The 212,748-nt window shown below is 41.4% G+C and overlaps 1 protein-coding gene across 1 annotated transcript; it reads right to left on the bottom strand.

Moving 5' to 3' along the window:
- Positions 1–14,230: 14,230 nt before the first annotated feature.
- LRP5 (LDL receptor related protein 5) lies at positions 14,231–179,214 on the bottom strand. The gene is given in 28 exon segments (XM_054067099.1): positions 14,231–20,717; positions 21,293–21,366; positions 21,368–21,391; positions 22,241–22,380; positions 27,633–27,869; positions 30,539–30,649; positions 39,198–39,434; positions 41,339–41,464; positions 43,597–43,806; positions 48,861–49,051; positions 59,176–59,387; positions 61,754–61,956; positions 63,826–64,149; positions 66,690–66,874; positions 67,220–67,446; positions 69,449–69,738; positions 71,120–71,336; positions 106,204–106,375; positions 106,734–106,870; positions 106,872–106,907; positions 106,909–106,947; positions 106,949–106,966; positions 106,968–107,134; positions 128,127–128,258; positions 130,261–130,457; positions 133,286–133,483; positions 150,283–150,679; positions 179,056–179,214. Coding segments are annotated over 28 exon segments (4,845 nt in total). The 5' UTR covers positions 179,138–179,214; the 3' UTR covers positions 14,231–20,455.
- Between the last annotated feature and the right edge of the window lie 33,534 nt (positions 179,215–212,748).

Genomic DNA, 212,748 nt, shown 5'->3' with positions numbered 1-212,748 from the left:
CCCCACAGGACATCTGTCCTGGCTAACTAACCTCATCCCTCTTGGCAAGATGGTTCTTACATTTTCACAGAGGATGTTGGAGGTGGGCAAGATGTGCCAGTGGTATAAGCACTGAGCACATGCCTAATAAGCTTAGCTGGGCTCACTAGCACAAGCTCTTTGCTGCTCCTGCTGGAGGAGGCATAGATCTGAGGTAGGAAGAGGCAGTTTTGTGAACCAAGTAGGGGAGCAGCAGTGAGGCGACTCCTGAGACAGTGAGGCCTAATTATAAAGAGATTGCCTCATCTAGTGAGAGGTGTCCTCGCCCATGGCAGGGTGGTTGGAACCAGATGATCTTTAAGGTCCCTTCCAACCCAAACCATTCTATGATTCTGTAATTCCAAGGTGTGCAGAGGGAAGCTAAAAAGGAAATAACCTACAGGAATTATAGATTCCTTGGGTATGGAATGTGACTCAACAATGTTATTACTTGCATGAGGTTAGTAGGAATGTGTGCCCTCTCTCTGGGACGTTTTGCAAATGGAAAAGCTGGAAATAGCTTAAGGAGTGGTGAAGTTGGCAGCTTAGATTTATTGAGAGGATAAGTGGATTTGAGGCAGATTCTGGATAAGGCTCCAAGTGCTGTGAAGTCATCAAAAGGAATTTATTGCACATGGCAGGGGAGGGAAATTTGAACTCTCATAGATGAGCTTCACATATGGAAGCAGAAGGTGCTGGCCTTCTCTCCCAAAAAAAGCATTGCAGTAATTTAGAGGGTTGCTTTGGAAGGAGAGACTAAAGAAATTCACAAGTGTAACAGAAAAAGTGTATCCCTGTTTTAGCATTGGAGTCTTCCAGTGAGTCCTGTAGGAGAGGGAAGTCTGCCTTGGGAGGAAACAAATAAAAAGTTTAACAGTGGAGAGTACAGGTAAAACTACTGAGCTCTATGAAAGGACTGCCACCTCCACAGAAGCAAGAAACCCCTGTACCAGGAGCTAATGGGCTGTTCAAACTTGTGTTTCCCATACTTCTCCAGCTGTGCTCAGGTAGACAGCAATTATGTTGCCATTGATAAAGGCCTGCAAGTATCAGTATGTCTTATCTACCTGTAGAAAAACCTCAGAGGACCAGAGACCACGATGTCCTTTATCTGCTAAGTTTAATGGCTGCACAATGTGCTAGAAACAGTGAATTTGTGGTAAAGAGCTGTGAGAAATCTTCTGTTAGCTTTGACTCTGTCCTGTTGCCATATGTATAGTATACGGTCATTTTGAGTCATTTGAGCTCTCAGAGGTATCTTTGTATTTCCATGCTGTGTTGTGTGCACATATGTATATGTGTGTGGTCTTTCTTGCATGTATTGCACAACTAGGAAACATGGTTATTTAGCTGAATACCTTATATGATTTCTTCCCATCCATTTTCTAAAACAGCAGAGGAATCAGTGATGTACTGGGCATTACATGGTCAAAAGCTGATTGTGCAGCACAAGGCAATTTAACATAGTTTTTTGGAGACTCTTTGTACCTTATTACGTGGTTAAAATGTTTGCAGAAATGCAGGGCCAATGATCCTGAATATTGCTCCCTGGTGCTACCACCAACCCCATGTATATGTCAGGGTGGTTTCCCTTAAGCAATGACCTGTGGGGTTTTTGTCAAGATAAAACAGTTGAATGTTTACAGTTTATCTCCCATCCAAACATAACACTGTTTATTAGAAATCATGAGGAACTGGGGAAGACCTCGCTACATCAATTATTAACATTAGAACCAAATGATGCTCTAAATAATAATAAGGTTTGTACTGTAAGCAGAAGAAATAATGAAGAATAGTTTCCAACAAATATTTGATGCTAAAACCCAAGTCTAGTGATAAAGGTGAGCAGAACTTAATTCAATATCCTTTGAACTGGACAAACACACTTGCAGCACCCAGCGCAGACACAGAGAAGTTGCCTTTACACTACAGCAGCACTCATTGTTCTCTAGTCCTGCTGGCCTGAAAGAAGGTGGCCAGCACATTACCACTCCAGAAGAGTTTGTAATCTGGTGGTTGTAAATACACTTGAGAGGTGCAGATAGAAATTCCCTTGGGCAAAGAAGGAAATGGGAGCTTGGCATCCTGCAGTCTTATTAAGAGAGCTAAGCCCTAAACTGTTGTATACAGAGAGCACCTACGTTCGTTTCTTTTCCCTCTAGGGAATAACCAAGGACTGTGAGTTGTAAGGAGTCCAGTGTCCTGGAAGCATGCATAGGACTCAGGATGTGATCAAACTGAACTCCTGAAGACCTGGGCTAAGCAATACAACGTTTCTGCAACATGATTTGGATGTGAGCTGCTTGGCCCTCTTGTAGCCCTCCCAAGGGCTACTTGATACCTTAAAGCTTGCAAGGCAGCCAAGTAGAAGGATTGCAGGACTGCAATTTTAGACTGGAGTGTCTTAATCCCATTTCAAGATCCTAGTTTCACAGAGGAGAAAAAAAAAGGGAAGAAAGCTACTTAACAAATAATTCAATACAGATTCAGGGAAAGAGAATGTTCATCTTTCTCTTTTGCTTCTTAGATATCTGGTGGGTACTGGTTTTGTTAAGTAGTTACCTACAAAAAGTGTAACACTGAGTTCAGCAGCAGTGCTAATTACCAATGTAACCACATGACCTCTCTGGACTAATGACAGTCCTAAGCCCATGTTATCTTTTAATAGCTAAGCTGATTAAACTAGCACAGCAGAGAAACAAGTTAGAGAAATTACTTTCATGGTACTTCTAGGAAAATTAAGGTGCTTTCTTAGTATGCAAAGTGTCATGTCCCAACCAGCCAAGATATAGCTGCATAATGAGTTCACATTTCTGTGAAACTATAGCACAGGACTGAAAGAGATGATGAAAACAGGCTGGATCACCCAGGCAAATTTGTGAACACAGGGGATAGTCATCTAATCAGGAGCATGTCAAGCACCAGTTGCAATTTATTTTTGCTTCAAACCTTCCTCTCCTTTCTCTTTCTTCCCTTTCACTTCCACCACAGAAAAGGGGGTTTCATCCCAAGAGCAATCAAAATGGAAACTTGTACAGAGTACCTCAGCCTTGAAATACAGAGACAAACTCTGGTTTTACCTTCTGTTCCACTGGGTAGGAAGGAACAGAGGAAAGAGATGACGTTTCCGTATTTGAAGACCAGAAAGACTGCTATGATCAGCTCAGCCGTATTTGGTAGCAAAGATGATTAAATGAGCACAAGAAAAACAAGGTGGAGAAATTACCCTGATGTTGCTTTTGGGACTTGACTTGCAGCATATGTGAAACACCCCTCTTGCCCCCCATCCCCGCAGGCTTTAGGTAGCTGATTGTGCTTGAGGATTTCATCTGACAGCTTCTTTCCCAAGCTTAATTGGTTGTTGGTGTGAAAGAAATAGGAAGACATCAACGGATAAGAGTTCTGAAATTGAGCTTGGAACATCCTGCACTAAAGAGCTCTAAGAAGTGCCTGATAACTGTTCTGTTACACCCCCAAACAAATACCTGCCCCCATGTGTCTTCTGCAGCCTTTAAAGTATTTCAGAAGTTTCTTGTTAATACCTAGACTGCTTTCAAAAATCGAGGAATAAAAATCTGTGGATGCTAAGAAATGTTGTATTTTCTAAATAAATTGTACAAAGTAATGAGACCATTGTTTTCTACCTGAAAGATATTTTGTGTTGCAGTAAGTAAAATACCTCTCATCCTTTGGTGATATGGTGTCAGGAGCAATTAGTATGTGCTAGAGGCTGCTTTTATGTCAGTCAGAATTGGTCCTCAAATTTATTTTTTCTGAATGAATGAATTAGAGACTCTTAATACTTACTGAATTACTCTATCCTGACCTGGCCAGAGAAAACTCCCCGCTTTTTATATTTCATCTCTTTCTTTTCCCACCTTTCCTGACCTGCTGCCCTCATAGCATGATACATGTGTGCAACTATGAGGAGTGCCAGTCAAAGGGATTAGGTTCCTAAAAAGTATACATGATTGCGATTAACTGTTCACATAGTTCCAACGTCTGAGATAGGGAATGCCTTGCAGAGACCTCATGACCGGCTTGGGTGATGCTATTTAATCATTTAAGTTAGGAAAGAGGTACAGACACACCAAGGACCACAACCTCAGAAGTATTTGTAAGTATCTGTCTTTCAGGGACTCATAAAGGCATCAACAGGAGTTAGCACTTAGCCTTGAGAATCTAGGCCTAAAAAACGCGCCTAAGTCTTTTGAGAAAGACCTGAAGTTAAGCTCATATCTGTCCAAGCTTTGTACACAGGTAAGAAGATAATTTCTGATTTTCTTGGATTTGTGTATTTTGAAGGTTTTTTAAATGTCACAATTTTTTTTCTTAGCCTCTCCTCTTATGTTAATGCATATATATATATTCAAGTAAAAATACATTTAAAAAAATTATATTATCTTTATCGATAGCTGTGTATGATGCATTAGAGGAGCCATGTGTACTTGGAAGATTTCTGTCAAGCTCAATTTTATTCCTTGCTGCGTTATTTGGCTCTGCTTGTGCATTGATGTAAAAATCCACACACCGCCAGGCAGAAATAGGTGACCTACTTCTTAGCCCTGGACATCTGCTAACCATAGCCCTGTCCTTTAACCCCTTCTTCTCTTTCTGCAGAGCATCTGTCATCTCCCAGCCCTTCCGGCTGTGGCTGTCCTGCAGATTGCTTTAGAACTGAGGACACCTTTCTGCAGTGGCAGGTGGATATTCCACAAGGCAGTGCTAAAGCAGAGGTACGCACATAACATCAGAGGGTTGCAGTTCTGCCTCTGTGCCACAAGGTCACCCAAGTAGCATGCCCAAAGCCATGCGGGCCCAGCTACCAGCTGGAAAGTCCTGGGGCACCTTGCCCTCCCCACATATGCTAGCGACCCAGCCAAGCCTCCTGCTGCAGGCCCTGCAGTGCTGCTGGATGAGTTTCACAGGGAATCTGCATCCAGCCTGTCAGCAGCTGTTGGTCCTCCCTAGCCCAGCTCAGCAGGAAGGAGTGGTGGGGCTGGGCTGATGAGTTGGGAGCCCCAGACCACATCTGGCTTCCCACCACACTGGGGAGCACTGCAGGGAGCCCCTTGCTTCTACCGTCATCACCCCACACCAAGGCCACTGCCTATTAGGAGAAATGGCAGGGGAACAGAAGATGGCTGCAGAGTTGCTAGAGGCCTGCAGACGAGGGACGGGCTGTCCTTGCCTGGTTCAGATAAGCCCCTAGACTCTGAGGCAGTCTCTGCCTTCAGCAGAGGTTCCTGGGCCCAGCACTGAGAGTGTCTTGTTTCTCCACGAACTTAGGCATCCTTTCTTATGCTGAAGAGGGATGCTGTGTTTGCTCAGTAGCAGTCTAGTCAGCAGCACCATGGGGTAAAAATCAGATATTCATAGTGCTTCTCATGAATAGAATAAAGTAGTTCAATTGGACAGGACCTACAAGGATCATCTAGTCCAACCACCTGACCACTTTAGGGCTGACCAAAAGTTAAAGCGTGTAATGAAGTCTCTCCATTCAGTATCTTCCCTTTTACAGAAGCGCTGCTTCCTCCTAGAGGCCTCTTCTGCCATCACTGCTCTTAAGCTGCAGCCTTTGAGTGTTGCCTTGCCACTTCAACATGAGTTTGTCCTGTCCCTGCTAGGCCCTTCCCTGCCCTGCATTAGAAATCCTCAGCAGGGGCCAACATTCATGGGTGTTTGCTTGTGTTATGGCTTTTTCAGGCAGTGCCAGTTATGTGCCATTATGCCCTGTAGTTCTAGGGCCGACTTCAACCTACACAGTCAAAGAGGGAGGAGGAAAAGGGGTTCTTCTGATATCTGCATGGCAAATTGGAGACCAAGAAATCTCCCAGGGTAAATTCAAATGCAGTGTTTGGTTTGGTCACGCCCAAAGTCACAGAATAGATAGCCCTGTGCCCCCCAAGTCACAACTTCTCAAAGCTGCAAAATCAGATCCCGATCTGTTCAGATCTGAGTCTGACATCCTGAACACAGCCAAGGTCACTAAACAAACTACAACACAACTTGGTTTTCATCTGATATACCACAGTGCCAAGAAAAAAAGAAGGTACAGTAAGATAATCCAGGGAAAGAAGTAGGGGAAAAAGAGAAATTATCACTGCTCCAGTGGGACACAGCGGTTCGGCAGAGCTTCTTCAGGAACATGTGGTCCAGTAGTTCTTCAGGACAGTCAAGCAGCAGCACTACTTCAGGCCAGCTTCATGGGGTGGTGGACACACACAGAGTGCCTTCTCGGCTGGGATATTTGAGACAAATGGAAGTGAAGAAGTCAGTCTCTACCTGCGCCTTGGCTCTGGATGGTAGAGTGCTAGTCTGTAAGGTTTTCCAGTCTCTAGTCTTGCCATTCCACAGCATTTGCAGATTTGCAGGTCAAGGATATGGTATTTCAGAGTGATTCTTGCACTGTGGAGAGCCGACTCTAATCTGCCTACCCAGGTGCTTTGGCTGGTTTTGCAATGCAAATATGCTTCTAGTTTGGTTAATTTATGCACTGGCTTTATTGACTACATGCCTCACTTCTGACAAACAGCAGGTGGCATGTTTGGATCAAGAATGTAAGCGCTCCATCTCAGACTGGGGGCGGGGGGGGGGGGGGGGGGGGGGGGGGGGGGAGTGTGGGCAGGGAAAGATTCACAGGAACTGGGAAAGAAATAATGCAGCAGAAATTGCCCTTTCACTAATCTTTCATCATAACTTCAAGCTCCCAGTGGAAAGGTCAATCCTGGTTGGACAGTCCTGCCTTCTCTCGCTATTGATGGTCCAACAGAAAGTGGAGGGTAGTATTTCCTCTTGCAGCAACCCAGGTGAAGGTGCTCAGGCACCTTGGCTTGTGGGATGGAGTGAGAATAGATACATTTTGCTATTGGAATTTGCCCATTCTGATGCACTGCTATTGCTTTATAGACCTTTGGGGAAGTTTAATGCTGGAATGTACAGAAGGAAATAACAATGGGCCAGGAGTAGACATGGAACTCTAATTACTTATGTGTTCTCATTCAAGTAATAAGCTGGCCATTGCATCCCCATATGCCTTGTTTACTGGGTGTGAGTTCACAGACATTTCAGGCATCTGGTTTCCCATGCAGTAAGGAGTAAGTCTCCAGTTATTTCATTAATTAGAAAAAGAAAGGACACTGTAAGCAAATCCTGGCCCTCTGGAGAGGAGAAGCAAAGCAGCTCCAGAAATTAGCTCTCATTCTTGAAATAAAGTCTGGGCTTATGCAACTGTATGATAAACAGCACAGTCTACAGCAGACTTTGCTTGTACACACTATTTGAAAGCACCCAGACACAAGTCTGGCTCTCTCCAGCTCTGCTAGCTCCTGCAGAAGCCTTGGAACCCACATAACCATACTCTTGTCCCTCAGGCCTGATCTGCCCCATGCTTGAAGTCTTCACAAAGGACAGGAGGCTCAGTGCAGCCATATAAACCTGTAGCATGGAGGAAAAAAGGTCAGTACAGAAGTGATGCACAGGGCAATAAAATGTGCTTCTTCTCCTGTGAATCTAGCTTGGCTAGGGATGTAGGCAGGAGTTGATTTCAATTGGTTGGAGTCAAGGAGAGTTAGTTGATTCCCAAGCGCTCACATCTAAGCATATGAAATAGTCCTTCTAACAAGGCTGACACAGCCTTTAAGCAAAAGGAGAAACGATTTTGTTTCTGCATTGGCACCCTGGAGATTGGGTTCTGTTTCTGGTCTTCCACTTCTATCCAACACCTTGGGCAAATCATTGAGCAAGGCAGCCCTACACCTGCTGAACATTTCGTTCATGAGAGGTAGGTTGTAGACTTCTGGCATAGATAGGTTTTGAACTTTTGATCCTTGTAACTTGACTTTTGCTAAAAAGTCTGTTCTTTCCTACTCACTTATTTCATCCCTTTCCTCAGCCTTTCAAGTGACTTTCTGTCTCCAAGCATGAGTTTCATAAACTGTGATGCTAGAGATTTTTGAAATCCACATCCAGATTCACATCTCTGTAACTCCAAGTGTCACTAATACCAGAGAATTTACAAATACATCATTTGTTGTTAGAACTATTAACTTGAGAGAAGAAATGAGCTGGTTTTACTACAGAATAATGGTAGTTTGTGATCGTTCTTTCAAAGGTGAAGAATTCACTCTATTAAGCAGGTCACTGTCTAAATATATGCAACTTGCTGACATTATTATCTAACATGTTAAATACTTCTAAGGAGATTTAAGTAGTTTGGCTGTGTGATCCTAGTCTTTGAAGTGGGAAAAGTTTCGTCTGGTTTAGCAGAACAATTCTGCCATAATAGCAGGCTTTGATCTTAGATGGATGTTATTTGATGGATTATCTGCTCTCTCCAGACTGTTGGTTTACTCGACTAGTCTTTGACGAACCTGTCTTATGGACACCCAAGGTCTTTCCTTATTCTTTTTGATTTATGTGTTCTCCTTAGGCTTTGTGCAGTCAGTTCTCCCTTTCTCCACAGTTAGTTACAAATTAACAGAACTAATTATGCTTATAAATCCTTATCTATTTTCTGTTAAATTGGAGACGCACCAAGACCTTTGGAAAGCAGGTGATGTTTAATACTGAGAACTCAGTGTCACTCTGTCAAATCTTACCATATACACTGAGTGAGTTTCAATGTCACTTCACTTTGGGTCCAGCTCTGTTCAATGTCTTTATCAATGACCTGGATGAAGGCATTGAGTGCACCCTCAGCAAGTTTACAGATGACACTAAGCTGGGTGGAAGCATGGCTCTGATCGAGGGTAGGGAGGCTCTGCAAAGGGATCTGAACAGGCTGGACTGCTAGGCTGAGACCAATGCCATGAGGTTTAACAAAGCCAAATGCCAGGTCCTGCACTTGGGGCATAACAACCCTATGCAGTGCTACAGACTAGGAGAAGTCTGGCTAGAAAGCTGCCTAGAGGAGAAGGACCTGGGGGTGTTTGGTTGACAGATGACTGAACATGAGCCAGCAATGTGCCCAGGTGGCCAAGAAGGCCAATGGCATCTTGGGTTGTATCAGAAATGGCATGACCAGCAGTTCCAGGGAGGTACATTCTCCCTCTGTACTCGGCACTGGTGAGACCGCACCTTGAGTACTGTGTTCAGTTCTGGGCCCCTCACCACAATAAGGATGTTGAGGCTCTGCAGCATGTCCAGAGAAGAGGTAAGGTGGCTGGAGAACAAGTCTTAAAAGGAGCAGCTGAGAGAGCTGGAGTTGTTTAGCCTGGAGAAGAGAAGGCTGAGGGGAGTCCTTATTGCTCTCTACAACTACCTGAAAGGAGGTTGTGGAGAGGAGGGAGCTGGCCTTTTCTCCCAAGTGACAGGGAACAGGACAAGGGGGAATGGCCTCAAGCTCCACCAGGGGAGGTTCAGGCTGGACATCAGGAAAAAATTTTTCATGGAAAGGTTCATTGGGCACTGGAACCGGCTGCCCAGGGAGGTGGTTGAATCACCTTCCCTGGAGGTGTTTAAGGGATGGGTGGACAAGGTGCTGAGGGGCATGGTTTAGGGAGTGTTAGGAATGGTTGGACTTGATGACCTAGTGGGTCCTTTCCAACCTAGTGATTCTATGATTCTGTGATTCACTTATGTATGGAAATATCACAGATGGCTTTGTAACAAAAACAGAAAAGGGACTAATAAGTCAAGAGGCCAGTTGTTAACGTACAATTTAAGCTGACTGTAACTAAACTGCTTCACTTAAATGACACAAATGGCTGGTAATAGTGAAGATTTCCGTCTTTCCAGACACTCAAGATTGATTTTTGGACCATGGATATTTTCATGTCTCTGCTCACACATGTGGGGAGTATGAATTGTCAGATCTCTTATGTCACAGACTACGGAGTATCACCTCTGCAGAGAAAATACAGCAGAATAATCCTATCTGGTTGTAAATCATAAGAAACAGAATTCAACAGGTTTCTAAACCTAATAGTAGTTGACATAAGAATGCTGGAGAGAACATGCCACTCTGATTAAAAATAAAAAAGTCATTAATCCATCTTCAAAAGAAGTAATAAAAAATGTTTGAAACAACTTTGAATGACACGGAAGGAAGTTAAAATTCTTTTTAAAATGACTATCATTTATTTTCCTTTAGTCAGTGGAAAAATAGCCTCTTGGCAAAATTTGAAGAAAGATGATGTCCCTTTGACACCTACTCTCTCCTTTGTTCTGTGAGCAAGCTGTAAAGTCATCCTACACCTCTTCAAGGCTTCCTTCCTTGATTACAATCTTTAGTGAAGTCATGGCAATTAAACCTGATATTCTGTTTAAGATTGAGAAGCTTCTATCCCTGCATATCTTGCTATCTTTACAATACCTGAACTCTGAGAAGCACTTCTGGAGCAAGATTGAAGACAGTGGTCCCAGGAATTCTAAGCATTTCCTTGTTGGCTGCATCTCTAGAAATCCAGCAGGATCTGGAAATAAGCTGGACTCTTCAAGCACTCAATTTACAAAACCTAGCCTTAGTTGAGGGTAGAAAAAAAATACCAACTTATAAAAAGAGGCAAAATACTTTTTACAGCAAAGACAATCCCACAAGACCCAAGTTAAGACAGTGGGCTCCTAAATGCAAGTATTCCTCAACCTGTTTTGTCACCAATTCCTGATTTTTCAGGTCTGATCCTCCAAGTAAGTCTCCTAGTAAAGAGAAGTGGGTTCTTATTCAGTCTAGCTTTCATTTTACATGTACTGCCTGATCCTTTATGGACACAGCAGTATATCTACATTTTGGATTCCCAAACTTCAAATTTTCCCTAACCTTGTTTAATTCTACCTAGGGGATGAATGCTGTATGTGAACAAACACAGGAAACATTGTTCTCTAGGAACCATGTAGAACTGTGTGACACCTACAGGCGTCACCTCCAACGTTATATGTCAATATTTTCTGGATATACCTGCGAGAACTGCAGAAAAAAAGGGGGAGGGGTGAGGGCTAGAGCCCAGGAGATGCTTACCTCTCTGCCAGGATTGCATATCAGGACTTATAAAGAAAGACTGAACTGAAGCGTTTGTTTTTTTTTGCGGGGAGAGGGCTGAGGGGGAGGACTGTCATGATTAGTTCTCAAGATTTAGGTTAGTGTAGAGCTAGAGAACCTAAAGCTTTGAGAGACCAGTCCATACCCTTCCTAGCTCCAGGCTCCTACTGAAGCAAATAATAGTTTTTTATCATTTTCATCCCTAAACCTGCTTGTTTTCCTGTAATCATAGACAAAAGGCAGACACCTGCTCTGCAAGAGAAACTGAGGGCACAGTCTCACCTACATGAGCATTTCTGCCAACTTGCACTCCAGGGAAATCTAGCAACTGAACTCTTGCCACTCTTGTTCCCAATACATGGCCTCTTTGTACTATAACCTGCAATAGAAAATTGAAGCTAAGGATACCAAACCTTCCTAATGCTATGTATTATGTGGGGACTGACTGTAACCTTTAGGAGAATTTCCGAACTCTGTTTTGAATGCTTCTCAGTTTCAGTGACTGCTTAAGTACATACAATGCCTACAGTAAAATGAACATAAGCACTAAATCTATTTCCCTACAACCCAGGAGGAATTTAGATCTCTAGAAGAGAGGTTGTCTAAGAATTAAGCCCTAATCCAACCTGTAATGATAGCCTAATGAGTTAAATTAAAATACAGGAGAAAGCATTGGCCCTGTTCTGTTCAGTCCTCTTATACACTGCTAGGCCATGCAACGTTCAGTAACAAACATCAGTCTCTAAATTGTTAAAGCTGTTGATTCCCCTAAGGATATTGTAACACAAGGTATTAGCCTCCATTATGGCAAGCCCAGATCCTGTCTTTGCAGGCTGTCCAGAATATACGTAACCTGTTGGTATCTTCCTATCCCAAGAGCCAACTCTAGCCTCAAGCCTACTACTCATACTAATGACAAACAGGAGATCTATCACTTATTGCAAGAGGAAAGGCAAGACCTTATCCTGCCCCTGCCATCTGCCTTGCAGTTCTTGTGTTCCATGAGGAATTCATCAAAAGCCCAAACTCCACAGACCCAAGTAAATTGTTTATCCTAATCTTCGCTGTAGCTAGGATCTTAGCCAGCTGATCTAGCAATACCTCTAGCAGTTACTATCCTCCTGTTTTTTCTGAAATATATTCAGAGTCCAGCAATTAGCAATTAGCAATTGGCTCATCGAGCTTTTCAATCTTAATTATGCTCAGGAGCCCTTTTGTACTGTTTAAAACCACAACAGCATTGGCTGCTGTTCACATCAACTCTCTTCCTGTCTGTGCTTTCTGAGCAACTCCAGTGACCACCTGGGATCTTAGGAGAAAGGTTGTAATATGTAGAGCTCTGTGCTGTTAGCATGGATGTGAGCAGCCTGCTGTAGTCAGTTGGTCTTGTAGAGGCCATAGAACATGCATCCTTGGTTGCCTTCCCTCCACCTTGCTCTCCACAGCAGTGTGCACTGCTTAAAAGGCTGCACCGCCATTCCCTAGCCTCTCGCTTACAGGAAAATCCATGTAAAACCTGTCAGAGCATAGGCTGGTGAAACATCAATACCTGTCCTAAAAAAACCATTACTTTTGTATGAAGAACTTCCTTCTCCACATTACTTTACATGGGCTTTTGGCAGCATGCAGTTACAGTAACCTCATACTTAATTACCATATAGCTGAGCAGGCTTTTCTGGAGGAAAAAATAAAATACTGTTTCCTCCACCTTCAAGAGAAGCCCTGAAACATCTGGGATTATGTCAGAGGGACACCAATTGGTAGGTATGCCATATAGAAATCTGTATTCCTTGTGCGGGATCCAGGTATCGAGCACCTCCTTGCAACCAGCCACTGTGTCAGTCAGGGCCCATGCCAAGACATGCAGACCTTGTGGATCTTCTCAGGTGATAAGACCCAAGTACAGCCAAGCGTGGGGCTGCTCTGCTTCATGCCATATGAAATCCTAAAAAGCTTTCTGTTCTGGGTAATTTAGTCCAACTTTTCTAGCACAATAGAATAATGGTTGGCACATTCCAGGCTGTGCACAGCTCCAGAAATCCAGATCCTCCACTCCTTTCCCCGCCCCCCCAAATCTGTCTTAATCACAATGATGGAATAAATCACTAGGGTTAGGCAGTCATTACATGGCTGGTCTAGAGTCCATTTATTTGCATTATTAACAAGGGTAATGCAGCTAAGCAGGAAGATTTTTCAACACTTCTGATTCATTACAATACAAAACCTGAAGAAACAGAAATGTATCCTGCATTTCTTCTACCCTGGTGTCATCATGTCCCACTCTCAACCCGCAAGAACAGACAAACATGTTTTGCTAAGACTGGGGAAATGAGATGGATAAAAGAAAACTCTTTGAGCCCAGGGCTGAGCCAGGGAGTTACACGGGGGCGCAGGGGACTTGAGACAACAGCAGCTTCGTTAGGGCTTCAGAAGACATCGCAGGCAACTCAAAGCCCAATAATCAGTAACAACATTCGCCTGCAAACGACTCAGAAAAGAACCAACTTCACCAGCTTGAGCCACAGGAAACGCGTTTTCACTTGTTGGGACCAGCAGAGACGAAGTTCCACTTACTGTGGGACTGAGCCACGGAAAGAGAAGGAAAAGAGGTAAAAGAAAGGAGAGAGTAAGAAAAGGATAGGAAAAGTAAGATTTTTTTTTTTCCCTCCCTTGGAGCCTGCAGAGTCTCAATCCGCTGTGAGTTGTTCTGGAATGTTCTCTGTGGTACATGCTGGCAGGGGTCCCCAGGGCTTGCTCCATCTCTCACCCATAATGATTGCAGAAATCAATACCAAACTAGACTCAGTGGAATTAGTTTTCAAGAATGTTCACCATAAACAAACAACTTCAGAGATGTACTTCGACATCCTATAGTGTCGATTTAAGAGTTATCATACAATTAAAAAAAAAACGAAATGCAAATCTGATCAGGTCTAGTCAAAACACAGAGGTTATTCCTATGTAGTGCAAAATTTTTTAATGAGGTCACAATGCTGACAAACTTGTGTATAGCTCTAAAGCTATCTAACAACTGTAATTCTCAAGGCAATTAGTTTTCCAATCAATGTCTTCACTTCCTTACTCTTGCTGTTAATGTAAAATTTGAAAATAAAAACACAGAGACAGTAAGACTATCCTTATTTTAGATAGTATCTAATACAATTGTGATATAGGCTGGTTGTCTCTACTGTAGGTGATGAAAGAGCTTTGCTCATATAAAAGGGCTGCTAATCAAATATTTTATAATATTTATTATAAAACAAAATCCACATAATCTATAGTACAAATGCAGAGTCTGTTATCTGTACAGATATTTATACAAAATACTAGTTACTTCAAACAAAACTTTGGTTTTGTTAACATGAAGAAACATTGCAGCTTCATGGTCAGAAAACGTTAACGTATAATGGTATGAAGTGATGAAAGCCTCAAAGTAGTTTTTCTTAATACAGTATTACCAAGTTCATTTGTATGCTAGAAGGCCATGCTTGGTAAAGACTCTCTGGATGCAATGAAGTTTTTATGGCTCTAATGAAAAGTACTGCAGTGACAATCTGAAAACAGTGTCAATCTCCAAATACATAAGCATCAGTTTTTAAAAAAAATTTAAGCATTTCTGACAGATATTGAGATTTCTGTTGAAATGGATTTGAATATATAAATCAAAGCTCACTTGAAATAATGCATTTGAGAGAAATTTCAATATATTACAAATAAAAGACATGCATGCTCTAAAAAATTCAGAAGTTGGCAGCTTTCAGTTAGTTCCACAACTAGCGGATATATGTATTTCAACTGAAGAAAACCCTAATAATGACCCAAAGCTTTGTTAAAAGGAGTACAATCTACACACAACTCTGTGGGCAGTTGTGATTTAATGTTTTACTTTTTTTCTCCCATTTAATGCGCTGAGGTGTTTAAAATATGCAAGGCACTTAAGTATGGGGTTTGGTCATCTTTTGTAGTAACAAATGCTACAAAATGATACACGTACAAAGTTGTAATTATTAGGTTGTTTACAGAATACACATTAATATAAGTATAAAAAAGAACGTGGGGGTTTGATCATAAAAATTATTAGTGCTCTTTGTATATTCATGTACATTTACAATAGCAGCAATTGTGATATGATTAGGTAAGTAAAAAAGCAGTCTAGGTTAGAGTTTCATCTATGATACCTTCCAAATTTCATGCATAACAGCACAGCAGTACTCCCACTGAGGCTGATGAATTCCATTTACAGCTATTGTGTTTGTAGTTGCAACCAAAATACTTTTGTATTTATTTACACACTGCAGGATCTCTCTTTGTCAAACACAGCTACCCTGGGAACGCTATCACATTATTTAGAGAAAGGTGTGTCAGTGGGAGTACTTGCTTTTTGAAGATGTTAATGCTGGTGAATTAGTCTGTCATTTAATGTAGCTGTCAAACTTGCATCCCTTCTCTGATAAGTCCTTCTAAGCACATACTCCGCATGTATTTTGTCAATATAAAATGACCCATTTAGGAATTGCCATTGTGATCTTCCATCCACCTGGATTCTGTGTTGGCTGGAGAGAACCCTGCAACAAGGGCTGTGGCTCATGCTGGGAACAGCCAGGATGTTGCAGCTCACTGTCACAGGTGGCTGGGAGCACTGTCAGTATGTCAGGACATGACATTTTGAAGGATTTTGTTGTGGAATGCGGAAGCCATTTGTATCAGCCATTTGTATCCATCATTCCTACCAGCAGGCTTAACATTGATTTAAAACTGATTTTTCTTTTTTTCCACTCCAGGGAGGGAAAGTCTAACAAGAAAAGGCCCTCAGCATAGTTGGCCAACCTCAAAATAAACAAATTAATGAAAAATACCCTTTACAAAACTTAGACTAAGTTTTCTCAGGAAGGAGAGCTAGAAGACATGACAGGATTGAAAATATCTAGGTATATTAATATTTCTTTTAATCTGTAGTAAATACCTTAAGCTGTTTAGCTAAACTTACAGTTGCTGAAGAAAAAGGTTTTTACATTTAATGATGAACAGAAAGCGTTGCAATACCTAAGGGAACAGCAGCAGAACCAGCAGACACCTCTCAGAATTCAGGATTCAACCTTTCCCGAGTCTTCTACAGATAAGCCAAATTTATGGTGAGAGCATCACTCATAATTCTTAACGGAGTCTTAATAAAAACATAGAAACAACTGAATAACAGATCTGTAAATGACTATCATCTTTGACTGTGGCTTGTCTAAGGCTTTGTCCAAAGACAAAATGTCCTTCAGCACCATAACAGCAAATATGTCACTTCTAATTCAGGGCTGCATGTCAGGCACTCTTGAGAATTATTAATTATTTGGAACGTGCTTGCATTCTGTTTTCATGTTCTGACATTAATGTATATCGCTTGCAGTAGAATTATAAGCACAGCTATTCATTTGGACTGACTCAAAATATACTCCAACAAAATGACTGACATAGAAAAGATCTGCTTCAGAAAACACTTGAAGCAAACAGGATACACAACTTGTGTGAAGTCTCACTGACCACACTTGTAAAGTGTGCTCCAGAGGCTCTGATGAAATGATGTAAGGCAGCACAGGAGCTCTCCCTAGCAAAGGAATCTAACCCTACAAGCAATGAAGAAACATCCTTGTGACTGGCGAACCGGTCCACTGTGAAGAGCCTTTACAGAGTGCTCCTGCTTCCAAATCCTTTTTTTACTATTGTGCACAGAGCTTCAGAATTTCAAAAGCCCTAGAATTCAAGTGGCACCAGTGGCATGAAAATGGGGAGAACATGATGAATCCTATATCAGATGGAAAACAGATCTAGGATAAATGGACATAGATGTTTCCAGAAGGCCCAACCTAGGTGTCATAGAACAAATGTTGAGGGAAGAGATCCTTTTACAATTATTTCGAAAGAATCAGAACTTTCAGGAAAGTCCTTGCACCCTTTGCAAACCAGATATATCAAGGTTTATTACTGAAAATCAAACACATTATTCCAAAAGAAGAAACTTGTTTCTACTCATTTCTGCCTTCATCTTTAGAACATGCAGATAACGGCACAGCCTTGTTTTAGACATTTTGTACTATGACACTATCCTAAAGAAAGCATTTTTTGTTATACATTTAGCTTAATCTTAGTACTTACTCTTTAGTGATCTCTCAAGACAGAAGAAAACTGAACCAGTTGGGATGGTGCTAACAAAAATTCCTCAAAACCATGCAGCAATAAGGAAAAATTAATTACCTCCATTTCAAGTTTCAGGGGGCAGTAGCTGTGGACCAGTCTAGCTGAAGTATAGTCAAGCTATAATTTATACAAAATTTTTGTTTGAAATGGACGAATACTTCACTGTTGAAGATCATGACAAATCCTACAAAAGAGAAGATGACTTGAGTAGCTGCTTCCATGACTGCACTGGAAGGCAGGTAAGCTGCTCTCTGCTAGGACATCTGCCCTTTAAATTTAAAACAGAATCAATCATAATTTGTCCATTATTAGCTGCTTTCCAGTCCTGGTTTTGTAATACACCCTGAAATGTTTCAAGTGCTAAAATGCAGTCACAACAGGCTTGGAAAATAGTGGCTGAAAGTACTCACAAGCTCTCACAGGGAGTCCAATCACATGTATCTCCTTGCAGGTTCACAGGGGAGAAGTCTTTTACTTCAGTCATCTTTCTCATAGAAAACTTTTGCACTATTAAAACTCTGCTTAAACCTCACCAAAATACAACTTTTCCCCACTTATTTCCTCTTCAGCCCTGAACTGCCACAACTTGTCATATGCATTCACTAACTCCCTGCAACTCTTTCTCTCAACTTGATCTAGAAGAGAATAGCACCTGTTTTCCATGTTATAATGTGAAAGTTTCACAGGATTGGAAGCCACTAAGAGGACAGTGAGGATGTTTCCAGAGAGAAGTAGCTCCCGTCACTCACATTTTTCTGATCTTTCTAACACCAGGACTGCAGTAATCTTCTTAAAGTATACAGTCTACAGCAATAAAAAAAAAATTAGTATCTAAATGTTAAGATGCTAAATTTGTGTACAAATTCTTTTTAGAAAAGGCTTTTAAAGTAAATATTATGGAGTAGTGTGGGGCTTAGATTCGAGTGCCTCAGAGGAGGCAATTTCTTAGGCAATGTCAGCAGCAAAGGCTATGAATGTCCAACTGAAATCAAATGTATGTTTAAGTCACCTCGCTCAGCAAATGCTTCCTTCCTTCTGAATACCTAAGCTCCAAAAGAATTTAACTCTTAAGACTGTTTAGCTCTCAGCAAGAATGCTGATTTTCTTGGACTCGTTGCCAAACTTTATAATAGGATACAAGTCTTGAGATAAAGTGGTTAGGACCGTTACAGTTGTGGCTCTCTGAAAAGATCAGTGGTTTAAGAAAAAAAAAATGTACTTTTGCATCCAGTGTTATTACAGGAACACAGAAAAATTTATGTAGTATGTCTCTAAGCTAGAACTGTAACATGAAACAACTGAAGTAATGAATTCATAGTGAATAGTTATCATGCACAAAATTACATATGATATGAAACTGGAATACTGACTGCTGTAATGCAGAACAAGTACTCCTTCATAGGATCGATGTGGTACATAAAATATGGATCTGTATTCCCAATTTAGTCCACTAAAACATTATCACATAAGAATTGCTTTGTTTCACCAAATCATTAACACAAAAGTATTACCTTGCCCTCTTGGCATAGTACAGAATTACTAATGTTGATAGGGGATGGGGAAAGAAAACAGTCTTAAACTCCAATGCTGTATTCTCCAATTCTGTACTTTTCTCCATGAAAAATGGTGGGCAACTTCTTTGTGCTCAATCTCTCAACAGAAAATTTAGACTTGAAGATAGTAAAAGCTTCTCTATGAGTTTTAGTAACTCACCCGTGAGAGCACAAATCCTATCCTTGTACAAAGATAAGAAGAACAGATCTGGACTAATAAATCTGAAAACATATACTAGATTAGAACACCGTGGTGTCAGCCCCTCCACCACCACAATGGTATGGTTCCTCTGATGCGCACTCAAATAACTTGCTAAAAAGACCCAAACCCAAGTAAAATTTTAAGTCTAACAAGAAAAATGTTTTCATTGTTGCCAACAATATTAAGGCTGTCAAAGGCCCACCATATCTGTTATTCAGCAGCTGCAAAAAAAGATGTGAGTCTGCATATTCAGAACTTCCCTTAGATGTCTCCCTCACATATGGTAATATGGTAATATGAGCACTTTGTTGATCACTATGTCCTTAGATTACAGCAGGTTTTAAGGTAGTTTATCTTTTTTTATTTCAACACAATTAGAAGTACCTGCCTCCTGTCCTTTCTCCTCCATGCTTTTTCGTTTGTTTCTCAACCTGAACTAGTTTTGTGGCAAAGATTTATAAGATCTGTTTGTATGGCAGATGTTTTTGTTTTGAGCTACACAGATACCATTTCCTAAAACTCAGGCACCTTTCCACATTTAAATGAATGCAAGTGACCATATCATTCTACTTTGGAAAATGAACATTAGAGATGAAGCAATTCTCTGGTTGAGCTTACACAGGTGAACATCTCCGGAGACTTGTTACAGTGAATTACTGGACATCTGGGTAAAAGAAAACTAGCACTGTATTTTGAGAAGCAGCTGACTATTACGCCTCTTGCTTATGAGTCACCAAAGCCTCACCAGGATGGGTGAAGGAGCTTGGTTTCATCACGCTTAAAATGGTGAGTCTGACCAGATCGAGAGTTTGTCAAGCATTTTTCTTAGCTAAATAGCACTTTAAACTTGCCCTTTGCTCTCACCCACTGGTCCACACAACTGCTTCTGCTAACCAGAAGACTGTTATCTTTTTTAGCTTGAAGCAGTTCCCAAATTGGCCATGTGCAGAGTGGCATTGACATGAAGTGGGGCATATGGACATGCATTCCACATTCTGCTGGAAAGCATTCAGCTACCTTGCAAACAGGAGTATCTAAGGGTTGTGATCTTTGCATGTTTTCTCCTAGGGGTGGTGAAGGGATAAGATACTGACAATTCTATTTAAATGTGTCTTTCTTCTCTGGTAATAAACTTACATCTTTCTTTAGATTCTTCCTCCCATGAGCTGCTCTCGCTTTCTTATCTCGCATTAATAAAAAAGAATACACACACCTTGCATGTAAAAAGGTGACATAAAAAAGGCTAAACATTCCCTCCCCAAATCCTTTGGAGATCAAGTCATTTTTATGACCTGAAAAGGCAAATATGGCACAAAAGAATGAAAATTAAGTTAAAAAAATTAATTTTATAAATAGTCTTCCTCTGTACAATTTTCACAGCCCCACCCTGTCCCACCCATTATTATTCACATTTCTTTTTTTCTTAATTCCCACCCCGATTTATTTTTAAATCATAAAATAATATATTTTAAATCTGTTCATATTTTAAAATATTTACAGGAAAAGTTCCTTCTGTTGAGGTCATGAGGAGTCTGTACAAGGAGAGGGTGGAGGGGGATAGAGGTGAAAATAGCTTCGTTCCGTGGCAGGAGATGGAGGGCAACTTTCTTCCGCCGACATGTACTGACTGCGAGGTGTGGGTGGAGGGGGATAAGGGTCTGAGTCTGAATTTAAATCTATATAGTATTTGTTTGCCTTCCATCGACTAGTAGTATAGTCACTGTCACAAACATCTGTGCTGCATGGGGTTGTGGGTGGAGCTATCCCACGGATAAGGTATGGCCTGCAAAAAAAAAAAAAAAAATAAAAGCACATGCATTAGTTGCAATCTTGGGAAAAGAAAGAGAATGAAAAAGAACAGCTCTGTGTCCTCACTCAAGATGCTGCTCGTTAATACTACGTGAGCCTTAATTCAGGTTTTCATAGGAACCCAATCAAGTACCTGAACTGTGTTAAATTTCAATGGCACAAACTACCATCAGCCATCAGGCATTCTTCCAGCCCCTGACCAGCCAGAGGAGACCACCATGACTGTTCTTCAGCCCAGTCACTAATAAATAGGTTTGACTCATCAAAAAGTTCTAAATAGGATGCTAAGCAACTGTTACATAGCAATATAAACTATAATATATGCATCATTACTCAGCAACACTGTATTAAATGCACTAAACTCTATGTGTCAAAATAAGAAACACTGTTTAACATCAAAACTGGCATAACCTTCCATTTGAATGGTCATTTATTAAGAGAGGGAAATGTTTTCGGAACAAAGTTCTGAACAAGAACATTTTGCTTAAGGTGCTATACTAAAGGACAGATCAACACAAGATTTATCAAACCTTTTTATTTGAGCTGTACCTGTAAGATCTTGTGGTTGAAGGAATGGTTTGAGGAATAAACATCTCTGCATTATACAGGGAGCGATCGGTAGCTTGGGGAAGGCGGTGGGTTCAAAATCTAGGAAAAATATTAAAAAAGCAGTGGTAAAAGTTTGGATTAATTATACAACTGTACTTATTCTGAAGATACTGTTTTTGCCTTGACTCTGTTGATCATACAGTTTCCTGTCCTTGCTGCTTGAGTGGGTTAATGTGTTTTTAAAGATCACAGAAGTTCAAGAACTTACTCTGAGCTTATGTACACTGCAGGCCTTCAAAGTCCTCATGGAATATTTTCCTTGCCCCATCCATTATTAGACTGAAAGGCTGGGGTAAAGCTGGAAATTAGACCTAGTTTTGCTAAATCTCAGTGCACTTCCTTAGCCATAAGGCCTGATACCATTAGTAGATTCTAATGGGAAATAAAACCTGTTCCACTCCCAGCCCCTAAACATACCTCCAGTCAATAGTAGGGTCTGGAGGCCAAGTTCCTTTACTATATCTAATACAATTCCATCCATCCTCTCTTGAATACTTCCTTTCTACTGCTGTTATGTAAACATATTTTGGCAAGGTTCACAATGCAAAGAGCTTAAAAACTAAAAAATAGTTATAGCCCATGTGTACACATACATGGCTGCTGGTAATGCTCAGACTAGGAAAACAGCTTATTAGGCTTCCTAACCCTTTAGGATTCTTCCCCTAACAGGAAGCAGAGCCCCTGACATGGCCAGCAGGACATTGGTTTAAAACAAAGAAGAGCGCTTCATCCCTTCCAAAGTGGAAAATTACAGACTGGCCTGTATATCATAAACAATAACACCCAAGAACAACTGTTACTAACATTCTATTTAGTAGCATAGATTTTTGTCTTCCTTTTCTTCAGACTTGGAGATATTTAACTCACAGGCATATTTTCAAGACATACCTGTGGGTAGAAAGTGGCTTTAGTGCTGGATGAGCTACTTGAGGAGGCCCCCGTAACATGGTTTCTGTCATATAAGGGGGCACCACTGCTTCCTCCCACGAGACTCATAGAGCTAATCATGGACTTTCCACAAGAGATGCCTGCAATAAGACAGAGGACAACAGGGTTAGGTAACCAAAATTTTATCTACCAATGCAAACCAGTAAACAAATCCACAGCTAAGCAAACCTGTGACAACCTGTTTGTCACTTTGGCAATGGTGTTTTATGCAAAAACTTCATGATTACAAGGAAAAACATATTTTGTGAGGAAAACATCACTCCTCCGGACCACCTGTTGTCTCACTGCAGCACTGAACTCCTCACAATCTGCTCTCACACTTGGCTGAGAAATGAATCTCCAGAACAAATTGTTAACTAAAAAATTTCTAATTAAACAAAGTCAGGCATTTGCAAAAAAAAAGCAGATATATACATGTACACATTGTCCAAGAAAACCAAACTAGAGACCTCCCAATGTTTTATTTCCAGCCAAACAGATTAAATTGCAAGTACATGAAAAGGAGCAAAAAATAACTACTTTTATTGAAAAAAATTACAGTTTAAACTGAAAATCAGCAGATGCAAAAGGAAGGAAACCTGACTGACAGGAAAAGGGAAGACATTCTCCAATCTGTTTTACTCCAATATACACTTAAATCAGACAACACATTCTCAGCTTCTTCCTGTCAGGCTATTCAATGCTAATGGGAGAACTTTGGGAAGTTTTCAGAAATTTTTCAGATGTAGGAAATATTTATTACAAGCAGAGATCATTCATGACTTCATCTTTTTCGGAATTGCCACGGTATTATGAATCCGTTTCTTTTATTTAGAATTAACATCAATGGTAATCAGCTATTGTAACTTGTCACAGTAATATGGATTAGAAAAAACTAACAAATAAGAATCAGAATGTCAGCTTAGTTTAGCACCTGCGAAGGCACAGATGAAAACCACAGATACCTGCTTAAATTAAAAAAGCTTTAGTATGAAGTCCAATTTAAAACACCACTGCAAATATTTAACCTGCAATGATTTCATCTTCAAATTTATTTTCTACCACAAAAACCTCAATAACCATGAAAACATAATTTAGGTGGGAACAGCTGACCACAGTCATCGAAGTGCGAGAAAGGCTACACCTAAGTTGTATCTGGTTATCTTCAAAGCAATGGCTAGAAGAAAACAACAATTAGTACATCCTAAAGACTTGTTCAATACGAAGAAGTGCCACACCTTTTCATTTGCCTTTAAGTTTATCATCTACCCGATTTTCAGGTGAGATGAAAAGCAGACTCCAAGCACTCTGAAGTATGGATTTCTTGTACTCTGGGTCCTTTCTGGCAGGTTTACAGGCTTAACATTACTTTCCAGCTTCCTGAACAATATGAGGGTTAACATTTTTTCTTCCTCAGGGCTTTGCAGTTAACCAATTTGCTATTTCATCTATGACAAGTTATATTTTACATTTGGTAAAATAATTTGAGGTAAGTGTTTTACTTCGCTGTTCTACATGAGATTTCTGGGTTATTCTCTATTAGCTGCATATCCCTGAGCTTTATGTTATATACTTCAAGTCCTCCTTCCATCGCAGCATCACAGCTTGCCTGCACTTCTCTTGTGATGGATGATTTTCACAGAACTTCACAAGGTGGAAAGGACCCATTGGATCATCGAGTCCAACCATTCCTAACACTCCCTAAACCATGTCCCTCAGTACTTCATCCACCCGTTCCTTAAACACCTCCAGGAAGGCGACTCGACCACTCCCTGGGCAGCCTGTTCCAGTACCCAATGACTCTTACTGTGAAGAATTTTTTTCTGATATCCAACCTGAACCTCCCCTGACGGAGCTTCAGGCCATTCCCTCTTGTCCTGTCCCCTGTCACTTGGAAGAAGAGGCCAGCTCCCTCCTCTCCACAACCTCCTTTCAGGTAGTTGTAGAGAGTAATAAGGTCTCCCCTCAGCCTCCTCTTCTCCAGGCTAAACAACCCCAGCTCTCTCAGCCGCTCCTCGTAAGACTTGTTCTCCAGCCCCCTCACCAGCTTTGTTGCTCTTCTCTGGACACACTCCAGAGCTTCAACATCCTTCTTGTGGTGAGGGGTCCAGAACTGAACACAGTATTCAAGGTGCGGTCTCACCAGTGCTGAGTACAGAGGGAGAATAACCTCCCTGGATCTGCGGGTGACCCCATTTCTGATACAAGCCAAGATGCCGCTGACCTTCTTGGCCACCTGGGCACACTGCTGGCTCATGTTCAGTCGGCTGTCAACCAGCACCCCCAGGTCTTCTCTTCCGTGCAGCTCTCCAGCCATTCTTCCCCCAGTCTGTAGCACTGCATAGGGTTGTTGGCCCCAAGTGCAGGACCCCGGCATTTGGCCTGTTAAACCTCATCCCATTGGTCTCGGCCCAGCGAGTCCAGCCTGTTCAGATCCCTTGCAGGAGCCTCCCTACCCTCCAGCCAGATCACACTTCCTCCCAGCTAGTGTCATCTGCAAACTTGCTGAGGGTGCACTCAATGCCTTCATCCAGGTCATGATAAAGACATTGAACAGAGCTGGACCCAGTACTGAGCCCTGAGGAACTCCACTTGTGACTGGCCTCCAGCTGGAGTTAACTCCATTTAACCACCCACCTCTCTGGGCCCGGCCATCCAACAGTTTTCAAACCCAGGAGAGTGTGCGCCTGTCCAGGCCAGAGGCTGACAGTTTCCTGAAGTAGAATGCTGTGAGAAACTGTGTCAAAGGCTTTACTGAAGTCCAAGAAGACTACACTCCACAGCCTTTCCCCCATCCAGTAGTATGAGTGATTTTGTCATAGAAGGTGATCAGGTTAGTTTGCCAAGATCTGCCTTTTGTAAACCCATGTTGACTGGGCCTGATCACCCGGTCTCTTGCATGTGCTTCATGATAGCACTCAAGATTACCTGTTCCATTGACTTGCCCTGGCACTGAGGTGAGACTGACAGGCCTGTAGTTCCCTGGATCCTCTCTGCAACCCTCTACTTGTAGATGGGCACAACATTGCCCGCCTCCAGTCTAGTGGGAACTTCCCCAGTCAGCCAGGACCTCTGGAAGATGATGGATAGGGGTTTGGAAAGGAACATCCGCCAGCTCCTTCAATACTCTTGGGGGATCCCATCCGGCCCCATAGACTTTCTGGGGTCTAGCTGGGCAAGCAAGTCTCTAACCGCCTCCTCTTGGATCACAGGGAGCCTCAATCTGCCCCCTCTAACTCTTGGATTTGTAAACAGAAGGAACAACTTCTTTGCTATTAAAGACTGAGGCGAAGAAGGCATTAAGTACCTCAGCCTTGTCCTTATCCCCTGTCACTGTTATTCCTTCTGCATCCAATTAGAAGACGGGATATTCTCCCTCGTCCTCCTTTTCCTGTTAAGTGTACTTGTAGAAAGACTTTTGTTGTCTTTCACAGACTTAGCGAGTTTTAATTCTAGTTGGGCCTTGGCCCTCCTGATTTTTTCCCTGCACGATCTCACTTCGTCCCTGTAGTCCACCCAAGATGCCTGTCCTTTCCTCCAGAGCACATAGGGCTTCTTCTTATTATTGACGCATCTTGAGATCTCCCAACTCCACCAAGCTGGCTTTTCCCCGCCGGCTCCTTTTCCGGAACACAGGGATGGCCTGCTCTTGAGCTGCTAGGATTTCATTTTTCAAGAGCGCCCAACCCTCATGGGCTCCCTTGCCCTGAAGGACTGTTTCCCACGGGACTTTGCTAATCAACCTTCTGAACAGGCCAAAGTCTGCCCTCTGGAAGTTTAATGTGACTGTTTTGCTAACCCCCTTCTTAATCCCACCTAGAACTGAAAACCCTATCATCTCATGATCGCTTAATCCCAGGCGTCCTCCAACCGTCAAATCCCCAACAAGACCTTCTCTATTTGCAAACAGCAGGTCTAGGAAGGCACCCTCCCTTGTTGGTTCACTAACCAGTTGTGCAAGGAAGTTGTCTTCCGATGCACTACAGGAACCCTCCTAGGGACTGTTTTCCTTTCTGCTGTATTGTACTCCCAGCAGACATCCGGAAAGTTAAAGTCTCCCACAAGGACAAGAGGCAGAGATTTAGAGATTGTCCCCAGCTGTTTATAGAAGAGCTCATCAGCTGCTTCTTCTTGGCTGGGTGGTCTGTAACAGACTCCTATCACAAAGTCCCCTTTCTTGTGGGCTCCTCTGATTTTAACCCATAGGCACTCGATCCCGTCCTCACCGTAATCCAGTTCAAGAGTATCAAAGCACTCTTTGACATAGAGGGCTACCCCGCCTCCTTTCCTACCCTTCCTGTCCCGCCTGAAGAGTTTATATCCCAACATAGCTGTACTCCAGTTATGTGAGTCATCCCACCATGTTTCTGTGATGGCAATGACATCATAGTCACCTTGCCCTACAACAGCTTCCAGCTCATCCTTCTTATTGCCCATGCTGTGTGCATTGGTGTAAATGCACTTCAGCTGGGCTGATGAACCTTCAGCCCTCGTAAAGGGAAGAGAGTTTATTCTCGATTGACTGGTCCTTGGAATAACTAATTCCACAGACCCAGTTTCATCCTTACTGTCCCCACTTGTACTCGCCCTCACTTGCCCTGTTGTGGTGTACTGGTGGTCCTCTCCAGCACACCATTTCTCAGCCACCGGTTTCCCACTTCCAGGCTCGTTCCCAACTAGCCTGGTCTCCTCCCCTTCCCCCTTCACATCTAGTTTAAAGCTCTATTTCAATCCTTTGCAAGATAGAAAAGCTTTGCTCTCTTACAGTTGAAGGACTGATGCACAGAGAATAAATACTTTACCCAAAAGAAAATGGGAAAGCTGTCTCAGAGATGGGCTATACCAAAGGGAAAGTTTTCATTATGCTTCAGGAAACGAGCAGCCAGGCTACAAAATCACATGCAGACTGTGTTCTTCCACATTTGCTGTTTTAACTGTGGGGAGGGAGGTTTATACCTCTGCTTTTTTTAGTAAACTAAGCTGCTTCACTTCTTTCCTTTCCCTCTTTCCACTGTGAAGTAACTTATCCATCCTTAGCAGACAAGACAAAACTGTGTAAAGACCTTTGATGGACATGAAATAAGAACATCAGAGTACGAGATACAAATAACAACTCAACAGAGCTCTCACTTGGACGCTGAATGGCATATGCATTAATAGCTTCCAATATTGCACGATTCACCAATCTTCATAGTCTTTTGCATACCTTAGGTAAAAAGCACTATGCAAAACCAAGGCTTTATTACACACACCAGCATGAAAATTCAGCATCTAGCACTCTTAATAACCTGTAAAATGCCAAACCCAGACAATATAATGGTATTGATTATTGCAAGGTTCTTACCATCCTTACCAGTAAAAGTGCCATGCTGAGAACTTCCTGGAGCAATAAAATTAAGAGGGACGTGAGGGGTGCCACTGACATACTCATGTGGAAAAGGACTATTGGGCCCAGTATAGCGCTGACACACCACTCGCTGGCAAACAAAGTACATTCCTCCCATGACAAAAAGTGACAGTATTATACCGATGACAGGACCGATGGCACTACTGTGTGGCTGTGACTCATCTGAAGCTGGCTTTGATTTTTCTGGAAAGAGAGGAGAAAGAAAAAAGGAGGTAATTAAACATGGGGCAATCTATATGTTGCTGTTCTGGAGCTCATGCAGCAAATTAGTCAGCTCACAGTCATTCACACAGTGTCTGTGAATCTGCATAAATTCTGGCACCTATAACTCCATATACTCCGATTCAATACACAAGACTTCATGCCTTCTCTTGCCCTCCACATGCATAAAGAAGTATGAGCAAGTTACTCGCCTTTCTGTCTAGCAAGTCATCTTATAACAGGATTACTTAACATCTTGATGTTACAACAGCTAGAAAGTTTCCTTTTTTTCTGCCCACAAAGTCTATGGGTTAAAGATAGAGGACACTTATGATGTCCTAAGTCAGAGAGGAATCTGCTATCTCATTTGGGCTAGCAACAACATTAAAAATTAAAATATTTTACCAGTAGGGAAACTGCCATATGCATCAACCAGTAGATGTCTTCCTAGCTAACATAGGCCTTAAAATAGAATACTTTTCCTTGCTTTCTATAGAAAAACCTTACAAATTGGAAGGAAAACACAATCTAGAATTAATCTCAAATACTTTTCATTTATTTCTTTCTTCCCTATAAAACACACTGTTAAATAATAAAAACTGCTGCAGTATTTGAGATGAGTTACATACTCATAATCAGGAGGAGATATAATAACACATTCAAAATTCTTGCCAAATAAACCTGACGCCTTTATGCTTTTTGCATATGTGACATTCTTCAGTACAAAGTTTTTTTCCATGAGATTCACACAAAATTTAACCTTTTATTTTTTAAACATATATATATTCATAAAGTGAAAAAATAAAAATAAACTTGGCCAAAGCCTATCAACTTTACATGTTCAGATCAAACTACAGATCCCTCCCCTCCTTAATGAAGTTGTAAGAAGTGAAACGACTCAAGTAAGATTCAAGGCATCAGTTCGTAAGTTTTTTCTCCAGTTGTTTTGTTCTCATTCCCTTCAGTGAAAAACAACTGAAATTTGAGAACTAAGATAAAGGAAATAAAAAGACCTAGCAATATGTTCTTAACAGCCCAGCATCAAGAATTCATTTTGGTCTTAAAGTCTTTATCTACTTTTCACATTTAACAGTGCAAGCCACCTAAGGCCCTAATTTTCAAATACTGAGATTAGTACAGATATGACACCAGAAGAAAGTAAAGCCAAAATGAAAACATGTTCCTAAATGAGGTAATTTAAAACAAAAAATTCTCATTTTGGTTAAACCTAGCTTCTTTAAATGCAAGATCCGTGCCTAGAAAGAAGGAATCATTTTTATTCCTTACTTGAGTTCCTTTCCTTCGGTCAAGCAAGAAACCACAGAAGGCTTTGTTCCACAAAGAGACTCCCAAGAAGACAGTCTTATGTCTACATATAGACACATTTAAATCAGTTAAGACCTAGTTGCAGGACTGGACCCAAAGTGCAAAGAGCTGCATTAAGCTAGGTTTGCTGGGTGCACCAAGAAAATAAAATAAAGAAAAGGAAGCAGTGGCTTTCCATTATTCAGGGAACTGGGGAACCTGGGTGAGAGATGAGCGATAACAGAAGATGTGAGAGAAGCATGAGAAGCATGTTCAGTCTGAAATTTCCAACAGGAGAGCTAAAGAGGTTTTGTCACCATTCTTTTATCCTTCCTTCCAGTTGGCTCCATTAACTAGTCTTGCTCATGAAATACACTTTTCCTTGCTGTACCCACCACGAGGATAGCAGAAAGAAACAGTTATCCTGACTAGACCCCTCCTTTCATCTCAGCCGTGGCACAGCTTCTGACAACATTGCTTCAAAACTTGACAAGACTCTAATATATTATAAACCTCACAATTAGTCAAGGTCCTACAGGCAACATGATTAAGTGAACGAATTACTAACAGATAAGTACATCTATTTGTAGATGTATCTTATTTGCCTGAAAATTTTGTGAACTGATCACCCTGATGGTGCAAGCAGAGCAGTACGTGAATTTTACTGTTCCCTTCGGGCTGCAAAATAAGACTCAGCTAAGGACTAATACAGCAACTGCCCTCAGCATGCCTGTAACATGCATATACCTACTGCCAGGAAAATTCAAACTAACATTGCCCCAAAAAAATCAAGGTCCTTATACACTTTTCCTACCTATACTTAGGGACACTTGCTCACTACATGCTAGTTCCTCCATATAATTAGTCTCCAGCTTGACCCTGCAAGTCAAGTGGATAGGGCTGCGCATTTTTAAAAGCCACCCCAAACGCAGCAGCAACTCTGCACGTCCCAGGGTACTGCGCATAATAGAATCAGGTCCCCCGGATATAGATCTGAAGGCCCATCTATACAAGGCAGTGCTGTTTCCCGTACAACGTTTTAGAACTATCTTGAAGTAACACTTGGATTTCAATTCATCTTCGCCACTGCTGTTCCCGTATTACCTGGAATAACAGCATTAGGGACTTGTTACACCATGCTTGCAAGCTCACACACTTTTTTGCCACACAGACCAATGGAAAGCCATGACTATATTTAGCAGCCAAATACAGCTGTGAGAGTATGTGACCAAGATTCACTGGACTTCCTGGAAAGAGTATTACTATGCAAAGACTGGGATTCTGCATAGGGCTGTAGAACATTATGCCAAAACACAGCACTTGAATCTCAAGGAGAAACATCTCACCACACATAAGCTCATCAGAACCATCAATGCAATCTGGAAAGGAGTCACACTGTTGCTTCACGAGGATGCACTGGCCGCTTGCACACCGGAACTGATTGGGTAGACAAAGTGCTGCATGGAAAAAAAAAAAAAAGAAAAGATTAAGTACTACTTGCATGGGAGCATCTGACCATCTTAAGAAAACCAAAAGAAATAAAACATGAAGCTACCAAGCATTTTATATTATTACCACGAAGGCACCAGAATACCTGCTGTGCTCCTGCAGGCAAAATGCAAGTCTGTGTTTCTCTACATCCTATTCAGTGGAGCTAACATAAAATTCCGATCCCAGTAACACCCCATCCTTTGTCAAATCAGACCTGTCGGGGCAAAACTGGGATGAAATCAGCAAGAATCTTCTACAGTAACCAACAAAGTCTAGCTGATCATCTGACACGTTAAAAAAACATAGTAACTCAGCATATCGTAGAATCATAGAATAGTTTGGGTTGGAAGGGACCTTAAAGATCATCTAATTTCAACCCTCCTGCCACGGGCAGGGACATATCCCACTGGATCAGGCTGCCCAAGGCCCCATCCATCCTGGCCTTGAACACCTCCAGGGATGGGGCATCCACAACTTCCCTGGGCAACCTGTTCCAGTGCCTCACCACTCTCATGGTGAAGAAATTCTTGCTTATGTCCAGTCTAAATCAGCCCCTCTCCGATTTATGCCCATTGCCCCTAGTCCTATCACTACAAGCCTTTGTAAACAGTCCCTCCCCACCTTTCTTGTAGGCCTTGTTCAGGTCCTGGAAGGTCGCTATAACGTCTCCACGAAGCCTTCTCTTCTTCAGGCTGAACAACTTCAACTCTCATAAGAGAGGTGCTCCAGCCCTCTGATCATCTTTGTAGCCTTCCTCTGGACCCATTCCAACAGTTCCATATCCTTCTTATGTTGAGGATTCCAGAACTGGAAACAATACTCCAGATGAGGTCTCACAAGAGAGGAATAGAGGGGCAGAATCACCTCCCTCGACCTGCTGGCCATGCTTCTTTTGATGCAGCCCAGGACACAGTCATCCCTGTGGGCTGTGAGTGTACACTGCTGGTTTATGTTGAGCTTCTCATCAACCAGCAGCCCCAAGTTGTTTTTGGCAGGGCTGCACTCAATCACATCATCCCCCACTGCGTACTGAAATAGGGGATTGCCCCGACCCAGGTGTCGGACCTTGCACTTGGCCTTGTTGAAGCTCATGAGATTCTCACAGGCCCACTTCTCCAGTCTGTCCAGGTCCCTCTGGATGACATCCCATCCTTCTGGTGAGGCAACTGCACCACTCAGCTTGGTGTCATCTGCAAACTTGCTGAGGGTACACTCAAACTCGCTGTCTGTACCATCAATGAAGATACTGAACAGCACTGGTCCCAGTATGGACCCCTGAGTCCGTACTGTCACGGATCTCCATCTGGACTTTGAGTCGTTGACCACTACTCTCTGAATATGACCATCCAACCAATTTATTATCCATCGAACAGTCCACCCATCAAATCCATATCTTTCCAGTGTAGAGAGAAGGATGTTGTGGGGTACCATGTCAAAGGCTTTACAGAAGTCCAGATACATCACATCTGTTGGTTCTCCTGTGTCCACTGCTGTGGTTACCTCATCATAGAAAGCCGCTAGGTAGGTTATACAGGATTTGCCACTGGTGAAGCCATGCTGGCTGTCACTAATCACCTGCCCATCCTCCATGTGCTTTAGCATAGCTTTTAGAAGGATCTGTTCCATGATCTTCCCAGGCTGACAGGTCGATAGTTCCCAGGGTCATCTTTTCTACCCTTTTTAAAAATGGGCACAATGTTACCCTTCTTCCAGTCACTTCTCCTGATTGCCATGACTTTTCAAATATCATGGAGTGTGGCTTGGCAACTACATCAGCCAATACCCTCCAGACTCTGCGATGCATCTCGTCAGGTCCCATAGACTTATATATGTTCAGATTCCTCAGGTGTTCACAAACCTGATCCTCCTCTACAGTGGGAGGGGGTTTATTCCCCTGATCCCCATCTTGTTGTTCCATGACCCAGGAGGGGTGAGGAAAGCAGTTGTCAGTGAAGACTGAGGCAAAAAAGTTGTTAATTACCTCAGCCTTCTCCTCGTCTCTTGATATGAGGTCACCATTCCCAAACATCAGTGGCGATACGCTCTCTTTAACCTTCCTCTTCTGAATGATGCACCTGTAGAAGCCCTTCTTGTTAGTCTTCACTTCCTTTGCCAAGTTCAGCTCCAGCTGCCCCTTGGCCTTCCTGGCCTCATCCCTACACAACCTAGCAGCGTCCCTACACACTTCTTGAGTTTGACCAGCAGGTCTCGACTCAGCCATGCTGGTCTTCCCTTCCCTGCCCGATTTACTACATACGGGGACCGAGTGCTCTTGTGCTTCTTGGAAAGCATCCTTAAATATCTACTAGCTCTGTTTTGCTCCCCTGTCCCCGAGGACCATGTCCCAGGGGGCCCTACTGAGTAACTCCTTGAAGAGCTGTAAGTCTGCTTTCCTGAAATTTAGGGTCCTGACTATACTCCTCGCTTGTCCCATATCCCTCAGGACCTTGAACTCCACCAGTGCATGATCACTGCAGCTCAGGCTGCCTTCAATCTTGATATCACTGATGAGTTCACTTGTATTAGTGACCATCAGGTCCAGGATTGCATCCCCTCAGGTGGGGGTCTCTATTAGCTGGATTAAGAAAACATCTTCAATGCACTTCAGGAGTCCCCTGGATTGGCTACAGCTTGCCGTGCTACTTTTCCAGCATATGCCAGGGTGGCTGACGTCCCCGAGTACAGTAAGAGCTTGTGAGCATGAAGCCTTCTGTAGCTGGAGGAAGAAGGCTTCATTGGTTGGCTCTCCTTGATCAGGTGGTCTCTAGCATACACCAACCACAAGTTTCGTCTTGCTTCCTCAGTCTTTTATTCTGACCCACAAGCTTTCAACCTGTTCATGGCTACTCTTCAATGACAGCTCTTCACATTCTATCCCTTTCCCAAGATAGAGGGCAACACCTCCATCCTTCCTTCCCAGTCTGTCCCTTCTGAACAGTAAAACCTTATACAGTCTATATGATCTTACACAGCCTTGTATAAAATAACCTTGCCAACTAACTGCTAAATTTCTTATCTATATTTAGAAGCTTCTGTTTCATCAAGAAGGACTTGTTAATTGACTTTGCAATGTCCATCAAGTCAAAGCATATTAAATGATGAGTAAAGAGACTGTCTTATGAGGGCTAGTAATCAGCAATCCTGGAAGGTTCACAGTACAGGTTATTCTATACAAGAAGAAGAAAGGTTCTTTTCTTCTGGAGGAGAAGATCCACTTTCATGTTCTGGATCACAGCACTGGTGGTATTGAGAAGTAGACTTCCTGAGTAGTGGACTTGCTTAACTTTGTCATTGTCCAGTTTGCAGAGCAGTTCTCATGTAAGAGAACTAAATTATCTATGGAGAAAAATAACTCCAAATTCATCAGCTCCTGATTTGGATTGTTATGCCCCTAGTAAGTTAGATGCACCTCCAGAAGGTCCTACAGTGCACACAAAACACACATGTTGCTAGAATGATCTAAAATTGTCTAGAGCTCTCACACCACTTAGGTTTTTGCACTAAAAGAAGGGCCAGGTTCTATGTGCACCTTCCTATTTGCCAATGACTGTCAGAGCCCTCTACTTATTCTTGCAACTGTCTGCCGATCCTTTGTCTTCCATCAAGACTTCTGTTTAAATACCCTTTCCCTTCATACATGTTGTATCTTCCATTGCTGTCCTGCCTTGTTGGACTCCTTGTTTCTTTTTGATCCAGCAATGGGCAACTTAGAGCACTGAACCTGTGTTGTACAGGGGATGAAGTTTCTTCAGTGGCATGGTAATCCAGTTGCAGTATCAAGACACAGTTAACGTTGGGACTTCCACTGTGTATAAGAGGACCAGCTAGCAGTGCCACAATATATTCAAGAAGATGAAAGCCTTAGTCTTGAAGATGTGAGGCAAGAACTATGAACTACAGATAAGAGGAAAGGCCTCAACTTGCATCAAGTGAGGTTTAGACAGGATATTAGGAAAATTTTCTTTACCGAAGGAGTGGTGAAGCATTGGAACAGGCTGCCAAGAAGTGGCGGAGTCACCATCTCTGGAGGCATGTAGATGTAGCACTTTGGGACATGGTATAGTAGGCATGTTGGTGTTGGGCTGATGGTTGACTAGATGATCTTGGAGGTCTTTTCCAACCTCAATTATTATATAACACATCTAGGAACGTTCCATTGGCCACTTCCAGTAACAGTGTGGAATCCCTGTGCCAATGTTTCAGATTCAGTGCTCCAAAAGAATGCCTTGGGAAACCAGGGAACAGGAGAACCAGATCTGATAGTATCAAAGCACTGAACTCAGACCTACAGAAAGGCAAGGATTATCACTACTCTGACCAGAAGCTTCTGGAGTTCCTCTGATGCACAAGGTATGGTAGAAAAGTTCTGTTAAGCCCAGTTAGCTTCACCACCTTAATAAAACTCATATAAAGACAAAGAACATACTTGCCCCCTTCCCCAAACACAGCTAGTTATAGACTGACACATGCTAAGGGATGAGAAAGGCCTACTGGGTTAACTCAGGAACCACTCAGGCTTTGGCTTGTAAAGATTCCTGAGGTCTACAAAGACCACCTTTGCCACATCTCCCTCAGTCTAACTCCGGGCACTGAGTATGTTCATAGCCTTAGGGAAGTGCCAGACAGCATCATGGTCAAAAATCTAGTCTTGGGCAGCCCAGGTGCTTGCAGAGGACTAGGCATAAAACCACTATGCATTCAAATGCTGAAGAAATGCGCCTTCAACTACTCCAGATTAGATCACAGAATCACAGAATCACAGAATCACAGAATCACAAGGTTGGAAAGGACCCATTGGATCATCGAGTCCAACCATTCCTAACACTCCCTAAACCATGTCCCTCAGCACTTCATCCACCCGTTCCTTAAACACCTCCAGGGAAGGCGACTCGACCACCTCCCTGGGCAGCCTGTTCCAGTACCCAATGACTCTTACTGTGAAGAATTTTTTTCTGATATCCAACCTGAACCTCCCCTGACGGAGCTTCAGGCCATTCCCTCTAGTCCTGTCCCCTGTCACTTGGGAGAAGAGGCCAGCTCCCTCCTCTCCACAACCTCCTTTCAGGTAGTTGTAGAGAGTAATAAGGTCTCCCCTCAGCCTCCTCTTCTCCAGGCTAAACAACCCCAGCTCTCTCAGCCGCTCCTCGTAAGACTTGTTCTCCAGGCCCCTCACCAGCTTTGTTGCTCTTCTCTGGACACACTCCAGAGCCTCAACATCCTTCTTGTGGTGAGGGGTGCAGAACTGAACACAGTATTCAAGGTGCGGTCTCACCAGTGCTGAGTACAGAGGGAGAATAACCTCCCTGGACCTGCTGGTGACCCCATTTCTGATACAAGCCAAGATGCCATTGGCCTTCTTGGCCACCTGGGCACACTGCTGGCTCATGTTCAGTCGGCTGTCAACCAGCACCCCCAGGTCCTTCTCTTCCGTGCAGCTCTCCAGCCATTCTTCCCCCAGTCTGTAGCACTGCATAGGGTTGTTGTTCCCCAAGTGCAGGACCCGGCATTTGGCCTTGTTAAACCTCATCCCATTGGTCTCGGCCCAGCGGTCCAGCCTGTTCAGATCCCTTTGCAGAGCCTCCCTACCCTCCAGCAGATCCACACTTCCTCCCAGCTTAGTGTCATCTGCAAACTTGCTAAGGGTGCACTCGATGCCTTCATCCAGGTCATTGATAAAGACATTGAACAGAGCTGGACCCAGTACTGAGCCCTGAGGAACTCCACTTGTGACTGGCCTCCAGCTGGAGTTAACTCCATTGACCACCACTCTCTGGGCCCGGCCATCCAACCAGTTTTCAACCCAGGAGAGTGTGCGCCTGTCCAGGCCAGAATGCTGTGAGAAACTGTGTCAAAGGCTTTACTGAAGTCCAAGAAGACTACATCCACAGCCTTTCCCCCATCCAGTAGTTGAGTATTTTGTCATAGAAGGTGATCAGGTTAGTTTGGCAAGACCTGCCTTTTGTAAACCCATGTTGACTGGGCCTGATCACCCGGTTCTCTTGCATGTGCTTCATGATAGCACTCAAGATTACCTGTTCCATGACTTTCCCTGGCACTGAGGTGAGACTGACAGGCCTGTAGTTCCCCGGATCCTCTCTGCAACCCTTCTTGTATATGGGCACAACATTTGCCAGCCTCCAGTCTAGTGGAACTTCCCCAGTCAGCCAGGACCTCTGGAAGATGATGGATAGGGGTTTGGAAAGGACATCCGCCAGTTCCTTCAATACTCTTGGGTGGATCCCATCCGGCCCCATAGACTTGTAGGCGTCTAGCTGGGCAAGCAAGTCTCTAACCGCCTCCTCTTGGATCAAGGGAGCCTCAATCTGCCCCTCTAACTCTTGGATTTGTAAACAGAAGGAACAACTTTCTTTGCTATTAAAGACTGAGGCGAAGAAGGCATTAAGTACCTCAGCCTTGTCCTTATCCCCTGTCACTGTTATTCCTTCTGCATCCACTAGAAACTGGATATTCTCCCTTGTCCTCCTTTTCCTGTTAATGTACTTGTAGAAAGACTTTTTGTTGTCTTTCACAGACTTAGCGAGTTTTAATTCTAGTTGGGCCTTGGCCCTCCTGATTTTTTCCCTGCACGATCTCACTTCGTCCCTGTAGTCCACCCAAGATGCCTGTCCTTTCCTCCAGAGCACATAGAGCTGCTTCTTCTTATTGACGCATCTTGAGATCTCCCAACTCCACCAAGCTGGCTTTTCCCCCCGCCGGCTCCTTTTCCGGAACACAGGGATGGCCTGCTCTTGAGCTGCTAGGATTTCATTTTTCAAGAGCGCCCAACCCTCATGGGCTCCCTTGCCCTGAAGGACTGTTTCCCACGGGACTTTGCTAATCAACCTTCTGAACAGGCCAAAGTCTGCCCTCTGGAAGTTTAATGTGACTGTTTTGCTAACCCCCTTCTTAATCCCACCTAGAACTGAAAACCCTATCATCTCATGATCACTTAATCCCAGGCGTCCTCCAACCGTCAAGTCCCCAACAAGACCTTCTCTATTTGCAAACAGCAGGTCTAGGAAGGCACCCTCCCTTGTTGATTCGCTAACCAGTTGTGCAAGGAAGTTGTCTTCGATGCACTCCAGGAACCTCCTAGACTGTTTCCTTTCTGCTGTATTGTACTCCCAGCAGACATCCGGAAAGTTAAAGTCTCCCACAAGGACTAGAGGCAGAGATTTAGAGACTGTCCCCAGCTGTTTATAGAAGAGTTCATCAGCAGCTTCTTCTTGGCTGGGTGGTCTGTAACAGACTCCTATCACAAAGTCCCCTTTCTTGTGGGCTCCTCTGATTTTAACCCATAGATGGTAAGGCTCCTCTGTGCCCTCAAAGGGGCTGTTCTGGGCAAGGCAGGTGCCTACAGTTAATACAGAACCAGGAATACTGGAATTAACTTTACTGAGCAGTGCCCACCATATCAGAAGGAGATGACCAAATGCACATTCCACTTTGACTTTGTGTGCAATGGCATCGTTACACTGCATGTAAAGGACATAGCAGAGCCTCTTGATGAAGCAGTACAAGTACTATACACCACCTCCCACAAGAAAGACAGGAACTTGACATGGCTGATCCTCTTCCTGTTTACAAAGAAAGCACTGGTGTTCTGGTGTCCGGGTTCAGAGTTAGAGAAGACACTGCAAATCCTCAAAATTGCTCATTGAAACATCCACAAAGATCTACCCTGCTTGCCCTATGGCAATGGTTGGCCACTGAGTGGGTAGAGACCTGGGTCCTGAGGCTTCACAAGGCAAGAGCCACACTACTGAACAGGCTCCTAAAATTCTGTACAGCAATAAGAGACATAATGTCAGCTCATAGTCTACTGTCCGTTTCAGCTAACTCTTGATTCTAGACACAGAATATGCAAGTTTTCACATCAACCAAAGGATGATGCAAATGCACCTCTCCATGCTACTCTCTTGGATCCAGATCCTACAGCTGACTGCATACAAAGCAGCTGCAGCAACGAGAGCTACTTGGACATCATTCCACAGACTTCTTATACAAAGCTACATCCAGGATTATAAGCATCAGCTTGCTAAGAATGAACTCTGAGAATGGCCAATTCAGCCACAGGATTATGTCCATCTCTTCCACCCTGTGGCACCTTGCAGTGACCACTGTCCAACGGTGGACACTGTGGAAAGAGTGCAAGCCAAAATGGTAATTACGCAGGAACCCCCCCCACGTGGTAAGTTGTGCCAGTTTATTTTCTGTTTTTATTCTGAATATGGATTAAAGAAACTCTCCCCAACCTCCCTCATATCTATAGTTGGTCAGCAATTTATGTAACTACAGAGAAGTTTAATTTGAGCAATAGAGTAAGAAAGAGAGAAAGAAAACCAGAATCAGTGGATAGCTTAGTTAGGCTTAAGGTTAAGGCTGTTTTTCACCATTTGAATATAAATTTTTTATATATATATATATATATACCTAAATATATATCTCAAGAAGAGATAGAATCCCAAATGGATACTTATGTTAGAACCACGAGTTCAGTAAAATTAATCTTACCATCACAATCCGCTTCATCAGACTTATCTTGGCAGTCAATTTCTCCATTACACCGCAAGTGTGCATCGATACACTGTCCTTTCTCACACTGGAACTGGGATGCAGAGCATATGGGGCAATTATCTTCATCACTTTGGTCATCACACTCCGGAAATCCATCACACCGCCACGCCATTGGGATACAGTCAATCTCTCCAGTTGCACAGGTAAACTGGTCTGGGGAACAAGTTGGAGGTTCTGGAGCAAGAGAAAACAAATCACATGTATATTCAATTTTAGCCTTTACAACAGAGTAAAAATGTGATGGACTTTTTCAAGAAAAACACATTTATGCCATTTATGACTGAAGTTCAGTGACAATATTAAGAGGAAATAATTTTGCACAGGGAGTGAAATTTTGCCAACTTCGTAACTAAAACTGGATGCATACTGACTGAAGAAGTTTGCTGTAGTAGGTGAACACTAAACTAAGGACAAGACTACAAATACTTACTTTGGCTTGAACATCTACCTTTTGGAAGACATTCACGTAAATTCTGTCATTCACATAAATTCAAATGAATACAGAAATTTAAACAAATACTCAATTTCTGATTGCAAACCACATTCTACACAATTCTAATCCCTGTAATTACATTAGCCTGGAATAACTCTTCATTTAAAAAACTTGGCACGTTGGGTTAACTGGCAATGAATAAACCTAAAACACATAACGTCTGTTTCTACAATATGGTTCTCTGTTTTTTCAGTGGCTTATCCACAAACAAATTTCCAAGTCAGTGGAGTTGTGCTGTGCTATTCCTGGTGCAGAGAGCGTGAGAATGTGTATCATAGTCATATTGTCCTGTGCCAGGAGGGGGGGTCAGGTAAGCTGCTGGGGCCAGAGACTCCGCATTTCGTAGTCATGCAACTTGATTATTCAATGATATAAAAGCTTCTCACAGTGTTCTTTGGAGACCTCACCTACGAGTGGATGCACTGCGTAGGACCTCCAATTGCTGCGGCAGGCTTTCCAAATCCTTGCTGCAAAAAAGGTGGCTTCCCAGACTGTGGATCTGGATGATGATGATACAGTAATTTGTGATGTATCTTTCTTAATTACTCTACCTATTCTCCTGTAGTAATGATTAGACGTATTGCCTTGAAAGCTGTTAATTGTTAACTTGTTAATCACCACTAATTATTTTTTAACCTTCTTGTTGTAATAAGTTAAGTAAAACCTGATTTCACAGAGTATTTGAGAGTTTGGGCTTTTATGCTGATAGTATTTTGTGCTTAGCACCTTGTGCTAGAATAGTGGGACATAAGAATCTCTTTTGACCATGTATGCAGCAACTGTACAGCAAAAACATATAAGTAGATTGATTCCCCCCTCACCACAGATGTAACTACCGCTACTGAAAATCACAGTGTGTTGTGGCCATGGGAAAGAAAACAGTTTATAATGGAAATGACTGTCCCATGGGAGGTCAGAGTTCAGCCAGAAAATGAAATCCACAGCAAAGTGAATACATAAAAAGAATTAAAGAGGACAGACGGAACCAAATGTTTTAAGATATGATGCCTCCCAAAACCAAACAATGGTTTGTTTTGTTTATAATCCCCTCTGCAAGTGTAACATTTTTTAAAAAATCCTGCGATTGTGAAAGGGAAGTCCAAAGAAAAAGTCTACCACATGGAAAGAGGAGAGCTAACTTAATTTAAAAAGGACTGCAATAGAGCTTTTGGCCAACATTTCATAACTAGAAAGTACAGTGTTTCATGTTATGAGGCCAAATTAATTTGAGAAACTGAAGTATCACACAATTTCTGCTGCTAGGTCATCACAGGTTGATGCAAAAACATCTTATAAGCATTTGTTTAAAGCACAAATCTGTCACATCATATGATTATAAAAATCTCAGAAGATGCAAGTATTTTAATGTCAAACAAGAATATTCTGCTCACAATGAAAAGTCACATATGTCCAAAAAACTGAAACAGAAAACAGCTGGTAGAAGAATCAAAGGTCAATTTAACACATGATGCAACACACCATGTGTAGCAAACCATTGTGTTTAAATCCATATTTTGGATTGGAATGCAACTTCAACCTCTGTCTTGACGTAAGCTGCTTAGCAGTACTGTTAAACATAACTCACCTCCACATGTTAAGAGATTCTGTAGAAGCACAAGGTGCTCAGGGCATGAACATCTCGGAGTGCCATCCCCTTTGGCAATGCAGATGTGTGAACACCCACCATTGTCACGGGAGCATGGATGCACAGCTGGAGAAACACACAGAAAAGAGTAGCAGCATAAAAGAAATCATTACTCCCAAACCACTTCTGTTTGAGTAACCAAGATTTAACTAGAAATTAACAAGAAGGCAAACACAGGATTTTTTAGTTCATTGCTGAAAAGTTAATTTACTGCTTCATGAGGACTACATTTCTCCTGGTCACAGTGATACAGAGACCTTTAAATGATTGCAGAAAAGAATGTGGGAGCTCAGATAAAGAGAAACAAGAGGTGAACTGGAGAACAGCACATTTACAACATATCTAGACATCCCACCTGCATTTCTAGGGTACCCAGGCATCAAGAATTAACATTTGTCACTGCAGAATGCTAGTCCCTAAAACCTTTAGGAATTCTCCTTTAATCTTGAAGAGTTCTTAATTTCTAGCCCCTCCACTTTCCCGCTACTCACAAAACTGCAAGATAAGCACACATAGAAGCACTGAGCACCTGAGAGCTCCTAACAGAATCACTCTAAATGAACACTAGGTGGATAAGAAACAGGTACAGAGAAGTGAGGTCACTATTTGAGGACCCAGGCACAACACAGTCAGAAGAAACCCAGCTTCCTGCTTGCTTATTTGAGCTGACAATTGAGTATCTGCTGGAGTGATCTACAGGGCTATAGCCTGTGTTATTTGTGAAGCTGCTGAACAATGCACTCTTCACTACTAGTAAGGACCAAGAATTTGCATAGGGAAGAAATGGTATAGATACCACAATTTCTGCACCAAAATTGTTTTGCATCTGTTTAGGCTTTTCAGCCACCTGCTTTCACCTTGAACACTTATATAATTTAATGCAGTGTTGCAGACAATACTGTTTGAAGCACAGGTTCCTACCAAAAAGTGCATGCATGTACACTTGTGTGGGCACGCACACGTGCACAAGTATTTTTACTCCCCTGTTGTAACAGAAGTCACCTACGTGGAATAGTTTTCAGCTGCAAAAGTGTAGCTTCAAAGAAACACTACTCTTAACAAAAAAAAAAAATTTTAAAAAACACATGGGATATAAACTAATCTTTTTTTTTAAACAGTGCAGAGAATTAAATAAATTCTTTTTGCATAATTCAGTGTTACCTTTGAAATATTAAAAAAATAAGAGAAATGGCACTGAAGAAGAAAAACATGAATATTGTGAAAGAAAAAAAGACCTGGATGAGGATTAGCACATAGAATCTAGTACAGTTTAAATTTTTATGCTACCTTATTTGGACCGACTTACCCACATAGGCAAGTTTGCAAATACTTGCAGCTACAATAGAAATTGAAGTACATGACACAGAGTTTCAAAGTAAAAGAATTTCTTCTGAAAATTAAAGCATTATACATAAATGTACCCTCCCTATGTAAGACAACTCATCAGAGGCAACAAAGTTTAAGAGGCCACTTTCATTAGCCCTGTTTTCCCCATCTTGATTGTGCTTTTATATTCTCTTCTATATTCCTGTTAAGCAGAAGGAGCTGGAGGTAGTCACTCTGAGGAGTAACTAAGAGGCCTCAGTACTCACCCTCAGACCACAGGAACTTGGGACCACCAGTCCAGAAAAAGAAGGTCCTGCATATGTGACCCCTTCGAGAATTCAGAAGGGAACACCTAAAATAGTTCCACCTCTGATGGGACTCAAATTCCACATCCGCAGTTACTCAGTGTGGGAGATTCCTGCCCATTCTCCCTACCCCAATGAAGGCTTTTACATCATCAACTTGTGCTGAGTCAAACCACTCATGTCTTATGTAGGGGTCTGAAAACCCTGGAGAATAGGGAAGTACAGTCCTTTTCTTTCTCTTTAGAGGTTTTTCTAGGTCTTATTACTTGGTTTTATTTAAAATATTAACATCCATAATTATAAGTAGCTTTTAAAGTGAATTCAATATCATGTGAGCTTGTACAAAGCAGGAAATTAAGTACCATGAAATCACATATTCTAGTTGTGCAGAAATACTCCTCTGGACAAGAACTAGGCATTTGTTTTGCCTCCTCTTCTAGGATCCTGACTGGCCTAGTTGAAAGCACTCCATGGCTTACTTGAACGCCCACTGGGCAATGTTACTACAATATTCAGCTGGATGAGTATTTTGACAGTGAAAGACATCAGACATTGAAATAAACTCACAGAATTCCTCCATATCAAGCTCTTCTACCGCATGAATGCCTGTTAGGTGAGCAATTCGGCCCTGAATTCTAGTCCTTTTGTACCCGTTCATTTTCTCAACTCTCTCAATCATCTGCTGCTGACGATCAATCCAATACAAGTGATTCCCCAGCACAGTGAGTCCCATGGGCTGAAGGATGTTGGAGTCCTCCAGAGTCACGCGGTTAGCACCTGAGATCAACAAAGACAAAGACTAGTTTTACACCAGTTGGCTTTTGACTTTTGTTTTCTTAAAAAAAAAAACCCAACCAAACCCAATCCAACTGAAGCTTATAGTTAGCTATAAGCTCACTGGATTTATTTGTCTACGCAGACTAAGGCTCTACTTGTTCAGCCTGATCTCAAATAAATGCAGCTAGCTGCCATTCCATGAGGGCAAACAGATATAAGCTAAAAACTCTGGTCAGCCAGCGACAGTCAGCTTCGTTTTGACATGCTCTGTTACATGCGTGGAGCCGCTAAAGGCTGCGTCATCAATACAGAGTCAGCTCTAGCACCAAAATTTTTACAATACATTCACACACTGAGCAGTGTACTTTGTTGCAGTCTACAAGCAAAAGTAAAATACATTCAATGGGCTTCACTGCTAAAATACTCAAATAAAATACTTTCATTGTGCAAAGAGCCAAGTACACAAAATCCTGTCATGCTATATCACAACCACTGAGACATCGTCACAAAAGAAAAGCCCATATCCTAAAAGCAACATTTCTTCTTTCAATCTTCTCTTTTTACTTCAGTAACCAACCAGAAAATCCAAACTTCGAGTAAGTCAGTACCTCTTAAACAGCTTTGAATATATGAGGTGTCAGACGACACATGCAAGCTAGCATTGACAGAATCCTAGCCTGTTTGAATCATGGAATACTTTAGGTTGGAAGGGACCTTAAAGATCATCCAGTTCCAACCCCCCCTGCTATGGGCAGGGACACCATTTACTAGATCAGCTTGCTCAAAGCTTCCTCCAACCTGGTCTGAACTCCTCTACAGATTGGGCAACCTTGACTTCTCTGGGCAACCTATCCAGTGCCTCATCACCCTCACAGCAAAAAATTTCTTCCTAATATCTAACCTAAATCTCCCCTCTTGCAGCTTAAAACCACTAAGCTGCAAAAGGGCCCACCTCGCAAGCCTGTACAGATCCCTCTCTATGGCATCCCTTCCCTCCAGTGTGTTGATCGTGGCATACAGCTTGCTGTCATTAGCAAACTTGCTGAAGGTGCACTTGATGCCACTGTTCACGTCTGTGACAAAGATGCTAAACACAGGTCCCAATATCAGCCCCTGAGGAACACCAGTCATTATCAGTCTCTACTTGAACACTGAGCCACTGACCACAACTCTTTTAAGTACAATCATTCCTTAGTCACTGAGTGGTCCATCCATCAAATACATATCTCTCCAATTTAGAGACAAGAATGTCGCATGGACAGTGTCGAATACTCTGCATAGGTCCAGGTAGATGACAGAAATTACTCTTATCTACCAATGCTGTAGCTCCATTGTAGGTGGCCACCAAATTTGTCAGGCATGATTTGCTGCTAGTGAAGCTATGTTGGTTGTCACAAACCACCTCCTTATTTTCCATGTGCCTCAGAAGAGTTCTCAGGAGGATCTGCTCCATGATCTTGCCACACACAGAGGTGAGACTGACCAATCTGTAGTTACCCAGGTCTTCCTGTTTCCTTTTTAAAAATTGGAGTGATATTTCCTCTTTTCCAGTCAGTGGGAACTTCTCAAAGATGATGTATAGTGGTTTAGCAACTTCATCTGTCAGTTCCCTCAGGACCTGCAGATGCATCTCATCAGGTCCCATGGGCTCATGTACTGTCAGGTTCTTTAGATGGTCTTGTACCCGACCTTCTCCTACAGTGGGCAGTTCTTTGTTGTCCCAGTCCCTGCCTTTGCCTCCTGTGACTAGGGTGGTGTGGCTTGTGCCCTTCCCAGACAAGACTGAGGCAAAAAAGTTCTTGAGTACCTCAGCCTTCTTCATATCCTGTTTGAACAGCCTCTCAAATCCAGGCTTAAAACAGGCATTCAATGGTTTTTGGGTGTGTACATCAAGCAGCAACTTCTTTCTCCCTCATCTGCAAAAAGCTGAACCCTGGTGATTTGCAAAGCTGCTGCAGATAGCACTGGATCAGTCAGTTAATCCATACTATAATTAACGTTGGATTTGATCTTGATTGAATGACAATTCCAATTACTAATAAGTAATTTTAAAAGGAGAGGTAAAAGGCACCTATAGCACTGGATGACACCATTAAATTGTTGTTTAGAAGAATGATCAAAATTAAAAACTCAATCTGAATAAATAAAAGGGTATTTTCAACAGATATGGTTAGACAAAAGAAGAGAAAACACATAACAAGTAAAGATGTGCTGAATTTCCATAGATATTAAATACTTTGATACCAAGAATGAAACAGATGCGTAGTCTTTTCAAGATGGACATCGATAATTAAATGTAAAGAACATTAAGGTGGAAGGACACACAGTTCATCTATTTAAAGTTTAATTGAAAACAAAGCATGTTTTCAACACAGTAATTTTATCTTTTCAGTTACTTCAGCAATAATATAAAACACTACTTGACTGGTGTGGAAGACAAAGTATTTGCAAATGGTTTATGAGTGTCTAAAATCACCAAAAACTCCATCTGAAAAATTTAAGAACCCTGTAAAGAAAACTCTTAGACAGCTTTCTAGTTCTTTCATCTCTCTCTGAAAGTTAAGCATTGATCGCCTGACATTATTCCATGATATAGCAGGATGCTGTTAATCAGGGTGTAGTCCAAGCTTCAGAAATCCCACATCATCTCCCCAAGCCTACAAGGACTTAAGGTTGTCTAGATCAGTTTAACTGCATGAAGCATGCTGTACACAATTTTGGTCCAACTTATTCAGCTGCCTCAGCTTACGCCAAAATACTTGCGTGTAAATATGCCCTTTTTAAGGCAATATTTGATCATTAAATATTTCTTAAAGGAACTAATTCAAGCCAACATGATTTTGGCTGTCAAGTTTCTTCTGGAGTTGTGATGCATGACTGCAAAACATTTTAAATTAAAGATATGCTGTTAACTCATTTTAAAAAATAAACAGCTCAGTGAATAAAATTACAGTGAGCTCAGCTGGATCAAATACAACCATAGTTTTCTGGCTAGGTGATACATATCCTTTAGTTAATAAACATTGTTTTCTTTCAGTCCTGTAGTTTTCTGTTGCTTTTATCTGGTTTGATTCTTCAGCTGTGACCCTATCAAATGAATGTGCATTAAAAGCTTTGATTCAATATTATCCACAGAAAGCTTAGTTTTCCCTTTAAAATGATCCACGGAACTGGATTAAAATATATATCCAGTATGCAAACATATGCTTAAGTGGAGTTTTAATGTCATGAAAAGGAAGAACGCAAACAAAGGAAACTGCAATCATGGGAAACCACTACAAGCATGTGATTGCTGTAGCTGCTGATTTATTCATCTATCATTTACCCAAGTCCTATTGTCAGGTCTTATTCATTGAATCCAAAACAATAATAAACAGACTGCTCTGCATTTTATGTTGTTATATGCAAGGACACGGTCCATCTTCCAGCCTGTAACATAACAAGCAAGAAACACCCACACTTTGCTTGCCACCATCTGCGAGATGTGACTCAACCTTGCATGCATGCTAAATCAAATGGGAAAAAGGATACTTATGTGCATTAAGTAGATCACCTAGGCATACAGCTAAGCCTGCTGTATGCTACAGCTTCATTAAGTAATATGGCTATTACATGTATCAGCAGCAGCACTAGTGACTGATCCCATCCTCCCTTCATTAGCTTCTTCCTGGTATGCTTCCCATTGCCCAAACCACATAGTCATCTCTGGTGCCTCTTTTCCCTTCTTGCTTTTGTGGATAACACTTCAGCCACAATAACTGCATGATCTGCTGCTTTTCTTTCTTGTCCTTTTATTTTTGGATTTCCTCCTACAGCATTTCTCCTGTCATCACTAGACAAAATCCTCTTCAGTATCTCTAAATGCATTTCATGTTATGTGTCCCACTGTCAATGTTTTTTTCTGTTTCATAGGCCAAATACTGTCTCACTCCTATCTCCTATTGTCCTACAAATTTTTGGAGGTTTTCTGACACCTATTCTGGATTGGACATTTTGCGGCTACACAGGCAGTCTGACAATACCCCTCTATTCAGCTCAACAACTGATGAAAGACAGGGGCTGCTTTATCTTCCCAGCTCCAGCTTTATGTTTTTTTCTCCTCTCTGGCAGAAGAAATAGGAGTCTGACCTTGAGTCAGATTTAGGTGCTCAAAAGTGAATTGTCCTTGTAAAAAAATAAACAAACGTCTTTGTTTTAGTTCATTGCCTCACTACAACACACAAGAAAGACTGCATGGCAAGAAGAGCCACCAAAATTTGGAGAATCAGTCTTTTATAGCAGATACCAATCACCAGAACAGCCTACCTTCTACTCCCTCACACTAGTTCACTTCTCTCTGTACTTCTTTTATGAGTTTAATCTCCTGATACATGGAGGATGATGAGTGTGAATTATGAGTCAGAAAGCAGGGCCATTGGATCACTCACCAAATGAGCTATCAGCGCTATCAGGTGCTTTTAAAAGTCAATGATGAAAAGCACTCTCTAAGATCTATAAGGTGCTATTGCTAGGAACATAGAGTGATGCTTTATTATATTAAGATGGGAAAACTGCAATGAGTTGACATAGCTCCTCTGGTTTGCAACACTGGTATTCCATATCAGCTGCCTTATCATCCATCTTCGAAGAAACCCATTCTCCCTTCCTGTTGTTTGTTTTCCAAGCTACTTTGATTTACTAAGCTGTAAAATTCACAGAAATAAAAATGAAAGTTATGCAAACTTTTCAAACCATAAGGGGAAAGAAAAAAGAAAGGGCACAGGGGAGGTGATTTAGGGGTTCCGCGACTGGCAACACCTATTTAAAACTGATTTTGCAAAAGTTGCTTTCAGAACATATCAAAAGTCAAATGGCTCTCTTGAAGGGTGGCAATCATTACAGAAATGTTTATACCCACCACATCAAAGTAGGGAGCCCACCAGCGATTGTTATCTGTGACTGCCTACACAGAACTGGCAACAGTGGACATAGAAGTTACTAGGGTCAGCATCAGAGGGAATGATGTCCTATAACATACACACTCCGCCCCAAATGTTTAACTGCATACCACATACCTGACAAGTCACAGCTTTCAATGCGCTTCAGATCTGCATCCACCCAGAAAAGCTTTCCAAGTTTGTTGTCAATCACCAGTGCTACTGGTCGGATCAACCCAGTTGTAAAAAGCACTTCTCTCTCTGTGCCATCAAGTGCTGCACGCTCAATCTTAGGAGCTCGCTCTTGCATGTTGGTGAAGTACATGTACCTTAGAACAAAGACAGCAGTCACTTAACTGAGAGTTTCAGAAGGGAGTCAACTCACCTTTGTACACAGGTTCTATGTTGTATGTGGGAACTGTTTACACAGGGATGACTTTGGTCACTGTCGCTCCTACCTTCAAACACCCAGATGTGTCAGCTGCAGAACCCCAAACATTTGCTAATGGGCATGTGGAGGTAGCCTGAAATTAATAGCTGTTGTCCTTAACACACCAGGCCATAAAATGCCTTAGCAGTCAGTACTGCTGAGCAGGCAGCACTGTTCCTGCAGTGGAGTTAGGAGTTGTAGTAGAGCAACACAGACTTTCTGCAACCATCCTTGGGTAAAGCTGTCCTCATCTGTGAATCAAAGCCCAGCAGCTCTTTCTGACAAAAAAAACATTAACTGTCACCACTCCTCCCTTCTGGGTTGCCTTCCTTCTCAGCAAGTAAAAGCTCCTACCAAACTTGTGAGGAGTAAAGATGGCACAAGGAAGAACAAATGATGACGGCATGCTCCTGATGAGCATGGGTTTCATGGATCCTTTGTGCTTGCCTAAGCCAGTTCAGCTGCAAATAGAAGTAGCCTCTGTCCTCACCCTGCATAGGGGAAAAAAGGGCTTGTCTACTATAAAGCCCGACTTTTCTTTCTTTGCCTTAAACATTTTGTCTGAAGGCTGGCCATTTGTGCCCTTGTTTTGTGATGCTGTCAACAAATAGCAGAGGGGGTGCAGCAGCAGACACTCCCCAAAGACTGACCTTAGGATACCGTCTGAGGGCCACTTCTGTGGCACTGGTTTCAATGGGAGGGGAAGGTGCAGGAGCAAACATCGCTCCTGCCTTGCCTGGCCGAGCTCATGGTCCTGAGCTGGCTGCTATGGGGGAAAGAGAGGAAGCGGTGGGCGTTGCTCCCCCTGGATCCTCACACCTGCCTGATTGCCCTGTCTGGACCCTCCCGAAGGAGCTTCTGCACAGCATGACCAACCTACACATACTGATGGGGCATGGACTGGCCTTATAAAAGAATTCGCAAGGAGCCACACAGCACACTGTAGCCCATAACTTCGATGGGACCAGACTGGATCATCAAAGCGGCCTGGAAGAAGCTGCTGTAGTGACCACATATTCTGGAGGAACTGCTGTTGTCCATCAATGTGGCGATTTCTTTCGTTTTCCCTTCTTTCTCTCTCTCTCATTTACCTTACTGTTTTCCTGATCTGGTATTGGTGTCTGTGTCAGATTGGATCCGAGTGACCTTGGCTGCGTTCAGGGATCAGATTATGATCTGAACAGATACAAATCTCTCAACTCTGGGAAGTTGCACCCCCATATCTTGGCTGTGCACTTGAGTCATTTGGTCTGTTTATTTCGGTTTAAGCCAGAATAAATTTTGCTTCCGATTTTCATCCTGAGAGTGACCCTGTTGGCCTCCAGATCACTGCACAGATAAAAGAACCCTCGTTCTTTCGACTGTGCAGGACAAAAGAAGCCTGGGTGTGAGCATGTGGCTCATGGATCTGGCGAGTGACACATATCCAAACGATGAACTGAGAACTCCCTCAGGGAGAAGTTCAGCACTTTTGAAGTGGTGGATAACACGGGCAAACTCCCTAATTCAGTAGACTACATTGCTGCATGGCCTATTTTGATGGCACAAGGAGGAGAGGCAGCAGTCAGAACATATAGAATCATAGAATCACCAGGTTGGAAAGGACCCACTGGATCATCAAGTCCAACCATTCCTAACACTCCCTTAAACCATGCCCCTAAGCACTTCATGAACCTGTTCCTTAAACACCTCCAGGGAAGATGACTCGACAACCTCCCTGGGCAGCCTGTTCCAGTGCCCAATGACTCTTACTGTGAAGAATTTTTTTCTGATATCCAGCCTGAACCTCCCCTGACGGAGCTTGAGGCCGTTCCCCCTTGTCCTGTCCCCTGTCACTTGGGAGAAGAGGCCAGCTCCCTCCTCTCCACAACCTCCTTTCAGGTAGTTGTAGAGAGTAATAAGGTCTCCCCTCAGCCTCCTCTTCTCCAGGCTAAACAACCCCAGCTCTCTCAGCCGCTCCTCATAAGACTTGTTCTCCAGGCCCCTCACCAGCTTCGTTGCTCTTCTCTGGACACACTCCAGAGCCTCAACATCCTTCTTGTGGTGAGGGGCCCAGAACTGAACACAGTACTCAAGGTGCGGTCTCACCAGTGCCAAGTACAGAGGGAGAATAACCTCCTTGGACCTGGTGGTGACCCCATTTCTGATACAAGCCAAAATGCCATTGGCCTTCTTGGCCACCTGGGCACACTGCTGGCTCATGTTCAGTCGGCTGTCAACCAGCACCCCCAGGTCCGTCTCCTCCGTGCAGCTCTCCAGCCACTCTTCTCCCAGTCTGTAGCACTGCATAGGGTTGTTGTGCCCCAAGTGCAGGACCCGGCATTTGGCCTTGTTAAACCTCATCCCATTGGTCTCGGCCCAGCAGTCCAGCCTGTTCAGATCCCTTTGCAGAGCCTCCCTACCATCCAGCAGATCCACACTTCCTCCCAGCTTAGTGTCATCCGCAAACTTGCTGAGGGTGCACTCAATGCCTTCATCCAGGTCATTGATAAAGACATTGAACAGAGCTGGACCCAGTACTGAGCCCTGAGGAACCCCACTTGTGACCGGCCTCCAGTTGGAGTTAACTCCATTTATCACCACTCTCTGGGCCCGGCCATCCAACCAGTTTTCGACCCAGGAGAGTGTGCGCCCATCCAGGTCAGAGGCTGACAGTTTCTGCAGCAGAATGCTGTGAGAAACTGTGTCAAAGGCTTTACTGAAGTCCAAGAAGACTACATCCACAGCCTTTCCCCCATCCAGTAGTCATTTTGTCATAGAAGGCGATCAGGTTAGTTTGGCAAGATCTGCCTTTCGTAAATCCATGCTGACTGGGCCTGATCACCCGGTTCTCTTGCATGTTCTCTGTAGCCAGGGGAGAAGTAGAGGGAAGGCTTTCTGGAACTGAAGCTGAAGTAATTCAGTAATCAAATCACTCATTCAGCTCTCCCAGATAGCCACAGTTTCTAGCCTCTCTCCTATCTTCTTCTCTTTTTAATTAAAACCAGATTTATCTTCAAATTGTTTGAAAACCTGACTAGCAAAATTGAGTTTTAGAGATAAATAAACCCAAACTCCCACTTTAATGAAGAAAGAAGATAAGCTTTTATAAACACAAACTATGTTCAAGTGACTTATTCCCAGTAAGACTGGAATCCTTCCTCTAATTTCCCCCCCTGCATACCAGCTTTTGAACTGTGCAGAGTACACTGAGTATGGTATAAAGCACCAATCTTCTAAATGCTCCAGATAATCTCTGGGTACTACCATATCTATACAGTTAAAAAATATTGTCATTCAACACCTGTGAAGCACATGGTAAGGTGTTTAGTTGTAAGCTGGGACTTAAGCATCGAACTTATTAAAGAGAGACCTCTTAAGAATGAAGCTGTTAACCACCTGAAGTGGAGATGGTGTCTGCTGAATCTACCCATAACTGCTTTGCAGCAAATCAACAAATTTTCTTCCTGTGGGAAATCACTCTAGGGCATCCTATCTATTTTAATTAATTTCAGAAATTTTTGAGATACACATCAAGGCAGAACAAACTTAACAATGTATTGAACATAAGAGGTTCATTTGTTTGATTAATTTTATGATATTAAACTAGCAGGAATAGTTGTATCAAGAGTTGAACAGTGTTGTTTAATATCTTCATCCACCACATAGATGATGGATTTGAGTGCATCCTCAGTAGGTTTGTGGATGACATCAAGCTTAGTGGTGAGGTTGACAAACCTGAGGGACAGGATGTCATCCAGAGGGACCCTGACAAGCTGCAGAAGTGGCCTTGTGAAAACTTCATGAGGTTCAACAAGGCCAAGTGTAAGGTCCTGCACCTGCGTTGGGCAACCCTCAGGCTAGGGGATGAAGAGATTGACAGCAGTCATGCTGAGAAGGACTTGCGGGTCCTGGTGGATGAGTGAGACATGAGCTAGCAATGTGCGCTTGCAGCCCAGAAGATCAACTATATCCTGGGCTGCATCAAAAGAAGTGTGGCCAGCAGGCTGAGGAGTGAAGACAGGCTAAGAGAGTTGAGGTTGTTCAGCTTGGCGAACAGAAGCCACCAAGGAGACCTTACTATGGCCTTTCAATACTTAAAGGAGGCTTACAAAAAAGATGGGGAAAAACTTTTTAGCAAGGCCTGTAGCAATAGGACAAGGGGTAAAGGTTTTAAACTAAAAGAGTTTAGATTAGATGTTAGGAAGAATTTTTTTTGCTGATGGGAGTGGAACACTGGAACGGGTTGCCCAGAGAGGTGGTAGATGCCCCATCCTTGGAAACATTCAAGGTCACGTTGGATAGGGCTCTGAGCAGCATAATTTAACTGAAGATGTCTCTGTTCACTGCAGGGGGGACTGCAGGTGCGTTGGACTAGATGACCTTCATGGTCCCTTCAAACCGAAACTATTCTATGATTCTATATGAGAGATTCCTTTTTACTCCTGGAAACATGACCTTTTAGATGACCAAACATTTATGAGCCAGATTGCTACGACGTGCAAAAGCAGATAAGGGAGGCTGGGAGCGTTCCTTACAGCTTGGCGTTGTTCGCCTTGAAGACCTTGGAAGTTGATAATGAAGGAGCCAGCTAGCAGCAGTTTACTGATAAGTGGGCACTGGAATGCAGAAAGCTGGCTGCATTTGGTTCAGGAGTTTGAAAACAGCCAGAGGAGACGAGTCTGCACACAGTTCAAAAAGACATATATTCATCCCAAGGAAGACTTCCTACTTCATCCCTAAGACCCCGGCCAACAACCATCAGGAGGCACTACGCAGGTGCAAGATTGGAGCGAACTTTCCAGATCTAATTATAATACGAAGCGGGGAAAGGTTATGAATATGTAGTAGGCACTTATACCTATGGATGTCTTTACACTATAAGTAGCTGCTTGTTAAGCTATATGGTGTGCAAGCTAGGAGGAGAACCTCCTTGCACCCCAGCGCTGGAAATAAACATACCTGCTTTATTAACTCATTTTGGGTTATAGAGTTTGATTCCGCAAAACAATTTGGCACCCCAGATGGGACACCCTCTCTGCCCGGCTGCAGGATCGGTGGGGAGTGGGACATTCTAAGGCGCGCCCCAGTAAGCTATTTCTCTGGAGAATCTCCCATCTCTACTGGATCGCTGCGGGGCGAGAGATGGACCATCAGCGGGCGGACCAGGTATGTGATTTATGTATGATAATTTGGATGTACCTGCAGGATAAGGGGGGGACGAGTCCGTAAATCGTGGGTAGGACGCCTCACGTGGTGACGAAGGGTTGGGGTCACTCCAAGATCTCATAAAATCGTGAGGGGGATAAAAATCCCCTTTTGCGCAGGGTGAGGAGGTGGCATCACCCGCCCCCGGGTAAAGTAGCGAATTCGCGGTTGTGGGTGCTCCCTGCTGTGATAGCAAAGCACCAGGTGAAATATAATCCCAAGATTCCTATTAGACGGAGACACGGAGTGAGGGATTAGGGTATAATCCCAAGATTCTCGTTAGACGGAGACACGTAGTGAGGGATTATGGTGTTATATGTGGTATTATAGATAAGATAATATTATAGTATATACTATTATTAATTGGGTACTCCTCGCTGAGGAAGCAGGAGTGCTGCATATGAGATAGCTATCACCTTCTACACCTGTTGCAAATCTTCAGTATCAGTACCGTGTATACTATAACATTGTTAAGAGCTCATTTTAAACTTCTCATATGTTGTGGAGTGTTTGTATGTGAGTGTGTGGATGCCTGAGACGCAATTGAGCGTTTCGATCCATGGTTCTGTTCTCCTGCAAAGGAAGCAGCCGCAGATGAACGAAGCGAGTGATCACTGCTATACGTTGAGAGTTTTATGTCATAAGTATACTCTCTGAATTGTTTGACGTATAACAGAGTACCAGTGGAACTGAAAGGGATAGCTTACTGGGGGACATTCTTCCTCCATAGACAGGAGCTAGAGGTGGACTGAGCTCAAAATGTTGAAAGACTTGCAAATTGTTTAGAAGCCCTTTTTGTCTTGATCCCAGGAATGCACCTATGAAGCCTTTTAATTCCAAACGTCCATTGAGCTGGCCAATGGGTATATTTACCTCGGACCTTTGGAATGGAAGGCTGCAAAGGATGAAATTTTAAAATACCTAGTATAGAAGAAGGAAAAAAAAAGGAGAAAAAAAACGGGAGAAGCTTAGAAGTGGCTGAGAGTGTCCCTCCCTTTTCCCCCCCTTCCTGGTATGCGAGTTGAGTTAGGTGCTGTGTGTGTGAGTTAACCCTTCCCCTCACGGAATGTGAGTTGAGTGTTCTGTGTGACAGAAAAGAATAATTTGAAAGTGTAAAAGCAAAAGGTTTGCATAGACAGAGAGGCAAAACTGGCAGCCAAAGGTGAAGTAAAAACAAAAGGGGCTTTGATTCCTGACAGGCGAATCTCCGTAGAAGGTAAGCCAGAATATACCAAGGAAGATCAGATAATCAGAAATTTATTATAGACCTGAAAGGGTCGTATAGTAAAGAGGGGTGAATCCTCACTCCACAAGGGAAACGAATCTTCCGCCCTTATTTAATATGGCTTTTGATGAGGGAAGAACACAGGAAGAGACATAAGGGGAACAGAAGCTTTATATAAACACCTAATTAAAGGGATTGCAGGGATTGCAGCTAGAAATTTATACACCATTGTGAGACAAGTGGCTCAGCAGTGTGACCTTTGCCTCCAGACTAATCCCAAAATTACCCCAAACCAGAAATAGACCAAATTGGAAGAGGCAACGGGCCTGGGCAATAATGGCAGATTTATTTTTTGGAACTCCCAAGACAGGGGGGATGTTGATACTTATAGGTATTAACTGGTACCTTTTCAGATTGGCCAGAGGCATTCCCTACTAGAACAAGGAGATAACCAGGACATTAATACAGGAAATAATACTATTTCCTGTATTAATAGTATAGCTTTTAGGTTCCAGCAACTATGTCTCCTGATAGGGGACCACATTTTATCTCAGAAGTAGTACAGCAGATCAGTCACTATTTGCATATGAAATCATGACCTCCTACATGGTGGCATTCGACAAACAGCTCCAAAAGATTGAAAAACATGAGGCTGAGACGTGAAGTAGGGGTTTGGACGAACCTGTGCATAACATACGATCTAGAGATTATGTATATGTAAAGTCTCTTGCAGAGAGGACTCTGGAACTGCAGTGAGAAAGACCATTCCCGATGTTCCTTGCCTCCTTCACAGCAATCGAAATAAAGGAGCAGAGTGCATGGAACCATTGCACCCGAGTGAAAAAGGCACACAGACCTCCATGAAGGGTCACACAAGTCCAACCAGGAAAATTATTTTTCTCATGATTATAATTATAATCCAGGGAGGTAAAGGCACCACTAGCCAAAAGAATGCTGAGTGGCCTTGGTCTCAAACTTTTATTTGGTATACTGGAGCCCTTGGAAATATTCTGAATTGAAAGGGTTTAAATCTGTCAACTGTGTTTATGCATGAAAATCGAGTATATGTGAGGCAAGAATGGAATGTGGGTAGAGAACAGGGGATTCAACAACTTCAGAGGACTGTAGGAGGAGAAATCAAAGTACGATGCTGCTGTTAATAGCACTATCCATAAAAAGGCATCCCAAATTACTATCTCAACTACACCTACAGATAAGAATACAAAGACCTTTATTTCCAGTGAATTAGACTGTTGGCATAATTTACATTAGTGTAGACCGTTAAGGTGGTTTGTCTCTGGGCCTATGATACCATTGGGCTCTCATTCAAATTCAAAAATATTACAGCTAAGCCTGTTACAACCCGGAATTTATGAGATTGGTCCATATAATCGGGAATACAGGCCAACAGCAAATGTTTTTCAGCCCAGAATGGTCTCTTAAATGTGTTGAACTGCTAATGCAAACTGATATTTCTGAAATTTGACCAGCATGATTTCATTTCCTAAAAACATCCTTCGACGGCTGGACAATCTGGCTGTGAAAGCAAGTGCCCTTCATGGGCAGAACACAAAGGGGCCTAACAGGAGTTTTACAGACAGGATTGGAGGTCCTAAATGGAATTGACTATCAGAAATGCTACCAAACAAAGCGGGAAAAGGTGGAGGAACAAGACCATGAATTAATAGGAAATGTACTTCATAGGCTTCATAGGTGCATTCCTGGGATCAAGACAAAAAGGGCTTCTAAACAATTTGCAAGTCTTTCAACATTTTGAGCTCAGTCCACCTCTAGCTCCTGTCTATGGAGGAAGAATGTCCCCCAGTAAGCTATCCCTTTCAGTTCCACTGGTACTCTGTTATACGTCAAACAATTCAGAGAGTATACTTATGACATAAAACTCTCAACGTATAGCAGTGATCACTCGCTTCGTTCATCTGCGGCTGCTTCCTTTGCAGGAGAACAGAACCATGGATCGAAACGCTCAATTGCGTCTCAGGCATCCACACACTCACATACAAACACTCCACAACATATGAGAAGTTTAAAATGAGCTCTTAACAATGTTATAGTATACACGGTACTGATACTGAAGATTTGCAACAGGTGTAGAAGGTGATAGCTATCTCATATGCAGCACTCCTGCTTCCTCAGCGAGGAGTACCCAATTAATAATAGTATATACTATAATATTATCTTATCTATAATACCACATATAACACCATAATCCCTCACTACGTGTCTCCGTCTAACGAGAATCTTGGGATTATACCCTAATCCCTCACTCCGTGTCTCCGTCTAATAGGAATCTTGGGATTATATTTCACCTGGTGCTTTGCTATCACAGCAGGGAGCACCCACAACCGCGAATTCGCTACTTTACCCGGGGGCGGGTGATGCCACCTCCTCACCCTGCGCAAAAGGGGATTTTTATCCCCCTCACGATTTTATGAGATCTTGGAGTGACCCCAACCCTTCGTCACCACGTGAGGCGTCCTACCCACGATTTACGGACTCGTCCCCCCCTTATCCTGCAGGTACATCCAAATTATCATACATAAATCACATACCTGGTCCGCCCGCTGATGGTCCATCTCTCGCCCCGCAGCGATCCAGTAGAGATGGGAGATTCTCCAGAGAAATAGCTTACTGGGGCGCGCCTTAGAATGTCCCACTCCCCACCGATCCTGCAGCCGGGCAGAGAGGGTGTCCCATCTGGGGTGCCAAATTGTTTTGCGGAATCAAACTCTATAACCCAAAATGAGTTAATAAAGCAGGTATGTTTATTTCCAGCGCTGGGGTGCAAGGAGGTTCTCCTCCTAGCTTGCACACCATATAGCTTAACAAGCAGCTACTTATAGTGTAAAGACATCCATAGGTATAAGTGCCTACTACATATTCATAACCTTTCCCCGCTTCGTATTATAATTAGATCTGGAAAGTTCGCTCCAATCTTGCACCTGCGTAGTGCCTCCTGATGGTTGTTGGCCGGGGTCTTAGGGATGAAGTAGGAAGTCTTCCTTGGGATGAATATATGTCTTTTTGAACTGTGTGCAGACTCGTCTCCTCTGGCTGTTTTCAAACTCCTGAACCAAATGCAGCCAGCTTTCTGCATTCCAGTGCCCACTTATCAGTAAACTGCTGCTAGCTGGCTCCTTCATTATCAACTTCCAAGGTCTTCAAGGCGAACAACGCCAAGCTGTAAGGAACGCTCCCAGCCTCGTCTGCTTTTGCACATCAGCCAGCTGATATAAACACACTGTAAACTTTTCTGTTTTTCCTACTAGGTGGTGGGGCTGCGGGCTCTAGCAGTGAACAGGATAAGGTGGGTTTGCTTTGCTTTCCCTGCCTGGGATAGTTATTCGCTATAACTAATGATATGGCTGTGTGAACATCTAAGTTGGCATATCAGAGGAGGCAGCAAAGGAGAGAAGAGGAATAGAAAGCTGAATAACTTTAAAAGCCAGAATTGGAAAAGCAGTCACCTCCTTCCTGAACAATTAAATATACAAAATTTTTCCTTTAAAAAAATACAGATGCAATATGAGTCACACACACAGCTGACATACATCCCAAGAGCACTGTGTGTAAGGTACAGAAAAGAATCTCACCCTCGCTCTGCGTTCACTACAATGGCTCTGGGCTTGTCGTGATCCCCTCGCAGCACCATTCCAATTGACTCGCCGTTCAGCCTGTGGACATTGACTGAATTTGTGGCCTCACAGGTCCAGTACAAGGTATGGCTGTATATATCAATGCTGAGGTCATGTGGCTGCTTCTCTGGGTTCTGGCTTTGGTTTGGAGTACCCATGACAGTGAAAGGCTGCAAGAAAACATATGGAGTAAACTTCCACTAATTATTCTGATAATGGTTGAAGAACACTGATGGAACAGAAAGCATGGTTTGCCCACCTGACAGTCCAGAAACACAGAAAACCACCCACAAGGAAGCAGCAAATACTCACAATGAGATACGGCTTAACAAAAAAAAGAGAGATTTGATCCAAACTCTAGATTAAAGGAAAAACATCTGGACAAAAGTTGTAACATTATGGTAAACTCCCATGAAAGTAGTTGTGGGGCCCCCTATACGTAGACTTAATAAGTAGGAGATGGAAGAAACCAATACTGAATATTCATGCATGGAACAATCTTGAATGAAACAATGCAAGAAACAAGGCGGCCTTCTAACCAGACCTGCACTGTTATACAGTCAGCTGAACAAATCTTCCTCTCTTGCCAAAGTCTCCTTTCTTTATTACTTGTAGTAAACACTGATATTCTTTATGTCCTGCCTTCTTTTAAATAAAATCTTTTAATTAAACTTGGTTCTGTTTGCTTATGTGTCAAATGGGTACAGGTCTGCCTCAGAGCCATACTGACAACATTACCTCACTTTCATCCTCACATCTTTATGACAGACCTCACAAAGTTTGTCATTATTGCCAACTTCCTGTAATAATTACCCTCAACCCCTCCCAAACTAACATACTGTTTACTACACATTTTAACTGTATGTTGAATACTAACATAGATTTCAATACTTTATTTCTGTGACAAGCAGTAGAGCATATAACAAAAATCCCTAAAGGAAAATAATATCTTCATTGTTTGTTCAACATTACACAGGGTCCACTAGGGTACAGTCAATCCCAGTACTTTTGGGATAGGAATACTACTGGTAGGACTGCCATCACTGAAGTAGCCTTCAAAGGTGACTGCCTCTGGTGACATAATAAAGGTGAGAGGAAAGCAGTGGGTTCTTTAAGTGTCCTAATGGAGTGCTCCCAATTGAAACACAAAAACAGTACCAGAAAAAGTTCATATAGGTCAAGAAAGCTAAAACCACTATTCCATGCTCAGCTTAAGTCAAATTGATCACCCAACACACCATTACTTGTGAAAGTTATATTTCTACAATTTGGTTTTAAGCCTCCAAGTTTTGCATAGCGATACACAGGCTTTTTAATTTTTATATAAAGCTTTACCTCTATTTTGTTTCTACACTCTGCCTGAAATACAAAGAAATAATTATTTTCCTGAAATCCAAAGTAACATTACCCACTTATGAAATTTACAATCACCATCTGCAAACAGCACAGTTTAGCAAAATTAATTAAATATAGTTAGTGAAAATTGGAAAGTCAAAATTTGCAAGAGATCTGGGTCTTCAAAGCTGCGTGATCAAGGTACAGGAAAACACAGAGCAAATGAATCTCCATTGCAATTTACACCTAGCAAGTACCAAAGAGAAGCTAGATTACAACAATTAGCACCTAGCTCCCGAAAAGCAAGATTAAAGCTTTCTCAACCCAGCTAGCTGCTCATGCCAAAACACCTCCTCCCCATCTTAAAAGAAATGGCCAAAAGAAAAAAGCTGTCATCTCTTCCTTGAAAGGAAACTATAAAACCTCTGTGTCTCTGATGCATGAAAAGACCAGTTCATTTCCACTGATATCACGTCATAGTGCTTAGATATAAGTGTCCAAGAACTATGAAGATAAAACTTGCCCATTTTTAATTTCATTTTATATTCTTATTCAAACCACAGTTTTTAAAGAATCTGTTATCTTGACCTAAGAGTTAAGCTATCTTCACACATAACACTGCCTGGAAGAACAGTACACTTCTTTTCACTGCTGTGTGACTATCTAGCGCAAAAGAATAATGCCCCTAACTCAGCAAAACAAGCACGAGGAAAAGCCTATCCCTATTTGGCGCTGCAATCAACTCTACATTCACTCAGAGTTTAACTACAGATTGGATGGATAGCTGCGTTTTCATTTTGAGAGAGCTTTACAATGATGACAAATTTATCACACAACTGGCATGCACAATATTGATTTTAAAATACATTTTAGCTGTCCTGAGTATAAATAGTGAGTCTGCCTTCCTTCAGTGCCCATCCTTAACTAAAGTTTGTAATTCAAGGCTTATAGTCTCAAATACATATGATGTACTGTATTACTATTACACTTCTTTGTGTATAAATTAAAATCACGATCCTAAATGCCTTCAGCAATTTTCACATATATATAGAATATACATGAATAAGTGCTGGGAATGGGAAGAGTAAAGTTTAAACCTATATCAGATTCCTTGGTGCACAGGATGGAACGCAAAAGTCAAGCACGAAGTACAAAGCATACAAAAAGACTGACCAAAACTATATACACCATGTAAACTTGCCTGGGTGCCATCATCTTTGGCTCTCTTTATTATATTCTGACGTCCATCCACCCAGTAGATTAATTTATCTAAGGGATCATAATCAATAGCCTTGACATTCCTTAGACCATGCATAGGCAGGATGATATCTGGGCTTTGCTGATCATCTGGTACCATCCGGCTGATTGCGGATTTCTGGCTGAACAACAGGAAGCTGGCAGGGGCTGAAACAAGCCAAAACAGAGAGCATAAGAAAATGTAACTCACGTGGTCAAGAACAGACACACACAGAAGACAAAGAATATTCAGGACAAAATCCAAGTGAGAGAATTATATTTACAATGAAAACCAAGGTAATTTGTCATTGAAGATTTTTGCTATTAATTTAAAAATTATTCTGTGTGTACTTCCAGAGTGTAAATGTGCACATAGAATCATCTTCTAACGCTCGACAACCCTTTTGGTAAAGTAGTATTTCCTAACATTCAACCTAAACCTCCCCTGGTGCACCTTGAGGCCATTTGCTCTCATTCTACAGCTTGTTACCTGGGAGAAGAGTCCAACTCTCACCTCACTACAACCACCTTTCAGGTAGTATTAGCAATAAGGTCTCCCCTCAGCCGCCTTTTCTCCATACTTAACAACCCCAGTTCCCTGAGCCGCTCCTTGTAAGACTTGTGCTCCAGACCCTTCAACAGCTTTGTCTTTCTTGTAGTGAGGGATTCAATACTGAACACAGTATTCAAAGTTGCAGCCTCAACAGCACCAAGTAAAAGGGCACAATCACTTCCCTACTCCTGCTGACCACACCAATTCTGATACAAGCCAGGATGTTGGCCTTCTTGCCCACCTGGGCACACTGCTGGCTCATGTTCAGCTGGTTACCACCCAGCACCCCCTGGTCCTTTTCTGATGGGCAGCTTTCCAGCCACAATTCCCCAAGCCTGTAGCATTGCACGGAGTTGTTGTGACCCGAGTGCAAGACCCAGCACTTGGCTTGTTAAACCTCATACAATTGGCCTTGGCCAGTCTGGATCCCTCTGTAAAGCTTTCCTGCCCTCAAACAGATCAACACTCCTGCCCAACTTGGTGTCATCTGTAAACTTATTGAGGGTGCACTCGATCCCCTCATTCAGATCGTCGGTAAAGATATTAAATAGAACCAGCCTCAACATTATGCCCTGGGGAACACCACTAGTGACAGACTGCTAAATGGATTACTCCATTCACCACCACTTTTTGGGACTGCTTGCCCAGCCAGTTTTTTTAGCTAGTGAAGATTATACCCATCCAAGCCACGAACAGTCACTTTCTACCAGAAAATGTTGTGGGAGATAGTGTCAAAGGCTTTACTAAAGTCCAGGCAAACAACATCCACTGCTACTGTCTCGTCCGCTGAGCGGGTTACCTTGTCACAGAGGAAGATCAAATTAGTCAACTAGGCCCTGCCTTTCACAACCCCATCCTTTCACTCAGTTAAAATTTCCTTATATGCTAACGTGCCAAGATGCCCAGGGCTTTCATGGTTTATCTTTTTTTTAAGACAACAGTCCATTTTCTATTAATCTGCTATTTTTACTAGAAACTTAAATTCTTATTGGACAACCAGTGAACTGTCAGGCTCATAATATCATATACAGGAGGAAAACAAACATATATATATTTTCAAGTGCATGTGCACCTTGCGCAGACTGTTTACTGGATGTTATTTTTGCTGACTTTAGTAAACATTTAAGAGAAAAAGATATTTTTTGTTCAGATTTTTTTTTCCCACCCACCTACACGCTTAAGTAAGGACTGGGAAAACTCCAGTCACGCAAATCACTTAGAAAGCACTTCTAGTAAAACAAGAAAGATCAGACTTGACAGCACTGCGATTTGTAAGATTTGAAATACAAATCTTCAGCCATAATTCGTGTCACAAAAATGGATATAAAACTCCATACTCTGTCCCCAAATTTAAAGATCACCTCTAAAGTCAGAACATTTGAAATGGACTTGTGATATCCTTTTCCTTTCTATACTGAAAGGAATCACAAATACCTGGGAGCCGCAAGCACTAAAGACCATATTAGCAAACAAAAAAAGCTTACAACTACAGTTCCCGCTGTTGGGATCCAAGGCGTAATGAGCAGCACAGCCACACCTAAATCCATTTGGTATGGCGAGGCACAAGTGACCACAGTGGCCATTATTTTGCACACAATCATTCAAGCCATCCTGACGTGAAGAGTGGAAGACTAATATATCCATCACAAAATCCAGATGGCCCTGAATAAGTGTCCTGTTCTTTCCACTGGTTTTGTCTGCTCTTTCTATGCTGTGAAGATTCCAGTCTGTCCAGTAGATGTAGTCACTGTATTGGGTTAATCCGAACGGATGAGGTAGATCATCTGCTATGATTTCTCGTTCTTGCCCTGCAAAAATAAGGATAATTAGCCAAAGGACAATTCCGAAGTCATGAAAAGAGGAGTGTGACCAGCATAAAGAAAAAGTTTTTTCTTCCCTTTTTAAAATAAAATCTCATTTCCCAAGCCACCATCATGGGATTCACTACTAAGCAGTATCTGCTCAAGCAGTACCTCCTAAACACCTGCATTCAAAAACCTTATCAACACCCTTTTGCCTATGAAGCAATTTGAAACTGTGCCACTGTACCGTTATTTAAATAAATATCACTACGTATGTCTCATGCTTATCATCCCAAATAGATATTGGAAAACATATTCAAGAATACTATTAGTTCCAGGAATTACTTAGGCCAATAAAAACTCCAATTAATATGCACAAAGTAAACAACACACAATAAACTTGAGAGTCACACAGAACAGTTATGAGAAATTATGATATTTCACACAAATATTTTGCAGTGCAATTTAACATATGGCTACCCCAAAGATTAGGAAACCATTTGTTTGGCAGAAATCCTAATAATCCCACATTCAGTGGCTCAGTGAGCAACGTTCGTAACAAATTTAACACCTTCTAGAGCATTAGATGACTTCTGCCAGAGATACACTACTGGAGCAGATAAAGTCCTACAGTAAACCACCTTCCTAAACACTTTCAAACATAAATTTCTATGAATCTTTGCCATTTTACATCAAATGAAGATGTAGCTTTCATCAGCATAATCTCCTCCTGCTTGTGCAATGCTTGAGTCCACAAAACATCTTATTTTCCTTCCCCCACCTTACTTTCCATCGTGCTCTCTTCCATTTGGCCAAGACTGGAGAAGGAACGAAAACATCAAAAAATAGAAAATGAAGACATTTCCCTATAAATCACCAGAACTAAATATAAAAGCAACATTCCCAAATACTTTTAGGCATCTGAAGTGTCCAAGTTAGGGGGACAAATATCCTGCAAGCTCTCAGATACTTTTAAGAGCAATTCTGGTTCACAGTGATGAATTCAGGCTCCTTTGAAGGAAACAGATAAGCTGTGTAATCGAATTTTGATAGCCAGTAGATGAAGGAAAATCTCCCCAAACAGTTTTTTTTCCTACTGAGTAATGTTTTTAATGCCCAAGATTAAGCTAGGACAGTATTAATTCATCCACTTAAGAGTGCTTTATTCACTGCTGTTTGGGTAGATGCTTCTGTCAGCAGAACTCATTCAGATCTCTCCTGGCAAGGAAACTGGCACTGCATAATGTAGGCCAAGTCTAATAACATTTCCCTAACCGATCAGCCCACCTGCTAGAAGTCTACCCGAGTCATTATAATCTGCTAACTAAAAAGACAACTTGCAACACTATTAGATTCAGTGCCCATCCTTCTCCTTTCTCATCACAACTAAATATTAACAGTAGGTTCAGCTTTCCGAAATAGTTTAGTTTACCACTGGTGACTTCAATATCATGTTTCTTCTCAACGCCACAAACAGATTTTATTTCAAGCTTGCCTCTGGCTATTTTGTTAATAGATTTTGTTAGCTTAATAGATTTGCTATACATCTATAACATCTTAAAGAAATCTAATGGTAGCAAATTTCAGAAATTTAAAAAAACACAAAAAGGAAAAGGTTGTAGGGAAATACAATGTCATCAATCAGAGCATTGCTGTAACAATCCAGTATAAGTTTGATTAAACACTACGTTCTGCCACAGAAACTTTGATTACATTGAAATCTCAGAAGCATTTACTCCTATCTCACAAAGGTCTTTCCCTGGAAATGGAACGGGGATAGGATGTCAGGTCACAGATTACATTTCTGGTCCTGTCATTGCACGGCACTTGGAAACTAATACAAATGCTATTTTCCCAAAACCGAATCCCTATCTGCCTCAGCTAAAACCACTTAGAAGACCATTTAACGCTTACAAAACATCTAGAAGATACAAAAGCTCTATGTCATTTACAGAAAACAAAACTCCCTTCTTTTATCCAGCTAGATATCATGTCAACATCAATGTGCAAGTCCAGTAAAGCTTAGCACATGTATAAATTAAATTCCAATGGAATATAGGAAAATGCATAAAGTTGCATATAAAATATGTTACAACACACTGGAGAAGTAGCAGTACAACCTTTCAGACTGCAGGAAATGTAAGCAGTATTTTGGTTTTGAACTTATACAACACGTCTGAAGCTGGAAACAATAGTACTTCAACAGAAAATTAGTGTCCAGACTGAAAACTCAGGGGTGGTTTACAGGGAATCGATAAGTTGTCCTCACGTTGAGAAACTCAGAGGTCAACTCTGCTCTGTTAAAACACAGGCAGTTTAATATCAATACAGAAAAATGACACATCATATCTCACCATTATTATAAATCATCATACAGTATTATTTTAGGAAGCTTTTCTATCTAGTCAAACATTTAACTCTTCATTTCCTCTCACAAGAAAAATACACACACAGATTTAATATCAATTATATTATTCCAATTTCATATTATTCAATTGGTCAGTGCATATTTCTGTATTGGCTGCTGTAATATAACACTAGATTACCTAGCATATTTGATGATTCAATCATGCTTGTGTCTAGGTCAGTCCAATACAGCCTTTGGTCTGCATAATCGATAGTGAGGTCATTGGCACGACCCACTTTATCCACTAAAGTGATGCTGTTTGTTCCATCCATATATGCTCGAACAATCCTAGGTTTACCTCCCCATTCAGTCCAGTACATGTATCTGCAATGAGAGGGGGAACAAAAAGAGTACATCAGCTAGGTCAGATTGTGTTTAGGTGCATGCTTCGATTTCTCTAAATTAATTTTCAGTTTTTGTTGGTTTTATTTTTTTTTTTTAAAGGAATAACCCGGATGATTATGCGCAGTATTACAGCAATCCTTTTTTAGACAAAAGGCAGAAAAATCTGATCGACAATTTTTAATTTTTCATTATAACTCACAGAGTTGCGGAGCATTCATCATCTTTTCGAAGACTCTGCAGCAATGAAGCTATACAAACTGCCAATTAACTTGTCACATACAACTATATACACACAAAGCTTTGAAAAACAACAGTGTCCCTTACCCTTTGGTAGGATCAAGAGCCAGAGACCTTGGGTTGTCCAAGTCCTTCCATACAAGGACCTGCCTATACTGTCCATCCAGGCGGGCTACTTCAATGCGATTTGTTCCAGTATCTGCCCAGTAGAGGTTCTTTCCCATCCAGTCTACAGCCATTCCCTCAGGATAATCTAGCCCAAACTCAACCACATGTTCAACAGAGCTGCCATTCATGAAAGCTCGGCTTATGGTCTGGAAAACAATTGTGTAAAAGTATTACAGTGTTTATGCATACACCACTGAAATACAAAGAATGAGTATTATGAAGTTTAGTGTACAAAGAGAAATCAGTTAAAAAACCCAACAAACAGTGTTACATTTTTTAAAATAAATTTCTGTTGCCAAAAAAGACAGAGCAACTCACAGGATAAAAAGACTTGAATTTTCAGAAAGTTAATGGTTTGTGATGACCAGTATGACATGTTAAAAGGCTATGATTTTCAGAAAGCGCTATGTATCTGCAGCTTATTCCTCACCCTTCTCCCTCTCTTTTCTTTGCACACATTTTTTTTTTAATTACTTATTTGCCGTAATGTTTTAAGTCTCAGAAACACATAACAATCCAGAGGAATCTGAATTGTTGCTTCCGATCAGTCACCCAGAGCAAGTTTGCTGATCTCATCAATATTTTGTAGTTACACACACTCAACAAAACAAGTCAGGGCAAAGATCGGGTACATGTAAATAAGCTACTCCTAAAAAGAAGCAGTGAAACAAGCCCCGGGTAAATCACTGGTAACTTCCAGGACCAGCATATAACTATCCCCCTCATGATCAACACTAAGCAATCATTCTACGTGCCTGATACCATTTCTGCTATTAATTTCTTAAGAGTTTAATAACTGAATGTATCAGGATAAGAAACATTATATATTTTTAAAGGTAAACATCAAAACTAGAAATCATGTAGTATAATTTTACAGGCATAATGCCTTTTATGAAAATGAATCCTCCTATAACCAGGAGCAGGTGGTGTTCAGAGAAGTGGTAGTTACCAAAGGAAAGGGAGATGACTATGGGCACTAAAGTTACACTACCTGCTGGTAAGCTGCAGGAGATGGGGGAACAGGGAGAATGAAAACTCAGACACGCTGAAACATACACTGATATGTGTGATAAAATACAATATGCTGGAGAGCTCAGGAGGCCACAAACAAGTAAAATGTTTTCCAGTTCTGCATAAAGTGAGACTGGGATCTACACACTGATGCAGTTGAAGTAATGTATTTTCCACAGCCGAGATAACCATAGTTCCAGCTCTCCATGTGCTTGCATGAGATTTATTTAATAACTGTGTATGTAGTCCACTAATTTATTAGATTGGCATTGTTCCTGAAGAAAAGGTATTCACATCAAAAGCAGCACTGTTAATGCTGAAGCACAACCCTCATTAGTCTTCACAGAGAGGCTATGGAACTGCACATGCCCTGCAGTTACTAAAAGTGAGCTTTTCCCTGTTGCGGCTTAGTTGGCATGGAAAATTTGATTGCTCTTAGAAAACCTATTGGGCTAAACAGAGTAGTTCAGTTCCAGTGAAGTGAATCTGCCATTTTCTACCATCACTTAATTCACTTAAAAAAGCAAAGTAACACTAATGAACAGCACAACAGTCACTTTAGAGCATGCCTGGATGTGAACCAAACATGCCACAGGAAATGTGAAACTCCTGGGGAGAACACTGAGATAGAACTGGGGGCAGGTGGGAGTTTAACACAGTGTGGAGGGGTCTGGACAAGTTCCCTGGACTTTTTTGGGCTGACCTGGAGCCATAGACTAACAGCAACCAATGCAAAGTTAACTTGCCAAATGTTAATATCGAGTAAGATTGCCTTCCAAGGCAAAACTGTAAGAGGATAGAAAATTTGAGGGATTGACAACTCAGCGTTTAAACTACTCTAATATGTGACATGAAAACATCTTTTCTACAATAGACACATATATGGATGCAGCATCCAAGACTTAGGCATTTGGTATGAGCAGACACCACCCTGGATTTTTATGTGAAGCAGGAAGATGTCTGTCACCCAGCTGTGCATTCAATAACGCAACTGTTTTCAACTCCCAAGAGCCTCCTTGGATGCAATTCAATGACAAAATCAGCAACTGCAGGACGTATCATGTAACAGAGACCTTTGTTAGATCAAAGGAAATGCTCTGTGGCCTTATATTCAGGGAATTCACACGTTGGTAATACCTTCAAACTAACATCAGTCCAATAGATTCTGTTATCAGAGACATCAAAATCCAGAGCAGATGCTTCCTTGACTCCAGTAAGAGGAATAGCAACATCATTATTATTGGTTTCAAGGGAAATCCTATGAATTGCTGCTCTGCTTGTGAAAACTAAGAAGGCTTCAGGAATGATGCAAGTCTTCATGTCACTCAACAGCTCAAGGCCAATGGGACAGGCACATTTGATCTCCTGAGGTGTAAAGAAACATAGATGGCTGCAGCCTCCGTTGTTTTCTGCACATGAATTAGTTCCTTAAAAAACAAAACAAAACAAAACAAAACAGATATTGGTGCACTGTGGAGGTACAGTGTAATTATAAAAAGATATTTAAAAAAGCATGAAAACTTCTTTCTTTTTCTTTCCTTCTACTCAAGACTAGAACCTGGTGTTATCCCTCCCGTGGTACAAGTAACTGCTACAAACATATTCTAGTTTCCTCAAAGATTAAAATCCTTTACTGAAGGCAGGTTAAGCTTGGTTTTTTTTAGCCAAGTACCCAATCTTTCTATCTCTTTGAAACCTCAATGATAGAAAATGGTGAGAAAAGCGCTGGACAACTGGAGTTCCCAGCTGTTTAATTTAAAGCTGATAAAATCAGGACCAAAAGATAAAGGGTTTCTTTCTCCATCTGGTGGGAAAAAAAGGATTTAGGTAACTTAAACACTGTTACCACAAAAAAAACGAAAAATAAAAAATGTATCTCTCCATGATCAGTCAGTCTCAATCAGGTTTCTTTTCATTTTCCCTTTATAGGCCAGACATGTTTCAGACTGATGCCATAACTTACAGCTTGAGGACTCAGTAACTATCACTGAAGTAAAGCTTCTTGAAAGGCTAAAAATCCATGTTCTGGCAGGGTGTAATTTGACAACTCACTTTATGTGTATCTGTAGCAACTATCCTCAGTAATTTTAATAGCTGACCAATGAATCTGTTTACTGCTATGCCTAAGCTCCAGTGTTCCAGGTACTAAACGGATCTGTATGTTCAAAACACAGCTCTCATGAATTACTTCTGAAGCTAGGAGGTCCTGTAACATACTCCTCTGCAAGAACACTAGAAGAGGACATAAAACACCGGCTGCACCTTTCAACAGATGCAGTGGAAGAACACAGAGCTCTAGCTGCTGATCCCATGCTAAGGACAAGAGTAAATTGTTAAAACTTAAGTACCATTTAGATGCTAAAGTTAATATGTAAGTGCCATTTCAGGCAATCTTGTAACAGCCACTAACTCTGCCTATACCACCAAGCATAGTAAAAAGCATTCTGCTAACTGAACATTGCTGGGACTTTGTACTGGAAGAAACGAGCAACAGAAAATGAAGCAATTCTGTGAGCCACAAGTAATGATTCTTATATATCAGAGGCAGGAATAAAATTCTCCTCACAAAAATTCACAGTGCAGTGGAAGCTGTGGAAGACTTATGTCAGATGCCACTAAAAACTGGAAGCCCGTACTTCTTTTGCAATACTGTATTTTCCCAACTTTACAACAATAGGTGCAGATTTCCTATAAAAGGATTCAAACATATGAGACCACAGTTATTCTCATTAGAAGCAATCAACAGTTACTTAATGAAAGCCCACCTAGAAAGTACTATAAATCCACCCTATGACTGCTGATGCTTACCAAACACTTTTGTAACACTTGTTGCTTTAAGGCCCATTAAATCTGGTAGCTGATCAATAATGATGTCTCTGCTAGCCTTTATCTTGTGAACTCTTTCAATGCTTCGTCTCTGCCAGTCAGTCCAGTAGATGTAATCTCCCAGCAGTGTGAACCCAAATATATGTGGAAGCTTATCTTCTAGGAGGGTTTTCCTCATTGTTCCATCAACATTTATGACCTGTGGGATGTATGAGAAAGAAAGGAAACAAATTATTTTCTCTGAGGTGGGTGGAATTAAAATGGCAATATCAATCACGTTTTGACAGCTCTCTTGTTTTACACAAGAACCTCCTGAAATTCACAGCATGCTTCTTTCTAAGAACATACTTCTGGCATTGGAAATACATTGGAATGACAAGATTGAAAGTGGCTTATCTCCCACCTCCTCCATGGAAAGATCTAAGCAACATGAATTTAACTTTTATCAGTTCAGACTTGCAAAGCAAACCACAAAGGGAGTGGGGTTTTGGGATGGGTGTGACTTTTAGAAAATCTTTAATCTCCATTCTATCTTGGTCTCAGCAGTGAAATGTTGCCCCAGAAACAATGGATTGCTGGACTGACCTTCAGTGCTCAGTCACAGTGATCAGAAGCACAAGGCCACATAGAACCTGTGCCTTCTGAAGTTTCATTTTTTTTTACAATAAAAGAATTTTTCTCACTATTGTGATAAGCAAGATCTTTAAGATGTGCAATAAGTATTAACTTATGAAAATTTTAATTCCTAAAACGGCAGAGAAAGAAAAATAGTAGTGTCGATTGGATAAGCCCCGCAGATATATACATGCTGTCAGTTAATTATTTCACGAACAATTACTACAATGATTTTGTGCCCCCCCATTCTGCTTGGCGTAAGGAAAGAGATTTACATAGTCTGACTCTGATCAACAATCACTGGGCATGACAGACAATTAAAATGTACACATACAATTCCCCACGCCACATGCATAAAGTCACTGCCATCTACCACGCAACCTGCAATAAACTCCATCATCTAGTCATCTCTTACCCATGGCAAAGAGTGCACATTTATAAGACCCTGGCAAAATATTTATCTGACAAGTCCCCAGATTTCTCCCCATCCTACTTCTTGCAATGTAGCTGCAACGTAACTACAATATTTTTAAAGTGCTACTCAAAAATTTACACTGTAAGCAGCATCATTCAGTATCACGCTATAACCAAAACCAAAACCCACAACTTAAGACAATTTATTTTCCAATGTCATTCAACTCCATTTGTTGCTAGAAAAGCTTCACAGGTCAACTACTGCTGTACTTTAATTTAGGCTACCATGGCTTGTGATGAGCTTTTAAATAGTTTCCTCTCTACTACTATGTGGAAATAATTTGTTTATTTACACTCAAAATACTAAACCTGTGTCTTGTAGATGATTAAGCTGCCTTCATGGTGTAATGCTTCTATTTTCTTGTGATTTAAGAACAGCTATGGTCATTTCAACACTGTATTCCCCTGACTTTTAAACTGCTGAAGGCTGAAGCAGTATTTATTTTTTTATTTAAAATTGTTTATAACTTAAATGCCACTTAACAAAATGCTATTAAACCAGTGAAAATCACCCATCAGTTTTACCACGATTTAATACAGATATTATAAAACAGTAAGTTGTAAGGCTCTGTCCACACGGAGTAAGCAGAAGTACCCACAATTTCATTTTTTAACATGACCAATGATAATTACCACATCTTATTAAATTATGAAATCTCCATTTTGAAAACTTATAACACTTTACAAATGTGTGAAAACAATGTGCATTTCTTCCATGACACAGTTAATTTGGGCACATTTCCTCTTTAGAGAAACACAATTGCCTTTGTAATAACATATTTAAGAAGGGGGGGTGTGGGTAACTTCTGGTGAGACTATGTGGGAGGAACAACTCTGCAGACACCAAGGTCACTGAAGAAGGAGGAAGAGGTGCTCCAGACACTGGTTCAGAGATTCTGCAGCCATGATGAGTCAGGCTGTCCCCCTGCAGCCCAAAGAGGTTAACAGTGGAGCAGATATCCACCTGCAGCCCATGGAGGACCCCACACGACAGCAGGTGTATGCACCTGAAGGAAGCTATGACCCTGTGGAGAGCTCATGCTGAAGCAGGCTCCTGGGCAAGACCTGTGACCCCATGAAGAGAGGAAGGAGCCCACAGTGGAGCAGGTGTGCTGGCAGAATCTGAGACCCCACAGGAGACTCGCGCTGGAACAGTCTGTTTCTGAAGAACTGCACCCCATGGAAAGGACTCATGCTGGAGCAGTTTGTGAAGAACTGTAGCCTGTGGAAAGGACTGATGTTAGAGAAGTTCGTGGAGGACGTGTCTTCCCACGCTGGAGCAGGGGAAGCCCTCTCTCTGAGGAGGAAGGAGCAGCAAAGACAACATGTGATGAAGTGACCACAACCCCCATTTCCTGTTCTCCTGCACCACTGGTGGGGAGGAGGTAGAGAAAAATATGAGAGAAGTTGAGCCCAGGAAGGGAAGAGTCGGGGGAAGGTGTTTCAAAATGAGGTTTTATTTCTTATTACCCTTCTCTGATTTCATTGGCAACGAATTAAACTAACTGTCCCAAGTCAAGTTGGTTTTGCCCATGACAGTGAGTGGTCTTTCCCTGCCCTTATCTCGACCCATGAGGCTTTTGTTAAGATTTTTCTCTCCCCTGTCCAGCTGAGGAGAGGAGTGATAGAGCAGCTTTGGTGGGCACTCGGCATCCAGCCAAGGTCAACCCACCACACATATATGGGACACGCACTAGATCTCCCAGCCACCACCAGTCAAACAGCAGAGGTAAGCAGCCAACTACTGCACCCTATATTTACCTAAGCTATACACAAAAATCATCACTATAATAATAGTGTATCTTGCAATGCTAAAATGCAAATGTCTTCAACCGCAAAGGAGAACTAAATGAGAAATCTAATACTATCTAGCAGCTTATGTGAATTTGAACACATGCTACAATGCAAACCTCTGGATTGCTTTCAGACAAAAAGCCTCACACTGGAGGCAGTTAAAAATAATACCGGTGTTCCTGAGAACTAAGTTTTGGAGGAATTTTGTGTCAGTCAATAAACCTAGTACTTGATGAAGTAGCAGAGACTGAAGATTAATGTCTTTTTTTTAAGCTAAATCTAGTATTAAATATTAAAAAAATAAATAGCTGTATCTGCAGTTAAAAGTCAAATGGTTCAGCAATTATCTCATTACATCACATCCAGGCAAACTTCAAATGCTTACTTATTTAAAACAATATCAATCCCACAGGCTATGCTGCAGGTTCAAAAGTTCAGCATGCATTCTGAGGTGCTAGAGCCGAACTGGTACCACACTGAGTAAGACATCATTTCCTTTGCAACAATGCATCAGCAGAACGATGATCAAACTACCACATTTCCAACTACTTTTACAAATATGGACAGTATAACCTGAACCTCATGAAGTTCAACAAGGCCAATGTCCAGATCCTCCACTTGGGTCAGGGCAATGCCCGGTATCAATACAGACGGGGGATGAATGGATTGAGCAGCCCTGCAGAGAAGGACTTGGGACTGGTAGATGAAAAACCGGACTGAGCTGGCAACGTGTGTTTGCAGCCCAGAAAGCCAATCATGTCCCGGTCTGCATAAGAAGCAGTACGGCCATGCGACCAGCAGTATAGGAGGTAAGCGATTCTCCCCCTCTATGCTGCTCTTGGGAGACCCCGCCTGGAGTACTGCATCCAGCTCTAGAGTCCTCAGCACAAGACAGACGTGTTGCAGCGGGTCCAGAGCAGGGCCATGAAAACGATCATAGGGCTGGAAGACTTCTGCTATGAAGAAATGCTGAGAGTTGGTGTGGTTTATCATGAAGAAAAGGCTTCATGGCCACCTTACTGCGGCATTCCTACATTATGTGACTGTTCAAGCATAGTGGGAATGGAGATCCAAGACATGAAATCAGACAGCAATAAAATGCCTTATGGCTTAATATTTTGGCTAAGAAGGCAATGGAATAAGTATTTGCTCGCTCTCTCTCTCTCTCTCTCAAACAACCCTCTCCCCAATCCTGTGGGCAGAACACCTATGAATCTAAGGAGGCTTCCCTTGTACACAGAAAGGCAGCTCTGACTCGGAGGGTTTTCTGTGATGTGGGAAATCAAGCCCTTTTAGTGGTAAGTAATTTGTGACAACAGCCAAGAAATGCTAACTGACCATTAGACTCTTAATTGTTACACTGTCTTCTAGTAGCAGCCAGGGCAAAGCTTGCAGAGGGAACTGCCTCATGCAGGTACACATACACAGCTTTTACTTAAAATTTTGCTGCCACACATTTTCCCAGAGATTCACCTCTACTCTGGCACATTAACTGAAACCATGAGGATACAAAATAAAAATATATAAACAGGCTTCTAAATATGGTTAAAAGCACAACTCCTTTTACTATAATGGCACAGCTAATAAAATACCACTCCACCTAATATATGAAATGATATGTAGCCCACTGACTGGTGCCAAAGGGAAACTGTCAAGGTCCATTCCTTATCATTTGGCATAAAGAGACTAGAATAGGCTGCTTTTTTTTTTTTTTTTTTTTTTTTTTGACTTGGATCTTTCATCTTCTTTCTATAGCTGATAAATGGATCTCAACTTAGGACAACACTAAATCTGCTGTGCTTTCCATATGAAACACTTGAACAATTCAACACAGGCACACGTTAAAAGTCCCTGAATTAGCTCAACTCAAATCTGTTGTGGGCAAAATGAAATCAACATCAAACACCTTGATGAACTGAATTATACAAAAAGCATGAGGTGATAAGGCGAGATTTTTTTTTTAGACGCTGCTGCTGCAGTGCATGCAAAATTATTTAACAAATATTTCCAAATATAACATTCAAAAGCTCTTGGCTCTTTGAAGAAGATTAAAGTAAAACAATGCAATTAAATTCTACACATCGGTGTGATTCATGTAGACAAGTTATATTTCAGGTGCATCTGTGATGAAAACAATTATTCAGCATACATATAGGATGTCTTTTGACAGAACAACAAAGATAACTCAGACACCTTGCTCCTATATTTAAATCATTAAGATAAAACAAAATTTATTCAATTGCTGCAGACAAAACTGTAGTCAAATGTAAACCAATTCTTGGGATAGCTAAATCACTATGTGAGCAGTAAGTAGATATAGCAGTTTGGCAACAGTCAAGCAACATAAAGGCCATATTATTGGGCACTGTGGGTTTATGACGAATCTTCTTTTGTGGATTTATTCCTCTTCTCCTGTGGAAGAAGACAGCTATACTTTCTTTTGCTGTGAGGATGACTGAGAACTGGAACAGATTACCCAATGAGGTTGTGGAGCCTCCATCCTAGGAGATACTCAAAAGCCAACTGATCACAGTCCTAACTGTCTCTAAGTGGCTCTGCTTGAGCATGGGGGTTGGACCAGATGACCACTCTTCCCACCTCAACCGTTCTGTGATTCTGCGAATGGCTTCTAGGGAATCTCACCAGCAGACTCTACAAAGACATCTGAAGTGAACAAAGCCTATTTATCTTTGGCTGGATGAAGAATGTGTGAGAAAAATCATGCGGGTGGCAGTCAACAACAAAAGAAAAACAAGGAAAAATGGAGACAAGTGGAAAACTCAAGAGGGTAAAGAAGCCTTGCCCATAAAGGGAAAAGTGAAGTAGCTGTGAGCAGTCTGTACCACAGGCTACATTCATCTGAGTACAAGCCATTTGTTAACATTTCCAACAGCTGAAATACAAACACCTTTCATCAATGCTTTAGGATAAAAGTGAACTCTTTTTTCTAGTCTAAAGGGACTTAATGCTAAGCATGCCTTAGCAGGCATTGGCAAGCAGAAAACAGAATAACATTAAAACAAACAGTATCAGAACCCTTATATCAAAAAAAGGGTGGGTATGGACAGACGACAGACATATCTGGCCATTTTCCACAAAAATAATAAAAAAAAAAAAAGACTGCTTGAGTTTTTAGCAGTCTGTTGTGTCAAATACTTGAGTAGGACTGACGAATTTAGAAAGCAGTTTCTCACGGTTGTCAGTAATTTCTGTCCACCTTAACAATTTTTAGGCTACCTCATAAATAAAATCCATCAAGTTTCTATTGTCACATGGATTAATCCTACATGAAATAGTGTGACTTTTCTTTTGTATCATTTCACTTCAGGTAAGTTCTTATGTTGATGTAGACATTCATTATTACTTTCTGAACTGTCACATTGATTAGGTGTTAATGTTGGTTGCCAATTGCAAACCTATACCTATATTTAGAATAAGCAATAAACCAAGAGAGCATGAGAATGAATCTAGTCATCCTGAGTGAAACACCCCTACTGAACTGTGGGTAACAATTTGCCATTTGCAAATACATATGATGACACATCACACACACCCCTTTTTCTTACATATTCTTTTCCTAAGAGGTATTTCCTCATTTCTCACAGCAGAACATGTAATTTTAGCTTGTTGAGGATACAACATGGCAAGAAACTCCTCAGTGGCTACACATATAGGGCATATTTTTACTCATAATACAAAAGCCACTTTGATATAAAAAAGTAAAGAGAATTCCAAGGAGGATTATTTAATGTCAGTACTCTTTTTTTTTAGACCTTCACTCACAAATACCTTTACAGACTCCTAAAGCACAACAGTAATGGCAAACCATCCCTGCTGGTATGGTCGATCTTGTAACCATGGTGGTAGGGCAGGCAGGCCTGGCCTGTCCTACAGACAGGCGAAGCAAAGTAGCTGGCGTGTAATGTGAAATTAAAGTCATTGGCATAAAAGTCCACACTCACACACTCAAAATTTTTCTGATAGTCTTATACACACACACAAATTTCTCACAACCCAGTAATGTCAGCTTCTTGATGGGATACTCTAAAATTATTTGTTCCAAATGCTGCAACTCCAGAACATTGTCTTCATCAATTTGTTTGGTTTCATACAAATTAAAATCTATGCTTACAAATGAATGTGAGAGAGTTAAGTAGTGACTTGTTAAAAGAAACCCAAAACAACAAAAAAAACAACAAACCAACGAACTACAAAGATGCAAAATGCAAGAGTATATGTTACAGTGATCTCCTGTTTTCTCCACGTAGACAAAACATATTCTTTTCATTGTGCTCATTTTACCATCATGTGAAGTGGCCATTTATTTGTAACATTTATCTGTTCATATTTTTCCATATCAAATCACTACCACACCTGATTCCCTCCTAGGACTTCACAAAATTTCAGGTAGACATTTCAAAACACAAATTACATGTAATAAGCTCTAACACACACTGATTGATGGACAGAATTCTACTTGTTGGAAAGGTTGTGTTAACACGATTGTGATTTTGAACCTGCTTTTTTTATAAACCCCATCTTGGAGCAGCTAATGTTTTCCATATGAGTTACATCAGCCTGTCATTTCCAGATCTTTGTTCTGCCTACAGGATATCAAAGGATTAAGGGTTCAGCTGCCCAATTCTACAAATGAACTCAGTGTACTTTAACAAAAAGGAAAATAACATCACCCTGTTCTTCTGACAGGGTAATGGAGGCATAGGAAAGAAGCTGCCTTGAATTAAATTCTGGAGTCCTCAGCGCAGGAAAAACAGATCTGCTAGAGTGAGTCCTGAGGAGAGCCACGAAGATGATCAGAGGGCTGGAACACAACCTGTATGAGGACAGGCTGAGAGAGTATGACATGTTTAGCCTAGAGAAGAGAAGGCTCCAGGGAGATCTTATAGAAGACTTTCCAGTACCTAACGTAGCCTACAAGAAAGCTGGGGATGGGCTCTTTATCAGGAACAGCAGTGAAAAGGCAAAGGTTTTAAGCTGAAAGAGAAGAGATTTAGGTTAGATATTAGGAAGAAATTTTTTACTGTGGTAAGGCACTGGAACAGGTTGCCCAGAGAAGTAGTGGATGCCCTTTCCCTGGGCGTGTTCAAGGCCAGGCTGGATGAGGCTTTGAGCAACCTGACTTAGTGGTAAGTGTCCCAACCCATGGCACGTGGGTTGGAACTACATGATCGCTAGTTCTAGACCTTCCAACTCAAACCATTCTATGATTCTATGAATCATGAAGCAACACTGAGAATTCAAGAAACTCAAGGGCCAACCTAACACTGGATTCACCACACCAGTGTCCCTCTTCCCGTATTCGGGATATAAGAAGTTCTGCCTAAACCAGTGTCACCGGCGCTCCTCCTCTGCAGCAGAACTGCCGGGTATTTAAAACATCAGGGTGTTATCCTGCCTCAATTTATAGTATCTGAATTCAGATACTATATCCGTATTCAGATAAGCGAGAGCATTTGCCAGGTGGAATAACCTTTCAACTGAGGTTAATGTCCAATATTTTCCACTTACCAGAAGAAAAATAAATAGCCTTCACACAGTTCTTACATAGGGTTAGTTTCAATGAAGAGTATATAAATTCTTCAGTCTATATCATGCAGCTTATTTTCCACCCAAGGCTCTAAGCCTAATCAGCAGAGAGCGAGATGTGTAGAAAGCTCTTAAGACTAGATATAAGAAAGGTTGTTCATCAAGATCTTCCTAGGTCAAACCAATATGAAACTGAGGAGAGCAGAGCTTAAAAATTTAAGATGCTCTTTTAGCTTACAAGATAATTTTTTTTTTTAAGGTCATGATCCCCTGTACCCTGACATAAGTAAATAAAAGAGGTATATTTAGCATCTACTGATAGGAGAAAAGCAGACACACACGTCTTCAGGAAGCTTGCTTCAGTCAACTGGAACTTGCAAGGTTCTTCTCTGCCTTTATTGGGATGATCTAAGGTCATAATTAAAAAGTCCACTCCAAAAGAGTCTTTTCTATCTTCTGCTCTAACTTCTATCCAGTCTAACTTCTATCTGAAGTTTAGCAGTTGACTCAGGTATAGGGAAGGTGGCTTGATGACTCAAATATAAGACAAAGATGGATTCCAGTGTGTAATCTCAAGTCACCAAATCTCTCCAAACATTATTTCTCCATGTGCATAACATGAATGAGATTTCTTCCTCTTTCCTGAACCCTGCCTTGTCTGTTCAAACTGTTTCTCGGTACCAAAGAAAGGAGCCATGCTAATATATGTCTACAACTACCTGAAAGGAGGTTGTAGGGAGGTGGGTGCTGGTCTCTTCTCTCAAGTGACAGGTGATAGGATGGCCTCAAGCTGTGCCAAGGGAGCTTCAGATCAGACATTAGGAAAAATTTCTTCACTGAAAGGGTTATCAGGGACTGGCACAGGCTGCCCAGGGAGGTGGTTGAGTCACCATCCCTGGAGGTATTTGAAAGATGGGTAGACGAAGTGCTCATGGTTTAGTGGTGGACAGGTATGGTTGGACTCTATGATCTCAAAGGTCCTCTCCAACCAAATGATTCTATGATCTGCATCTTTCAGAACACAGCTCAAAATTTAGCAGGCAGTGCTGCTCAAGTCATTTCATCAGATGCCACCTTGCCTCTGGCACCTCATTCCCCTAGTAACACTGACACCTTCTTGCTATGTCACTGCAACTACATGTGCAGCAGAAAAGGTATCAGACTGAAAATGATACACCTTTCTGGCTGATTGTTTTTCAGCTGGATCAGTCACCTGTTGTGGTTTTCCACGTGGCTGCACAGACTGCTACGCCAGGCAGAAGAGAATAGGAACAGACTATGAGAGAGGGAAGGCAAGGACAGCCTCCAGGTGCTGATGGAAAGAACTTGTATAAAATCATCTTCAGCAATGTAATAAACTCATGGGAAAAGTATGTCTTTAGAGTGTGTCTCACTGGGTAAGGAGTTTTCCTTTTGAAATGGTAGGAGTGATTTTGTGCTTAAAATTAATTGGGGGACAAATTCTAAAATAATAAATACATTAAATAATTGAAGACTTACATGCTATAGGATTGATAATTGTACCTTAGAGGGCTGACAGATAATTGGAAACAAATCAAAAAGCTTGTGGTCTCTTATTCCTATGCGAACGCCACAAAACTAAAATCCCAAACTACAGACTCACTTTCAAATTATTATCTTTGAAAGGAGAGGAGCCTGTAGACAGAAGAAAAGAGCACAGTCTTTTCACCCTGAACTTGCAGGAGTCAAGGATTCCACCCGCTAATACTACAAGATTTGTCTTTCTACCCTGTATTCCTTTGACCTTGCAAGCACTGGACTTGGACTTGTGCAAAACCTTATCTTTCTAAACAGAGATTGCAATATGATGCTTCTAAGCCTAGAAAGGTTCAGCAGAAAACCAGAATGCAATTTTAGAGGTGCAAGGAGGGAAATCTATGTGAAATTGAACAACAACTTTTTAAAAATAATTAATTAATGACCGTATTTCCCTTCCTGCAGGCTGGCACAACTGAAAACCTGATACTTCATGAGAATGGACTTAACAAGAAAAGGACGTTAAAACACCAGTAACTATATTTTTATTGTTCTGGATTGGAGGGCTTGTTTTTAGAAGGCTGGTTACTTCTAAAACAGTTGTGTCTGTAGCATACAAGCAACTGCAACAATGACAGCCCAGGCTACAACAACAGTGATAAAGTAGTAGGATAAAAAATAAAGCATTTCATGAGCCACAAAAACAGTCCTCTAACAGTACATTTTTAATAAAGGTAAAGGGCAAAGACAGAAATGCTGATCACTAAACTCTTAGCTTTCAGACACCCTAAATATATGGATCAATTGTTGCCCTGCCATGTCAAGGGAAAACCCCTGAGCTTAAAGTAGTTGAAAGATGATAGAGTAGATGAGATAAATCGTTTATGCATACTATTTTTTCCTCTCCTCTAGGCACTTGTTTTGTTTCACTGTTGGGAGTCAGTTACTAGGAGTAGATGGACTTTGGCCTGACCCCAGATGCCACTTTTTAATTTCTAACTCAATAATGTAATAGGAAGTCCTGAAAGGAACAAGAAGTAAAAGATGACTCAGAAAAAGACTGGAAACGATCGTCTGAACAAAGTGTTTCCTACCTTCTGATCTTAATTAGGAGGAAAAGAATTTCAAATTAGAAATTTCTCCACCCCTGAACTAAAGTATGATTTTAGCAGTACTCATGCTCTTGCATAGGAGATAATCAGCTGCACAAACTTCTCCTTGCTGGTATCTTACTAATGACTCTTCAAACAATGCAACTTTCAAATACAATATGCATGTACAGCACAACAGCATTCAACTTGGATGTAAGTTTTATCTGCTACTGTAACATAACAGCATAACCCTACTACAGCACTAGTTTGTGTCAGTATCTTTAAGAATATATGGCACTAAACTGCTTATTTTTTTTGAAAGCAGCATAAAATAATACATTCTAAATGAAACAAATATATTTGCAGTCATATTATCAATCTACTTTCCAATATTCCTACAGAAAGTTTACAAATTAACCAGAAATATATGCTTAATCTTTATTTAAACCTGCTATAATTTCTGACAACAATAAAAAAAAAGATTAAAGGAATCACTGGTAAGCTGCCTATGAAAATACACAAAAAAAATCTAAAAATCTACATAAAATTCCTGAAATCAGAAATAATTTTGAAATAAAAAGTAAATCATCACCAAAAAAAATTACTTCTGAACAAAGATTTGAGCCACAAATACTTAGATTTCCAAACAAAATATGCTCATTTAATTTAATGCTAAAGGAAATTTATTAAGCGTTTATTACAGATAATTATTTTAACCTTGTTAAAATAGTCAAATTTCTCATATTCAAAATTATAAACTGCAATGAGGCAAAAAAGCACAAGGCCATTTTAAGCTCAGCCTCTTTTGCCCATCTCATCCGTTAACATGGATGCTATTATAGACTGAGCTTTAATTGGAAATGACAGCCTGTACTAACATTTCATGGAAATCCCCAGCTAATTTAACCACCACGGTGGTTCATCGAATTCTAAAACATTAATCTGGGCCTGAGGGATGGATACTGTAACTCAAGTCATTCTACAAGGTGGTCTGGACCACTCTTGATCTTGCTTGCGTAACAGAATTATTCACCTCTCCTGTGTTGTGTTCCAACATATCCATGTCAGTCTTGCCCAAACTAAGGTTTCAAAAAGAAAACAGAAGTCCATTTCAGTCCAGACAATGAAGGCAATACAAAAATTTTCCATTTTTAAAAAAAAACATATGTATTCTTACCAACATATAATTTGTTTGTGTTGCCTATCTGTAGGTCATTACCATCCCACAGATGTCAAGTCCCTCACAGCAGCCAGAAGCTGCATCTTTCTAGCCAGTGTTTGTAAGCATATTTTAAAGTAATAATCCTGTAATAGATGACAGGCCCACTCTTGAAATCTTATTTCCTTTCACAGTCCCCTCATTTTTTTCATACACTTGATGAACCATTTAGCAGTAGTAGAGGAAAAACCTCTGCAGTATTATCATAGATAATCAAGACTTCCTTTTTGTCAGTTTTAAGTGGTTCCATTCAATTAAAAAACTCATCACAACAGAAAAATCTGAGGACTTGTTGATGTAGCTGGGCAAACCTGCATGCCATATGTCAAACTAGCAGGATACTTCATACAAAGGATGTCCTGGATCTATAAGTCATTTTGCCATTGCAATGAAAAAAGTCCTTGACAACAACAGACTGGTACCAAAAAGAAAAACAATCATATTTCTTGCACTCAGTACCCCACAGGTTCAGGAGACTCCTGTGATCTTAGTTAAAGACATAGGCATCAGACCCAGCTTTTGAAAGATCAGGGAACAGACTACTAATTAACAAATATTTCTCAGATAATCACTATCCCCTCTAAGCATTTATTTTAAACTAATTTTAGGAAGGCTCTTGCATACTCTGTTTGTCCTTCCTAGACCTTGTGGTTAATGAAAGCAACTAGCTTAGCAGTCCTGTGATCCAAATTATAGAAAAGCAGCTGAGGGGGTAAAGGAATGGTGTGAATGCACAAGATCATGGTTTCACTGTCCCCCAGTGCCCTGTTAACCGCACTATGAGACTTATTTCCCCCAGTCTCCTTTATGCATACACTTGCAGACAACATAAAAGAAGAGGTCTATTTTTACAAGGGTCTATTTTTATACTTAAAAAAATCCCAAGTGTAACATCTGATTTTAGTGTTGTGCTTGCCATGTTTTCTTCATGAACTGTGTTGAGTACCTGAGCTCCCTTTTTTTAGGATGTTTAGTCAAGACACAGTCTTCCTCCACATACCACAGCTAATATTCCACTAATTCTTTCAGCCAACTTTAAAACAAAACAGCTCATAAAAAGGCTAGACAGTCTGTTTTAGCTACCTTCTGTCTTTTCACTTAAGAAGTCGGCTGCAAAAGCACACCAGCTATTCAAAATGAGACACTGTGCTGCATTCATACTTCAGGCACCTAAACAATTCCCTCCAGCCTCTTATGCAAGGGTCAAATCCAGCTCCAGAGAACCCTGGCCAAGTTCCACCTCTCAGGAAACGTGCCATTTGTGGGCCTCTGGGTATAAGACTACCAGAACCAGCTGAAATACATTAACAGCTTGTGAAGATACCACTTCTACCCTTTACAAGTGATGGCTGCCAACCCCACATGGTAATAATTGCTCATTTAGCAACGTCAGTAATTGCCCTTCCCCTCCCACCCCCCCCATTATAATCGCCACCAAATTTGCAGGTCTGCAATAAGACCTGGTTTCAGTTTTCAGAGACAGAAATATTCAACTTCTTTCCTAAAGTTATATTTAAGCTTTGCTCAAAATGCAGGGCCCCAGTGCTTGTGAAGCATTCTACCACTGTTCCAAAAAAGACTCAGCAGACCTGCTTTAGCTACAGCTGTCCTCATACCTTGCACAGCACTTCTGTACTTTCGAAAAGCAAGGTACTAGGATGCTCACCTGCACATCTGTTTTTTCTGGGTTTATTTAAGTATTATGTATTTATAATTAGCTGAAAGGGATTCGTTTCTGTAAATCATTTCATCAGTAGTGGTTTACAACTCCATTGTTGTATGCTTTTAATAGCAATAAAGTAGCCATGAAGGCACTCTCCAAAGACATAAACCATTCAGAAGGCTCTGTGGGAACAAAAAAAAATAAAAATTTTAAGGCCTCCTTTACCCTAAAAACCTGCAGCCAGATGCATCTTGATATAGCTCTGCTTATCACCACTTACAGGAAGAAAACAAGTATCAGTAAGTAATCTGTGATGTGAGCTTTAACAGTGATACACATCAACATCAGAATTTGTTCTTAAAAAAGGAGAGTGTCATCATACCATGTAGCTTCCAGCAATTAAGCTTACTTGGTACCATATTTTCCACTGGAGGCATTCCTAGTGCCTTCACCCCAGCTGACAGAACAATGTCAATAGGGAGCTACAAGCCGAAGGACACTAAACAGACTTGTACTCTGATGCATCCTGAAAAAACAGCATAAGTAATTTCCACTGTGATATTTAGCTTCAATCACCTGAATTTCGGAAAGAGGAAGCTGACTTATATGTTCAGAGAGAAAGAATAACTACAGCCACACTTGTGTGTGTGACCAGACACTTGGATGCTTTCTGCTGATAAATGCATTTGAAATATGGCTGCCCTACATCATATGAAAACAATCTGTAGATAGGCACAGGTATCAGGGCAACTGAGTACCGGAGATTTAGTCCCAGAAAATAGGAAATACTATGGCTCCCCTATGTTCTGGTGTGCCCTTCCCCGCAAATCAGAGAACTCTCAAAGCAGCTCTGAAGCATCAATAACCTCCGTGTGCTTTGGTGTTATTGTCAATGGCACAGATAGCTTTTTTTTTCCCCTGCAGATCCACGTCCAAATTTAAACCACATCAACACAGTTTTGTTGTTTTCTAGATTCTAGTCTAACACGATAAGTTGTGGTCACTGCTCAGGAAGAATTCAAGATAGGACTTAGTTAGTGTGCAGTCTCTGACAGGGATTAGAAGATAATGTGCTTCTTGTTTTGGGGGAAGAAAAGAAGACAGTTTTTGCCAGTTTATTGCAACACCCAGTCAGAACTGTAGGATCTGACTGTGCTCACCTTGACTTCCAAGAGCCCCAAGATCTTTCTACTCTTCACCAAGTCACTTCTGATATGACCAGGATCCACGTTATCTCCTCAACCAGAGTAAAAGGAGGAGATGGGTGGAGAACTTGTGTCCCGGCAGAGCTCAAGAGAGGGAAGCAAAGCAGAACAGGAGAGACAGATGTGGCTAACAAAAATGAGCCTACCAGTCTAGCTGGGGCAAAGACAAAGACACAGACTGTCATATGCTAATCAGGTGTTGTTCTTTCTAGTTTTGGGACCAGTAGACCTACTGGACTTGCTTTTCATATCCTAAAGAATGGGCTGCATAACAAGACAATGAAGGGCTGCTTCCGTGAAAATAGTTTATTCACCTGTTGGGAAAGGTAAGGCCGTCTTTAACTGACAAGAATGAGGATCAATATAACATGGAGGCTGTACATACTCTGTAATGTTGGACGGTTCTTGTTCCCTCAGACTGAGGACAGACACTCAGAGTAGGCAGGGAGGTAAGCTTCATGTAGGTGGAGCAGGGAAATGATAATGTTCACAATCCCTCTAAGAGTTATTCCATAAATAAGGATGAAACAATTCATACATGTATAACTCCCTCTCATGCTTCATAGGTTGTCTGCATACACAGCCGCTAAGTCCACTAATGTGCCCTCATATCATGCAGCATGTTATAGATATTATCATCACTGCACCTATCTATTAAGTGGCAACTGAGGGAAGTTTCAGGCCTTAGTCTTCACTTACCAAAGACAAAACAAAAATCCTGACTTAACAGTGCACTGGTACATCCATTCAAGAATGATGTTTGTTTATTGAAGAAGGGCAGGTAGAAATAAAGGACAAAAGCAGAAGCATGTAAAACACATCAAAATTCTCCATATTTAAAAGATGCACTAGAAAGCTGAGAAATTGAGCAAGGAAAATAATGACCCCTCCTTTGTTTTGCTAAAGAACTTGACTAGGTCAACACAGGTTTTAAGATCTAACATAAAGAACTGGAACAGCTTCTTCAAGAACACGATTAAACAAATGATCTTGTCAGCACGGAAAAGAAGAGGAAAGGCCAGAACAGAATGCAGTTGGGACATAGCTGACACAAAATATTTAAGAACCCTGCAACAAGAACTAAATCACCAATTGTACCTGCAGTGGCAGCACTGTTCACTTCCTCCAAATCCCAGCCCTCCTGACTCTACAAACTTCTGGAGACTCACAAACCTCCTGATTTATTCCATGTGTGGAATAAATAGAATGCTAGAGTGGAAAGGAAGACTACTTCCTTTTTTCCTGCTATTAGCAACATGCAAGTCTCTTGATTTCATTGCTTCTTCATTGCCTCTCACATTTGGTTTTGTCTACTGCCCTGATTTTGGCTAGGACAGAGTTAATTTTCTTCCCAGTAGCTGCTGCATTTTGGATTTAGTGTCAGAATAATGTTGATAACACATATTGCTGCTAGGAAATATTTATGCTCATTGGGATAGAATTAATTTTCTTCTCAGCAGCTGCTGGTTTTTAGGTTGAGTATGAGAAGAACGTGGAAAATACACTGATGTTTTTTAAACATTGCTAAGAAATCAAGGACTTTTTCAATTTCCCATGTTTTGCTAGTGTAGAGGTGCAGAACCAGGACAACTACCCCAAACCGGCCAATGGAATCTTCCACATCATAACATCATGGTCAGTATAAGAGTCGGAATTTGGCCAGGGGGGCAGGTAGGCGATCCGGGTTCCATGTTTGGTGATCCACATTCTGCTATCGCTGCACTCACTGTGATCGCCGTGCTCACTGCTATCACAGCGCTCATTGTGATCTCTGCACAGCTCAAGATGGGCTAATTGTAGGGCAGTGACTGGCTGCATTTTAATATATTCCTTTATATATATTATTATAATATCTTTTTTTTATGGTTCTGTTAAAACTGTTAAACTCAACCCACAAGATTTCCATTCATTTTCTGATTCTCCTTCCTATCCCACCAGATGGGGTGCTGCACACTGTCTAGCTGCTGGCTAAAGGCTAAATTATGACATCTGTTTAGCTTTGAGGCTTGGTGGGCGGCTGCTTGGGTGTTGGGGTGGGTTCTTTTCATCATTATTTGGTGGGGTTTGTAACTTAATTTAGGAATTTCGGATCGTTAGAGAGACTGACTGGATGGGAATCTTAACTTAAATTCGATATAAATGTTTCTAACATCTGAAGTTTCAGAGAAATTTTAAAAATGTAACATGAATCCCTGAAAGGCTTAAAAGAAAAGGGCAAACACCAAGTTATAAAAGTTATTTTAAATCCCAGTTTTTAAACAGATCTTCTTTAGGGAGAAGAGCCGTTTCGTACATGAGCTGCACTGCCTGGGGCAATAGGACAAACCCATCATCTGGGTTTAATAACACTAACAGTCACACACTGTGTTTTCAGGCTGTGACTGGCATTAGCAAGATCCACAATCTTCCTGAAAAATAATAATAATAAAATCTTCACTTTGTCCATACCAGGAACATTCTCACAAAAAGCATGCCTAAGGTAAGGGCTGAGAACAAGTTTTAGGATCTGGCTATGTGTATGTGTGTGCATATACATAAACACGGATACATACATATTTGTGTGTGTGTGTATGTAAGTGCATATATGTATGTTTCTAATAAGTTTTCAGAAATCTGGTTTCCCATCAGAAGATTCAAAGACACAACTCACCCATGGACAAATCACTTACATATTCTTAACTTCTCAAGCTAAATTTTCCTAGTGATGTATAATTAGATTTTACTTACTTTGTGCCTCATTGACTAATTAGACCAATGCAGGCTACTCTCCCTGTTCCTCCCTTTTTGTAGTAGGGACTTTCATTGCCTGTAGCTACACAAATGTCGTTGCTTTTGCCAAATACTTGGAGATACTGCTAATGGCTTCATCAAAATTTCACATTGCTGCACATCAGTATGGAGGAGGAGGGGGTGTGTATTTTAATCCATATTGTGATCGCTTTGATGTTGTTTGTAAGGAGGAATATGGTTTTATTTCTACATATCAGAGCTGGTTTTGGGAAGCACTAATTCCTAAGGATTAGATTTCCACCATCAAACAAACACAGCGTATACTTAAAAGAAGTTAGCCTCCCTTAGAAGGAAGAGGCTAACTAGAAGTCAATTTTCCACTCAGAAAGTACAGTGCTTAGCCTCTTTCACAGTTCTTTCCAACCACAGATCCAAACACTCTGTACAAGAAAGCTAACAGTTATCCCCACTTTGCATGCAAGGAAACTGAGTCAGAACACCGCCACACACTTCTGTAGGTCATATAGATGGTTAAGGCAGTATTAGTAGAATCACAGGAGTCTCTGCTGCCTCCAGACTGACACTGCCACCCACACATTTTGAAAAAACACACAGGAACTACCAGAAATAAGGATTCATAATTTTCACAGCCCTGACAAGCAGCACATATGAGGGAAGCAAGAACAGTGTGTGCTTCTTTATCAGTCTGGACTAGCAAAAACAGTGTCTCCAAAGCATGGCACAGCCTTCAGGAGTAACTTCCAATCTAAGCATAAATTCACATGCACAAGATTTCCCAGCTGCAGTCATTTCTACACAAGCTGTCACAGGTAATGACAAGTTGTGTGTAAAAAATTTGCTTAAGTTGACATTATTTTTGTGGAAGTTGTAGAAACAAACCCAAGCAATCCTCTTTTTAATGCTCTTGACAAACATTTCACTTACACTTTAACAAAGAAACACATTTCTGTGCTTTCAGTCCAAGTCCTGCTTCTTGTTGCTACATGCAGGTTGTACTGGCTGCTAGTTGCAGCTTCTCTTCCAAGCACTCTTATTAATTTGACTTAACAATATGTCACCCATATTTCCAGTGAGAATGAACCTGCACCAGCAAACCTAGTGCTCAGAAACAGTTACACAATGAGAAGAGGGAATACGTAGATTATCTTGTGCTGCTATATGATGAGACCACACATCAGTGAAAAGCAGAGAACTATTTTGCCCAAAAAGAAACATAACTGCTTTGCCTTCCAAAGAAAAACACATCCCTTTTGCCCCTAAAATCACCAACTCACTAAATGGTTCATAGATTTTAAATGGAACTTCTCAGAACCACTTAAGAAAGGAGGGTCCACTTAAACTCATACACATTTCTCCGCACTGAGAAATTTCTCTAGTTGCACTGAAGACAGCTAATCAGCATGCCACAGACAAAGCAGATGACACCAATATTGCCACAAAGATGCATGGCTCTCACTTCTATATGATGGTAAAAGGATCATTATCAGGCTGGATAGCAAGTTCTGGAGACTATTCCTTCCTAACCGCAAATCCGTTCTGGAGACTATTCCTTCCTAACCGCAAATCCTTATGACTCTGCACATACACAAAAGGCACCACAAGTACCTATGAAGAAAGGATTTCCTGAATCACCTCAGACCATTGATTCAGTGTCCTGTCTCCGATGTGGCCAAGGTGAATAGATCTTCTTGGTTATACACAGGACACAAAAATCTTCACTCCTATAAGCATGCAGATGGAGCCCTGAGAATTAACAATAATACTACCTTGTGAGGTTAGTTGAAGAAAAGTAAAGCAAAGAGAAAACAAAGGAGCACTCAGGAGAATCCAGTAAATGCAATGTTTTTATATATATCTTACATCACTAGCAAAAGTCAGTTACATAGATATTGTTCATAGATAGCACAGAATTTGGACACAAAAACATCCATTGTTTCTGGGTTAGGAAAACTTCACATGACAAGAGCAGAGAGGAACCTGAGGAGGTAAACTAGAAAACTGACTATGCACACTATTTGAGCACAATTTGTAAAAGTCTCCTAATTGCTATCTGAGTAAGGGGAGGGAGGCCCCAAACCAAACCAGATCTTTAACCATAGACACTGATGCACTGAATTTTTTAACGGTTACTGATTGTCTGACAAACTGAAGATCCATTCTGAGATGTTTTCAAAAGACAAGAGGCTTGAGTGGGGACTTTCTTCAAGTAGATCTACGCTAACTCCTTGGGGCTAAAACATCATAAGAGTGGAAGATGACAACAGAGTAGCTGGGTCTACTACCTTGCTGCTTTAACCAGCTTATGATAAGGGGAAACCTCTTGGGCAGGAAACAAAACCCAGTATGCCTTCCTAGAGCTAGACCTCACCTGCCTTCTCTCCAAGGACACAATTTCACAACTAGTGGTTTCTATAAGCATAGGGGCTCTCCTGTGTGTTCCCTGCTAGGTGAGAGGAGTGGAATTTTCAGGCATTCAAAATAAGACTAAAATGGTGATAATAATACATATGACAGAAAGGTGAGTTCTATGTTAAAAGCAAATACCTAGATTCTAATGATGTCCTTCCCAAAAAGTTTACTCTTGCCTAAATTTTGCCAAAAATGTATGACGCTTTAACAAGGAATAAAACTAAACCCATAGCTAGAAGAAAGGTGCACTCCATGCTTACCACTGATTTTACAAATCATAAGGTCTAATTTTTCAAAGGATATACATCTATAATTATTAAATACACATATTATATGAGGTCCAGCACAAAAAAAAATAAGACTGTGCTTCTAACTCTTTTGATTTAACAAATTAAGAAAACTGACTATGATCACCTTAAAAACAGTTCCCTTCTGAGTTGACACATGGCTGCATACAATGCTGCCAAAGTTCAAAGCAATTCTGCAGATCAGTTTCTGAAAGGCTACTGAGGATCTCCGTCATTTTTGGTTTTATATCTTCTACTGAGGAAAAAATGGGTTCCTTTGAGCACTGACTTGATCTTTGGGATCTCCTCACCATAAACCTCCAGTCAATAATCAAAAAGTTTAATCACAGATTTCTTCAGTTTTACGAGAAACTTGATATTAACTCGCTGTTCACTCTTGTACACCAACATTTTCCAGCCAAGGCTAAGAAAACATCTGTATTTGACCATGCGCCCACTGATACTGAGTGAAGCGATTGAGTTCGAGCCTTATCTCACTGTGACAGGTTAGAACATGTTCTATAACTATCTCTGTCTCTCCCTTCCCATTCTTGGTTTCTGAGCTATAGGATTAGTCTCAGGGTTTTTTTTTAATCTGACTTCATATAAACACTATATATAAACAGATCTTACTGTGAAGTTAAAAAAGCACATGATCCAAAATTTCATAAAATCAGGAACTAGTGGGCAACATAAACTATTACACTGGCTTATTTTTAAATCAACTTGAGTATCTTTCTCTAGGAAAGTTTGTTATTCATGTGTCCAGTATGAAAAATCCTATTAAGAGTGACACTGACCATGATTTTTAAGCTAAAAAAATTACAAGCTAGAAAACTAGAAAGAAACGAAGTATTATAGAATCTCCTCTCTCTCCTTAACCTGGGAAGTCTATAGGGATGCTGCTGGGTTGTGTAGGGATGAGGTCAGGAAGACCAAGGCGCAGCTGGAGCTGCAGTGAAGACTAACAAGAAGGGCTTCTACAGGTACATCAATCAAAAGAGGAAGGTTAAAGAGAACATGCCCCCCAATGATGGTTGGGAATGGTGACCTTGTATCAACAGACAAGGAGAAGTCTGAGGTAATTAAAAACTTTTTTGCCTCATTCATCACTGATAACCACTTTCCTCATCCCTCCATCATCCTTGCCTCCCCTTGCCTCCCCCCTGGGTCACGGGACAGCACGATGGTGACTAGGGGTGTAAAGCCCCTCCAACAGTAAAGAAGGATGAGGTTCATGAACACCTGAGGAACATAAACATTTAAGTCTATGGGACCTGATGAGATGCATCCCAGAGTTCTGAGGGAATTGGCTGATGTAGTTGCCAAGACACTCTCCATGACACTTGAAAAGTCATGGCAATCAGGAGAAGTCCCTGAGAAGGTCATGGAACAGATCCTCCTAGAAGCTATGATAAGGCACATGGAGGACAGGGAGGTGATTGATGGCAGCTAGCACGGCCTCACCAAGGACAAGTCCTGTATGACCAACTTAGTGGCTTTCTATTATGGGGTAACTGCAGCAGTGGACACGGGTAAACCAACAGATGTGATCTATCTGGACTTCCGTAAAGCCTTTGACACGGTACCCAACAACATCCTTCTCTCTAAATTGGAGAGATATGGATTTGATGGGTGGACTGTTTGGTGGATAAGAAATTGATTGGATGGTTGTATTCAGAGAGTAGTGGTCAATGGCTCAAAGTCCAGATGGAGATCCGTGACAAGTGGTGTCCCTCAGGGGTCCGTACTGGGACCAGTGCTGTTTAATAGCTTCATTAATGACACAGAGTGAGATGGACATTTCACCCTCAGCAAGTCTGCAGATGACACCAAGCTGAGTGGTGCAGTTGTCTCACCGGAAGAACAGGATGTCATCCAGAAGGACCTGGACAGACTGGAGAAGTGGGCCTGTGAGAATCTCATGAGCTTCAACAAGGCCAAGTGGCCAGGTCCTACACCTAGATCGGGGTAATCCCCGATTTTCAGTACACACAGGGGGATGACATGCTTGGGAGCTGCCTACAGGAAGGACTTGGGGGTGCTGGTCGATGAGAAGCTCAACCATGAGCTGACAATGTGTGCTCGCAGCCAGAAGGCAACCACATCCTGGGCTGCTTTAAAGAACGCGGCCAGCAGATCGAGGGAGTAGATTCTACACCTCTGTTCCTCTCTTGTGAGACCTCATCTGGAATACTGTGTCCAGTCTGGAATCCTCAACAAAAATAAGGATCTGGAGCCATTGGAACAGGTCCAGAGGAGGGTACAAGACGATCAGAGGGCTGGAGCACTCTCCATACGAGGACAGGCTGAGAGAGTTGGGCTTGTTCAGCCTGGAGAACAAAAGGCTCAGAGGAGATCTTATAGCAATCTTCCAGGACCTGAAACGGGGCCTACAAGAAAAGTGGGGAAGGACTTGTTTACAAAGGCTTGTAGTGATAGGACGACGGGGAATGGCTATAAACTGGAGAGGGGCAGATTTAGCTTGTCACGATGAGAGGTGGTGAGGCCAGTTGCAATGGGTTGCCCAGGGAAGTTGTGGATGCCCACAAGGGACTGGTTCAAGGCCAGGACTGGGTGGGGCCTTGGGCAGCCTGATCTAATGGGATGTCCCTGCCCATGGCAGAAGGGCCTGCAATTAGATGATATTTAAGGTCCACTACAAACCCAAATGATTCTATGATTCTTAGCCTGCTTAACAACCTCTTTAAACCTGCTTTTTGTTAGGTTGCTGAAAGCCCCTCTTTTTCTGGTCCTCCTTTCCTCCCCCCCCCCTTTTACTAAAAATATGAAACAGCATCCTTGTATTACTCCCTTTTCCTTATTTCCTGTCAGTTTGCTGTTGCTCTCATTTTTACTTTAGCACTAATGCAAAACAACCCCTGCAAACCATACATAGCTAAGCTTTAAAAAAATTAAGGTGGATATTTGTCAACCTTGTAATTTCACTGTTAATCAAACAAACTAAAAAGCCATAACCCACACAACTAGGAATCCATAGTAACGGAAAGAGCAATGCAAATAATCTACAGATCCATTCTTTAAAAAATATGAAAAGGAAAAAGAAGACCTCATGCAGAAGGCTCTAGTTTTTTGTAGGCGTAAAAACAAATGTGAAACAAAGGGTCTTGAGGAAAAAATTAGAAGCAGCTTTCAAAAATAACATCAAAACAAAACACCCAGTGTTAGGAGGGAAAAAGGGGAAGAGGAGGAGGAGAAAGAGGGAAAGGGGGAAAAAAGAAAAAAGGGGGGGAATAAAAAGAAAGGATATAAGAGAAAAAAGTCAACACAACAGCTTGAGTTCTAGGATATTTAAACACTCCCAGCTCACAAACCCATCAAATATTTTCCTCCTATCTACAATGCTTATTTCTCTACAGCCCTTCCGATAAGCGGAGGTGAAGAAAAATTATTGCACTAAATTTGCGTATCTGTACAAGATGGGAGATTATGAGCGTTTTTAAACAGCCAAATAAGCCAAAAAGTCTGTAGAACTGCAACAGTAAGCTACTGGATTTCTTACTGTAGGCAAGATTACAAGTGTGTTTGGAGAATCAAATCTTTTATCATAAAAATCAACCACAATTCCTATTCTGTTCATCAGTCCCTTAAAAAAAAAAAAAAAAAAAAAAAAAAAACCCCTGACCCTGAGTGCTCTAATTTAGCCTTCTCACTGAAGAAATGAATCCAGATAAAAAGGGAGCCGACAGCTGGCCCAGAGCCAAAAAAAAAGAAATCTTTCAGGCACAAAAAAATGCTGGGGACTACGTTTGTTCTTTGGTCAGAAATTTTCTTTTCATGCAATTGTACAGAAAAGATCGGCATATCTGGTGACATGACTAAGAATATACATTTATGATGGAGGACATTGCCTTTTAAAAGGAGAACTAAATTAGAGATTAATGCATTTTTATGCAAGCTGCAAAGAGAAGAATTGCTGGAGCATTTCAATTCAGCACAAGGAACAATGTTTCTTTGAAAAAGTCACCCTTTAACTGGGAAGGCCGCTTCTTTGCAGGGAGTCTGAACTGAGAAATATGCAGCTCCTTGCTTTCTATGTATAGTCATTCAAGCAGTGAATAGTCTCATTCCAAATGCCACAAGGCATACTCACAATCTTTTATTCCAGAGACCTGATTCGTGTTTCATTTCAAAAAAAGTCCAGCCCAGTTAAAAAAAAAAAAAAAAAAAAAATGGGGAGAGAGAGAGAAACGGCAACTTAACACACTACAGAAACACTTTTTCCCTTCAACTTTTCCTTTATGAAGCTGTGCTGGAAAGTATGGAAAAGGAGGGCGAGTGGTTTAAAACTTCCCAACGGCAAGGAAAAGAAGTGTGAACTTTGGAAGTGCGTTCATTTTTACTCATTAACATTGAATACCAGTTGCCCTGCAATTTAAGCAATTCTGGGAGAAGGTGGAAAGGGAGCAAGGGGTGAGAGCATTTCAATTATTTGGCTTTGAAGGACCCTTCTGAATGAGAGAGAGACAGAAAACACTTGTCAAATGCAAGTTCAAGTGAAAGCCACTTCTGCCAATGAAGTGTGCAGATGGCTGTGTGGGTTCCACTGAACCCTAACTGGGCCTTTACTATGTCTTTATTACTCACAAAAAGGCAAGGGTCACCTTCGGTTTAGAATAAGTTGGCATCCCTTCCCATAGAATGACTCTGGTCAATCAAGCCAAGCAAAGGAAGTCTTCCTTTGAGTGACTGCTATCCCATCAGCACACTGAAGAATTTTTAGAAAGGCTAAATAGACACAAAAACCTTTGGTCTCATCTACACTACCGACATCTATCACAAAAATTTCCCACCGTTGCAGGCAATCTTGGGAGAACTAGGGCAGGCTGGTGGTGGCTGTCATGCATGTCTGCTAGATTTCTTTCTCGTTAGAGCTTGATGATATGAGTCTAAAACTAGTACTGACAGCTTTCAAAATTTCACTGATAAGATATGGCACAAAAAGCAAGTTCTGTGCCTCTATTTTTAGCATGCATTCTACAGAAAAACAGGAATTCCACGAGGCTAGCCCATCACACCAGGTCTCAGGTTTCTAACAGTTTTCAGGTTCAAAGGTCTCATAGCCAAAGGTTGCAGAAATTTCTGCCAGTAGGCATGTGTGGTACCACCACTTGCCTACCCAGCATTGCTCAAGACATTCCAGCTGGTTCCATTATCTTCAGCAGCGCCGTGAAATACCATCACCACTGCAAAACCCTTAAAAAAATCAGAGCTGAAATAGAGGGTGGCTAGAATTTGTGTTTGTGGCACAAGCCCCCGTATTCTTAATTTGAAAAGCTCACACCTAAGGTCACAAATCACCAAGAATGGTGCACGTCCTCCCCAGTGAGTTCAAACAATTACAGATGAGAAGGAAAGTTTCAAACATTGAAAAGTCAAGTATGTCCAACACTTACCTTCCAAAACACCAACAGGAAAAAAAAGAGCATGACTTTTTCTCAATGGAAAGTTAGTTCCCAAACTATGGTGACAAATCAACCTAACTGATACACTGGGCATATTAACACAGCTAACCTCGAAGTACCAGAGAAATAAGTTTCTCTCAATGCTGGTGTGAGATAACATTCATGGTATCACAACTCCTGAGCAACACAGATCACCTTCCCTATAGGTTAGAGGTAAGCTGTATGGCCAAGCTCAGTATTATTCTTGAAAGGGAATAAGATAAAATAGGAAAACAAAAGCAAAAAGTGATATAGTATTTAAAGAAAATTTCTCATAGCTATTGGCAAGCTAACTTTGAAAGGTTACCAAGTTAAAAATTCTCTTAACTATCCTACCTGGTAGCCTGGCAAAAAACTCCAGGATACTCCAACTTCAATAGATGCCACCTTTTTCTCAGCAACTGGAAAAAGACGTACCTATTCCGCACCAGAAAAGACAGCAAGATCTCATAAAGGAGAGCCCATTTCCACACTTCATAGGTACAGAGGCCTTTGTACTACTAAATACAAAATTTCTCTTTTAAATACAGAAAGTTGATCCAAGCAAAGGAAATAAAGCAAATTCTCTCCCTAGTAAGCAGAAAAGGTTGATTTACTATCAGATAGCCTGAAACAATTCTTCAGGGAGAAAGGAGAGCCTAAAGCATGGAAAACAAACAATTCTTCAACTTTATAGTTTAATACATCCTCAAGATTTCCTCTTAATACAGCAAAAACTGTACATATAGATTCCTAAAAACTCCACTAAGACCAAATTTAGAAGCTGTCTGACAACTGCTTGGTTTTTAAGTTTTCCCTTTAAAAAAGTAGTACAAAACAATATAGTCCCTGGAGAATTACAAGATTTAGAGGTCTTTATGACCACACAGCAAGCCTAATAAATCATAAATGACCGTAAATGAAACTAAGTTCATACTTGCACAGATTCCACTGTGGAAAGACTGAAAGGAGTATTCAAACAGGCAGCTGCCATTATATATTTATCACTGTGAAGCTAATGGATACAGTATCAAGCTAAGCATATAAAAAGTTTGGGAGAATCCCTGATTAACAGCATCCATATGGAAGGTCATTCAATCAAATCATTATTTGAGTTTTCTACTAGTGCATTTAGTGTCATGAATAACACATGCCATATCATCTCCTGCATCCTCTATATGGAGCAAGAAACCCATCCTGTGACTGCTTCCACACAATGGGGTTTTGCCTTGCTTATTTACAGATGAACATTTCTGGTCATTTACAACGCTGAAGGCAAGGTCAATTAATATGAACCTTGCACCTGGAAAAGAGTTTCTGGTTTCTGAGGGTTTCTCACCTTCCTGGTGTTTTTTTTATTATTATTTTTATTCCTGGAAACTAGGAAAAGGAGGAAAGAGAGGAGGTTAATCCAGTATCTCAGCACAATCCTTAAGAAAAATTTCTCTTTACTGCGTAAAACATTTGCCTTTATTGTGGAAAATCCACTTGTGCTCAACAGTCCCCCAGACAGCAGAAAAGAACTGGAGCCTTGAATTTGATTTGAAGTTATCTGGGACACCCCATTTTAAAGAACTAAAAATGCATTCATGGCACCACATGCTGCTGAGGAGACAAGGTACAATGTTTTTGGTTCAGGATGTTTGCCTTGAGGACTGAAACCTCCACATCCGTCTACTGGGCTGCTGCATTTCAGCCAAAAGGTAGTAAAGAAATACAAATTGAAGCTAGGATATGCTCCCCCATCCCACACAGAAAGGGAGAAAAATTTCTACTCAAGACTGATGAGGAATGGAAAATTATAAGTATCTCCAAGAACACTACTGAACACAGAATGGAACCGGCCAAAGTTCAGATGTGTCCCTAATACCAAACACTTTCCTCTTCAACACCATCATACCCTTCTCTTGTTCAAGGCTACAAGTTCAGCTGGTAGCTAATTCAGAATGCTGAAGAGGGACGGGAGGGAATTCACCTTAATAAGTTTATCTTCTTCAGTTCAATCAATGAGTCTCTGCTCTGGAACATGACCTTACTACACTGCCTAGAGCAGAAATGTGTGATGTGTTCTGATCAGCTAAAGCATCTCATATTTTGAACCTGGATCTGACTTTCTTCAGCTGCTCCCACACTTGGCAACAGTCCTCTTGAAAGTAAATAAACAACATTTTAAGAGTCCTTCCTCCAAATGACTTCCATCCACTCTACAACAACTACCGTGGGCAGGAACACCTCCCACTAAATAAAGCTGCCCAATGCCCCATCCAACTTGGCCTTGAACACCTCCAGGGATGGGGCATCCACAACTTCCCTGGGCAACCAGCGCCAGTGCCTCACCACTTTCATGGTGAAGAATGACCTCTGCAAAGGCTCATTTAAGCAGCAAATCGTTCCAAATGCCATTTCACACTATTTATGTAGAATGGAATCAACAACAAACTAATTCTAAAGCTTGTTTCCTTAAATTTCAAGGACAGCCCACATAACTGCATCTTGGAAATTTTTTTCAGTGAACTCCAGGATTGTCATTTGCTGCCGACTTATACCTTAAACACCCTACAAACTTGCAAATTACTGCACATAATTATGAAGGACATTTGTCAATAGTGAGTGGAGTGGGGGGAACTGGAGACAAGGGGAAGCTGCCACAAGGGATAGTCTGCGTATTCCAAGAACGTTGCACGAACGAAGTAAAATGCATACACAATAACAGGCACCTGAGAATTCAGTAATTGCTCATTATGCAATGATACCTTGGGCACTTCAAGCAAACGCTGAAGAAATAATACATGGGAAAACCTGGCTAACCACAGAATTGGTTTTAAGGAGAATTAGGAAACTCTACACGTGGATGTCATTGGGTCTTTGCTTCTCTCTCTGCTGGAATCCCGTAATCCTTATTAATCTGTCGTTCATTCCTGGAAAGTACATTTTCCCTGTCAGTAAAATACAGAGTTCACTTAGACTAATCCATGTCTCTTACTCACAGCTGAAGCTGTGCGGACATATAATTTTGACAGACATGACTTAAAATTTGCTACATACTTTTCCTTGCCATATACTTTGCCAAACTAATTATATAAAAAAAAAAAAATCAAAAGCTGGGAACAATGTTACCACAGGGTGCCAAATTTGCAGCATAAGCCCCATAGACTCCTGTCACACAAAATTTTGACAAGCCCTGCCAAATGGTTTCTTCAGGATCCAAACTGCTTGCAAAGTGACTGGGCCCTTTGTATTGCAGCTGAATGCTGCAGATGGAAAGGTTAGGAAAGGTGGTTTTGCCAGGAAAGTGTAACTGCTTTTTTCACCCTGTGAAGTTCTACACACACAAATAAGAACATACTGTCCTGTTATAGGATGCTACTTGGCACCCTTGACAGCTCTGCTGTGTTTCTTTTATAATTGTGGAAGAGTGCACTCAAAAGAAATGTAAAAGCAAACAAAAAAAACCCAAACCAGAGACATTTATGGTATTTTTCAAAGCTGAAGTCCAGCGAAAATAGGACAGACGTCTTCAGCTTAGCAAATTTCCGATCTGTACTAAGTTCAATCACTGTTTAAGAACTTCATGTATGAACAGGCAAAGTAAGATGACTCCTTACAGATCTAAAATACCAGAAACCAGAGCAGAATACCATGCAGATGGGCACAAATATGCAAAAGCTATATTCACTCGTTTTTTTTTCCTACATGGAAAGCGGTTCTCATCTACAAGCAGTTTATCAGAAAGCTACAGAAAAGCCTACAAAGTGCACTTTTTTACATTATTGGGCATCAGTCTTAACAATACTTCTTGCCCCACAGGCTTTTAAGTTCAACCATGCTCTGCAAAGTAGTAGACGTAATGGTTTCAGTTAATTCTGTTCTGCAGTTTCTACACAGTGAGCTGGAATACCTTGAGGCAGATGAAAGCAGATGGATAAAAGAAAACAACGTAGGTGGGAATTTTCTCCTTTACCTTATTCATGTCACAGACCTTTGGTCTCTGGAAAATATCCAACTGCTTCAGGAAAACTGGGAGTGCAGTTTACAAATGAGAAAACTGTCAAGTAGCATCATTGCAAAAGTCCAAGAGATTGGACTGAATTGCTCTGAAACGAAAGCAATGGGAGTAGAGGATGTGCAATAAGTCAACTACTTAAGGCAGAGCAATATCCTGGCCCAGCCACTGTCCCTTTCCATTATCACCTAACAGGTCTTTGGCCTTCCATCTTCAGTACATACAAGGCAGCACACAGTGATCCACATGTGCCACGTTCTTTGCCTTCTGCAGTAGCATGCAGCTGCAGAATGCCACTTCCTGAACCACGCAGAGGTGCTCCAGTTAGGCTGAAGTCTTCCTCCTTCAGGAGTGCTCAACATTAACCTGAACGTCATTACAGAGAAAACAAGAACTCTTGCAGTGCAGACAAAGAGTAAACCACTCAGACCTTCATCAACTTTTTTCTTCTTTTGCTATCTAATGAGTTACAAAATAGCATTACAGCTTACTATTTGCTATCCCAATTACGCCGGTTTTTGGTGTTAACTTGAAATAAATTTATCCAGTAACATGCTTCAAGGTAGTTGTAGGATCTTACCAGGAAAAAGAAAAATCCTAGTACTCCCCTAGGTCAACTACAGTATAAAATGCAAACACATATCCTTGACTTGCAGTCAGCTGGTTTTTGTTTCTCTGGATGCAACACAGACATACATATAAAGAACAAATCACGGAGGCACCAGCTGCATTGACATGCTGCTTAAATGGCACGTTCTTGGCAAAAAAACACAGGCATGAGAGAATGAGTTTATCCTAAATAACTTCAACAGCAAGTGGAAATGCACCACCTCATACACCATACAGTGAAGTTTCATGTGCACTGGGGCCAGCAGAGCAACACAAAGTATGGCTTACCGGGAAAAATCTAGAGTATCAACCAAATCTCTCAAACATAGAAATCTTGCAGGAAAGGACTGTTAGATTAGAAATACAGCATAATTAGCAATAAATGTGAAATACAATCCACTGGATAATTAGCTTCTATTCTAAAATACTTCCTTAGTGCGCTTTTATCATCTTGTAGACGAGTACTAATGAAAAGAAGCTCTATTAGAGACTAATCTAAAATTGGAAGGTATCTGAACTGTGTCAGAGACTAGCAGATATTTGTAAATACAGCCTCAGGAGGAGTCTGTTCATAATAGTAAACAAAAGTAAACCATAAACATAAAGGGAAAAAGTAAGAAAAAAAAAGAAGGAGGAGAAAACTTAAAATGAGAGTATTTACGCTTGATTAATCTATGAAAACATGGAATTCACTGCTAGGAGCACGGAGATCACACTGTGTTAACAAAACAGGGTTGCACAATATAGAGGGATCAAAGTATCTACAGAGGTCACAATTCACTTCATGTAACATTTATATGTTAATCACTACTCTTGGATTACACAAAAGCCAAGTGCCCTTCTACAGTACAAGAAAATCAATTTGTTGAATATCCTCTCAGGTGAATAATGTTGTTAATAATTCACTGAAACCTCAGAATCACACGGGCTCAGAAGCCCTGAAAACCTTGCCCCAAAGCTTCATTCTAACAGTTATTTAATTTATCACCCTCTGCTCTAAGTGAAACTGCTTAGGAACTCAGTTCTCTGTAGAGATACCTAACACTTGTTTCAATTCTATGGTAACACAATTATTTTTTTTATATTAAGATTTAATCACGGGATACTAATGCAAAAGCATCTCCAGCTGGGGACAGTCTCTAAATCTCTGCCTCTTGTCCTTGTGGGAGACTTTAACTTTCCGGATGTCTGCTGGGAGTACAATACAGCAGAAAGGAAACAGTCTAGGAGGTTCCTGGAGTGCATCGAAGACAACTTCCTTGCACAACTGGTTAGCGAACCAACAAGGGAGGGTGCCTTCCTAGACCTGCCTGTTGTGAATAGAGAAGGTCTTGTTGGGGATTTGACGGTTGGAGGACGCCTGGGATTAAGTGATCATGAGATGATAGGGTTTTCAGTTCTAGGTGGGATTAAGAAGGGGGTTAGCAAAACAGTCACATTAAACTCCCAGAGGGCAGACTTTGGCCTGTTCAGAAGGTTGATTAGCAAAGTCCCGTGGGAAACAGTCCTTCAGGGCAAGGGAGCCCACGAGGGTTGGGCGCTCTTGAAAAATTAAATCCTAGCAGCTCAAGAGCAGGCCATCCCTGTGTTCTGGAAAAGGAGCCGGCGGGGGGAAAAGCCAGCTTGGTGGAGTTGGGAGATCTCAAGATGCGTCAATAAGAAGAAGAAGCTCTATGTGCTCTGGAGGAAAGGACAGGCATCTGGGTGGGACTACAGGGACGAAGTGAGATCGTGCAGGGAAAAAATCAGGAGGGCCAAGGGCCCAACTAGAATTAAAACTCGCTAAGTCTGTGAAAGACAACAAAAAAGTCTTTCTACAAGTACATTAACAGGAAAAGGAGGACGAGGGAGAATATCCAGTCTCTATTGGATGCAGAAGGAATAACAGTGACAGGGGATAAGGACAAGGCTGAGGTACTTAATGCCTTCTTCGCCTCAGTCTTTAATAGCAACAGAAAGTTGGTTCCTTCTGTTTACAAAATCCAAAAGTTAGAGGGGCAGACGTTGAGGCCTCCCTGATCCAAGAGGAGGCGGTTAGAGACTTGCTTGCCCAGCTAGACGCCCACAAGTCTAATGGGCCGGATGGGATACACCCAAGAGTATTGAAGGAGCTGGCGGATGTCCTTTCCAAACCCCTATCCATCATCTTCCAGAGGTCCTGGCTGACTGGGGAAGTTCCACTGGACTGGAGGCTGTGCAAATGTTGTGCCCATCTACAAGAAGGGTTTGCAGAGAGGATCCGGGGAAACTCCAGGCTGTCAGTCTCACCTCAGTGCAGGGAAAGTCATGGAACAGGTGATCTTGAGTGCTATCATGAAGCACCATGCAAGAGAAGCCGGGTGATCAGGCCCAGTCAACACGGGTTCACAAAAGGCAGATCTTGCCAAACTAACCTGATCACCTTCTATGACAAAATCACTCAACTACTGGATGGGGGGAAAGGCTGTGGATGTAGTCTTCTTGGACTTCAGCAAAGCCTTTGACACAGTTTCTCACAGCATTCTGCTGCAGAAACTGTCAGCCTCTGGCCTGGACAGGCGCACACTCTCCTGGGTTGAAAACTGGTTGGATGGCCGGGCCCAGAGAGTGGTGGTCAACGGAGTTAACTCCAGCTGGAAGGCCAGTCACAAGTGGAGTTCCTCAGGGCTCGGTACTGGGTCCAGCTCTGTTCAACGTCTTTATCAATGACCTGGATGAAGGCATCGAGTGCACCCTTAGCAAGTTTGCAGATGACACTAAGCTGGGAGGAAAGTTTCGATCTGCTGGAGGGCAGGGGAGGTTCTGCAAAGGGATCTGAACAGGCTGGACTGCTGGGCCGAGACCAATGGGATGAGGTTTAACAAGGCAAATGCCGGGTCCTGCACTTGGGGCACAACAACCCTATGCAGCGCTACAGACTGGGGGAGGAAATGGCTGGAGAGCTGCACGGAAGAGAAGGACATGGGGGTGCTGGTGACAGCCGACTGAACATGAGCCAGCAGTGTGCCCAGGTGGCCAAGAAGGCCAGCGGCATCTTGGCTTGTATCAGAAACAGTGTGACCATCAGGTCCAGGGAGGTGATTCGCCCTCTGTACTCAGCACTGGTGAGACCGCACCTTGAGTACTGTGTTCAGTTTTCTGGACCCCCTCAACCACAAGAAGGATGTTGAGGCTCTGGAGCGTGTCCAGAGAAGAGCAACAAAGCTGGGTGAGGGGGCTGGAGAACAAGTCTTATGAGGAGCGGCTGAGAGAGCTGGGGTTGTTTATGTCTGGAGAAGAGGAGGCTGAGGGGAGACCTTATTACTCTCTACAACTACCTGAAAGGAGGTTGTGGAGAGGAGGGAGCTGGCCTCTTCTCCCAGGTAACAGGGGACAGGACAAGAGGGAATGGCCTGAAGCTCCGTCAGGGGAGGTTCAGGTTGGATTCAGAAAAAATTCTTCACAGTAAGAGTCATTGGGTACTGGAACAGGCTGCCCAGGGAGGTGTTCGGTAGCGCCTTCCCTGGAGGTGTTTAAGGAACGGGTGGATGAAGTGCTTAGAGACATGGTTTAGGGAGTGTTAGGAATGGTTGGACTCGATGATCCAATGGGTCCTTTCCAACCTTGTGTGATTCTGTGATTCTGTGATTACTTTAGTACAGTATCTATTGAATCACCTTCCACCTCTCCAGTGCAACCATCAATGTCCATTACTAGACCAGTACAGACTCCTGCTTTGACCATAATTCAAATTTGCCTTAGCACTAGGAGACATCTCAAACAAATGAGCGGATAATTAGTCCAACTGTTGTCTAGTGTTTGAGGAATAGGTAGACAGGATGAAATTTTTGCATTTTTTAAAGAAAATTCTTCCCAAAGAAAAGGAGGCATAAGGAAATCACAATAATGTTCTATCCGCCATTCTTTCAACAATTAAGAAATACTAACTTATTGTAATAGATGTTTAAAACAGCACTGCAAACAGGATCTCCCCTCCTCATTCAGAGGTAGAATGCCTACACTGTTTTCAATGCAGGCAGTACGTTAAAAAATTACTTCTGGTCCATGCATCTGGACAGCACATAATCATCAGAAATATGGCTATCTAGGAACCCCACAGCCAATTTTCTCCCACGCACAAACTTGCATCAAGCCCTTTCACATGCAGCAATTTTAGATACAAGTCCTAAGCACCACAAGACAAGTCAAAATGTCTTTTAAGAAGGTTGTACCCAAATGTCCCCAATTTGTTGCAAAAGCCTCAGGTAAAAACTGCGATTTCAAGCAACTAAATCACAGTGTACACACAAAAAACATAACACTTCTCACAAAAGTTTCTGAACCACATGAACATTTTTCATTTATTCTCAAATATGTCTCATTATTATGTAATCTTAATGAAACAACAGACTCCTCAAAAATGGATAAATGTATCCAAGGTGCACATGATAACAGGGCTTGTTTTCTAAGAATACACCTAAGTATAGCTCTATTACTCACCTCAATTTTATCTGTTTTTGCATCTCCCCAGTAAAGCTTGTCTTTTTCAATATCCAGTGCCAAGCCATTAGGCCAACCTAGGGACGTATTCACTAGAACCCGCCTTTCTGAGCCATCCAAATAAGCACATTCGATCTTTGGACTTTCACCCCAGTCCGTCCAATACATGTAGCTGTAAAAAAAAAAAAAAAAGACAGGAAACAGTCATGCATAAAACATGCAAGACAAAAGAAAAACATCTGTCCCACTTTGGAAAGAAACTTACTAACTTTCTGCTTCCCAGCTGTAGCAAACAAGCCAACTTGAAAGTCTGAGCATTAAACAAATTAAACTATAGGTTCACTGAAGAACACTGTATTTGGAAGCCACCTTTTATACACACATTATTAAAAGGATGAAGCAAGCGAAAGGTAGTTTTTTCCAGAACATTTGACAAATAATACACACATTTCACAATATTTTCAGTTTTGGGAGACCACAAACTGGATCCAAAGACCTATCACAGGGCTATCAATAAACACAAAACTTACCCCATTACAGGATTGAGCACTATTGCTCGAGGTTCATCTAGGTTTTCAGAGACAAGGATCTTTCTTGAGGTCCCATTCAACCGGGTCACTTCAATGCGATCTGTTCCAGTATCAGTCCAGTACAGATTCCTTGCCACCCCAATCCACAGCAATGCCATCTGGATGGTTGATTTCCTGTGGTTACCAGAGTCTGTGCTCCAGAGCCATCAAAGTAGGGCCCGACGAATTGCCCGGAACATCATCATCAGTCCAATATATGTAGCCTTCCACAGGATCATAGTCTATGGCAATTGCGTGTCTAATATTGTCTATCTGCAGAATAATGTCAGTGAAATCTGGCATGTCCAGGGAAATCCTCCTCAAGTCAGTCCTTCTAGCAAGCAGCAAGACTTCTTCAGCTCCTGGAGAGAAAACCATTCACAATATAATTTCCTTTGCTATTGATATGTGCACTTCAGTACAGCACAGCAGGCTGTGAAGTGCCACTATCATTACCTAAACTAATATGGAACAGCAATCCCTATCTAGAACCTAAAAAAAGTAGTAAACAATTTGGTGGGGATAAGCCCAAATATTTCATCACTTTATATAGAGTTCTTTAGCTTAGTCAAACCTCCCACTAGCTCTATCAGTGTGCGTAGATGTGGTTTTCACACACAAGCCCTACATTATAAATAACAAGTGCTAACAGAATACTTGAGTATTTTGCAAACAAATTACATTAATTATCTCTTCCAAACAGTTCAACAAGAAAGCAAGCCACAACTACAGCATTTCTCATCTGGCCAAAGTTGATGTAAAACTAATTTGAAGGCAATAGGATTGCTGTTCTTTGCTGTCCTCTATTCTCCCTCCTCACTGCAGAGGTTCACTGGATGTGGAAAGGTTGCCAAACAAGAACCCGGAGCACAACTCAAAGACAAATGGCATCTTCAGTGTCATCCTTCTGGTAACTTTTTATCATTACAAAAACAAGACATACAGTAAAACATCCAGTTGCTCAACACATTTTCCTCACATTCAACCCTGCGCATGCTTCAGGACAAAAATTGCCATATGAGTATGTATCTTTTTCCTACTCCTTTCCTAAATTGATGCTGTGTAGTTTGAAAATTGACAAAGGGCTTGATCATTTAGCAACACTCCAAATCTGGAAACCACAACAGAAGTCACTTATTATATTTCACCCAGACCAGCAAAGACCAGCAGGGAGGTGGTAACCTCAAGTTCCCACCAACAGCTCAGACTGGATGAAAATGGCCAACATGTGATGCATATTTTGAGCCCACTATAAATGAGATAAATTCAAATCCTCGTGAGAATATTCATGATGAAATAATTCTCACCTAGGCATGCATACAGAGTTCTGGAAACGCAGAAGTTGAATCTATTGCACAAAAAAAACCTGACTGACACTCACTCAGAGTTGGACTGTGCTGTTATTTGCTTTTGAGTTTGAGCTTAGTCTCCAAATAATCTCTAAGAAGCTCTGAAAAGAAGTAATGCTAAAGGCTGTAAGTGTATAATAAAAGCAAAGGATATGAAAAGCAGTATTATAACATCACACAAACAAGTTTGCTACACAGCACAGACGGGACAGTTTTATGTGCACTTGAACTAACTTAATTCACCACAGCTCCTTAACAAAGTAGCACTGCTCTTCTCCTTGCCAGGGGCTGCTTGTTCTCACTTCTGTATCACCGCTTCTCACATGGAAGAACAGCCTGGCTGTGTGTTGCAAACCACACTACAGAGCTGATCCAAACAAAAAGCTAACTCAATAGAAATAAAGCCATCAGACTAAGTTAACAACTGGACTGGCTCATTGCAGAGCTGCACAAACACCTGTGCTGGCACACAGAGGGACTCCAGCAAGAAATGCTTCTTCCAGTCAGCCTTAGCTGACAAGGTTTGATAACTACAGCATCAGCTACATCAAACTTTGAGGGAAGGCTTGGGTACAAGGAAAGCAACAATAACTAGGAATTTAAAAACTATGTGGAGAAAAGGGAAGAGGGAAAGCCCACACATTCTTGACAGCAAACCATGTCCACCATCAGATTTCCTAAATACAGATTTTCCAGTTTCAAAGGTTGCAAAATAAAACCAGGTTTTCAGGAAGTTTCTCTTACTCTTGAAACTTCTATTTGCTTCTCTGGACATAGCAAAACCTGTTGCCTAGTTACGAAGGGAACAGCCCCAAATGACCAGACAACTTAAGTTAAGGCTTCCTCCTTCCATTGCCCCCACTTCAGTAAGCACAGAAAGAGTTTTCAATTTTTTTCAAGTTTTCTTCTAAGGGAACAATATGCAGCAGCAATCTTTGGAATGCACGCTAGCAAAAGCATTCATTCTCAAAGCTTTTATGAAGCTCCTGGATTTTAACACCTTTACTAAATAAAAAATAATGGGATATCTAAAACAGTACTTGGTATTTTCACGTCATGCTTAAATACGTTGTTTTACCTCCTGAACAGTGAAATAATCAATCAATCGTTTTCTTAAATACACCATCGTGGACAGAGGTCCAGTATGTAGCCTATATGTCCTCTTCCACCATGTTGCTTTGCTGGCTGTATGTTTTGACAAATTATCTTTGGAAGATTAGCTACATATAATGGCAAACAGCATGAACACAAGGTGACACTGTCAAATACATCAGAGTACATCAAGCATGAGACAGTTCCCACACAGCTATCTCAAAGAGCTATCTGGGACTAACAGTAGTTCATAGTCTGTGATGCTGTTCACACTCGCTATATCAGGGATTATCCCAGGAACAGTAATCTTGGGGCTATGCTGACATCTCTGGATTAGAAATGGGTCAAAAGCAAGACAATACAGAGAGAATCAGCTTTAAGCAGAAAGGGACTATCCTCACAATATTAAAAAGGTTGCATTCAAAAATTTTCTATACAGTTTTTTAGAATGGTATTTTTTGTGAAGTCTGTTCAAACAGAAAGGCTATTAGATATCTTTTGTTTCATTAATTTATGTTGACATTTTGTAAGAAGTACTTAACTGCAAACAAGTCCCATGGTGCTAAGTATTAAACATACTTGTTTTTTTCTGACATTGCCATCTCCAAAGAACTTGTGTCACCACACACTGCTTTTTCCAGAGCGTGTTAGCTTGACAACAGCAGAAATTAAAACAGCCGAGGTAAAAGTACATACAGAATAATATCTCCTCCCTATTACCTCCAAAAATACAGCTTGTCCACAACTAAAGAGTCTTTTCACAGGGAATACTTCCAAATCTAAATTATTTTTCTAATGCAAATTAAAATTACGCCTTAATAGCCAAAGGGGAAAACAAACCAGTGTTGGAGAGAGCGGCTGCAAACCAGAACGCTGATCTTCAACTGAAGAGGTCAGATAGCAACTACAGCAGAAACAAATACCTCATGGAACAAAGTTTTATGTCTTGCTTCAATGTTCCTGAGCTATTTCACTTGTGGGAGTCAAAATAAAGCCTCTTTTCTAGTGCAAGTTAAATAAAAATCCCAGCCTTAAAGCTCAACATGGAAAGGGGGATGTCTCTGGTCATCCAAGTGCTTCATGAACACAGAAGAGTTTTGAATTATAAATTAATTTTCAATTATTTTAGCTCAACTGTCTCAAAGTAAGCACCACTGCAGCTGTTCAGTCACCCACAACACTCTGAGTTTCATATCCATCCTAAATTCTGAATTTCTACTTTATTAATGTCTGCAATTCTAACCTAAAAGAACATGTAGTATGAAGCAGAGGAGCATTAAATACACACCTAGCAAATGGTAACACAAGCAATTACCAATATTATTACATAGATTTCTATGATCAACATTACAAGCATCATTACATGGGAAAAGATGAAAACGCATCAAATGCATATATTTTGCCTCTTCACACAACTGATTGCAGCTTCACCTTGGTTCACTGTGAACAAGGTCAGAATTGAACACACTGGAGGAAGGAACTGGCAGTCTAGGGCCCATATTATGCCCAGAGACTGGCTAGACAATAAGGCTGAAAGACACTGTTAATATCCTTCTAAAATTCACAAGTAATACAAAATCTCCAGTTCCCCACAGCAGCAATAATCAGACTAAATTTTACCTCTTCCAGCTCTGTCATATGTTCACCCATTCATTTGCATACCAAATAATCAGACCAGGAATAGGGCAGTCAGGAGTCTGTGAATCAGCAATTACATAACAATTACAACCTTCTCACAAAGGGAAGAAAACAATCCAATTTCTAACATATTCAGCTGCTCTGGCTTTTTTTTCAGGCAGACTTTACTGCAGAAATATTCTCAACCTCAGTTCTGTCCCATGGACATACACAGCTAATAATAAACAGGGAGAAGAAAACGATTCTCTGCTGGCCTAGCAGACCAGAAAATAAATCTTCACTTCAGTTGACAACTGGGATGGTTTATTGGTAGTTGAACCAAATACTTCTTTGGAAATTCTTCTGATTTCTAACATACCTCTAACTGAAACTTAGGGGGGGGAGGGGAAAAAAGAGCTACTTGGCCAATATAAAGTTCTGGTTGGTTGGCAATTTCTACTCCCAGATACTTGAAATTAGGTCAAAGTATTATACAATAAGACTCCTGACAGACATGCATCTACATTCTTGGACATTAAAAAACATGGGAACAGAGAAAACGTTATCACAGAATATCTCACTACGTTCTGCCCCTGCTTGAAAGCTGGTAAAAGATGATTATCGTGGGTAATTTTTGATATGTTCAAAAATCCTGGCTTCTATTACAATGCAGTCTAAAATCACAGTGCTGGTTATAACAATATTTGACTCTACTAACAAATTTCTGCTAGAGAAAAGGGTTGGTAGTAGGCTCTGAGCATGTGCCTAAGAGGTGAGAACTCGATCATAGAATCACCAGGTTGGAAAGGACCCACTGGATCATCGAGTTCAACCATTCTTAACACTCCCTTAAACCACGTCCCTGAGCATTTCATGCACCCGTTCCTTAAAAACCTCCAGGGAAGGTGACTCGATCACCTCCCTGGGCAGCCTGTTCCAGTGCCTGATGACTCTTTCCGTGAAAGATTTTTTCCTGGTATCCAGCCTAAACCTACCCTGGCTGAGCTTCAGGCCATTCCCTCTTGTCCTGTCCTCAGTCACTTGGGAGAAGAGGCCAGCACCTCCTCTCTACAGCCTCCTTTCAGGTAGTTGTAGAGAGTAATAAGGTCTCCCCTCAGCCTCCTCTTCTCCAGGCTAAACAACCCCAGCTCTCTCAGACGCTACTCGTAAGACTTGTTCTCCAGCGCCTTCACCAGCTTCGTTGCTCGTCTCTGGACACGCTCCAGAGCCTCAACATCCTTCTTGTGGCCCAGTGGTCCAGCCTGTTCAGATCCCTTTGCAGAGCCTCCCTACCCTCCAGCAGATCCACACTTCCACCCAGCTTAGTGTTATCTGCAAACTTGCTAAGGGTGCACTCAATGCTTTCATCCAGGTCATTGATAAAGACATTGAACAGGGCTGGGCCCTGTACTGAGCCCTGGGGAACCCCACTTGTAACTGGCCTCCAGCTGGAGTTAACTCCATTTACCACCACTCTCTGGGCCCGGCCATCCAACCAGTTTTCAACCCAGGAGAGCGTGCGCCTGTCCAGGCCAGAGGCTGACAGTTTCTGCAGCAGAATGCTGTGAGAAACTGTGTCAAAGGCTTTACTGAAGTCCAAGAAGACTACATCCACAGCCTTTCCCCTATCCAGTAGTCAAATCACTTTGTCATAGAAGGCGATCAGGTTAGTTTGGCAAGATCTGCCTTTTGTGAACCCGTGTTGTCTGCGCCTGATCACCTGGTTCTCTTGCAGGTGCTTCATGATAGCACTCAAGATTACCCATTCCATGACTTTCCCCGGCACTGAGGTCAGACTGACAGCCTGTAGTTCCCCAGATCCTCCCTGCAACCCTTCTTGTAGATGGGCACAACATTAGCCAGCCTCCAGTCTAGTGGAACTTCCCCAAGCCAGGACAGACACGCTTGTCTGGCTCATTAGTTTTATCTATATGGAGGTACTTTGATTATTAATGTTGGTAGGAATGTTTTAAAGGCCACAAAAGTGTTATGCTTTGACTTGCCTAGTGTTATCCTAGATACCCCAGAACCTGCCTAACACATTACAGCTAGCTATTTACCTAGTGCTTAAGTACTATGGCATGTATTTAATTAAATTCATCTTCAAAAGCCTCTCTCACCACAGTCACTTTTATAACCACATAATTAAGAGCTTCCCAGCAGAACTGCTAAATGTTATAACATGATCATATATAACACCATAAAATGAACAAAACCCTTTTTGAGGGGATCAGGGAAGCAAGCTACCCCAACATCACAACTGCAGCAACCCAACACTTTAGCAGTTTATATAAAGCCATACAAACCATAGACTACAAAACCAGAAGGAATTAGATCCTTCTAGTGTTTCCATTTAAAAAGCATTTTGAAAATCTCACGTTAAAAGTTTTTGTTTGATTTTTCCAACTGGTTTAAACTTTGAACATTTATTTTCTCCAGTCATATTTTATTTGGCAAAAGCTTAATGCAGACCTTCCACAACTTCTCAGTAGGTTTAATATCCATAAAAGCTGATGAACTGTTCTGGTTAACACACAGAAAAATATCTGAATTTTAAAAAGAAACAGAATACAAAACAAAATAATAGCATTTAAGGCAGTTACTCCCTGAAGACTATTTTTTTCTTTGCAACCAAGAAATCCTACAGAAACAAGTTATGAAAACTTTTTGTTTTTTCTCTCATACATGTGATGCTTTCCTCCCATATCCAGTAATTGATTATTTTTAATATCCATGCTAGGTATAGTGTTTGCTTTGATTTGTTTGGTTTGTGCTTTCCTTATTAAAGAATTCATGCTTCAGCACTGGAAATGGCAACTGTACTCTATTTGCAAAATTAACTGCAACCAGTGCTGACAGCTGCAAAACAGGCTGTCTCAGCAGCTTGACAACACCCTTTTTTATTCTTCCCTTGACCCACTTCACATTTGACAAGTGACAAGACATCTATATAATACAGTAACAAATGCTCCAATTTATTCACCCAACCTAAACACAGGTAGACTGCAGTGGCTGCCTCTGCTAACCTAAGCCAGAAAACATCATGTTATTCCTTTCCCATTTGTCTGTCTGCTAATTAGCTAGAACTATGTTCCGTTGTGGGACTCTTCCCACAGTTTTATGCAGTGCATGTGCATGCATCTGAATGTACAGATTTAGCCTATTTATAGGCAACTTTGGAAACCTCTGTATTTGGCCGGGGGGGGGGGGGGAATGAGATAAACTGTATAATTGGGGAACCTTCTACCTCTTCTCTGGAGAACAAAAAGTAAACACTTTTTTTGAAAAGTCAGAAGTACTTTGACCGCAGGTAACTCTCTTACAAGTTGTTTGAGTACAGCTATCTCAGCACTCTTGATAAACTAAAAAGATTTATCAGAAAAGCAATGGATTTCGCTAGTTGCTCTAATGCAGTGAATTACCTGGCAAAGTTTCAGTGTAGGGCAAAAAAAAAAAGGGGTGGGGGAGAAAATGTCATTATTCTGTATGGAGTATATGAAAATAGGTAACATTGTGATGCTGTTTAATAAGCTTGCCAATAGTCAAACCAATTACAACATTTCGCACAAGGGTCTAGCGTTAGCTGCTCTTCATAGCACAGAAAAAATGATGTAATGGAACTATAAGAGGTTTAAATCAACAACACTGTGCAAAAACCCATTCCTGCTATTCAATTTCCACATATAATAAAATACCTAAGGAGCTGAAACAAGCTTTGGTAGTATCCAGAAATAAATGGAAATTCTTCTTATATCTTCTTCTTGGGTTCTTTAATGAAGCCAGCTGCAACATGAACAGCACTACACCAGTTCAGGTCCTTATTTACCTTCAGTCTCAGACAAAGAGAGCACTGCTTTATACTGTGTTATGGTGGCAGGCTGGGAAAAGCCGGTGATGTGCTCTCTTACTTGTCACTGCTGACCAGGGACAGCATGCAAGGCACAGAAAGTTACCAATTTAAAACCAAGAACTGTGTGTGGTGAGAGTATGCAACTAACAAAATAGAAACAGGAAAGGTTTCTTTGAAAGAATGTTTTGAGTACTCACAGTCAAACAGAACTTGATTTAACTGAAAGATAAGTAGGCATAAGGAAAACTAACAAAGTGACAAAGAAAGGAAATACCAGAGCACTCACGCAACTCATAAGTTACATCATATCTGTTTGCATGTTACAGTGAAAAGCTATTGCCTACGTTTCTTCAGTTATCTCAGTAGCAGACTAACAGTTACTTTGCCTGAACCAGAAAAACACACCCTAAAATCCAGAGTTTTGGCACATTCATACTGAAAAAACTCCACAAACAGAACATTAATTAAACTGTACAGCTGATAATATCACAAAACAGTTAAGACAAAGCTAATGTTTCTTCCAAGGAAAGCCCTTGCAACACAGAAGTCTCAGTTGCCCCACTCTACTTTAGGACTAAGCTTCTACGAGATACCCTAAGTTTGTAAATACCCAGTACTATGCTTGTGAAAACAAAGCTTTGTAAAGTTACTACCAATGGAAGAGCAAATAACTTTTACGAAGATTTACTCAAAGTAGCATTAGCGTAATAGCAACAACTGCACTGGTAGTAACCAGAATCAAAGATCAGCACAATTGCATGGCTATCACTGAAGGAAGCAAAAAATCTGTCCTTGTACAGAGGTTTCATCCAAAGACCTCAAAGCACTTGAACAACTGAGAAGGTTTATGTGTTAACTTTGTTGTCTTGGGTTCACCATGGTCTAGGTACATACACATGGAAAGTTACCAGACCCAATGACCTCGAGATTTGTCTATACCATGCCTGCTTTAAAGAAAAAGAGAAAGTTGGTATCATTATGTAGTAAATCTGAATGTTGGCTTAAGGATACTGCAGTCCCAGCTTCAACTTTTTATTTGTTTAAAAAAATAATTAACTACTCCTTGCACAGAATTTTTAATAACAGTTCATAGCAAGCCATAGGAAAAAGGATGGGCCAAGAAAAAGTCTGTCAGAAATCCCCACTGCTAGAAAGCGGGGACAGTCTTTGGATTCTGGTATTTCCTTGCAAAGCAAGGTTTTAAATTTTAAATGCACCTATTCTCTGCTGGAGATGTACAACCTCACTGGCTCAGAGTAAGGAATCACTAACTTTACAAGTGCCAGCCATTTTGCCACTTAGTTTCTGTTTAACAGAATTTTGGCAGTGACACCTTCAAACACAGACAGACAATAACCAAAAACTCATTACAACCCAACAAGATACATAATGAATATTTTTTTAGAAAAAATACTGAACAGAAATACACTCATAATAGCTTTCCAGCAATTTCACTTCTTGTAACTTCTAATTGCAAACATTTCCTACTCACCAAGAGACCCTGAACATATTAGCTTCTCTGCACTGCTGTCCTCCTTTACACAAACAGAAATAAATACTTCACATCCCATGGGCCCTGTCTGAGGCTGATAGCTGTATAATGCTTTGAAGTTCAGGCATTGTTTATTATGTTCCAAGTATGATGGAGCCACAGAAAATTCAATTCTGAGCTAACACGATCATCTGTCAAAGGGTAAACAACATGCAAAAAAGTTATAAACAACTGTAAATTAGAATTTGCAAATCTAGGGAGCGTCTCAACCTCACTGTTGCTATACTGATGCAGTAAAATAGAGCTTGGCCACCAAATGTTTGAAGAGGCAGTCAAGCTCCAGCAGCTTAACAAGGCTTCATTGGGTCTAGGTAACCTTCCATGTGTATGTACCTAGACCATGGTGAACCCAAGACAACAAAGTTTACACATAAACCTTCTCAGTGCAGACCCAGGGTGTGGTTCTCTTGCAGCATGAATCCAGGATTGCTAATGGGTTTTATCCAATGAAATTAAAAACAAGGCCGTTTCCGTAACAGGCTACTTAATTTATTGCTACACAAAGTACTCCTCATTTAGGGAGATGAAAGTTATGTATATAAGAGCTATATATAGAAAGTAATGTAATCTTTTTCATACAGATCAAATAAAATCATAAACATAATGGATTAACAAAAGCAAGGGGAAAAGAGACTCAAAACAAATAAGATCTACACAGGAATGAAATAAAAAAGTACTACTCATGAAGTTTTTACAGAATGAAGAAGAGGCAGACTCCAGATTTCCTAGATTATCAGGAATCAACAATTCCTTGATAAGCAAAGGAACCTTTGGGAGTGCAGTAGGGAGGGGGGAACAAGGAAAAATCCCTCCAGAACTTCCGGATAACAACTCCCTATGGTAGTCAGGCACTCAGCACAGCACAGAAGACACCTATGAAGTCAAAGCATCTTGCAACCAAAAGACTGTGGGTTTCCACAGCTGCATTTCTATCAGAGTGGGCAAGGGAGATAGAAAGGCATGCAGGCAGCTGTCACGGTTCTAGGAAATAAGAGAAAATAGACTTTTCCTTTTGTTTACTTTCCTCACGACAGACTGATTACAACATGAATGCTCCTTCCCCATACATCCCCAAATCAATACTAGAACATAATTGCGACGGGCGAGGGAAGCAAGCGGACGACTCAATATGAGTGATAAAGCAAGCTTCGACTTTATTCAAAATCAGCCCGGATTATATACCCTAACTTTCAAAAGATGCTTTGTGCTTTGTGCTTTGTTACAACTTATACATGATTAGTTACTTAAAACTATTTGCTCTTTATTAATTCATTGTCCCTTGTTAATTCATTATTGCTATGTTGCTACTTCGAGTTCCGTTTATTTTCTTGCAGTTACAATTACAGTTGCAGTTGGGCTCGGTGCTCCATCCTGTTCCTTTGGGAAAGATTCGCTTGTCCTTCAGAAGTTTCTTCTTAGAGATTCCTCCTTGCATGCCTTCTTGTTCTTTTAGTCCATATCCACACTCAGAGTTTAACAAAGTTTCCATTTATACAATACGTGTCTCACAAAGCTTTTCTATTGAATCATGTCCTTTTTCACTTAACCATTTCCCAACACATAATCATAGTTCAGCTACTGACATGCAAGATTTCCCTTCCAGTATCTTCCAAGTGGCTAGAAACTCTTCACACTTATTTTCAGTTATTCACCCAAAGCCAACACAAGTCTTCTCAGCTACTTGAAAGAGCTGACTTACAGCAATTATCCCAAATAGCAAACCATTCCCTCTAGCAAAGGGGCTGTTCATCTCTAATTAGCAGTTAATCTAGTTAATCATAAAACTGGATTAGTCCATATTGTTTCTCTAATAAAGAGAAGAAAGACACGTTAGCAAAGGGAACTTCTTATCTGGTGGTTAAATCCCATCCATAAGAAGATAATTTACAAGGGAGGTATTTGCCTGCTTGTCTTGCTTGGAAGCTTAGTTGCTCAAAAATGCTGATGATTGTCAGCCAAGCAACTGCGGACACAAAACTTTTAAAACTTACAATGTGCACCAAGAAACACACAGGATATCAGAAAGATCAGAAGGAAATGCCTTAACATTGCTCCCTTCAGTACGCTTCCATCCCCTGCATAAAAAACAATATAAGCCCCACAGCATTAGCTAGCAGGTTTCAAGAACACCATTTTCTGGTTTGCATAAAGACTGGTGAAGAGAAAGAAGACACTCGGAATAACATCAAACCCTGATCTACTGCCTCAACAACAGGATGAAGGATAAATAACAGAAACTGACTCTTCACAGGGCTGAAGCTAGTGCCGCCTTCTCCAATTATGAAAACAGAATAATGGGAGAGGGAGTCGTGTTCTGGTTTTCATTTGAAAAAACAATTTCCTTGTTCATTTGAGAGACTACAGCTGTCACACTTTCCCAGCAGAAACCCTACAGCTCTTACCACCATACAAGCTTGACTCAACAGCCAAATGTTTCCCACTTTCAAGCAAGTAACAGTTGCCTTCAGCTGGAGAAATGCACCTCTGGTGAGTTGAGGTCAACATGGCATAAGTATCAAATGATTATTTACATTCTGACATACCAAGGGCAAGATTACTGCAAAACCAGCTGGCTATTTAAACATCTAGACTGAGATATCTTGAAAGAACAGACTTCTAGAAAGCATACATCACCCATCTGACGTGGGGGAGCAGAGGAGGGAAGAAGTCATCCTTGCTGCTACTTTAAAACAGCTCTCCTGTCACTGATTAACTAAAAGAATGTTCTGAACATGAGTAACTTTTTTAGTTTGACTCAGATTATCTTGAAAGCTAAATACATGGCAGTGGCTCTCATACTGTTATGTGACATACAAATACTAGAAGTTCCTGCACTTGAACATTTATAGCACACACTAAGTGTGTATACATATATCTCAAAACATTCATAAGGTAACTTGAGCATTTATAACTTTTAGTGTTTGTACGTCACAGGTTACCTGTGAATGGCCTGCTGGCATAGCTGGCAGGTTTGACATTGAAACAGGTATCTGAATTCTCGGTTATGTTGGTGGCTTCTTTATCCCAGTAAATCTACCCTTACATAAGATCAAGTTTATGCTATTTGACCTGTGGAAATTAAACTCTTATTGCAAATCAGAGTGAACATTCTTTAAAGCCAGCATAAGACCCACTTGAGCATTTACAGCACACACTAAGTGTGTATACATATGTTTCAGAACATTCATAACATACTTGTAATCCAATTTACTCCGAGAAAATGAATCTGATCCTCCTTCATTCCAGACAATACAAGGAAATTAAAATACAAAATAACAACAACAAACACTTCAGGATCACTAAAGGCCATTAAAAAATATCCAAAAAGGATCCTGGATGAAATCACTTGTCTCAGGGAAACTTACAGGTGCTTTCCTGTGATCTCAGTAGGGCAAGATTTTCACTACCACCATGAAACAGACAAATTGTGTTTCAGTGTCCTTTACTCAACTTACTAAGTCACTTTGAGACTGTCTGTAGATTAAGAATGCGGAATTTAAACTTGAAAGGGTCTTTTAAAAATCTCATGTTTCTGTATAAATATATATAAAAGCACTGGAGAAGAGGAAGCCAGAAGGAACCAAAAGTCACAGTAGAAAGAAGATGCATTAACAACCAAAATAGTGTTATTTATCCATGTAGGGGATCAAGGCGGCAGTCACCATTGTACCAGGGGATTTTCTATATCTGTATTCAGCTGTGGCGTCTAATAGGTCCTGCTCTTTAGAGGGATGCAATTACCCAAATTTCATTTATTTCTGCTCTATACTTTCTCTTCTGTCAAACCTTCAGTCACTAGTAGGAGCAAATGCAATCTTGGACATTTATCCTTAACATACTACCCAGATGATTTTCCTTTACACCATCTTTAGGAAGAAACCCCTGACAGAAGTAATCTATTACCGAATATTGCATGCAAGCTCACAAAGCTACCCACAGTATATGGGCATTAATTTTTCCTAGTTCAGTAATCACACCAAGATAAAGAGAAGCTAAGGTGCCATTACTTTATCGTTGGTTTTGCAGCCAAATTCCTTGTCTTCAGCTACTACAAAACATCGCTTACATTTTTGTAGCCCTTGCTGGAGACGACTGTGCTCTGTCTACAGAGCTACAGATATAATACAATATCTCAACTTGGAAAGGACTCATAAGGATCATCAAGTCCATCTCTCTGCAGGACTACCTAAAACTCAACCATATTACTAAGAGCGTCATCCAGATGTAACATACTTTAGATGGCACTGCCCTGAAGTTCCAGGTATTGCCGCTTTGTGCAGACTTCAAAATAGCAGGAATATTTCTCTGACAATATGGTGGACTTGGAAGTTATGGACAGAGAAGGGATCTCTCATATAGATGAACATAAAGCTCTCACTAGTGTTTAAGATCGAAGCCTGAATTCAGCACTAGAAGACAGAAGTAGCGTAGCTATGATGGAAGATAGCCAAGAAATGGTTCCCCCAGCTGAATATTTGCTTAAGTTGCACTTGATGTCACGTGTCATCTATTGTTTGTGTGGCATGCAAATACACCTATATCCAATCACTCACATGCCTTCTTACCAAAAGGTCTCTCATCTTGCCTTCAAGTACAAGAAAGAGAACAGACCATCTTTCCCAACAAAAATGGAAAGAAAATGAATCAATGCAAAATTGAATCTCCATGAGATTTCAGTGTAAACAATGCCTACAGAAACACACAAACGGTTTTGCAGGGTATTTTTTTTTAATGGAACTGAGCACAAAAAGATTCCTCTTAACAGAGACTTAAATTTGGTTGGAGAATAATTTAGATGTGTATTAAATTCAGGAATGTTTGATTTATTAAAAGTATGTCTGCTAGAGGTGACACTGGAAACAGAGAAATCACCCAGCACAGAACGAGCAGATAACATATTGTCAGGAAACTTCCCTCTAATATTAGGGAGTTAAACATATCATGCAAATTTAAAAGGAAGACTTTAAATAAGTTAATAGCTTCCCCTTCAAACTTTAGAGAAGATAAAGAAAACAGGTACTATTTTACAAAAATAAAACTCAAAAATAGTTTTTTAAACCTTGAAGTATACAACTTGCAGAAGCTGCATTGATCTGAACTAATTCTGACACTGTGCAGCTCTAAGTGCTCTTGTTGATGTTAAAAAATACACATTAAAAAAATAATTAAAAAAAAACCATTAGCTGAAGTCCTAGTTTATCCTACTCATTACAGCTCCACAGCCATACAGCCAGAAATTTGAGCTTTCACTCAAAATGTTTTGTGGTATCTGCCATGGATGATAGGTTCTAAAATTCTGACAAGTTAATTTTAGTTCATATATAACTGACTGACTTGGTACCATGATATCAGAAAATGATGTGCAATAAGAGTAAGATCCTTTGGGAATGCAACAATAAAAGGCAGAGGGAATTTAAGAAGTCAGAGTGACCACTTACACAAAATATATTGACTTCTAAGAAAAAAGATGAGGCTTTTAACATTCTTTTAGAAAGCCTGCAACAATAACTGCATGCCAGCAAGACCAAATATAGCAGAAAGAAATTATATGTTTTCAAGAAACGTAAAAGAAACAGGCTGCTGAACACTGTTTACAGAAATCAGCTCAATCTTGGAAGGATGCATGCAGATAGCTGCTGTACAAAAGACTGGAATCAGGGTTTAATCACAATTGGCTGACAAGATATACAACAAACCTCTAGATTTGTTTGAATGTGATTTAATTGAATCACATGGTCAAGTCAAAGAGGGGAGAAAAAAGCAGGGGGAGTCATCCAACATTTTGAGACTGTACTTCTGCTTTGCAGAGCAAGGCAAACATTCTGAAAGCAGAACAGGATGGAAAGGATCCTGGCTCCTTTTTTCCTGGAAACATTCACATGAAGCGGTGGAAATTATAACAAAGGTACACCAGAGCTGTAGTAAGAAACGTGAATTAATGTCATTCACTGCGCACCAAGGAAAGCAAGAATGAGAAGCATGACAAAGGTTGAAGCTGCTCAAAGGAGATGACAGGCAGCAACTGCTGGAAGACTCTGCCCTACAAGATAAGAAAGGTTCAAATGGTTTACTGTTGGAGACACAAAATTAGCTATTAATACATTTGGCTTTCTTACAAGACTTCAAACTACTACTAGCCCAACAACTGAACTCACTAAATTGTAAGAAGGGAATCTCAAGACTGAAGGAGAACAAATAGTTTCCTGAAAGGAGTCCTCACAAACATGAATCACAAATCAGAATAATTCTGCTAATAAAGAAGATAAATGAGATCCTTAAAGAAAGAAAGAAAAAAAAAATCTTAGGACAGTCCCCAAGCTTTTAAAATTTTCTCATTTTCTCATTCTCCTCCACTTTCTAAACTGGCCTATTTGCTTGTCCATTGCTGTTCAAATCAATCTTTGCTTCCCTGAAAATATGCATAGAACACACATAATTTTTACTTTGGTCTTAAGACTTTGATAATTTGTATCAGAAAGCATCTACAGCAAGAAACTGAAGATTAACTAAAGCAGGCTTTCAATTTTGTGACTACATGAATAAGGAGGTAATTAGATAGAATTACAGATCCCTTTTAAATGACTGCAACCAAACCTTTGCTCCTCTATCAAGCACTCACATCATTACTCATTGCTTAGATTAGACTTTCAAACAAAAATAGCAAGTTAAAAAAAACAAACAACCCACAAATCAAGAAAGCCACCTGATCTAAGATCTAAAGCTCTATTTTGAAACATCAAATTTCACAGGTCAGTCATTCGTGGAAGTTACAATGTACTAAGAGTTTCTACTGACTAGGCCACCCTTCACAGTCACTTCAAACTAGAGCCACTGGGTTCTGATGGGAATTATAAACTGTGACACCATTTTCTACACAAGCAAGTTGGGGTTCATATACCTATATAAAATTGTGTACCTGGACACAATTGGAACACCCAGTTCTGTCAAGCAGATCCTGCTCACAGGAATGCCTGCTGCCTCCCAGAAGTCTGGTTAGGGCTATTGCTAGGATACTCCTCAGTCTGGTAAGGCCCTCAGACTACTACCTGTTAGTGGTATTCCATGTGTGAGGTGACAAAGCTACAGTACATAGCCAAAGGGTGATCCAAAGAGACTTTGGGGCCTTGGGACAGCTAGTCAGGGAATCTGAGTCCCAAATGGTTTTTTCCTTCCTCCTTCCAGTTGTGTGCAGTGACACTGGAAGGAACAGAAGTGTCCAGTGTATTAATATATGTCTCCATGGCTGGTGTCACCATAACAACTGGGTGTTTTGATGATGGCATGGCCTACACAGCACCAGCTTTACAGTTATCAGATGGGAGCCACATTTCTCAAAGCGGGAGGAGAGTCTGTGCTCCTAAGTTTGAAGGGCTCATTAGCAGTGCTTTAAACAAGATGTGAAAGGGGAGGGATCAGGCTTGCGTATGACAAGCTGAGGGAGCATGTGTTACAGAGGGATGGGGTGCTGGTATGGGCCCTCCACCTGTTGCCCTGGGGCACGCTAGGGGTGCCACACCACAGCTGAAGTCTTGTAGAGATGAGCTTGGGGCTCCTGAAGTAGTAGGAGCCAGCAAGGAAACTTCCACTGAACACCTTAAGGGAAATAAGGAGTCTTCCACTAAGAAGGCAATGCAGCCAACAGCCCAGCTGAATTGCCCCTATACAAACGCACGAAGCTTGGGCAACAAACAGGAGGAGTTGGAAGCTATCATGCTGCTAGAAAGCTATGATCAGTTGCTGTTACTGAATCTTGGTGAGATGAATCCCATGACTGGAGTGTGGCTACAGCCTGTTCAGAAGGGATAGACCAAGAAGAAGGGGTGGAGGAGTTGCCCTCTACATCAGAAAATTAATGGAATGCAAAGAACTGTCTTTGAAGAATAAGCACAAACAGGTCAAAAGCTTATGGGTGAGAATAAAAGACTGAGGCAACAAAGGGAACCTTGTGGTTGATATACATTACAGGCCACCTGATCACGGAGAGCCTATTGATGAAGACTTCTTCCTCCAGCTACAGGATACTTCACGTTTGCAAGCTCTCATCCTACTGGGGGACTTCAACCATCCCGACATCTGCTGGAAAAGCACCACAGCAAGCTGTAGGCAATCCAGGGCACACCTAGAGTGCATCAAAGATAATTTCTTAACCCAGCTAACAGACACCCCAACCCAAAGAGATGCAATTCTGGACCTGATAGTCACTAATGCAAGTGAGCTCATCAGTGACATCAAGATCGGAGGAGTCTGGGCTGCAGTGATTATGCACTGGTGGATTTTAAGGTCCTGAGGGATATGGAACAGGTGAGAAGTATAGTTAGAACACTAAATTTTAGGAAAGCAAACTCCCAGCTCTTCAAGGAGTTACTCAGCAGGACCCCTTGGGACATGGTCCTCAGGGTCAAGGGCTGAACAGAACAGAGCTGGCAGATATTCAAGGATGCTTTCCAGGAAGCACAAGAGCACCCACGTCCCTGTATGTAGTAAATTGGTCAGGGAAGGGAATAGACCAGCATGGCTGAGTCAAGACGTGCTAGTCAAACTGCAGAGCAAGAGGGAAGTGGACAGGCAATGCAAGCAGGGACATGTAACCTGGGAAGAGTATTGTGACGCTGCCCAGTTGTGTAGGGATGGGGTCAGGAAGGCCAAGGCACAGCTGGAGCTCAACTTGGCAAAGGAAGTGAAGACTAACATGGGCTTCTACAGGTATGTCAACCAGAAAAGGAAGGTTAAAGGAAGCATACCCTAATCGATGAATGAAAATGGTGACCTGCTATCAACAGACGAGAGAGAAGGCCAAAATACTTAACAATGTTTTGCCTCAGTCTTCACCGGCAGCCGCTCCCCTCACCTCTCCTGGGTCATGGACAACAAGAAGGGGACTAGAGGGGTAAAGGCCCTCCCAGTGCACAGGAAAATCAGTTTTGTGACCACTTGAGGAACCTGAATATATATAAGTCTATAGGACCTGATGAGATGCATCTCAGAGTCCTGAGGGAATTGGCCAATTTGGTTGTCAAGCCACTCTCCAGGATATTTGAAAAGTCATGGCAACCAGAACCTTAGGGTCCTTTCCTACCTAAACCATTCTGTGGTTCCACGACACATCCACCAAGACAGTAGTGGTCCAAATTCTTAAGTAATTCCAAAGATCATAGTTTGATTGTTGAACTTTGCTACAAGTACATGGTGAGGTACAGCTAATTAACTTTCCAAACTTCAAACCCCTCTGCTTGTTGACACAGGAACTTCAAAGAAGGCCAGAACATTTTCACAGTAGCAGAGGAAAACAGACTTAATATCACAACGTCTAAGAGGGAAGCAACACAAAACACCTACCTGCACAAAACAAGTACACATTCCCAGAGAGGAACCTGTACTTGATGCCATTTGGAATCTATCCATTTATTATGGATATATTTAATATCTGTTATCTGTTACGAATATCTACTGTAGAGCTAACTTTTTTATTTATTCAGAGCAACTATTTACAACCAGAGAGAAAGCAAGAATGAATCAACACTGAAAACTGAAACTACAGAATAATGAACTATCCTTTTAACAGAGACACAATACTTACAGCTTCAGCATAGCAGTTATATGTTTAGAAAAAAGTGTAGAATTCCAGTTTCAATGCACAGAGACATAATGCACAGCAAAGCAAATAGTGGCACAACCCGCCCTGAATTCAGGTTTTCTCAGTTACCTAGGCCCATTACCATTTAACACTCTTTGTAAAGAGCTACAGAGTTCTCCTACCTGAACATTAGCAATAACTCAGAAAGCTGGAATTGCCCAAGAGTTTCAGGGCTTTTCTGCACAAAAATAGTTTCAGACAGAGATACAGAGTAATACTACATAGTTATATTTGCACTATTAAACTCCCCATGCAGACACAGATTTTTAGAACAGAACGCTTTTCTGTCTTGTAGGCAAATCTCCAGTACAATTTGTGTAATTCACTTAGGAGCTTAACATCAAAGAAGCTGATATGCCTTAGTGACTTTGAACCTTAGCATTTCTGCCCAAGCCAAAAGGGAACAAAAAGGAGAGGTGGTCAATACTGTTGCATGTATCGTTCCTGAAACGTTACTGCAAGGGACTCATGTGGAGAACAAAAAGTCAGTTCCTTGCAACCAAGGAGTTAATTAGTAAGAGGGAAAAGAGAAGCACAAGAACGTTGTCATAAGGCAGACAGGACAACAAAAGATATTGAGCTTGAGAAAGAAATAATCCATAAAACTGAATCAAATGGCCACATTCTCATGCAAAACCAGATTTCCTGTTCCCATTCCACTTTTACACCCTCCTTTGACAGAGCACCATTAGCAGATTATCTGGCCTGACAATGGAAAGGAGGAACCACAGTATAAGCAGTCACTCTTGCTTGTGCTATCTGCCAAAACATCAAAAGGAGGCTGACCTTCACTGCCACTGCCAGAAACATGAGTTCAATATGAACGTCTGAAAATGCTCGGTTGTCCCGAGCATTCAGCAATATTTTTTTAAAAGCTATTAAAGGGAAACTTTCCATAGCTGGAAAGAGGAAAGGTCTTTCAGCAGCTGCAAGAACTACCTATAAGCCTTTCAATTGCAGCAGGATGAACTAATAAAGCTGGTCCTTAAACCTGGAGGTTGAGCGTGCAAATTCTGCTTCAAGTTCACAGATGTATCTATTATGCTTGCTTTAATACTCACAGGAATCAAGCCACATCAGAAAACAACTATACTCTTTAACCAGACTCGTTGAAAACACATTGGAAACAGGAAGCAGAATGTCTTTTAGACTGTTGGTAGAGCATTCTAAAAAACTTTGCCTTCTACTGTCTTACCACTGTATCAATGTTAATTGCCTGCTTTGTAGGAAGTTTTTTTTTAAGAGGATTCCTGATCAATGATAAAACCAAGCTTTTAAAGTATACCACTAAACTTATTCAACTTACTGATACAAAATATGCATCTAGTTACACTTTGCAACAAATACATATGGTCTAGGTATTATTCTCTAAACAGCTCTCTACTGCTTATACACGAGCCTCCACTCCTCACTGACATGGAATAGCCAGCTAGAACATTATTTTTTCTAGCTCAGTTGTCTCAAGCAGCACACTTTAAAAGCCTCTTCACACAAAGCTTTGCCTCATTCTTTAAAATTAAATATAATGCCCCCAAAAACCTGCAAACTAGGTGCAAGAAGAGAAAATCCCAGTGCAATTTTCTCGTAAATCCTTCCCACAGAGCAGCCCAAAAGGAAACAGAGGGATGAATCTTCAGAACCAGAAAAATGGTATTTTTAGATTGAATTTTCATTTTCAATTTTTCTGTACAGATTTTTTTTTTTTTATAAAATGAACTGAACCATGAGCAACTCATTGGGTTATCTCCAGAATAGTATGTGGGCATCTGGATGTGACGTTGAAAAAAATTTTTGCACATCTGTGTGCAGAATCTGTCTCAAGCATACTGCTAACTTTGACATGCATTGGCCACCACTACTATATCACTGACTGCTAATGCACAATGAATGGGAGGAAGCATAGATCTGTTGTACATAGTCCATTGTCCAAATGGAAAGATGTCCTATAATAGCTTAGTTATAATAAAACTCTTCTGCAACAGGCTCCTTATACTACTTCATTCCTACAGGAGACTGGCAACACAAAACACAGTCAAAAAGACATAAAATACAGTAAAAATTATCTGACTTCAGTTCATAAAAATCATCATCTTCTGTGGCAGGAGATCTGGGTGCAAAATTTCTGCCATCTTCACCAGGATAAGAGCAACATTTCAGTATGTCAGACAGTTCCTCTCAACTCACTTCTTCAAGGCTTAACTTCTAAGCAGCAAACCGAAACCAAGTCAACACTGTCACTGTAGAAAAGCCAAGCTCCTACCTGATTTGCATGTCCTGCCATCATCTTCTAACTGCACACCAGTGGGACATGCACAGCTGTAGAAAGGGTCTCTTGGAGAGAGCAAGCATAGATGGGAGCAACCACCATTGTTTTCTTCACATGGAGTGTGATCTTGAAGAAACCAAACAGATTTAGTTGAATTTTTCTAGAACTCTTAACACCTTGCTTTCTACACGAGGAAGAAATTATAGATCTCAAATGACTAGCACAAGCTTTAGTGGTAAAAGACCAAGGAACCACAAAATAAAGTGTTTGATACCCTCTGCTCCCAGCATCACACTTCTAAGGGCACCTAAACTGAGATGCAGACAAAAGTTGATTTTGAAAGAGCTGGCAGCTCAGCACACTCTCACTGTACAGTTCTTTCAATGTTTCTAAAGATGAGCACAGCTAAGAGCTTTGGACATCAATTACTTTGTGGATGCTAAATTGCATCATGTAATTGGAAAAAAGGCCGTGGAGGACTGTGATGGTGAGGGCTGTGATCAGGTCTATGAAAGAAGAAAAAACATAACAATTTGTACAATTCTTACATTAGTGTTGCATGTTGGAAATATCTTTTCCTACTGCAAAGCTTTCACACCAAGACTTATTTCTGAACCACCAAAACATCCAGAGGACAATATGGAAATCAGAAATTTTCAAAATGTAAAATAAAAATTGGGAGGACAGATGGATGGACAGAACAGAACAGGGACAGATACACAACTACATGCACTCATTTAGATGGGAAAAAATGGCAAGAGATGAAACTGTAATCACAAATAATTATGGGATAATATTGCCATCTATTTATATATATATATATATATATATATACACATATAAAAAGTTGTGGAAGATCTCTCCAAAACCAATCATGGTTTGAATAAGCATCTAAATTGCTTTAATGTAAAGCCACAACTTTTCTGGCTAATTTGGCTTATGTTACTTTCAATGACAGTCATAAAGACAGGGAAAAAAGGGAGTGGAATGAATCCGCACCTGATCTTAATGTAAGTCAATGGCATTTAAGATACTTTCAGCATTTCCTATACGCCATGTTTTCTTTGTGAAATACTACGACCCAAGGCTGGGACATTCCCTGAGCTAAAAGCAATTACAAGAATTCAACAGAGACAAACTCTTATCTGGAGTTGTGAGATAAACCAGGGTGCTGCGCAACAACCTCAACGAAAACTACCTGATGGAACACAAGCAAGATAATCTCCAAGCATCAAGTACCTTTTTCTTACTTTCAAGCCTGTCTACTGACATCCTATAAGCTTCACTAGAATAAAAAAATGTTATCTTTAGGAAAGCACATTTTACAGCAGGCATAACTAAAGAAACCAATCCAAATGGCAAGAGTGCCTTCCCCAAGGCAAGAGATGATTCCTCCCATAACTACTCAACCATATACATTTCCACATTATTGCTTTCAAGTCCCATTCTCACAATCCTAAAAAAAACCTAGATCAAGCACCACATAGAATCCACACATATACAAAATATATACAGTCTGATTCAATTCTCTGTTCTCCATTCCTGCCTTCTTTTCAAGTAGCATCACATAAAGAAAAAAGAAGCACATGTGTTTTATACGAAAGCTCACAACTACTGTTCTGCTTTCGCTCATCACTACATCCCTTCCATACTAAAGCATTCATATTTGTTACACAAAATAAACGTGATCAAGATGATCAAGTCAGTACTGCAAAAAAGCACTTAAAAGTACAACATGAACATTACATATTTTGCAGTAGTTCTACTCATTAAAAAAAAAAAACAAACATTTCTTCTGGTTGTATTTAAAATAATGCTGCTAAAAAGATGCCAGGCGAGTCTTCTATCATTGTCATAGAGATATTCCAAATCAAAATATGTCACTGATGCACTGCACTGGATTTTAGATTTTCTTACATCAACTGGGATGATGAGTGACCTTCATAACAACTTAGGCTGGAACTTGCAAAGAAAGGTACTGGATTCAAATACTTATACCCTTAGCAACCAATGCCCTGAAAAGTGTTCAAAATTTTACAACTTCACACTAACCATTTTTATGATTAACATTTTTCCTCATAGACAAGTAACAGTCATGAAAAAGGTTTTAGGGAAAAGTAAAACATACAGTATGGCTGCCGGTCTGGACTAAAGACCTGGATGTCCATTGGAGAATATAGGGCAGACAATATTTCTCTCCTTTTCTCTCCCGTCCTTTTGTTACAGGCATGAATGGAGCGTGTTTGCCAGTCCGTCCAATACAAAGTGTCCCCAGACAATGTCAGTGCAAACGGATGAGTAAGACTACCTTCAACAACTTTTTGCCTATATGAAAGAAAGAGCAAGGATTAAAAATGCATTGCTTCCACTTGTTACCATGCAGAAAAAAAATTTGGCTTTGCTTTCTTGTAATAAATTTGCTGGACTAAGAGATTCACCTGGTGATAAAAATTATAATCAGACTGGAAAATATAAAACAGGACTCTGCCCCTTCAAAGCAAAAATCACACAAATACACTGGGTTTTATAGTGACACAGTATCTGACTCAGCTCCACAGTGACCTCTGAAAGGCGACACTGAAGTTTAATTGGGTTGTGCAAATACTCAAACAATTGCCTTCTGGAGGAAACACAGGTCCAAAGAGTGCTCCTCTAATTAAAGCATTACTTTATTTTGTCGCCCTATGACAAAGATTTGTCCAAGACTTCAGTTGCAGTCAGTACTTCCATGTAGCAAGAAAATAAAATGACCCTTCTTAACTTGGTCAGCAGCAGAAACAAATAATTTTCATATTATCTTTTTAAAAGTAGAACATGGGGTAGTTATATATTCCCTAAGAGTAAATATTTATAATTAATATACATCAGAAACACTGCAGATGTTTTTCAATGACCTGGTTCAGCCACATCTCTTCTAGGGATGCATATTTTCACACTGGTTATTGGCTGAACTGAAAGCCACAAAACACAATACCTCCCATGTTTTCTAAACTCACAGGATTCCACAAATCTATACATATTGCAATAAATTTGTATAATTCAGATTCAGTAGTTTTGGAAACTAGTCAGTGAAAACATACCTGACAATTCCTCAGTCAAAACAATCAGAACTCAGTTTTCACAAAAATCATGCAATTTATGTATGCACAAGGGTATACACACACCTTCCAAAGCAGTGTCGACACAGCAAACCAGTATTCAAATCTTTTCATCATGTAATTTTGTGAAAGCTGAAATCTCAGCATCATGCTTAAGGAAAGTAAGGAATATAACATAAAGAAGATAACACCTGGCAGGGAAAGGATTCTGGTTTATTTTGAGCAGCATAGGTACCATGTGCATTTTCCAGGCTAGGGAAGTACCTTCAAATTTCTTGATATATATTCAGACATTGGCAACCTTAGAACAGAAATTTCATTTTAAAAGAACTAAAAAGAAGATTGATATTAATGGCATATTATTAATGTGCATAAAATTTTAAGAAGGAAATTTTATCATATGGTAACAATATAAAATACACAGAGCTAAGTGGTATCAACCTATTATACTTGACAATGCTTGAAAGTCCATATGCAGTTAGACATAAGGAATTTCCAGAATGCATCCTGCATATGAATATCTTGATATCAAGCATGCATTTACACCCTTTAGCAGCTGAGTAAGATATGCAAGAAGCGTACACTAATGAGCTAATTTTTTTTTTTTTTAATGCAAAATACATTTGATTTTCCCTAGTAGATTTTTCCACTTATGGTTCAATAGAAAACCACTTGGGAGGTGGTGGTCATGCATTAATCTACCACAAAGTAATTTGAACAGGTTGCTGGAACTTGCATATCCCAAAGGCTTGCTCCCTTTCAGGTGGCCTATCTCTAACATAAAATGAGCAAAATAAAGTTGTAATTGGTAAGTAAAATTTCAGTTTACACATACATGCAAGTGAAGTCTACACAATTTGTATGTGCCTGGAAACCTTACCCTCTCCCACTTGTCACCATATCAGAGAAATATATTCGTGTATTGGATAAAAATCTCTCTTAGATTTTGAATTTTGAGAGAGGATTTTCATTCTCTTTATGAATCTGCACCCAGCCTTTGAGCTACCACTCCCTTCTATAAAGACCTTTTCCCTTGTTCATACTTCTGACTGTCAGTCACTACTTGCCACTTACTACAATAACACCATTATCTAGCTCTTACATAGAGCGCTCAAAGGAACTTGAGTATTTTATAAAGGATCTCAATATTGGTATTCCTCTTTTACAAGTGTGAAAATCAGGCACAGGATGCACCTTAGTTGAGGAAAAAAAAAAAAAAAAAAAAAAAAAAAAACCAAACACTTAAAAATACCATAGAAAACGTAGTTGGTTTTGGGGGAGAGATTATTACTCTAATACACAGATACATGTAAAATAAAACTCCAACTTTTTTCCAAAGCAAAATGATTTCACAACACAGATATTTAAGATGTTATGAAATCATCTGAAGACCAAAGCCAGATCAGAATGCAGAGACCTGACACCTCAGCAAGACATTTCACTGGCAGATGACACTCACCCTTCAGGACCAACACAACCTGCCCACTGAACACAGCACAGAACAGAAAGTGCAATCTCAAATATCTAGGTGTGCCCTGCCTGAAAGGTCTACTCTCTGCATCTACAAAGGCCAAAAATCAACAGCACACTTGGGCAGGAGCCACCAATCAAAACTTCCATACTATGCCTTCTATCAAGCTCTAGGAAAATCTGCTTCCTGCTCACCTGCAGTCTGAAATAGGCTTGATTTGCTTAATTTATAGGCATATCACAAAGGACACCTTTGCATGTGGCAAAGGACAAGCGTATCTCAATGTATATTTCCTGTCGAAAATAAATACAGTAACAATACCGTAAAACCCCAGCCACTAGATAAACCTTAGATTGCCTAGGGCCAAGGATAAGGATATTCAACTATTTTCAAGACAAATTAAAATTTTAAAACCAGTTTTACAGGATGTCAGGCTATTTTATTTTTTGCAAAACTACTAAGGATTGCTTTTAAAATGAAGGTACTGGCATTGTTCTAGATCACTGACAAATAAGCCTCGGTTCAAAACCAATGCAAGAGGCAAGAAACAACTTGCACCACATTATTGACTAGAGGAAACTTACCTAAAGGAACCATCCAGATTTGCTCTATGAATGAAACTCAGTTTTGCATCAGCCCAGTAAAGCTTCTGCTCATCAAGATCTATCGTAAGTCCATTTGGCCAATAAATATCTGAATCAACAATTATTTTTCGTGTGCTGCTGTCCATTCCTGCCCGTTCTATTCTGGGTGTCTCACCCCAATCAGTCCAATACATGTATCTGGAAAAGAAAGCAGAGATGAACACAAATTAAATCACAATACATGCTGGTTAGCTTTAGGAACAGAAGGGACAACAGCTCTTTGCAAAGCCTGTAAGTGTATATAGATACGCGTGGCATATATAGACAAATGTATATACTCAAAACTTTACATACTTATTAGCATAAATCAAACCACAGTTCCAGAAGGTGCAAAGAAAGTCCTTCATGACAGCATCTCTCACAAGCATTGCCTCTGCATAACGTACTACCATTCTCTTTCAATGCTGGGCAGCACCACAATGGCATAAATATTTACAATGAGTATCATCCTCGTGCAGCCTGTTACTACAAGTTAATATTCTAAATCACATTCTGAAGAAATTAACTATCTATCCAAGCAGGCAATGACCATAGCACAACTTCCTTTTGCAAGTGAACGCTGAAAAGAATAAAATCAAGTGCCCTGAAATTTGTTTCTGTCAATAAACAAAACATTAATCATGCAGACTTAGAATGACATTATATTGATTTTTTGGGTGCTTTTTTACCTTTCTGATCCACATCCCAGTTTTCCCACCACTCAGTCAGCGGGCAATTTAAATAGTCTGCATAGGGACATTAACAGCACTTGTCAATTGGAAAGGACCAGATCAAAAAGTAGCAAATCACATGATGTCTGCATGAAAAGTTGAGATTGTAGAGTTAGGAGAGAAATTTTCTGATAAGAAGAAGACAATCACTTCCCAGCTGGTAACGATTACCCAGCATAATATACCCAGGTTGCAACTTTGGCGTGCCAGGGGTTCAAATACCACACAACCAACTCCTTGCACATACATATCAGGCCAATGAGAGAAACAATATTGCTTTCCCAAAGCAAATACAGCCATTTCTGGCATGGTCTGTGTCAGGAAGCCTTTGATCTGAGTAAGCCGTCAAACAAAATTAGATATCTGTGTGCTGGACTCTCCAGCATTCCAGGTTTATTGTGCTGTAGTAGGTGAACAGCAGTGCCGGATGGGGACCGATAGGTAAGTGCACTGACCTACATCTAAGCTAAATCCTGAAACCACTGGAGCTCTGGAAGAGCATGGTAAAGAGGCATCCATTCAGTCTTGCAGACCCCATGCTTAGCCAGACCATTCATAACCCAGACTATCTTAGACCCTTGTATCCACTGAAGATGACGACATTGGCTACGTAACTGCGCTAGAAACCACAAAGAAAGTAAATTAATGTGCACTCTGAACACATACACACAAAAAAAAAAAAAGTTTCATGGTTCCTTTTATGAAAGAGAATGCTATCCACTTTGGGAATATAGTGAGGACTACATTTGTAATTGCTGTCACGTTCATCAGCAGTACGTTCTCCCTTTCACAATGAAATATGCTCCTGTAAACTGCAGTAGCTCCATAGCTGCTTCACATGCAGCTGGGGTCATCATTCCAACCAAGGAGGAACAGACAGCTGTACAGTTATCCCTAGCACATGTCCCTCACAACTCACTTGGGCTTAAAATGCTCACATACACACTGCACCTCTATTCAGCTGCAACTCCAGATCCAGCACAGTCACACATTCATATATTGAAATGTATAAATGTAGACTAAAAAGGAGTTTAGACCAAAATCAGAAATCCTGTGACAGTTATTTAAAAGCAAAATCAAAGGAGACAAAACTAGCTAGGTCGAATTAAAACATAAGAGCAGGTTAAAATAGATGGAGAAACTACCCTTGAGCAAAATCCCTCTCCTCAAGCCTCCCCTTAAAACTGCAGCCTCTCCAAAAGACTATGCATTTAGACAAAGAAAAGGAACAAAGTCTGTAAGCTGGCCCTCATGGCTTTTCTATGATATTAAAGGAGCTCCAATCAAGAGCCTCTCACCTCCAGAAAAACCTGTTGCCTGATTTCATAGGTGATGTGTGTTTATCCTTGCCTGCAGAGACAAACGGACAGAAGCAGAACTTTCAACTTCATATATTAACTTGCCACAAGAAAATAACATCCCTACATTTTAGCTCATTAACTAAATGAGCTCTCTTTTAGTTAAGCTCTCATCAATGCCTGTGTTATTCAAAGGTCTAAAAGTACACAGTACTAGTAACCTAACTGTACTGCAAAGGAAGGCAAGCAGGATGAAGGTGCAAGTAGAGAATGTGTAGAACAATCTAAATGCAGACAGTGTTCTTCCAACACACTTCTCTCCCATTTGGATGTTTTTAATGCAACGTATCCATTTATTATTACCCTGTCACCACCTGACTCTAGGGTGTCTCTGCAAGTATCTTTATGACACTCTATATAAGTATTGTAAAGCTGATCTTGCTGGCAACCTTTCCAAAAAGTTTAGAGTGCCTGCAGTTATCAATTAACTACTTAAGCAATGTTTTCATGCCCCCCATGTGCCACAACGCACCCCCACGATCCACCACAGGAAAGCATGACAAGTAAGGGAATGGCATAAGCGATTCTTGTCTCTATTTAACTTCCTCCCCTTTTCCAGTAGGTTTCCACCCTTTTGGTAGGCAGCAGGTGCTGAATTGCCATGGATTATAGGAAATCAGTTCTGATTTGGGGATCTCTTAACACATCAAGGCCCCAAACAGGAGTCTGGATATCACTGTAAGAAGATATCAGCTATTCTTGCAGCAGCAGTAAGAGTCTCCAGTCTACATAAAACTAAAACAACGCCACAGCCATGTATAGCAGTTCCTTCCCTGGTTCCTATCCCTGGAGCTGACATTGGCACCCTAGAAGAAAAAAAACAAAACAAAACAAAAATCTTTCAGGTACCTTAGCAAATGATCTGCCCAACCAATTGTCCCACAGCAGTGATGCTTAAACAGAAGGAACAAATAAAAGCAGCAGCCACACAGCTGAAGCCATCTATAAAACTTTCCCAGAGAAAGAGGCCAACTCTAACTCCTCTCCCCCTTCTTCCCCAGTGCCTCTATGCAAATGCATATAGCATGGTCAACAAACAAGAGGAGTTAAGAGACGTCTGCAGGGCTATGACCTCATTGGCATCATGAATACATAGTGGGACAGATCCTACAACTTGAATGGAGTGATACGTGCTTTTAAGGAATGAAAGGCAGGGAAGGATCAGAAGGGGGTGTTGCATGGAGCTTTACTTTCAGATGGATGATGAGCTGAACAAAAGCCTGTGGTCAGGATTAAAGGGAGGTCAGGGACAGATGATATTGAAGGCCATCTACAGGCCACCAAACCAGACAGAGTGAGCAGATGAGGCTCTCTATAGACAGGTGCAGCCTCACATTCACAAGCCCTGGTCGTCATGGGGCACCTCAATATCTGCTGGAGGGACAACACAGCACGGCACAAGCAATCCAGGAGGTTCCTGGAATGCATTCCTTCTCCAAGTAATAAAAGAGCAGATAAGGAGAGGTGCTATGCTGGACCTTGTCCTCGCCAACAAAGAAGGGCTGGTGGCGAATGTGAAGCTCAAGGCTGCAGTGACCATGAAACCATGGAGTTCAAGATCCTTAGGGCAGTGAAGAGGGCATGCAGCAAGCTCACTATGCTAAACTTAATCAGAGCAAGAGAGTACTATCCATCATCTTTGAAAAGTTGTGGTGGTCTGGTGAATCACAGAATCCCTAGGTTGGAAAAGACCTTTGAGATATCATCAAGCCCAACCACACCTGTCCACGACTAAACCATATATATCCCTAAGCACCTCATCTACCAGTCTTTTAAATACCTCTAGGGACGGTGACTCAACCACCTTCCTGGGCAGCCTGTACCAGTGCCTAATAACCCCTTTGATGAAGAAGTTTGTCCTAATGCCCAATCTGAACCTCTCCTGGCACAGCTTTAGGCTATTTCCTCTTGTCCTATCACCTATAACTTGGGCGAAGAGACCAACACCTACCTCTCTACAACCTCCTTTCAGGCAGTTGTAGACAATGATAAGATCTCCCCTCAGCGCCCTTTTGTCTAGGCTAAACAGCTTCTTTTCCCCCAGCCACCTCTCACAAAACTTGTTCTCCAGCCCCTTCACCAGCTTTGTTGTCCTTCTCTGGACACACTCCAGCACCTCAATGTCTATCTTGTAGTGAGGGGCCCAAAACTAAACACAGCATTTGAGGTGCAGCCTCACTGATGCTGAGTACAGGGGTAGAATCACTTCCCTGGTCTTGATGGCCATGCTGTTTCTGATACAACCCACAATGGCCTTCTTAGCCACCTGGGCACACTGCTGAATCATATTCATCTGGCTGTCAATCAACACCCCAAGGTCCTTCTCCGCCAGGCAGTTTTCCAGCCACTCTTCCCAAGCCTGCATGGGGTTGTTGTGTCCCAAGTGCAGGACTTGACACTTGGCCTTGTTAAACCTCATCCCGTTGGTCTCAGCCCATGGATCCAGCCTGTTCAGATCCCCCTGTAAAGCCTCTCTACCCTCAAGTAGATTGACACTTACTCCCAGCTTCTCAGTGGGAAGTTCCCACTGACTGGTAAAGGCGACATGTAACTATAGCATTCGTGGATAACGGAAGAGTAACTACCATCATCTACTCAGTGGATAAGGAATTGTCTGGATGGCCGAACTCAAAGAGTTGTGGTAAACAGCTCAATGTCCAAGTGGAGACTTGTGAAGAGTGGCGTTCCTCAGGGGTGGGTATTGGGACCAGTGCTCTTTAACATCTTTGTCACAGACACAGACAGTGGGATCAAGCGCACCCTCAGCAAGTTTGCCAATGACATCGAGCTGTGTGGTGTGTTTGACACGCTGGAGGGAAGGGATACCATCCAGTGGGACACTGACAGACAGGCTTGAGAGGTGTGGCTGTGCTAACCTCATGAAGTTCAACAAGGTCAAGAGCAGGGTCCTGCACCTAGACTGGGGCAATTCAAAGAACAAACACAGGATGGGTGGAGAATGGATTGAGAGTAGCCATGAAAAGAAGGACTCGAGAGTGTTAGTGGCTAAGAAGCTTGACAGAAGCAAAACATATACACTTGCAGTCCAGAAAGCCAATCGCATCGTCGGCTGCACCAGAAGTGTCGTCAGCAGACTGAGTGAGGTAGTTCCATCCCTCTACTCTGTTCTCATGAGATCTCATCTGGAACATTGCATTCTGTACTTGAAGTCCTCGGCACAGGAAGGACATGGATCAGTTAGATCAAGTCCAGAAGAGGGCCATAAAGATGATCAGAGGGCTGGAGCACCTCTGCTATGAGGACAACCCGAGAGAGTTGATGTTCAGCCTTAGAGAAGAAAAGGCTCCGAGGAGACCTTATAGCACTCTTTCAGTACTTAAAGGGGGTTAAGAGTAGTTCCTGTAGAGGAAAGACGGGGAGAGGCTTTTCATCAGGGACTTCAGTGACAGGATGAGGGCTAACAGTTTTAAGCTGAAAGAATGTAGATTTAGGTTAGATATTAGGAAGATATTTTTTACTGTGAGGGTGGTGAGGCACTGAAACACGTTGTCCAAAGAACTTGTGGATGCCCTGTCCCTGGAGGTATTCAGGGCCAGCCTGGATAAGGCTTTGAGAGTTACACTCTACAGTTAGCTAGAGCAGTCCTTTTACCTCTTCTCCCACCACATCTAGGCTGTTTTGATATTTTTTGATTAATACAAGTCACAGCACTGGACATCAGAGTAAAATAGGCCATGAAAAGCCATGCTTTAAATGCATGCCTGTGTGGGTTTTCTAGAAGCACAAAGTGTCAAGCTTCCAGTTTCTTTACCCTCTTCTATTTTGAATGATAAAGTTAGTTGAAACCAAATTAAGTACAAACAGAGTCCTAGCTGAGACAACCTACAATGACACTCAGCTGAAGAAAGAATTTTTTTGAAGTTATGAACCCTGAGGAAACAAAAAATTCCACGGTTATTATAGAAAGAATGACACAGGCTTAGCTAAAAACAGCACTGTGAACCTAACGGCAATGGTAAGACCAGAAGATAAAAATTACAGAGTGGTGAGGCAAGGGGGGGAAGCTTCCTTGATGAGATTTGTTAATGAAGAAAAAGCCAAAGGCTTTATACCTATCCTTGAAATAACCCATGGATCAGTTTAAGAAATTAGTCTTCTGTCAAAACTACTGACATCTACATGCATTAGCTGATTCCATCTGAGAAGGAGCCATACAGGGAAAACAATGGAGAAATTAAGTGTTTTAGTCATGTCCAGTAGTAGCCATTATGTCTCACCCTTTGCATTTTTCAAATGCCCCCAGGACACAGGCTCAATTCTTACACAAACAGTAGATATTTTTGGTTGGGGCTTTATGGGCAGGGGGAGAATATACTAAAAAGCTCCAAGTGCCTTCTCAGAGAAAAAAAAAACAGTTTGCGCATCATAATAGTTTACAGGTGAGGAACTGAAATCAACCTGATTTAAATTATCCTTAATTAACAGAGTGTAAACCCATGAAGATTACCAAATTCAGGAATCTGGACACATAACTGACACTATTTCTGGAGAAGAGAAAAGGCTTTTTTTTTTTTTTTCTTAACATGCTCCATAGTTCACATCTCTTATTGACCTCAACAAAACCAAGCACTTCAAAGCAGTCTAGACATCATCAATTTTTCTGAGACAGTCTATGGTTTGGGACCGATTTTTTTGTTTGTCAAATATAACCTTTTTTGCTAGTGTCCAGTACATTAACAATCCCTATTGGTTTCATTTTACTATTAAAAAAAAAATATTTAACCCAGATAAAGTTTCAGGAAAATTCAGTAAAATATACAAAGAAACTCAGTCCAGTATTACCTGGTCTACTAACCGCTCCCTAATTTGGAAGCCTGTTGAAAAGATATATACTGAATAATAATGAAGAGCCTAGCTCATGTGTTTGGGTAGTTTTCTTTGTTTGGTTGACTGTGGTGGTGGTGGTTTTAAATGTAAATTACAGTTTTAAATATCCCTGTGCAAGATCATACCATAACAACTGTAGAGAGTTAAAAATATCAACCCCAGTATTTGGTATTTTAGTACACGCTATTTCACATTTTTAGGATTAAGACTTGGCACCCCAGGAGTTTTGTATCCCACCTGGATAACAACAAGTCAACGAAAGTGTAAAAGCACTGAGGCTATAAAAGAAATTGAAAACATCAATTCCTAAAGAGCTGAGAAAAAAACTAAAAAAGCCACTGTTAGCAAAATTCACTGCTAGGCAGCTATCACAAATGAATATTCTTTAAAAAACCCAACCAAGCAGCACTAGAGAAGCACTGAACAAAAAGCATCCCTGGGGCAAGCTCTTGAGTTATTTTATTCAGTTCTTCAGAGATGCTTAAGTGTCTTCTCCCTTACTAAGTTTTAACCTTTAACTCCAGACTTTCAAGGCAAAATGGAGGTGGGGGAGGCAAGGGAGAGAAGAGATTAACATCTAATAATAATTTCATAACAATTGCACCAATTCCATCCCTAAATTGAATTGCAATTTGCTACACCAAAGAAACCAGCAGGAATAAAGCCAAACCTTCACCAGGGAGAAGTACATTTATACTTTCTGAACACATAACTAGTAGACCACCCAGTAGCCTAAAGCACTGGATCAAATAGAGTTTGTAAAATTCAGTTACTGCTCTGCTAGTAAGCACAGTAGCTGCAAGCTTCACTACCAAGCTTTGTAGTCAGAAGGCAACTAAACAAATGCAGTTCAACGCAGTCTGCAAGTCACTGGGTTTTGGCACATACTTATCACATGGAATCAAGGCTTAAGTGGTGCATCACTGCTATCAGAAGAATGAGACTGAAAGCCACCTTTTAAAAGTAAACAAGGTAAACAAGGTAAAGTTGGTAAACTGCACCCAGTGGTCTCCCCCCCCCCCCCCACTTAACTCTTTAAAATTCCAGGTGCAGGAGCAAGAACAGGATAAAATCTATATTTCCCCTTAGTTTTAAAAGCTGCAAGGTCATTTCTTGCTTCCTGATGCTTCAACCCCCTTGTCATAATTTTTGCAAAGAACAGAAATTGCGGCCAATCAGCCATCTGAGCTGGAAGGTATCAGACACATAATAAAAAGCAGCCAATGCTGCTCAAACACTTATTCCACCTCCCAAAATGTCATACAGTTGCCAAACCTTACGTAACTTGCTTACACAAAAGAAGGCAGTTGTACAGATGATGCAAATCAGTACAAATGTCTCCAGTTTCAACAGTGTTCTTGAACTTATACAAATCCAGGGCACAAAACAGGAGTTTACAGGAAACTGTTTTAGATTTCTGCACATTTAAAATTACTTCCCGCATCCCACCCTTAAAGTTACAAATACTTTTTTTTTTCCTTCCCCAGCACTGAACTTTGAGACCAGGATGTTCTTGATGAAAAATATTACATCAAACCCAAAAATATGCCACAGCAGGCAACCGTCACAATTAATCACACTGTATTCAAAGACATGCATTTAAAGCATAGCAAACAAAACCTCCAAGAATCACCCTTCTCCACTACAGTGTTCCTACAATGTCTTTTATTCTGACAGGTTTATTATTTTAGAATACATTCATTACATATGTATACTATACTATTTGGCAACTGAGAACAAAGAGGAAAAACAAATGCCTGACAACTGCTGGATGCTCAACTATTACCGCAATGAAGTGCTTGCAAGGAAAGAGCACATCATTTCCAACTCACCCTTATGGAGAGCGGTAAGACACCCTAGTGGTATCTCAAAAGTAAACAAACAAGCATTCAATACAGCTTCCACGGCCTGTTAAAAAGTCAGTTTACATGACACCATGAAGCTGAAGAATCATCGGAGAGAGGGACTCAAGATTTCCAAATACATTTAGCTAGAGAAGAAGGGTAGCAGTAAGGAGATACTTGCAACATTACTCAGGAAGATTAGGAAGATTCAGCTCGGGATGCAGCATTACCTACTTATTCTGCTAAGATCTCCTGAGGAAAAAAAAAAGAGTTGCACATGTGTTATGCACCTTCCCCTCTAAAAGAATGCCCAGCACATTCATATGCAAATGAAAAAACAACAAAAAACCTGTAACAAGATAAAATGAGCCCTCATAACTGTCCCTCAGGATTGCTGGATAAGTTACAAGGGACAATGCAACATGACTTTGTCTTCACAGAAATTTCTGAAGACAGCTGAAGAAATACCATATATTAATAAATTATTTCATGTTGAAAGCAATTCACAAGCAACTCTGCATTATACCACCATCTAGGATGATCAGGGAAGTTGCAGGAAACCAAGTAGGGAAATGACATGAAGAGGTCATGAGCCCTGCACCAAAAAGGCTGTTTTTTTCCACAAAATCACTGAATCTCTAAGGTTGGAAGGGACCTCTGGAGATTATCTTACTGCAACCCCACCACTCAAAGCAGGGTCAACCAGAGCTGGTCACCCATGGCTCAACCAGTCAGGTTCTGACTATGTCTAAGGCTGCAAGACTCCACAACATCTCTGGGCAACCTGATCCAGTGATTAATCAGCCTCTCAGTAGAGTTTTCTTTCATTTAAGTAGAACTCCTTCTATTTCAGCTTGTGCCTATTGCCTCTAGTCCTTTCAATGGATACCACTGAGAACAGTCTGGCTTCATTATCTTTACTCCTTCACATCACATATTTATACACGTTGATAAGATAATCTGAGTCTTTTCTCTTCCAGGTTAAACAACCAGCCGTGCTTTCTATGGTGAAGGCGCCAATCCCTTAATCATCTTCGTGGCCCTTTGTTAGGCTCACTGAGCACATCTGCCCCAGAACTGGACACAGTCCTTCAGGGGTGGCCTTACCAGCACTAAGCAGAGATTCCCTTTTGATAAAAGGTGCAGAATGAAATGCTGAACTCTCTCCATCAGCTTATGAGATGCTTCCCACCCTCTGCAGTTTACTGGTAGACCCAGCCACGACTTAATCTCTGGTTTAACTATCTCTAACGAAAGTTAAACCTAGATTTCTTTCTCTGTCCAGAAGGAACACTGGATTAAAGTGTGTCAAGAGTCCAAGAAATGTACACATTTTACTGACTTAATGGAGGAGAGCATCCAGCAAACACAAAGTAATTTGATCCTGTAAGTAAGGTGTTGTTCTACCCACAGATTTCACGCTTCTCATTAAACATTTAGCTAAAAGCCAAAGCATTTTATCTATTTCAGTGTGCTGATGTATTTTAACTCAATGTTTGTGGTAAGAGTTTACTCAAAGGATAGCCAATAATTTGTCAAGGCATGCAATCTAAGCATGTTCATTTGCATGCTTATAATTTTAAACACAATTTAACAAACAAAACCCTGTTAATGTACACATTCAACATTTATTTCAGCTTATACTATTTCTTAACTTTACATGAAAAAATTAAAAACCTGTTTTAAGGTAAGCCAAAGCCATCCATTCATGACAATCAGAATGGTGCCAATCCAGCCAGACCAACTGTTCATAAATGCCACCATTTCCATACTGCCTCTGTGCACCTATAAACTGCACTCATCATGTTCTCTAATAAAAGAGAACGCCAGCTTCCACCATTTCTTTAGTCCTAAAGCCGAAGCTACAAGACGAAGGCTACATTCCTGACTTCACCTGAGAAACCAGTGTAGCCCACGCTGGCACTGAGACAACCAAAGCCGTCCCATAGTTCCTTTTGTTCCCTTAAGAAATGGTGTAGAAACTAAAGAGATAAGAATACTATTATTCCCAAATTACTTAAGAAGACCTAATTTGCACAGAGCTAAGAAGCCTCAGTCTCTCTAGAACTCAGGATACAAGGAATGGCAGAATTTGCAGAGAAAAAAAAAAAAGAGTGCTAACATGGGAGTGAGTCAGCTTCACTCTCAAACGAAGCAAATGGTCTTTGAAAAATTAGTGCCCTTTAGTTAGTTATACCTATGAGTGAGAACACAGAGAAATAAAAATGGAGACTGATAAAACATTTACAGAAAGGCTGTCACCATCAAGAGCATCAATTTGAAAATCAGCAAAAATAACACTTCCCACAAGAACTTTAACCTTCTCATGCATGAGACTACTTGCAGCTATTTGGCCACCCATCATATCAAAAGCTTTCCAACTCCCAGAAATTACAGCTATACCAAGATACTGGATATGACTTATGACCAATTTTATGGTTGAGTACTTTTCTTACATTCTAAGAAAACAATTGTGCTAGTCATATATTCACCCTCATTACAGCATTTCAAATAATTAACCAAAAGCTTCAAAAACAATTTTATACTTGAAATTAATCACTAAATGTAAGTACACAAGATATAAACTAATCTCTAGCTTTCAAGGCAGCAATAATCATGTTTCAATTAAAACGAGGGCATCTTCTTCATTTTAACTGAGTAGTCATGAGAAAAAGTCATAATTGCTAAAAAGCATAACCTTTAATCATACCATGTTTGATGTTTTTCCCCTCTAGTATTTGCAATAGTCACAAGGTTTCATTCAGTATTCCCCTCCTCAACTATTTTAAAGCAGGCAAGATCAGATCACAGAATCATAGGATCACCAGGTTGGAAAGGACCCACTGGATCATCGAGTCCAACCACTCCTAACACTCCCTAAACCATGCCCCTCAGCATCTCGTCCACCCGTCCCTCAAACACCTCCAGGGAAGGTGACTCAACCACCTCCCTGGGCAGCCTCTGCCCAATGACCCTTTCCATGAAAGATTTTTTCCTGATGTCCAGCCTAAACCTCACCTGGCTGAGCTTCAGGCCATTCCCCCTTGTCCTGTCCCCTGTCACTTGGGAGAAGAGGCCAGCACCCTCCTCTCTACAGCCTCCTTTCAGGTAGTTGTAGAGAGTAATAAGGTCTCCCCTCAGCCTCCTCTTCTCCAGGCTAAACAACCCCAGCTCTCTCAGCTGCTCCTCATCAGACTTGTTCTCCAGCCCCCTCACCAGCTTCGTTGCTCGTCTCTGGACACGCTCCAGAGCCTCAACATCCTTCTTGTGGTGAGGGGCCCAGAACTGAACACAGTACTCAAGGTGCGGTCTCACCAGTGCCAAGTACAGAGGGAGAATAACCTCCCTGGACCTGCTGGTCACACTGTTTCTGATACAAGTCAAGATGCCATTGGCCTTCTTGGCCACCTGGGCACACTGCTGGCTCATGTTCGGTCGGCTGTCAACCAACACTCCCAGGTCCTTCTCCTCTAGGCAGCTTTCTAGCCAGACTTCCCCCAGTCTGTAGCACTGCATAGGGTTGTTGTGCCCCAAGTGCAGGACCCGACATTTGGCCTTGTTGAACCTCATCCCATTGGTCTCAGCCCAGTGGTCCAGCCTGTTCAGATCCCTTTGCAGAGCCTCCCTACCCTCCAGCAGATCCACACTTCCACCCAGCTTAGTGTTATCTGCAAACTTGCTAAGGGTGCACTCAATGCTTTCATCCAGGTCATTGATAAAGACATTGAACAGGGCTGGGCCCTGTACTGAGCCCTGGGGAACCCCACTTGTAACTGGCCTCCAGCTGGAGTTAACTCCATTTACCACCACTCTCTGGGCCCGGCCATCCAACCAGTTCTCAACGCAGGAGAGTGTGCACCTGTCCAGGCCAGAGGCTGACAGTTTCTGAAGCAGAGTGCTGTGAGAAACTGTGTCAAAGGCTTTACTGAAGTCCAAGAAGACTACATCCACAGCCTTTCCCTCATCCAGTAGTCAAGTCATCTTGTCATAGAAGGCGATCAGGTTAGTTTGGCAAGATCTGCCTTTCTTATACCCATGCTGACTGGGCCTGATCACCCAGTTCTCTTGTATGTGCTTCATGATAGCACTCAAGATCACCCATTCCATGACTTTCCCCGGCACTGAGGTCAGACTGACAGGTCTGTAGTTCCCTGGATCCTTCCTGCAACCCTTCTTATACATAGGCACAACATTTGCCAGCCTCCAGTCCAGTGGAACTTCCCCAGTCAGCCACGACTGCTGGAAGATGATGGAAAGGGGTTTGGAAAGGACATCAGCCAGCTACTTCGATACTCTTGGGTGGATCCCATCCGGCCCCACAGACTTGTGGGTGTATAGCTGGGCAAGCAAGTCTCTAACCACCTCCTCTTGGATCATGGGAGCCTCATTCTGCTCCTCTAACTCCTGGGTTTGTACACAGGGGGAACAATTTCCATTACTATTAAAGACTGAGGCAAAGAAGGCATTAAGTACCTCAGCCTCGTCCTAATCCCTTGTCACTGCTGTTCCTTCTGCATCCAATAGGAACTGAATATTCTCCCTAATCCTCCTTTTCTTGTTAATGTATTTGTAGAAAGATTTTTTTATTATCTTTCACAGACTTAGCCAATTTGATTTCTAGTTGGGCCTTAGCCCACCTGGTTTTTTCCCTGCATGATCTCACTTCCTCCCTGTAGTCCATCCAAGATGCCTGTCCCTTCTTCCAAAGCTCATAGACATTCCTCTTCTTTTTGATGCCTCTCAAGATCTCCCAACTCAACCAAGCTGTTTTTTTCCCCTGCCAGCTCCTTTTCCGGAACATGGAGATGGCTTGCTCCTGAGCTGCTAAAGACTGTCTCCCACAGGACTTTGCCAACCAGCCTTCCGAAGATGATACACGGTTAAAAACATTTCACCATTCAGAGTCATTTAAATAAAAATACCCAAAGCCTCAGTCTGGTGTAGCTCATACAGATCAGGCTTCAGCATACAGATCCCAGCGATTTCAACACAGAAAGCCAGTATGCTTAACCGTAAGTACAGGACACACTGTTGGGTGGGACCAAGGTCCTGCTGAATCAGCAGTTAACACCATTGCAGTTCTATTTAAGTGGTGCTATAAACACAGTTGTGAGTTACATAAGAACAGCTACAGGCCTGGTTCGTGGTTTTGCTGCAACACTGAGGAAACTCTGGTTTAACTATTAGGTGCATCTGAGGCTTTAAATATTTAAACTCTGAACTGGGAGCTTTCCAATCTTGACAGTTGCCCCTTCTAAACCCATCTTTTAATATCCCCCTTGTCATATTTAGTCAGTCAATCCTTTCCTTCCTCTAGTGCCAAGTACACCTTAGGTTAATGACAGTCATTGCTTGCAGATTTTGGCTAATTTGCCACAAGCAACCTGAAGCTTTGGTTAGGCTGGGCTATGGCACACGCTTCCTTAATGCTGCACAGAAACTGATTAGACTTGTTTTAACCTTCAACTAGTGGCCATCCGGTGCACAATAATTTTTTTATTGCTGTTTTCTAATTTGCATCTTATTTGCTTCCCCCAAAGCCTCTGCTATTCCAAATGGGGAAGACTACTGCATAAATGAAGCTGGCTTCTGCACAAGCCCACTGACACTGACACTGTTCAACAGATCCACACCATGTCAGGAAAGACATTTTAAAAACTAAAATGAAGGAAATGTAAAAACTGTTTTGCAGCTTTCCTTCATCCAGTCAAACCAATTCAAGGTCCTCCTTCTCCACGAACGCAATTTCTCTAATCCCTGCCAGAGTCAGCACACGAACTCAGGCACGGCCAATTCACAACCCCAGTGACTGCACCAAGTGAAGACTTGCTATACACACACACACAAACCCCCAAACAAGACAGCATGGGTTTTTTTAAGAAATCACTTTTTATTTTTCTTTAAAATAACCATTTCCCACATGTCAGATTCAGCTCTCTGTGCTTCAGCATATAAAAGGGGCAGAAATTTCTCAAGCAGTACTGTCTGCTGAATAAGCCAAATCGTAGAAAAGCAGCCTAACCTTGAACAGTAAGCTTGCTCCATAAGAAATCCCAGTAACCATCACATAACAAGGAACAAATTCAAGATTCATATTAACCAAAGCAGATGTTTCTAATACACTGTAGGCTTTCATGATGTGAGCTAACTAATTCATTAGCAATTAGCAGTGAAAGTCAAATATAAGGATTACGGATACGCTACAGCCTCTCAGAATCAGAGCCCTGTGTTACAAGTTGTTAATGTAGCAAGCCTAGAGATATGGATTTAGAGGTCCTGGATTTAATGACCCTTGTCAACACACATTCTAGGCTGTTCAGATCTAAGACCTACAGGACTGAGAATGAACTCATTTGTTTTGGCTATGCATTCACACATTCTTTTGAAAATTTCTATTCAGGAAATTCTAGTTTGCTTGTCTCAACACACAGTAAGGACTCAGTTCTGAAATGCACTTCTGCTTCTTCACACAACATTCATGATATTTAGGTTCTTTTTACCACACTGCAAAGAATTCCAACTATCTCTTTAGTTGGGCTTGAAGAAAATCTTTACATACATTGATTTGACTTGTTATAACTTGCTGTCCTGAAAACACGAAATTCTTATGCAAAAGCTGTGAACTCAACAAAACATCCACCTAGCAAGACAGTATATAAATGCTGATGTTCTCCAAGACACTGCCTAACGTCTTCCATTATATAATTACAGCTTCACATAAGCCACATCCAGTCTGGAATTTGGATGTTCAGAACAAAATGTCAGTGAACTTCCAGAAAAATATTCTGCACTATTACATAAAATCTTCTACAAAGCCCTTTGGTCCAACAAAACCACTCCACTTTCCCCTCTACTGATTTACTACTGAATCTTTCCACTACTTATCTGAAGGATGCAGGCAGCACTAGCATTTGACATGTCAACAAAAATAAGGATTTTGTTTCTTTGGGTACACACAGTTTCATTAAGTACTTGTACATTCTTTACATTAGCAATCATAAATGTACCCTAACTCCTCACATTCATCTGGGAAGCCCTATAGAGGAACCACTGCAAACGCAACCTGACCAAGTTCCAGCCTGTAGTGTGGAAGTTGCTGATATGGTAATCTTAAGTTGCCCCCTATTGCTTAGTTTCAATTTTCACACACCTGAAGAAGGTGGTTTCTCACGAGACTACCCGTCTCCCAGTGCAGGATAAACCACAAACTACTTTATATTTGTGGCTTACCCTAAGCTTTTCTATTAATTCAGCATCCCTTTGCAAAGAGGCCAGACTTCATGAAAATGTCAGTAGACACCTGTTACTTATAGGTGAGAAACCTGCCCACACATACCATACAGAAGAGGAAGATAAAGTGACCCCTGAAAAAGATCTCTGAAAACAGCAGCAAATTAGTGGCAAACCACCCCACTTCTGTGGATTTGTGCACACAAGAGAAGAGCACCTCACTTCTCTCTTCCCCATATCCCAAGGATCCAGCACAGCACAGCAGATCTTCAGTCACTACTACGATGAATACAAGCACCAACCATGTGAAATGGTGGGTAGCATTGAAGAGGGAGGGAGGAACCATACAGCAATATAAGTATTTTCAAGACCAGTAGAAGTAACATATCAGCCTGCTCCCTTACTACTTCCTAACCTGGTCACATTAAAGCAGTGAGACTCCCTGTTTTCACCTAGATTCTTTAACTTGCCAGCACAAACATTACCAACACCATCACTTAAAAATATCCTGATTTTGTTTATCAGAGCATTGCAAGTAGGAATTCCTGTTTTGACTTATGCAGATTTATGCAACTTGCTGACTACACATTTTAAACACACGTCACATCAAACAACAGTTAACTTACCAGACAAGATATCTGAGAAAGTAACAATAAAAAAGGCTTGGAAAATTAATTACTTTTCAGAAGTGCAATGGAATAAGTTAAGCAATCATACCGGTTGAATATTTGGCTTGGCACCTAAGAACAGCTCTGTTTTTCTTTTTTGCTGTCATTGCTTGCCACAAAATATTTAAGCTCAAACATATGTTCAGCTACATATCTTGAGAAAAATACCTTGGGAAAACATAAACTAAAACAAAGGGCTACGTCTCTTTCTTCAGAACTAAAAACTCAATATAAATCACCACTGTAGCAATTAAGCATTTAAGTCAAATTAATATTTACCCATGAGCAGGATCCAAAGCTATTGCCCTGGGCTGATCAAGGTCTTGCCAGAAGAGGACTTTTCTAGATGTTCCATTGAGATTAGCTACTTCTATCCTATTGGTTTCTGAATCCGTCCAGTAAAGTTTTTTCCCAATCCAATCACATGCCAGGCCATCCGGGGAAACCAGACCAGAAATGATGACATTCTGCACCACATTCCCAGTTTGGTTAATGTAAGTTTGCTTGATGGCTTCTTCACTCACATCTGTCCAAAAAACGATGCCTTGTGAATACTGGAAGTCAACCGCAGCAGCATCCTCTAAACCACTGACCACCACAGTGGATTCCAGCTTCGTGCCTCCAGCATCCACAAGTCGAACATCCCGTCGGTTGGCAAAAAGCAGAAAGGGAGATGCTACAGAAGAAAATAACAAAAACATGTCAGTATTATTGGCATCTACATACTCATACTGAGTATGAATATGGCAGAGGAGGATTTCTTCTCCCAGATCAGCAGGAAAGGCAGTATAGGAGAAGGAAGGTGGAAGTTTCACATGAGAGAAAAATGCACACTACTGAAAAAACTCTCCCTTCAGTATGTCAGACAAAGGAGTAAAAGACAGGGGGAAGAGCTGGTCCAATTCTGCATCTATGGGATATGGATAGCATCTTCAACATAATTAAAAGTTTAAACTCAGGTGATGCAACAGTACTCCGAACAATACCTTCTGGCCCAGGTTGAGAACAAATTAAGTCTTTATGGTTTAAAAGTTCGCTCACCAAGTTGAAGTGGTAACAACACATAGAAGGCAAGTTCTGATGCCCTTTAGTAACAGGTTGGAAGCCAACAGTATTAGACACAATCCCCTGAAACGCTCCTACCAAACACCCTCCTAGATAGCAAAGACTGTGACAAAGGTTCAGAACTACTGTCTTCTCCCTTGCGCCACAAAAAGAGAGATAAATTCAAGAAATTGTTTGAAAGCAGACAATGATGTGGGTTGTGGAAGTTTGTGAGGACTGCTGTTAGCTGGAAGAGGCTGTCAAGAGGAAAAAGGACAAGGGTTCTTGCTGTTTGAAAGTTGAAGTGGGTGGTAGAAGCTGGAGTCCTAATACTGAATGACAGCGAACAGACTTCAAAAAGGGAGCTAACTTATGATTGGTACAAAAGGGACAGGAAGCTTACAGACATGTCAAAATAACAGCCACAGAGATATTCCAGCAGTACCTGCACAAAGTTCTAGATCTCTTGCATGCAAGATTCAGTTGGACAATAACATGACCTTGGTGGATGACACAGACAGAAAAGAAGGAGGTAGGGAGAGTGACTCATGAGAGGCAAGGAAATTAACCTTGTGGAGTTGGAGCTGACAGCAAGACATACAGAAGCAGCAGTAACACTGGCAAAGATTTTAGCACAGAAAACATGGATTTTTCCCTCATACTAGATCTCATCTTCCAATACACTGAGAGAGATATAAATCTATACCTGCAGTTGAGGCTGTCCCTCTACACTCTGAGAGGGAGAGAAAGGTGTGAAGGTCTGAGGCCTACAAAGCCTCCCTTCACTCCCCAATATTACAAAACTCTAGCAGAGGGAGATTGTAAAGATCCTCTGAAGGATTCACGGGGCGGGGGGGGGGGAAGACGCATGTTTCAAAGAGAGGTAAAGGCACAATTAGGTCTAACTGCTCCTTCAGAAGAGAACATTAGGTAGACATACTGCAGAACATTCCTTCGCAAACATACCAGCCAGACTGATGGCCAAGTTAACCACTTCATTCCTCTCCTAAAAGTGCAGGCTTGCTTCTTCAGCAGTAAACAAGAAAAATATTTATCTGCAGAAATGGCTGGGAAGGCAGAAGCCAAGTACAAAGATGCCACCATACTGGCCACAGCTGTGAACATCATTGGCAGCCAAGGAAAATGCCAGTATTTCAGAAAAAGTCACTAAACACTGGAAGTAATAGAGCTCCCTCAGCTTCTCATCTGATTGTCAAATTCTGAAAGGGATCTTATGTGATCAAATGAAGAGCTATTTTCATTTGCCCCTACTGCTTGTCACCTTGAACCCCAGTACTGCTCCCTGACTCCTTCCTTCTATTCTTCTAACTGAAGTGGCCGCTCAAGTTCTATGTCTATCTATTGCTGACTCCTAGCTTCATATACAATCATTTAACCTGCTCTGCTTCCAAGGTAGGCTTAGCAGGGGTTCAAATACTTGCCACTCAACTCAAGGAACAACACACATAACAGAGCAGCATCAACAGATACGTTAGTTCATTGTCTATAGCTTCAAGCCTACGATATAAATATCTTCAGTTTCAAATTCATGTTACTGTATACAATATAGGAGAGTTAGTTCTTGATATCGTGTTTGAGATTCAATTCCTCTAGCACTTCTAAATGAAAACAGTTTATACCAGGTCTGAGTTGGAGGTCTGCTATTCTAGCAGCCCTGCCGCGCGCTACTGCCTTTTTTGTGAACTCTGGCTCCAGCTACAAGCTCACTGGAGAGTGTGTGCCACAGTATGGGCCAAAGTGAAGTACATTTCAGCTTATGAATTTATGTGCAGGCCACAGATCTCAGTTAGAATCTACAATTCAGCTTCAGATGAGCTTAAAAACATACATAAACATTCAGCATTCCCCCCCTCAAGTCAGGAAAGAGGTGGATTCATTCTTCTTTTTGGAGGAAGTCTATGCCAATGAAAGTAATAAGGAAAATCTAAATCAGCTGATTATTTTAGTGAGGATCTTGGACAGCAAAGACAATAGTTATCATGAATATTTCACTGAAAAGGTAATAGCTTTGTTTTTTACAATATTTAACTCAAGAAAGTTTATACAGCTTGAGGAGAATTATTTGTTAAGAAATGAAGTCTCAGTATAACTCCTATCTCATTTCCAAAACTGTCAAACCTTCCTCTCTGCCATCTTTAAAAACACAAGGAATAGTATCACGAAAGCCTGACAGGTTAGTTTTTGAAAACAGAAGAAAAAATGTCTAAAATGCAAAGTGCTTGTTTTCTTCTCTGCAACTCATTGTTTCCCCATAACGATGTCTACTACAAGTGGCACTGTAGCAAACCATTTGAACACTTGGAAAGTTTGATGTTAGTGGGCACTGTTTAAGTCACAAGTTCTTCAGGGCAGAGAATTGCTCAAGTTACGCACATTGTGTCACATAACCAGTCCCACCTCCAGCAAAAGATCAAAGCTGTACAAGGTCTATGTACAATTTTTTTTAAAAATATTGTCCCAAAAATGAAGCTACTATTAATGCAACCACGAAGGAAAAAGCTACCTGAAATATCAAGTTCAGTCAACAGCAGAGGAATTCAACGGCTTCTTAACTAAACATCAGATATGAATAATGCCTAATCCAAACAGTATCAATAATATCCCAACTCATCATTCCTTTCAAGAGAGTTCTTCCCCACTGATGCACACAGTAGGTCAACAGCATACAAGTAACTCCGTGTTCTCTGTAACTTCCGTGCTTCAGAGTCATCCTGACTGAAGAGCAGCTGCATTGTTACCTATGAACCCCCAGCAGGGAAATCACATTGCCCTGCTTCCAGTTGTATTAAATTTTTCCTGCGATTATACACTGATGTAAACTGATTGATTACTACAAACAGCTAGAGTTCATGCCTTTTAAGAATACATGAGTATTCAGTTTCCTTTGGAAAAAAGAGATAAGGCAGAACTCTTGATTTTGAAAACCATATTCACTCCTTTGCTCCTCCCCACCAGCCTATTTTATTCAGTCCAGATTTAAAAAAAAAAATGGTTGTAGAGCCTCTTTAGAGCATTACAGGTATAACAAAAAAACAAAAAAAAAAGAAAGCCAAACAACCCAACAGTGATCAAAACAAGTAACTGGTTCTCAACTTTGATTCTTGCTTGGAATGCCACTGAAGAAACACAGGCTCTCCCAACTTTAAAAATAATACATAAGTCAGAAGAGCAATTAAATGCTTACCAAGCAACATCTCTTGCTTGAGAAGTTATCCTGTGGTTAGAAAGCCACAAGACTCTCAAAGGAAAGCCTAGTGTGATGCTTTATTTTGATCAGCAATGCTCCTGAGAACTGAATATTGCTTGAAAGGGGAAACACCAGCTTCTGTTTTGAAAAGAGAAAAGAATAAACAGTAACAGGATGAATGATGAATGTGGAGGACAAATTGTTTATATCCAGCCTACTACCACCCAACTGAAAGGACAACATTCTAATGTAGATTGATTAAAAAAAAGCAGCTGTATTATCTTCCAGTAAAATTAGAACAGTCCATATTTTTTCCATAATAGGCAGTATTTAAAACCTCTGTACATAGCTGGACTTGACAATCCTTTGACAATGCAAATAAGAACTGAAAACCCCCAAAATTATCAAATGAACTCCAAACAACAGTCCAAACTGTAGAAAGTTATATACTTCTTGCAGCAATTCTACAATTTCACTTGTATCATGCAGTACTTGATCAACAATACTTCATTCTAGAAAGACATAGTATTTCTATTAAAAAAAACACCAATTTTCCAATGTTTTTTTCCTAACTGGAAAACTTATCCCTGACTTGACAATGGACCACTGAGGCTTAGTGCACAACAGTGTGAAAATACAGCTTTTCATCAGTCTATTAAATGGAGAAAAGGAAACACTTCTGATGAAGCTGGTTAGGAATCAAGCACAGGTTAAATTTCAAGCTTGCTCTTGCTCTCCTGAATGTGCCAGGGCACATCTTCTGTTAACCTTGTCTGTGTTTAATTACTGAATTTTAATCATTTTACCTGCACCAGGAAAGCTGTTTTGTGTAGACATAAGACTAGAGGATTTGTACACTGTATGCATAATCCATTTGGTGATAAATAAACAGTATCAGCTTTAGCATGTGTACCACAGTTTCCTTACCACAGATTCTACCACATCCATAAGCACATTTTCTAAATACCCAGAGGCTTAGAATATTGCTACTTTTTTTTGTATGGTGAAGTGCAGAGGAGTCTTTCTTTTTCTTTGCTTTCCATCCAACTCTGTTAAAAACATAAGCTCTACAAAGTATAGCAAGCCCACAGCCATCAGCCTAGCTCAAATTATCTTCCAACAGAACAGGCCAGTGTGTTGCTTCTGAATTCAGCCATTAAGTTTCATTTTTTGTTTTAATTATACCCATTTCATCTGTAGCACTTCATTTTAGGTAGTGCTTCAGGGTCCCTCACTAGCCCCACTGTGATGTGGGACAACTAAAAATTGCACTATATTAACTTTGCTATTTGTTTCAGTAATAGTCCTGAAAACTAATTTGATGAGGCTCAACTCATTTACATGTTAAGGCTAAGATGATCATGAATTATAATCAACAGAGCATTTGTCATCAGTTGCAGGTCAGACGCAAAGCTGCAACAGTTCTAAGACAAGCTAAGCAAGAGAGTTTTAAAAAGTTATGTTTATACTGCTGCTTAGTACTTGTTGATGTGCTTACATTTTGTCTCCTTCCCCTTACTGTCAAAATAGAAAGACATGATAACACTGGGGCACACACGATTCCTACTCTTGAAAGCACCACAAGTGCCAAACACACAGAAATCCTATGTATAGCAAAGGAGAAAAGCCTTACTTAACAATTCTTACACCATTTAACTAGGCTAAAGGTGATGGAAAGGTTTAACTGTGCTGTCAAGAAAACTGACTGAGGATTTTGGAAGCCTGGTACACAATATAAAATGAAGATCTTACTAAAGTAAGTATACAAACTAAAACAGCCATCCAAAATTACAGTATGTGCAACATCTTATATTTTATTTCAATTCTTAACAGGCCAAACGCATAGGGGACCTCTGTGGTTAAGCCAACTGTACTGCTGGACAGAGAGAACAGCATATAATTCCTGCAGCATTCAATGTTCCAAACCACAAAACATCCACTACCAGGGAACAAAACCAACCCCTCTACCCACCACAGGCACAAGATGGTGAAAAATACGTGTCAAAATGTTAGCACCCAAGGGTGTACAGTCTTATGGAAACTCTAAGATAGGATATGGGGTCAGCATGAATCAGCTTTCTATACTTAAAACCAGCTGCTCTGTGAAAACAAGACCATGCAGGTAAAGTCCGAACAGCCATAAATTATTTGGAGAAACCCGTTCTGGAGCACAGTGATCCCTCTTGTCCAGCTCTAACTCTTACTCTTCTGGAGCATAAGGAGGCTTAGACCTTTGATGGCTACTTCCAAACTTGGGGAAGAGAGTTATTCCACATGCTGTCACTCTTTTGGGCATTAACCGCATTTTTCATAGCTTAGCTCAAGGTGAGAGAGACAGTAGCTGCGGCAAGTTACATGCCAGGTCACACAGACACTACTCAAGCCATAAAGATGCAGGAAAAAAAAGTCAAAAAGTAGAGAGATGCAGGCACGGAAGAGAAAGGAAGATACTCAGGAGTTTAGCTAAACCTGTCTCCTAAAATAAACTCAGTCTACTGACACCTTGTTAGGCAAGAAGGGAATATGGCACATACAAAACCCATAGATACACATAAATTCATTTTACTCTTCTCAAACAACTATTAAATATTCAGCAGGAAAAAAAAAAAGATCCTTTTTAAATACCATCAGCCTCGCATTCTGGATCCTGGTTCATTTTACTGGCAGCTGCTGCTGTTGCACAGAATCTGAAATCACCAACTTCAAAAGACAGATAAATGTTGATTTTACTGTGCTAAGTGCACATACCTAACCCAAGTTTGAACTTGCCAGGTACTGTCCTCCAAAGAATAGGGAGCTATTGGTTTCATCCTCAAAACACTCCTCTTATTGTAGATAAGGTAGATTCTCAATACTAAATTAGAGAATATTCTTCCTGCAACTCAGATGTAGATGGTAGCAGTTTGTAGTGCAGGACTAAAAAAAAATCAGGAATGCCAGGTTTCACCCTCACGTATATCCCCTTTGTGAACTTCAGCAGGTGCTTCAGCCCAATTATTTGTAAAAATCATTCCACCTGCTACAAGCATACCTTTGCCTCTGCTGTTAATTACCTCAAAGGGCTCCTGAAAAGCCGACTCATGCTTAGACAAGGCACTTGAAGATCTTCATGATACACTCAGCTTTTCATTTCTCACATGACTAAAATTTCTCCTCTCTGTGAATCAGGGAGTGAGTGTGGGTGAGTGAGCTGTGGAGGAACAGCTGTTTAGTTATGGCTTGTTTCTAGTACTGCTTTAAGAGGAAAATATATTCCTTCCCCAAATTCCATCCCATTCCTCTAACAATTCAGCTCAATCCATTTGGTAGGCATTTCCCTCTCCAAACTGAAAGTGTTCTGGTTATTAAGTAAGGAGGATTCATTTCCATTTTATTTTATTTTAGGTAGAATTGAGGTCTGAAATTCAGACACGGGAGTGTTATTTTAAACCACTAAGAATATCCCACATTTATACACATTGCATGCAGCAGATGCCAGACAATTTTCGTAAATTTTACTCTTTACTAGCCTGTATTATAAATTGTTTGCATGGTCACAACAGGCATAAACCAGTGCAAAAGTAATCCAATCCACACTTGTATCCCGTATCCTAAAATATATCTGTTGCCAGTTTCACTTATACGCGCTAAGTGTTACCTTCAGTATCACTCCTGAATACTTGAAGACAGTCAAAATCTCAGTGGCCATCAATCTACAGCAAAAGGGAGGCTGTACACGATCAATGTACACACAAGAAGAGACAAGACTTCAGCTACAAATACTTCGCAAGGTATTCATGTAAATACATTATGTGTTATGTATGGGTGTTCATGTAAATAAATCATGTAAGTTTAAAGGACATCTGGTTTAGCAGCAGCAAGCTGGAAAGGGTCTACAGAAAAGTATTAAAAAAAAAAAGGTTTAAGTGGGTTTAGAAAACAAGTGAAGTTTGTACTTTTCACCTAGGAGAAGGGCTGGGAACACAATGAGAGAAAGATTAAAACAGTCCAACCAGTCAACACTGGTTTAGAAGTGGCTGAAGATCATTTCTTCTTAGCCACTGGAAAAAGGACACACTAAAGAAAATAGATCAGGTTAGGCTTTGCATTTTTCATTGACTGGGAAGGGAAGGCAGAGGTGGAGCAGAGAGAAACATGCTTTGAAGATACCAGAGCACATTACAGAAGCTGAGAATAGATTGCAACAGGTTATTTTTAATAGTGGTTGGATAGCCATTCACCAGGTATAGCTTGTGTACAATTACTTTCTGCCTCAGCAAAGGAGTTTCATCTGTGTGTGTCTCGAACTCAAATACCAAAGTTAGTTCATTTCCCTTGGTCAAGACATATCAAAGGATTTCACTGAAGAGCATGCTCTGAAGAAGTCCAGCAATGGTGCTTTATACAAATTATAGAACTTAGAATTTGTTCAGACTGTCCCGGCTGGCAATAAAATGTTTTGAAACTCACAACAGCACATTGTGAACTTATTAATTATTGTTTCGTCCTGTTTCTTCACACACCAGAAAAGCCAAGTGATTGGATTCAATGTGCATGATTTAGTGTATTTCCATCTCTGCAAATGCTTAGGTATGTGTGTTCAAGACCACTTTTCTCTGGACACACTATTTTAATGGAGAGTTCCTCAAACTTTTCTGTCTTTTCCCACAGACCACCCATTAAGCTCGCCACATGAAGTCCCCTCCTGGTGCACAAGGCAATGGTGCTCTTAGACTGCCCTTAATACCCCTGCAGCAAATACTGAGACGGATTACACGGAACAAGCATATTTCAACTTCTTTAAACACAGCTTAGCAGCTGGAAAGGAGAACAGCCAAGTCCATGCAAGCAGCCAACACTACACAGACCACCAAGCAGCATAAAGAACATATTTAGAGATCTGCTGAATATCAGCCATGATTTCAGGACTCTTACATCAAGTTGCTGAGATACACATTAGATAAGATTCACAAGCACATTTTTATTTAGAGGATAACAAAGATTCACTACAGCATAAAGCAATTTTCATTTCATCTGTTTTGTTAAGAGGAAATTTCTAAATATTATTCCAAAACTGGCTCTTGACAATCTCTCCCTGTGCAACGCACAACTGGTGTTCAGCCAAACAGTTGTGAGGACTGCAGTTCTGACTAGCTAACGCTAAACAGAAAATAGTTCTGCAGTCTGAACTGCCATTTCTCCCTGGCCTCAGGTTCTCACCCAACCATTTTACAGAGGTTAAAATACACATGAGATTTTCCCAAAAGCAGAGTCATACTGTTCACAACAGTTTGCTTATTCTTCTGAGGATTCTGTTACAATGTCTAGAACCACAATGCACACAACAGCTCAAATGCAAATATTCTGTCTGTTTGGGATTAGGGCATTTTGGATACAGACAGACACTAACAATGAGCTTTGGAAATTAGCACTTTGAAAACAGCTGTTAAACTGAGTATCCTCCAATCTTAGAAGTCAACTTTTGAGTTTGGTGCTGGCTGAAAATTAGAACCTGCACTGAACTGCAAGAAGTTTGAACTGACAACTTCTATCAAACTTCAGCGATAATGGCCAAAGCTCCCAAGGTCCACTGGTAATTCCAGTCTAAATGTAGACAGTAAATCCCATAATGAAGGTGAAAATTTTCCCACTCTTTAAGAACACCTAGGCAGCTCACAAGCCTGCACTGGGATGTTTGAGTTTGACACTATGTCCAAACAGAGGAACTGGATAGCAGAGGAAGACTCATCACATATGCATGCGCAATCTATTGACCCACACCACAGTCAGCCTCCAAACCTCCTCTATGTTAAATTAAGAATGGTGTAATACGAGGAAGGCTATCACAGGCCTCACACACCAGCTGTTGTCTCAAGATGTAACAAGCAACTTCTCCAGATCCACCACAGACTACTGCACTGGATACTCACCTCCTCCAACAATACAAGCTATGTCTTTACACTGCCCTCTGTAAAAGTGAAAGATACAGTAAGCGCTCAGAATTATATCGGCAACCTTTATTGACAAGTTACTCTGAGGGAAGAAGAGAGAATTACTTTATAGTGTGTCTCATGCAAGAGCCCACAGTGACCCCACCTCAGCTAGAAGTTCAGTTCAGAAGACACTGAGGACCATGTTCTGTGGCAAGTCATTCAGCAACTCACTAAGATATCATCCTAGAAAGCCAGTTGCTGATGGTAGGAACACTCATGTCAACAGCAGGTCCGTGGCCCTTTTATGAAGACACTGCAGCACTAGTCAAAGCATTTCCTAAATACTTGACTCAGCTGATCAGATACTAACGAACAAATACTTTACCTCTCTCCTCAGCCTGCTGTAGGTCTTGGCCAGTTAACTGAAACACAACCTTGTTTTTTGCCTGCTCAGACAGCATGTTTGCATCAACTTATTCTGATGCGAAGCTCAAAAACTAATGGCTCAACTTGATATGAGTCATGGTGTTCGTGTACACACTGATAGCAAAATTCACCCTGTTGCTCTCTCTTTGCAAGGTAGACTGTGCATGAATTCCTTAGTGGATTGTGTTTCTGTGTTGCACCCAGAAAGCCGAGTTAGATGTTTGTGGGGCCGTAGCACTGGGAAGGAGCTTAGCAGATCAGGATTTGATTCCCATTCTACTGGACTACCTTGTTCAAATATCACTCCTCTTCACATTGATTCTGTAATGCCAAATACTTTCATTGTCTTGTTAGTGAGAAGGTTTCATATTTTGATTATGTGTTCCTTAAAGTAGAAACCTATGTTTTGTCTAATACCATAGGACACTAGTTTCAATTTCATAAAAGTGTTTACGATATTCAAGCTACACGAGAGCTATCTGCCAGCTGCCTCATTATGTTTCTCTTTGGGAGAATTAATACAGCAATCTGCTAGTATCCACAAAAATCAGTAACAGCCTGTCCATTGAGATCTCTGGTATTTTCTGCTTTTAGAAAAAGAAGTGGCACTGGAATAGTTTCTTACATGGTATTGCCGTTGGTCTTTATCAAAACATGTAAGCAGAAAGGCAGTGCTTAAAAATAGGGATGTGGCATGAAAAAAAAACATACTCGGATGTTTCACATTCTGTGACAGAGAGTCCATGGCAATAACTCTACTGTTACTTTAAATGCAGCAGGCATGGATTTCCCTTCACCCCTATGTTACATTCAGTGGAGTTTAAAAACTGCAGAGGAAACTGAATATTTGTCCTACCTCTGCACAAACTGATTTACAATAGCACAGACAAAAGGGTGACTTCCTTCGACATCTAAACACAACTTTCGTTGTGAGTAACAGTTCAGGTCAATCCATGAGCGGAAAAGAAAAAAAACCCTACAGTGTCCCCTTTTATAGATTCTGGATGCCAATGGGAACAAGGTTCTTTCCTGGTTTGTTTGGTTTGGGGTTTTTTCCAGTTTATTTTATTCCTCCTTGGTTTGGCAGACTGCTGTCTCGCCAATAATAGTAGGTTATGCAGCAATGATAGTTCCAAAATGTAATGGATAAAATAGTGGTTCTACCTCATTTGGAAAATTTGGCTTCAAATTTTCTTCAGGACTTGAACAAACACAGGCTTGACAAAGGTATGCTTGTTTCTGATCTGAATTGTTTCCAATTTCTAGTTCCAGATGTTAACTCCAAAAGACATAAATCTTAAGAAAGCTGGAAAAAGACATTTCACTTCTATCTCTGCCAAACATACAATACGTACCCTTGAAAATGTAATATGTTTGTAAAATACAGAAAACTAACTTAGAAATAGCATGTGCTAGATTCAGCCTCTGACAAATGTTATTCATTGGAACAAATGTATACTCAAGTCAGATGTGGAAGACTCAAAACTACAGGTTCCATAATCTGACATGGTTTTCTTCTAACTGTAAAGAATCTTCACAAATATCACCATCTTGTCACAGGGAACCTGCCAGATGATTCTGGGTTTTAGAGGGTGTGAGGTTGAGAGAAGTTTTCAGAACAAAGTTGTGGACAGGACTTCTGATTTTTGTGCAAGTCTTGTGACTCTCTTCCAGTCAAATATTCAAGATTTTGCTTTTGTGAGAGTTTGTTAGGAAGGAGAGCAAAAAGAAGATAAGGTGAAAAGGATTATTTAAGATAATGAAATCAGTAATATTGTTCTTGTATTCATATCACTGAAAATACTTAATTTGCTGCCTCTAATGTAGCAAACAAATACAGTACTCCGTTCCAAGCTTTAGAAAATCACTCCTTGTTGGAGATGATTCTGCTTTAGCCAAGAATACTGATTAGACTAAATTTGTTTCTTACAGCATCTTTTGCTTCTCTAAGGTCAACGTTTGTCCTACAAGTTATTGTCTGGAGTGTTTGTCCTGCTGGAACTACACAAAGGAAGAGCTTCTGCTCTCTTTATTATCAGTAGTCTATAAATCTAACTGGTTTTCAATGTTGTGGAGGCAAAGACACAGCGCTTCTGATAATCTAGCTTTTTCTCAAACATCTGTTTCAAAATAGTGGATTTGCTGGAAGAGACAGCGTGTTAAGGATTTCACTAACTTTTCTTCCTTTTTTTTGTTAGAAGTCAGCCAAGGGTCAGGAAAAGAAAACAAAACCTTACTTGATTTTTTGAGGGTTAAAATGATCATAGTATCCGTTAGTAACTGAATCAAAAATTCAACTCTTCCAAAGTGTCTGAAGGGAACTGTTAATTAAAAGAGGTGTCATGATGCTACTGAACACACCCATTTTGACAAATTGATTTCATGTGTCTTTGGTGATCAGTGCATGATTATTATAGACCTATTGGAATAGAATCCTACGACCTTTGGGGCAAACTTGTATTCTGCTGTTAATGCAAATTAATACCAGTTTTATCTTCAATGGCATTGCAGTTCACATACTTGCAAAGCACGTGGTTAGCTCACATTGATCAAAGGCAGGCAAGTGAATATTGCTCATTAACTGATGATATTCTTGCTTATAGAGGGTAGAGCACATTCTTATTTACCTGGCAGCCATCATCTGCAACTGTGATACATTTTTATCGCTGGATCCAAAAAGTTTGGTGTAAGGTCTCCACTGCTGACTTCAACACTGAGTCCCAAGGATTCTTAGTATCAAACTAAGATTCAGTAGTATGCAACTGTTGGACAAAAGACCTTAAGTGATTTTTTTTCCCCATTAAATTAATTTCCCTTTAAATTGGAGGTACATGTGCCTCGCTCATAATTCTGCTGTATCACAAATTAGTGAAGATCATGAACCGACAGAAATTGCTCCTTTCTTTATCTAAGTTTGCAAAGGGTCCTAACAGAGACCAATAAAGTACAAAAGCTAGCCTAGCTGAAGAAAAGTAGAATAATCATCTATGCTATTTGTCCCTCCAAAATCAGGAATTTAAGGGCATTTCCAGAAAAAACAGTTGTCACTTGAAACTCTCCAGAGTAAGAGGGGCTCTCCGCATTTGGACTCCTGCTGGTAACATTCAAAAGAAAGCAGATATATCAGTCTCCTTGTACCTGTTTTTATAGGCTAGTAGTTTGTGTGCAAGAAAGCAAACGTGTTTTGGAGTTTAGTCTCAGAATTTGCTTTCTTGGAAAAGGTTTTAAGTCTAGATAATTATTTAAAACTGAAGAAAATCTGAGAGAGAATAAAAATTTGGGGTCTTAAAAGGTAAGTTATATAGGAGTCATTTCACATTTCTGATTCTGTTGGTTTTGCAGCTAATTCGTGCTCTGTACAGTCTCATGGTTATTAATTGGTCACTCTGCTAGGTGTCTACTGAATTCTGGTGTTTGCAGAATTGTGCAGTATGTATGTAAGTGATAGTTTGGTATGTAAACAAGGATAAAGGTCCCCAAAAGGAGACTAAGAACAATATTAAAGAAGCAGTGATGCTCTGCACTGAGGTAAGGTTGTCAAACTGCAAAAGGCAGAGCAGCTGAAGGGGATCCCCAAACTCCCAGGGTATGGTACATATTCCCTTGACAAATGCAGTACTCCATGCCAAACTATAAACCCTGTGCAAATCAAGCTCCAGCATACATTTTACCATGGCAAAAGTTTCAGGAACGATCTCAGTCATCCCAACTCTCCTTTCCATTTGGCAGCCTAGATGAGATGTACTGCAAATGAGAAACTGAACTCCTGATAAACAACATATCTAGTGTGACTAAATGTTTTTCCATCTTCTCTGTGTTCCAATTTCAGCAAATTTTAATGCCAAAAGAAATAACTCCAGGGCTCTGCTACAGTGCAAATGGTTCAAATACAGAAGAAAAGGAAAAAAACAAAAGATACACGAACACCACAGTGCCCGTTCAAGGAAAATACTAGCTGCTATTTTGCGGAGTCAAAAGACAAGCAGCAGCTCATCTCCAAATTCAGAGTACCACAAAAAAGCCAGCAGAGAAAAAGAAACTTATACATCAAGTAAAAAAGTGTCATGACATCACTTGTCACCTGAGAGTTCAACAGCTGCATGGAGTTTCACTGAATCTATCTGGATTTTTACATCAGGACTGCAATATCAGTGTAATAACAACACTGCAACAATAACACTTGGGTCGGGGCAATCCGCACTTTCAATACAAGTTGGAGGATGATGTGATAGAGAGCAGCCCCGCAGAGAAGAACTTGGGGTTGCTGATTGATGAGAAGCTCGACATCAGCCAGCAACATGCACTCACAGCCCAGAAGGTCAGACTTATCCTTGGCTGCATCAAAAGAAGCGTGGCCAGCAGGTCAAAGGAGGGGATTCTCCCCCTTTACTCTCCTCTTGTGAGATCCCACCTGGAACATTGTGTCCAGTTCTAGAATCCCCAACATAAGGAGGGTATGGAACTTTTGAAGCCAGACCAGAGGAGGGCCACGAAAATGATCAGAGGGCTGGAGCACTTCTCATATGAGGACAGGCTGAGAGAGTCGGGGTTGTTCAGCCTGGAGAAGGCTCCAGGGACACCTTATAGCAGCTTATAGCAGCCGCCTTCCAGTACCTGAAAGGAACCTAGAAGAAAGCTGGGGAGGAACTTTTTACAAAGTCATATAGTGACAGGATGAGGGGGAATGGCTTTAAACTGGAAAGGGGAAGATTTAGATTAGACATTAGGAAGAAATTCTTTGTGATAGAAGTGGTGAGGCACTGGAATAGGTTGCCTGGGGAAGTTGTGGATGCCCCCTCCCTGGCAGTAGTCAAGGCCAGGTTGGATGGGCCTTGGGCAGCCTGATCTAATGGGAGGTGTCCCTGCCCATGGCAGGGTGTTGGAATTAGTTACCTTTAAGGTCCCTTTCAACCCAAACCATGCTATGATTCTATGAAACACTGCCGTCCTTCCGGAGCCAGACTGGGGGTCTCAGTAAGGCAGAACAGAGTACATGCACTACTGCAATGCACTGCTTAGCATATAACACACTCATAGCTCGACCAAGTATTAGTGCCATGTATTCCCCCTTTGGTGTATACCTTTTAAGCACAGTAAGCTTATCACAGATAGTTTTTACTTCTCTTGTATTTCCAGTTGGTGTAGATTGTTTTGGACATTAACTTTCTCATGTTTTACTTAAAGGAAATCAGGGAAGCTAAAACCTCTCAAGAAAGTGCTCTACTGATTACAGCATTACGTTGTTTCCTTTATAAACATACTCTGCATTCTAGGGTTTTATATATACATCTATATACACACACAATAAAGTAACTTGACATCAAATGACGCCAAACATTTCTAGCTTCTTAAGTTGAAGCTTTCAAACTAAAAACTTCATCTCATGCAGTAATTGTCCAAAACCACCACAGAGCAGCACAACATCAAAAGAGACAACATCTATCTACACCTGTGGAACAGTTAATCCACACAATTAACCCTCTATCACATCACACTCCAAATGTGAACACATGCTCTATTTCTGTGTTGCTCAGAAGATCCTCCAAGATGTTATTCTTGTCACTAATGAGGTACAGCACAACTAAAGCTTTGCAAAAAATAACACATTGAGTTTAGATTTTTATTTAAAAAACAACAACAAAGAACAACACAGAGAACAAAACATTGTAGGCTGTGTAACATCTGGATTCCATGGAAACATGCAGCATTATCCTTCCTTCAAAGCTGAATACTTTAGATCCAACAAATCCTTGATCCTGCATCACTACAGTTCTATTAGACTAGAGAAAAAACTTACTTAAATAATAATTTACCCTATATCATAAAGCAGCTTCTCTCCTTCTCCTCACTGAGGTAGGTAACTCTTCATAACATACAAGAGGAAAGAAGAGGGAAGAGAGGAGAAAAAGTATTTTAACTGTAAAAAGTTGAGCACAAAACAAATGTAACTAAGGAGGTTACTTTCAGCCTAGTCCTCTAATCTGGTTTACTACACGGCCACACATTTGCATGGTATGGAAGCTGGATGCTGCTTAAACTAAAACCACTGGACAAAACACTCCCTTTGAAACACAGTCTGTTCCTAATCTATGCCAGGTGTTGCAAATTCCTTTTCATTTAGGCTTAAAGCAATATTGTGAGTTAAGAAAGGGTTCCCAGAAGACTCTAGAACATTTAGAATCCCACTGAATGGCATGTTGCAACCTCATTTGCAGTGATTTATGCCTAATTATTGTTTAAATTTAAAAAAAAAAAAACCAACAAAAACCAAAACAATAAAGAAAACAAAAAAAATAAAAGAAAGAAAACACACACAAACTTCTCCAAGATTTAGGAATAAACAAGAGAACAGCATGTTGAGTTCAATTTAAGTATTAACTCAGCCAGAAGAAAAAAAGAATAATTAGAATTTAACTAGTAAGGTGCAGATACATAATATTCGGGGCTATTTGAAATTTGCATGTAAACTTTTGTGAGCTACTGAAATAAAGCACTTTTTGTTGCTGCCAATTTTACAGCTGTACAGAAAGACATGCTTTGAGGTTGCTAATAGACAACTTTCAGAAATTCTTGTTATTTTAACATGAATTTACAGCTCTCAGAACCAGAAAGTTTCATGCCATTTCAGACACTGCGAAGCATTTTGAAGTCATTACTGCTTCGCCACTGCCACAGGTGAAGTTCAGGTTGGAAGACCTGCAGTATCCATCAAAAAGAGTCTGATCACACATTTGGCATATGTTCAACCAAACGCTGCAGAAAGACAGGCACCAAATGATATCTGCTGTAGAATCACCTCTTGGGAATACGCGATATTTATGGCGGCACTTTAAACAAGTTATCATTCCATGTTTCAAAGTCATTCTAAATAAAGATAACAAAACACACTCACTTCTGGCCACATATACAACAGTGATCTTACAACTGACATCATATACATCACTAATTAAAAAAAAAAACCCCACACCACACTGATTTTTTTCCCCCTGTTATCTTACCTTTTTAGTGAAGGCGGAAGCTTTGAAATTGAACTTGAATAGTTTAAAAAGTTAAATTTTCATTGAAAGAAATGTTGCCAAGCACACTAAGCAAACACAACTTAAATACTCACAGTAACCTGTTCCCAGTGTCCTGCTATGTTTAAATAGGAAAATAACGCTGCAAAGTACATTCCTTTCTATAAACAGCCAACACTGTTGTTATAAAGATTTAACTAAACTAGTTTGTTGTTTCCTTTTGCAATCGTGTGGGCACATAATGCTTCCCCATCTCCCACTTGTGCTTGACTGCTCTATTCTTGCACACAAACACTTCAGATCAAAAAAAGTTATCAAAACTCTGGTTCCTGGAGAAAACACGGAGGTTTTTGTAGAATTCAGTATATTGCTTCTGCCTCACAATAAAGCAGCCGACAACTTATGCAGCAGAAAGCATTGCATGCAGCTGTAATTCAGAGCACAACAGCTGACAAGTTATATTTTTATACATGCAACCTCTCCACCGGCTTATTGATACCCAAGCCTCCAGAAACCACTGCAAGGATTTTCATTAGCGCTGTTACATAGTCTCTCAATTACTATGAAGCATTACTGAATCAATGTCAACACAGCGGTTTGCAACAGCAATGACAGTCATGCAGCAGAGAAGAGAGATCTGAAGATATTCCTGTTTCCAACACAGACTGAGATTTTATTCATAAAAAGAACATTAAAAAAGAACTGGTGCTAGAGTCTCAAAATGAGCACAGGAAAGAATGTGTAAAGCAGCTTCCTCTCAGCTAATGGCCAGGGAACTGAAGAGCTGGAGAATTTAGCAGTAACTAAAAAAGAACAGCAGAATTTACAAGCAAAGGAACAAAATCCTACTCTATACTGGTACACTGGTTTGCATGCATCTGTCCTGCAGTGTGGGCTCACAAGCAAATCAATACTTTTCCCACTGTCTATTTAAACAAGTCCTGCCACCTACGTCTGGTTCATTGTCAGTCAATGGCCAAAAATGCATTTGGAAGACTCTCTTGTCACATGACCTGAGCTGCTCTTATAGACTGCTGGCAATATGTTAAGAAATACTTAAAATAAGGCATCGTCCCTCAGAAGCTAGCATGTGTGGACAAGAAAGGCCTAACAGGCTGTCAACAAGCACACGGACAGGTGTCATATTACAAACCACAATAATAACTAATCAGTTCATACAGAGAAGTGACCAGCAGATGCTCAGATTCAGTAACACAAGCCTGTTACAGTCTCAATCCCTACAGAATGAATTATAAACTACAAGCACCCTTGGGGAAATAACTGCAGAATAGGTTTTGAATTCATATTCTATCAGGTATCTCTAACAAAGCAAGTTCTGTTACCCTACAAAAGCCTTATATTCTGTACAAGGAAGGTGATAGTAACAGGTTCCAAGAACATTCCTCAAAGTTGGGCACTACACTACATTTCCTCTAAATAGAAAACCTTCTTCTGTGTCCCTGCAACACTGACTCCACAGAACCCTAGGTATCAGAAAAGCACAAAAAAAAGCACACCTCTGTCTACCAAGTGCTATCTGGATGGGCACAGCAGCTTTTACACATGCATTTTGAACGTGTAAGAGCCCCAGTGTCAAGAAGCAAGTATGGCTTGGAGGACGGAGTCACTCTTATTGAGACTTTACAGCACTTCACGACCCCCCCCCCCACTGCACAGAGACTTCCTCAGGAAAAAAAAAAAATAGATCCATCTCAGAATAACCAGGTGAGAGGCCAATGCTTACAATGATCCCATAGCTGTTGTTTAGAGAAAACTTGCATCACTCCCCACGTGCAATAAGCATCTGGGCTGGCTGAACTCTGCTGCTGGGGAACAGTGCCAGATGTGCTCTGTCTCCAGCTGCCAGGAGTTCCACACCCTGGGGAACAGCAACCAGTTATTTTTTATGAGCTGTAATTAATGTAGCAGGATGGAGAGGGCTGGATGTGTCAAGGTGGTAATGCCCAAGGTAAATGAATCCTAGATCACTTAAATCTTCTACAGATAATGAAGACTTTAATTTAGACCATGCAGGCTGAGAGATAATATGGGACAGAGGTTACAAGAGTAAAGTCCTACCTGCTCATCTTCTCCCCATTTTGCACTAGGCTGAATGCCAAGCAGCAATCCTTAAACACAGACTAAGCCACAGCTTCTCCAGTTTTACCAATTCTGTCATGGGCAGACATGTTAGTGGAGCTAAGGGGACACCATGCAGTCTCTTCAAACTGTCGGAAACAGTAGGGTGTTTTGGGGACTTGGGATTGTTTTTTGTTTTGTTTTGTTTTCTTCTTCCATTCAATGACGCTTCATCATCCTACTTAGAGAAGTAGCCCAACAAGTTTCCAAGCTCTCTTGACCGCTATTTTTAATTATCCACCTACAGACATTCCAGCCTTTAGCAATCTTGGTTCTTCAGACAGTGCAGGGGGTGGGGGTAACACACAACACAAAGTAAGCAAGTAAAAGGACAAACAATACACAAGATCCTTGCCTACAAGAGTTTTCAAGCTAAAAAGAAATGCTACTAACACAGGAGACTGATACAACATGCAGAAACTGTAAAATGCAGACTGTAAATAGTATAGAAAGTGGTTATGCAAGATCAAAGATATAGGTGCACAAAAGTGATCTGGCATACAACTTTGTTTAATAAAATACACACCACCTCACTTTTTCATGGATACTTTACCTACCGTTCTGTTTGCAGCTTCATTTCTCTCTAATGAAACATCAGCCATTGTAATAGTAATGGAGTAATACAATGGAGTCAAACAAGGCAGGTTAACTAGAAGGTTATTAAAAACCCATATGTATAGGAAAAGATTACTCTGAAATGCTTCTTCCAAGATACATTCAAAGAGACCATTTATGTGTCACTGGGACCTTTATTCAAATGAGAATTTGAGTTCACGCATTTAAAGGCCTGCTTCAGTAACAACACTAAAACCAAATCCAGGTATACTGAATTCTAGTCTTATAGGTAGCAACTGTGAAACTTTTCTCCTTAAAATTACTGAGATCTAATATCAGGAGTTAAAGTCTACACAAAAAGCAGGTTTGTTTGTGGGTTTCTTTTCAGAAATGGAAGGTTATTCAACAACACAACTATTAGAATGAAAGGGAAAAAAACAGAGCAAGAGAAACTGGTTAACCAAGTGTTTAAGCACGTAAGAACCTACATACATATTACACACACACACATATACATATGTGAAATACTTCCTCCAAAAATATCTCACACACTTCCATGTGTACATGCTTCAGCATAAGTGGCCAGGACCTTGCAAGAGATCACTTCTGCCTAGTCAGCGCTTCTATGAACTATGAGCAGATCTGTCTCTGCTCCAGAGAACCAAGTGGTCTGGTAGCACATTTAAACTTTGAGTAACTACCAGTCACTAAGTAAAATCCAGGTGTTTTCCAGTTTTCTGGCTCATGCAAAATGGTTTCACTTCCCACAAATGTCTTGATGGCTCTTTAACACACTTGGATTTGCAGACAGCAGAATGATATCTGCATTCACAGGCATCAAACACAGGGATTGTATCACAACCATCCAGGATTCTTAAAGTAGGGGATTACCACCCCCCAATTCTGACAAACACATTGTTTTCTGTTGCTTTGACAGAAAAGTGGAAGTTAAAAAGTAGTCATGATAACTCCATGACCAACTCTCTGCCCTTTAAATTTAAATTAAAATTCTTCCTAGCTGAGCGTTTCATTTTCCAGTTTCAGCGAGATGTGACAGTAATGACAAGCGTAATGACAAGCAGAACGACAACAGCCATGAAAACATTTCAGAGAAAATTAATCACAACCTATATCATATTTTTGGCCAAACTGGTTGTGAAGAGACAGCAATTCCTCTGAAAATATTAACCATCTATAGAACTTGTCAAAGGCAAATAAGATCTAGCAGCATACTTAATATACTTATAGTCAAGCACGTCATTAGACGTTCAGATGGCACGATTAGTTCTTCATGCAAGCTACAGAGCTCACTTCAGTTATCCAGCTGAAACTCTTACCAAACATCTGCAGATAATGATTTATCCACTGCAAATATCATCCAATCTTCGCTTTAATTTTGCTTGGGTGTGTGAATTTCTCCCAATGTTTGCAAAAACTAAGTTTGGAGTTCCCTGAAGAGTTGATTTACTCTGTTCAAAGTCTACAGGAATATTTCCACATTCTTTACAGGGTGCATGGTTCCTCCAATTTATTGAGGCTTCACTACGGTTTTGCCTGCATTAGCCACACCCTACCTGACTCTCATATGCAGCTTGCCTAAGTAACTCCAGATGTGTAACTCCTTCCGTGTATACACCTTCTAGCACTTGAACACCTGCAAACTTGAGTTAAATTACATGTGTAAGTAATAGTCAACTTTATCCAGACAGTAAAAAAACCGTGCCGTTAAAACTGAGACAGACAAAAATTCTCTGTAACTACAGATTTATTTCACTCAGCTATTGAAGACACATATAATGCATAGACTTCTTTTTTTTTAAAAAAAAAAAAAAATCATTCACAGCTGGGCAGACCTAAGTGAAAAACATGCATTTTCATCCTGCTAGCTCTCACTTGATAACACTTATGCTAACACAGCAGTTAATTTGCTTTCCTATCTTTTGCAAAAGACACATCCAGGTAAGTCACGAATACGGATTTCTGAGGCTAAAGCATTTTCCCTTAAAAAAAATAAATTTAAATACATCATACATCAAAAGCTGCAAACCTCAAGCAGAGGAAGCAATGACAGAAAACATCCAAGGAAAGATAAAAAACATTTAACATATTTTAGACCAAAATTCATTCCTATAGCGCAGACAACTACCCAACCATTGAAAATTTGCTGGATCTACAGTAACTGAAACGAAAGCAAAGTGTGACAGAGAAAACTTAGTGGCCATATGCAACCTTCCTTAAAAGGGAAGAATTCAGAAGTAAACAACAGTTTACTTGAAATAAGGAGTTATGGAAATTAAAGCCTCCAAAGCTCCTTTAAACTAGATGCACAATGTAAATGGTCAAGGATCGCATGTTTTATAAAACAAAGGATAAGGATTAGATTTTTGCGTTTTAAATTCTGATGCTTTGAGAAATTCAAGAAACAACATTCTGGCTTCTACATTAAGTTACAAGTAATAAGAAAGGGCACCAAATATGTTATACAGATATTCCCCGTAGTTACACATCAGAGAATAAATCTCATAACCTTTCACTCCAAGTGTTTGCTTTTTCTCTTCCTCCATAATGAAATGTAAAACAGATACAAATATACTTCTGTTTCAGAATATATTTTTGTGGCACCATCAAGAAACTGGTCTAACCAACTGAATTAATAACAGTATTTGGAGGCAGATACCCATAGGAACACTTCCTAGGTTACTCCAAACGCCATGACTTCATGATTGTCCTTTTACAGCAGCCATTCTTTGCCCCCAAAACCTCATTATTCTATATGCACAAAAAACTTGTAGAAACTGTCCCTTACCAATTATTTGGAAACAATCCTTGAACAACAACAACAACAACAAAGACGTAAAGGCCTTTCACATTGCCTCAAATATCAAGTATGTACCACTTCTAAAACTAAAGCTACTGAATTCAGCTTAGACAACTTTCTAAAATTTGAGATACTAAGACTTCAACCCTCTACAACCTCTTCAGGCACAGTCTGGTTACACAGGAATACGCTACAGCTTATGTAGCACCCTAGAAATGATGGGCTGATGGAAAAGGATGTGCCAAGTGCCCAAGCACCCCATAGGGTGCAAGGAAGAGCAAAACCTCATAACAAAGTACCTGGCAGACCACTCGCTCAAAACATCACAAAAAGTACCCTTCAGTCTTACCTGAAGAGCCAGACATAAAGAGTACATTATTTAGGAAGTCTGAGAAATAAAAAAATAAAAAGTCCACACTACAAAGAAATAAAGTTTCAGGTGGCATAAGCCAGCAAATCCAGAAAGCTCCCAGAGAAGTGTAACGCCAGGAAACGTGCAAAACACTTAACCTACACTACACACAACCCAGTCCTTTACTTCAGGAGCACGTGCAAAATAAAAACGGGGTATGACTGATCACCACTGAAAAAGCATTTCACCTCTTACAGCAAGGCCAAACCCAAATCTTTATTTAAGAACTATTTGAGAAAAGAGAATGGCAGAAGTGTGCCATAACAAAGTGCAGCTGTAGGTCAGGACATTCTACACGCTGCATAGTTCGAAGCAATAGATGTCTCACAAAAACATTTTGTTTCGGTTCATCTACAAGACACTATCACTTAGGCATTCTGTGCTGTTGGGTTTTTAATTCATATAAAGAGTACACTAGGCAGGCTTGGGGTCTCCTCTGATTTGTAAAGGTATAAAAGGAAGCAGCTTCACTTTCTTGACCGCCATACTCTAAAAGTTTTATATTAAAAAAAGGACAACACGTAATTATATTTCTGGCCTTCTAAACACTTTTTTTTTTTTTGACCTTCTGAAATCCAACTAGGACAGTTTTAATTCAGAAGCATGTAAAAGAATGTGTTCATGCAAAATGAATGAAAAAAGTACAAGGACTGGACAAAGCATACAAAAATCTGGAATCCAAGTAAAACTGAAATTTCCACCAAAGGTGGAAGTCATCAACAAGGATTTAAGTGCATTACTGCTTCTAGCCATAATCTGTGCCTAAATCAAAACCTGGAATATATGGCTTAAGCCATAGTTACGTAGATTGTTCTGTAGAAGTTCTCAAATGACATATCAATAACCCATAGATTATAGCAGTACTGCTCACTTCGATCACATTTTCTCAGGCCCTTCACCCCTTTTCCTGTTGATTTGGTTAAAACCAACACTGAACAGCAGAAAAGAAAAAGAACATATACAAAACCACATTATAGTAATACTCTCCGATTTCCAAACATAAAAGCCAAGAAATTCACTAAACAGCTCTACTCAATCCATAGCTCCTCCTCATCAACCAAGACGTTCAGAAACACATTCTCTGGCTTTTTTTGACTCTGAAAACCCACAGAAAGAAGGGGGCAAGCTTCTGCCTCCATGTAACTCAGCCACTGCCTAACTCCAATCTAAATCTTGCAGGCTGAGGATCAAGAGTCACACAAGGCTAATTTATCATCTTTTCTATCACGTGTAACAAGCCACTCCAAGAAGAAGTATTAATAAATGTTGAATGAATCACATTTAATACAACAATACCGTGAAATTAAAGTCAATATACATTCAAAGCAACCTAAAGAAAAGGCAACAGGGAACCTCTGGAATCACCATCACAAGATGTCATCAAATCCTGAGCCAAATGGAGAGATATCAAGGTAACTCATTTATCTCATTCTCAGACAAAATTCAAGCCAACAGGTGTCCTGTAAGAAGAACAGAACCACCAAATTAAGAACACAACACTTCACAGGACATCGTGTGCCCTTTAACAAGAAATTATAACCTAACATACGTGCAATCTCATTTCTCTGGTTGCATAATTTTTCACCATAGGACAGCAAGAGCACAATTCATAGTTTAATTGAAAAATTACCTGTTTTATAATGCCTCTATAGTCTCAACAGGAAGACCAGAGTCCAAAAACCTTAATTCTGCCCGCCACAAAGACAACTTTTATTACTTCAAAAGAAGCCAACTTCAACTGGGGGAAGCTCAATTTCTTCAAGGATAAATAATAGATGCTAAGTTAGCAGAATATTCAGAATTAGCCAATATAGCACTTCAGAAAGTCAAAGGGCAAAACAGATTCAACAACTATTCTATTAAGCAGTGATGCTTTAAAACACATGTGATAACACTTGAGTTTCTCAGACCATTGACAATCACACCAGGAACTTACTGCTGCATTTGCTGTTGGTGCTGTTAATTGCAATAGCAGTAAACCTTTCACACTGTGAAATGAACACAATTCTGTAGCTGATTCACAGCCAAGAATTTCCTTCTCCCAGCAGACTGTCCTCATTAAGCTAATCTATCACAAAACACTCATATAAAGTATTTATTGGTCTAAAAAGAGGTTTCAGTTGCTTTAACCCATTTACCACCCAGAGTAATCAAACCAATTTAAATCAAGCGTATGTCAATTTTTGGTGTCTTTGCAAAAGTCACCCATGGCTTTCACATCAGTAAAAAACGACATCTTACATCTGCCTATGCTGGCAGCCTGCATCAATCAAGAGTAAAGGAAATAACAATTACATTAAAAATCCTGTTTGCTACATGTACCCTCAACACTCTTACCAAGCCATCCCCCATTCTTTACGCTGTTTGGAGCTTCTCAGTAGAATTTTGTGGCTTAACAGGTATTTTCAATATTTAGTAAACAGGAACCACAAAGAGCTGGTGCGCTCCACATTATTATTTTTCTGAGAGAGATGGAACCAAAAGAATTACTGACACGAACTCCTAACAAACAACTGTACTGAACAATACTTTGTGGGACAGAGTTCCCATCTTCTCTTCTCCTCTCACCACAACTGTTTATTCACCCAATATCTCAACAACTGCTCAAAATACTCTCTGACTCTATCATGAGACTTTCCATGGCCTAACTTAATGAGGCTGGAACTCTCCAGAAGTATTTTTTCCAGGTCAGAAGTCCCAGCTGTGGACTGTCAGGAAACGGCACGTCTTTGACTCCTTCAGAAAGACCCAGGCATCTAAACAGCATGCGGCTTTGGCCAGCCGGTGTCCCCAGCCAATATCCTAATTATTAGGCTCCTGCCCTAAGTGGACTTGCAGTGCTGTTGCACACGTCCTCTTGGAAAGCAAGATCATATAAAAGGAAAATAATCCACATGCCTCGAAATCTCTTAGAAAAACACAGAGTCCATTGTACACAGTAGAATTGCTACATTGCTGGCCTGTGCCATAAACTGGGAGAAATACTTATACAAGTGTTGGTCTTCCCTTGAGGCTCAGGTTGATACCTATTTGAGTTCTTCACAAAGGTTTGAGCAGAAAATATCAACTATTTCCTTCAAGTGTTCTCAGTGCTCTGTTATTTTCTGCCATATCAACTCCCACGTGAAATTCTGAACTTATAAAAGCCAAACATTTTGAATGCTTAATAGCTCTTAGGTTAAAGATGTAAAGAAAAATTAAGAGGATTTCTTATAATAAAGAGTAATAAAGCTACCTACAATATCTTCTTTCTAACAAGGAATTTAAACTTAGTTATTGCAGTCAATCTCAGGTTGACAGGTTGCTTTTATTCAAAGCACTATGTTCACAAAAAAAACCACTGATCTAACATGAAATTAAATCTTCTAATTCAAGCTGTTTCTGAGCACCACAAATAGTGAATTTTCTTTTACTTCTGCTTTGACAAAAAGAAACAGAATTTACTAATTCTACATTGCTACCTAAATTTTAACTAGAAGAAACCTTACGTTAAACACTCTATAAATAAAGTCACACACATCTAGATTCTAGGAGAGGTTTTGTAACCTTTATTTGTTGATATGCTGCCAGACCATACCATAACAATTAAGGACCACGTTTCCAAAAAACAAATTTCTGTTTGCTAGAAAGTTACCTTAGCTTGCCTTGTTCTAGCCATATGCAGGACTGAGAAAATGTATAGCTGCAACAAACCCCATGGCCTATTATTACTAACAACTACATTATAAACAAGTAAAAAAATTTCTTAAGATAAAAGCTAAAGCAGTTGAGATGAAAAGGAAAAAAAAAAAAGTTTAAAAATAGCAAGGGGCAATGATGGAATTTACAGTGGGCTACTGATGAAATGCATTCACGTTCTTCTAGAGCACTGACTTTGTGTGCCATGCTGATTTACGTATAACAGACAGATCTACAGTATGAGTAATTTTAAAGTCTCTCTGGATACTTCAAAATTAATTCAAAATTAAATTGATTTAATTTAAAATTAAATAGTAACAAATTAATTCACACACAGACAGTTAGCCATTATTCTTTGTCTGGACAGGAGAGATTGATTGCTTTGAAAGTACGAAACTTTAGAGTCAGTCTGGAGATTCAGTATTTCCTCACTTTATCAAGAGGATTTATGACCATAATTCATGACAGCCCCTCACATCATGCTAGTAGTAGCTGGAAATAGCCCCCTAAATCAATGACAGACTGACTAAAATAGCACTGAAGTGCAGTTGAGTACTCCTACACAGTACATTTCCCTGTCATAAAATTAGCAAGTGTTCTTTCCTGCTACCTTTTACATTTTAACACAATGATACATTTCATTAACTTTGGGTTATATCAGGAAAAATAGTACGAATTAAAAGCCATTTTTGGGTCATGTTCAAACGCGTTTTTTATTTCACACTGTAGCCCTGCTTTCAAACTTCTACAACCATCCCATCACCTTCTCTGCTGGCCTGTCGTGTGTTTCTTAGTATCAGGCAAATAGTCATTCCATTAAAGAAAACCAAAATACAGCCTCACAATTTTGGGCAGTGTCCTAGCGCACAATAAGCAACAGCTAACCAAACCTTTGCGTGTTTAAGTAAAAATAATTCTTGCTTGAGATAATTCTTAAACAAGAACTATCTCAACTACTTGCCTCCTGAGATGCAAAGGGCATCTTTTCCTCATAATCCTAACAGAATAAGCAATACGTAATAAACAACTACACAGAGCGCCAACTAAAAACGTGAAATGATGATGCCAGAAGGAAATGGCCAGTTTTCGTGTTCTAAATGACAGCTCTAAAAATCACAGACGGTTTGAGAAGGTGGGTGGCCTAATAAGAGGCCCTGAAAAGATGTTCCGTGCCTCGGCCACGCTGCCGCTTTAACACTGCAAAAGTTCCAGCACATCCCCAGTCTCGCAGAGATGTATTTGTAACATAAGCACATCAAAATCCTTTTACGAGGCAGTCTCTTAAAGCCGTGGTTTCTGAACTACCTAGGAAATAGCAACGAGGCTTCAAGGAGGCTGCAGCTCGCCGAGCGCTGCTCCCGGCGGAGCGAGGGGAGCGCTCCCGGCTCTCACCCCTCCAGCACCGCCTCCGCTTATTTGTGCTTTTAAAGGATTAGCGCGTTCACTTAAAAACCGTATCGCGAGGGGAAAGCGCAGGGCAGGCTCGGAGCTCCGCCCGGCCCCGAGTTTGCCAAGTGACACCCGACACCCGCCGCTCCCGGAGAAATCCCTGCCGGGACCGCGGGAGGGGAGGAGGGGGAGCGACTTTTGTCTCCCTTTTCGCAACCGAGCGCGTTCACCTGCGCCACCACCGCGGCGGGACGCGTCCGGAGGGAAGGGGGGGACGGCCCCGCTGTCCTCGAGCCGCTCCTCTACGGGAAAGAAGGGCGAGGGGGGAGGACATCGCCCCCGCCGGCTCCGGCCCCGCTCCGCCCGCCGCAGCGCGGGGAAAGTTTGCCCAAGTCCGACAACAAAAGGGCCGGCGGCGCTCGCCTCCCCGGGCCCGCGGTGCCCCGGCAGCTTACCCGCGGCCGCGCCCGGCCCGCAGCGCAGCAGCGAGGCGGCCAGCAGCCGCAGCAGCAGCAGCGCCAGCGGCGGCGCCTCCATGTTGTGCCGCCGCAGCAGCCGCTCGCAGCGCGTCTCAGGCGGGCTCCATGCTCGCGGCGCCGCGCTCGGCGAGGAGGGAGGCGGGGACGCGGGGAGGTGCCGCGGCCGACCCTCCTCCCCCTCCGCCAGGGAGGGGGCTGGGAGTCTCCGCTGCCCCGCGGTCCCGGGGCGGAGCCGGCGCCGCGCCCCGTGCGCCGTGTGTTCGCGCACCTGGCTGGGTCCTTCGAGCTCCTGGGGCGGCGGCTGCTCCAACGTCGGCCGGGGGGCGGGGGAGGGGGCTCGCTGCGGGTTCAGAAACCGACCTTCTGTCAGTAGGTTTAGAGGTAAAGCGCGAGAATGCCCGCGCCTTTTTCTGTCTCCGGGGAAAAAGGGTGATTGTTTTCTTCCCTGATGGAGATTTGCTTTTCCCTTCCTTCTCCCACCAAAACAAGCGTTTTATAAAGCCACTCTTTACAAAACAATACTTTTCAAAGAAAGGCGCGTTCAACAACAATCTTTTGTAGTCCTTCCCGTCCCCGTTAAACACACTACCTGGTCACAGAAACACGTTCCCACAAGGAATAGGACAGGAACTGCCCCTGACCGGAGGCCTTTGCGGTGCTGAGGACCTGCTGCAGGAGCCCAGCAGAATCCAGCCCAAACACAAACACCCTGCACCTTTCTCACACGTCAGATGCTGCCCCATCTCCCTAGCAGGAATAAAAAGAAAGAACGTAAGCCAAGAATGTCCATTTGAGTCTACGTTTTCAACTGAGTCTACGTTGCACTGACACCAATTCTACAACCGAAAGAAAAGTTGGTAGAAACAACCGAGGGCTGTCTGGCATCCCCATCAACCTTTTTTGCAGAGCAGGAGCTGTAAATCACAAGCAAGCACTTAAAAAATGGATGTGAAGTGTAATAGTTCTGTTTCTTTTCAAAGATTTGTGAGTTCCAGACTTCCCAGTTGCCACGTACTAATATATCTGCCTTGCTGCAGATGCTAGAGCAGCAGCTGAGATTTTTTTCTTGGTGCTTCGTGGATCCCTGCCCATCTCAAATATCAGGATCAAATACTTGGGAATATTTTTCAGTCCTGCTGGTTACTCCATTGCAGACTTCCCCTCAGACTTCATTTCCTCACGAGGGGAAAAGGTATAGTGTTTTGGTTTTAAAGTCAATGGTATTCAACTGAGCTAAGAGAGCAGTTTAAAATTTTAAGGAGTTACAAAAGGCTTATGTAGTCCTGACCTTAAAGTTAACCCGCAAGTGAAACTAAAGTTTTCTTCTCTATCTTGCTGCCGCTTTAGTGTATAAAGAACATGTATTTTAAAGAGGGCTCATTTTAGGTGGCATCTAAAGCCTAGAAAAGTCTTAACTTTCTTGAAGATGGGAAAACCAGAAGTTGGTCTTTCTTGATAGCAGGTCTGTAATAAACTGGAGCCCAAATCTGGGCTGTTGTAAATCATTAATGGGAAAACTTTGTGTGAACACCAAATGAATAAGGGTTTTGTTTCGAATCTGTTTAAAAAAACCAACTGCCAACGCCAGACAAATAACTGGAAGAAAGATTTCTTTGTTGAAGACAGTGATGGGACTTTTGATGAGTCCTGTCTCCAGCATTGTGGAAATTACTCAGTAGTCTTGGCATTACAGTAACTGGGAATAATTGAAGTCATAGACAGGGAAAGGGCACATGAAACAGTTGCACTTGCAGGAGCCATTGGGGAATGGCAGTGCTTTGAGATCAATATCCCAAACCAGATCAGCTTGGGAGAACAGTAGCATCTATATTAAAAACTGGTTTGTGTGCCTTCATGTAGAGCCAGGCTGTCCTGTAATGGCACCAGAGGCACCACCTTAGTCCCTCTTGCCACCAGGCCAATTGGCTTCCCTGCCCCCATCCTCCCCCCCAGGGACTGTTTGCTGAGATGGTTTACCCATAGAGCCAAAGCCAGCATCAAGCTACATCAGGTGGGTGAGCCTGCCCATTAGGCTGGTGGAGGGAGCAGCAACTTCTCTTTCAGCTGGCAACTGCTCCCAGCACTTGGTATCTTGGGGCCCATAGTCCCATTCTAGGATGCAGTATGGCTGCTGCTATTCCTGCTCTGTTCAAGTGTTGGTTATCTCCCTACCTGATGCTGTCAGACTGCATGGGCAATTTAGGATTGGCAGCATTTTTTACCGACAGGGAGAAATAGCAGCATGTGAGCAGCCGTACCAGAGGAAGAAGTACTGTATACACAAGGCTAAAAGAAATAAAGATGACACTGACTGACAAAGGGGTTTGGACTGAAAGATTTCAAAATAGAACATTTTCAAGGGAAGATATATTGAGACCAGATAGATAAACTGGTGACTGATAAAGAGGCACTTCATAAATTTCCTGTGATGGATGACTACTGACAGGTGTAAATCATGGAGTTTCATACCACATTGAAGATTGTTCTTTGCCATAGCACAGACCTGGTATAAAAGTTCATTTTCAGAGTGGAGAATTCTTGCCTGGTACCCCCCTTCCCTCCTGACTATGTCTACCACAGTTAGCAGATTAGGTGATTGACTCAAAGCTAAAACAAAATGAGGAGAGAGACCTGGCCATGTAGGCAGGCAGCTAGGGAAGAGTCTTACCAGAATGCATCTTTAGGGTTTTGACCATAACATCTCCACTAAAAAGACACTATGATCTAAAGCAATGGCAAATCTAGTAGGAGCCAGGAATGCAATATTCCACCAATCCAGAAGACGCCATCTTAAACTCAGTTAATATGATGTAGGGGAATATGGAGGAATTTAAAGTTGGGCAACTCTAAAAAGAAGTCTTACCCATGTGCTGAGAGAGCTGCCTTCCACCCATTTTCCTGCCCTGCAAAAATTCCTCCAGCAAAACCAGTGGACACAAAGCTGTGACATTTGTGAAATATCTGATATATACTTTTCTGTACGAAAGTAAAAAACAGTTAAAAAAAAAAACACCAAAACTCATCAGGATAACAAAAGCACAGTCCTATTCTTCTTCTTAATGGAAGAAAGAGGTATCCCCTTACATACTGTTATATCCTGACAGTGCCCAAGTAGGACTGCAAAACCAGAGAGAATACCCTAAGAGTTCTGGTGTAATCCTGGGCAAGTCACACTCTAGCACTTCCTCAGTTTCTCCTACAATAAAAGGAGCAGGGGGAATAGTTTTCCTAACTTTCATCCTTTCTCTGTATAGCTTGAAAGAAGCTGCAGTAAGTTTGAGGCCTGGCTGTTAGAAGAAGGAAAGGGAAAAATCCAGACTGGGCGCCCAGCACTCCCCTGCCAAGCTGTAAGTAGGCCAGTTCTGTGCCATCACTGAAGGCAAAAGGAGGGGCATGCAAAGATATGGCAGGAAAACTAAAAGTTCAGCAGTATCAGAGCACCTAGAGATGTCCTCCATCATCACATGATGTCCTAGCCATCCCACCACAGCTGGCTTGACTGAAATGCTCTACATGTTCTCTGCATGTTTACTAATCATGGATTTCTCCCTCGTACACTGGTTTACAGCATACTTCTCTCCCAGCTGCCGGAGCTGTCTGAGCTCCTGTAGACCTAATGTTTAATGACAACTGCATGGGCCCCTAGAGCAAATTTACTGCCTTATAAATGACACCCAGGTTTATTTTGTGATGAATATCACTACCAAGACATGCAACTATTCCTCTGGGGCAGCACTGTTTAGTCAAGATAAAGTCACTAGATCCAAACAGGCTAAAGATGTTCTGTGGTGTTTTGCAAAGGGAAGGTAAAGTGCACAGTAAGAAACAAAGACAGCATCAAATAATTTTCCTTCTCTACTTCTAAGGTCATAGGACAAAGCAAATTTCCTTTCCCCACATCTCAAATACACTTCTTAATGCTTCCTCTCCGCCCTTTCAGCTAAGAAGCAGTGTCAAACTAAATATACGTAGGGACCTCTATTCTTTCCACCCTGTATCACAAGAGGACATGTTTACAGATAATCTAGAATGAGTCAGAAGAAGTCATCTAGACACTGGTTCCCTCATGTCCTACAAAATACAGACACTTCTGAGAAGAAATCTGGAGTAATCTTAGCAAGAGATGGGTTTGGTTGAAGACTCACCAGGACAAGCTTCAGAACACCTGGGTTTAGTCTCCAGGTCTATCCATTACAGACTCTAGAGGCAACATTTGGTTTCTCCTCCAACATCAGGTGCTCATATTTGTCCCATTCAGGTGGTATTTTCACTCTTCCTTTATCTGTCTTGCACATTCAGAACATCCTTCTCAGCAGAAGCTAGCCCAATAGTGGCCTCAGGCTGCATGGGGAGTTAAGGCACTGCTTTGGAAAAGGTGGTTTAATGTTTAAAACTAAATCACTGCACTGCCACTCGTTAAGCTGCCTGACATGGTGGGAAAGTGTTACCATCAGCACCTCCTTATGCACAGAGAAGGTGACAGTACATAATAATATACAAATAATACCTTTGTTTATATCATGCAGTTTCCCTGGCATTGCACAGGTATAACAGCATATTTTGTTTAAAGTAGTTATTCCTCGAAACATCTCAGCAATCCAGCTTTGTCTACATGGCAGTTTTCTTCCTCTTCTTTCTCTCCCTTCCCCAGATAAACTCTAACACATACTGAACAGTCAAACCACCACAATATGCCATGCAGAAACAAAAAAGAGTGACTTCTTCATTTTAGATTAAAATCAGGTAATCTTTCAGCCTGTGGTTTGTATATGCTACTTTTAAGACACTCCTATAAGTAACAATGAAAAGCAAGCCAAACTTTGGTGCATTTTAATTTTCTGTACAAGACTCTTTATGCTTATTGGGAAAGCTTAAAGGGTTGAAAAAGGCTGAAAAGTTTGGGATGGAAAGTCTGAGGTTAAATATCAAAGAAAGCTGCTCTTCCAGAGCCTGGGCAGCCACGTGAAAGAGCAGAGGTGCATTACATACATAACTGGAGTAACATCATGCACGTTATTATATTACGTTGCTGGAGAACTTTTATACAAGCTGAAGAACTTTGCTGAATAGATAGGGGTCCAGTGCTACATCTGGAATTGCAACCCCAGCATTTCCAGTGCAGCCATTTCCAGTGTCACTACCCCAGCAAGGCTGGTTATGTCAGCCACAAACAGGGCTGGGAGCTCACAAAAAAAACCCAAAACCGAACTGTTTTGTAAAGCAGTTACAGTATATTTTAAGGGATGGAAGTGCTGCAAGTAATCTAGGTATAACTGGATAAGAAAAAGGCAGAAAATGGTAATCTTTCAGCATTTACCAGTGCTTGAGATTTTCCACAATACCCAGAGCCCATCTGCCAAGAGCTTTTGCTCCAACAGGACAAATAGGACACATATGCCAATATCTCAAATACAGGGAAATCTGGAGACATTGCAAGTAAAGGATTAGAGTGGTACAAGACAAGAGACTTCCTGGCAGAAGTGAGTTTAAGGAGAGAGATGGCTCCTATAGATTTCCAAGAAGAAAACTAATATTCAAAAAGTATGAAAAGTGTCCCACTGATATAATTTGAAACAACATTTAAGTGTCTTCTGTGTTAGTGAGACAGCAAGGGTAAAGAGCCTGTTCCCAAAGCCTCCTGCTGGCTAGCAGCCTCAGGAACAGAGGAGCTGACACTGATTGAGAAACACATCACCATAAAAAGTTCTGAAAACAAAAATAGTTCAGTAGGGTTTCTTGGTGGCAGTTCTTGGACTCTGTGTGCTTTTCTGGTTGCAACTGCACTTCCTGCTACAGCTGCCAGAATAGCAGTCATTGGTTTTCCCAGCACTGTACAAGCAAGGATTTATCTTTAAATCCCCCATGACAGCTACCTTTGCAAAGCTGCTTGTAAACTTAATTATTCTTGGCACTAGCGCTGCATCTTATGTCTACTTATTAGTCACCAAAGTTCTGTATCAAAGAGAGGAAATATTCTGAAGAAGCATGGAAATTCAGTTGCAGAGGAGGGAGATTATCATCTCCAGTGTCTCAAAGTAGGCATCCTCTCTCTCCTCAGAGCTCCTTTGTCCTATGTTCCTTGTGAAGTTTATTGCGAGCAACACAAATATTTCTGTGGTAATCTAAAGCAACATCAAGAAGCAAAGAAGTCAGCACAGAGAAGAGTACTGAAGTAACACTAAAAAAATCCCTACATGAATTGTGAGATCATAGAATAGTTTGGATTGAAACGGCCCATTAAAAGCAATCTAGTCCAAAACCCCTGCAATGAGCAGGGACTTTTCAAGTAGATCAGTTTGCTCAGATTCCCATCCAACCTGACCCTGAATGTTTCCAGGGATGGGACATCTACCACCTCTCTGGGCAACCTCTTCCAGTGTTTCATCACTCTCAGCGTAAAAAGTTTCTTCTTCATATCTAGCCTGGATCTACCCTCTTTCAGTTTAAAAGCATTACATCTTGTCTTATTGCAACAGGCCCTACTAAAAAGTTTGTCCTCATCTTTCTTATAAGCCCTCCTTAAGTACTGAAAAGCCTCAATGAGGTCTCTCCAGAGTCTTTTCTTCTCCAGGCTGAACAACCACAACTCTCTCAGCCTTCTTTCATAGAAGAGGTGTTCCAATCCTCCGATGATCTTTGTAGCCTTCATCTGGACCAGCTAGAACAGGTCCATATCTTTCCTGTCCTGAGGGTTCCAGAGCTGTACTCTAGGTGGGGTCTCATGAGAGTGGCCTAGAGGGGAAGAATCACCTCCTTTGACCTGCTAGTCACACTTCTTTTGATGCATCCCAGGATATGGTTTGCTTTCTGGGCCACAAGTGCACATTGTTGGCTCATGTCCAGCTTTTCATCTGTCAGTACCCCCAAGTCCTTCTCTGCAAAGCTGCTTTCAATCCCTTCATCCCCTAGGCTGTATTGATGCAAGATGTTGCCCTGCCCCAGGTGCAAGGACCTTGCACTTGGCCTTGTTGAACTTCATGAGGTTCAGATGGACCCACTTCTCAAGCTTTTCTAGATCACTCTGGATGGCATTCCATCCCTCAGGTGTGTCAAGCATACAACTTAGTTTGGTGTCCTCTGCAAAATTCCTGAGGATGCACTTGGCTCCACTGTCTATGTCATTAAGGAAAATATTAAATAGTACTGGTCCTAATATAGACCTCTTGGAGACACCACTCATCACTGATCTCTAGCTAGACAGTGAGCCATAGACCACTTGCCCTCTAGATGCAACCATCCAGCCAATTCCTTATCCACTGAACAGTCCATCCATCAAATCCATATCTCTCCAAATTAGAAAGATGTTGTGAAACACTTTTCTTATAGAGAAATTAAAATAAAAGAGTTGAACACAGCATGAAAATATGTCCTGCCTCTTCCTTCTCCTTTCCCTAGGCTTCGATGTCATTGTGTAGCCTAAACTGCATCTGCATAACCAAGAAAGTAGACCTGTCTGTAAAGTAAACTTAACTTCAGGAACTTAAAGAGCACAGGAAATAGGGCAATAGGAAAAGCCTTCTCCAAATGCTTCATTAATCAGACAGAGCTGCCCTTGAGATAGTGAGGATGCAAGAACAGATGCTGAACAGATCATGGAGAAATGACATGATTTAGGGTAGCATCTTTACATGTGCCTACATTGTTCCAAGCATCTATGCACTGCACAAATATCTAGGTATCAAGTAGAGCAAGAAAAGGTTCTTTTCAAGGAAGAATAAATACAGTGTTTATTCATATAACAGCCAAGTCTTGCCTCTCTTTACACCCCAAACAACTGCAGCTGATACATGCATGTAAAATATTAGTAACCTGTTACACTTTAGGTGGCAGACAACAGAGTGTGCAGGCTTTGTACTATGATTACCCTTTCAGCATCCACTAGGGTGTACAGAAGAAATATTGCAAAACACCATGATCTGTTAACACTAGTACATGCCTGCCCTATTCATTCATACCTTAAGTGACAAAACTCACTGAAAAGCATCACCAAGTCAAGTACTGTAGGATTGAAAGACACAGAAATAGTATCAGAACAACCTTCTGGTAAGGAGCTTCTTATAGACTAGATTATAAACAGGGTCACAGACTAAGGTAATTTCTTTGATGCTTTCAGCATTAAAAAAGAAGCTTCTCTTACCTTTGAAAGTTGCTAAAGAAAGTTGTAATCAGGGGTGAAGCTATGCCTGACTAGTTACGATCTGACTAATTTTTGTGTGTGGTTAAGATGCCAGGCAAGACTTGCTCTGTCCTGGCAAGATGTGAATCTTTCTTGTATACAGTAGGAAAGGCCCTGTGGTATAGCTCAGTGCCATGACTATTTAGCTGTCAAAACCGATCCTGAATGCAATCTGTTACATGAACTCTACCTGCCATCTGCTTGCTGACAGCACTGGGAGTGGTTCTTGCTGGGATTACACTGCATGCTCCTGTTGGCTGCCAAAGAAAGCAGAAGGAAATTAAAGGGGGGAAAAAAAAGGTTGACCTCTCGGGCAAAGTTGCAAACAGGTGTAATGGGGGGGAAACAAGTCCTGATAAAGTTTCCAAGATTTATATGTTACTAGACATCAATACACACACACAAATTTATTGCTTTTAACATTCTCTTGAACAGTATCTGGTCAGCACTTTGTAATATATAAGAAAATATAAATATGCTATTCTGAATTTGCTATGTGGCAAATTAGATACCCTGCCTTTACAGACAAATATTATTTCTACGGTGGTACAGTAGCGGGAAATGTGCCTGAAGGCCCAGAAGAGAGAACAACAACCTGTAGATGGCAGCATTGATGAGCATCACTAGTGAAACTGCAGCTCCTTGTAGCCCAGCTGACAGCTGTGGTTTTCTAGGAAGTTTTTTGTCGCACCTTTCACTGTGGAAAACAGGTTTTTTATCATTTACTTCTCACGATTTGTGCTTTTAAAATAATTAGTATTTTCTTTACATCCTTGTTGGACAAAGTACCTTGGCCTGGCAGCAACAGCTACTTGAACAAAATCAGAACTATCTCAGTAGCTTACGGGAACCCCAGTCAGTGCTAAGCGACTCACTGCAATAGGCACTATCTAGCTTATATTAGGGTTATTGCTATTCCTGAAAGAGTCATAATTCACAATAAGTTAGGAAGCAGGCAAAACCTGAGGTCCTATTAGTCTGTCAAGACTATTTAAAAATCATATATTTTCTTTAGCAGGGAGTCCAAGATTAATTTTAAAATGAACAAACTTTCAGTTATTCCAAACTACAAAACCTGTCCTCGCTTTAGAGTCAGTTTTGGTTTCGAACTCCCATATGCCAGCAGATGGCTGTTGATTTTGTGTTGCAAAGAGCATGGGGAAACTGATCACATTGGACTGTATACACAGTGATAAGAAAACACAACACCATTTCTATGAGCTTCTCCACCCTATAACCATTAAATCTTACAAACCAGCTTTTGGGCTGGATTTTCTGCTTCTAGCATCTGTTCAGTTTTTCACACAGTTTGCACCTTACAAATTTCTAGTGTGTAGGACAGAAATTCAACATCTTGGTCTAGGCTTTCATCCTGCTACATGACTTCACCACCCCAACAGGTGCTGGGAAAGCAGCACAGTGAGCTGTGAGCAATCCAGAAGACTCCTGGAGTGCACTGAGGATAACTTCTTAAATCAGGTATTAGACAGCCAGGCAGGTCTTCTTCCCTGCCAGCTTTTCTTTCGGTACGTAGGGACAGCCTGCTCTTGTGCCCTTAAGACTTCCTCCTTGATGAATGTCCGGCTTTCCTGGGCTCTTTTGCCCTTCAAGACTGTCAAGACTTGCCTACCAAGAGACTGTCAATCAGTCTCCTAAACAGGCCAAAGTCTGCCCACCTGAAATACACGGTGGCAGTTCTGCTGATTCCTCCTCTCCCCCACTCCTTCAAGAATCAAACACTCTGTTGTTTCATGATCACTATGTCCAAGATGGTCTCCAACCATCACACCACTAACAATCCTTTGCTGTTGGTGAAGAACAGGTCCAGTGGAGCACCTTCCCTAGTTGGCTCACACACCAGCTATGTCAGGAAGTTGTCTTCAACACTCTCCAGGAACCTCCTAGACTGTTTCCTCTCCATTGTATTGTACTTCCAACAGACACCTGGTAGATTGAAGTCCCCTATGAGGACAAGGGCTAGTGATTGCAAGGCTTCTCCCAGCTGCTTATATAATAATTCGTCTGGCTCATCATCCTAGATGGGTGGTCTGTAACAGACTCCCACCATGATATCTATCTTGTTGGCCTTCTCCCTGATTCTTATCCATTAACAATACTCTAGACAATTCAAACACCTCTAACATACAGAGCTACCCCACCACTGCTCCTTCCTTGCCTGTCCTTTCTGAAGAGCTTACACCATCCATTGCAGCACTCCAGTTGTGCGAGCCATCCCACCATGTTTCAATGATGGCAACTATATCACAGTTTTCCTGCAGTACAATGGCTTCCAGCCACTCCAGTCATTCCTTGTTGCCCTTACTGCATGCATTGGTGTAGAAGCACTTCAGCTGTGCTGTCAGCTGTGTCACCTTCTTGGAGGAATATCCCTTAATTTCTTTGAGGTGTTTCACTGGTGTTTCCCTCTTAGCTCCTACTCCCTCAGGAGCCCCTGTCTCATCTCTGTACAACTTCAACTGTGCTTTAGTGTACTTAGCACATCTCAGAGACAGGCTGAGGGCCCTCACTAGCACCTCATCCCTCTAACCTTGCTATGTCATCCATCTGCTTGTCCTGGGCAAGCCTATTATTATCCCCCTCCCCCTTCAAGTCTGGTTTAAAGCCCTCCCAATGAGCCCTGCAAGCTTGTGAGGAAAGATCCTCTTTCCACGTCGAGAAAGGGGAATCCCATCGGACACCAGCAAGCCTAGTGCCATGTAAATCATTTCAGTATCAAAGAACCCAAAACTGGTAATGACACCAGCCACAGAGCCATGTGTTAATAGAATGAGGACAAAAATTTGTGTAGGGCCTGTTGCAATAGGACAAGGTGTAACGGTTTTAAACTTAAAGAGAGTAGATCCAGACTAGATATAAGGAAGAGATTTTTTACACTGAGGGTGATGAAACACTGGAAGAGGTTGCCCAGAGAGGTGGTAGATAACTAATCTCTGGAAACAGCCAAGGTCTGGTTGGATGGGGCTCTGAGCAACCTGATCCAGTTGAGGATGTCCCTGCTTGTTGCAGAGGTGTTTGACTAGATGACCTTTATAGGTCCATTCCAACCCAAATGATTCTATGATCAGATGCTTGGCCTATTCTGGACTCCACAGGTTCTCTTAACCCATCTTTCTCCAATCCTAAGCATATGTATCAAACATATGATATATTTTGCACAACACAAATACATAACAGACATGAATTTTGACAGAATGATACAGCAGGCACACACAGGCACAGGAATGTAATGACAAAATATTCAGGAGTTCAGAACTTACACAGAAGAATTTATGAAAGGCTAAAAGTTGTACTAATGAACTACCAGCATGGCATCAATTAAATTAAAATAGAGAAAACACGACATTCTGCTTAGGAAACCAAAGGGTTGGACTTCCATGAGATCAGAACAATTGTTTCAGCCAGCATAGTAGAGCACTCTGCTGAAGAGCAGGACATGCCTGAGTTAAGGTCTTGGTTCCCTTTACTTCAGAGGAAAATTGGGTCTTTACACGAAATTTCTATCAGCTCTATCTTCAATTTACTGATTCCACTCCAGAAACATGTCAGTCTTGAAGTTAGCTTTTGTATACCGATTTCCACCACACACACATCCAGCAATTCTGAGTTTTCCTTGCTGCTGTCTTCTCTGAGGGACTTCATAAAACAAGCACTTAAACTCCTCAATGTGGCTGTTAAGTTGGAATAAGATATGACAGGGAGTGCAGAGGTGGCTGGGATAAATTCAGGCCTGAAGAAAGGTTTATAAATCAAACTATGAAACTTTAGCCAAATTGCAACAATTGCCTGTAATTGCCAGGGGAAGCAAGGGACTACAGAGACAGGAATGTCACAGAGCACAGTCTGCTCTGCAGGTTGTTCAACCATGTGTGAGGAGATATGCTGCACATTAAAAATTCTGAGAAACCACACAGAGAAGCAAAGTCATCCCTATTTGATACTGACAGCACTGAAACACACTGAAACAGCAAAGCAGGAAAGGACTCTGGCTGCAAAGGAGCAAATGATGAAGTCTGAGTCTTAAGTGATGAAAGAGACAGAAGAGCAAAATAAGCTGTTGTAAGGAACATGGATTTAAATGAATAGAATTCAGACAATTCTCTACACAGAGAGGAAGGACCATGGGAAAAGATAGAAGTTACAAGTAACAATAATAGAGATAAAAATCAGAGAGGCCACAGCAGAAAGTAAAATACAACTAGCAGAGGAAAAAAATAATGAGGCTTGCATTAGTACAGTATTAGTGAAAGTAAAACAAGTGAGCAATAGATTATCAAGAGGCAGTGAAAGTTCTTATTAGACATCACCAAGCAGGCAGTGTTTAATGAATTTCTTTCTGCAGTGTCTATTAAAAAATCACTGTGGATCAGGCGATAAACAGAATTACCATCACCGATAACCTCAGGCTAGAATTCAGAAAGAACAGAATAGATAATCTACATAGTTTTTAGTTGAATGAAATTAATCAAGGAAATTTAGAAGAACCCTCAGAGCTATCAGCAGTGGTATCTGACAGCTTGGGCAGGACTAGCATGCTTCCAGAAGAGTTGTAAAGACAGTGTCTATCTTTGAAAAGGGGAAAGGGAGGAGTCAGAAATATGTCTTGATTCATTTAACTTCAATTCCAAGAACAAATAAAACAAACCGTTTGGGACCACCTATCAGGTAGCCAGGGGGAAGGTAAGATCAAACCCACATCTGTCACAAACGGATCCAATGAGGCACTTTTAAATTCCTTTTTTGTGACAAAGACCTTGTAGAGATAGTAGGCAAGCACAAGGAACTACATATATGCTGGGTCTGCTGAGGGCTTTAACACTGGTTCATGTGACTTTGGCAAAAACAAACTAAGTAAAAAGATGGTTTGGTTGAAGATATTACAGAGTAACCACAATATTCATTATAATACTGCATCAGTAGCTGCAATATTTGTCAGGACTGGCAGTCTAAAGAAAGGAGGACTGAGCAGAAAGGTGAGGACAGTATCAGCTTCTGTAAAGAGAAAAGGAATAACCTACCTTCCATGTCCTTGGTAAACAGCACAAAAAGTACAGGGATCAAATCATAGCAAGAGGAGGGTCCAGATTAGATTTGAGGAAAAATATAACAATGATACAGATAGCTGGAATAGATACTAAAAAAGACTGAGGAACCAGTCTCCTGGCATAGTTTTTAGGAGGTCTAGCAAGACAAACGTCTCTCAGATCTATGTTACACAGTCAGTTCTGCCCTGAGGAAAGGGTATGGGGCAGATGACCTCTTAAATGTCTTTTCCCCCCCTTGTTTACCTTAATCTGAACACTTCTTAACAAAAGAATTACATTAGTTTTCTAGGATGCCCAGTAGTATAGAGAAGTAAACCAGTGCTAATGAAGGGCTTGGAGTATTGACTGATGAGAAGGTTGACATTAGCCAGCACTGTGCGCTCACAGCCCAGAAAGTCAACCGTATTTCTGGGCTTAATCAAAAGCAGCATGGCCAGCAGGTCGAGGATTCCCCCTTTACTCTGCTCTTGTGAGATCTCACCTGGAGTATCGTGTCAAGTTCTAGAATCCCCGACATAAGGAGGGCATGGAACTTTTGGAGGCAGTCCAGAGGAGGGCCACGAAGGTGATCAGAGAGCTGGAGCACCTCCCATATGAGGACAGGCTGAGAGAGCTGGGGTTGTTCAGCCTGGAGAAGAGAAGGCTCCAGGGACACAGGAAGGGGGCCTACAAGAAAGCTGGGGAGAGACTTTTTACAAGGTCATGTAGTGACAGGACAAGGGGGAATGGCTTTAAACTGGAAGACGGAAGATTTAGATGGGACATTAGGAAGAAATTCTTCATGATGAGGGTAGGGAGGCCCTGGCTCAGGTTGCCCAAGGAAGTTGTGGGTGCCTCATCCCCAGCAGTGTTCAAGGCCAGGTTGGATGGGGCTTTGAGCAGCCTGGTTTAGTGGGAGGTGTCCTTGTCCATGGCAGGGGTTTGGAACTGGATGATCTTTAAGGTCTTTTCCAACATAAACTATTCTACGATTTGGGGCTTCCCATCTCCCAAGGCTGTTCATTGTCTGTATGCTAGGTCTTCTCTCCCTTCCTCCACAGCTGCTCTTCAAACCCTATCTAACCTGCAGCACGGCCTCAGCAAAGACAGTCTCTGATGCTGCCCTGGAATCACACAAGTCTAATTATGGGTCCCCAGCTTGGACAGGAGGCAAACTTGGGTCAATGCCTAAACCAGTGAGACCTTCCAGTGTGCCTTGCGGGAGGGCTGTTCTGGGAAATGACAGGGAGGTCGTGCTAGCCCACATAATGTTCATGTAATGTGAAACCTGACACCAGCAGGCAGATTTGGACAGGAAAGGAATGAAAATAGAGGCAGCATTGTCTAATAAGTAGGGCATGGTCTGAGACGCTTGAAATATATTCTAGTTGTGTCCTCAGTTCAGCAGCTATTCTGCTGAATAACTTTTCCATATGCTTTGGTTTTCCCACCTATAAAAGGGTGGGAATTAATCTTGCTTTCCTCTGAAAGGCTTTCAAGTCCACCAGTAAAGCACACTATGTAACAGCTACACACTAGTTCCATCAGTTCATCATCAAGGCAGTCAGAAGTTTCGTCACGTTAAAGTCACAGTCTATATCTTCTTTCATGAGCTAAAGGACTTTTAGCTCATAGAAAGGACACACTGCCAGTTCATATAAATGGGCACAATGAGCAATACTGTTTTGCTCTATGCAGTCTATGACTTAAGAAGCATTGCTGACATCTGTTACTATTGCGAGAAGACACCATAACTCATGAACTACTCAAAATCAAATAGAAAATGAAGGAAAACCACAACAGGAGTGAATGATTCTTAGCAAATGGGCAATAACAAGCCAAAGCAGAATGTTTAAAGTGGCTACTTGCAAACAAACAGCTTATACTTTATCTGCCAAGACTGAAAAATATCAACCTCTAGAAGGCATGTCAGGGGAAAAAACTTCTATAAAGAGGCAATAGCTCTGTCTGAACAGGTTATTAAGCAGCTTGGCTTTCAGAAGAGCCAACTGTTTTTTTCTAAGCCTCTGAAAAATGCAGGCTGAAATATGACCATGAGTCCACGTAGTATAAAATATCAGGACTCATTGTCTTTGAACTAAAAGGTATGTCTTAGTCTGTGAGCAACATGAAATTAAAAGATGGCAAGTGATAGCTAAAAAAACTACGGTAAAATTTAGTAAAAAGCTGAGGAAAGGACTCAGTGTACTGCTGGTCAGTCAAAGGGAGGCCACACAAGTCACTCAGCTCAGAGAGGTAGGTGTGGGGAAATCTTCTGTGCCTCCTCTCTGAAGCAGCTATATTTGGAATACGAAGGTGTTCTCCTTGATGGACTAGAGAGGAAATAGAGAGAAGCCACATCCTGTGGCATCTCAGCTAGCTAGGAAGCAGAAGCCAGACCTGCTCTTGTTCTCAAGTATTGCAAGCTGTTTGGGGAGCCAAAAGAAAGACCTAGAGAAACAGCAGCCAGGCCCTCAACCTACTCTCCTGAAGCTCAGCAATGCCTTATCAACCACCCTGTCCTTTGGCTACCTGACTGATGTATCCTCTCTGCACTGTCTTTGCCAGGAGTAAGGAGAAGAACCTCACTGCTTACTTTGTGCTCCTGTCCAAACTACCTGGATGTGAGAACACTTGTTCCCACCTCTCCCCTTTATTTCTAGCCCTTGTAACTGATTAATAATGGTAACTTGGGACCTAGGGAAAAAGAAATGAGAAGATAGGCAAAAAGAGGGAGGGAAAGAGGTCATCTGTGCAGTTGACTTTGTTGTTAAGACAGAAATTAAAAAAAGGCTTGAGTTCTTAGCCCTCAAATTTCCAAAAAACCTGTGATGTTAGAGAGGCAATCTGTGCTCATCAGCCTTTGCTTAAATATTTACTTTGGCTCCGTGACTGCCCCCAGCCTAGGCTCTTGGTGCTGTGATGTCACCATAAGAAGCAAACACGAGACCCTTGGTATGAGCAGTGGCCACCAGGCTGGCTTTCTGACACTGTCCTGCTTTATCAGCTACCCTGCTTCTCATTATCACACCAATGTGTCTAGTGGGAGCTGGCCAGCTTTTGGCCCTAATCTTATTTCCTTGCTGTCTGCATTAAGAACTCTCCTTTATTTGCTCTGTAACTGTAAGAAAGCATCCAAAATGACTTTGAAAAAGAATTTACAAATTGCGGGCACAATCCAGCCTAGAAGAGGTTTGAACAGCTTTGAATTCAAAGACAAAGCTCATTAGTTACTTGGTATTCCTTTATGAGAGTCTTACTAAGAAGAAACTAAGAATCTTAGAGAAAATGCTTTAGCATTGAGACCAGGTATTTAAATTAGTCTGGCAGTCAAGACAAGCATTTCTTAAGCATTTCACTACATGATGAACAGACTGGTCCTGGGTGTAACCCTTGAGAAACACAAGCCAGCAGCTGGGTATACAAGACATTAGCGTAGCTGCCCCCCCCCCCCACTAATGTGCACTACCTGGAAACGTACCATTTTCCCTTGGGGAAGGTCTTGCCAACAGTCTAAGCCAGCCCATGCCAACTGAGTTGAGGATGGCTCACAGACAGGTCGCAGACTGTACTCCAGTGAAGCAGCTGTGCAGCTCACCCAGGAGACACTGAGCAGCACAGCATACTGTAATGGGGTGTCTCAGTGTCAGTCCTGCTAGACTTTGTTCCAACACTAGGACGATGCATGGAGATTTTGCCGCAAACGTGAGCATCCTTTGACTGCAGTACTGTCATTTCTGGTGCCCCAGATCAAACACATCACTGGTGGCATAACCAGTACAGCAGTAAACCTCGGTAGCCTTCTTGGGAAGAAAACGATGAAGGTGTATGTCTCTTCTATTTTCATTCCAAATTGCATTCAGTTTACATGGCTTGAAATATTTTAGGTTCAGTTCTGCAGAAGTCTAGGTGATTCAGTTCAGGTTTCAGTATAAATAAAAGTGACAGTGCCTACCATGAGCAGAAGGCCAATGAGCATTTTACCCCCTTCAGTCTGGCTGTGAAAGCCAAGAACTGAACTGGGCCTGTGCTAGCACAAAAGCAATTAAATTGACTTTTGTAAATTGCACCCTGAGAAAGCTGGGGACAACACACATTGACCCAAACCACTTAATGAACCCCAGCAAGCTATCATCTGTAATTTTGCCACTGACAAGAGGAAAAAATAAGCAAATGCAGGCCATTTATATAGCCAAGACATACAGGATGAGTTTAGGCACCAGCAGTACATGTCAATATCTCCCGTAGTAATGTGGTGACTTTTAAGTACTAGAGTGACCTTTGAATGAACTAGCTTGAGTCCCACACAACCCCCAGCTGCCCCACAGAGGTTTCAGAGAGGTTTTAGGGTATCCAACGGGGTGCTTTGCACCTCCCCTCTTTTCACAGCAAATAACTGATATTCGCCACTACCATACTACTCCTTTTCCTCTCCCCTAAAGGCAGCTGACACAAGCAGAGGTGTAAGGCTCACCTCAGTCACTGCCAAGGATGAGATAGGTGATGGAGCTCAGCAGGAGCCTCCTATGAGCAGGATTCAATTCCACCAGCCACAGGTTGGATTCAGGAAATAGTAAGAGGAGCACAGGCTGTATATTTGGCAAGATTTGCGCAGCTTTTTGCAGAGGTTTCCTAGGCAGGCTGTGCTTGCCCCTTAGTCTAGAGCAAGTCTTAAAACAAAGCTGAAGCCTTGTCTGCCTTTTTGCTGCTCAATTCTAGCAATTCCAGCAATCTTTTTTACAAGAACAAAGGCAACCTAAGCTACCACCAGCCTCAGTGGAAAATAGTAGCACTGTACTTTCTTTCCTGACTATTTTTCCACTACTTGTGTGAGCTCCAGGCCAGCAATTTAAATTATCAAAGTTTGTTCAAATGTTATACAAAAAAGTGAGGGGGAGTCTGAAAGCAAAGCCAAAAAAGGAAGGTCAAAAAGCAGCCTCTTCTCCCACAAGACCTTTATTGAGTACACTACTCAAATAGCCAGGGTGTATTAAGACTACTTCAAGGCCTACTCTCCTGCAAGCTCCCTTCAGGCACTAACTTCAGTTCTGCACTAACTTCAGGCACTAACTTCATAACACTAGAATTCTTGAGGCTTAGAAAGGCAGGTCTTCTGTCAGCCTGACAGCTAAAGAACAAGCTTTCCCGCCTTTTTAATCCTACCTGGTTCTCCTTCTCAGCCCAGCAGCTTTGCTATGTAAGCAGCACGCTAGGTCATGCACCACACAGCAATCATTCCCCTACCACATCCTCCCTACTCCAGATGATCAGGATATCACTCAGATATGCCAGGAAGGTCCATCTCACCAGAGTACCTACCGGCCATATGTTGCAAACACCAGCCTTCATAGGATTTCCTAGAACTTGTATTAGCAGTTATATTTTTCCATAGTAAGGCAATCCTAGCCCCATCCACAAGCATTTAGAAGTTCATCTCCCAGCAAGGTTCTTGGCAAATTTACTGCAGTAAGTCAAGTAGTTTTTTAGCAGAAGTCCCCAGAAGGATAGCTTGGAAATAATTCCTCCCAACGAGCCTCCCAACAGATTTTTTCACAAACTACTGTCAAACCACAATACTTGCACTCTTCCAGTAGAAGGGGGTGTATAAATATAAATGACATTTTAATATGACAGCACATGGAGCTTACCTAACACAAATCTACCAATAAAATGAGATCAGGACAGCCCATTCTGCATTGTGCTCGCTTGACTTCTGGCTGGAGTATTCCTGCAGCCACAAGCGATTTGCCTAACCAGTTCCTCTGATCCACCAGGTGGAGGGGCCTTAGGGAATGACTGAGTCAGAGATATTTTCTGGCCACCAGTTGGCAACCAAAGCCAATCTCAGCAAAATCTACATATGATGTGATTGTCAGTTTAGCCTATAATTTCCTGTGTTACACATAACTATATGACCCTTTCATACAGAGGCAGGGGCACTTATGTTTTTCACATCTCCCTGCACTTATCATCTCTAGCACCCAGCTGTACTCCCTGGAAGATTCTGGGTAAATTTCCTGAGATCAGATATGTAGGATAAGTACTAAGAGGAAAAGGAGCAAAACCTTTTAATGATATTTATACAGACAACTGTACAGCAATTACTTTTTACTGAACCAGACCCACACCATTACTGAAACAGAATGATTAGGGACTGTAAACAGCTCAGAACAAAGATTTAAATACAGCAGCATCCTCAGTAATGTGACCGACATGAAAGAAGTGATGAGTGAGCAGGCCTGTGTAAGGTTGATATGAACACAGGGAGGTTATAGAGTGCAGGTGCAGTCATACTCCCCAGCCCTCCTGAGTTCCCAGCTCCAGGCATATGTACCAAACAAGTCTCTACCATACGCACTAGGGGAGGCAAAATCCTTTCTCAAATTACATACTGTGTCTTCCCACAGGCAATTACTTCAGCAGTTGAAATGTCTGTGACTAATTTATGCAGGAAACTCCTGCATCTCACCTCCTATTTCAGGAGATTTGTGGGGTTGCAGAAAGGCAGAAGCAGCTGCTGCTTTATTTTGGGAGGAAAGTGTGCTGGACACTTCTTTGCAGAAAATAAGTTGTAGACTGTGTTGAGGAATGGTCAAGATGAAAAATAAAGTAGAAAGGTTTGGGGACTTCAAACTGTAATCATACTAGGCTTCTTGATCTTTTATTTCCCTCACAAATTAACCAATGTGCAACCTCTTCTAAAAACCTAGTAAAATCCCATTAAATATTGTTATCATGTTCTTCCAACAACAATCTATGAAGCAGGACTTATCTTGGCACAGAATGCTACCACATCAGTCCATCAGAGCAGCATTAAACCTGCAGGTCACAGCTGAGTTCTGCTGGTCTCTTCCCTAGTTAGGACATCAATCCGTGCTCCTCTCTTCTGCCTATTCAAGGGTTTCATTGAATTCATAGGCACTTAACCACTATCAGGATGGCAAGGCCTCTGCCTAATTTGTCAGGAGCTGGTACCACAGACATCATCTTAGGAAATAAATGATTCAGACAGTGACAGCTTTGCCTCCTGGTTTCAGTGGGACATGTCTTTTCTCTAGCCTGTTGAATGGAAGATTAAGGGATGATTCGACAAGAGTTTAGATTCACCTACATTTCAAAACAGAGGACATTGCATTATCATTGATAAAGACATAATAAACTTAAGCAGTCACATACTGAATTCCTGACTAGCAATGTAGTACACATTTTTAACCCTATCCCAGGACATGCTACATCATTTCTCCCCTTGCTTTCACTGCAAACAATCTTCAAAGAAGAGTGCACCTGACTCAGACAGGCATTTTCCCTGCCCTCCAGCAGACTCTGGTTCTCCAACATCAGGAACAGATTGTTTCTGGTAATGGCTGCTTCCCCATGTTGGCAACCATGTGGATTTATTACCTACAAGCAGATGCTGCCTTGGGAATCAGCTGCTATAGTATGTTGTAGTAAAGTGATGAAAATATCATTTGTGTTGGATGTGCAGACAGCATCTGTGTCTCGGTGCAGAGAGCACAGGATAACAGGTTAAATTATGGAATCATCTTCACTGGGTGCAATAACATAGCTTGGTTACGTTTCAGGGCTTGATCCTGAGTGCAAAACACTGAATTAAGTCTAAATTATCTTCAGCACACCGGACCAGATCAGTAGCATTTGCTATCTTCGAGTATGGATGCACTCACTAAAATCAGAATTTGACACTGCCTGAGGCCATGGTAAGTAACTGTCCCCTAAAAGCCCTTTGGCAATGCAGGCAAAGTGCAGGGGGGAAATAGAAAAGCAAGCAAGAAAGAAAGCTCGCCATATCCCCTCTCTCTGCAAATTTTGTCTGCTCCACTTGAGACTGAGCTTCACATAGATTCCTACTCATTCAGAAAGCAAGATCTCAAAAATTACCAGCATGCCCCCTGGGCAGTAATGGGCTAAAGTCTTAGAACAAAGTCAAATGCCAGGCAGCTTTAATCATCAACAGTTGCAAACACAGCCCTGCACACCACTGCTGTGCTTGCTTCAAAACTGTATCATCCTCTGCCTCCTCACTGAGTGCAGGAAGGATGTGGTTCACCAAGAATCATTTTCCAAATTTATCCCAACTTCTCAATTAATTATCATTTAGCTTTGACATAAGGAACTAGTTTCTACCTTCTGCAGCAGGTCTGTTTTTAGTGAAGCATCAATTTTCTCTGTTTTATTATACTTTACTCACTGTTAGTCCTGCCCACACAATAAATCTGGCATTGATTTCTTGTGGTAGACAAATACTTTTGGCTTAGGCTATGAAAGAGGCAAGAAAAAGGGTGTAGAGAAAAGGAGCCTTAATAGCCAGAAAGAGCATCACTGTAAACCAGAACTCGCATGGAGAAAGCAAACCTAACAGAAAGAAGATAAAGGGGGGAATATGTATTATTATTTTGTTGAAGTGAAGGTGTGTTCGTGAATATAAATCTACATAAGTGACAAGCATCCCTCAGCTTCTGCCAGTGCAAATTCAGATCAGATTCAAGTCCGTAAGAAGGGAGGTTTTCGGTTTTGGCTAGTGTTTCTACTGTGCCAAAGACAGCCCTGCCGGCTGCCCAAGACCATCCCTTCCTAGCAAACCATGAATCCAGATCAAAAGGGGAAGCAAGACTGATGGATCATTTTACAAGCACTTCATATCCTCATAACAATGTCTGACTCTGAACAGTTATCGGACAAGGGACTGCTCCTATCCCACCTCTGTGTTAATTGCTTTCCCACCTGGCTGAAATGAAAATAGGTACTAGAGTTATTAATGTGACTCAGATATAGTACACTTAAAAAAACCCTGCGACCTGAACTGGAAAAAGGGAGAAGTCAAAAGCGAACATCCTCCTTTTATACATTCATCCACCTTGTAATGACACTAACACCTGAAGTGATTTGAAGTGAATGGCTTTAAGGCACAGTCCACTTCTGTATGTTACCCTAAATGGGTGGCACCTGGCACCATGTGGCTCCAGCTGCACCCCTCCCCATCCCAAAAAAAGGCTTTCAGAAACTAGTATGCATAGTCTCAGCCTTTAATTCCAGGTCCTGTCCCTCACACAGCTTATCTGATCACAACTGCTTTCCTTAAAGATTGTCTGTAGGTGAATCCAGAGCTAGCATAGATGCAAATGATGAAGCAGCATAAACTGCTCCACACCACAGTGCCTCTGCTCTATCATCAGAATTTGATCATCACAACTCATGTCATAACCCAGATCTTCATTGAGACTACCTGAGCTGCGCAAGGAAAACCAAAGCAGCATGACCAGCCCCCTTTGAGTTGCATGCTCTGCAATAGTGAAGAGCAAAAGTACTGAAAATTATAGAACCAGCTGGAAACTTGGTCCAAAGCCCTATGTTTCCGAGCTTCAGCCTGCTTTATACAAGCCCATCCACACCACTAGCTTCCTTTCATAGTATCATAGTATAGTTAGGGTAGGAAGGGACCTTAAAGATTATCTAGTTCCAATGCCCCTGCCATGGGCAGGGACATCCCACTAAATCAGGCTGCCCAAAACCCCATCCAACCTGGCTCCAGTGATGGGGCATCCACAAACCTCCCTGGGCAATCTCCCTCCCTCCCTTCCTCCCTTTTGTGAGCCACGTTAAGAGTTTAAGAGCTCTGGAGCACGTTAAGCTTAATGCCATCCTTAAATCCCAGGCTGCGAGAAGCAAGGGGCCTCTCAAAATTATGCAAGCCAAAGAAGCACTCGATTATAGTTGTTTATTGAACTCAGGACAGCAAGGAGCAGACTCGGCTCTGGCTGAAAATGTCAGTAGTGGTATAGGTACTGACTGAGGAACCCATGGTAGAACGGGAGGGAAAGACAGCCACACCAGGAAAGATTGAAGGGACAAAACAGGAGTACAAACTATTCAGAAACTGCTTATTGCTGTGTACATACAAGCCTATCACTTTTATCCCTTTGTCATGATTTTGATCCATGCTAGCCCTGGATGTGATCTCCAGCTAGGGGGGTGGGAGTGGTGTGCAAAAAGAAAACAATCCTCATTTGATCTGGAAATCTCATACTCCTGACTTCAACTGCTGCTTTAGGACTGCTGAAAGAAACAACTCCTCCTAGCCAGGCCATGTTTAAATAGCTTGGACTGGAATTCACTGCCTTGAGACACAGGTTAGCAGTTGCTAAATGTAGACATAAGCCAGTGCCCCAGACTATTAACTGTTCCAATAACTCTAGCAATGTTTTTGTCTTCTTCTTCTGGAAGACCAGAGAAGCTTGAACCAGACAGATAAACAATAGTAACTAAATATCAGAGATGCCAATGATCAATTCAAATACATAAACTGTCTAAAACTATGAGTGTATCCAGCCCCTCCAATTTAAAGGAGAGAAAAGGTAAACCCTGTGGCAAGACATTTATTTTAGACTCCAGAAGAATTTTCAGGAAAGGAGCACAGTTTATGCGGCGAATTAGAAACCTAGTGCAGCTTCCAGGACTGCTGTCACCAGCTAGGAGGAGTGGGAATACATGGTTACTAGACTCTACCTAGAAGTCTGCCCCAGAGGCCCAGGCTAAATGCTGCTGCCGGATATCCACTTCCCTATCCCTCCTGTATCACTGCACTCTCACTAGCTCTGTGCAAGGTTCACAGGCACTGGTGGAGCCCTCTCTCATCATCCTGCCCTCTGCATAATCAAGTAAAAAAAACCCAAGATAATACTAGCAGATTTTTTCTTTTGGATTCCTACATTCCCTAGCCAGGAAATGTCGATTCAGTGGGGGGAGGGGAGTTATTGCTTACTTTAAGAAGAGAAAAACTGACCTGTTTGAGATTCTGCAAAGAAGATTTGAAGCTAATGGAAGAAACAGAAAACTGTTTTGAGGAACCCTAAGTGTCACATATGGAGGACAAGCCAGCCTTTATGCTACAGGAAGATATGCTGGATATGCTGTTTAAGCGATGTTGCTCAGAAGCTATTGCACCCGGCTCCTGACACCTGTATTACAGCCCACCCTGACCTGCATAACTGAAAAGGGAGGGTAAAAAGGGTTCTTTCAATATCTGCGTGGCAAATTGGAGACCAACAAATCTCCCAAGGCAAATTCAAATGCAGTATTTATTTTGGACAAAGCCAAAATCACAAAACAGATGCTTGGATGCACTTCGAGTCACAACTTCTCAAAGTTGCAAAAACAGATCCCAATCTGTTCATATCACAATCTGGTACCTTGAACACAATCAAGGTTGCTAAACAGACTACAACACAACTCAGATTTGATCCAATACACCATAGTGTCAAGAAAAAAAAGATGGTACAGTCAGATAAGTCAGAGAAAGAGAGAATTAGCATGGGAAAATGAAAAATTATCACCACTCCAGTGAGGCACAGCAGTTCCTCAGGTAAACATGGTCCATCCAGCTTCAAGTCTTCAGGAACATGTGGAGTTCTTCTTCAGGCTGGTGAAGCACCAGCACTTCTTCAGGCTGATTCCATGGGGTGGTGGGCGCATGCACTGTGCCCTCTTGTCAGGCACTATTTATAGGTCTGGTCCATGCCCTATTAGCAGGTGGTGGTGGGTGAAGAGCAGTACCTACTCCTACATCTGCCCCTCTCATTGTTAACCAGTAGCCACAGAAAAGCCCCTCAGGCCCACACAGCCCTGCAGTCAGACAACATTTGAGATGAAACAAATAGAAGTAATAAGTTGGTCTTTACAGAAGCCATCAATTGAGTTTTCAATTATGGTCTCCCTAGGTCATTTTAGGTATGTCATCAGTTCCTCTTAGGTCCTGTTTTTCTCCATGGGTTCAACAGGGGTAACAAAATATCTCATTTTTCCACACCCCTTTTGTCTGGCCAGATTGTACACTTCAGGTCTGGTTAAAACTTGAAGAGGCCATGTGTTCACAGTAGAGCTGAGTTTAACCCAAGATGCTTAAGACACCAAGGGAGGCAAACAGACATCCCTTCTCACATTCAGATTTGCATTTCTCTTGTTGCCAAGGAGCAGCATCTATGCAGAGCTCCTACTGTGGTTCCATCCATTCCCACTGTGCAATCGCTCCTAGGAGGAGACAACTAACTTTCTGGAAATACTCTCCCTCCATCTCAGCAGGGAAGAGGGTTTAGTCTTTGCTTCCTCCACAGGCACCACACCTAAAATATAAATTATATTCCAGAAGGTGGGGGATTTGTTGGGGTTTCCCCCCCCCATTTTAACTTTTTGCTAGGGTGTGGAGAGTGAATAATCCCAACTGAGCATTCCTTACCTAACAAACTACAGTTGGCTGTTTAATGAGAAATTTAATAAAGGTGACTTAATTATCTCTTAACAAGATTGCTTTATTAATGCCTATGGCTATAGACCTTCAGGGCTCTTGATCTTGTCAGATCTCAAAAGCTAGGCTGAGTCAACATTTGAATAGTTACCAATTAAATACCTTGTGCTGCCAGAGGTGGCATTTGAATGTTACTAGATGATTCCCTTCCCAGGCCATGTGAAGGTGCTAGCCTTCACATAGGTTAGTGGTGCTAACCTTCACATAGCACCAGCTAAAGCTTTGCTCTCAGAAGTTCCTTCTCTGTGTGAGATGCAAAGTGGAGAACTGAGCACTTTTGACATAGGTCACAGCAGGCAAAGTTTTTAGAAATCTTTCTGGCCAGGCCATACTCAAGCTGGAGTAATTATAGTTTGCTTTACTTCAATTTTCATCAGGAACCAGTCTTCTTCACTTTTGAAGAGCTGTTGAGCAATGCTGCCATATACTGTTAAGACCTGTTGACATGGCAGACTTTTTGACATGTTAAGTACCTGAAGTACATATAAAATGCTCCTTGGCCACCCAGCAGTTTTGTTACTATTAATATTAGAAGAGAAGCATGTATTGACAGCTCTCATTTCTATTTTCAAATGGGTTTTTTAACTTGTAAGCAATTCCATTAAACTTCAACTTTTTCAGGTAGAACCCTTCTGGCTTCTGCCTAACATTTTTGAAAAGTTTGGTTCAGCTGGTATATAGATTTAAGGCAGTGAGTAGGCAGGTGAAAATACAACTGTGGCCATGATTTAGAAGTTAAAATAAATATTCTGTCACCTTGTCTTGAGCAATATTGTACTTCATCAAGAAATTAGAACTTCTAAAGTAGGCTCAGACATGCACTTGTTAGTTTTCCGGTGAAAACACATCTCAGATTAGTTGAATCACATCAATGCCTACTGAGATGACCTACCCTGAATCCACTCCTTAAAACGCGGGAAAAAATTCAGAGATTAGTATCTTAGGCAATAACCACTCAATAGCAGCAATGGTGATAGAGGTCATGGCCCTTGAATGCCAGAAAGATATTTTACAGAGCCAGTTCTTCAGGGCAAAGGAAGGTGGTTTAAAGGAAAGGTTGCATCCAACATCTGAAAAGAGGAAGATGGTGCCAGAGAACACCCTGTTACCGATGTTTTTTATTGCAAGCAAGCAACACTCTCCCGTGTCATTCTGTTAACTCAGTACAGAGCAGAGCAGCAGAAATAGCTGAATCAGTACTACAGAAGATGCAGCAGCCCCTAGGGAACAACTACCTGATGAAGTGACACCTCAAAAGGAGTCTATAGCAGACAGAATTGCAGCATAAAGCCAGAGGTTCAACGCAAGAACCTTATCCAGCTAGCATAAGAGGAACAGATACTAGACAACAAAAAGTCTCTTCTTTTTGCCATGGCTAACCATATCCCAGGTAAAGCTGAAAATAGCTTTTTATGAAAATCCATGTATTTTAGGACCTTGTACTCAGCAGACCATCTCTGGTCCTTTCAAGGTATGCAGAGCCTTTGTACCATGCTTCCTCTCCTGTGATTTCAAATACTCAGTGTTTTTTACATGCAAAACAACTGTAGCCCTGTACATATTTTCTCCTGTCCTGCCACAAAATGAAAGTGTGTTTCCTGGCAGGCAGTTTGTTGCTCTTCCAAACTGCCCAAAGCAGTCTGTTCAGTGTTATAGGCAACACAGACTGTTGTGGTACAGCACGCTAAGGAAACATCCTGGAACGGTTTTATTTGGAGCTGACATCTCTGAGGTGAGCTGATGCCTCATGGGAAGCTTCAAAGCATAACTGACACTACCTCTAGAGCAGGACAGCTTCTGTTTCCTCCCTCCCCCCGCCATGGATCCTTCTTCTTGTATAAAAACAGCAGGAAACAGTAAACTGGAAACTATAGGCCCAGACACTTCTCTTGACTTCACCACTCTCCTTCTCTACCTGCTTAAGCTAGTTGCCACTTCTCTGCATTCACTCTCTTTTCTACCCCAAAGATGTCTCATCTGTATGGGTCACAAGCTCTTCAAGCCATGGGCAGCAACTCAATATATGTATGCTTCTAGCCTAATGTAATGGGGAGCTTGACTAAAATATTTTAAATAACTATCAACTAATAAAAGCCATAATGTGTAGGAGGGACTGCTCAGTTCATCTTTTTTTTATGCACTTGAAGGCTAAATGTTTCATTTTCTGTCAGCTGCTTTGGAGAATGCAACATTATGAAAGCATCTCTTGCTCTTCTGTCCCAAGATCTAAAAGTACCTCTTGGTGACAGCTACAGAAGGATGGGGAATAGACACCACCAGTAAGGCGTTCCAGAGCAAGAGCAGTGCTGGCTCTTATCACTTGAATTCACTTGTCACCCATATCCAGGCACCTGCACTACAGAAAATTGTCAGTGTCACTAACACAACATATTAGAAGACTACAGAGCCCAAGTGACCCTCACGTCCTAGATCCAAGCCACCCAAGCCAATGGGGTCACCTCCGCTGGCTTCAAGTGGCCTGCATTCCCTACAGGAGCTGTATAACCCATGGCATAGCTTATTATGCACACCTACATTTCCTAGGCTGGCAACAACATCAAGCACCACATCCTCACAAATGTGCCATCAGGCAGTGAGGTTCAGTAGTGCATTTGATCACACTGCACTGTATCTAGGATGATCAAGGTGTGGCCACTCTCTGTGCTTTCACACATCCCACGGCTGCTGCTTTTACCAGCGTCCAGGCTCATGCCTCCAGGCAGTCTTATAAGCAAGAGGAGAACCTGGTGCTCCTCATCAGCCTGCCCATGCAAGGACCGCTCTTCCTAAGTGGGTAGCCAAAGTTCACCAGCCAGGGTACTCAATAAGAAACTTTAAGGACCTGTCTCCTCTTCCTCCTGCTCTCTACTTTTGCTGTAGCTTGCTGAAAGCTCCCGTTTTCTGCCCCTCCCTGACGCTGGTGAATGCAGCAAGAGCCACAGAGCAGGAACAGCTGGCCCAAAAGCAAGCACTAGCAGCCTCCTCAGCTCATTTTCAGTTCTCCTAGCCCCTTCTCTTCTGAACTAACAGAAGAAACCCTTCCCTGACACCAAAGCTAGAAAATCAATGCTTTGCCCTTACTTCTGATGCCTGCACACACAGATCACCTGGATAGCAGTGCCAAGGGCAGGCAGCAGCTACTGCCCCACAGGCACCAAGGCACTGGCATGCACACAGAGAGGAGAAAGTTGATATCAGGCTCCAGTAACACAAAACTGCTGCTACTTGGCTAAGGCAGCCACAGCTCACTACTGCTTGGGGCTGAGAACCTTCTGCTTTATCTTGTGATCCACATTCCTGGTCAACGAGGAGGCACCTGAGGAGGTCCCAAAGAAATCAGCACCCAAAGTCCTTGGTTGCCCAAGCTGTATCAGCAAATCAGCCCAGAGGCCTCATTAGCATGGACTTTCTCCAAGACATACCTTTTTCTCTAGGTTCTGCTAGCTCAAATAGGTGATGCTGCAGCACAGCCCCAACACATGACAGCTGTAGCTAAAATGTATTGGCCAGGCACTTTGGAAACCTTGGAGAAAAAAAAAAAAAAGGCTCTACAAACTTCTCTGCATGCAGTAAATAACAGGTACCACTTGCACAAGCCCATGATCCTCAAACCAGCGTAATTGGTTTCACATGCCCCAGCTTGCACGGGTTAAAACAGTTAGACACTTTTAATGAAAAAAGTTCTTTGCTTGCTTTTTCAAACAGTGTACAATTCTGTCCAAAGAGCTTCAGTCTTTTTAATTTGGAGCAGCAGGATGTTGAGCAAGTTCTGCATGCTAGCAAAGGACCTTTCCCTCAAACATACTTCGTAATTCAAACGTAACTCCAGCCACGGCATAAACTGAACATCACCCAGAGCAAACCAGGAAGCCCCAGATCAGGCGGAGAGTCTTTTTTTTCCCCCAGAGCCTTTGGGGTTTCCCTGCCAGAGGGAGGCTGAACATGAAAGCTCTAGAAGAGCTGCGCCGCAGCACAACCTACCGGCATCTGTCAGCCAAGACAGGACTACTCTAAATAACGTTATCCGGCCTAGCAGCAGTACAGAAAGACAAGGTCCAAGGACATGAAACTACAAGGAAGTAAACTCAAAATGCTGTAGAGCAAAGACCAGCTTTGCTCAAAATAAATAGCTATTCAGCAAGATCAAAAAGACCAAAGCAGAGTCCTAACCCTGAACTACTTAGGCCTTCTAGCAGGCAGATTGTTACAACTCCAGGCTTTGCTATTTAGCGTGGTTTCTTCTAGAAAAGGAGAAACTTACAAGCTCATACTTTGAGCAAGATGAAAACATTTGCTTTTAAATGCACAGCAAACATCAGCCAGGTGCAGCAAAGCTAATAAAGTTTCATGAGACTTAGAGGACATGGAAAGGAGACAACTAGAGTTGCCCTGATCAGGGGAGATGCTGCAATATGAACCTGCCTTGACTGCATACCAGAGAACCCACAGTGGGAAAAAAGCTCTTAGAAATGCTTCAGTAGGGCAGGACTCAGGTTTCCTTGTTTTCATGCCAGAAATCAGCAGCCACTGGACAAATCTAGAGAAACCAACTCCATGATAGCTCTGTTCCCAGAGCTCCCTTGTTGTTTTCTAACTACACGCATTGCTGTTTTAAAAGTCATGCTTAAGAGTTCTGCATACGTTCCCTCATTCTCTGGACACCACATGGCATGTTGCAGACTCATATTCGCAGTCAAGAAGTTCTTAATTCTTATTATTCCTTTAAATGTTTTAATATTCCATTATTTCCTTTCTTCTCTGCTGTCTAGAACAACATATAATACAGGCAATTAAATAAGAGGTGGCATTTAGAATTAAACTAATCTAAATTTAATACCAGAATGCTCCTATGTTTAATTGAGAAAGAGACCATGCAACAGGTTGAACCTAAATGCATGTCAGATATGCTATGCTTCAGAGCAGCCTAATATTGTTTTTGGCAGTCCTTTGGCACATGTCTTTTTTGGCAGTCCTTTGGCACATGTCTTCTAGATAACTTGGTAGGACCCCATCTATTGTTATATTGTGAATTCTGCAAGCAAACTTTCAAGGTTGCTTCATTTCCTCATCTAACACAGTTGTTACTAACTATTGCAACGCTACACCATGTAAATGCAACACTTTTACCACAGTACACAGGAAGAACTGGGAGCCTCTTCTTTGTCCAGGGTCAAGTTTCTACCTTTACTGACAATTCAGTGACCAATCAAAAGACAAGCTACCTATTTTTGTCTGGGACAGAAGCAAATCTTGTATCATCTCTGTTTCCTGTCTTGTCTTTTTCACATCTGACATGCAAACTCCTGCGTTGAAAGTGTTTTCTCCACTTTGGGGCTCAAAGGTATTGTAGGGCTTTAGAGTCCACACATTTAGCACAGTTCCACAAATTTTGAGTGGGCAACTTGCTGTATAACCAGCAGTACTAGGAGATGAGCCTTAATCATGTTTGATTGTTTAGTGGTGGACTTAGCAGTGTTAGGTATACAGTTGGACTCGAATACCTTAAAGGTCTTTTCCAACCTAAACGATTCTATGATTTTGTGAATTGCGGCCTAAAAACCAAAACAAGCAAAGCCACTCTAGAACGCTGGCTTTAGCAACAATGGGTTGTAGGACTACTCTAAGTAACATTATCCGGCCTAGCAGCAATCAAGTCAATGTTTGCTACTGGTGACCTCCAACACATAAAGAGCAAAAGGGGAAGAAATCCTAATGGCTCTGGACTTGCATATCAAGCCATAGCTATAGAAGAGCCCTTTAGAGGACTGCATGTGCAATCCACCTTCCACAGTTTGTTTTCTTTCTTCGATGTCTCTGAGTAGCTAGATGCAAAACAGAGTGAGCAAAGCTGCCAAATCTTTAAAATTGGGTCTCAATGTACAAGCCAGAAAATACAGCTTGACATTCAGAGGCCAGGCTCCAGCCCAGTATTTTTGGTTTTTAATGCAAAAGCACTGGAATGCAAATAAAAACCCTACCCGACATCTCTCCAGCTAGCATTGCACTTTAAGCACCATTGTGATAAGACAAGGGATAGTGGTTTTAAATGTAAGAGGGTAGATCTAGACTAAAGAAAAGATTTTTTACGATGAGAGTGGTGAAACACTAAATGAGGCTGACCAGAGAGGTAGTAGATGCTCCCATCCCTGGATAGATTCAAGGTCAGGTTGGACAGGACATGCAACCTGATCTAGTTGAAGATGTCCCTGTTCATTGCAGGGGAGTTGGACCAGATGACCTTTAAAGGTCCTTTCTGACCCAAAATATTCTCTGATTCTATAGTAAGCATGAAGATCTCTATCTCCTGTACAGAAATACACTGAGGCAAGACTCACTCTGGTGCTCAGCCTTGCACTAAAAAGCTCAGCTTCTTCCCAAAAAGTAATTCATAGCTGGAAGCTCAGTAACTCAAATAAGAAAAAAGACAGGCTGTGGCAGCATCTGAAGAGGAGATTTGGACGTTAACATACCAGGGCTGTGGGAACTGCAACAAGCTTCTGAGGCACCTGCTTGACTAACCTCATCTCCTTCTACAACAAAGTGACCTGCTTAGCAGATGAGGGAAAGCCTGTGGCTGTTGTCAACGTAGACTTTATTAAAGCCTTGGACAACATTTCCCACAGCATTCTGCTAGAAAAACTGGCTGCTTATGGTTTAGATGGGCATACTCTTCACCGGGCGAAAAACTGGATGGGTGAGTCCAAAGAGTGGTGGTGAATGAAGTTAAATCTATTTGGCAGCTGGTCACAAGTGGTGTTCCCTAGGGCTCAGCATTGGGGCCAGTTCTGTTCAATATCAATTATCTTGAAGAGGGCATCGAGTGCACCCTTAGTAAGTTTGCAGATAACTTTAAGTTGGGCAGGAGTGTTGATCTGTGTAAGTAGGGAGGCTCTACTATGTTAGGATGAGACGAAATGGCCTCAAGTTGCACTAGGGCAGGTTTAAACTAGATACTAAGAAGTATTACTTCACCAAAAGGGTTGTCATTCAATGGAACAGGCTGCTCAGGGAAGTGGTTGAATTACCATCCCCGGAGGTCTTTAAAAGATGGATAGATACAATGCTTAGGGACATGGCTTAGTGGTGGACTTGTCAGTGTTAAGTTTACAGTTGGACTCAACAATCTAACAGGTATTTTCCAACCTATGATTCTGTGATGAGTACTCACCTTCCTGTAAGAACATGTTAAGAGGCCACAAAGACTTGTATGGAGCTTTCTTTTAGCTGTAATACTTCTTCTGTGTCCATGAGAAACTCCCTAATAGAGTTGTACACCTATTCCAACTCTTGTAATTACATCAAACCCACTTAAATTAGCCACAAAGGTTTTTATTTGTTTTCAATAAACCAATCTTAGAAAGTATCTGCTTTTAGAAAAGAAAATCCTTCCAGAGTTTTGTATAAGTAATTCCTCCTTCCTTTCCCTTCTCTTCCTACTCCCTCCAAGAAATCAGTACAGAAGTATAATATCTCTTCAAAGAAGAGAATATAACTAATGCAACTTCACAATCTTCCACTTCACAGAATCTGGTGTCCAACCAGATTCTGGTGTATGAATATACCCACAGAAACCAAAAGAAAGAAGGCCAGAGTTAGCGCAAAGTTCATCCTAAAATGTCCCTATTTTCAGGATAAGCAATTATAAGGCTGATGATCATACTTTGCCTTTTTCAAAATGGCTTAGGCAACTTAAAAAAAAAACCCAACATACCGCCAAGCACTAGTGCAGCAGCTGCAACACTGACCCTTTGTGCAGGAAGGCACTTCCTATAGACAGGAATTCACTTACATAGGCAGGAATAAATTACAAGGAAGAGCACTATTGCCGAGATTCACTCTATCAAAATGCAAGCATTTATCTGAGATGCCTAAAAGAGGGGAAAAAGAAGTAAGCTGAATCTGAGGTAACACTTGTCTTGGCAGATGGCAAGGAGTTGAGGAGGCACCTCTTATTTCAGTACCTGGAGTAAAGCTCAATGACCACATGCTTAGGTCTGTGGCTCATGATGCACCTGCAACTAAGGTGAAACCCAAGACTCCTATGTAAAGCTAAGTCTCTGGACTTTGTGGTTGTAAAGTAGTATTTGCCTGACATCTGCTAAAAGCTCAGAACACGTGCATTGAGAGGTGAA

This window comes from Cuculus canorus, chromosome 5 (assembly GCF_017976375.1).
Source record: "Cuculus canorus isolate bCucCan1 chromosome 5, bCucCan1.pri, whole genome shotgun sequence".
NCBI lineage: Eukaryota > Metazoa > Chordata > Aves > Cuculiformes > Cuculidae > Cuculus > Cuculus canorus.
This window is presented reverse-complemented; position numbering and strand designations above follow the sequence as displayed.